Source organism: Schistocerca piceifrons, chromosome X, assembly GCF_021461385.2.
Source record: "Schistocerca piceifrons isolate TAMUIC-IGC-003096 chromosome X, iqSchPice1.1, whole genome shotgun sequence".
Classification (NCBI taxonomy): Eukaryota; Metazoa; Arthropoda; class Insecta; order Orthoptera; family Acrididae; genus Schistocerca; species Schistocerca piceifrons.
In genome coordinates, this window is record NC_060149.1 from 81,762,716 (window position 1) to 82,051,073 (window position 288,358).

Here is a 288,358-nt window from a genome sequence, read left to right on the forward strand (position 1 = left end):
CTTGGTACTGCCCCTACATCTACAATGTTTTGAGAGAAAAGCAACATCAATTACTTTACAACTGTCTCCACTGGTAGCTGTCACAACTCCATTTAGAGATTTATGGCCTCTATGTTGCCATGATCCATCTAAAGCAATAGTTTAATTTCTACAATTCCCATTATCTGTCTCAGTTTCTTCAACAGCTGTCTTCATTGTTGCTTGAGCAATGTCTTCAGCAGAAGATCCCACCAATTCATTATAAAATCCAAACTTGTTTGGTGGTTTTGGCAAGTTCATAATTCCACATAACATTGTCCCTGCAGCACTGCCCTTGCCAATGCAGCGCAAGCCATACACTAGCCTAACATTTATATCATACTCCTTCTTTCCACTATTACCACTATGAGGAATACTGTTAGAATTAGAAAACGAAACTTCTGCAGCACATTTGTTACACTTCAATAACATTTTACATGCCAAACCAATGTGTGAAGTTATTTTAAATTCCAGTCCTCTTTCTTTGCAAACTTGGCATAATACGTTATGTTTCAAAATATTAGAGGACAAGGAATTGTTAATTATTTCATTCACATCATTACTGTCACTAACATAGTTTTCAACTTTTTCTTTGCCACAAACTTTCTTGCTGGAAGAAGTTCTATCACATTCATTTGGAGTAGTCGGTGAAACAGTCTGAGCAGCATCTCCCTTCAAAACAACAAAAGATTTCTTCTTCCACTCATTGTGCCTTTTCTTAAACACTTGATTGCTGAAATGGGGCATATTGATATTCACAAACCAAATACGTAAAACAGTTACGAGCAAAATTCGTCAAATACGCAAAATTGAACAGCTAAACAACACAGAGCAAACTCCACAAGCCAGCACACACGGTATAGCGTTTATGCTTACCGATATGAACAGTCACTTGTCACAGAGATAAAGCCATACAACGTTGGAAAACAAAATACTGTCTAATTCCGCAAAGATACCCTGCTTGCAGCCAGCGAGCGGCGCCATCAGAGGTGACAGCAAGTCGCTACAACCGTTTACGCGCCACGTCAACTTTGCAGCGATAAAAAACACACTTAGAATTCACTTAGAAGGGTGAAACTTGATTTATGTTATTCAGAAAACTCCAAATAATTTTATAATGAAAAATCCGAAAAACGTTAATTTTGTCATTTTCATCTTTCCAGTTCCCCCTAACTAAATGAACATTGTTGAGGGATAGACACATTTTATTAGGCTCTGTAGTGTTCCTCAGTAAAAATATGCCACAATCTGTTTTCAATGTTCTGTCAAACGTTACATTATAAAAAGTACAGAACAGCTAGCAAGCTCCAGAACTAATGAAATCTTCATTTACAAAACCTATGCATCTCTTAAAAACCTTTATCTGATTTGGATCCTGAAACATGTTCAGAGCCCTCTCACAGAAGCTTTCTTATCTGTCACAGTCTTTATCTGTGAAGAGAGAAGAATGTTTTATACACCATCCGATCATATGTAGAATATGAATTATTATGAAGAAGACATATTTGATCTATGAATTTTCTAAATATCAATATTTAAATTCATATAAGCCCTGACCTTGTCTTTCAGCCGTTGCAGAACACTTGAAGAATTCTGTACTTAGCAGCTCAAAATGTTTAAAAAAGAGCTGCACTTGAAGAAGCCTTTCAATAGTAATTTTAGTATTATTATGTTACTATAGCACAGCTGTGTAATGTGAAGACATTGCTAATTACGCATATAAAATTTTTTTCAGATTTTCTTTAGATTTATATTCCTTTCCTTTTGTTCATGTGGGCATTTCTAATTGCGATTATGTAACATTCTACTGTGGTTTTTAAATGTAAAGATGTAATTGTGATTTTTTCGTTTGCCAATGGATAAGTATGTTTCTCACTTTGTACCTGTGGAAAAGTTTGTAAAGTTCTCTTTTGGAATATTATTAATTGTGAAAAATGCAGTCACTAACATTTATAAAGATTTATGTAATTTACGATAACGATATAACATCTATAGACAGGGGACAGTGATAGTGATATCGATAGTCGAAAGGTTGCTGTGCAGTAGAGGGGATGGTGTAGGGTGTGTCTGTGAAGCGTGCGCGGGAAAACAGCACTGTGTTTCATGAAAAGCATACGTAATTGTATGGACAGTGATACCGAACTATCAGATTGTTAATTCTCTTTACCACTGTGGTATGTAATGCCATCGGCAGCGAACTTTAAGAGCAAATAAACCGGACTGTGAAAGTGCGGCTAACAATACTTTGTTGTGGCCGACAGGAACAGTGCTTTTATGCGAATGAACTTTGCTGGTATTGGTTTTAGGAGGTGGAACTGTTGTCTATCACATTCTATCAAGCCGCGAAAGTGAAGACTATAATTAACTGTGAAATATATGTGACTTTCAGTGACGTTGTCGAAGTTTGAAATGCGAGAACAGAGTGGACCTTGCTTACGGTGTGCTTCACACACAAGAACAATTCTATGAACTGTGTATTTGTGGCTAAGACTATATGAATGTGACGAACTGTGTAATTATGGACGATAGCGTCACGGACAGTGCGTAAAGTGTAAAAATGGGCGATGTCTACGTAATGTACTTTGAAAGAGAGGACATGTCAACTACGGTCGAATACTGGCGTCTTGTGGTTTGTTAATCACCACAGGGTTAATGATGCAGCTGTGCCGGAACTTTATTTGCGTTTCACCGGAGAAGATTAAACAGCGGAACTGCCTGTATCCTGCTCTCATCATCGTAACCCGCCGACATCGTGCTGCCCAACGCAACGCTTCGTATCCAACAAAAAGTTAAGCGATTTCGCCGAACGCTATCCCCTGACCTAGAAACTTTATTTCTCTATTAAAAGTATAAGAATTGCAGACTCTATTTAAATAAATTCTTTGTTTAGTTCATGTTTGCTTTCTGCTAACGAAAATAAAATTACAATCAGTGAATTAAAAGTTGCTTGGTAGTCATTGTTGAAACACCAGTAAATACAAACTTCTTCCTCTCATTAGAACTAATTCTCCTTGCATGTCAAAATTATTGTAGTTATTTTATGTAGTTTCATGTATTGTTATGAGATTAGATACATTTTGGTAATAAATAACTAAACAATAAGAAACCAAACCTAAACCATCTCATCCTAACAAAATTCTAATCAAATTAGGACTAATAATAAAAGAACCTATAGAAAGAATAAATATTAAAACAATAATAATAAAACGATTTATATTCTTTTCGACCGATATATAATCCTCTCTATAATAATCTGTCATGTATCTAGTCTCACAACAATGTATCTAATTTGTCGCGAAATATGGCTTCGCGCGAAAATTCCTTGCTTTCTGACCAATAACGTAAAAGCTGCTATTCCCATATTGGTGCATTTCCTGACGTGAGCAGGAATTATAAATGTTAGCTGTCAAATCACGTGGGGGCTGTTTACCCAGTAATAAAAGATTTTGATATTGTATTGCTACGAGTCGTAGTATTAAGAGACACTGGTTGTACTCAAAAGTGGGTAGATGTATGGCGAAACCCCCAGTGTTCATGCGATTATTAACAGTATTGTGTGTGATTCACGATATTTTGTCACTTTTTCTAATTACTTTCAGATATTGTCTTAGATGTCTTTGAAGTTTCAGAGAATATATACACAATTTTGTCGGTTGAGGTTAATTTCAGAGCACTTTCTCATGAATAATAGAGTTTTCAGTCCATAAACAAAGTGGGATCATGACCAATTGAGAAGTATAACAAAGAGTGTGGTTTCCCAACTAGAATTTTGGATGACTTCACAGTTCAGATTTTGATAATTATTTTTCTTGTGGGTTGAGGTCATCACATATGGCGCCGTGTTGTGACAGGACAGTGTTTTAGTAATACTGTCATTTTGAACATGTCAATCTCAGGATCGATGTTTGAATTTTGGAAGAGTGAAAATTGTATTGTTTTGCTGTGTGTGAGTTACCTCTTGTAGACAAAATGACAATCAAAGAAGATGAGCATGTAGCGAGTTTCAAGGTGTGGAAAAGTGAGCAATGAAAAAGTAAAGAAGAAGAGTTCGTTATGGAAAAGGTAGATAAAGGATTAGACATTAAAGTGGAACCAGGTGTCAGAAGGGAAGCAGATGAGAAGGGAGGAGTGGAAAGTATGTTAGCATTCCTGTTGATGAAAATGGAAGGAATGAAAACAGAAGTGAGTGGAAAGCTAGAAGCTGTCAGCAAATCAAGGAGAAAATGGGTGAAGAAACAGAAAAGCTAGATGAAAAGTTTGAAAAACGTCTGAGGGGATTTAAACAGGAAATGGAAGAAGGGTTGGAAAGGAAAATCTTGGGCTTTAAGACAGAGGTTGATAAAGAGTTTGAGAAGCCTAAAGATGACGTTAAAGAGACTTTTAACGAGACAGAGTTTGAGTTAAATAAGAAGCAAGAGAAGTTTGAAAACATCTTAAAGGAAAGTGTAGAATGCTTGGATAAAAACATTAAAACCCAAGCTACTGAATGTATGAAGGGGAAGGATGAAATTAAAGATTATTGCAAAGGAATGTTCCGTGATTACAGACAAAAGACTACAGCAGAAGCGGAAGATATTAGAGAGACCACTGCTAAGATTGAGAATTGGGTAGGGAGTTTAGAAAAGACAGTACAGGGTAAGCACTTTACTGCATCACCAGTAATAGTGTAGATAAGGGATGGTGGTAGTTTCAATAATATAGTTTTTGATCCTAATGGAGATGTACATCCTGTGTCTTTTGTAAATAGTTTGAGAAGTCAGTTTACTACAGATTGGACAGGAAAGGACAAACTAAGGAGGGCAAGTGCTTGTTTAAAAGGGGAAGGTTTAGATTGAGGAGCTGATGCACCAGAAAAATATGAAACATTTGAGGATTTTGTGTCAGCGTTTTTGAAAGAATACTGGTCGAAAGAAAAACAAAGTGATGTCATAGAAGCTTTTAAGACGGCCCCATGGTATGATAGGAGGAGTAGGGAGAATATGAGAGAATATTGTGAGAAATGGATAAGTAAACTAAAACATTTGGACAGCCCATGGAGTGACAAGGATACTATAGAAGTATTGATAGGGAAATTGCCTCCTAATAGAATATGTGGGTTGATAGGAAATGTTAGTACTATCAAAGACTTTCTGAACAGAGTGAGGGATGTGGATAGGTGGCAAGTGGGCTGTTCATTTAATGAAAATAGACATGTGGATGGTCATTATGATAATCAGGATAGAGTAGGGAGAATGAACCAAGTAAATATTAGAGGTAGGGGAAGAGGCCGAGGAGATTTTACAGGAAATAGCCAAGGTTATCAGACAGTAGTGGAATCACGAGAGGGAAACGGAACCCCACTACAGTGAAGGCCCGTGCTGGAGTGGGTCAAAGGTTAGGGCCTATTGAATTTTCAAATCACTATGGTAATGTAAGGGATACAGTGATGGGTAATAGTATTAGTAATGATTATGGTGATAGGGTGTGTAGTCATCATGGTCTGGTGATGGAAGTAATTGGACCTGAGGTTAATGGTGAAGGTGGTAAGGAATTAGGGGGCTCATGTATGGAGAGATTTTCCCAGATGTATGAGGGAGTCAAAGAATATAAAAGGCAGTCAAAGGGAGTGATAAATGAAAAGAAAATATTTCAAAATGCAAGTGGTAATAGTGAAAGGGAGAGTATGAGTAATGGTTGCAGTATGGGAGGAGAGAAAGAAAGTGGTGGAAGGGGTGCTTTCCATGCATGTGATGATTTAAGGAAAGATGCTAAGCTAAGAGAAAGGTCAATTTCTGAGGTCAATGGAGGGGTGATGAATACACATGCCTTGAGCCATAAAGAGAAAGTAAGTTTTTATTTTTCACAGAGATGTAGGAATAGCAGTTGATGATGAGGAGGAAGTAGGTGTTTGTGCTCTTCAGACATGTTTAGAAGGAAAAGAAAGTTCAAAGTTGAATTGTGATGGCTGGGCTCTTAATGACATTGAGCAGTATTTGTTATGTGAAGAAAGTAGTGATGATGGTGATAGGATTAAGCAACCTTTTGTGACAATTGGAATGTATGGCAGGGAGAAAAAGCTCTCTTGGACACAGGTAGTGAAATTAGTGCTATTCCTGAAAGTTTATTTAATAACATAAAGGAGCATAATGAAGTGATGAATGTACCAGTAGTAGGTTTGAAGATAGTGGGTGCTACAGGGAAATTAAGCAAGGTAATTAAACACCAAATTATTTTGGAATTTGAGATTGGGGGCATAGGTTTAGTGCATAATTATTTGTAGTACCCGGGTTAACAGTGAATATTATATTGGGCATGGATTGGTTGACAGAGTGCAAGGCGGAGATAAATTGTGGAGAGAGTTTTGTTAATTTTGAGAGTGATGGGTCAGGGATCAGTGTGAAGTTTGATGGATTGGTGATAGAGAAGGACCGATTGTTAGGGTATTTAAAAGTGAAAATGATGCCTGTAGTAACTACTTTGGGTGATGATAAGCTGAATTTGGAGTATAGGAGTGAGGAGGATACAAGTGGACTTATGGACGAATTGAAGAACCAAATGTCTAAAGTTGAAGGGTTAAATGAATGCCAGAAAGAAGAATTGAGAGAAGTCTGACATGCCAGGAAGAGTAAAGAATTATGAATGTAAGCTGGATATCAAACCGCATGAACCTTTTTCGAAATAACCTTATTCCATACCATTTGCACAGAGGGAGGCAGTAAATAAAGAAATTGAGAGGATGTTGAATTGTGGTGTTATAGAGAGAGGGAAGATTGAATATAATTCACCTGTGGTCATTGTGGGCAAGAAAGATGGTAGTGGGAGACTAGTTATTGATGCCAGGATGTTAAACGAAGTGATAAGGAGAGAAACTGATAGGCCAGCGTGTATGTAGAGAATGTTACAGAGGTATCACAAAGTAAACTATCTTAGTAGTCTCGATCTGATCTGCGGATACTGGCAGGTGCCACTTTCTAAGAAATATAGGAAGTATACAGCATTTTTGGTAAACGGGAAATGATATCAATACACTGTTGTCCCATTCAGGCTAAATATTAGTGTGTTTGTATTTATAGAAGCCATTGATCAAGTATTAGGACCAGAGTTGAGTTCAAAACTAACATTAGTTGCCACTGAGTTATGGGAAGAACATTGTTGTTTATTAAATGAGTTGTTTCAAGCCTTAAGGAAAGGGGGCATGACCCTGAGACTCCAAAAGTGTGAATTTGTTTGCAAAGAGATAAAGCTTTTGGGTAGGATTTTGTCAACTACTGGTATTAAGATGGAGCTAGACAAAATGAAAGCAATCAAAGAGTGTCCATCCTCAAGAAATAGAAAAGAGTTGAAATCATTTTTGGGTATGTGTAATTTTTACTGGAATTTTGTGCCAGGGAAAGCTTTTAATATTCCATGACTGAACCAATTATTGAGTCCTAAAGTGAACTATGTTTGGACAGAAGAGTGTCAGAAAGCCTTTAATGAACTTAAGGAAGCTTTGAAAGAGGAAAAAGATTTTACACCATCCTGATCTTAGTAAACTATTCTGTTTGGGGACTGCTTCGAGTGGGTACGGTATGGGAGTGGAATTGTTTCAAAATTTTGGGGATGAGGAAAATGAAGATCATAGGACCATAGCCTTTGCAAGTAGGTCATTGACCAGGTATGAGAGAAATTACACTGTGACTGAGTGTGAAGCATTGGCAATAGTTTGGGGATTTCAAAAGTACAGAGATTATCTATGGGGGAATAAAACTGTCGTATAAACTGATCACAGAGCCCTTATATTTTTCAAAAAGTTTCAGCTGGTACATAGACAGTTAACAAGATGGACTTTGTTCTTACAAAAGTTTCCTTTTGAGACAAAGTATATTAAAGGTACACAGAACAAAGTAGCAGATGGTTTATCCAGGTTACCGTTGAGTGAAGGTAATGATACAGGGTATGATGTTGATGAAGAGCATGCAAAGTCGTTTTATATAAAAGGTGTTCAAGGAGAGAAGAAAATTGAAGGTATTTGCAAAAACATGGGAAGGTATCAGAATCAGGATGAAGTGTGGAAAATGGTGAAGCGTGAACTGGAAAGGAAAGATTGTAAAAATAAGTTGCCAAAGTATTACAAAATTCATAATGGAGTGTTGTTTAGACAAACTGATGAAAATTCAGAAGATTGGAACGTATGTTGGCCCCGTGGATATATAGATGAGATAATAGACTATATTCATTTGAGTTTTGGACATGTAGGTGCTAAGAAGTGTGTACAGAAATTGAGGGAATGTGTATCTTTTGACAACATGGTAAAGAGAGTGAATAACCGTATTAAGACATGTGACAAATGTCAAAGAGCCAAAGTTACTAACCAAACATGTAGGCTCCCTATGCAAAATATTAAACCGAATGATGTAATGGAAATGTTATCTGAGGATCTTTATGGTAAGTTACCAAAAACCAAGGGAGGTTTTGCATATATTTTTGTAGTGTTGGAGGTGTTTTCTAAATTTATAAAACTTTATCCGCTACCTGGAGCTACTGGGAAAGCGGTTTTGAGTAAATTGGAAGCTGATTATTTTGTGAAGTTTGGGAAACCTAAGGCCATATTATCCGACAATGCGTCACAGTTTGCATGTAAGAAGTGGAAAGAAGGCCTTACCAATCAAGGAGTTACAGAAATTTACACATCAACGTATCATCCACAAAGGAATCCAGTAGATCATTATATGAGGGAGATTGCCATATTCTGCTGTACTTATTGTACCAATACTCACAGTTCATGGGGAGAAATAATGGGGGACATTGAGGATGTAATGAATACTGTTGTTCATGAGGTAATGTGGTTTACTATTCAGCAGATTATGAAAGGTGAAAGACAAAAAAGTCTGGTGGAGGAAAAGTTATCTTTCCCTGCCAAGGAGGAATTGAGTTGGGGTGCAAAGAAGAAAAGGGTAAGAGAACTGTTAGAGAAGAAACTGTTGGAAAGAAAAAAATACATGATGATAAGGTGAAGGGTATTGATATAAGGATTGGAGATTTGGTTTTGGTCAAGACATATGAGAAGTCAAAAGAGATAAATAGTGAGATTTCTAAATTTTTTGATGTATACAAACGACCATTTTAGGTGGCTGGTATACCCTCCCCCCCCCCCCGAATGCATTCTATCTGATTTATATTTATGCCAAGTCCAAGAGGAAATTTGCCTTTAAGAATGTGGTTGATTTAAAACCATATAAGGCAAGAACAACAAACTAATACTTTTGCCCACTTGCTGCTGTCAGAGGAAATAAATTTCAGTGTAAAGATTTGATTGTGAACTGTAAATAAGAAGTAGTTTAAGAACAATTTCTTGTATACCATTATATAAATTTCTTTTTGAAACCAGATAGTTTTTTTACATGTTTTATGATGTGAAGAGTCAAGTAGTTATCAGATTCAACCAATCAGATGTGAGTTGTTATAGTAGCCTGAGGCTTTACTTATAAATTCTTCCAAAGACACTCCAGAGTGTGTGATGATAAGTAGTATATACAATTGTCAAGAATCTAGCAAGATTAGTCTGTAGCAGCATTGTATAGGTTTACTGCAATTATTTGTTCAGCCTAAAATTCTGTTTGTGCTGTAACTAACACGTGTCTTAGTTTTGGTCTTTACTATATGAAATGTAGTAAATAGTATATGAATGTTATATAGTATATATATAATATATATAGTATATAAATGTTAATTTGATTTGTTTGCTTTATGTCAGCATTCTCAAAGAATTGTGTAAAATGCTGTTTCATTGTTGTTAGGTTTATGTGTACTGTTATATGATGTATCCAGTTATTCACATCAAATATTCTGAATAGAAGTTTAAATACTTTAGGTCAATATATATACCCATGACATGACCTAGCTTTATGATGTTGGCTGTCTCACATGAGTCAATGACATTTTAACTTGAGAGGTTCCTGGGAAAATCTCATGATAAAATGGTGGGCATATATGAAGGCATTGCTAATTACGCATATAAAATTTTTTTCGTGGTTTTCTTTAGATTTATATTCTTTTTCTTTTCTTCATATGGGCATTTCTAATTGTGATTATGTAACATTCTACTGTGGTTTCTAAATGTAAAGATGTAATTGTGGTTATTTCATTTGCCAATGGATAAGTATGTTTCTTGCTTTGTACCTGTGGTAAAGTTTAAAGTTCTCTTTTGGAATATTATTAATTGTGAAAAATGCAGTCACTAACATTTATAAAGATTTATGTAATTTACGATAACGATATAACATCTATAGACAGGGGACAGCGATAGTGATATCGATAGTCGAAAGGTTGTTGTGTAGTACAGAGGATGGTGTATGGTGTGTCTGTGAAGCGTGCGCGTGAAAATAGTACTGTGTTTCATGAAAAGCATACGTAATTGTATGGACAGTGATACCGAGCTATCAGATTGTTAATTCTCTTTACCACTGTGGTATGTAATGCCATCGCCAGCGAACTTTAAGAGCAAATAAACCGGACTGTGAAAGTGCGGCTAACAATACTTTGTTGTGGCCGACAGGAACAGTGCTTTTATGCGAATGAACTTTGCTGGTATTGGTTTTAGGAGGTGGAACTGTTGTCTATCACATTCTATCAAGCCGCGAAAGTGAAGACTATAATTAACTGTGAAATATATGTGACTTTCAGTGACGTTGTCGAAGTTTGAAATGCGAGAACAGAGTGGATCTTGCTTACGGTGTGCTTCACACACAAGAACAATTCTATGAACTGTGTATTTGTGGCTAAGACTATATGAATGTGACGAAATGTGTAATTATGGACGATAGCGTCACGGACAGTGCGTAAAGTGTAAAAATGGGCGATGTCTACGTAATGAACTTTGAAAGAGAGGACATGTCAACTACGGTCGAATACTGGCGTCTTGTGGTTTGTTAATCACCACAGGGTTAATGATGCAGCTGTGCTGGAACCTTATTTGCGTTTCGCCAGAGAAGATTAAACAGCGGAACTGCCTGTATCCTGCTCTCATCATCATAACCCGCCGACATCGTGCTGCCCAACGCAACGCTTCGTATCCAACAAAAAGTTAAGCGATTTCGCCGAACGCTATCCCCTGACCTAGAAACTTTATTTCTCTATTAAAAGTATAAGAATTGCAGACTCTATTTAAATAAATTCTTTGTTTAGTTCATGTTTGCTTTCTGCTAACGAAAATAAAATTACAATCAGTGAATTAAAAGTTGCTTGGTAGTCATTGTTGAAACACCAGTAAATACAAACTTCTTCCTCTCATTAGAACTAATTCTCCTTGCATGTCAAAATTATTGTAGTTATTTTATGTAGTTTCATGTATTGTTATGAGATTAGATACATTTTGGTAATAAATAACTAAACAATAAGAAACCAAACCTAAACCATCTCATCCTAACAAAATTCTAATCAAATTAGGACTAATAATTAAAAAACCTATAGAAAGAATAAATATTAAAACAATAATAATAAAACGATTTATATTCTTTTCGACCGATATATAATCCTCTCTATAATAATCTGTCATGTATCTAGTCTCATAACAATGTATCTAATTTGTCGCGAAATATGGCTTCGCGCGAAAATCCCTTGCTTTCTGACCAATAACGTAAAAGCTGCTATTCCCATATTGGTGCATTTCCTGACGTGAGCAGGAATTATAAATGTTAGCTGTCAAATCACGTGGGGGCTGTTTACCCAGTAATAAAAGATTTTGATATTGTATTGCTACGAGTCGTAGTATTAAGAGACACTGGTTGTACTCAAAAGTGGGTAGATGTATGGCGAAACCCCCAGTGTTCATGCGATTATTAACAGTATTGTGTGTGATTCACGATATTTTGTCATTTTTTCTAATTACTTTCAGATATTGTCTTAGATGTATTTGAAGTTTCAGAGAATATACACACAATTTTGTCGGTTGAGGTTAATTTCAGAGCACTTTCTCGTGAATAATAGAGTTTTCAGTCCATAAACAAAGTGGGATCATGACCAATTGAGAAGTATAACAAAGAGTGTGGCTTTCCAACTTGAATTTTGGATGACTTCACAGTTCAGATTTTGATAATTATTTTTCTTGTGGGTTGAGGTCATCACATATGGCGCCGTGTTGTGACAGGACAGTGTTTTAGTAATACTGTCATTTTGAACATGTCAATCTCAGGATCGATGTTTGAATTTTGGAAGAGTGAAAATTGTATTGTTTTGCTGTGTGTGAGTTACCTCTTGTAGACAAAATGACAATCAAAGAAGATGAGCATGTAGCGAGTTTCAAGGTGTGGAAAAGTGAGCAATGAATAAGTAAAGAAGAAGAGTTTGTTATGGAAAAGGTAGATAAAGGATTAGACATTAAAGTGGAACCAGTTGTCAGAAGGTAAACAGATGAGAAGGGAGGAGTGGAAAGTATGTTAGCATTCCTGTTGATGAAAATGGAAGGAATGAAAACAGAAGTGAGTGGAAAGCTAGAAGCTGTCAGCAAATCAAGGAAAAAATGGGTGAAGAAATAGAAAAGCTAGATGAAAAGTTTGAAAAACAACTGAGGGGATTTAAACAGGAAATGGAAGAAGGGTTGGAAAGGAAAATCTTGGGCTTTAAGACAGAGGTTGATAAAGAGTTTGAGAAGCCTAAAGATGACGTTAAAGAGACTTTTAACGAGACAGAGTTTGAGTTAAATAAGAAGCAAGAGAAGTTTGAAAACATCATAAAGGAAAGTGTAGAATGCTTGGATAAAAACATTAAAACCCAAGCTACTGAATGTATGAAGGGGAAGGATGAAATTAAAGATTATTGCAAAGGAATGTTCCGTGATTACAGACAAAAGACTACAGCAGAAGCGGAAGATATTAGAGAGACCACTGCTAAGATTGAGAATTGGGTAGGGAGTTTAGAAAAGACAGTACAGGGTAAGCACTTTACTGCATCACCAGTAATAGTGTAGATAAGGGATGGTGGTAGTTTCAATAATATAGTTTTTGATCCTAATGGAGATGTACATCCTGTGTCTTTTGTAAATAGTTTGAGAAGTCAGTTTACTACAGATTGGACAGAAAAGGACAAACTAAGGAGGGCAAGTGCTTGTTTAAAAGGGGAAGGTTTAGATTGAGGAGCTGATGCACCAGAAAAATATGAAACATTTGAGGATTTTGTGTCAGCGTTTTTGAAAGAATACTGGTCGAAAGAAAAACAAAGTGATGTCATAGAAGCTTTTAAGAAGGCCCCATGGTATGATAGGAGGAGTAGGGAGAATATGAGAGAATATTGTGAGAAATGGATAAGTAAACTAAAACATTTGGACAGCCCATGGAGTGACAAGGATACTATAGAAGTATTGATAGGGAAATTGCCTCCTAATAGAATATGTGGGTTGATAGGAAATGTTAGTACTATCAAATACTTTCTGAACAGAGTGAGGGATGTGGATAGGTGGCAAGTGGGCTGTTCATTTAATGAAAATAGACATGTGGATGGTCATTATGATAATCAGGATAGAGTAGGGAGAATGAACCAAGTAAATATTAGAGGTAGGGGAAGAGGCCGAGGAGATTTTACAGGAAATAGCCAAGGTTATCAGACAGTAGTGGAATCACGAGAGGGAAACGGAACCCCACTACAGTGAAGGCCCGTGCTGGAGTGGGTCAAAGGTTAGGGCCTATTGAATTTTCAAATCACTATGGTAATGTAAGGGATACGGTGATGGGTAATAGTATTAGTAATGATTATGGTGATAGGGTGTGTAGTCATCATGGTCTGGTGATGGAAGTAATTGGACCTGAGGTTAATGGTGAAGGTGGTAAGGAATTAGGGGGCTCATGTATGGAGAGATTTTCCCAGATGTATGAGGGAGTCAAAGAATATAAAAGGCAGTCAAAGGGAGTGATAAATGAAAAGAAAATATTTCAAAATGCAAGTGGTAATAGTGAAAGGGAGAGTATGAGTAATGGTTGCAGTATGAGAGGAGAGAAAGAAAGTAGTGGAAGGGGTGCTTTTTATGCATGTGATGATTTAAGGAAAGATGCTAAGCTAAGAGAAAGTTCAATTTCTGAGGTCAATGGAGGGGTGATGAATACACATGCCTTGAGCCATAAAGAGAAAGTAAGTAATGAAGAAGATGTCAATGTTTTTATTTTTCACAGAGATGTAGGAATAGCAGTTGATGATGAGGAAGAAGTAGGTGTTTGTGCTCTTCAGACATGTTTAGAAGGAAAGGAAAGTTCAAAGTTGAATTGTGATGGCTGGGCTCTTAATGACATTGAGCAGTATTTGTTATGTGAAGAAAGTAGTGATGATGGTGATAGGATTAAGCAACCTTTTGTGACAATTGGAATGTATGGCAGGGAGAAAAAGCTCTCTTGGACACAGGTAGTGAAATTAGTGCTATTCCTGAAAGTTTATTTAATAACATAAAGGAGCATAATGAAGTGATGTATGTACCAGTAGTAGGTTTGAAGATAGTGGGTGCTACAGGGAAATTAAGCAAGGTAATTAAACACCAAATTATTTTGGAATTTGAGATTGGGGGCATAGGTTTAGTGCATAATTATTTGTAGTACCCGGGTTAACAGTGAATATTATATTGGGCATGGATTGGTTGACAGAGTGCAAGGCGGAGATAAATTGTGGAGAGAGTTTTGTTAATTTTGAGAGTGATGGGTCAGGGATCAGTGTGAAGTTTGATGGATTGGTGATAGAGAAGGACCGATTGTTAGGGTATTTAAAAGTGAAAATGATGCCTGTAGTAACTAATTTGGGTGATGATAAGCTGAATTTGGAGTATAGGAGTGAGGAGGATACAAATGGACTTATGGACGAATTGAAGAACCAAATGTCTAAAGTTGAAGGGTTAAATGAATGCCAGAAAGAAGAACTGAGAGAAGTCTGACATGCCAGGAAGAGTAAAGAATTATGAATGTAAGCTGGATATCAAACCGCATGAACCTTTTTCGAAATAACCTTATTCCATACCATTTGCACAGGGGGAGGCAGTAAATAAAGAAATTGAGAGGATGTTGAATTGTGGTGTTATAGAGAGAGGGAAGAGTGAATATAATTCACCTGTGGTCATTGTGGGCAAGAAAGATGGTAGTGGGAGACTAGTTATTGATGCCAGGATGTTAAACGAAGTGATAAGGAGAGAAACTGATAGGCCAGCGTGTATGTAGAGAATGTTACAGAGGTATCACAAAGTAAACTATCTTAGTAGTCTTGATCTGATCTGCGGATACTGGCAGGTGCCACTTTCTAAGAAATATAGGAAGTATACAGCATTTTTGGTAAACGGGAAGTGATATCAATACACTGTTGTCCCATTCAGGCTAAATATTAGTGTGTTTGTATTTATAGAAGCCCTTGATCAAGTATTAGGACCAGAGTTGAGTTCAAAACTAACATTAGTTGCCACTGAGTTATGGGAAGAACATTGTTGTTTATTAAATGAGTTGTTTCAAGCCTTAAGGAAAGGGGGCATGACCCTGAGACTCCAAAAGTGTGAATTTGTTTGCAAAGAGATAAAGCTTTTGGGTAGGATTTTGTCAACTACTGGTATTAAGATGGATCTAGACAAAATGAAAGCAATCAAAGAGTGTCCATCCTCAAGAAATAGAAAAGAGTTGAAATCATTTTTGGGTATGTGTAATTTTTACTGGAATTTTGTGCCAGGGAAAGCTTTTAATATTCCATGTCTGAACCAATTATTGAGTCCTAAAGTGAACTATGTTTGGACAGAAGAGTGTCAGAAAGCCTTTAATGAACTTAAGGAAGCTTTGAAAGAGGAAAAAGATTTTACACCATCCTGATCTTAGTAAACTATTCTGTTTGGGGACTGCTTCGAGTGGGTACGGTATGGGAGTGGAATTGTTTCAAAATTTTGGGGATGAGGAAAATGAAGATTATAGGACCATACCCTTTGCAAGTAGGTCATTGACCAGGTATGAGAGAAATTACACTGTGACTGAGTGTGAAGCATTGGCAATAGTTTGGGGATTTCAAAAGTTCAGAGATTACCAATGGGGGAATAAAACTGTCGTATAAACTGATCACAGACCCCTTATATTTTTCAAAAAGTTTCGGCTGGTACATAGACAGTTAACAAGATGGACTTTGTTCTTACAAAAGTTTCCTTTTGAGATAAAGTATATTAATGGTACACAGAACAAAGTAGCAGATGGTTTATCCAGGTTACCGTTGAGTGAAGGTAATGATACAAGGTATGATGTTGATGAAGAGCATGCAAAGTTGTTTTATATAAAAGGTGTTCAAGGAGAGAAGGCAATTGAAAGTATTTGCAAAAACATGGGAAGGTATCAGAATCAGGATGAAGTGTGGAGAATGGTGAAGCGTGAACTGGAATGGAAAGATTGTAAAAATAAGTTGCCAAAGTATTACAAAATTCATGATGGAGTGTTGTTTAGACAAACTGATGAAAATTCAGAAGATTGGAACGTATGTTGGCCCCGTGGATATATAGATGAGATAATAGACTATATTCATTTGAGTTTTGGACATGTAGGTGCTAAGAAGTGTGTACAGAAATTGAGGGAATGTGTATCTTTTGACAACATGGTAAAGAGAGTGAATAACCGTATTAAGACATGTGACAAATGTCAAAGAGCCAAAGTTACTAACCAAACATGTAGGCTCCCTATGCAAAATATTAAACCGAATGATGTAATGGAAATGTTATCTGAGGATCTTTATGGTAAGTTACCAAAAACCAAGGGAGGTTTTGCATATATTTTTGTAGTGTTGGAGGTGTTTTCTAAATTTATAAAACTTTATCCGCTACCTGGAGCTACTGGGAAAGCGGTTTTGAGTAAATTGGAAGCTGATTATTTTGTGAAGTTTGGGAAACCTAAGGCCATATTATCCGACAATGCGTCACAGTTTGCATGTAAGAAGTGGAAAGAAGGCCTTACCAATCAAGGAGTTACAGAAATTTACACATCAACGTATCATCCACAAAGGAATCCAGTAGATCATTATATGAGGGAGATTGCCATATTCTGCTGTACTTATTGTACCAATACTCACAGTTCATGGGGAGAAATAATGGGGGACATTGAGGATGTAATGAATACTGTTGTTCATGAGGTAATGTGGTTTACTATTCAGCAGATTATGAAAGGTGAAAGACAAAAAAGTCTGGTGGAGGAAAAGTTATCTTTCCCTGCCAAGGAGGAATTGAGTTGGGGTGCAAAGAAGAAAAGGGTAAGAGAACTGGTAGAGAAGAAACTGTTGAAAAAAAAAAACATGATGATAAGGTGAAGGGTGTTGATATAAGGATAGGAGATTTGGTTTTGGTCAAGACATATGAGAAGTCAAAAGAGATAAATAGTGAGATTTCTAAATTTTTTGATGTGGCTGGTATACCCCCCCCCCCCCAATGCATTCTATCTGATTTATGCCAAGTCCAAGAGGAAATGTGCCTTTAAGAATGTGGTTGATTTAAAACCATATAAGGCAAGAACAACAAACTAATACCTTTGCCCACTTGCTGTTGTCAGAGGAAATAAATTTCAGTGTAAACAGTGTAAAGATTTGATTGTGAACTATAAATAAGAAGTGGTTTAAGAACAATTTCTTGTATACCATTATATAAATTTCTTTTTGAAACCAGATAGTTTTTTTTACATGTTTTATGATGTGAAGAGTCAAGTAGTTATCAGATTCAACCAATCAGATGTGAGTTGTTATAGTAGCCTGAGGCTTTACTTATAAATTCTTCCAAAGACACTCCAGAGTGTGTGATGATAAGTAGTATATGCAATTGCCAAGAATCTAGCAAGATTAGTCTGTAGCAGCATTGTATAGGTTTACTGTAATTACTTGTTCAGCCTAGAATTCTGTTTGTGCTGTAACTAACACGTGTCTTAGTTTTGGTCTTTACTGTATGAAATGTAGTAAATAGTATATGAATGTTATATAGTATATATGTATAATATATATAGTACATGAATGTTAATTTGATTTGTTTGCTTTATGTCAGCATTCTCAAAGAATTGTGTAAAATGCTGTTTCATTGCTGTTAAGTTCATTTGTACTGTTATATGATGTATCCAGTTATTCACATCAAATATTCTGTATAGAAGTTTAAATACTTTAGGTCAATATATATACCCATGACATGACCTAGCTTTATGATGTTGGCTGTCTCACGTGAGTCAATGACATTTTAACTTGAGAGGTTCCTGGGAAAATCTCATGATAAAATGGTGGGCATATGTGAAGGCATTGCTAAATACGCATATAAAATTGTTTTCGTGGTTTTCTTTAGATTTACGTTCTTTTTCTTTTCTTCATATGGGCATTTCTAATTGTGATTATGTAACATTCTACTGTGGTTTCTAAATGTAAAGATGTAATTGTGGTTATTTCATTTGCCAATGGATAAGTATGTTTCTTGCTTTGTACCTGTGGTAAAGTTTAAAGTTCTCTTTTGGAATATTATTAATTGTGAAAAATGCAGTCACTAACATTTATAAAGATTTATGTAATTTACGATAACGATATAACATCTATAGACAGGGGACAGCGATAGTGATATCGATAGTCGAAAAGTTGTTGTGTAGTACAGAGGATGGTGCATGGTGTGTCTGTGAAGCGTGCGCGGGAAAATAGCACTGTGTTTCATGAAAAGCATACGTAATTGTATGGACAGTGATACCGAGCTATCAGATTGTTAATTCTCTTTACCACTGTGGTAAGTAATGCCATCGGCAGCGAACTTTAAGAGCAAATAAACCGGACTGTGAAAGTGCGGCTAACAATACTTTGTTGTGGCCGACAGGAACAGTGCTTTTATGCGAATGAACTTTGCTGGTATTGGTTTTAGGAGGTGGAACTGTTGTCTGTCACATTCTATCAAGCCGCGAAAGTGAAGACTATAATTAACTGTGAAATATATGTGACTTTCAGTGACGTTGTCGAAGTTTGAAATGCGAGAACAGAGTGGACCTTGCTTACGGTGTGCTTCACACACAAGAACAATTCTATGAACTGTGTATTTGTGGCTAAGACTATATGAATGTGACGAACTGTGTAATTATGGACGATAGCGTCACGGACAGTGCGTAAAGTGTAAAAATGGGCGATGTCTACGTAATGTACTTTGAAAGAGAGGACATGTCAACAACGGTCGAATACTGGCGTCTTGTGGTTTGTTAATCACCACTGGGTTAATGATGCAGCTGTGCCGGAACCTTATTTGCGTTTCGCCGGAGAAGATTAAACAGCGGAACTGCCTGTATCCTGCTCTCATCATCGTAACCCGCCGACATCGTGCTGCCCAACGCAACGCTTCGTATCCAACAAAAAGTTAAGCGATTTCACCGAACGCTATCCCCTGACCTAGAAACTTTATTTCTCTATTAAAAGTATAAGAATTGCAGACTCTATTTAAATAAATTCTTTGTTTAGTTCATGTTTGATTTCTGCTAACGAAAATAAAATTACAATCAGTGAATTAAAAGTTGCTTGGTAGTCATTGTTGAAACACCAGTAAATATAAGCTTCTTCCTCTCATTATAACTAATTCTCCTTGCATGTCAAAATTATTGTAGTTATTTTATGTAGTTTCATGTATTGTTATGAGATTAGATACATTTTGGTAATAAATAACTAAACAATAAGAAACCAAACCTAAACCATCTCATCCTAACAAAACTCTAATCAAATTAGGACTAATAATTAAAAAACCTATAGAAAGAATAAATATTAAAACAATAATAATAAAACGATTTATATTCTTTTCGACCGATATATAATCCTCTCTATAATAATCTGTCATGTATCTAGTCTCATAACAATGTATCTATTTTGTCGCGAAATATGGCTTCACACGAAAATTATGGGGACCGCCACAATTCCTTGCGTTCTGACCAATAACGTAAAAGCTGCTATTCCCATATTGGTGCATTTCCTGACGTGAGCAGGAATTATAAATGTTAGCTGTCAAATCACGTGGGGGCTGTTTACCCAGTAATAAAAGTTTTTGATATTGTATTGCTACGAGTCGTAGTATTAAGAGACACTGGTTGTACTCAAAAGTGGGTAGATGTATGGCGAAACCCCCAGTGTTCATGCGATTATTAACAGTATTGTGTGTGATTCACGATATTTTGTCACTTTTTTCTAATTACTTTCAGATATTGTCTTAGATGTCTTTGAAGTTTCAGAGAATATACACACAATTTTGTCGGTTGAGGTTAATTTCAGAGCACTTTCTCGTGAATAATAGAGTTTTCAGTCCATAAACAAAGTGGGATCATGACCAATTGAGAAGTATAACAAAGAGTGTGGTTTTCCAACTAGAATTTTGGATGACTTCACAGTTCAGATTTTGATAATTATTTTTCTTGTGGGTTGAGGTCATCACATATGGCGCCGTGTTGTGACAGGACAGTGTTTTAGTAATACTGTCATTTTGAACATGTCAATCTCAGGATCGATGTTTGAATTTTGGAAGAGTGAAAATTGTATTGTTTTGCTGTGTGTGAGTTACCTCTTGTAGACAAAATGACAATCAAAGAAGATGAGCATGTAGCGAGTTTCAAGGTGTGGAAAAGTGAGCAATGAAAAAGTAAAGAAGAAGAGTTTGTTATGGAAAAGGTAGATAAAGGATTAGACATTAAAGTGGAACCAGTTGTCAGAAGGTAAACAGATGAGAAGGGAGGAGTGGAAAGTATGTTAGCATTCCTGTTGATGAAAATGGAAGGAATGAAAACAGAAGTGAGTGGAAAGCTAGAAGCTGTCAGCAAATCAAGGAAAAAATGGGTGAAGAAATAGAAAAGCTAGATGAAAAGTTCGAAAAACAACTGAGGGGATTCAAACAGGAAATGGAAGAAGGGTTGGAAAGGAAAATCTTGGGCTTTAAGACAGAGGTTGATAAAGATTTTGAGAAGCCTAAAGATGACGTTAAAGAGACTTTTAACGAGACAGAGTTTGAGTTAAATAAGAAGCAAGAGAAGTTTGAAAACATCATAAAGGAAAGTGTAGAATGCTTGGATAAAAACATTAAAACCCAAGCTACTGAATGTATGAAGGGGAAGGATGAAATTAAAGATTATTGCAAAGGAATGTTCCGTGATTACAGACAAAAGACTACAGCAGAAGCGGAAGATATTAGAGAGACCACTGCTAAGATTGAGAATTGGGTAGGGAGTTTAGAAAAGACAGTACAGGGTAAGCAGTTTACTGCATCACCAGTAATAGTGTAGATAAGGGATGGTGGTAGTTTCAATAATATAGTTTTTGATCCTAGTGGAGATGTACATCCTGTGTCTTTTGTAAATAGTTTGAGAAGTCAGTTTACTACAGATTGGACAGAAAAGGACAAACTAAGGAGGGCAAGTGCTTGTTTAAAAGGGGAAGGTTTAGATTGAGGAGCTGATGCACCAGAAAAATATGAAACATTTGAGGATTTTGTGTCAGCGTTTTTGAAAGAATACTGGTCGAAAGAAAAACAAAGTGATGTCATAGAAGCTTTTAAGAAGGCCCCATGGTATGATAGGAGGAGTAGGGAGAATATGAGAGAATATTGTGAGAAATGGATAAGTAAACTAAAACATTTGGACAGCCCATGGAGTGACAAGGATACTATAGAAGTATTGATAGGGAAATTGCCTCCTAATAGAATATGTGGGTTGATAGGAAATGTTAGTACTATCAAAGACTTTCTGAACAGAGTGAGGGATGTGGATAGGTGGCAAGTGGGCTGTTCATTTAATGAAAATAGACATGTGGATGGTCATTATGATAATCAGGATAGAGTAGGGAGAATGAACCAAGTAAATATTAGAGGTAGGGGAAGAGGCCGAGGAGATTTTACAGGAAATAGCCAAGGTTATCAGACAGTAGTGGAATCACGAGAGGGAAACGGAACCCCACTACAGTGAAGGCCCGTGCTGGAGTGGGTCAAAGGTTAGGGCCTATTGAATTTTCAAATCACTATGGTAATGTAAGGGATACGGTGATGGGTAATAGTATTAGTAATGATTATGGTGATAGGGTGTGTAGTCATCATGGTCTGGTGATGGAAGTAATTGGACCTGAGGTTAATGGTGAAGGTGGTAAGGAATTAGGGGGCTCATGTATGGAGAGATTTTCCCAGATGTATGAGGGAGTCAAAGAATATAAAAGGCAGTCAAAGGGAGTGATAAATGAAAAGAAAATATTTCAAAATGCAAGTGGTAATAGTGAAAGGGAGAGTATGAGTAATGGTTGCAGTATGGGAGGAGAGAAAGAAAGTGGTGGAAGGGGTGCTTTCCATGCATGTGATGATTTAAGGAAAGATGCTAAGCTAAGAGAAAGGTCAATTTCTGAGGTCAATGGAGGGGTGATGAATACACATGCCTTGAGCCATAAAGAGAAAGTAAGTAATGAAGAAGATGTCAATGTTTTTATTTTTCACAGAGATGTAGGAATAGCAGTTGATGATGAGGAAGAAGTAGGTGTTTGTGCTCTTCAGACATGTTTAGAAGGAAAGGAAAGTTCAAAGTTGAATTGTGATGGCTGGGCTCTTAATGACATTGAGCAGTATTTGTTTTGTGAAGAAAGTAGTGATGATGGTGATAGGATTAAGCAACCTTTTGTGAGAATTGGAATGTATGGCAGGGAGAAAAAGCTCTCTTGGACACAGGTAGTGAAATTAGTGCTATTCCTGAAAGTTTATTTAATAACATAAAGGAGCATAATGAAGTGATGTATGTACCAGTAGTAGGTTTGAAGATAGTGGGTGCTACAGGGAAATTAAGCAAGGTAATTAAACACGAAATTATTTTGGAATTTGAGATTGGGGGCATAGGTTTAGTGCATAATTATTTGTAGTACCCGGGTTAACAGTGAATATTATATTGGGCATGGATTGGTTGACAGAGTGCAAGGCGGAGATAAATTGTGGAGAGAGTTTTGTTAATTTTGAGAGTGATGGGTCAGGGATCAGTGTGAAGTTTGATGGATTGGTGATAGAGAAGGACCGATTGTTAGGGTATTTAAAAGTGAAAATGATGCCTGTAGTAACTACTTTGGGTGATGATAAGCTGAATTTGGAGTATAGGAGTGAGGAGGATACAAGTGGACTTATGGACGAATTGAAGAACCAAATGTCTAAAGTTGAAGGGTTAAATGAATGCCAGAAAGAAGAACTGAGAGAAGTCTGACATGCCAGGAAGAGTAAAGAATTATGAATGTAAGCTGGATATCAAACCGCATGAACCTTTTTCGAAATAACCTTATTCCATACCATTTGCACAGAGGGAGGCAGTAAATAAAGAAATTGAGAGGATGTTGAATTGTGGTGTTATAGAGAGAGGGAAGAGTGAATATAATTCACCTGTGGTCATTGTGGGCAAGAAAGATGGTAGTGGGAGACTAGTTATTGATGCCAGGATGTTAAACGTAGTGATAAGGAGAGAAACTGATAGGCCAGCGTGTATGTAGAGAATGTTACAGAGGTATCACAAAGTAAACTATCTTAGTAGTCTCGATCTGATCTGCGGATACTGGCAGGTGCCACTTTCTAAGAAATATAGGAAGTATACAGCATTTTTGGTAAACGGGAAGTGATATCAATACACTGTTGTCCCATTCAGGCTAAATATTAGTGTGTTTGTATTTATAGAAGCCCTTGATCAAGTATTAGGACCAGAGTTGAGTTCAAAACTAACATTAGTTGCCACTGAGTTATGGGAAGAACATTGTTGTTTATTAAATGAGTTGTTTCAAGCCTTAAGGAAAGGGGGCATGGCCCTGAGACTCCAAAAGTGTGAATTTGTTTGCAAAGAGATAAAGCTTTTGGGTAGGATTTTGTCAACTACTGGTATTAAGATGGATCTAGACAAAATGAAAGCAATCAAAGAGTGTCCATCCTCAAGAAATAGAAAAGAGTTGAAATCATTTTTGGGTATGTGTAATTTTTACTGGAATTTTGTGCCAGGGAAAGCTTTTAATATTCCATGTCTGAACCAATTATTGAGTCCTAAAGTGAACTATGTTTGGACAGAAGAGTGTCAGAAAGCCTTTAATGAACTTAAGGAAGCTTTGAAAGAGGAAAAAGATTTTACACCATCCTGATCTTAGTAAACTATTCTGTTTGGGGACTGCTTCGAGTGGGTACGGTATTGGAGTGGAATTGTTTCAAAATTTTGGGGATGAGGAAAATGAAGATTATAGGACCATACCCTTTGCAAGTAGGTCATTGACCAGGTATGAGAGAAATTACACTGTGACTGAGTGTGAAGCATTGGCAATAGTTTGGGGATTTCAAAAGTTCAGAGATTACCAATGGGGGAATAAAACTGTCGTATAAACTGATCACAGACCCCTTATATTTTTCAAAAAGTTTCGGCTGGTACATAGACAGTTAACAAGATGGACTTTGTTCTTACAAAAGTTTCCTTTTGAGATAAAGTATATTAATGGTACACAGAACAAAGTAGCAGATGGTTTATCCAGGTTACCGTTGAGTGAAGGTAATGATACAAGGTATGATGTTGATGAAGAGCATGCAAAGTTGTTTTATATAAAAGGTGTTCAAGGAGAGAAGGCAATTGAAAGTATTTGCAAAAACATGGGAAGGTATCAGAATCAGGATGAAGTGTGGAGAATGGTGAAGCGTGAACTGGAATGGAAAGATTGTAAAAATAAGTTGCCAAAGTATTACAAAATTCATGATGGAGTGTTGTTTAGACAAACTGATGAAAATTCAGAAGATTGGAACGTATGTTGGCCCCGTGGATATATAGATGAGATAATAGACTATATTCATTTGAGTTTTGGACATGTAGGTGCTAAGAAGTGTGTACAGAAATTGAGGGAATGTGTATCTTTTGACAACATGGTAAAGAGAGTGAATAACCGTATTAAGACATGAGACAAATGTCAAAGAGCCAAAGTTACTAACCAAACATGTAGGCTCCCTATGCAAAATATTAAACCAAATGATGTAATGGAAATGTTATCTGAGGATCTTTATGGTAAGTTACCAAAAACCAAGGGAGGATTTGCATATATTTTTGTAGTGTTGGAGGTGTTTTCTAAATTTATAAAACTTTATCCACTACCTGGAGCTACTGGGAAAGCGGTTTTGAGTAAATTGGAAGCTGATTATTTTGTGAAGTTTGGGAAACCTAAGGCCATATTATCCGACAATGGGTCACAGTTTGCATGTAAGAAGTGGAAAGAAGGCCTTACCAATCAAGGAGTTACAGAAATTTACACATCAACGTATCATCCACAAAGGAATCCAGTAGATCGTTATATGAGGGAGATTGCCATATTCTGCTGTACTTATTGTGCCAATACTCACAGTTCATGGGGAGAAATAATGGGAGACATTGAAGATGTAATGAATACTGTTGTTCATGAGGTAATGGGGTTTACTATTCAGCAGATTATGAAAGGTGAAAGACAAAAAAGTCTGGTGGAGGAAAAGTTATCTTTCCCTGCCAAGGAGGAATTGAGTTGGGGTGCAAAGAAGAAAAGGGTAAGAGAACTGGTAGAGAAGAAACTGTTGAAAAAAAAATACATGATGATAAGGTGAAGGGTGTTGATATAAGGATAGGAGATTTGGTTTTGGTCAAGACATATGAGAAGTCAAAAGAGATAAATAGTGAGATTTCTAAATTTTTTGATGTATACAAACGACCATTTGAGGTGGCTGGTATACCCCCCCCCCCCAATGCATTCCATCTGATTTATGCCAAGTCCAAGAGGAAATTTGCCTTTAAGAATGTGGTCGATTTAAAACCATATAAGGCAAGAACAACAAACTAATACTTTTGCCCACTTGCTGTTGTCAGAGGAAATAAATTTCAGTGTAAACAGTGTAAAGATTTGATTGTGAACTGTAAATAAGAAGTGGTTTAAGAACAATTTCTTGTATACCATTATATAAATTTCTTTTTGAAACCAGATAGTCGTTTTTACATGTTTGATGATGTGAAGAGTCAAGTAGTTATCAGATTCAACCAATCAGGTGTGAGTTGTTATAGTAGCCTGTGGCTTTACTTATAAATTCTTCCAAAGACACTCCAGAGTGTGTGATGATAAGTAGTATATACAATTGTCAAGAATCTAGCAAGATTAGTCTGCAGCAGCATTGCATAGGTTTACTGTAATTATTTGTTCAGCCTAGAATTCTGTTTGTGCTGTAACTAACACGTGTCTTAGTTTTGGTCTTTACTATATGAAATATAGTAAATAGTATATGAATGTTATATAGTATATACATATACTATATATAGTATATGAATGTTAATTTGATTTGTTTGCCTTATGTCAGCATTCTCAAAGAATTGTGTAAAATGCTGTTTCATTGTTGTTAAATTTATTTGTACTGTTATATGATGTATCCAGTTATTCACATCAAATATTCTGAATAGAAGTTTAAATACTTTAGGTCAATATATATACCCATGACATGACCTAGCTTTATGATGTTGGCTGTCTCACATGAGTCAATGACATTTTAACTTGAGAGGTTCCTGGGAAAATCTCATGATAAAATGGTGGGCATATGCGAAGGCATTGCTAATTACGCATACAAAATTTTTTTCGTGATTTTCTTTAGATTTATATTCTTTTCTTTTCTTCATATGGGCATTTCTAATTGTGATTATGTAACATTCTACTGTGGTTTCTAAATGTAAAGATGTAATTGTGGTTATTTCATTTGCCAATGGATAAGTATGTTTCTTGCTTTGTACCTGTGGTAAAGTTTAAAGTTCTCTTTTGGAATATTATTAATTGTGAAAAATGCAGTCACTAACATTTATAAAGGTTTATGTAATTTACGATACATGACAGTGACTAATAAGAGTATTTTGTCGCGAAATATGGCTTCGCGCGAAAATTACAGCGACCGTCACAATTCCTTGCGTTCTGATCAACAATGTAAAAGCTGCTATTCCCGTATTGGTGCATTTCCTGACGTGAGTGGGAATTATAAATGTCAGCTGTCAAATCACGTAGGGACTGTTTACCCAGTAATAAAAGTGTTTGATATTGTATTGCTATGAGTCGTAGTATTAAGAGATACTGGTTATACTCAAAAGTGGGTAGATGTATGGTGAAACCCCCAGTGTTCATGCGATTATTAACAGTATTGTGTGTGATTCACGAAATTTTGTCACTTTTTCTAATTACTTTCAGATATTGTCTTAGATGTCTTTGAGGTTTCAGAGAATAAATACACAATTTTGTCGGTTGAGGTTAATTTCAGTGCACTTTCTCGTGAATAATAGAGTTTTCAGTTCATAAACAAAGTGGGATCATGACCAATTGAGAAGTATAACAAAGAGTGTGGTTTTTAAACTAGAATTTTGGATGACTTCACAGTTCAGATTTTGAAAATTATTTTTCCTGTGGGTTGAGGTCATCACAGTACCCTTCATGTCACAATTACATTACAGTGTTACCACTGACTTGAGAATAGTTATGAAACTAAGTCTGCAATTTATAACATTCCCCAGTAAAACATTGCACATCCAGCTCAACTAAAAATGTCACAGTGTTGGTCAAAGTTATTTCGTATCACAAGTGATCAGTAATAGGTGAAGTATTATACATAGTAGTAGGGGGTGCGAGATAGGTTCGCCTTGAGCATCAGGCTTATGAAGCATGTGTTTGTGTTCAGACATGTGCAAAGGAGGGTATGGATTTGATGTAGAGTACCGTGACAGCAAAAGGAAGAGTATGTCAATTCATAAGAATGGTGAAGATATTTCGATTTCTAGAGCCACAGCCATCAACAGAGTGTATTTCCAATACTTCGCTCGCTGTCGAATGTCGTTCAACTGCGACTGCGATCGTAACATTTACTTGTAAGTCCGGGGATAAAATACACTCCTGGAAATTGAAATAAGAACACCGTGAATTCATTGTCCCAGGAAGGGGAAACTTTATTGACACATTCCTGGGGTCAGATACATCACATGATCACACTGACAGAACCACAGGCACATAGACACAGGCAACAGAGCATGCACAATGTCGGCACTAGTACAGTGTATATCCACCTTTCGCAGCAATGCAGGCTGCTATTCTCCCATGGAGACGATCGTAGAGGTGCTGGATGTAGTCCTGTGGAATGGCTTGCCATGCCATTTCCACCTGGCGCCTCAGTTGGACCAGCGTTCGTGCTGGACGTGCAGACCGCGTGAGACGACGCTTCATCCAGTCCCAAACATGCTCAATGGGGGACAGATCAGGAGATCCTGCTGGCCAGGGTAGTTGACTTACACCTTCTAGAGCACGTTGGGTGGCACGGGATACATGCTGACGTGCATTGTCCTGTTGGAACAGCAAGTTCCCTTGCCGGCCTAGGAATGGTAGAACGATGGGTTCGATGACGGTTTGGATGTACCGTGCACTATTCAGTGTCCCCTCGACGATCACCAGTGGTGTACGGCCAGTGTAGGAGATCGCTCCCAACACCATGATGCCGGGTGTTGGCCCTGTGTGCCTCGGTCGTATGCAGTCCTGATTGTGGCGCTCACCTGCACGGCGCCAAACACGCATACGACCATCATTGGCACCAAGGCAGAAGCGACTCTCATCGCTGAAGACGACACGTCTCCATTCGTCCCTCCATTCACGCCTGTCGCGACACCACTGGAGGCGGGCTGCACGATGTTGGGGCGTGAGCGGAAGACGGCCTAACGGTGTGCGGGACTGTAGCCCAGCTTCATGGAGACGGTTGCGAATGGTCCTCGCCGATACCCCAGGAGCAACAGTGTCCCTAATTTGCTGGGAAGTGGCGGTGCAGTCCCCTACGGCACTGCGTAGGATCCTACGGTCTTGGCGTGCATCCGTGCGTCGCTGCGGTCCGGTCCCAGGTCGACGGGCACGTGCACCTTCCGCCGACCACTGGCGACAACATCGATGTACTGTGGAGACCTCACGCCCCACGTGTTGAGCAATTCGGCGGTACGTCCACCCGGCCTCCCGCATGCCCACTATACGCCCTCGCTCAAAGTCCGTCAACTGCACATACGGTTCACGTCCACACTGTCGCGGCATGCTACCAGTGTTAAAGACTGCGATGGAGCTCCGTATGCGACGGCAAACTGGCTGACACTGACGGCGGCGGTGCACAAATGCTGCGGAGCTAGCGCCATTCGACGGCCAACACCGCGGTTCCTGGTGTGTCCACTGTGCCGTGCGTGTGATCATTGCTTGTACAGCCCTCTCGCAGTGTCCGGAGCAAGTATGGTGGGTCTGACACACCGGTGTCAATGTGTTCTTTTTTCCATTTCCAGGAGTGACCGATTTCTTAGGATAAACATTCTACCTGCGCGTGCTCGGCCTGTAGTGCTGGTGTCCTTTGTGGGGGTGATTCACGTTTCCCATTAACGGTAGGAGCTGTCAAACTGGACAGGCCTGTTGGAGTGTAGGATTGTAGATGAATTAACCCTGTTGTCCTCTAGGTGACCGAATAGCGAATTAATACTTAGCATGTGTTGGATAGCTTTCGTGATTGTGTGGAAATATGAGAAGATTCAAAATGGACATGTGTTTGCTCTGGACTGTTATTCCCCCCAATGTAAATTGTTTGGTTGATTGCTTCTGCACATTTCACACCTTTATTTAGTTGAGAGCGGATCGATTGCGGTATGTGCATCTAGCGTGTGGAAGTCACGTTTGCCAGTTCTCTATTCATGAGAAACACTTTAGTTGACCTTGTAAACTATAGGGATGATTTGGAATCTACTACATCACCGACATCGGTATTCACGAATCGAATGGAAATATCAGTTTTCTCTATTTTCTTTTTAGTTGCCGAGTAAATGCCTTTGCAGATGTGACAAGTTTCTAGTTAGTCAGTGGTTCACAGCATGCCCCACTGAGCTAAAGTTTCGGGTTTCTAGAGAAATAATTTCCAGTCTATATTATGGGAATTATGTTGCACGAGCGATCGATAGGGTGCCAATATCGAGAGGAACTGTGAAAATGGTATAATATTATGGCAAACTATGCAAAAATACATGTGTTCTTGTTATCCCTGAGTCTGGAGATGGGTGTAGAAAAGTGAGCAAGCAAGGAAGGAGGTTCGGACCAGAAACGGTAAAGCGTTTGTGTCGAGGAGAAATGAGCCCGAATTTATAGAAGAGTTCCGAGAGCGACTTCCATCTGCTTAGGGAGCTCTGGCCACACATTGGGGGTGGATGACTTGTGATCGTCAGCTGCGGTAAAATATCTAGAGCTGCGAGGAGTATATACGGTGCTGTCTGTCTTTGCGGTGTATGTACAAATGATTTGAAAGGGATGATTTTGTATGGTGGATGATAGGAAATGTATGTTTACTACATCGTCATGGTATGTGGTGATATATTGCTGGGTTGGAGATCGGTTTCAGGCACTAATATTTAAGCTCCTGTCCTCTGTGGGAGAGCAGTGTAATTGAGTAGGAGTGTTTCTGTATTTGACGATATGTAGGGGCACTTTGCAATGTTAATTGTCGATGCAGTATGCCTATCTGTATAAAATAGATTTTTCCTGCTGAAAGTCTCGTCTGCAAAAAGAAAAAAATGGCGGACGGTGCTTCAATACCGGCGGCATCAGTAATTCGGTGGATATGTTCGATAAGAGCCAGTCATAATGCTCAATCCATTCACAAGACATCCTTTTGTGCTGGGATATAGGAGTCTCTACATAGAGGTGGGAACGTTTGTGTGTCTTCAACGCAGGAAGGTTAACACGTGATGGACGTGGTACCACATTAGGAACGCGAGGAAGACTGCATTCAACATTATTTTGCGCTATTGTCGTAAACAGGTTTATATAGGGCAAGAATTTCCGTGCATACAAGCTGAGGCATCAAGAAAGCCATCGTTAACTATTTCTGGGACACTATACAATTTCCGAGAGGTTGACTTGGCTCTTATTTTACATAATCATGTGATTTCAGAATGACATTGAGAATATTTTAGATGGAGAGTCACCACGTGGACGTTTCTCGGCGAGGTGTCAATCACGCTGGGGCAGGTATGCACGACTGGATGCAGCTCACACGTTTCATTAGGATCACTAGGGAGAAAGCAGCCTGCACTATTCTGGAACAGATTTCTATAGCGCGGTCTGTGACGTCAGTATCCATAGGTATAGCGGCAGCAACGGTAAACACAGGTGCCACCTGGAGGCGTTTCTTGTATGGGATCGGTGTGAGTGCGCCTTGAAGTTCTGTGGCGAAGTGGATAGGAGTGTGTGCTGTACCTCACGTTATCGGTGAGGGCGTAACGGCGGAGGAGGAGACGCTGCGGAAACGGGCCGCTGCGAGCAGCCTGGTTGCTGCAACCCTAACCCGCTAGCCTGAGGGACGGCGAGCCATGGACGCCAGAGCGATGCTGTGGCGACCGCGGCCAGGGTGGGGTGGGGGCCGGCGGCAGAGGCGGCGGCGGTGGCGGGGGCTGAGGAATATAGTCACTAACAGAGAGCGGTAGAGGCATCACAAAGGCCATACTTTAACTAAGCGCCTTGTTAGAGGTTGCTGCCTATCATCTGAGAGCTACTTTCCTACTTGACGTCCCGAGCAAAAGAGGGCGAGCGCACGCTAGAGACTTACTGCAAGCCGCGGAGCGGCGCTAGTCATGACTCGTGGGTCCAGCAATACTAGAATGGACTGCGGTCGATAACTGTAGCCCCTAACAACTGTGGTATCGGAAGTTGATACTACAGGTTTCATAGGGGACTTGCAAACTATTGTCATGTAAGGGGGTGAATTTCTAGATGATGAAGAAAAGTTAAAGTGACATTAATATTGCTTCTTTATTAACAAAAGATGAGAAAGTGAACAATTTACAGGCACAAAAAGTGAAACTCATTATTCTTACTCGCTCTGATAGCATTAAACATGACCTTATTGAGGGGGGGGGGGGTGAAATGGAGTTAATGGTCCTGAAGCCTGCCTTTCCCAAAATGATGAGGACGTGACGGCGGCAAGGAAATGAGGAATCTGATCGTCGTGACTAAAAGTTAAATTACTTTTACACGAGAGAATTACGTTATCAGCGTGCAACCGCCTTTACTGTAAACTAAAAAGAACAAGTGCTGAGTATTAGGATAATAAGACACCAAAGTGGCCGGCCGCCCAGGAATCAAGTAACATTCATCAAGGTCCATGATAATTACTTTCGTCTGAGCAAAGAGGATCACATTACCGTGAACATGATCCATTGCTATGGAATCCTTGTAACGTAAGGCCAGCCCCTCACGTTGTGGTCACGTGGTCTGGGACAAAGGACCATGCCCATTTCCCAAAGACTGCAATTTAAAGACTCTTAATTCCACACGCATATTGCAAAAATAAATAAATAAATAAACTGAGTAAGAATGGAGGAGGTGCAGCTGTAACCTTCAGAGTGAGAATCTTTACCCTAATATAAACTTCAACATAGTTCTCGCGTCTGACAGAGGTAGGATACTAAACACAGCATGACAAACAAATTCTTAGATTTATGGGATAAACATCGCAAAACGAAGACTACAAATGCACTCTAAGCGAAGGATTTCCTATCTCATAATGTTGTAACCAACGAAGCTGGAGTTCACGAAGAACACTCATGCTTACCGATACGGGACCTCGACGTCTCACCTCCAGCCATGAGCAGCAACAGACTAGCACCCTGTCTCCAGAAGGGAGTTGGGGGCGATAGGTAGCGCACATTGGAGCGCAGAGGGCCAGTTCCCAGGGAGGCTACTTTGCGGCTTTAAAAAGGAGTTAGAAGTGAAATTTCGGAGTTGGTACGACAGTTTGAGGGTCTAAGAAGAGGGTCAACTTTGGCCATCACATAGCATACAGACTGGTCCCACGTGCTCCCCCTCAAACAACGATCAAGGCGAGAAAGGTGGAGCAATCATGGCTAGAGGGAAGCTGCTGAACTGATTGCACAAGTAAAGAAAAATATCTTGCTCCCATCTTCTCTCGCTAATCAGCGTGATATTAACATAAAAACGTATCTAGCCATGCAGGCATTCAACTGGAATTATTAGACACTGATGCAAAATACCTTCGCTACAAAAAGAATAAAATATGAAAGGCGTGCATAGTGACTGGGAATGAAGTGCATGTGTTTCATCACGCTGGCCTATGACAAATTTTCTCTAGGACTCCTATAGAAACAGAGGATCTAGAAAATCTTCACATCCTTTGGAGGCAGGGGGTTTACATGTACACAGCCATGTGGGAACTATCATGGGTACTGTGGGATAGTTTTACCCGTTATGTTCCTTTTATATTCGTAAACAGTGGACAAACACAATGAAACGAATTCCAGAAGTATCATCAAAAATACTAATACATAAGTATTATACTCAGTAGGTGCTAAAAAATACATCATTGCAAAACAATATACAATAATCTCACAGCAAGAATAAAAAGGGCCTCCCTTGACAAGCATAGCAGTCTACCTATAGCAGAACGACTTAATCAAAGCTAGCATGACATTTTTAGATAAGTGGTGTATTTACCATGCACATCACTGTTCAAGTTGTATATGTATATAACACAATATTACTTAAAACAGGCAAGTAGTATCAGACCAGGGGTAGTATCTAAGAGAAATACAGCAACTGTGGAACAATTTGCGGATAGGAGAAGGAAAATACTAACACGAATTCTTTATAGACGAATGGAAAAACTGGTAGAAGCCGAACTCGGAGAAGATCAGTTTGGATTCTGTAGAAATGTTGGAACACGTGAGGCAATACTGACCCTACGACTTATCTTAGAAGATAGATTAAGGAAAGGCAAACCTACGTTTCTAGCATTTGTAGACTTAGGGAAAGCTTTTGACAATGTTGTCTGGAATACTCTCTTTCAAGTTTTGAAGGTGGCAGGAGTAAAATACAGGGAGCGAAAGGCTATTTACAATTTGTACAGAAACCAGATGGCGATTAAAAGAGTCGAGGGGCATGAAAGGGAAGCAGTGGTTGGGAAGGGAGTCAAGACAGGGTTGTAGCCTATCCCCGATGTTATTCAATCTGTATATTGAGCAAGCAGTAAAGGAAACAAAAGAAAAATTCGGAGTTGGAATTAAAATCCATGGAGAAGTAATAAAAACTTAGAGGTTCGCCCATGACATTGTAATTCTGTCTGAGACAGCAAAGGACCTGGAAGAGCAGTTGTACAGAATGGACAGTGTCTTGAAGGAGGATATAAGATGAACATCAACAAAAGCAAAACGAGGATAACGGAATGTAGTGAATTAAAACGGGTGATGCTGAGGGAATTAGATTAGGAAATGAGACACTTAAAGTAGTAAAAGAGTTTTGCTATTTGGGAAGCAAAATAACTGATGATGGTCGAAGTAGACAGGATATAAAATGTAGACTGGCAATGGCAAGGAAAGGCTTTCTGAAGAAGAGAAATTTGTTAACATCGAGTATAGATTTAAGTGTCAGGAAGTCATTTCTGAAAGTATTTGTATGGAGTGTAGCCATGTATGAAAGTGAAACGTGGACGATAAATAGTTTAGACAAGAAGAGAATAGAAGCTTACGAAATGTAGTGCTACAGAAGATTGCTGAAGATTAGATGGGTAGATCACATAACTAATGAGGAGATATTGAATATAATTGGGAGAAGAGAAATTTGTGGCACAATTTGACTAGAAGAAGGGATCGGTTGGTAGGACATGTTCTGAGGCATCAAGAGATCACCAGTTTAGTATTGGAGGGCAGCGTGGAGGGTAAAAACCGTAGAGGGAGGCCAAGAGACGAATACACTAAGCAGATTCAGAAGGATGTAGGTTGCAGAGATGAAGAATCTTGCACAGGATAGAGTAGCATGGAGAGCCACATCAAACCAGTCTCTGGACTGAAGACCACAGCAACAACAGCCCCTGAATTAGGACAGGATGGTGCACTCAATGAAATTATTTTTCAAGAAACTGAGCAGAGGGCGCTCGATGCTTCTTTAAGAGAGTTGCATGCGGAAATGTCAAGATGTATATGGACAGCAGTGGGTCTGACGGATTGGCACACATAAGTGTGGTTAGCTGTAGAGTGTGAGGAGATCGATTTGTCGACTGGAATTCAGGGTTAACAGACAGTGTTTGCAGCTAGTATAAAATGTTTCAGGTGCGGACGAAAGGAGCATGTAAGGAGAGTGTCGCCAGCCTCAGCTTGATGTGAATCAAGTAAGAGGAAGCAATAGTTTTAGAATAAGATGTTAAGCTCCAACAGAAATCGTAGGTCCACCTATAATCATTCCCATTAAGACTGGATGCTACAAAATGGTATGCAGAGGTGGATTGTGTGATAAGGGGAATAGTAGGAAAAAAGGATTGCAGGATATTACTGGAAACAGGGGCGCATGTGTCGGCCGTCAGTAGCGATCTGGTGAAACATAAGCAGTGGGATCCATCATGGTACAGATTGCGTGTAGTAGGGGATAAATATGTCACACTATTAGGTTCGGTGGACATAGATTTTTGCCTGGATCCAATTCAGTTTAAGCAGTGTGTAGAGATTGTGCTACACGTGAATGAGAGCTACGACATGCTTCTAGGATTAGATTTCTTATATTACCATTGTGCCATAATCGATCTTCACCAACATAGGGTGGAACTTGGCGGAAATTTTTTCAGTTAGGTGAGGCCATTGAAAGTGTAGCGATGTTGCGAGGCGAGTTTGTTGCGAAAGACGAATCGATTAAACCACGAACGATCACGCTAGGACTTGATTCACACGATTGTGTACCCAAGGGTACTGGGAAATCACTTTGGGTCAGTGTTGAGTCTAGCTTGTCGGTAGGACTTTTGTGTGTGATGGAACCGATAGAAGAGACTGGAGTATTAGATCAGGTGCATTGCTTAGTTAAAAGAGATTTGTATATGTATGACAAATAAATGATGAAAAGAAGGTACATGTTTTTATAGATAATTTTAACACAGAGGACATAGGATTAACAAAGGGGTTGTTAATCGCTAATACGGATATCTTGGAGGAAGAAGAATGGGACGCAAGGCGTTTCATACGCTGACAGTCGCCAGACGCCATTGAAACTTCATTGGGAGGAAAAGTGAAGCACCTAGAGGGACACAATAGGGAACAGATGGAAAAATTACATTTGGAATTTAAAGATTTATTTTTTCCAAAATGGCGATTACGAAATACACATATTATACAGCACCAGGTACCAACAGGAAATGAATCACCAGTCTACCGCAAACCTTACGGAATACCTAGGTACAGTTCTTGCAGCCAATTTTGGAGGAATGTATCGATCAACAGCTGAAGGATGGAATAATTGAAGAAAGTAATAGTTCATGGAGGGCAAGAATAATCGTTGTACCAAAAAAATCAATGGATGGAACACAAAAATATGGGTTTTGTTGTGATTACAGACACCTCAATGCGGAAACCATAATAGACACCTACTTTTTGCCAAATATCACTGAAACCTTGGATTATTTAGGGCAATGTAAATATTTTGCAACAATGGATTTAAGGACTGGTTATCACCATATAGAGGTTTCTCCACAGGCTCGACACAGAACAACGCTTTCCTCACCTTGGGGACACTACCAATTCAGAAGACTGCTATTCGGATTAAAAAATGCACGTGCAATGTTTGAGAGATTGTTGGACAGAGTACTCGAAGAGTTAAAACCACAGTAACGTTCAGCCTATATAGATGACATAATCGTCTGTGGGAGTGATATGCAGAAATTCAGCGAAGTATTCCTAAAGTTTAGAATTCCTAGTTCATATCACAAGAAAGATGGGGTTAATGCAGACCCAAGATTAATTACAGCTGTACATTAATTTCTTGTAGCAGAATATGTAAAGGAGTTGCAATCATTCTTGGGACTTGGGAACTATTAGCGCCCATTAGTAAAAGGATCTGCGGATATTGCCAGACCATTGACACAATTGTTAAAAAAAAAAGAGTATTAAATTTGTATGGTCAGAAGAGCGCCAGCCAGCTTTTGAGGAGCTAAAACACGCTTTAACATTGAGTCCAATATCGGTATTTCCGGATTTTAACAGGGAATTTTTTTTATCATGTGGTGCTCAAACCATGCGCTTGGCTGTGTGTCGTCGCAAGAGGTGGAAGGTATAGAACATCCAGCAGCTTGTGCATCAAGACAAAAAAGGTCTGTGGAAAGAAATTATGTCACAACAGAGAAAGAGATGTCAAGCCTTATTTATGGAATCGCATATTTCAAACGTTATCTGTAAGACAAAAAGTTTAAAATAATAACAGATTATGTGGCATTAAAATGGTTGTTGAGGTTAAAGGATCCTTCTAGTAGGTATACATGATGAGTTGTAAGACCAAGTGAATTTGATTTCAAAGTCACGCACAAATCTGGGAAGAAGCACGGACATGCGGATGGCTGAAGTATAAAAGTAGCAGTATTACATATTGAGGGTAATGAGCACAATAAGTGTTAAGACAACCCATGGATTGTCACCCGTGGAGATTGAAATGAGAGGACAGGACGTCAGTTGTGCATGTAGGCTAGTTAAAACCTTTCCAAGGGAGTCAGGAAGTTATTCCAGGGACAGGATATGCGGACCAGAGAGTGAGGAGGAAGTTATCAGGAAGATAAACAAGAGTTTGTGAATGAAACGGGAACGAGGAAACTGCACGGATTCAGGCCTAGGAGATAGTCATTTAATATTATTTTTAGGTTAGGTATAGATTTAGTGTAATCAGTATAAGCAACTGCAGAGCAGCAATGAATTTAAGGGGGAGGAAAGTAATAGGTATTCCTGCCCGTATGTGAGGTGCAGAGAAGGTGGGATGATGCTGTCCATAGTGGGACTACTGACCTTCGTCGGGGTGGGAGCATTACGGAACCAGCACGTGGAAGGGGGGCAGGGGGAGTGCTGTTCGCCAAGCAGTAAGATGTAGTGATCACCTGTCATCGATAGGTGATACAGGTGGTATTTAGTGCATGGGAGATGGGTAACGAGGTGAGAGGATTGGAAGACAAATTCCGTCAGGGAACGGAACGGCACGGGTTACTCAAAGAAAGTGCTGGGGTATGTCAGGGAGTACATGGGTTGTGCAAGGAATTAAGGAGTGAGATAATCCAGGTACTGGGAGTTATTCCACATACGTAAAGGAAGCGTCGTTGGATCGAAGCTGGAGGTCGGCTTGTGAAAACGGTATTTGGCACTGCTGATGAGGAAGACATTGGAAGGGTGAACGACACCTTAGCAGAGATTAAGCAGTTCGCAAAAGAGAACAAAGCTGTGAGTGAGTGCCACACTATGCAGACTGCAAGTGTAGAGAAGGACGTATTGAATAACAGGCGACTACTACGACAACTGACTGGAGAAGTAATGCAGTCAGTGGCGGTTACATATGGGAGGCGCGCGGAGCTCTCCCCCCCAGCCCTGTGTGGCCTCCCGGATTGCCTCCCGCGCCGCCCACGCCAGTCAGCCCGCACGCTATTCGCTCGCTTCTTTCGTCAGTCGACTCGACTGAATCGAGTAAACGAGTAGTTGTAGTTTTCTATGTAGCACGAGTGTACTCGTCATCGTATTTAATTCGTTTCTGTCTGGCACATAGATAGTTAACACACACCTACGAGAAAAGCCGCGGCCATTCTAATGATCTCAATACGTTATTCTGTCTGGCACTTGTTTGAGAAAAGTCGCGAATATTATACTGCTTTCTTGTACAGAGAAACTTCGACACGTAGCTTTATGAATACGGACTATTCGCCGATAAGGAAGCGAGATTACATTCAGAAGCAGAAATATTAAGACTGAAGAATGAATAAGTAAAAAGTCCTAGTTGCAGCAAGTGCAAGTGTGAAGATTAGTCAAGAGTGAGAGTGATCAGTTGATTGTGAAGTATTAATAATTGTAACTCATAGTAATTTCTCAGTAACAATTTTGTTACGAGACACGTAACAATATTTTTACAAATAACGTAATAATAGTTTCCCATACCTAACTCGTAATACGAGTTAGGTATGGGAAACTATTGATGTGTATATCTCCGGTAATAGTGGCTTTCGAGAAGATTCCTAAAAAGACATTTTACTATGTAGGCACCCTATCGAACTCACTAGAAAGGAACGGAATCGACAATAAAAGTTCCAAACACGTAAATTGCCGGGTTTCGCCATCATTGGAAACTCGTCCTTATATTATATGTCTTAAGGTACATAGTGGCTTGTCGGTTTCACAGTAGGTATCTGTTCACACTCCATAAAAGCCTTTAAGCGAACATTCTGGCAGCGAATGTTCTGGAAACAACCGAGCCACATATATAAGGGAAGCAGAGTCGCCGTCAGAAAGTCAGTTTTGAAAACTATAATCGTCACGATAACTTGCAAGTGGTAAAAAGTGAACAACTACGATTATTGACTATTACCACGGACTTCAGTCAGTGTTGTGCTTAGTGATATTAGAAATATGCGGAATGTGACAGTGTGTGTTTTAGTGCTACGCGTACTAGTGTTGCATTTTTCAGTGCGAATAAAGTGTTTATTCGAGAATTAAACTTTACATGTGGCTTGATTACTGTTATTACAGTAAAAGTAAAGGTAGCTCATGATATCTTTAGCGCCCCCTCCTTGAGGTTTTTATGTATCCGCCACTGAATGCGGTATGCCACAGATGCAGAAGAGGTAGTTAATCAGAACTAGAAACCGAAGCAGAAGTCTTAGATAGGTAAGTAGTAACGTTGCAGTCAATAGAAGATAGTGTTTGGGAAGCACGATGGAAAGTAACAGAAAAACAGGAGGTTACGCATGCAGGCTGAAGAGGTCAGCTAGGGGTAAACTTGTCGGCAGAGCAGTATTTAGACGGTCGAAGGAAAGTACAGAAGGAACTGCCGCCGGAGTTGGGGTTGGTTTTAGAACCCGAGCGCAAAAACTTATCTTTTTATTTCAAGGTAGCAACAGCATCAGTGAGAAGAGATGGATTAATTGCAAAAAAAGGGAAGATATGTAGAAATGAAGGAAGGAAAGTTACAAAATTGCTACCGAGGGGAAATCACAGTCTGTCCGAATATCGTAATAAGAGAGAGGCAGTATCCCCGCTCAATGAAGTTGCTAATGACACAAAAAGAGGTAAGAGAATGCAATAATGAAGTGATCGAGCCGGAATTGCACTTTCAGCAGCTCGAGGCGCATTGGTTGTTCTCTACCTTTACAGGATGGTACTAGTGGGTAGTTGTTTCGAGCAGGGCAAGCTTATTTCAGCAAAGATTGTAGAATTAAACGGGAGTGGTCAGTTATAAAATGGAACAGCGAGTGGGATAATGGGGCCTACTTTCCATCTGCCCGCCGCGATTTCAGGGACAACTCACTTGAATATTTCGCAGCCTCATTTGTATTGGCCAGAGGATTCAAAATGGCTCTGAGCACTATGGGACTTAACATCTCAGGTCGTGAATCCCCTAGAACGTAGAACCACTTAAACCTAAGTAACCTAAGGACACCACACACACCCATGCCCGAGGCAGGATTCGAACCTGCGACCGTAGCAGCAGCGCGGCTCCGGACTGGAGCGCCTAGAACCGCACGGCCACCGCGGCCGGCTGGCCAGAGGAGCCCATAGAAGTGCTACCTGCCGCAAATCTAACCAGCCTACATCAAACTCTAGGGCTGTAATTGATGCAGCTTTTAAACGCGTTTCTGAATGAGCAGGAGGGACAAAGTTCCCTGGAAAACTTATTGCAGCATATAAATTTATATCGGGGAAATCTGTGCCATAAAGAGAGAACATTGACTATTGTCACACCAATCAGCGCAGCAGAACTTGTTCTACTGAGCGTAATCCTTGTTTTGATACGTAGAAGACGAAGCACAAGACTGAGTTCGAACCCAGCCGTCATTCAGTTTCCAATGGATGTGATACGCCGAGCATAAAAGTAATAGTAGGAAGATGAATGCACAGGTTCAAATGGTTCAAATGGCTCTGAGCACTATGGGACTTAACAGCTGAGGTCATCAGTCCCCTAGAACTTAGAACTACTTAAACCTAACTAACCTAAGGACATCGCACACATCCATGCCCGAGGCAGGATTCGAACCTGCGACCGTAGCGGTCTCGCGGTTCCAGACTGACGCGCCTAGAACCGCATGGCCACACCGGCCGGCGAATGCACAGGTGATTAGTATTAAGAATAAATGATTTATTTCAGCTTGTAAGTTTGGAATAGGGAGGGACCCTGTAGAAATGTGTAAGATTAAGTGATAGGGTTAAGGAAGCCAAATGTTACAATTGCTCGTAAGAAATGAAATTGGGCCAGAAGTGCCAGTCGTCGGGAACTCTAGCGTAAAGTATAATCTGGTTTGGTCACTAACAGGGCCCAGGTCTTGATAAAAATGAGGGTAACATAGTGTGTCGACCGCATTCAGTCAAAAAATACGCCAAAGCGGAAGTGAGTTGCAGTGGATTCAGCTGCGGGAAGGCAAGAGTGTTATGCATTGGGAAGCAAAACACTGCCAAGAAATGTTGCGAAGCAGGGCCAGCTGGGCGCGATATACCAACAATCAATGCTGCAATACACTAGTGGAAAGACGGAAGCCTTTCCTCACATGCCACAACAGAAGTGTTTGGAGTACATGCTTTAAGCTCTAAACGACCATAGTCTGGAGCATATAAGTTCTCAGCCATTCGTGTACTAAATTATTTTCGTCTCACTACCGTAGCCTACACCACGAGCCTGTGACAAAAAGAGCTACATCCAGGAATGTAGTATGGGGTCCGCTGTTCAACCACAGGATGGGGCAGTCACGAGAGAGCCGCCGCCAGAGCAGGGAGCTGCCCGTTCACTGGATGGAGGTGACGGCCATCATCAGTTGCTGTCATCACGGTCGCAGCTGGAGACGTCACTGAAAGCAGCATTCGAGTGACGCCACGCTCGGCCCCGTTCTTGGCCCTGTCAGCAATGTGGACATTTGTTCTTTCGCATGAGAGGCAACTGGACGCCTCCACGAAGCTGTTCCTGATGTACCGGGTGATCAAAAAGTTAGTATAAATTTGAAAACAATAAATCACGGAATAATGTAGATAGAGAGGTACAAATTGACACAAATGCTTGGAATGACATTGGGTTTTATTAGAACCAACAAAAAAAAGACGAAGTTCACAAAATGTTCGACAGATGGCGCTGGACAGCAAAACGTCAGTGACTGCGGATGACAATCGTGTATAAAAGGAGCTGTAATGAGAGAGAGAATCAGATGCACCAGCAGTCGCAGCATGTTGACGTTACCTGAAAAGGCGCTTTTAGTGAAGCTGTATTATCAGAATGGGGAATGTACTAGTTCAGTGTTACGATCCTATCGCCATAGGAAGTGGATTCGAACGGGTAAAGGTCCGTTGACAAATGCAGCTGTGGCGAGAATGATTTCGAAGTTCGAAGCCATGGTTCAAAAATGGTTCAAATGGCTCTGAGCACTATGGGACTCAACTGCTGAGGTCATTAGTCCCCTAGAACTTAGAACTAGTTAAACCTAACTAACCTAAGGGCATCACAAACATCCATGCCCGAGGCAGGATTCGAACCTGCGACCGTAGCGGTCTTGCGGTTCCAGACTGCAGCGCCTTTAACCGCACGGCCACTTCGGCCGGCTCGAAGCCATGGGTTGTTTAGACGATAGACCACGTAGTGGCCGACCGAGCACAAGGCGTAATGGTGCTGAGACAGTTCAGAAAGAAATGGAGACTGTAGCGGGTTCGTCTATGCACGGGGAAGTCAGCGCTCGTGCAGTCGCACGTCACACCGGCATTCCATACACTACTGTTTGGTTGGCACTTAGGCGTATCCTCCGATGCTATCCGTACAAAATCCGTCGGCATCATGAACTGTTACCTGGCGATTTAGTGAAGAGGAGGGAATTTGCGGTGTGGGCGTTTCAAAAGATTGCGGAAGATAAAGATTGGTTGAGCAACGTGTTGTGGACCGACGAAGCTCATTTCACGATCCGAGGGTCTGTCAACGCCCACAACTGCAGAATTTGGGCTACCGAAAATCCTAGAACTGTCGTGGAAACTTCATTGCACAAGAGGAAAGTCACGGTATGGGTTGGATTTACCACATCTACCGTTACCGGGCCTTTTTTCTTCGAGGAAATGCGTGATTCTGGTTTTGTAACTGCTACCGTGACGGGTGAGAGGTATGCCGATATGTTACAGAATCGCATCATCCCCCCAGCCTGGCTGATGAACACCTGCTGGAACGTACGATGTTTATGCAGGATTACGCTCCACCCCATATTGCTAGACGCGTGAAAGATCTCTTGGGCGCGTCGTTTGGTGATGATCGTGTGCTCAGCCGCCACTTTCGTCATGCTTGGCCTCCCAGGTCCTCAGACCTCAGTCCGTGCGATTATTGGCTTTGGGGTTACCTGAAGTCATAAGTGTATCGTGGTCGACCGACATCTCGAGGGATGCTGAAAAACAACATCCGCCGCCAATGCCTCACCATAACTCCGGACATTCTTTACAGTGTTGTTCACAACATTATTCCTCGACTACAGTTATTGTTGAGGAATGATGGTGGACATATTGAGCATTTCCTGTAAAGGACATTATCTTTGCTTTGTCTTACTTTGTTATGCTAATTATTGCTATTCTGATCAGATGAAACGCCATCCGTCGGACATTTTTTGAACTTTTTTTTTTTTTTTTTTTTTTGTTCTAATAAAACCCCATGTCATTCCAAGCGCCATCCGTCGGACATTTTTTGAACTTTTGTATTTTTTTGGTTCTAATAAAACCCCATGGCATTCCAAGCATGTGTGTCAATTTGTACCTCTCTATCTACATTATTCCGTGATTTATTCAGTTTTCAAATTTATACTGACTTTTTGATCATCCGGTACTACGGCCGAGGGCTGGAGTAAAGAAGTTAACTGACTAAATCTACCTTCGTCCTGTCGTCTCATTTCACTCTCCACAGGTGACAATCCATGGGTAATCTAACAATTACGTTACGAAGGCGTGTACAGAGGTGTCGCGCTCTATATTCATGGATTTTGCTCTAGCATTGCTTGCAACGCCATCCATTGCATCAGGCAGTGAACTGCAGGAAGAGCTCCTCTGTGATCGTTCCTTGTAAAGTGTATGCTTCCGTGCACGGCAAAATGTATAGCTGGTATCTCTACTGAAGTTTTTTTCGCAAAGTCTGATTTTAGCAGCATCTCTGATCTCAGAGTCCCATTAGTTAGAAGTGTGAGCCAGTATTCTCGTTTCTTCAAATAAGATCATGTGCTTATTTAATGGGTTGTTCTCTGGCACCGCTGATCTCCCTCTGCGGGCTGTCCTCCTCCCCCGCAAATCCCGCCACTTCTATCGCCCCTTCCTGTGCACTCGTGACAGGGATACACTCCATCGCCACCGGCAAATACAGCAACACGTACAGAACCTTATTACAGCCGGGACTGGTGCCAGACCTGCACACGACTCAACGCCACCCTCCCTATCAACTGCTCCAAGTACTGGTCTGCCTTCCATCGCCTTACTGGTTCCCAATCTGCACCCCATTACCCTCTTCTCCATAACGACCGCCCCTTTCCTGACAACCTCAGTAAGGCCAACCACTTCGCTTCCCACCTTTCCCAGGTCTTCTTCATCCCTGATGATCCCCACTTTGATTATTCTCTTTTCCCCACCATCATGGAACGTGCTGATACCTCGGTCGCTCCACTTGCTCCTAGTCTCCAGTAGTTGGGTCAGTTGCCCCCCTGTGAAATCAAAACTCCAATCACAGCACAAGACATTAAACTTATCCTCCGGTCCAAATGCAACACGGACCCTGGTCACGACTGTGTCACCTACCACCACCTTAGAGAAAGCCCTTTCTCTTTCCTGACTGCCCATCTCTATAAGTCATCCTCTCTACCAGCTTCTACCCCGACCTGTGGAAGACTTCCCACATCCTGTTATTTCTCAAACCCAACAAACCCCCTTCCGTCGCCTCTTCCTACCATCCATCTGCCTCACCTCCGTCTTTAGTAAGGTCTTCGAATCCGTCCTCTCCTGTCGTATCCATCAGTACCTTAATCAACACCAACTCCTCCTCCTTACCCAGTGTGGCTTCCGACCCTCCTTCTACGCCAAAGACCAACTCCTTAACCTCATTCACCTTCTCTCACTCCAGCTTAGCTCCCGTCGCTCTGCCATTTTTGTTTCCCTCGACCTCCAAAATGTCTATGACCATGTATGGCATTCTGGTCTCCTCTTTAAACTCCAAACCTACGCCCTGGCTATCAATTTTGTCCATCTGGTCGCTTCCTTCCTCTCGCGCCGTCCTTCCTATGTCACCCTCCACAACATCAACTCCCATATCTTTTATCCCACTCCTGGCGTCCCCCAGGGCTCCGTCCTCTCCCCTCTCCTTTATCTCTTTTACACAGCTGATATGCCCAAGCCACCTCCACCTGTCCACCTTCTCCAATATGCTGATGACATCGCCTTCCTGTCTCTTATCCTACCCTTCAACTGCCCCAATGCACCCTACAAATCCACCTTGACCAGTTCACTACTTGGTGTAAGCAGTGGTTCCTTCGTCTCAACCCCTCCAAAACCCAGGCAATCATAATAGGCTGCAAGACCTGCTCCTTCCGTCTCTATGATTTCTACCTCATCCTTTATCGTTGTCCCATCCAGTTCACCCCCAGCCTGAGATACCTTGGCCTCACCCTCGACCATCACCTCACCTGGACCCCTCATGTCCTGGCCATCCAGCAGAATGCCCATTCCCACCTCTGCCTCCTGAAACTCCCTTCTGGCTGGACATGGGGATTGCATCCCTCCACCATCCTCCACACCTACAAATCCCTCATCTGTCCTATCCTCTGTTATGCCAGCGTTCAATGGATCTCTGCACCCACCCACTTTTACAAAGCCCTCCAAATCCTCGAACGCCGTGCGATCTGCCTTATCTTCCGTATCCACCTTCCTTCCCCCACATGGCTCATGTACGACGTTATCCCTTTCCCCCACCTCCTCCTTTTCCTCTATCATCTCTGCATCCTTTGCACTGTCTGCAGGCTTGATCCCCCCACCCCCTGGTTTCCTCCTTCCTCTCCACCCCCCGCCCATTGCCGCGCCTCTATCGCTATATCCCTCCCTCTCTCCATCTTCACACCCTCCATCTCCTTCATCAGGACAATTTCCAGCACTCCTCTCCCTCCTGGATGTTGAACTTCACCGTGACATGTACTGTTCCTTCCAACTGTAACCTGGCCTTGTTCCCCCCCCCCCTCACCAGGGCCCCCCTTTTCCTCTCCCCTCCTTCTCCCAGAGTGGAATTTCTTCCTTCCCCCCCCAAAATCCCTGCACCCCCTCCTCAACTGTGTCCCTCCCCTTCCCTCCCCAGCTCTCTTTGCAACGCCCCCTCCCTCCCTCCCTTCTTCCCTTCTCCCTCATCTCCAAGCTCCCTGCAGAACCTGTGTTTTTCTCATTGTCATCAGTGTGCTATGTCAGTGTTGTGTTTGGTGCTGTTCTCCCATGTGTCAAAAAATGTGAGTTTAGTTGTGTGCTGGACTTGTACATTGTGCTACTGTCAGTGATCGTTATGTGCTACGCCATCCATTGGTACTTATATGCTGAAGCCATACTTCCCCTTGTGTTCTTTTAATCGTCCCAGTGTGTGGTTTTTTGTGCTCAATACTTTTTAAGGTTTTTGTCTCCATTTTACAGTCGCCTCCTTTTTGTCTGTTCTAGTCCATTATGTTCCCCCTTTTTTATATTTTTGTACGTCATATTTTCTCCTTTGAAATTTTAAATGTTTTCTGTCATATCATTATTGTCGTTTGGCTGAAGAGAGCAGCGCATATGCTGCTGCCACCCCTCCCCGATGGGGAATTGAAATTCAATAAAGAAAAAAAAAGCCACCGCTGATTTATTCCAATGCCTGTAGTTAAGGTGACGTTGATGCTTGTACATGGATTGGCAACTGTCCATATAGACTGGTGCAAGTAACTTTTGCCACACTCAGAAGTTATACATTTGCAGCACTCTCAGGCCGAGATTATCCTAAACGGGACGCAACAATTCTTTAATTTTTCTGGGTGAGAGGAAGAGTGGTCTGAGTCATTGCCTGTTTAGGACTATACCTACCTTGCTAGTTGTTGCACTGCAGAATGAAAGCTGCACTATGTGTTGGTTCTTTTGGCTTGTTTGAATGGAGTCGCATCTTGGTTTTCTCAACGGCTTTGATCTAATGTCACGGACAGAATACCTGTTCGTTCTGAACACTGTCTTCAGATGCTTAATCTCTGAACCGACGTGATCTATGTCCGAAATAATTCTGGCTCTGTGCAATGAAGTGTTCAGCGGATATCATTGACAGGTTAGAATTGTATCCGAATTTGACTTGGCAAGTGAACTCAGAAATTTTCATGCAAGGACTCCTCAGCAAAAAGCTTCGTAACCACAGGTAACCTTGCTTAAAGGAAATCCCCATTAGTGTTAAACTCAAGAAAGAGCACATAGAATAGTCTCTACAACACCAATAAGCGTGATTACTAAATACTAGAAGGAAGTGTGTGTGTGTGAAATCTTATGGGACTTAACTGCTAAGGTCATCAGTCCCTAAGCTTACACACTACTTAACCTAAATTATCCTAAGGACAAACACACACACCCATGCCCGAGGGAGGACTCGAACCTCCGCCGGGACCAGCCGCACAGTCCATGACTGCAGCGCCTTAGACCGCTCGGCTAATCCCATGCGGCTACTAGAAGGAAATGAAGAACATTGAAGCAAACAATGTTGAAAATTATACAGATCTCACAATCACTCATCAGATCATGTAGTCATTAAAAAATAAAGTGTAGTAAATATAAGTATATTTAAACAGCACAGTGGTATGTATCACTAAACGCTGGTGTAAACAGACAGAAATGTAACATGTTGGATTACCCTCTTATGAAAGAACAAACTGTTCTTTCAATAGTACCCAAAGTGGTGTAGGATCAAGCAGCGCAGAGTTAATGTTAGGTGTGACCTTACAACAGCTGGTGTTAGTAAAAACTGTGAAATATCAGGTGAGAAACTAACAGAGGTTGACAACTGTGGAAAATTAGTTATGCTTTGTGAGTGCCCATCACCTACTCGTAGTAACAGTATGAAGACACTGTTGTATATATACACATATGTATAAACACAAGTACCGAGTGAAATGGCACAGTGGTTTGCATGCTGGACTCACATTCGGGGGAAGACGGTTCAAACTCGCATCCAACCATCCAGATTTAGGTTTTTTGTGATTTCCCTCAATCGCTCTAGGCAAATGCCGGGATAGTTCCTTTGAAATGGCATGGCCGATTTCGTTCCTCATCCCTGAAACATTCCGAGCTTGTGCTCTGTGCCTAATAACCTCGATGTCAACGGGAAATTAAACACAATCTTCCTTCCTTACTTACACCAAGTGAAACTCGTAGCAGCCTCTCATGGATGAGAGGCTGCTTGACAGCTTTGGCACATCACAGTTAGTAATCAAAACTTCTGCATTACTAATTTACCATGTAGCCACAAATATAAACAGAGAAGGCTGTGGGATATTGTTATACTGAACCCACCTTTACTCCTAATACAACTAAAAAACATTTCCAAATGGGCCTGAAAATAGTTTGTACATCACTAAAAACTTCAAGTCCTCCATTTTTATCAAAGAATTATAGTTATAGTAATAGTTTCATTTGTTCATGGACCATTCTTACAATAGTATTGAATACATCATGTTCACAGGGAATTTGAAAATTACACAATTACAAGTTCCAAAGTTGTAAGATTACATGAATATATCAACAAGATTGAACATTATCTTAATGTGCATATCTACAAATACTAATACAAACACAGATTTTTTAGTTTGTTTCATGGAGTTACACAGATAAGTAATTATCTATATTTTCTGTTGCACTTATTCATATTACCGAATATCTGTTCAAATTAATTACATTGTGATGACATTTTATAGGGTGCAAAAAGTTATGGAAAAGCATTACATGTGGAGATATGAAATTGTTACAGTAAATAAGCTATTTACACCACCTGTTTGTCGATTATTATTTTCAGTTTTGTTTTTGTATTCTTCTATACATACAAGTACACAATTACCTGTAACATTTCTTACTGTCTCATCAGAAAAATAAAACCATACACTATGCACACAAAAAGATACAAGATCAATGCTCAAATTTTGGAGCATCATTTAACATGAAATGAATTCACTTGGTAATGGGAAGGACAAGGATAAATAGAGACAATAGGTAACCTTGCTTGAACAGGACCCCATTAGTGTAGAAATTATTAATTTAAAATTTTCTTAAATTATTCTACTTTCTACAGACAAGTACACATCACACAGACGAAATACTTATTTATCTTAAAATAACTAATTGTAAACAGTGAATACATCTCAGTATAATTATCATAGATTAAAGTCACTTTCTACTACCTGAAAAAAATTGCATATTTGCATAGTTATATGTGAACACATTACTTTGATATTTAACTTGAAGTTATTTTTAACACTATATGAACGAATTTTAAACAAGCAACATTTTAATTTAGTTTTGAAAACAGGCATATTTTCTATCATCTTCGTATAACATGGTAAAATGTCATGTAAAAAGCATTCTACTTTCATATGCTCTTTGTCAGTTAATTTGAGTCAATTCCTTTCAATATGATAATAATTTCTATTTCATGTGTTATAATTATGGATATCTCTGTCTGACAATGCAATATGGTTTTTATGCGAATAATTATTTCACACATATATATATATATATATATATATATATATATATATATATATATATACTGACTATACTGTTAATATGTTCAGTTTCATTAATTTATTTCTGCAGGAGTCGCTTTGAGATAATCTTGCTATACTTCTTACAGATTTTTTTAGCTTCAGTACTCTTTGTACATGCATATTTGCAGCATTTTCCCAGAGCAGGGTACCATATGAAAGTTGTGAATGGACTAGTTCATAGTACATCATTAGTAGTGTTTTTATGTTTACTGCACTTGACATTTTTCTCATAATAAATATATTTGAACTCGCTTTATGGCATATTATTTATACACTGGTCAGCCAAAACGTTATGACCACTGCTCACTGTAGGCTGGATGCCCCCTGCTGGCGCTACAGGTACATGACACAGTAAGAAAAATATGTAAACTGAGCAGAGACGGATGCCGGATTACACTACTGATGATATGTGCTGCAAATGGATAAATCTTTGAGATGAGCGACTTTGCCAAAAGGTAGATTATTATTGTGCAGATTCTGTGAGCGAGTATCTTGAAAACGCCGAAGCTGGTCGAATGTTCATGTGCTACTGTCGTGAGCATCTACAGAAAGTGGTAGAAGGGCTGTGAAACTACCACTAGACGCTAAGTTGTTGGATGTGCACGACTCATTACAGAACCAGGGTTTTGGTGGCTTATCAGCTCAGTAAAGTAGGATAGATGGGGATCAGTGACACTCACGACGGAAGAGCACAATGCCGGTGGATGCACATGTGTTTCAGAGCACACATCGTTGAACAATTTTACACAGCAGACGACCCCTACATGTTCACATGTTGGACCAACGACATCGTCAGTTACGATTTTAGTGGACTCAGAATCATCGAGACTGGACCGTGTATCACTGGAAATGAGCTAGCTCTTCGAGTGAATAAAGTTCTTGATACACCAAGTCGATGGTCGTATCCACAAACACCGTCATCCAGACAAATGGGTGCTCGAAATGTGCACCGGACCAAAGATGCACATTGGTGGGAGCAGTATTATGCTATGACAGACATTTTCCTGTGCTTGCATGGGACCTGTGGTAGTAATCGAGGACACTGTGTCAGCTGCGGACTACCTACAAGCATTCATGCTTGATGTCTTCCCTCACGACAATGTCATCTTTCAGCAGTATAATTCTCCATGTCTTGGAGCCAGTATCGTGCTACAGTAGCAAGGAGCTGGAGAGTGACATTACGTTATCGTCTTGGCCACCGAGTTCGCCTGATGTGAATCCGATGTTTTGCATCTGGGTCACTATCGAACGCCATCACCACATACACAAATCAGTAGCCAGTTATTTACAGTAATTACATGACTTGAATGTAGACATCTGGTGCCACATAGTCCCTCAAACCTACCAATGAACTGTAGAATCGAAAGTATGCAGAATTGGTGACATACTGCGTTACAAAGATGGCCCAACATGCTATTAAGCAGGTGGTCATAATGTTTTGGCTTGTCACTGTATGAGTCTCCCTGCCAAGTACCTATCCACAATGAGGAATTTGTAACTTTCTCTCTCTTTTACATCCAAGTCTCGATGTTTGACGGTAATATTGTTCAAACAATGTCCTTTGTTTGTTTGAATTTGTACATATCTGGTTTTGTTGACATTTCTAAAAAGATTATTTTCACTGAAATAATTGTTTCCATTTTCATGTTCAGAGCAGCTCTACTTTGTAAGACATCTGTTTAAACACTACTTATAACAAATGAGGTGTCACTTGCATACATGACAGCATTTCCATCTATTACTTCGACCATATCATTTATGTATGAAATGAAAAGTAGTGTGCCAAGCACTGATGCTTTAGACACACCATATTTAAAAATTAAACTAAAGGACAACTTTTATACAAGGAGATTCATTGATCTAATCAACACTTATGATAGCAATCTAGTCTCACGAGGTGCAGTAAAGATACAGAGATCAGTGTGAGAAAAATCTTTAAATAGTTGTTACAAACAAAGCCAGCAAAACTATGCTGGCAACGAAGATTACTGCAGACTGAAGACTGGAGTGAGATTTGCTTAACAGGAAACGCAAATAAGGGGTGGGAATCATTTTGCAAAACATTATCCTATTACATAAATCTTGCATGTCCAGTAGTATGTAGGAATACAAATGATAAGTGTAATAAATACAGTGTCAGAATAGATGTAATAATAAAGGGCTAAAAATTGTGTATGAATATTTTGGGATAAACTAGCACAAGCAAACTTATGGGGACAAGAAGAGATCATATAACAAACTAATAAATGAAACCAAACCCAGTTATTAGAAAAACAAAATTACAGCTTTTACTCATATCTTGAAGATCACAACATCCCACATAAAGAAAGAGAGGGTACTGTAGACATGAAAACAGTGGAAACATAACTACCATGAATAATGTGAAAAAATCGTAGACACTCAAAAAGTCAGTAATATTAGCAACCAACGTTTATGTTTTTAATAAAGTGGTAGGTGGGTTTTACTTTATTAAAAACATAAACGTTGGTTGCTAATATTACTGACTTTTTGAGTGTCTACGATTTTTTCATATTCTTCATGGTAGTTATGTTTCCACTGTTTTCATGTCTACAGTACCCTCTCTTTCTTTATGTGGGATGTTGTGATCTTCAAGATATGAGTAAAAGCTGTAATTTTGTTTTTCTAAAAACTGGGTTTGGTTTCATTTATTAGTTTGTTATATGATCTCTTCTTGTCCCCATAAGTTTGCTTGTGCTAGTTTATCCCAAAATATTCATACACAATTTTTAGCCCTTTATTATTACATCTATTCTGACACTGTATTTATTACACTTATCATTTGTATTCCTACATACTACTGGACATGCAAGATTTATGTAATAGGATAATGTTTTGCAAAATGATTCCCACCCCTTATTTGCGTTTCCTGTTAAGCAAATCTCACTCCAGTCTTCAGTCTGCAGTAATCTTCGTTGCCAGCATAGTTTTGCTGGCTTTGTTTGTAACAACTATTTAAAGATTTTTCTCACACTGATCTCTGTATCTTTACTGCACCTCGTGAGACTAGATTGCTATCATAAGTGTTGATTAGATCAATGAATCTCCTTGTATAAAAGTTGTCCTTTAGTGTCTTAATATTTACATCAGCTGCTATTATTATGTAGGGGTATTCCCTGATAGCCTGGTCTAATAGCACTTCTAGCTACTTTAGAAAACCATTTACCTAACTCTTTGGTGATATGTATAGTCCAAACATCAAACAGCTTTCCATTTGAATATTATTTTGTTGCTGCTGATTCAAACAGCATTTCTGTATAGTTGTCCACTACCCATTGAATGTGATCCTTCATTTCATTGTGTACCTATACTGCAGCTCTTATACCTTTATATTCACATCTGCAGAAGTAAGTCACTTTTTATATGGTAGATCTGTACCTTTCAAACACCAGTTTCATTTTCTTTTAACCAAAGTTATGTCATAACGAAAATATGTGGTAATTCTTCTACCAGTAGCACTTCTATCTCATTTATCTATTTGGTACATACTGTAAATTCTGGTTTAAAATTCATACAGCAGAAACATGAATTATTATATCTAAATTTTTTATGTCACTTCTTTCCTCAACTGATGGTACAAAAAATCATGAGCCTTCAGGTGTTTGTGTTTCTTGATTCTTTCTCCTCTCTCCAATTTTGCTGGTGGCTTCCCTGCTGTTGGTAATGCTTTTTCTTCTGGTGGGATCAGTAATGCATCTTCTTCTGCAGGGCAGAGCAATATTTCTTCATTATGAGACTGTCATGGTCCTTCTTTTTCATGCGAAACAGATTATGCTCCTTCCCTTTGAGAAGACACTGATGTTCATTCCTTGTCTCCATGGGACAGCGATGTTTCTTCTTCCTGTTATTCATTCCGATGGTCCTTCATTTCCTGAAGATAGCCATTCCACTTCATTTTCTTTAATTTTTGACATTGGTTGTGGCCTGTGTGTTTCTTTCCTTGTCCATAACGCTTGAATAAATTTCTAGATGAAAGACAAAATAAAAAATCGTGGCGCTTTAGAGGTACCCAAAACACTAAGGAAAATGCGTCACATATCACAAATGTTGGTAGCTTCGTTCAGCATCAGCACCTACCGGTACTGGCGCTCAGAAACAGTTAACCTTCTGTTTATTAGCACAACACTGATATGATGCAACTTCACGACACTCAACATTAAGAGGTTAATAATTTCCAGTACTTCTTTGTACATAACTGTTTTGCCAAAATTGTTTCTGTGCAGGTTGTGTTTTCTGAAATGTTCCCCCACTGAGCTTCTAGCTTCAATTTATGTTACTTTTGAAAATAGCTACATATCTTTTTGAATTTTCTGTCAGTGCCAGTAATTTCTTTATTTACACATGAAAGTTCAGTTAGATCATTTCTCTGTGGAATACTTACAACAAAAACACATGAACGTGGAATAATTTCTAAAGTTTCTTTTAGCGGACTGGTTGAATTGCTGTTTTCGTTCCTGTGGACGTTATTGCCTCCTCCAATAATAACACAGTTCGAACATTTTTAGCGATGTTTCACCATCTTTCACCACTTAGAGAGGTGGCAGGCTTGGTAATGCCTGTTACTTTGTTTGCCATAAAACCTGTTAAGCCTCTCCCATAGATATCCGAATAATGCAGATTTCTCTCTTTCTTATTTTGTAAAGCATTTAGTCATTTCTTGACTCCTCAAAACATTTTTAGTAAAAAAAGTTCATTTATTTATTTTTATTTGTTTGGGTGCAACTTCATCCGCTGGTTGCAGCTAAGATTTACTTATTATTTCGAGTTTTAATTTTTCTTGTTTTGTTTTGCAAGCCAACACTCAGAAATGGGTGATTTCCGTGTTTTGATTTTCTTTCAGATTTCTTACCATTGTTTCCAAATAGTCAAGTACATTTTATCAATCACTATGTCCTTTTCCCTAAGTATACACCATGCTTTCGTCTTCCACAACATCGTGTTTTGCTAGAGCTTTCGATTGTAAATCACAGTGAATTACACCACAGGCGGATTTTGTATTTATTGTGTCAGAATGTGCGACATACTTCGTATGTATCCACTTCTGAACCACTGAACATAGCCTGGTAATGTAAAACAGGGTAACTTTGAACATTTAAAATTCATTTTTGTAAATTAATTAGAAACTTCTCAAGATAGTGACATGAAACTTTTTGGAAAGTAGCAATAGGTGTTGCTGAATATGATAAAGCACATTATACATTTTTATCCCCAACGCTCAGTTTATCACTGTTCAATTTCACTCCATGAATTGGGGTCACTTTGAACATGCAAAAATTTGCCTATTCTGTGGGAGTCATGTCAATTACTATTAAATGACACCCCTATCACATCAAACAGCACCCCTATCATATGAAACAGCGTGGTTTTTGTATATAAATGTAGTTTTGAAAGTAAATTATTTAGAAAAATTTGAGTATTTTTTGAGTTTTCTTTCATCACCCGAAACTTTTCGTATGATTACAGCTTAAATTTGCTAATAACGGAAATGGGTGCTGAGCAACTTATGATATAAGAAAATTATTTAAAAACAGATCTTTTCAAAACAGTCTGTATGACTTTAATAAAAGCAATTAAAAAAGTTATCACATTTTAAAGAAATGTAAACATTCTACAGGAAAGGAAGTTGCCAGGACAGAGCCTTCAGTCTAGCAGATGTCATGGACATCAAATTTAAACTCAAAATGAAGCCTTCCCCTTCCATCTGCTTTAGCATCCTTATCCTACAAATGTCATCTTTCTCAAAACCTGACACATCGAGAACATTATGCCACACAATAAAAACTTTATCTGATTGCACCTTGGAATGCCGTTTCCTGAGAAATGTATTTTCATCATCAGTCATAGCATGTTCAACATAATATTTTATACTTTTCTTTGAAGGAAACTACACTAAAACATATTTTCCATGGAGCTGGTGTGTCAAAGAATACGGAAGGCGCTGTTCAATGTCATCCCTTGAAAGACAAGCCTTATATTTTATTTTTTTACGTCACCAAAGAATAAATATAACATTTTATGCTTTCTGTAAATGTTCATTAAAGTGTTAACCTTGCCCATATAAACTTGTTGCAAATTCTAAACTTAAAAATACTTCTAATAATAGGAAAATGTTTTTGCCGTTGTGAAGGTACTTACATCTCCAGAAGATTATTTTATTTTCTGGCATTGGTATGGAATGGTATTTCATATTGACTCACATAACATCTGAAAGTATCGATTATTGGCGATATTTAACGGCTCTGACCTTAGTTCCACATTTACACATTAGAGTGCGGCTATTCAAAGTTGCTGTTCAAAGTTACCTCGACGTTCAAAGTCACCTCGCTTTACGGTACTGTTTATAACGCTTTTACTACATAAAATACACTTCACATTCGACAAATAATCGTTTTGCACAGAGCCGTTCACTAGAACGTCTATACATGCCGCCATTATACAATGAGGCACCAAGAATAATCAACTCAGGTTTAAGCACCTACCTAATATGACGTCACAGCTTGTCACGTCCTGTAGTTGCACCATGAGCTACCATTTGCACAGGCTGCCACAAATTCTACATAGTTGCACAGCTTCCAGAATAGCATCAACTGAAATCATATGAGCCGGTATGAATGTTATAGTGCAAGTTATGGCATTGGAGCTGTGACAAGAGTTAAATACAAGGAAGACGAAACCCAAATGTTCGATCTGAAAGTAGATTTTACAGAGGGTTAAATCAGGAGCCACAAACATATTTATAAGGAAACGACACTCAAAGATGAAAAAGCTGTCTGCTATGGAAAACTAACAAACAGCTGGCACGTAAGTTAAATACCATCTACAGTCACACCACTCTTTCAAGATTTTAGAATCTTATTGTATTTGTTGATGCAGGCATTTTGAATACTGGTAACTGATGTTTAGTTTAACAGCTTCCACATCACACTAAGGGCTAATAACCTACAATTTATACACAAATCATGAATTTCATATGACTTGAGTTTTTGGTTACATATTAGGGGAGTTTCTAGTCTCCTACTAAGCGCCTCCCCAGGTGGTGGAGAGGTGGATGTTCACCAGATATGGTGGGTACTGCGGAAATAAAAACCTAAGTGGACCAAAACCAGTACCAGGGGCATGACAGTTCCATATGCCAGTGGCAGTATTCCAACAGTGTCTGTTCCATATGTTAGTGCCGGCTGATTAATACTGTCTGTGGCTAACATCCATGGTTGTAACACGGAGCTTGCTCCACTCGGGATTGATAGCCCCTGACAGTCAAACATGAAAAGGTCTTTTAGAGAAAAATTTCCACCATCCAACCAAGTAAGGAAGCAGAAGACTCCATCGGGTTCGTGGGTAGCCAACTTGAAGACTCAAATGAAGCAGAGCATTTGAAATTACCCAACGCTCATCAAGCGCATAACGCCAAAATAAAGCAAACATGTTAACTACATTGCAACACATAACATAAATCTTGCACTGAAAACTGGAAAGCTCAAAAATATCACAAATGAATTGGATAAACGAAACATCATAATAGTTTCTAGAAATGAGAAATACAGAAGAAGATCCATTTGAATCTCAAGGTTACAGAATTCACAATGGAAAATTGGGACAAAGAGTTATGAAACAGTGCCCACAATTTGGAACAGGATTTATAGCAAATTTGAAAGTGGTGAATCCAATAACTGATTCTAAAGCTATTTCTCCACGAATCGCAACTTTAACTCTGCATGCCACAAATAAGGCTTATACTATCATAACTGTCCACATCCCTACCAATGAGAAATATTTTCTAACAATAACTGTGGTATAAGTAGAAAATTTCTGGGAACTTCTGGATCAGACAAAAATCAAGTCAATAAAAACAATATAAAAATCTTAATGGGAAATTTTAATGCCCAACTAGGAAAGGAAAAGACTCACTGAAATTTGCAGATCACATGGGCTCATCTCTAAATCTCATATTTTTTTTAAAATCAAGCAAACACCCTGATTGGACAAGAGGAGAGTGTCAGTTAGACTATGTCTGCATGGACAAATACCTTCTTAAAGCAATTTGAAATGTTAAAGTAATGACAGGAACATACATAGGTTCAGATCATTATTTGATCAAATTCAAAATCACCTTCACCTCATTAAGGAAAAAAGACAGAGAATAATTGGAAATAAAAGAAAGTATGACCCACATAAATTAATCAAAAATGACAAATCTCCGAAAAACACTCAAAATACAATAGTACCCGATAATCTTGAGGAACTAATACCAATTTTAAAACAGGATGCTGAAGAATTGGCCCCAGTAAATCAGCATAAAAAACATGCATGGTGAACTATAGAATGTGATGAAATTCACGATGAAAACTTTCAGGCCCACAAAACAGAATGAAATGCAACTAACCTCAAAAACATCAGAAAAATTTTATAAAATGATCAGAAAAACAAAGCTGCAATATCAAAAGGATCTACTGAGTTCCAATGAAGAAAACTTCCACAAAACCAATTCCAGAGAGTATTCTAAAGCCTTTGATAAACAATTAGGTAATTACAAGCCTCCCACACTATTGCTGAGAAATAAAGATGGACGAATAGGCCACAATATCAAAGAAAACGCAGGAATCATGGTACAAGCATTCAACAAGCTCTTGAACTCTAATGAACCTTAAAAGCTTTTAACAGTAGACACAAGCACCTCTTTAAAAACCAAACCAGAAAATATAAACGCCCTACAGTACAAAAAATAGAAATTGCACTTAAAAATGAGAAACTACAAAGCATGTGGGGAAAATCAAGTGTTTGCGGAAATGTGAAGTATGTGGTAAAATAACTCAGACATCATTACATATTATTTTACAAAAAATTTGAACATCAGAAAAATTCCCAGAAGAATGGAACCTCACCCTTGGATTGTACCTACAAGATTTTTCCAGGATTTTACACAATAGGATCAAAGAACAATTGGATAAGGAATGGGGGGATGCCAAGGAGGCTTCAGAACTTGGAGAACCTGTGACAAACAAATAATTACTCTGAAATTAATCAAGGCTTATTACTACAAACAAAACAAGCCTCTCTCAATTACATTTATAGATTTTAAGGAAGCATATGATTCTGTCTACAGACCTTCACTGTTAAAAATTTTGAGACATTTTTGACTCCACCCAAAATTAATTAAACTGGTAAAGCTTACCTTAATAAATACAAATTCGAAACTTAAGTTAAGAGGGGAACTTTCTGAACCATTCTTGGTAAAAACTGGTTTAAGGCTGGGAGATGGCCTGTCGCCACTTCTTTTTAATTGCGTCCTTAAATATGTAATGAGGGAGTGATACAAGTACAATCCAAAGAACATTAATACTGGAACACAAAAAGATGACATAAAGTCGAACTGTTTAGGATTTTCTGATGACCTCGCTCTCCTCGCCAACAACATCAAGAAACCAAACAACAAATACCATAATTACAGGAAATAGCCCAGAGTATTGATCTTAAAATATCTACATCTACATAATTACTCTGCAATTTACATTTAAGTGCTTGGCAGAGGGTTCATCGAACCACAATCATACTATCTCTCTACCATTCCACTCCTGAACAGCGCACGGGAAAAACGAACACCTAAACCTTTCTGTTCGAGCTCTGATTTCTCTTATTTTATTTTGATGATCATTCCTACCAATGCAGGTTGGGCTCAACAAAATATTTTCGCATTCGGAAGAGAAAGTTGGTGACTGAAATTTCGTAAATAGATCTCACCGCGACGAAAAACGTCTTTGCTTTAATGACTTCCATCCTAACTCGCGTATCATATCTGCCACACTCTCTCCCCTACTACGTGATAATACCAAACGAGCTGCCCTTTTTTGCACCCTTTCGATGTCCTCCGTCAATCCCACCCGGTAAGGATCCCACACTGCGCAGCAATATTCTAACAGAGGACGAACGAGTGTAGTGTAAGCTGTCTCTTTAGTGGACTTGTTGCATCTTCTAAGTGTCCTGCCAATGAAAAGCATCCTTTGGCTCGCCTTCCCCACAATATTATATATGTGGTCTTTCCAACTGAAATTGTTCGTACTTTTTAACACCCAGGTACTTAGTTGAATTGACAGCCTTGAGAATTGTACTATTTATCGAGTAATCGAATTCCAACGGATTTCTTTTGGAACTCATGTGGATCACCTCACACTTTTTGTTATTTATCGTCAACTGCCACCTACCACACCATACAGCGATCTTTTCTAAATCGCTTTGCAACTGATACTGGTCTTCGGATGATCTTACTAGACAGTAAATTACAGCATCATCTGTGAACAACCTAAGAGAACTGCTCAGATTGCCACCCAGGTCATTTATATATATCAGGAACAGCAGAGGTCCCAGGACGCTTCCCTGGGGAACACCTGATATCACTTCAGTTTTACTCGATAATTTGCCGTCTATTACTATGAACTGCGACCTTTCTGACAGGAAATCACGAATCCAGTCGCACAACTGAGACGATACCCCATAGGCCCGCAGCTTGATTAGAAGTCGCTTGTGAGGAACGGTGTCAAAAGCTTTCCGGAAATCTAGAAATACAGAATCAACTGGAGATCCCCTGTCGACAGTGGCCATTACTTCGTGCGAATAAAGAGCTAGCTGTGTTGCACAAGAACCATGTTTTCTAAAACCATGCTGATTACGTATCAATAGATCGTTCCCTTCAAGGTGATTCGAAACGTTTGAATACAGTATATGCTCCAAAACCCTACTGCAAACCGACTTTTGACAAAACAGAAATAATGCTACTGGAACCGCTACTGGCGAACAAGATAGAACTGGAGAACATGACATAAAAATTGCTGAAAAGTTTAAATAATCAGGAGAAATAATAGCATACAACCTGAATGAGAAACCATGAAGGCAGAATAGAATAAACAAATTGACTAAAACACATCATGTAACCAAGAACACATATAACAAAAAATGCTTCTCAATAGCCAAAAAACTGAAACACTTCTAACAGTCTCACAGCCGCAGGTAACATATGCTGGCGAAACTATATATTAAAAAAGCAACACTGTAGCAGTAAATAGATTACTCAAAACAGAAAGGAGGATCCTCAGAACACATATAAATAAAAAAATACCAAAAAGATGGAGTTTGAAGAATAGCTCCAAATGAAACAGTTCATAAAGAAATAGAACCAGTGACAAGTACAATGAAAAAGAAACGGATCTTCTTCCTAGGACAACTTATGAGGACAACAGAAAATAGAATTAGCAGGACAATAATTGATGTGTTATGGAATAGTAAGAGTGGCATTAGATGGATTGCAGAGATCAGGGAGGACATCATCAAATTAAAGGTTATGATGGAGGATTTGAAAGGCAAGATGGACACACTCAAGATACTTCACGTCAGACATATCACACTACCAATAAAAATTAACAAGCAGAGAATGGGAAGGATGATTTCGTATGAGGAGAGAATGGCATGATCTGAATGAATGAAAAAGTGTTGGGTCAACAAAAAACAAAAGAATCTAGTTCATAATACTGATGAAAGTGGCCTAATCTATGCTGTAAAATAAATAAATAAATAATTATGTTTATTTATTTATTCATCCAAAAATCTTATAGGGTAGTGGGATAGGTCCTACATCATTGGTTTGCAAATACTGCGTGCACACACACACACACACACACACACACACACACACACACACAAACACACACACACACACACACACACACACTGCTAAAGAAAATTAAACACGGGTTGTTGTTCTTGCGCTTCCAGAATCTGTGAAAGTGTACTTGCCGACCACCATTTTGACTTTTTCAGTAATAAAAAGAGAATATTGTGAAATACAATGGAATACAGTAGCAATTACTTCAGAAAAACTGTGACAGTATGCTGCTGTTTCGAAATGCAGCCACCAGGGAGCAGTGCTGGAATGGGAGTGGTGTAACAAAGTACAATCAAGTTGAATTTTTTCTGGCACGGCAAAACTTGCGTCTCTTAAGCTGCCCCACAGAAAGCTGTGAGTTCACACATACAGCTGTAGAATGACACTAGCTGTGATGACACTTATGTTGTGTATGTGAACCTGGCTTAAGGGCCCAAAGCACGGACACAAAGAGAGAAACAAATGTTTGTGAAAATCAAATTTGTAGGCAAACCAACAGTCTCATAGGCTTGAATTTTTTTAAGCAAATGTCTGCATCCTATATTTCTATGAAAAATTTATCTATCCACTTTACTGTACAAAATTTTAACTAACATTTAGGATTATTATTATTACTAATGTTAATTCACAAAAATTTCATATATACGCTAGTGACAACAGTGTCTTCTTGATAGTCATGAAGTTTGCAATTAAGCAGAAACTAGACTCAAAACATAAAGAATAGATACTAAATACACACACTTATGACCTATTCCAGAAATTCATGGCCCTTGTTATCATCACTTTCTTTAAGCACATTCTGTGGCTTGAGTTCGAAATGAAACTGCCAGTCTGCCTCCAATTATGAAGTATTACTACTATTACATTTGGGATGTTGACTCTAAATTGTACTAGTAACCCTAGACAACAACTGGGCAGGGAATAGCAATAAAATTATGCTTTGTGCCTTATGGACCTTCTGGAAATAAGTATCAGAGAAATCGGTGAGACAGCTTTTCGTGAACCTTCATACATACAATGAGGGCCTACAATGTAGATAAATCTGGTTATCCATAAGATCAACAGATGTCAGAAGCATGCCAAATGCTACAGTCTCAAAATTGAGGATGGTGTGCTTTAGGCCCTTATAGTTCTCAGCTCCTTAAATCAGTCACACTTCTTACTGTTACAATAAACCCTAGGACACCAGATTTCCTGTTTGAGTCCAATAATGTAACTCCATTAGGCTACTATAAATATTTAATATAAACTTCAGCCTCTCTAAAAAGTTTAGAGCTTTCAGGAAAATTTTCTGGTGTGAGTGATGATTTAAGGCATTAGCTCAAAAGATTGTGAGTGTTCAGAATATCGAATGAGCCACCAAATACTCTTGATAACTTCACTGTGGCTCCTGCTTCAGAAAATTTAGGATCGCATCTGTCCTCCTCCAAGTACTCAGGAGCTGTAGCCACACTATTACTAAAGGGCCACACCCATGTAACAATTTATAAGCTGTTCAATAAATTAGACAAGTGTAGGCACTTCCTTAACAATTGTTGTAGCTGGGCTGTTTGTTGGGTGTGACCATTTTAGAATCGTCTGCTACCTCTGCACATGAAAATACACACTGTTTAAAATGGCTAATGTGCCAGATGGCGAGACAGATAGAGGTGTGATGACAGAGTCTCTGATTTTTCAACAGTGAGGGATACTCTATTTCGTTCATTACTATTATTTATCACGACCATCAATGCTACAAACATATGATAACTAGGTTTACTTGAATATCATTTGTTTAGTTTTTATTTGTATTGTATTACTTTGACATATTTCCTCAGGCAACTATAAATCATGTTTCAGGTTTCAGTCATCATTTTCGATAATAACTGTGCAGATACAATAGTACTGAAATTGAGATAATTGTAACTTCTTCCAGAAACTGTAGTGTAGCTAACAGCATTTCTTCACAGCTTCCGGCTCCTTTCGTGGCTGTATTCCTTTCCGTTAAGAATGGTTTCATCTTTTTCAGAAGCTTTAAAAAGTATACGTCATCCATTCTTAGATAATTACGAAAATCATGGGCTCCCAGCCCCATAAATAACAGAGCATGGGTGAATTTCTTTCTTTGCATAAGCCACTTCTTTGCCCACACATTTCTCTCAGCTTTCCTTGGCCTTGTTACCTCTAAAACAGCTAACGAAAATCCAAGTTTTTCTTTCTGTGAAAAAAAAAACAATCTGCATTTCGTGGAACACGATCTCAGTGAACATACAATAAACAGTTCGCATCTAGAGATAGGAAAAGGGCAGTGCTGCAGTCGCTGAGTGCAGTTTGTCAGAACGTGTTTAGGCTTCCACAAAATTGGTTGGTTGTTTGGTTGGTCAGGTGATAATCTGGTACATGTGTATGGTCATTAAGTGTTTGTGCATCAAGCCTCAATTTCATTTTTCTCTGTTCCGCTGGAGGTGTCTTGCCCTAAACTGAGTTGCTGAAAAAAGAATTTCATCCTCTTAGGTCTCTTTTAAGTGCATACTGTAGTTCCAACTGATTATATTGCACTCAGAATCTAAAACAACTTTCCTAGAACCTAAAATATTTCTAACTGATTATAGCATGTCGCACATATCTAATACAGTTTATGTTTTCTTCCCAGTTCTTTTTTGAATAAAATAATTCTAAAATAATTCACTATTTACATCAAGTACCCAGCACATGAGACATTCCTAAATTACATAAAACACTCTCAAATAACAGAGAGATAACTTCTAAACCAATTTCAGCAACAGAATCCAGTGCTAGGGTAATGGAGTTGGACCGATCTGAAGGTCCCAAACTATTAATTAGAAAATAAGCAATAGGAAATTTCCAGTACCCATTAACAGAAGATAGCACGAAAACCCATACTTCTTTTGCTACTGGAAGTTGATAACTGTCTAGATCCGTTCTGTAATCAACATACCCAATTTAATTCTGTCCATCCCATTCAACATTTTGTCTAATGGCTATTTCCTCCACTACAATTGCACAATACACTTTCTTATCCTTCTTCGATGCTTCAGTAACTTTTGCTTTCTAAGCAGCTAGAGCTCTAGAGGTAAGACCCACTGACCCATCAACAGCATTGCACCACTTCCTCAGTGTCACCTCAAAAGGTGAAGTGAAGTCAAAAGTTTCTCTTTCATTGTTATATGGTTTGGCTGAGTAGATTTCAAGTGTTTGTGCAAACGATCTAAGTTCAGGTGAATATTTTCCCTTCTCTTTGATTGATAAAGCTGTCTTCACTGAGTTTTGAAAGTCCTTCAAGTGACACCTGAAACATACACGTGAACCTTTTATGCTTTATTTATTAGAAAATGAAAGAATACAGTGTAACAGTACTCTTTGATTGTTGCCTCTACAACTTGACACATTTCATGTGATAGATTTGCCTTTCTGAGATTACTTTATTCCTAGCAATAAAAAGAGCTTTTTTATTTTTGTAGGAAAGTTCCTGTCCTCTGTTGTGAAATCTCCCAGGTATATATAATAACAAAAGTGACTGTAAAGAGAAATCGAAAACTTACTGATCTGCTAACATTTTAGAAAGTATACTTACATCACCATACCTGTAAAACCTCTTCTTGCTCTGATGTTGAGGGCACCAAAGGAGCCATAGCATTTTCACTAAAACGTCCAGAAAGATGATCAAAATTTAGTGAACTTCCTTCAACACAATCTGGTAACATTTGTGGATGTCCTGATGACAGATGAAATTCATTTCATTTCATTTATATCGGTCCTTTTAATCATTTGTTGTACAAGGTATGTAATATGATATTGGAGAAGTCATTGTAATTTAAAATACACATTTTTAAATCATTCAAGAATATTTACATTGATTTAGGCTTAATATTATCACAACTGAAAATTAAGCTTTCTTACAAGCTATTTAACACATGTAATTCAATAATTTTTAAAATAAAACTTTTGATGAACATTTCATTCATTCTTTTTTTAATATTTATCAATAAATCTTCATGTTTCAAGATATTTCATCTATAGTATAGCAACACTTCTGTAATTAATATTTATGGACAGCTGTTTTAAATTTTGATGTATCTTTTACTGTATAGTTTTTTTCCTTTTTACAGTGGGCCATTCTGCTTTAGTGTTGTGTATGCTTTTCAACATGTATATCCCGAATGAGATTTTCACTCTGCAGCGGAGTGTGCACTGATATGAAATTTCCTGGCAGATTGGAACTGTTTGCCGGACCGAGACTCGAACTCGAAACCTTTGCCTTTCGCAGGCAAGTGCTCTACCAACTGAGCTACCTGAGCACAACTCACGCCACTTCCTCACAGCTTTACTTCTGCCAGTACCTCGCCTCCTACCTTCCAAACTTTACAGAAGCTCTCCTGCGAAACTTGCAGAACTAGCACTCCTGAAAGAAAGGATATTGCGGAGACATGGCTTAGCCACAGCCTGGGGGATGTTTCCAGAATGAGATTTTCACTTTGCAGCGGAGTGTGTGCTGATATGAAACTTCCTGGCAGATTAAAACTGTGTGCCGGACCGAGACCCGAACTCGCAAGTTTCACAGGAGAGCTTCTGTAAAGTTTGGAAGGTAGGGGGCGAGGTACTGGCAGAAGTAAAGCTGTGAGGACGGGGCGTTAGTCGTGCTTGGGTTGCTCAGTTGGTAGACCACTTGCCCGCGAAAGGCAAAGGTCTCGAGTTCGAGTCTTGGTCCAGCACACAGTTTTAATCTGCCAGGAAGTTTCATGTGTATCCTGTTTTCTCCTTGTGTTATCTAGATGGATACTGTGATTAGTTGATACAAGGTTGTTGCTATTTTCTAAGATTTTCCTAACAAATATTATTAGTTGTAAAATATATAGACATGGGAGCAGAAGGAGGTGAAATTTCTTAAATAACGGCTTGCATGACCTTCTTGAGGCAGCATTTTCTATGGCTCTTACAACTCTCTTTTGGCATAGGAAAAAACTTTTGGTTGCAGTTGCGTTTCCCCAAAAGATTATGCCATATTGCAGAAAGGATTCTGCCTGGGCAAACTAGACATTTTTAGTGTCTATTTTGATGTGCAACCAGAAGGAATTTTGACAGTGTAACAAATGGTATTCACTTTACTTGTAATGTATTTTGCATGTTCAACCATCTTAGACCTTCATGGATCTATATTCCAAGAAATTTTGTATAGCTTACATTTTCAAGGGTTCTCGTAAACAATTTTATGCCTGGTGTTAGTGGACATTTATTTTGCGCTGTGTGTAAGTGCTTTGTGACTGTTTTTCTGTGTTTACTACTAAACTGTTTCCAGAAAACCACTCTGTAATGTGGGTGGCACACTTTTTTATCTCATGCAGTAGTTCTTCTCTGGTCCTTCCTTTTATTATCAAATTTGTGTCATCTGCGAATTTTATGTAAATATGGCGTGGGCTAGTCAGTTCCTAGAATGGAGGCTTGTGGTACACCAAATTTAACCCTCTGCTTTTCTGAGCAGTATGACTTTTATCACATCCCTTCTTGGAGTGCAATCTCAAATAATTGCTCTCTGTTTTAGAGATATGATTTTATCCATTCATAGGCTGGGGCTCTAATACCTATAGATTCAAGTTCCTTAAGCAAGGTTGGTTGTTTTGGGGGAAGAGACCAAGCAGAGAGGTCATCGGTCTCATCGGATTAGGGAAGGACAGGAAAGGAAGTTGGCCGCACCCTTTCAAAGGAACCATCCTGGCATTTGCCTGGAGCGATTTAGGGAACTCACAGAAAACCTAAATCAGGATGGCCAGATGCGGGATTGACCCGTTGTCCTCCCGAATGCGAGTCCAGTGCCTTAAGCAAGATGTTGTAACTGATTACATGAAATTCTTTAGAGAGGTCTAGAAATATGGCTGAGATATGCTCCTTGTTGTTTATTGCATTTCATTTAGGAATGTTAAACTAGCAGTCTCAGTAGATTTAGATTTTCAGAATCTGTGTTGTGTATTTGATAAGTAATGATTTTTTCCTTGATATTGATTAGCCTTTTATAATAGCTTTTTTCAGTTATTTTGGTTAAAACCAGATAGTAATGAAATAGGCCTGTAATTTGATACTGCTGTTTTTATACCTTTCATGAACAGGGGTTTTACTTTTGCTATCTTCAATTTTTCTGAGAACACTTCTCCTGAGAGAGAACAGTTACAGATGTCGGTAAGTGGCCTGGCTATGAGAAGAGTACATTTCTTCAAGGTGTAGTCAGAGATGTTGTCAGTACCAACAGAGTATTTGGGCTTCAGTTCTTCCATTATAGCAGGGTTTTCCTTTTCATTGGTGGGGGTATACAAAAATAGATTTATTATTTATAGTGTATGTAGATTTATTTCTGGGAGTACATTGCAAATTTTGGTTAATAAGATGTTCAGCTATCTGTGTAAAGTAAGCATGGAAATTATTTGGAATTTTTGTAGATTCAGTTTTCACAGTTGACTTCTCCATGACGCAGTAAATGTTATGGAAATCTGTCTGCTCTCTTGCCGTTTCCTTCCTCACAAAATTCCGTATGGCTTTTATCTTATTGGTGGAATTTGTTATGCATGTGTCATTTGCCATCAGCTCTGCTTGTTTGACAACACTTTTGAAGATCTTTTTGTAGGTTTTGTAATAAGTATCAAATTCTGGTGATGTGAGTTGTTTGGACAATCTGTATAATTATCTTTTATATTTGAGCATACCAGAATCCCAGAAGTGATCCATTTATTTTTTTGTTCTCCTCTTGTGTTGGAGGAAAGCACAATACAAAATAGTAGGAAAAATTGCTAGTAAAGTTATTAAATTTTCCATCTCTGTGTTTGCAGTTAATGATCTCTTACCAGTTTTCTTTGCTCAAGTAATGGATAAAGTGATTTATATTTTCATTACTGTAGTTTCTACTAGTGGTTGTTAGACAGCATTTAAACTGCAACTCAGTTTTCATACTCAGAGAGAGTTTTTAAGTTGTGTGATCCCCAAAGCCCATGTTTAGCATCCCTATTTTATTGTTCATTTCCACATTTACAAATATCCGATCAGCAGTGATAGATGAAGTCTTTGTGATATGAGTTGCTGTTTCTGTGATATATTTTATGCTACAAGTTTGCAAGGGATTCAGTAATTCATTCTTTTCTTTGGTGTCCTTTGCAAAGTCAATATTAAAATCACCACACAGAATAACTCTTTTCTTTCATTGTGTTAGTCTGTTAAGTGAATACTCTAGACCTTTTAGGAAAGTATTTATGTCAACAGTTGGAGCTCTGTATAAACAAATAATGGCTAGTTAGTGTCCACTATCTCAACTGCTGAAAGCTACACATTTACAACATGTGTACTCAGAAACAATCGAAAATTATATCGTAAGTATGATAATATGACACATATCTCAATAATTTCTTTATATTTGCGATTGTTGTGTGTCATTTTCAGTAATAACTGCTGTGGGAAATCGAAAGTTGTTGGCACAGCATCAGCCTTCAACCACACATTTCAAAATTTCATCTTAACAAAATACTGTTCTTCGAAATGTTTAGAGCCCAATTTTCAATATTTTGTGGGAATGAAATTCTTCATTTTTATTTTGTGGAGCCATATTTTGAGTGTTTCTTCATCTTTTAGGAAAGAAAAATACAAAAATTACATAATGTAGGACATTGTCTGCTGCAGAAGTACAGAGATACAGACAAGGGTATGAGAATATACATAAAATGTAATAGTAGTAACTTTATGCATCCTTAGATCTCTTTGTACAATGATATAGGACATGTCAAACTATTTACGAGTTAAGACCAATTTAAAATAAGCTAATTCGTATGCACATACAGTTAAAGACTTCTTGTTAGAGACAATCATTAGTTTACTCCTGGTATGCAATACTTAAAAAAACTCATTAAATATTGCAATGCACGTTGTTCACTCATGTCTCAATATCAGTCACTACACACACTATACACACATTGTTTCATAACACTTCACTCACTACACACACAAACACACACACAATGGTGATCTCAGGGCCTTTTTCTGTACCGCAACTTCCCATTTGCAGTCCTGAAAAACTGAGTCACCATCCCTCTATAATGACTGAAATGTTGAGCTCAGAAAGAGGAGGAGGTGTTAGTACTGTGCTACGCATAGCTTTGGGGTAAGTATTTCTAGAAAAAGGAAAAAAGAAGAAAAAAATGTTGTGTGAATGTGTTATATGGAATGTTGCATGTTTTATAACCATTATTGTCATTTATTTGAATAACTTTTTTTACCAAACCCCAACTTTGTTTCATCTAAGTAATCCTTAAATGTATAAAATGTATTGCATAACAGGTACTTTTTAGCTGCCTTCTTAATTAATTTTATTTTTGCAATTTCTTTAACGCCTTTGGTAATTTATTCTAGAGTTTTATTCCTTTGTGTGTTCACACCACTTCAACTGAGAATCAATATTCATTCTTAGAAATTTTGCATTTGTTACACAGTCTATAGAGTTGCCATCTACATTTAATTTAACATTGTTATTTTCCCTCTTTAAACTGAAATTCATAGCATTAGTTTTATTTATGTTCAATGTCACTTTATTGCTTATTGATTTATCATAAACTTCCTTGAGAGTTTCATTTGCTTTCTCTGCTAGGAGATCTCGTTTTCTCAGTGACTATAATATTGCTGTCATCAGCTGTAAGGTGTCAGGCAAATCCAACACCTTCCATGAAAACCCTGACATGATAGCAAATCTGGCAGTATGTCAAATAGCTCCGAATAAATCCTGACATTAAATTAACCAAAGTAATATGATCAATGAGTGAGCAAATGGAATACCATAGACTAACACAAGAACACCTAAATGCATGTCATACCTTCCCACCGTGAAACAGACGCAGTTCTGAGGGGAGAAACGAGAGCAGAATCGTGTAGGCTAGGAGGCCCTACGATAAGGAACGGACACCCACGTCGCCAGCCGACCGCCAAAACAACTCCTCAGGCCATGTTAAAAGATAGAGCCCTCCAGAAGAACAGTATAGATCTTACGATAACACTAAAAGGGCCACACCAGCTGCAAGTTTTAGCGTGAGACTTTTTCACGTCTCTGTGACGTAGCAAACATTAAAAATATTGCCCCACCACGGAAATCATAACGATTCTCATTGGATAGACAGAAGTTTTGTAGGCGGAGCTTAAGGTTAACATTGAGACCCTGATTGGTCAGTTGAAAACACAGCCAGATAGCTTTTCTAAAACCAACTTCGGTAAATTGTAGTAAGGAGAAGTTAGGAAAGAGTTGCTTCTGAGACGGCGAGGTGCTTGGAGCTGTGCTGCCCGCCGCCCCCTGACGCTGCCTTAACATCGACAAGGTAATGAACGCACACGATGCCGCATTTTTGAGCGCATAAGGCTTCACTCAGAACTGCAGAAGTCTCTTCTGTTACATCTCCTTTTTACGTAATACTAGTGTCGATCGTCAATTAAATCTCATGGTGTTCACATTTGCTACTTGAAGTAAAAATCTGAAACGTGATGATTTTTCTGTTATATAATTATTGAGAAGCCACATCAGCCACTGTAATTTACGACAAGTTAGATAAGTAATTAAAGATAATTGAGGGTCACTGTAGACCATTTTGATAGTTTTCGCTTTTATGAAACTTAACTTAAATCTAGATTATAGATGTGATATGGCATAGGTCATCCTTCGATCCATTGTAGAACTTGGAAACCCATTCAGGAAACATTCGTTCACATTTTTGTTGAATGCAGTTGGTTTTTTATCATCCTGTATTAAAATATTTCCTTTTATCAATAGTGCAATTTATAAACAATGTTTTGTGAGTAGAATAAAATTTCCAATGGTAACCTTAACTGCTTTTTCGACGTTATTTTACCAGCTGACTAAAAATAGGAAAGCCTTGAACCCCTTCCACTAAATTTAGTTAGTATTAAGATTCTTTTACAGGGAGTGCAGTGGGGCTGACACTGAAATCATTAAGTATTTGATTATATCGTTGCTAGTCTCACTGAACTCTTCTGAACTCTACATGTCATGTGTGGTCTGGCGTCTCCTTGCCAGCAACAGGTCCCAGGTGCAAACTAGTCAATTCCCTAAAAAAACACGCTCAGAGCGTCATTGCGCGAAAGTGGTAGGGAGACACGACTTACAACAAACAGACAACATGCAGAATGTTAGAGAATGCCGACCCTGCCAGGATAGTAAAATACCATGATTGAAGGTCGACCACATGCCCAACTAGGTCAGAAAAATATCCTGTTAAAAATTTTCGTAATAAAAATTTTTTTTTGAAAGGCATAAATAGTCGAAAACAGTAGCTGCAGCGATAGATAGTAAGATAGTATTCAATAGAAAGTGAGACATTCTAGCAGAGACAATAGCATAATTTAGTTATGAATTTTAATATTGTTAGAATTAAGTTTTCTCTCCAGTGCAAGCGCACAGGTGGCGGATACATCGTCGACACGTTGGTTCTGACCCAACATGTAAGTGACTGGATTGTCAGTCTTGGGTATAATAAGTGTCAAATCGTGTGTGCAAAAAGTTTATGAAACACGTGAGATCGTATGAGCGCATGTTAACACGAAGTAGGGCGCGTGAATTGCTTTTAAAACAGAAAATAAGGGAATCAGAAAGATTAGCAATGGCAGATCGAGACCTTGACCGAATTGAGGTAGAGACCCATCATGAAGATGGACAGAGAATAGAGGACAATACAACAGTCGATGCAGTATTGCGAGAAATACGAGGTGCATTCAAGTTCTAAGGCCTCCGATTTTTTCTCTTCGGACTGGAAAGAGATAGAAACATGCGCATTGTTTTAAAATGAGGCTGCATTCATTGTCAATACGTCCCAGAGATGGCAGCACCATACAGCAGATGGAATTTTACCGCCAGCGGCGAGAATGAGAACTGTTTTAAATACTTAAAATGGCGACGGTTTCCTTACTTGAACAGCGTGCAATCATTCGTTTTCTGAATTTGCGTGGTGTGAAACCAATTGAAATTCATCCACAGTTGAAGGAGACATGTGGTGATGGAGTCATGGATGTGTCGAAAGTGCGTTCGTGGGTGCGACAGTTTAATGAAGTCAGAACATCGTGTGACAACAAACCGAAACAACCTCGGGCTCGCACAAGCCGGTCTGATGACATGATCGAGAAAGTGGGGAGAATTGTTTTGGGGGATCGCCGAATGACTGTTGAACAGATCGCCTCCAGAGTTGGCATTTCTGTTGGTTCTGTGCACACAATCCTGCATGACGACCTGACAATGTGAAAAGTGTCATCCAGGTGGGTGCCACGAATGCTGACGGACGACCACGTGGCTGCCCGTGTGGCATGTTGCCAAGCAATGTTGACGTGCAACGACAGCATGAATCGGACTTTCTTTTCGTCGGTTGTGACAATGGATGAGACGTGGATGCCAATTTTCCATCCAGAAACAAAGCGCCAGTCATCTCAATGGAAGCACACAGATTCACCGCCACCAAAAAAATTTCGGGTAACCGCCAGTGCTGAAAAAATGATGGTGTCCATGTTCTGGGACAGCGAGGGCGTAATCCTTACCCATTGTGTTCCAAAGGGCACTACGGTAACAGGTGCATCCTACGAAAATGTTTTGAAGAACAAATTCCTTCCTGCACTGCAACAAAAACGTCCGGGAAGGGCTGCGCGTGTGCTGTTTCACCAAGACAACGCACCCGCACATCGAGCTAACGTTACGCAACAGTTTCTTCGTGATAACAACCTTGAAGTGATTCCTCATGCTCCCTACTCACCTGACCTGGCTCCTAGTGCCTTTTGGCTTTTTCCGACACTCTCCGTGGCCGCACATTCACCAGTCGTGCTGCTATTGCGTCAGCGATTTTCCATTGGTCAAAACAGACACCTAAAGAAGCCTTCGCCGCTGCCATGGAATCATGGCGTCAGCGTTGTGAAAAATGTGTACGTCTGCAGGGCGATTACGTCGAGAAGTAACGCCAGTTTCATCGATTTCAGGTGAGTAGTTAATTAGAAAAAAAATCGGAGGCCTTAGAACTTGAATGCACCTCGTAGGACAGATAACGCACCATAACGAGGGTAATGTACGCCAAGGCATAGAAAACGTAGGTCAGCATACGACAGAGGAGCAGGAAAGTAGAGACAGTCGGTGAGGATTCTAACTTGAGTCTTGAATTCGTAGAACCCATAGTACAAGTAATCAGAGCTCCCTCACCACAGAGTACAAGGACTTCGAGCAGAAACGTGTCACTGCACAGTTCAATGCAATCCGTTGCAAACCAACACTTGGGCTAAAGTACAGAGCGTAGGACGTCGGAAGAAAACGCAATAGGACCCACCAATCTGGCAGAATTATTACAACAAATGACGGAAACCATGACAAGACAAAATAAAGAAATTTCGAACCAAATTAAAATTCAGAATGCAGAAACTACGAAACAAATTGCAGAAACCACGAGACAAATCCGTGAGATTAAAGAACAAAACAAAAAAATTCAGTTACACCTAAGCCATACTGAAGACGAGGCAAAAGAATCTCGAGAAGTGATAGGAAACTTAATAACAGGTCACAATCAATTGAGAACAGACATTGACAAGGTACAAGCGGACGTACAAACATTGCGTAATGACATTCAGGACGAGATCAAAACATTACGTAACAACACCCAGGGAGAAGTCAAGAAACTAGAGAAACAGATAAACGTAATTACTAGACAAGCAGCAGGTACAGCGCGTGAAATTGTTGAAAACAGTGTGTTACACAAACGTATCACAAAAGCAGCGCTGAAAAGATATGATAATCGCATAGTCAAAAAAGAAGCGCAAACGAAGCAACAATTTCAGAAATTGCGAACAGAGTTGTTGCAAACTATTGAAGAGCGTAGTGAACAGGATCGAACAAGCACTGAGTCTGCAACCATATCCGTATCTGTAACAGCACCGGAAAAACAAGCAATTACGAAGATATTACACATTTGCGATTCCAATCACAGGCGGAAAGTAACATACGTGAAATCAGACAGCCTGCACAGCAACAAACACGTTTCGAAATTCTTGATGAACAAACGGCACCACAAACACATGGAAAACCACAAATGTATGTTTCAAGACAGTCTGGATCGTGCAATGAAGCGGCAAGGTTACCCAGTCAAGATACCGAACCAATACGCGACAATGGAAAACCAGGTCGCGAAGAGTACAGTGCAATGCATTCAGCTACACGTTCACAACCGATGGAAGAAAATTATTACGTACCACTTCAACGATATTACGCAAGGGTAGGCGAAAGTTACAGTGGACAATATCTAATGGATCTACCACAACCGGAAAGAACGACGGGAGAAATGATCAGAAACAAAAGTGGTGAAGAATCGCGAATTTCATATGGAGCTACGACGAAGTACGACAACGATCATTTCCTCAGTCAGAAAATTTCAACACTTTCGAGAAGGAAACTCATTACATCCACGAACTTTCATTGATCAATTCCGAGTAGGATTACCAGAACACTGGACGCTAGCACACAAATTAGACTTTATATGTGCACACATTTCAGGAACAGTAGCAGAAACCATGCAGGATGTTGCAGCGACATGCCGATCGTACGAAGATTTGAGAGAGAAGTTTCTCTCACGATATTGGTCCAGCGAAGCACAGAACAGAGTGAAGTACGAATTATTACAGAACCCATATTTTGAAAATTCAGGAGAGAAGAGTCCCGTGAAATTTTTCGAAGTAATGGCAAAGAAAAATCAATGCTTAGATGTACCATACAGTGACGGAGAGTTGATTAAATTATGTGCGATGAAGTTACCATTCAAATACCAGCAATCATTTGTAGGTCGCGGAGGCAATGACGTCGAAGCATTTAAAGGAATTCTAAGGGAACTAGAGTTTATATTTTCGGAAGATGACGCAAGAAAATGACGAAGCGCACGTGAAAACGAAAGCAAAAAGCAGTGGAATCCACAAGACACGGTACGAAGAAACAATAATCACGAACCACGTGATAACTTCGCACCAAGAAACGACAACAGATTTCAACAAAAAAACGGTTATGGATTTAGAAGAGAATACGGCAATAACTATAATTCACCCAGGAACGGCAACAACTATTACAGAGGGAACAATGATAACAGGAACGGGTATTGGAGAACTAATAGAAGGACAAATTATCAACAAAGAAACTAATATCAACAAGTGGAGCAAGAAAAGAGAATACAGATAGAAGAGGTGTAGGTAAGACCGCCAAACCTCGAAAAACGTTCGAATTGACAACTAAGCGTCCATGCTAAAGAGAATGACGCACCCATCCAGGATAATTGCAGCACCTTGAACAGAGAAGTAAATACCCATGAAAGAGAAGTAGGAAGAAACAAAACTGCAGGGACCAGATGATAACGAAGACAGGAAAATAACAATATCGTGTTGGGACGAAATTAATTGGGAGAATACCGACGAGGAAGATGAATTACCAGAGGCATGCACAACGAATGTAGGAGGAAAGGACGAAGTAATGAGTATTGCAGAGCTATTTGAGATGGAAACCAGGGAAAGCGAATTCAACGAGGATAATGCACAGTCGACAGAAGTTGAAAGTAAGTTACTAGTGGGCACACAACCCAACGTATATAATGAAGGAAGTTATGAAGCGATAGTTAGAGCATTTAAATGCGATTATGTGGAAGTAGCGATGAAGAAGGAGAAGACAGATGAGGATGAGGAAAAAGTAGGGGATGTTGAAGAAAGTGTAAATGAAGGAAGAAATAGAGAAGAGGAAATAAAAGAGAGAGAGGTAGCAGTCGAAGCTTATCCTACAGAAAATTCGAATTCACAGGGTAAAGTCCTGAAAAGACTCATGTATGATTCAGTGGAGGATTCGTTGATGCAAGAGGAAGAAGAACAGAACCAACCCTTTGAAATTCAACCAATTTTGAAGGCCATGGTAAAGCATATCCCAGTCAATATTGTAATTGATAGCGGAAGTGAACTGACCGCGATCTCAGAAAATTTATTCATGAAGTGTTATGCCAATGAGGAATTGCCAGTTCTGAAAACACGTAAGATTTAGTAAGAGGTCCTATTAGAAACAATGCTGCGGACGTTACGAGACAAACAAGGTTAACTCTTTCGTGCCAAGGTCAAACGATCGAAGCCAACTTCGTGATTATACCTAAACTAACTGTAGATTTGATTATAGGTACAAATTTTTTAAATGAGAGACGAGCAATAATAGATATGGGAAAAGGTAGCGTAACATTCGGGAATATCACACTTCTCTTTGAACAAAAGCTAAAGTTAGAAGAAATACCAGTTATAATCAAACAATTAAGAATGATGGGAGATAAAGAGGATGAAAAATTAGAATGGTATGCACAAAAGGGGGAATCGCCTCAACTCATGTTAGAAGTCAATAAAGAAATTGACGAAAAATTTCAAGAACTTCAAGTAAATAATTAGCACAATATTTCAAGTTTATGTTGCAGATAAGATCGTCAGGAGAAAGAAGAATGAACAGAGAGGAAGGTGGGGAAAAGAAAGTAGTTTCAATAAAAGAAAAAACAAAAATAACACCAATAGTAGCATAGATTAAGGTGAAGGGATAAAGCGTAGATAGTATAACAGCATGAAATACTAAAATGCTATACACCACGACACTACACAAAAATAAAAAACGAAATTGAGGATTCTTGCAGAAGATAAAACTCAAAATATCTTAGAATTGTAACATGGAAAAGGCGCCGAAATTTGTAAAGCTTTTGAAAAAGGCGTAAAACAACGTAGGTGTTAGAGATATGTTAGATGATTATAATTAAAACTTTTTGTAAGAACCATTGTAAAAACTCCAGCAAGATGCAAATGCAACGACCCAGAAGTTGCAATGAGAGAAGTATCAAGAAAGGGAAGGACGTAATTTGCAAGACACGATTCCTACAAGGCAGAAGCGTCGAGAGAAGGGAAAGGACAGCGAGACCAACAAAGGCCACTTGTACCCAAAGTCAACAGTAAATCTACTGCTAAAAGGGACCCGTGCAGGGACAGACAAGCAAACACTGGACTTTCGCCGCTCATAAACGCCGGGACGCCCCAACTCAGAGGAGCGAGCAAAAAACGGCCCGATAAGAAGACCGCTTGGGCAAGCCACCTCTGCCAAAAAATATGTGTAAAAGTCACACTACTACTATTAAACAGCACACTGATGCACGAAACTGAAGAAAACTTCCACAAAATAGAACTGACATGTCCAAACAATTTATCAAACTGTTACTAAGAGGCTAGTATGATACTGGTTTCCGTCATTCCTGTTATTATTTGCATTGTACCGATTGTCATTACAGCCCAAACCACTATTGTTATTGCTGCCAAGATTGCGGTATGCATTATTCCCAAAGTTATCATTGTTGTGGTTGCTGTGGTACCCGTTGTTGTTACCACGGCCTCTACCACTGTCGCGATTACTGCGCCAATTGTCCTCGTCCTCAACTCTTTCCAGGATATCATTGATTGTCCTGTAATTGCTTCCTACGTAGCGTTTTGTATCATCTGGAAGCTGCTTGTAGAGTTCCCAGACTATTTCGGATTCCGTGCGGCGATCACGCAAATATTCCAACTTGTGGATCCAGCCCTCACAAAACTCCTTCATCGAGCCGCGCAAATTCGCATCGAAAGGCCTCGATATGACAAATTCACGCCAGACACTTTGTTGTTTTTGCTCTGACCAGTATTCAGCCAGAAACAAATTTTTAAACTCGTCAAATGTCAGGTTCGTAATGTTGAGGTTTAAGCCCCAATGCTTGGCATCACCAGCCAACACGTCAATACCCACATTAATTTTTCTCTCATTAGTCCATGATCTGGGTAAAACTCTTTCACAATTTTTAACGAAATCCGTCGCGTGTATACCGTCTTTTTTCAAGGGGTCGAACCGCTCCTCTTTCGTCAACAATTTCGGACTATGTGCACAGATTGGCACACAGCTCTGTTTTGCGTCAAGTTTCTTTTCTAATTCCGACACTCTCGTAATTACTTGGCAAGTGGTTCTCGCAAGCGTTTCCACATCCCTCTTTTTCTCTTCCCAGGTATTAGCCTGCTTCCTCACTTCAGTATCTACTTCGGATACTAAAGCCTTTAAAGTTTCCACGTTCTGTTGATCCTCTTTTTTCACTATTTGAATTTGTTCCGGCACCTTATTCTCAATGATCGGAGCAACTGCTTCTCCTACACTTTTCTCGATTTTGCTAATTTCGGAATCAAAACGAGTATTTATGCTCGCAATTTCCGATTGAACGCCTATCATTTCCTGTTTAATATCACCGATTTCGGTATTAATTACAACAATACCTTCTTTGATTTTATCAACTTTTGTGTTAACAACTCCAACACTGTTGTTAACAACATTAATAGCTTTGTTCTGATTGTCTAGCTTCCTGTCAATATTTCAGACTGAGCTTCTTGCTTGGCAGCCTGAGCTTTAATTTCTGCCGATTGAGTTTCTATCTTGCTAGACTGAACCTTGATTTCGTTAATCAAAACATTCAATAAATCAGCTAAATTCCCGGAAACCAGCGGTTTTACTTCCGTAGCAGGTGCCTCTTTAATTGTCCCTCCGTATTCGTCATCAAGGGGTTCAGATTTGATTATCACTTCCGATTCCGAAACATTTTCTAAAGTTTGGGATTCCATTTCTGCTCTTTGTTGCGTTTCGGTGATCGCGTATTTCATGCTAGCCACCTGCCCCTGAACAATGGGTACCGCGGTGCGCGTTTCCCAGTGTTCGACAGATTGTTCCGTATCCAAGACTACCAAATTTTGGTAATTGTTGCCTTCACTCATTTTAATAATTTTCAATATAAATGCTGAATCTCAAATATAATTAGGATTACTCCCACTACTTATTCTCGCTGACGTAACGGCCTGTTCGTAACCAGTACTTTGTTATGAGATTTGCACAATCCAAAATTCGTGTCCAGAACAACCTCAAATCTGAAGATTGTCCTGTCACGGTCGCCATGTGTAACATCCCCCTCACTTATCAACCTTAATGACAGTGTAAAATTAAACCGCATGTACCTAATGGAAATTTGAGAAAAGCAATACTCACTGAAGTTAATTTGTCAGTAAAGAGGGAGGAAAGGGTTACATCTTGATTGAAAGGAAAAATGCAAATGAAATTGGTGAAAATTAATTTTGGGAAAAAGTGTAAAATTAACAAAGAGAGTAAATGTGTGGTCATTACATTAACAATTAATTGGCGTTAATTAGATATTTGAGATTTGGGGAAAATTACGGTCGCCAGTCCTATGGATAACTACTATAATAACTGAAAAAGAAAGGTTATTGCACATATAATTAGCACTAAAAGCGTGGCAACTGAAGGTTGACACGTGTTGTGTGAAAACTGAAAGTTTGTCAGAAGTAATAAATTTCGCTACACTCTGACTTAATTTAGCAAAAGAATTAATAAAACCGGAAAATTGAAAGTTAATTTAGTGACTGAAATTAATAGTGAGACTTGTTTCTGAAGCACTGCGAAATTCAGCAAAATAAGGTTAGTCTTGGGCTACCTCAACAATCATTTCAAAAGCTACTTGAATCTACACAATTTAGAAATAAGAGATTTAACTTTGAACCTGAATTAAATGATTCTGAACAATTAGCAATAGTAAAATGTAGTACATACCAAGCTGAGCTGCAGTCACAGGTAAGCTAAAATATGGTAACAAATCTCGCACTCTTAATTTGTGCTTGTGTAATCTAAATATTGTAGCCAGCTATGAATACTTTAACTGAACTTTGAAATTAAAGCAGTGCTATGGAATGATATTACTTTAATGCTGGCGTTTGAATTTCAACGACACTCGGGTTCATTCCGGAAAAGGAAGGGACCCTGCGTGGTAATGCAATTGGGACAATGAGCAACAAAGGTTCATGGTACGTTGCTGTAATTTAGTGAGGAAAATTTAACAGTTTGAAAAGCTGAGGTCTGCCATACAGTTCTAAGGCTTTACGTGCTTTTAGTCTTCCTTGTTGGTTGGTTGAAGGTCTGCAGTCGTCGATCGAGGAGGTGGCGACAGTCACTCATTGTAGGCCGTCGCTGTTGCAGAAGCTGTATGTTGGCGCGCCTTCTTTTCAACACCGTAACCAGGCGAAACGGGCTCTTGATGTGCGCCAGCTAATGCTTCCCGTCCGCGACACCCTGTCAGAAACTAACATAGCAATTCGAGCGAAATTACATGCTGCCAAACCCCAAAAGCGCGGCAACTCGCGGGAGTGTCACACAACACACCTGCTCCACTGCCCTATCCCAGCCAGACTCTCTCTGCTCTGTCCGCACTCCACGCGGCAGAGTTAACACTACCAAAGGTCCTAAACACTTTGGTTCTCCACACGACCTATCGATCTATTAGTTCTATAGCATAGTTTTCCCTAGGCAAGACCCAGCATAAAAATACAAATAATATTTACAAAACAAACCAATTATATATCGACATAAATGCATAAATATATGTATACAAATAGTAAAACAATAACAATATATGAAGACACAGAAATGTCATCTCTTCAGATAACAAAGTAAGGGAAAAAATTATAGTACAATAGATGGAAATAGGAAGATATGCATTTCCGGCGTTACATGTGCCCCACATTATCTGAGGATGTTCGTGTAACAGACTCAGAAAATGTCCCAAAAAGAAAAAAAAGAAACAGCGGAAATGCATATGATCAAAACATCAAAAAATTTAGCATTATGCAAATTAACCATAAACCAATTTTTAGACCATAGTAATTGAGTGGAGACACTCCTAACCTTATTCCACTCTGTCATCTTACACAAAAGAAAACAGGTTGACAACATTAAAATTCATAGAAAACATAGAAAATGGTTCAGCTATTCTAAAAATTCAAAATTCCTAACAGTATCAAGAAATGGAATACTATTTACAAAATTAATCAGAGTACATGGTCATAAAAACAGGTAGATCAGAATTCGCAAATTAATAATTAATTGCATAGAATACGCATTTTTTATATAACCTTTTCATAATCAATATTTTCGCCATGAGAGTCCACTTAACACTAAACAAGAAAATGATATACGGCATACCGAAAAAAAACATAAATATTGACAGCAGAATTCTTTCACATCAGCTGTCCGGGAAGAAAAACAACTCCGCCTTCCGTACCCGCAAGTACAAAGAATGCCGACGGCGGCACAAGAGCGGCACAAGAGCCGACAGCGGCTCCGCCTCGCCAGTATTGTTGCGCCCGCCTGTGCGGCACGCTTGATCTCACTCGCCTGTGTAACGGCATTTCCAGAACGTCCGTTTCACTGAATTCTTTCGGAAAACTCACTCCCGAGTAATCTCAAGGAGTCCATTAATACTATCACGGTGGATAACTCAACACTGCCCATCATCACACACACGTACTAGCCTGAAACTTAAAATAGCGTCTAAGTACATCGGCAATGACTAGTGAAACACACATTCATGAAACCTGACAGATAGTTACAAAATCATATTTACATTCCTTAATCTACTGTGACTCAGCTTGGATTTTTCAATCGATTAACTATCAGTTACTCTTAAATCATTTAATCAAAATTAATTACTTATTAATTACAACTTCTTTCATGTCCTCTTGGTCAGGCAAAAGCATGGCACTCTAGCAAATCGCTAAATCTTACACTCTATATTTACATACTGTACAAATTGCCCATTCTGTGGTATTAATCAATCCTAGGTTGGTACAATTTCAAGTCTACACTGTTCCGTATACCTAATAGTTTTGCAGAGCTTGGATACTCTAAGCAATAAGCATTTGTGAGAGGTATACCAATGACTTTATATGGTCCATTATAAACAAACTTAAGTTTAGAGATTTCATTGTCTATCTTGCACAATTTCTCATGAACTTTTACAAGTACCAAGTCTCCGATTGCAAACTTAGCAAAACGCGCTTTAGCGTCATGACGACGTATGCGAGCATAGGCTTTTAGCTTCATTACTTCTCGCAAACGATCTTTTTTCACACCAATACTAATGTCAATCCGTGGAGGGAATTTGATTATCTCTTCCACTAAACTTTTACTTCTGTCATCCAACAGGATTTCCTCTCAAGGTGTTCATAATTCTCTCAAATACTGCTACATATTTGCCCCATGCCCTATGGTTGTGATGGCAATAGGTACGGCAAAGTCGGCCTAGCTCGGGCATATACCTCTCAGCGCGATTTCCAGCCGGACAGTAAGCTGAAATATGGATCACTTTGACCCCATTACTTGCCATGCCTTCATTCCACAACTTAGAAGTAAATTGTGCCCCATTGTCTGATAGAATCGCCTCGGGCTTACCAATATGAACAAAATAATCGTTCACAAGCTTGCTATAGACCGCTTTGGCTGTAGCTTTCCTAATCGGGTATAGTTTGATGAACTTGGAAAAAGCTTCTAGCACTACTAAAATGTAGGCAAAGTTTCCTGTTGACTTGGGCAAAGGTCCGTACAAGTCCACGCACATTAATTCAAAGGTGTCGTTAGGCCTTATACTTTGGATAGGACCACAACTCGTACAGTTGGTAACCTTCACCTTCTGACATAAATCGCAAGTTTACACTCTGACAGTAACGCGTTTTAACATGTTGTTAAAATGCACTACTTCACTCAGCTTTTCCGTACATTTCTTTGGTCCACAGTGACCATACGCCAAATGGTAGTAGTCTATTATTTCTGTGACGTATTTGGTGGGCCAGCATACCCGCCAAATATTACTATCTTCACCCTTACATATGTACAAGATAGGATCGTATATCTTGTAATACTTCCTTAATTTCTCTCCTTCTGGACTCCTTTCGTCATATCGGGTTTTCACCATATTTAAACAACCATCCTCGTTCTGATGACGACGTAGATTCTTACATATGATTACTATTAATTTACGTCCCTCAACTTCTTTAAAATAGTATAATTTGACCACTCCATCTGACTCATCTTTCAATACATCTTGATTAGACTCGGGCAACCGCGACAGCGCATCCGCTACGCAATTGTCGGTCCCATTTACGTAACAGATGTCATAGTTAAATTGCTGTAAATACAGTGACCACCTAGTCAGTCATTCGTGAAGGAGTTTACAATCCTTCAGATAAGTGAGCGCCTTATGGTCCGTATGAATAATCACCTTACGGTCCCATAGGTAACCCTTGAACTTCTTGAATCCCCACACGATAGCGAGACACTCCTTCTCAGAAATCGTGTAGTTTCGCTCACTTTTTGATAAAGTCCGACTCGTGAACGCTATCGTCCGGTGTTCCTTATCCTCTCCTTCACCAACTTCTTGGAACAGTTCTACCCCCACCCCGTAATTCGACGAATCCGTCCCCAGATGGAAGGGTAGCGATAAATCAGGATGAAATAGTATGTTAGATCTAACAACTCGTCTTTTAATCTCCCGAAAGCGGCCTGACACCTGTCAGTCCACACAAACGGAACATATTTGCGTAAGAGGTTATTCAAATTTTCATCATTAAACACCTGTCCTTTTACGAATTTACGGTAAAATCCTGTGAGCCCTAGAAAACTTTTTAACTGTTTCCTAGACTTGGGTAAAGGACAATTCCTTATTGCCTCTAGTTTCTCTGGGTCTTTCGTAATACCAGCAGTGGTAATTACATGCCCTAAAAATTTCAGTTCCTGCTTCACAAACTCGCATTTCTTTAGCTTTAGAGTCATTCCGCCACGGCGCAATGCTCTAAAAACTTCATCTCTTAGGTCGCAATGATCATGCCAAGTGGCATTGGCCAACAATAGGTCGTCAACATATACAGTTAATCTTGAACTCAAAACCGGGCCGAGCACTTTATCTAGGGCCCTGATGAATACGGACACAGATATATTAAGTCCAAACCGGCAGTACTCTATACTGATAACACCTGCCCGCAAACAAGAAGGCGGTGTATGGCCCAGATTCTTCTTCAAGTTCTATTTGCCAGTAACTAGCCGTCAGATCGAGGCTAGTCATGAACTTAACGTCATGAAAACGTTGCAAAATCTCCTCCATACTCTCTGGTCTGTCTGTTTCGCGTTGAACGACCCTATTCAACGTGTGTGCGTCCATCACAATACGCATACCACCATCCCGTTTTGCTACAATGACCAAACTGTTATTGTATGGACTCGTACTTCTTTCAATCACTCCCCATTCGATCATCTTATCTATCTCCCGTTCCACTGCTTCCTTTTTGGACAGCGGTATAGCATACGGTCTCACGAAGAATGGTTCGTGCGGAATTACATGCAACTTGCATTTATATCCTTCCACAAGTCCCGGTTTGTCTGAAAACACTCTTTTAATCCCCATAATTACTTCACACAGGCCACGTCTTTGTTCGTGTGTTACGTTTGACACACCGTCTACAATACTTTCCAATTCACTTTCTACATTATTGTCAATGCCGAGATTCCTCACGTTACGGTAGTTCAAATTCATACCTACGTCAATGGCATCCGGCCAGTTAACTATGTGTATAGGCTGGTATTGCCTAGGCACACCATCTCCTGCCTCGTCAAAACTAACTACTATTGTTTTACCTGGTGACGTACATGTCAAAGTTTTGCTTTCGCAATTAATCACTGCACGGTACTTTAATAGCCAATCCAATCCGATAATTACTTCCGTAGTTAAGTCTGGCACAACGACAAACTCTTGTTCAAATCGTGCCCCACATATCTCGAAGTTGACAAAAATTTGTTTTGTGATCGGTTTACTGGCCTTCCCAGTAACACCGATAATTTTCACTCCTGTTACTGGCATAACTACGGTACCAGGTCTGTCTTTCAGTAACTCAAATATTTTCCCAGATACAGCACTCAATTCTGCACCGGTGTCAATCAACACGTTTAATTGTAGGTCGGGCATATTAACAGACACTACTATCTGCCTACACTTATCCTCGACTGTTTCTTTATTTTCCCACAATAAATCCTCGTCCATATCCAGGTCATTCCAGAAAAAACCATCCGGCTTTGATCCTAAATCCGGTTTATCTGGCGGCTTTTTCAGCCTCTGTTCACATACAGTGTTAATTTCAACACGTTTGTCCTGAGGCTTAGTCTGTAGCTTCGCCTCCAATACCGAAACCTTTTCCTGTAACTCGTCAACTAGTGAGTGTTGCTTTGCTATCAATTCACTAATTGTCACCTTCGTTGATTCCTCTTTGGCCAGATTGATCTCATCTGCCAATCTACCTGGAGGAATGTGCCCAGTAGTATCTGAAATTACTTTCTCTGGATCTGCGCAACCCACACTGCTACCGTCTGACCGTATAACGCCAGCTCTAACCTCATACACGCTGTAATCTACGTGCTTTTCTACCAGTCGTGTCCGGTTATCACTAAAATTTTCGTAATCTTTCTCCTTAATACTCTCGCAATGTGTAAACTGGAGGTTTGCGTCGGATGGGTCGGCTACTTCTACCACTATAACTTTCGGTAAGGTCTGCCGGTTAGCGCCAGAACTTTCCGTTACTACTTCAACATCCAACTCCTGCGGGACGAAACACGACGAATCTTGCTCGTGCTCCCCATTAACATCAACTATTTCTGGTAAAGTCTGCCGGTTAAGGCCAGAACTTTCTATCATTCCACAAACACTATCTTCCCGCGGGACGAGACACGGCAAATCCTGCCCGCGCTACCCATAAACACTTCTCCTGTACAGGGCCCTATAATCTCTTAGTTCGCCGTATAAGCGACCTAACTGCCTTAACCAGACCTCATCCCTCTCTGCATCCCCTCGCTCGATGACGGACGTGTTATCCGACATCTGATCTTCTCTCAACTCTTGCGAATCATTCTTAAACTCAATCTCCAGTTCCGCTGTGGGTGTTACAGCTGCCACTTTATAATCGATTTCCGGAACACTACTTAAATTGTTCTCACTGACAGTGAATGTATTTTCTACTGCCGTGTCTACAGCTGATCTACTGCTTGTGGGCGCACTCCTTTCTCCTAACACTGGCACACTCTCCCGCCGTTGATTATTCCATACGGAATTTTCATAACGACGACACCTCGGTTTTCTACTGTTACTGGGCCGCCAAAATTTCTCCACGACCGGTCGGCCCCTCACCGGCGCGGCTAATGGTTTCCCTGTCTCGTCCCAGCAGATACGCTTCCCGGATGCTGCTGAGGCGGCTGATCACACCCTCTGACGTTATTACTATTCTGCGAAGCCCGTATCACGCTAGTATGATACTGGTTTCCGTCATTCCTGTTATTATTTGCATTGTACCGATTGTCATTACGGCCCGAACCACTATTGTTATTGCTGCCAAGATTGCGGTATGCATTATTCCCAAAGTTATCATTGTTGTGGTTGTTGTGATACCCGTTGTTGTTACCACGGCCTCTACCACTGTCGCGATTACTGCGCCAATTGTCCTCGTCCTCAACTCTTTCCAGGAAATCATTGATTGTCCTGTAATTGCTTCCTACGTAGCGTTTTGTATCATCTGGAAGCTGCTTGTAGAGTTCCCAGACTATTTCGGATTACGTGCGGCGATCACGCAAATATTCCAACTTGCGGATCCAGCCCTCACAAAACTCCTTCATCGAGCCGCGCGAATTCGCATCGAAAGGCCTCGATACGACAAATTCGCGCCAGACACTTTGTTGTTCTTGCTCTGACCAGTATTCAGCCAGAAACAAATTTTTAAACTCGTCAAAAGTCAGGTTCGTAATGTTGAGGTTTAAGCCCCAACGCTTGGCATCGCCAGCCAACACGTCAATAGCCGCATTAATTTTTCTCTCATTAGTCCATGATCTGGGTAAAACTCTTTCACAATTTTTAACGAAATCCGTCGCGTGTATACCGTCTTTTTTCAAGGGGTCGAACCGCTCCTCTTTCGTCAACAATTTCGGACTATGTGCTCAGATTGGCACACAGCTCTGTTTTGCGTCAAGTTTCTTTTCTAATTCCGACACTCTCGTAATTTCTTGGCAAGTGGTTCTCGCAAGCGTTTCCACTTCCCTCTTTTTCTCTTCCCAGGTATTAGCCTGCTTCCTCACTTTAGTATCTACTTCGGATACTAAAGCCTTTAAAGTTTCCACGTTCTGTTGATCCTCTTTTTTCACTATTTGAATTTGTTCCGTCACCTTATTCTCGATGATCGGAGCAACTGCTTCTCCTACACTTTTCTCGATTCTGCTAATTTCGGAATCAAAACGAGTATTTATGCTCGCAATTTCCGATTGAACGCCTATCATTTCCTGTTTAAGATTACCGATTTCGGTATTAATTACAACAATATCTTCTTTGATTTTATCAACTTTTGTGTTAACAACTCCAACATTGTTGTTAACAACATTAATAGCTTTGTTCTGATTGTCTAGATTCCTGTCAATTTTTTCAGTCTGAGCTTCTTGCTTGGCAGCCTGAGCTTTAATTTCTGCCGATTGAGTTTCTATCTTGCTAGACTGAACCTTGATTTCGTTAATCAAAACATTCAATAAATCAGCTAAATTCCCGGAAACCAGCGGTTTTACTTCTGTAGCAGGTGCCTCTTTAATTGTCCCTCCGTATTCGTCATCAAGGGGTTCAGATTTGATTATCACTTCCGATTCCGAAACATTTTCTAAAGTTTGGGATTCCATTTCTGCTCTTTGTTGCGTTTCGGCGGTCGCGTCTTTCATGCTAGCCGCCTGCCCCTGAACAATGGTTACCGCGGTGCGCGTTTCCCAGTGTTTGACCGATTGTTCCGTATCCAAGTCTACCAAATTTTGGTAATTGTTGCCTTCACTCATTTTAATAATTTTCAATATAGATTATCACTGTTAGCATTCAACCGCGATTCTTATACATATATTTTAACAACGGGTTTCAAGAGACAATGCTCTCATCATCAGGTTGTAAAGTCTATGTCATGAAATTAAACGGACTAAAAATACAAAATACCATCACAAATAGTTGGGAAGTCCATAGAGTAAAACAAAATTAAAAGTATACTGGACTATTGGTCCTCGTCTTACATTAAAGTTGTTGACACAAGTCGATGGCCGTCCCATAGCTACCAAGTATGCTGTCGCACTTTGACGACTCGGGAGCTGTTGTGGACTGACGTGCCTAGGTGTTGTGGCGTAGCTACAGCCGTGTGCTTGATGGTAACGCTATGCTATTGGGCGCCTTATTTCCTTATTGCATTGGTCTGCCATCGTTAGCCTTTCGCAACTCCGTCAGTGACATGCTACAGCTGAGTTGAGTGACGGAGTTGCGAAAGGCTGACGATGGCAGACCAATGCAATAAGGAAATAAGGCGCCCAATAGCATAGCGTTACCGTCAAGCACACGGCTGTAACCAAGCCACAACACTTAGGCACGTCAGTCCACAACAGCTCCCGAGCCGGCACAGTGCGACAGCATACTTGGTAGCTATGGGACGGCCATTGCCTTGTGTCAACAACTTTAATGTAAGACGAGGACCCATAGTCCAATATACTTTTAATTCTGTTTTACTCTATGGACTTCCCAACCATTTGTGATGGTATTTTGTATTTTTATTCCGTTTAATTTCGTGACATAGACTTTACAACCTGATGATGAGAGCATTGTCTCTTGAAACGCGTTGTTAAAATATATGTATAAGAATCGCAGTTGAATGCTAACAGTGATAACCAGTATAACGACAACTACTACCTCAACTCCATAATGGATTATATTAAATTTTCAATATAAATGCTGAATCTCAAATGTAATTAGGATTACTCCCACTACTTATTCTCGCTGACGTAACGGCCTGTTCGTAACCAGTACTTTGTTACGAGATTTGCACAATCCAAAATTCGTGTCAGGAACAATCTCCAATCTGAAAATTGTCCTGCCACGGTCGCCACGTGTAACATCCCCCTCACTTATCGACCTTAATGACAGTGAAAAATTAAACCGCGTGTACCTAATGGAAATTTGAGAAAAGCAATCGTCACCGAAGTTAATCTGTCGGTAAAGAGGGAGGAAAGGGTTACATCTTAATTGAAAGGAAAAATGCAAATGAAATTGGTGAAAATTAATTTTGGGAAAAGGGTAAAATTAATAAAGAAAGTAAATGTATGGTCATTACATTAACAATTAATTGGCGTCAATTAGATATTTGAGATTTGGGGAAAATTACGGTCGCCAGTCCTATGGATAACTACTATAATAACTGAAAAAGAAAGGTTATTGCACATATAATTAGCACTAAAAGCGTGGCAACTGAAGGCTGACACGTGTTGTGTGAAAAATGAAAGTTTGTCAGAAGTAATAAATTTCGCTACACTCTGACTTAATTTAGCAAAAGAATTAATAAAACCGGAAAATTGAAAGTTAATTTAGTGACTGAAATTAATAGTGAGACTTGTTTCTGAAGCACTGCGAAATTTAGCAAAATAAGGTTAGTCTTGGGCTACCTCAACAATCATTTCAAAAGCTACTTGAATCTACACAATTTAGAAATAAGAGATTTAACTTTGAACCTGAATTAAATGGTTCTGAACAATTAGCAATAGTAAAATGTAGTACATACCAAGCTGAGCTGCAGTCACAGGTAAGCTAAAATATGGTAACAAAACTCGCACTCTTAATTTGTGCTTGTGTAATCTAAATATTGTAGCCAGCTATGAATACTTTAACTGAACTTTGAAATTAAAGCAGTGCTATGGAATGATATTACTTTAATGCAGGCGTTTGAATTTCAACGACACTCGGGTTCATTCTGGAAAAGGAAGGGACCCTGCTTGGTAATGCAATTGGGACAATGAGCAACAAAGGTTCATGGTACGTTGCTGTAATTTAGTGAGGAAAATTTAACAGTTTGAAAAGCTGAGGTCTGCCATACAGTTCTAAGGCTTTACGTGCTTTTAGTCTTCCTTGTTGGTTGATTGAAGGTCTGCAGTCGTCGATCGAGGAGGTGGCGACAGTCACTCACTGCCGGCCGTCGCTGTTGCAGAAGCTGTATGTTGGCGCGCCTTCTTTTCAACACCGTAACCAGGCGAAACGGGCTCTTGATGTGCGCCAGCTAATGCTTCCCGTCTGCGACACCCTGTCAGAAACTAACATAGCAATTCGAGCGAAATTACATGCTGCCAAACCCCAAAAGCGCGGCAACTCGCGGGAGTGTCACACAACACACCTGCTCCACTGCCCTATCCCAGCCAGACTCTCTCTGCTCTGTCCGCACTCCACGCGGCAGAGTTAACACTACCAAAGGTCCTAAACACTTTGGTTCTCCACACGACCTATCGATCTATTACTTCTATAGCATAGTTTTCCCTAGGCAAGACCCAGTGTAAAAATACAAATAATATTTACAAAACAAACCAATTATATATCGACATAAATGCATAAATATATGTATACAAATAGTAAAACAATAACAATATATGAAGACACAGAAATGTCATATCTTCAGATAACAAAGTAAGGGAAAAAAATTATAGTACAATAGATGGAAATAGGAGGATATGCATTTCTGGCATTATATCCTATATTAATGTATTTTGGTTCTGATAGGTGTTTTAGTAAATGTTTAGAGTTATTTGAAGTATGTGTTATCTCTACTCTTTGTACCCTATATGCTAGTTATGATCGAAACCAGTCATTAGCTACTCCTCTTATTCCTAATGCTTCTAGTTTATTTAATAGAATTTTGTGTATCTTGTGTATCAAAGGCCTCAGAAAGATCCAAAAATATGCCTGTGACACACTCATCTTTATCAAGAGCATCAAGTACAACTTTTGGGAATTCTACTAGGGCTGACTCCATATTTTTGCCACTTTGGAAACCAAACTGTGATTCGCTTAAAAGATTATATTTATTCAGGTAATTCATTAATCTGTCTTTCATAATTGCTTCTATTATTTTTTAGAATGGTGACAGCAGGGTAGTGGGCCAGTAATGATCTGTGCCTTCTGCATTACGTTTCTTAAGCAAAGGTACAACTCTTGCCTGTTTTAACTGCTCTGGAAATGTCCCTGATGTGAAGGATTCATTTACTATATTTGTTAAGGAGCCTTGTATAATCCCCTCGCATTGCTTCAGTACACGTATTGGTACTTCATCTAAACCTACTGGCATTTTATTTTTTAGTTTTTGAACAGTTTTGTGACTTCATTCTCTATGGTTGGAAGTAACATCATTGTATTTAGAGTAACATTATTTACAGGAGTTATATTTGTTTTGGGAAATTTTTGCTGCAACTTCTCTGCAATACTCGAAAAATGCTCGTTTACATAGTTTGCTAACTGTTGTGGATCATTTATTACCTTATCTCCCTCCCTTAGATGTACGTTATTCTGCATTTGTTTGCCTCTCCCTGTTTCCTTTCTTATAACATCCCAGTCTGCTTTGCTTTTATTCTCTGCATTATATATTATCTTGTCATTAAATGACATTTTTGCAGCAATCAGCACCTTCCTATAGATCTTTTTGTATCTGTGATAGAAATTTAAGAATTCTGGATCATTGCGACACTTTCTCATGGAACTGAAGTATTTAAGTGTTTGGGAGGACTTCTTAATACCTGCTGTTATACATCTGTTTCTGTGAGATTTTGATATAGATAATCATATTTTTGGAAATGCCTTTTCAAAGTTCAATGTAAATATTGTGAAGAATTTATAGTATTTCATATTCATGTTGGTTTCCTTATACACTTCATCCCAGCTTTGTTTTGCTAGTTCTCTTGAAAAATCTTTTATTTTGATTTCTGATAAATGTCGTTTGTAGGGTTGTAGTTTAGAGAATGATTCGATGCCTGATTTTACTATAGTTATTTGGCAGAGATGGTCTCATAGTCTGAGACCTTTTACAGCTACATCACATTTTTCCTTGTCCATATTTGTGGCCATATGGTCAATTACTGATGCAGTCATTGTAGTGACCCTTGTTGCACTATTGACCAATAGGGACATGCCAAGACTTTGAAGCATATTTATGAGGGTGCTGCTGGATTCATTTATGATATTAGTGTTGGTGTTAATGTCCCCACACAGAATTATGTTGACCTTTGTACTTGCGATTTTATTTAGAACTTCTGTTAATTTATTGAAAAAATGTCCACACTACCACTTGGAGATCCATACACACACAAAATAATTCTTTTCTTGGTAATACCAAGCCCTGTTAATTCAATGGCTGATATTTCAAAGTGTTTGTCTTCACTTACTGTACTGAGGTCATGTCTTGATTTGAACTGCGTTCCTTTTCTGATATAAATGCGTGATCCTCCATTCCTTGAAGCAGTTCTGCAGTAAGAATTTGCCCTTTCATACAATGATAATACTACATGTTGGATTTCCGTGTCTCTACACCAGTGCTCAGTAACACAAACTACTGTGCAGTTCAAAGATTTGAGCTCAACTTCTAATATTGTATTTTATTTTTTATTGATTGCATGTTTTGATGGAGAATTGTTAAGTCTGTGAAATGCCCCATGTTACTCTTTCCAATAGTTTGTTTTTCTTTGTGACATCTGGTATATGTCGTATTAGAAGTGTTAAAATATGTCTTGTGAGTGATTGTTTCAGTAGTTTTAAACTGCTGGAGATACTCTTTAGGCAGGGGAACCTGTTGTCTGGATTTATCCTAAAAAAAGATCTACTTTTCCTACCTATGACAACAGGTTTTTGACCATGTGTGGCCCAATATCCACTCTCTATACTTTCATGAATCAGCTGTGCCAATCTTCCCTTCCCAGCCCTGTTTAGGTGTAGGCCATGCCTAGTGAAACCCCATCTGTTGATAGTCCCGATGGGCACCAGAGAAACATGAGCAAAGTTGGCTGTCCTCAGAGCCATCCCTAAGCCCACATTGAGCCACCTTATTGTTCCATCAAGATGTGGTCGATCATGACACCGGAACAGTTCAACAAAGTATACGTTGATGCCATGAGTCAGGGAAGCTATCTTGTCCAGGTCACCACATAAGTCATATGCCCCATCCCTGTTCAAACTGTTTCCCGCCCCACCCACTATCACTACATGGTCCTCCTTTATAAAGTCCTTACATAAAGACCCTAAGTCCTCTATTACATGACTTAATCCTGAATCTGGCTTGAAGATACTGGTGGCCTGGTACGCTGCCCCTAAACTTTCCTGTAACTGAGGGCCTACACCTCGCCCATGGCTAGTACCTAGCAGCAGCACTTTCTTTTTCCTAACACTTTGTCCATTCCTAGGCTTCTTGGCCTCAGTTGAAGTGTGCTTTACATTTCCTGCTCCTAGTTCTACCTGAGGTTCTTCTCCACTTAACTCTGGCACTGTTAGATACTAGTTTTTGGTGTTGATAATGAAACTGTCAGATTGCGTTGTCTTCCTTCCTATCCTCCTACCAGTTGCCAGTTCCCAACCACCCTTCTCACCCCTATCTCCCTGGGTCCGTATCAGCTCCTTCCTTGCTTCCTCCAACTGTGCCTGAAGGGCACAGGTTTTCCTTTCCAGTTCCCCAGTCAAAATGTTCATACTGCATACTCTGTAGTTCCAGGAGAGAGCCTCTTCTGTTCTTCCAACATTCTCCCCACTGCATCACCCACCCCCACCCCAGTGAAAATAATTCCTACAAGATTGGCAACAAATCCCACTACTCACTACCCTATAACGGCTCCCACATTTCTCACACATGGTTAGTTTTGAAAGAATAATTAAGTTTATAGAATGTTTTAAATTTGTCCGGGACGAGAGATTAGCTGTGTGTCAACAAAACACGACACAAAGGTCTTATGTGCGTTTTTTTTACTGAAAAGAGAGATATGGTGACAGAAAAATGAATTAGTAATTACTTTTCTTTTAGAGAATTTACGTTATCAAGCGTCTTTGGTCAAGGCTTTAAATGTTTATAACTCGGAAAATTTAGGCCTAGATCGCATCTATCTAACTAGAAAACAATACGAAATTTGTTAGTTAATACGACTTAGAAAAGTTTAATTACACTTTCCTAACGACAATAAACACTGATGAAACTATTATCTGTCTTTTTTAAGCGAATTTTGCTGTATCAAGAAAACTTGAGAAGAATTTTTTGTGTTTATGTCACGCAAAATTTCCGGTGACGTCGCGGTTATCAGAACTTCAGATAACACGAATTTTTGTCAAGAACAATCTCTGATAGGACGCTAATATTCAGTTGTGTGACAAGAATGGACAGCACAGTATTTATACGAAACAAAGAAACTTTAGATTTGACACTATTTCCTCTTAAATAAGTTCTCTTAGCGAACGAAAAAAATACCTGTGATCTCACTCGGTGGCCATCTTGGAATACTAACTGGAGGAATTTAATCAGATTTTCATGTTTAAATGTTATCTGCTGATGAATATAGCACGACTGTGTGTACACTGACGAGCAGCTTACTCAAACACAATTCCAAATAAGTTTTTAAACAATTGATGTCTGGGGAAATATGGTACTCACTTAAACAGGTTAGGCTCCAAGACCTTCACTAAGATGATTACTGATATTTGCAACAATATAAATAATAAGAGAAACTAAAAAGCAGAAGAGGGGATGATTGTGCACAAAATGTGCCTGAAGAAAGCAATATTTCTTTCCTTCATTATAATGTAGAGGAATTGGGTAATAAGGTTGATGTTTTCGACCACTATCTATCAGATATTACACCCCACATACTAGTTGTCAGTGAACACCAAAAATCTGCAGATAACATACACCTGTTTCAAATCCAAAACTATTCATTAACTGAATTTTACTGTCGTTCTAACCATAAAGGTGGAGGAGTGGCAGTCTACCTGAGAACAACTAACTTAGTGGAATCTTACGAAAATAACGTTTGGGTAAACGAGTAATCCACTGATTTTCACAGTGAAATTGTAGTAATTAAGTTAAAATGCTTGTCTGTTGTATACTTTATCTTAGCATTCTATAGATCACCAAATGGAAATTTTGAATTATTTCTTAATTCCCTTGGTACAGTATTATGTAAATTAATGTCCAAGCAAGAGCATATAAATGTTATATTATTAGGGGACACTAATGTCAACACGTTACAAGATTCCCAAGAAAGCAAACACTTCAAAGACTGTATCTATTCTTATGGCGCAAAAGATCTGTTGGGAGACATACGCACTAGACTCACTCCAACTAGTATAAGCTCTATAGACCATGTTATTAATAATTGTGGAAATACTGCCACAGCTGCTGTTGTAAATGGTCACATCTCTGACCATGCAGGCCAACTATTAGTGCTAAAGGGAGATCCTTGTATAAAACCAAAGAAAATTGATGAATACAAAATAAATGTCTGTGTTATCAACATTGCCAAACTGAGAGAGAGCCTTGGTCACGAATCTTGGCATCTAGTATTTCAAGCCAAAGGAGTGAATAATAAATGGGATGCCTTTCTAGATACATTATCTTATCATCTATGTAATACTAGTCTCATCAGAAACATAAATATTAATAAGAATAAGGCAAGACAGTCAAGGCTCGTGGAATTTGATAATTCTACCAAAGAACTGAAAGAAAAAATGGAAGAAATGAGTATGATACAAAGAGAGACCAAAAGCAATGAGTACAGGGATAAATACAAACAATACAAGTACCAGTTTCGCAAGCAAGTCAAAAGATTAAAGGCTGAAAAATTAACTAGAAAATACAAAATTCAGATTGTATCTCCAAGACCTGCTGGTCAATAGTAAATGAAATAATAAACAGTAAAACAAAACTAAAAAGTAATATCAACATACAGATATCTAATAACAATATTGATGTCACCAATTCTCAAGAGATCAGTAACGTTTTAATGACTATAGATATCATAGAATCTGACTTCTGTACCACAGATAAAGTACCTGTTGGAAGTCTTGCTGAGGACAATTCTGAAGCTAATCAACTCCATGAACTTGAAATCAAGGATATTTTGCAGCTCATCAGAGAATGTAAAAAACAAAAAATGCGCTGGCTGGGATGAAATTTATCCATTTTTACTTAAACAGTGCGAAAACAATCTAGCGTATCCTTTGGTGCATCTAATAAATAGTGTATTAAAAGAAGGAGTGTTCCCTGACATACTAAAATTAGCCATTGTTAAACTGCTCCACAAAAAAGGTGACAAACAACTAGTAGAAAATTACAGACCACTCGCCTTAACTTCCGTTTTTAGCAAGTTAATTGAAAAAATAATTCTGAAATATATGTTAGAGCATTATAATAAGCACAACATCCTGGAAGATTTTCAGCATGGTTTCAGAAGTGGTTGTAGCACCATGACTGCAACACTTCAATTTATGCTGAAAGCTCTTGACAAAATTGATAAAGGCATGCAAGTAGCTGGAGTTTTCCTAGACCTATCAAAGGCTTTTGATCGGGTTGATCATAAGGTACTTCTGTCAAAACCGGCCAGAACTGAATATGAAACTACAAATACGCGGAGTGATACATCCAAAAGAATGCCCAACAACTCAATTACTGTTATGAAAGGAAGTGAAACTGAAAGACCTGAAGACTTGCGTGACCTAAATATCAAGTGTTTGTCCAGCGCTGATACTAAATTGTTTGGCTATAATACTGGTGGGCCTTCTAAACACGCAGAGAAACCTAAACGGAGAAAAGTAGTTGTGATGGCAGACAGTCATGGTTGTGGATTTGCTCGCCTTCTGAACGGTCAGTCCAGTGTACAAACAATCGCTTACATAAAGCCTGCTGCTTCTATGTCGGAAGTTTGCAAGCATGTACGATCCACAGACGTTGCTGACTTATCCTCTGAAGACTTTGTTGTGCTATTTGGTGGGTCAAATGACGTGTATAAAAACGAAACTCACAAAGCAAAACAAGAAGTAAAAAGGTGCTTAGGACAGTTGACCCACAAAAAAGTTTTAGTGCTGAACATGCCACATCAGCATGACTTACCGTCTTGGTCATGCGTAAATAAAGAAATAATCAATGCCAACCAACAAATTTCATTACTTTGCAAACATTTCAGAAATGTAGAACTCGTAAATGTTAATAATATTGGGCGCAGATTCCACACATTACATGGATTGCACGTTAACAACATGGGGAAAAAACTGCTCGTCGGAAAAATTGAAGAAATTATCTTCAACAGGCATCAAACACTCAAAAGCAAAATCATCCTGGATTGCCCCCCAAATATTCGAAGGAGACAACGCCAGCAAGACCTCACTCACCAACATCAACAACAAAAGAAGGAACAAGGTGTCTCCAATATTCAGGCACAGCAACAACAATGAATGCAGTAACAGCTCCACCAATTGCAGACCCAGCTCTAACACCAGCAGCAATATTATCAACAGTACGATCAGCAGCTGAACGACTAGCAGGGGAGCCAGACACACAAGAAAATTCTGCTGCAGATGATAACAGAAGAATAGGTGCAGTGAGGAAAAGAAAAGCAGTACTTCCAGCACACCTGAATGATTTTTTATTGACAAGGTAAAGGTAAGTGATCAATTAAATATGCCAAAGTCTAAAAATATGCCAAAGCCTAACAAATCCTTAAATTTCATGCTAATTCATCAAAATGTCCAATCATTGCTAAACAAATTAAGTGAAGTTGAAATTTTATGTACTGATGAACTAAAAAACGCTTCCGTAATGTGTATAACTGAACACTGGCTGCCTAAAGATGCAATGTCAGTCACAAAACTTTCAGACTTCAATCTTTCATCATCATTCTCTAGAATTACATCCAGTCATGGAGGGTCATGTATATTTGTTAAAAGTGGCATTGATTATTGTAACATAAAACCCATTGAACTGTTAGCTGAAGAGAAAGTTTTTGAAGTATCCACAGTTTAACTCTCTGCATTAAAATTAATAATCATCTGTGTGTATAAGAGCCCTGATGGGAGTCGGAGTAATTGTTCTTGCGCATTGTAGGCGCAGCGTGTAGTTTAAGTTTCGATCAGACAATGCGTTTCTCAGGCGTGTCTTGTTACATTTCATTGCAGAGAACAGTTGTTCACAAACATACGTGGAACCGAACATTGATATTATTGTAGCCGCCAGTTTGTGTAAACGAGGAAATCTATCCTGAGGGAAGTGTCTGTAGAATTCCAAAATTTTTTTCTTGTTCTGAAATTTCTCTCTGTATTCTCTGTCACACTGCAGGTCAATAATTTCTAGTTGCAGCTCAGGACGAATCTCTTCAATATTCGCTGAATATGGAGAGGAGAACAGATCAAAATCACTGTCTAGAGCTGTCAGATCTTGAAAGCGTTGATCAAATTCTTCCTTAAGGGCAACTAAACTATGTGAATAACGTTCACAGTCTTTGTGAACATCTTGCATAGATGATAATTTAGGAAAATGAGCTAGATTTCCTGTTTCCAGCTGACTCACCCAAAGTGTCAATTTCATTTTAAAAGCTCTTATTCGATATATGAAGTGAGTAATTAGCAGATCTTTACCTCGTAGTGAAATGTTCAAAGCATTCAGATGACTAGTTAAATCTGCTAAGAACGCGAGATCACATTTCCATGCAGGCTCTTTCAATTCAGGAACACACATGTTATTTATTTCCATGAACATATTTATCTCATCTAATAGGCAAAAAAATCGATTTCATAAGTCGCCACGACTAAGCCTACGGACCGCGCTGTAATAAGGCAGGCTACCATACTGGCTTTCTACAGCCTCAAGAAAGCTTTTAAATTGCCTGTGTTGTAGCCCATGCTTCCTTATATAATTGGTTGTACGAACAACAACACTCATCACATTTTTAGAGTGATACTCTTTGCCCATAAGTTTTCCTGGTGGATCACACAGTGAACGCCCCTTATTTCATTCGGCACGGTCAGTTTTTGCATTTTATCCTTCAACAGCACAACGAAACCTGATTTTTTCCCCTGTCATCGCTGGTGCACCGTCTGTAGACACTGAAATTAAAGAATTCCACGACAATCCTATATTTTCAACACTTTCTTCAACACTACTTAAAATATCACCTTCGGTTGTAGTGTTCTTCATGGCTACTACATCGAGGAGCTCCTTCCTCACCTGAAGATCTCTATTAACACCTCTAATAAATACGGCAAGCTGCGCTGTTCCAGTGATATCAACACTTTCGCCCAGAGCTAGAGAATACGCCATAAAATCTTTACAGATATTTGCAAGCTGGCTCTGAACGTCGTCTGCCATGTACTGTATGCAACGCACAATGGTCATGTTAGATAATGGCACAATCCGAAACTGTTCAACTTGAGATGGACACAAATGTTCCGCTGCAACTACCAAACATTCTTTTATTAAATCGCCATCAGTGAAGGGGCGCAGGGATTTTGTAACCCACTCTGAGAGCTGCCTCAGTTAATTTTTCTTCGTCGTCCAGATCTTCTTCGGATAGCTTCGTTTTAAGTTTAATACCTTCCTGTGCACGATCTGGTCCATCACATTTTCCACTTAGGTAGTCTTTCGCGTGGTACGACATATAATGTCGCTGCAAATTAAATTTCCTAAAAGAATTCAGCGTTTTGTGACATACTAAACATTTTGCAACATCTTTTTCTGTAAACAGATACAATTCCTCCCAGTGGGGGTTGAACTGCGAAAGCATGGTTGGGGTTACACAACGGAGACTTGACATGATTCTTAACCAGCGAAGTGACTGTTAGAGCTGATCGTAGTACTTTAAACGTTACACAGTCGGCGTGAATTCAATAGGCACGCTGCGGCCCTATTCAAACGTGCGCGCGCATTTCCCCTCCCTCCCCTCCCTCCCTACTCCGCGACGTTGCACCTGCTCGTGAGCACGTGCCTGAGCAGACGCGAGTACTCGCGCTCAAAACCGGCCAGTTGTTAAGCCCTGGATTAGTGAGTCTGCATTAGTCTGTACCAGTCTGTACGAGTTCTACATTTGTCTGTACCAGTCCATAGTCAAGTTTCAGTCTGCGCTTAATGAGATTACCATATTCCTGTACATAGCCATGAAGATAAATGTATAGACACTTTTGACAAGTATCAGAGATATAGGTGAGAATAAGATTAACGTACCAGTACCAAAGGAACTTCAGATTGTCAATTTTGGTCACCGTCAATTTGCTACTCTAAGCGTGCAAGTGGCATTTCCATCGTCTGACCTAACGGCAGAAGATAAACACGCCACAATAAGACCACGATACATATTGCTGACACTTGCCTACTTGGTTAGGGCGACAAGTCAAATAGTCTGATGGTGTGTGTACTGAAGGTCTTACAGTACGCACACCACAATACTCAAAAATGTTGTAAGGAAAGATAAAACAATGGCAAATGACAAATACATTGAAAATTCAAAACAAAAAAAAACTAAAGCTATATGGGAAGTTATAAAAATCAAACAACTAGTGAAACTAAACAATATAAAATATAAAATAAGTTATGAAGGACAAATGATTTCTTGCCCAACAAAAATTGCAGGGACCTTCAACAAATATTTTGCAAATGTAAGTGAACAGTTGGTGAGTGGCCTGGAAGAACACAACAAAATATCACTTCCATCATCCAATAGCGTGATATTTTCATGGATATTAATAAATGGTTTAAAGCCAACTCACTGACATTTAACTTCGAAAAGACTCACTATATGCAATTCAGAACCTGTAAGAGATTTCCACCCAGCATATGCATAATGTATGAAGAAGAGCAGATAGAAGAGGTTGACAGTCTTAAATTCCTGGGATTACAACTTGATAATGAATTCAGTTGGGAGAAGATCAACATAGAACTGCAGAAACGCCTTAACAAATCTGTATTTGCAATTCGAGTGTTAGCACACATAGGCGACATAAAAATGAAAAAGCTTGCATACTTTGCCTACTTTCATTCCATAATGTCATATGGTATAAGATTTTGGGGTAACTCTTCAAGTCAAACAAAAGTTTTCAGAGCCCAAAAGCGTGTAATACATATTATTTGTGGAGTAAATTCATGGACATCCTGTAGAAACCTCTTCAAAGAACTGGGTATACTAACTACTGCCTCTCAGTATATTTACTACTTAATGAAATTTGTCCTAAATAATATATGTCTTTTTCCAACAAACAGCTCAGTTCATACATACAATACCAGGAACAAAAATGATCTGCACAAGGACTTAAAAGCACTTACTTTAGTTCAAAATGGGGTCCACTACTCAGGAGCATCACATTGTGTCTGATATGGAAAAGGTAAATATCAGTGGTTATAAACTAGCTGCAAATATGAGTAGAGAGAATATAGTGGGAGGAGGAGTTATCACTGTGTAGAAAGCTTAGATACAAAAAAGTTTTGTCTAGAGGAACATATAGAAGCATGTGCCTGTCAACTTAAACTGAAGGTGGGCTCTTTTATAATTGTAACAGTATATAGGTCCCCTTCAGGAAACTTTCATTTATTCCTGGAAAACTTGGATGCCTTGTTGTGCTATCTGTCAGATAGGGAAAGCAAATTATTATTTGTGGGGACGTCAATGTTGACTCACTGAAAGAGTAGAATAGGAGGAATGACCTGGAAGTCTTGCTCGGTTCTTTCAATTTGACATCTGTCATTAATTTTCCTCCTCGAGTAGTAAAGGACAGCAGCACATTGATAGATAACACTTTTATAGACCAAGATAGGTTTAAAAACATAAATTCTTGTTCTGTTGAGAATGGGCCTTCTGATCATGATGCTCAGCTAGTTACAGTATATGACATAGCTCCATTCAGTAATTCAAAACTACCCTCTAAAGTTGTGCGTTCAATTAATGACTCAACAATTAGAAATTTCAGAGAAAATCTTCAGCAGTTAGACTGGAATGAGGTGTACAAAGAACTCGATGCTAATTTAGAATATAACTTACTTCATGATACACTTGTAAGAGAATTTGAAAACTGTTTCCCCAAGAAAGTAGTTAAATCTAATTATAAGAAACTATGCAAAAAACCTTGGCTTACTAAATGAATAAAAATATCTTGTAACCACAAAAGGGAACTGTAACTAACAACAAGAAAGAGTAATGAGCCAGAAACAGCCAAATATTATAAAAACTACTGTGTTACATTAAGAAAGGTTATTAAAAAGTCCAGAAGCATGTGCATGATGTCTAAGATTAATACCTCTGATAACAAAATCAAAACAATTTGGAATATTATTACAAGGGAGACAGGACAACCAAGAGTACAGGATGATGGCATCACAATCAAAGCGAATGGAAACTTGATAAACAACAAGCCGGAAGTCGAAAACATTTTGAATAATCATTTTTTAAATGTTGTAGAGAAAATAGGATCTAAATGTTCATTAGAAGAAGAAAGGCAGTTAATGGAAGAGGCCTTACCCACACCATTTGATACAATTGAGATTCCACCCACCTCTCCACCTGAAATTAGTAAGATAATAAACTCTATCAAGAATAAAAGCTCACATGGAATTGATGGCATCTCCAGCAGGATAATAAAAGCTTGTTCCCAAGAAATAAGTGGGATTCTTAGCCAAATATGTAATAGCTCTCTGAAGCAGGGTATTTTCCCAGATAGACTGAAGTATGCCATTGTTATACCACTGCATAAAAAGGGGGATACGTCTGATGTCAACAACTACCACCCAATCTCTGACTGCCTTATCCAAAATTCTTGAAAAAGTAATTTATTGTAGAGTAGCTTCACACCTTTGTAAAAATAAAGTTTTAACAAAATGTCAGTTTGGTTTCCAGAAGGGTTTTTCAACGGAAAATGATATATATACTTTCACTATTGAAATATTAAATGCTCTGAGTAACCGGAAGCCATCCATTGGGATTTCTTGTGATCTATCAAAGTCTTTTGTTTGCGTAAATCATGGAATACTTCTAGATAAGCTCAAGTACTGTGGTATGAATGGGACAGTGCTCAAATGGTTTAAATCATACCTGACTGGAAGAGAGCAGAAAGTTGAAATAAACAGTTCACATAATATGCAAAAAACTGGTGATTTCTCAAACTGGGGAACAATCAAGAATGGGGTGCCGCAAGGTTTGGTTTCAGGTCCTCTGCTGTTCTTAATATATATAAATGACTTGCCATTCTATATTCACGAAGATGCAAAGCTGGAACTTTTTGCCGATGATACAAGTATAGCTATCACACCCGACAGACAAGAATTAACTGGTGAAATTGTAAACGATGTTTTTCAGAAAATCATTAAGTGGTTCTCTGCAAATGGGCTCTCATTAAACTTTGACAAAACACAGTACATACAGTTCCACACAGTAAATGGAATGACCTCAATTATAAATATAGACTTCGATCAGAAATTTGTAGCTAAGGTAGAATATTCAAAATTTCTAGGTGTATGCATTGATGAGGGGTTGAACTGGAAAAAACACACTGAGGATCTGCTGAAACGTTTGAGTTCAGCTACTTATGCTATTAGGGTCATTGCAAATTTTGGTGATATACATCTGAGTAAATTAGCTTACCACGCCTATTTTCATTCTCTGCTTTCCTATGGCATCATATTCTGAGGTAACTCATCATTGAGTAAAAGAGTGTTCATTGCACAAAAGTGTGTAATCAGAATAATTGCTGGAGCTCCTCCAAGATCATCCTGCAGACACTTATTTAAAGAGCTAGAAATCTTCACTGTAACCTCACAATATATATATTCACTTATGAAATTTGTTATTAACAATCCGAACGAATTCAAAAGTAATAGCAGTGTACATGGCTACAACACTAGGAGAAAGGATGATCTTCACTACTCAAGGTTAAATCTAACTTCGGCTCAGAAGGTAAATTATGCTGCCACAAAAGTCTTTGGTCACTTACCTAATAGCATAAAAAGTCTGACAGATAGCCATATAGCATTTAAAAGGAAATTAAAAGAATTTCTTAATGGCAACTCCTTCTAGTGATTAGATGAATTTTTGGATATAGTAAGTGAGTAATTTCCCAACCTCCAAAAAAAAAAAATTGAGTGTCATGTAATATTTTGCCTAATGTAATATCTTGTATAGACACATTTTATTAACCTGACATGTTCCACATCATTAGGAAGTGTTGTATTCATGATCTATAGAACAAGTACTAATCTAATCTCTAATCTAATCTAAGGAACACTCATCTTCAATAATTTGCCAGCAAACATAAAAAAATTAATCAAAATATCCACGGGTATGCTGCCGGTCTATAGTGTCCAACGGGCACAATATTTCGGCGATCATACATGTCGCTATCATCAGGTGAACTGACGGACTGAGCTCCTGTGAACGTGCCGGCACGGAGATCCGTACGCTATGGCTGCTCAGAGGGAACTGGGTTCGGTCGCGGCGGCGGCCGATTTAAATACCCTCCGCCCGCGGCGCGCTCCCTCCGCCGTCCTCGCTCCGCGCGGAACAGATTGCGACGACGTCTGAGATGACGTCGGTGTGATGGCTCTGTCCGCCGTGGTCGTCACAACTATACGTTTGCTCGTTTACTCTTGATTAACCCGATCGCTAGTTCCCAAGCCTTGCTTAGATTATAGCCACAGTCACGGTTTATGAGGTCGTCATTGGTGCGAATTTCGATGGCCTCGGTTTGAGGAAGGCCGGCGTGTACCAGATTCCGTGTCAATGTGGCAAGTCGTATATTGGTCAGACGATGCGTACCGTCGAGGATCGATGCCGTGAACACCAGAGGCACACTCGACTGATGTATCCGAGCAAGTCGGCGGTTGCTGAACATTGTTTGTCGGAAAATCACGCCATGGAGTATGGCCGCACGAGGATTCTGGTACAGACTTCGAGATACTGGGACAGCGTTGTTAGAGAGGCCATCGAAATTCGCACCAATGACGACCTCATAAACCGTGACTGTGGCTATAATCTTAGCAAGGCTTGGGAACCAGCGATCGGGTTAATCAAGAGTAAATCGAGCAAACGTATAGTTGTGACGACCACGGCGGACAGAGCCATCACAAATGATGTATTGTATATATTCATAGTATTAGTATTGTTATTTCAGCTTAAAAAATTGACATGTTCCACATCCACGAGGATCTCCTCAGCATGGATCAATGGAAGGAAAATCTAATCTAATCATTGTTCCTTTCACTCACAAATACTGAAGAAATTTTATCAGTTATAAAAACCTTGAAAACAGGGTACTCATGTGGAATTGGTGGAATACCAGATGCAATTATTAAAAATTGCTGTCTTGTCTTAGCTGAACACTTGACACACTTGCGCAACAGCTCACTGGCATCAGGAACCTTCCCTTCATACTTAAAATCAGCAAAACTGAAACGACTGCTGAAAAAAGGAAATCCAGAATGTGTTTCAAAATATAGACCAATAGCCCTAATGCCTGTATTTTCAAAAATTTTAGAAATTTTTTTATAAGGGATTGTCTGGTTTCATAAATAAAAATAAAATTCTCTCTCCCTCACAGCATGGCTTCAGGATAGGCTATTCAACTGAAAGTGCAATATTTGAATTTCTTAATGAAATCTATACTAAACTGGATGCAAGTGAGTTTGTGACGGGCATATGTCTTGATTTATCTAAAGCTTTTGACGTCATTGACCATAATGCACTACTGCAGAAAGAATTAAAGGTATATCCAATGAGTGGCTCAGTACATACCTACGTGGTCGCAAACAGGTGGTTGAAGTGCAATGTACTGACCATAAAAAAATCATCTACTACTATTCAGGATATGAAAATGTGAAATATGACGTCCCTAAAGGATCAGTATTAGGGCCCACTCTGTTTCTTCACTGTCAATGATCTTATGTAAAACAAATATTGCCAAACTACCCTCCAATTTGCAGATGATACAAGATTCCTTATTTGTGGTAAAACAGAAGAAAAACTAAAAGACTCCGCTATCCAAACAATGAACAGTGTAGAACAGTGGTTCAGCTATAACAAGCTAATTATAAACAAAGAAAAGACAGTAGCACTGAACTTCTATAATGTAAAAGGAAGGCACCACCCAAACATATAAATAGAACTTAGGGACAGAGTTCTTGAAAGTGTTGACAGCACAAAATTTCTGGGACTCTGGCCCCAGAACAACACAAAATGGGAGGTACACATTGAATATTTGCAAAAAAAACTAAGCAAAACCTGCTACATGATAAGGATCTTAAAAACTTGTTGCAGCAAAGGCAGCTTGTTAAATGTATACTACTCCTATATGCATTCTGTAATTAAATATGGCATAATCTTCTAGGGCAATGCAACGACAAATATTAAACTTTTCAGGATGCAAAAGAAAATATTAAGAATTATTGAAGGTGTAAACAATGGGACCCATATTCAAAAAACTATCAGTTCTTCCTCTTCCTTGCATTTTTATCTACGAAGCATCAGTTTTCATCAAACAGTATATTGACAGACATCCAGATGTCTTACTAAAAAATGAAGATATACATGTATACAATACAAGGCAAAAACCTGACCTTCATATGAAACAGGTGAGAACATCATTGTGCCAAAAAGGCACACTACATAGTGGGATAAAGATTTACAATAATCCACCTAACCATATTAAATCAGCAGGTAAACTCTGTAGTTTTAAGGCTGAAGTAAAGGCATATTTAATTGATCATTGCGTTTACAGTCTGACAGAGTACACAGAAGCCAAACAACAAAAATAAAGATGCATTATGAATATTCTACTTTGTGTGTTGCCTCTAATGTTTGTGGTATGTATGATTCTTTGCTAAATTACTTCAATATCTAGTCCTTAGGATTGCAATACAAACTGTATTTTATCTTGTAGATAGCTAACCATGTCCAATGTCCTTGTATATATTATACACATGTAGGATTTGAAGGACTAAATAAATAAACAGATGGCATAGGTGGAAAACTGTTGCACCTCATCACATCATATTAAAAAAAAAAAACAGAGTCAGCGGAGGTGGCCATGCAGTTCTAGGCGCTGCAGTCCGGAACTGTGGGACTGCTACAGTCGCAGGTTCGAATCCTGCCTTGGGCATGGATGTGTGCGACGTCCTTAGGTTAGTTAGGTTTAAGTAGTTCTAAGTTCTAGGGGACTGATGACCTAAGATGTTAAGCCCCATAGTGCTCAGAGCCATTTGAACCATTTTTGAATTTTAAAAAACAGAAGACAGTGTACCTCAATCTCACACAATAATGGAGAAAAATTAAAAAGTTATACATCAAGGGTCAGGAATATTAAATTTGGTGTGCCTCAGAGATCGATAATTGGTCCCTTCCTTTTTATATGTTACATCAATGACTTCCCAAAGATAGTAAACAATGATACCTTCATTACAATGTATGCAGATGACACTTCAGGCCTTTGTTGGAGAAATTATATTCTTAATCTCGGCATAGAGGTAAAAAAATTATAGATATTGCACAGGAAAAGTTTGACAATGACAATCTAAAGGTCAACTTACAAAAAACAAATATAATCCCCTTCACAATATTGGTGATTTGCAAACTTGTATTGATTCTCAAGATAGTAATATTGTAGGGAAAATCTGCAGTGAGTGTAAATTCCTTGGTATATGCATAGATAGCAAACTACTATGGACACAACAAATTGACTATGTATGTGCAAAGCTATCATCTGGCCTATATGTTTTAAGAAGAATAGTGCCATATGTCAATACCCAAACAATGAGGATGATGTATTTTGGGGTAATACATCCATTTCCAGCATATGGTCTTGCATTGTGGGGTGCGGCTTCCAAAACTCTTGTAGACCAGAAAAGAGCCTTGAGCATATCAGGCAAAAAAGATGCTAGAACATCATGTAAGTGATTGTTTATAGAATTTAAAATTCTGATTATCTATTCAAAGTATATGTTTGAAACAATAGTATTAACTGTAGAAGATAAGAAATATACCTGTTGTAATGCAGAAATTCATGACCACAACACTAGACAAGTACAAAATTAACAAATGATACACAGAAGACTGAAAAAGACTGCAATATTAATGGAGCAAAATACTTCAATGCGCTGCCAAATGAACTAAAGGTAATAACTGGAGAGACATTCAAAAAACATCTAAGATTGTGGCTCATTGAGCATTGCTTCTATAGCCTACTGTTGAAACTAAAATCTAAAGTATTATTATGTCGAATAATTGGACTACATTCTTAAGTTCCGAAGTAAGAGTGATTTCAGGTGTACCGCAGGGGAGTGTCATAGAACCGTTGCTATTCATAATATACATAAATGACCTTGTGGATGACATCGGAAGTTCACTGAGGCTTTTTGCAGATGATGCTGTGATGTATCGAGAGGTTGTAACAATGGAAAATTGTACTGAAATGCAGCAGGATATGCAGCGAATTGACGCATGGTGCAGGGAATGGCAATTGAATATCAATGTAGGCAAGTGTAATTTGCTGCGAATACATAGAAAGATAGATCACTTATCACTTAGCTATAAAATAGCAGGTCAGCAAATGGAAGCAGTTAATTCCATAAATTATCTGGCAGTACGCATTAGGAGTGATTTAAAATGGAATGATCATATAAAGTTGATCGTCGGTAAAGCAGATGCCAGACTGAGATTCATTGGAAGAATCCTAAGGAAATGCAATCCGAAAACAAAGGAAGTAGGTTACAGTACGCTTGTTCGCCCACTGCTTTAATACTGCTCAGCAGTGTGGGATCCGTACCAGATAGGGTTGATAGAAGAGATAGAGAAGATCCAACGGAGAGCAGCGCGCTTCGTTACAGGATAATTTAGTAATCACGAAAGCGTTACGGAGATGATAGATAAACTCCAGTGGAAGACTCTGAAGGAGAGACACTCAGTAGCTCGGTACGGGCTTTTGTTAAAGTTTCGAGAACATATCTTCACCGAAGAATCAAGCAGTATATTGCTCCCTCCTACGTCTATCTCGCGAAGAGACCATGAGGATAAAATCAGAGAGATTAGAGCCCACACAGAAGCATACCGACAATCCTTCTTTCCACGAACAATACGAGACTGGAATAGAAGGGAGAACTGAGTCGACAGATGCGTCCGATCTCACGCGTCGGCTTTGACCCGTGACGTAAGGGTGTTGTCGTGTGTGACGTCATGACGGCGCGGAGTTTGGTTTGAGTGTGGCGTGTTTGTAGATGTCGTCGTGTTGTGGTTTGTTGTGCTCTCTGGTGGTATGTTCAGGGTTTTCGTTCGTGTGGTGTAATGGGCTCAGTTTGCTTTTGCTCATTATCCAGAATTGTTAGTGTGTCAGCTGTGTTTGCAGTGGAATTCGTTTCAGTGAGTTAACGATTTTGTGTGAAGGTTAATTTAGTGTTCGCCGTACGTCGTGTGGTAATTTTAGTAAAATTAATCGGTTGTTTTTGTTCAGGAATGGATATCACGGATAAAATTAAGTGCGCAGGTCAAGGGAAGTGTTAGATCCCGATGTGTGGCTGTGTATGTTGGTATCAGGAGATGTTTTTGAGCTATATAGGCCAAGGGAAGTGTCTGATCCTAATTTATGGGAGCGGGAGCTGCTGTTGAGCTATATAGGTCAAGGGAAGTGTCCGATTCCAGATAATATTGTTTAGTGGTATTTGGGGAGTTTTGTGATGTCGGTTTTTTTCGTCTTTTTGTGTGGGGTAGGCGTCTAAATTTGTTTATATTTAGTTTGCCCCCCCCCCCCCCCCCACGCAAAACACCCCATTTCCCGCGCTTGTCCCGTTAGTGTCATTAGGCTTCTTGTGGAAAGTGTGTGTGTTTGTTTTTCGATGTATTTTCGTCCTCACAATGTGTACATAACGACTATATATGCGCCATATTGGAATCGTGGTTTATGCTCGTTTCCGCCATATTTGTGACGTCATGGGTCAGAGAGACGGGCGGGATCGGACGCTTCCGTATTTCCGGAGAACTGATAGAGGTACTCAGGGTACCCTCCGCCACACACCGTCAGGTGGCTTGCGGAGTATGGATGTAGATATAAAGTAAAATTGGATTGTATACTGTTGTTTTGTACTACCAATTGCTATGCATGTAATTACATGTTTCACACAAATAAATTACAAATCTAGCACTTGTCTCATAAACATGTAGCTAAAAAAAGAAAAGAAATAAGCTCTACAATATAAGACTTTATAACACTGTGTCTTGATGTTTTCCAATATATGAAGTGACTCATATCAATATGACAATTGTAATTAGACTTTGTTTACATAACCATGAAAATTGACAGGTCCTAGTTTGCATCTGTAACAACAACAATACTGCGCCATAGTTGTTGCTGGTACTCAAATGTATGTAAACGTAAGTCAAGTTTCACTTTTATCACAAAATTTAAACAAACAGCATCATCCCAAAAATCACATGGCCAGCCTGGTTTGATACTGACTCGGACCCAACTTACACGCCAGATTTGCGGCGATTTTCACTCCTACGGTTAATCTGCGCAACTGTGCTTTGCACCCACAGATCTGAGAAATGTCGATCAAATGTACGGCAGCAATTTACAATCTACACACTAAGATTTGTCTGCGCAGAAATGATGTGCCCTATCCACGCAGACCTATAGGAGCCTGTGGAGAAGTTTTCTTAAAGCTCATGTACCAGCGGTGTTTGGTATGTCAGAACATAATATCTTTGATAGCAGGGATGTTTATGATTTTCAAACAAACAACATTTAAATACCAAATGGAAAGTACATGAATGTATAAGGCATAATGTGGCAGTAAAGCGAAACAGTATTTGCATTTTACAGTGAATTATGTAGCAAAATCACAGTGAGATGCACTACACTTACAAGTGTTATAGTGTACGCAGTAATCCCGCCAGAAATAAAATAAACATTAGCGTAGATGTATGAACAAAGGAGTTATAAAGGATCCTAGCATTTAGCTTGCGTGTAAACTGTATAGCAGTTATATTTTAATTCGTGGTTAACAGTATAATGGTTGCTCGAATCTCCTAGTGCCTTGCCATGAATTAAACTGAAATTTGCAGCGCTTTCCACATGCGTGTTTGTGAACCGTAGCCACAAGTTGTAAGGATGGAGCGATGGATGTTACCAGCAGAAGAAACGTTACATGCACTACGATATTACAGAACCTACGGCAATGAATAGCAACGAAACTCACGGAAGTTGTTCGAAAATTTACGAATGAGTACTGCTGTAAAATTCTATTTTATTACAAAGCAGCTGCGAAACAATTGTTGGAGATGAAGTTTCAGAAATGAAAACTTTCTGTCTGCGGTAAGTTCAATTACAGACCAGTTGCTTTTCTAGAATTGTGGTGGTTCATCATAAGATTTTTTAATAATGGTTAATTTCTAGAGCTTTCTCAAGTATAACCAAGGGGTAAGGAGCAGTTTCTCATAAAGTAAGTGCAGTCCAAGGGTGACACTTAAATGTTTTGTATTTATAATTTTCATTAGTTTGTGGACATGTTTATATTTCAAATCTTCTAAGTAGTGGAATAATATAGAACGTAGATCTGATCAGAGAGTGTTTACATACACCCATAAACTGAGATTATGCGCGTTTCATCAATATTTAAATTTACAAATGTCTGTAGGACAGAGAACTTACAGTTACAAGTGACATTTATGGTTCTGAAAACTGTGGATCAGGTCAGCATAGTGTGGCAGACTGTAAATTTTCTGTGGGGGCACTAACTGAGAGTGTTAGTACTGTTGCACTTCAAGAAAATAGGAGCATAACAGTTGGCAGCAGTTTTCCTTGTATTTTTTGTGTTCCCCATAATTCTTTCTTTTATTTATATGACTTGAGCTAGTTTACCCACCCAGTGTGCAGTGCACTGGAGTCACGAGTAATTCCATATCTAAAATGGCATGTCTATGGAAAAGGGTAATAAGTGACCAGGAGCTCATGGCAAGACTTCTCACACAACAACATTACAAAAGTTTTAGAACGGAAATATCTCCTATGGATAATCTGCTACAGTGTTGGTGGAATCAAAACATGTTGATGCTAATTGTGTATCAGCAGTGACACCATGCTGCTGCATTGTTTCACAGGTTGTCTGGTTTGCTGTAATTCAAAATAAATCAATATCTGTAGCATATAGATATAACATTTAATGTAGCAAACAAAGCAGGAGCTGCCAACTAAGGCCTTACCCATCAGTCATCAGTTTTGATTTTAAGAAGCTGACCAGGCCATTGTATTCATTTTAAATAATTACACCATTGTATTTTAATGTGTTGTATGCTGGCACAGTCACAAAACCTGTGTAAGGGTGGCATTTTTTTCTTTTTATGTATGGGTTTCACGTCTGAAATGGTCGACCATGTAACTACAATGTTTGTGGGGAAACCATGATTAGTGTTGCTATTGCAGCTTGATTCCTCCACACAAATGTGTGGAATATATCGTGCTGTATGCATTACAATTTTCAGTTGTGATGTAGCTCAGTAATGCCCAAGGGGGCGAACTTAACTAATCACTAAATAATGAAATAGTGATTGTCTCATAATGAAACAGCATACCAAGTAAAAAGACTTCCCTCAAGAAATTCACTGTGGCTGTGGACCTGTAAATACAAAAGGCTGTTGAGGTGGAAATATCTGGTACAGATTAGTCTATCACTGTGACCTTGCTCCTGTCTGACAAATCATCTGACACCCATTCTTATAGAGGTATTGATATCAATGTCTGCCTGATGGAACAGACAAGTATCCTTAAAGTAACCCGCCCTCCCTAATCCCTTCTCTGCTTCCATCATGGAGGAATGGCAGAGGAAGGAAAGAGAAAAATCTCATAGCTAAGAAGGCTTCCATGCTGCAGTGGAACAGGAATGGCTTCAGGACGCATGAGGAGAAATTAAAACTACTAGCTTCATGGCTACATTCTCTACAAAAAGCAAAACCATAGTGGAGAAAGTGCTAAAAGAGTGGCTGTTTATGTAAAGAATGCATACCACTTGTCACATCTTTCCCTCACCATCAGTTTCCAAGCAGTTGCTTTATCAGTGAATGTGTGTAATTTGTTCCCCCTACCTGCCTCCAAATGAAGTTGTAGATGAAAGGCTCTTAGAGAGGTTCTTACTGAACTCACTATGCAGCTTCCTGAACCCGTCATCCTATGTGGCAATTTTAACATCCACAATTTGGCATTGGACTCTGCAACTACCCGCTTGAGGGGTAGACCTGGCGAGAGCCTCATAATCCCATTGCACATATCTTTTAGACATCTATGACTTCTTTCCACATCCCAGACATCACTCTCCATCGGTTCCATGGAATTTAATTAATGTAAAGTAATGTAACGGGAGCAAGAGCACACAATTTAAGCACTTCAACAGGATTCCTTGTGGTATCAGCCTCAATATGCTCACCATCCCTTGCACCCTTTGCTCAATGGCAAGGGATTGATAGCTTGCACTTGATCTGGATTCACTGGACGGGCAAAACAGTGAACAAAAGGAAGCCACTATAGTAAGTGCTCGGGAAGGTGAAATGGGCACTGTACAGCCAGTTTGCTGTGTTCGATCACTGTGACTGCTCAGGAATAGGCGGGAATGGCAACATGACACCCGGTAGTCACAATTTCCATTCTGCAATCTGTGGCATGCAGACAGTTCTGCATTGGTTTGAGTGCTGGTCAGTTGCAGAGCACCTCGTAGCCTTTTGGGTAACAAGGGCAGAAAGCATGGAATTATTAAAGGGAGCAAGAAGAGATTGTAGCAACAGTATCTAAACACCACAAAACATTCAACTAAAAATAGAGTTAGTGGGGAGATCAGTAGGATGATTTCTGGGAGAGGTGGGAGGTGCCCAATGGTTGCTGTAATGTGGATTATAAGTTTCCAGAACAATCTGTGAGACATCGCCCAAACAATGGCAAAACTCTCTACTAGTTATCACCACCCCTACTCAAGATCCAGCTTTTTGATGCCACAAAGTGGCCACCGAGATTGGCAATTGGGTATTCAGTTTATTAAGAATGCAACTGTCCTTTTCTATGTGAGAACTGAATTTTGCATTATTCGTGGCTCATGGCACATCACTTGGCTATGATATAGTCAATTACAGCAGGCTGCAGCATCTCATAGTGCATAGCAAAGGAATCCTCCTCACCCCTTTTTAACTTTATATGGATGTCAGAACTATTTCTCAACTCGCAGAGAAAAAGTATTGTAATTAAGTGTTTCCGTGTTTCATATAGATATTAACAGTGTAATGTCAACAACAAGAAGTCCTATGCAGTGTTCATTGTGTGTGGATGATTTCCCTGTCTTTTACCTTCTGCACACCACCCACCACAGTAGTGAAAGTGCATATACCACTTAGGTCTGCTGATAATGAAGAGATTGAGAGCATGTATGATGAGATAAAGGAAATTATTCAGGTAGTGAAAGGAGATTGTTACAGTTGACTGGAATTTAGTAGAAAAAGATAGTAAATAGTTCACAAATATGGTATGGGGGAAAGAAATGAAAGAGGAACCAGTGTGGTAGAATTTTGTACAGAGCATAATTTAATCATTGCTAACACTTGGCTTAAGAATCACGAAAGAAGGTTGATACTGAATTTAATTTGTGAAAGGAGAAAATATAAATATGCAGCAAATGAAGTGGGCAAAAGGGAGTACAGGCATCTAAAAATAAGATTGACAGTAAGTGCAAAATGGCTAAGCAGGAATGACGAAAGGACAAAAATAAGGCTATATAAACACACGTAACTGGCAAAAAGGGGATACTGCCTACAGAAAAATTAGAGCAACTTTTGGAGAAAAGAGAAGCAACTGTATGATTATCAAGAATTCAGATGGCAAGCCAGTATCAAGCAAAGAAGGGAAACTTGAAAGTTGGAAGGAATGTATAGGGGTTGTAAACAATGGAAATGAATGTGAAGGCAATATTATAGCAATGGAAGAGGGAGTAATGATACTGTGAGAAGAATTTGATAGAACAGTGAAAGACCTAAGTCAAAACGAGGCCACTGGAGTAGACAACATTCCTTAAGAATTTTTGATATTCTTGGAAGAGCCAGCAATGAGAAAACTGTTTCACATGGTGTGGAAGAATTATGGGACAGTTGAAAGAAGAATGTAATAATTCCAATTTCAAAGAAAGCAGGTGCTTGCATCTGTGAATATTACTAAACTATCAGATCAGTAAATTATGATGGCAGAATACTGACACGAATAATTTACAGAAGAATGGAAAAACTGGTAGAAGCGGATCTCAGGGACAGTCAGTCTGAGTTGTGGAGGAATGTAAGAACATGTGAGGCAATTCTAATCTTAGAAGATAGGTTAAGGAAAGGCAAACCTACATTTATAGCATTTCTAGGTTTTGAGAAAGCTTTTGACAGTGTTGGTTGGAATACAATCTTTTAAATTCTGAAGGTAGCAGGTGTGAAATACAAGTCAGTGAATAGTTATTATTTATATCTAGTACAGAAACCAGACTGCAGTTACGAGAGTCAGTGGGCATGAATGGGAAGCATCAGTTGACAAGGAAGTAGGGCAGGGGGTTGTAGCCTACCCTCAATACATTAGTCAGTCTGTATATTGAGTAAGCAATAAAGAAAACCAAAGAAAAATATGGAGAAGGAATAAGTTCAGAGAGAAGTAGTAAAAACTTCGAAGTTTGCCTATTACATTGTAATTCTGTCAGAAACACCAAGGGACTTCGACAAATGGCAGCTAATTCTGAATGTGGAAAAATGTAAGTTAATGCAGATGAATAGGAAGAACAAACCTGTAATGTTCGAATATAGTGTTACTAATGTGCTGCTTGACACAGTCAAGTCATTTAAATATCTGGGTGTAACATTGGAAAGAGATATGAGATGGTATGAGCACGTGAGAACTGTGGTAGGGAAGGCAGATGGTCGACTTCGGTTTATTGGGCGAATTTTATGAAGGAGTGGTTTACGTTTAGAGGTGACCACATATAGAATACTGTGTGACTTATTCTTGAGTACTGCTCGAGTGTTTGGCATTCATACCAGGTCAGATTGAAGGAAGACATTGAAACAATTCAGAGGCAGGTTGCTAGATTTGTTACCAGTAGGTTTGAACAACATATAAGTGTTAGAGAGATGCTGTGCAAACTCAAATGGGCATCTCTGGAGGGAATGCAATGTTCTTTTCAAGAAATACTATTGAGAACATTTAGAGAACTGGCATTTGAAGCTGACTGCCAAACTATTCTACTGCTGCCAACATACACTGCGTGTAAGGATCATTAAACTAAGATACGAGAAATTACGGGCTCATACAGAGCTATATAGACAGTTGTTTCTCCCATGCTCTATTTATGAGTGGAACAGGGAAGGCAATGACTAAACCCTCCGCCACACCCTGTATGGTGGCATGGGGAGTAGCTATGCAGATCTAGATTTAGGGCGGTTGAACAGAATGGACAGTATCTTGAAAGGAGGGAATGTAAGATGAAAATGACTTCTATTGCTGCTACATTCCTTGTTGTATACTTATCCTTGCAGCTTCTCTTCACTGCATTTGGTTCTTCCTTGATTATGATATTATCAACATTGTCTCTAATTTTCAAAATTTTTTTCTAAAATGATGCTTTACTTGCTTTATTGGGACGGACTGCAGTGCAGATACATTGTAAAGAACAGGCAGGTCAGATTGCAAGCAAATGAGGTGGGGGGGGGGGGGTTGGGGTGGATGCACATACTGACTGTAGTATTGTAGTTCTGTCTGAAAAAGGCCACACTTTTTGAGACAACACTTGACTCCTGCATCTGACAGCACTCGAAAAAAGAGTACGCAAATTGGCAGTGTGTTCCTCTGTCGTACAACCTGAGATGACAGTATCATCAAGGTAATTCGAACAGAACGGCACTTGCCCCCAGGGGGCTCACAGTCCTTTCGTGAGTATGTGCGTGGTGAGCACAGGGCCCCGAGCTATTGCAGCCTTTCTTCTTTCCCAGGCTGCATTTCCTTTCCCTTCCCCTCCTTTCTTGTATTTGATCCTTCCCCTCCGCCCTCTCTTCTACCTCTCCTGGTGTCCTTGTTTATGTTGGCCCCACTATCCTCCTGGTTATGTTAGCTTTGCGATTTGGTTTTATTGAGTAATTATCTCATCCTTTTGGCATTCTCTGGCCCCCCTCTGGGGTTTGATATCTATTACTAAATTTCTATTCCATAGCATGAGCCATTTGGGGAAGAGCACCTTACCTAGTGTCTCCGGCGTGTGCCCTCCTAGTTCCTTCCATCTTTTCCTTCACATCGTTGTCTGATGCTAGGGTACAGAGCCAGCACGGTAGCCAGCCCATGTGGTGGGTTCGCTATGTACCCTTTTGGTTGAACCCCCTGAAAACACGGGGCTCACATTTCTGATACCTGAGGTGTGACCTCTTCATGTAAGCCTAGGAGTGGTTGCTTGTCATCCTGGAGCATCCGAATGCCCGGCAATGGCTGTCGTGCCAGATGGCCCTTGCCCAAGCTTCTTGCCAGGCCATGAAGACCCAAGGGACGCCTACTGTCTGCTACGTCATCCTCAGCCATATGGCGTCGCACGGATGCAGTAGGGAGATGCATGTAGTCAATGCACACCTATCCCCATTTTGCAAACTTTCTAGATCATGGAGTCACTGCTGTTGGTCATTTAGCTTCAGTTACCTCGACAAGGCTGAGTGCATCACATGCCATTCCTCCCACCAAGGAAAAATCCTTGGCAGCACTGAGAATTGAACCTGGGTCCTCCGCTTGGCAGCCACCTATGCTGACCTCCCAGCTTTGGAGGGGGACCAGTTTCAAATAAGCCAATAGTGTAATAAGGCTGATTCTATCAATAATCAGGTAGATAACCCTGGAAGCTATATGAGGGTGTGTTATCAGCTGACATCGTTGTATTTCAAGAATTAGCAACACCAGAAAATTGTAGCTTAATGCGGGATGATCTAGGAGGGAGCAATGTACAAGTACGCCTACCTACATACTCCGAAAGCCACCGCATGGTGCATGCCGGAGGGTGTGGTGTACCACTACTAGTCATTTACTTTCCTGTTCCACTTGCAGATAGAACGAGGGAAAAACGGCTCTCTGTATGCCTCCATATGAGCTCTAATTTCTCATATCTTAATTTCATGGTCCCTACACGAAGTGGATGTTGGCAGCAGTAGGATCGTTCTACAGTCAGCTTGAAATGCTAGTTCTCTAAACTTTATCAGTTGTGTTCTTCAAAATGAATGTCTTCTTCCATCCAGGGATTCCCACTTTGAGTTCCTAAAGCGTATCCGTAACACTTCATGCTGATTGAATCTACCAGTAACAGATCTAGCAGCTCGCCTCTGAACTTATTTCTTCTCTTCTTTCAATCCGACCTGGTGCGGATCCCACACGCTCGATAACAGATCGTACAGTGTCCTGTATGTGGTCTCCTTTACAAATGAACCACAGTTCCCTAAAATTCTCCCACTAAACTGAAGTCAACCATTTGCCTTCCCTACCACAATTCTCACATGCTCGTTCCATTTCATATCGGTTCACAATGTTACGCTCAGATATTTAAATTACATGACTGTGTCAATCAGGACACTACTAATGCTGTTTTTGAACATTTTGGGTTGTTTTTACTAGTCGTCCACATTAACTTATATTTTTCTACATTTAGAACCAGCTGCTATTCATCACACCAACTAGAAATTTTGTCTAGGTCATCTTGTTTCATCCTACAGTACTGATCTCTGACACCTTCCTGTACACTACAGCATGATCAGTGAATAATCACAGACTGCTGCCCACACTGCCTGCCAGATCGTTTGTGTATATAGTAAATGGAACGTTCTACCACACTTCTCTCGGACACCCCTGATGTTACTGCTGTCTCCAATGAACACTTGCTGTTGAGGACAACCTACTGGGTCTTCGAGCCAGTCACATATTTGGGAGCCTGTTCTGTATGCTCGTACCTTTGTTAACAGTCTGCACTGGTGTACCGTGTTGAATGCTTTTTGGAAATGTAGAAATATGGAATCTGCCTGATGCCCTTCATCCATAGTACACAGTATATCGTGTAAAAAAAGAGCAACCTGAGTTTCGCACTAGTGATTCTTTCTAAAGCCAGGCTGTTTTGTGGGTATGAACTTTTAGTCTGTAGGAAATTCATTATATTTGAACTTGGAATATGCTATAAAATTCAGCAGCAAACCGAAGTTTGGGATATTGGTCTGTAATTTTGCAGGTCTGTTCTTTTACCCTTCTTATACGTAGAAGTCACCTGCACTTTTTTCAAATCACTTGGCTTTTTCCACTGGTGGAGGGATTCGCGGTAATTGCAACCTAAGAAAGGAGCCAATGACATAGGGTACTCTTTGTAAAACAGTGTGGGGATTCCATCTGTACCTGGCAACTTACTCGTTCAGCTGTTTCTCTACGCCAGGGATGCTCGTAACTGTGCCACCCGTATGGGACTCTGTGCGATGGTCAAACAACAGTACGTTTGTACAATATTCCTGCAGGAATGATTTCTTAAATATGTAATTTCAAACTTCGGCCTTACATTTGCTGTCTTCTACTGCCAAACCAGACTGATCAATGACTGACTGGATGGGAACCTTAGAACCACTTCGTGATTTTACATAGGGCCAGAATTTTTTTGGGTTCTGTGCCAGATGGTTAGCAAAGGTCTGATGATGGTGGTAGTTCTGTGCTTTGCACATAGATCTTTTCACAGATGCACGAATCTCTACCAATCTTTGCCTGTTGTCATTTGCATGTCCCCTTTTGAATAGAGAAGGCAACAGCCTTTGCTTCCGCAACATTTTCCGAATTATGTTGTAAAACCATAGTGGTTCTTTTCCGTCCATAATACACTTATTAGGCGCATACTTGTCCAGAGCACAAATTACAATCTGTTTAAACTTTATCCATAATTCCTCTATGTCCACCATTCTGCAACTAAGTGACTGCAATTAATTGTCTAAGTCAGATGCTAACAACTGCTTATCTGCCCTTTCTAGCAAAAACCCTCTCCTATCCCTCTTGACTGATTTATTAACTTTCGTAACCATAGTCACTATGATGACAAATGATGACCAGTCTCATAAGTCAGGGACTGACAATTGACTCGCACCGTAAACAGATGTGACTAAATAGATGGAAAAAATAATTATTGTTTGATTACACAATTGGCGCTCAGTCACTGGAAAGAAACGCAACCATTAAATGTGTAGGAGTATGCATCTCGAGTCATTTGTTTGGGTGGCGGTAGGGGGGGGGGGGTGGTAGGATGTAGTTACTGATAATTTATATTGAGAAAAATGACCTCTTTAAGAGTGGTCTCAGCAACTTTCGCTGTAACAATTACTAATGTACATGTTATCAGAATCAGTAAGTTGTTATACTCAGAAATGTGACCATTAACTAGCATGTAAATTTTTTGCACATTAACTTGGTTTTGCAATGGAATTTCTACAGAACTTTAATGGTAGCTATTCCATGGTACCTGTGACATTATGGGAAATGTGTCCTCCTCTCTCATTTTTGTCAGAAGAAATGTTACAGACACCCTGCAGATGTATGTAGTTACAGTCCTGAGAAATAAACTCTTTCATATCTCCACAGTCTCTTTATGACAAACAGAAATACAGTCAGTTAATGCACAGTGAGGTGTTTAGTGAGAATATTTTAGCTCAATGAGGAAATGCAGGGGCAAGATGCCGAGTTTTTGGCCTGGCAGTCAAGGACTCTGGTTTTTACATTAAAAAACTCCAACTTTTCAGTGTAGTGCTTTTGTGGATCAACAAATGTAGTCCATCATTTTTCTGAAGAGTAGGTTCTGTCTTCAAAGTGTGATTCCAGAAATTCTGGAAAATGCGCTACAGCTGCCATAGCATCTGCATTTGGCTAGAAAAATTTTCAGGCCACAAATTACTTCCGATGTGTGAGTGGATGGAATTAAGAGGGTGGTGTATATTCCAACAATTTGTATTTCAAAACCCTCAGTATTTTTTCTTTTTAAGCCTGGTCTCATCTTCCATATTTTTTCATTCGGTTTGTCTCGAAGACTGCCATAGTATTTGCCAGTTGTTGTTTTTGCATCCCAAGAACACTAGCCTTCAGCTTTCAGCCAGTGCTTTAATTACAGTTTCATTTTTTATGTGAGTTGATATATCCACATCTCATACATACATACATACATACAAACAAATCGACACACAAGATCAGTTATATTGTATTTGACGTGTCCTAAACACTGCTGGGAATTTTTTCTTAAAGTTTATTTTTGGTAAGTGTTCAGAAAATGTGACACCCATGTTGTACAAAGGTTTCTCATTATTATAGTAATGGATGTCCATGGAATATAAATAATGGAAGTGTGAAACTTCGTGGCAGATTAAAATTGTGTGCTGGACTGGGGATCGAACCTGGGAATTTGCCTTTTGTGGGCAAGTGCTGTACCAACTGAGCTATCCCAACACAGGTCAGGATCCACCCTCACAGCTTTACTTCCACCAGTACTTCATCTTCTCATGTCCAGCACACAGTTTTAATAAGGCAGGGAGTTTCAAATCAGCACATACTCCCCATCAGAGTGAAAATTCGTGCTGTAAATGGAAGGAGTACATGTAGCAACTTGCCATATTGTTGATGTGATGTGTTGAGTGATCTATAGGTGCATAATGAGACTCTTGAGTTTATTTGTACTATGTGCATGCACATACATATACATGTCCACGGCTGTGTTGTCCAGGCGGTTAAATTTTACTGACACTGAAGCACAACTAGGATGAGGGGTTATACCAGGTGGAGTGAATGATGGGAGATTGGTTCTGGGTGGGGGTAGGGGGTTAGAGAGGAGGATGGTTAGTAGCTGAGAGGAATCAGCAAGTGCACGGGATAGTAATGTGGTATCAGTGAACTCAGTCTAGTGTAGGTAGGGTGATTTGTTTGTGGCACACAATTATATCCTCATCTCCAATCCCCACTAGGCCCTATCCCCCAGCCATCTCAAACCATGTCCCCAGCTCCCCACAATTCTGTCCCACCACTCTCCTTTCCAGTCTCTCTCATCCTTTGTTCTATGTCCCTCTCCCTGTCCACTCCTCCACGTCAATGTGCACCACACACAACACACCTCACCCTGCATCAGACAAAGCTCGTCAGTGTCACATTCCCATTCAGTAACCATCCTGACTCCCTGTCTCAGCAATCAGTTATCTTTCTGTCTAACTGTGCTGTCTCCCCATTTCTCCCCTCAATACCCACCTCACATTGTCTCCCTTCACCCACTCTATCTGATATAGCATCTCACCCAATCCAGTTGCAGTACTGGTGCAACTAGTCCACTGTGACAGTGTAGCTGTGCAGAGAGAGAGAGAGAGAGAGAGAGAGAGAGAGAGAGAGAGAGAGAGAGAGAGTCTTTGTATGTCTATGTTGTTTCAGTCTTGTTTAGTTTTGTTCCTATCGATCATTCAATGCCTCAACTATATGGTGATGCATTTCCATTATTTATATTTCCCGAAGCTAATTCTTTATGTAAAATGTTTCGTATGCAATTCTCATGCCATCATACGTTACATGCGCCTGTAACTTATTATTGTGTATGTTACACTGATGGTGCTCTTATTCCAGCTTGTCCTATGGTAGTTTACGCAGCAGGAATATTTAGCAGTACTTTCTTATTGTGGCAAGGGATGAAGTGGTAGAATTTTCTGTCTAGACCTAATGGCCTTGTTGGGAAGTTAAATCAGAATACATAGTGTAGTCTATCTTGAGCAATGACACTAGCGAAATAACGTTACCTCCAAGCTAAAGAAAATATTCAAATAAAATTTCTTCAAATAATTAGGTTGCTTTAACTTTTTCCTTGCTGTTTTCTGCAGTGATTTTCTTTCCTTTTGTTTTAATAGGTTAATTGAAGTGGACAGTAAACCATGAATGATTTTGACTATGATTTTGTTGACGAAATGGATGATATGTCACCAGTTTACGAGGATTTGTATGTACCATCCACACATCTTTGGTATGAGGAGGATGATGGAACAGACAGTGTCAGAGTTACAGAACTTTTAGAACTCTGTATCGAACCTACGTTAAGAGATGGCCTGAATCACATAGGCAAATTATTACTTTGGTGTTTTCTCTTCCGTGCCTCGACCCAGTGGGGTATGTTAATAAGAAAATGTTTTACTTGACAATCCTCACTATGTACATTTATTTGATTCTAATATATATCACATTTTCAGTGAAGGTTCCAGCACTGGTATGCCATTCTGTTTCTGCTGGAACTGGTCTGGTGATATTACATCACTTTTTCCACAGTACCATGTATTACATAATAGGATTTGCTACTGGTGCCTATTTCCTGCTGTTTCTTGTCTCATGTTTTTTGAAAAGGCATAGAGGTCCAATCATGGGAGTTGTTTCAGTCGGTTTTCTCATTATCTGGTAAGTAGAAGTTTCTGAAACATAACAGTAAAAGAAAGATTTTTAAAAATAATTGTTTCATCTCTCTCTCTCTCTCTCTCTCTCTCTCTCACACACACACACACACACACACACACACACACACATAGTGCACCCAAATCTAAGTGCAGTCAAATGATGATTGAAATCCAAAGTTTCATAATTATATTAAGATTTATTTACAGTACGGTACTTCACAGCACAGTTCTTTACAGGTATAATACAAGTCAGGTGATCAGTCTACACTACCAGCATTTTTTGTCGTTCGACACTTCTCTTTTAGGAAGCTACTAACGCTGCAGACTCTGATAAATGAAGAGCATATTTTGTAAGTTATCTCCTAATATCCATGATGCAGTACTGTAATGGATGTGAAGTAGGTAGCAGAGGGTTGTCAGTGTGCCCCACTAAGCAACATATCAGGTAGACACTATGAGTCTGTACATCAGTGGTTCCTGGGCATAGGCAGACACTGCAAAGCCATGAGCAGCTGTGACATCAGTGTGTATGGCGATGTTATTTGCAGCTTCAGCTCAGCTGATCCAGGTATAAGGTTCAAGAACTGGCTTGCGTAAATAACCCAAAACTGTGGCAACTGATATGCATTTTTATGGGAGTCCTTCAAGAACAGTTCAGATCCATGTCGAATCCTGGTCGCAAAGATGTTCAGATGGTTCAGTACTTCAAGCTGACATCACACCATCAGATACGTGCCAACATCGTCGTCTTCTTTTGGACAGCTCAACAACCATATTTATGGGCCACGAGCAGGTCCAGTCTGCAGTATTCGGCAACTTATATCAGCTGCTGCTAACAGGCTAAGTAGAGTTCATCCATAAATGGAGCACCCTCTCCTTCAGCATGACAATGCCAGACCACACAGAAGCACTGCAACATATGCAACAATCCAATGACTTGGGTTCACTGTCACTAATCATTCTCCATACAGTCCTGACTGGGCCCCATCCAATTTTCATCTGTTTCCAGAATTTTAAAGGACACCTTCAATTTGATACTGATGATGTGGTGCAAGCAGAGTCAGAGGTTCTACAGTGATGGTGTCAACAATCTGGTCTTTTGTTGGAAGGAATGTTGTCATTGCCAGGGTGACTGTGTTGAGAAATAAATCATGTAGACACGTAAAATAAAGATGCAGAATGTTAATAACATTTGTTTTATTCAAAAAGCTTTAGAAGGTGTTACATGAAAAATTCATAGTCACTACTTTGCAACAAGCCCTCATAATACTGGCCTGGTACCAATCTAAACCATGCAGTGGTACTCTACTGTACCACCAAAAGTTTGATCTGAGTAACACTGTACACAAAATTTTTAACACAGTGGATCTGCCTTCAGATGATTTTTAAGTTTTAACCAATCTATCAAACTGATTATAAAATTTAAAATTTCCTAAATTTAAATATCAAAAACACTGAAAAAGTTTAAAAATCTAATATTCCAGCTGTAATTTCTTATTTACTAATAATGGTGCATAAGCCAAAATTAACCTATCATTAACACAATCAACTTTATGCTCCCAATTCTCATTCAGTCTAATTGCAAAAACTAAGAAAAGAGTGAATAATCCAACATTTCAGTATTTAAAACTTTGTCTCATAAAAGTAATTTTATTTTTACTTGATGACTGTTTTTGTTTGACTGCACTGACTTTATCATATTCTTCTGAAGCTTTGCTAGAGGATGCTGAAGAGTGCAGTTTTGACTGCCACTGTTGTGCCACTATCAGACTCATTAATTGCTCTCTCTATGTTACAATTTATCACAAAAGTCTTCATAAGATCAATGAGTAAATAATTAATATTCAGTGTGTTCATTTAGAATGAATTGTGAAATGAATGAGCTATAAACTGGAAAACAAGCTACTACCCTCCGGAAGAAAAACTGCAGAACAAACAGATAAAGTGAAAAAAAATTGTACCTAAGTCCACTTATCAGACTCAAACTGCAGGTACAGAATTCGCTTCAAAACTGTCATAGAAAAAAAAAAACCACTGCTGAACATACAAAACAAAACATCCTAGTAACTACTATTTCATCTCATTACACAAGACTGTCTTACTGCTAATACTGTGTTCCTTCGGTGGTAACAGCACTGTACCCCCATCCCCCTCCCCTGGCCCCTTCCCATCGACTTAAGAAGCAATGTCCCACTGTAGTTGTACTGCTCTTTGCATTTACACTGATGGGAAAAGAAGTCCCAACACCAAGAAATGATTAATGTTGAGTAATGTAATGTCGGGAATACATTGGTCTAGATACAATATTTAAATGATTAATGTTGCAAGTGTACAAGTTTATGTAAGCTCAAGAAATTCACAAGTTAATGTGGGCATGAGAAAGCTATTGCAAATGAGGAATGCTGGTATTAATAACCAGTATAACCACAGATTGTTGAATGCAAGCATGCAAATGTGCATGCATTGTGTCATACAGATGCCAATGTCAGTTTGTGGGATGAAGTTCCATACCTTTTGCCCTTGGTCAGTCAGTACAGTGACAGTTAATGCTGGTTGTGGATGACACTGAAGCTGTCGTCCAATGATGTCCCATACATGCTCAAATGGAGACAGGTCTGATGGTCAAGCAGGCCAAGGAAACATGTCAAAACTTTGTAGAGCATGTTGTGTTACATCAGCGGTACGTGTGTGAGAGTTATCGTGTTGGAAAACACCCCTGCAATGCTGTTCATGAATGGCAGCACAATAGGTCAAATCGCCAGACTAACGTACAGATTTGCAGTCAGGATGTGTGGGATTACCACATCCTGCTGCTGCTGTCATACGAAACTGCACCCCAGACCATAACTTCCGATATAGGTCCAGTGTGTCTAGGCCACAGACAGGTTTTTTTGCAGGCTCTCGTTGGCCTCCTTTGAAGCTACTTGTGGCAGTCACTGGCACCACGACAGAACCGGTTTTCATTAGAAAACACAACAGTCCTCCACTCCGCGCCCGTACCCCCCCTCCCCCCCCCCCCCCCCCCCCCCCATGAGCTCTCGCGTGGCACCATTGAAGTCGCAAATGCTGGTGACTTGTGGTCAATGGAATGTGGAATGCACACTACATCTGTCTCAGAGCTGTTCTTGAAGTAACCAATATATAACAGTTCACTGAGTCACTGTGGTGCCAACTACTGCTTGAATTGCTGCTGTTGCAGACGGAGTACAACGTGCCACTGCCATATGTCGAACATGATGGCCTTCCCTCCTGGTAGTGCCACGTGCCATCTGGAGCCCAGTCCTCTTGCAACCACACTTTCCTGTGACCATTGCTGCCAGCAGTCATGTACAATGGCTACATCCCTGCCAAGTCTTTCTGCAATATCACGGAAGGAATATCCAGCTTCTCATAGCTCTATTACATGACCTCATTCAAAGTGAGTGAGCTGTTGATAATAGTGCCTTCGTTATCTTAAAGGCATTCTTGACTAACATCAGTTTACTATGTCCAATCTCAAAGGTAACTAACATTAATGACCGTTACAGTGCATATTTAAAGCAAACTTGATTTGCATCATCATAGTGCTGCTACTCTTACCATTCATAAGAATGGCACATTATTTGAATAGGTATCATCTTTCAGATGTAGACACATACCTACCAACTTCTGTTTGTGTCGCACAACTCTTTCTTGGTGTTGGGATTTTCTTTCTGTCATTGTATGTAATGGATGAACTTAACGAGTGCCATCCCCGACATCTTGAATGAGTGATACAAAGTATACAACTAAATTAAGGGTTAACAGAAAAGTTTTCTGGTTATGTACCTCATCATATTGTAAAATGACTGTCCCTCAATCAGACCAGAATTTTGGCCACAGTTACAGTGGCTCCTTCTGGCACTACTGATGCATTTTGTTGTCCATGGTCGATTTTATTTCATCTTAATATTCTACTGAGCATTCACATATGTTACAATTTTAAAATAGTTTATATTAAACAACACAATGAAACAAATCCATTCCTTATAGTAATTCATATATGCTGAATAGAGAGCTGCAGTCGGATTTGCTTTGGCACATCAGGGAAAAAAATTATGCACGTGTGATGGTTATCAAGGAAAATGCTATTAACTATGTTGAATTGCGAATGTGAGAAATTTTAGGGAAATTAATGTGCGTACTTTGGGATGAAACACTAAATGTTATAATTAAGAATTGAATTATAAATGTTTATTTCCCTCTGAAATGAGTCAGGGACCCTTAGTTGCACTAAAATTGACAATGGCTTGGTTTGAAAGTGTGTAGAGCTCCTTGCTTTCCAACTGTGAACGTCTTCCGTTGCTCTCTGCAAAAACCACAGTAATCCCTTGTCATGTTCGGATTGAAGCAGCCTTGATATCTTGTCTCCGTGGTGGACATCTCCTGGTGGAATCTTTCACTGTGCTCGTCACTCACAGCTCCCATCTTTGACAAAAAGAGCTGAGATGCAAATGCAAGAAATGAATCTTTAGTGACATTCGGCAACCGAGGTGCTGGAAGGCTGTCAGCAAGTTGTCCACAATTTCTGCGTAGTTGTCTGCTCTGTGGTTCCCAAGAAAGTTGTGCACTACAAGCACAAATACATCCCAAGCTGCTAGTTCTCATTCGATGAGCTATAATCTGAATTGTGGACCTTGAGTCAACTTTCGTATTTCTGGTCCAATGAAGATTCCTGCTTTCAATTTTGTGTCGGTTTTCATCTTTCCAAACTTGCCTTTTAGGTACTGAAAACCACACTTTGTTTTATCCATCACTGCAAAAAACTATTTCATGAGGTCCAGATTGATATGGAGTGGAGGTAGGTAAATCTCACTATGATCCACGAGAGGTACGTGTTGAATGTTGTGCTGTCTGTCTACAGGTAAATTTCTGGGTGGCCAGCTTTTCACTATGTAGTGATTCTTGTCATCGCGACTGTTCCACAGGCAAAGAAAGCACATGTGCATTGTATACCCAGTCTACAATCCTAATTGGACGACTCCAACCTTCAAAACGACACAGATATTTCAATTATGCTCAGAGTACTTATTCAGCATCAAGAGAGTGTTCATTGTTTCATAAGTTTCCTTCAGTCCCATGGCATAAGCAATAGGAATTGATGGTTTCTGGTTGCCATTGCGTAGTAGTGCAGCTTTGAGACTGCTTGAGCTACAGTCATTAAAAAGTCTCCACTCTTCTGCAATGTATTTGCTATCTAGTTCCTTTATGAGTCCTGTCACATTACGATAGAAGCAAACACCACGTTCAATAGCATAGTATGCTACAAACTTCATGTGGCGATGCCGAAAATGTATAACTGTAGCACGTCTCTCAAGTAAGTTCCACTCCTTCAGTCTGGAAACCAATAGTTTTCTTTTGACAGGAAAAAAACACGAACCAGGTCATCCCGTTCAGCTTGGCTGATTATGTGTGGCTTTTTAATGTCATTATTGGGATCATTCATGTATTCCATAGCTCCAGCATCACTGTCATTACCTTCAGTATCACTTTCATCATTGCTCATTGCATCAGATGGAGGAGCAATTGGTACTGGGTAATCTGTGCCATGTGCCACAGGCCTTAGAGCATAGAGCAGATTGACAATCTGGATACACAATTTTTGACTTCTTCTTGCTGTACTTGGAAATGTTGGCCAAGCAGGGATAACAATTTGAGTGGTGATCATGCTACTCCCATCAGATCATGGGAACAGCAAAAGTCATTACATTTCACTTATCATTTAATGACTGGGTTAGGCTGGAGTAGCAGACGGTGCAAAAGAGATGAGGAGCCCAGGATTTTGTTTGATCTCCGATTTCACAATCAAAGTAATGTTTGTAAGCTATATGTCACTTTCTGGTCATGTTCTTGCACTGGTCGGATGTCATATACTTGCCACAAATATAGCAAAAGTAGTCTGTACAAATCGCACAACTGGCCTATTCGTCTTTCATTTATTGAATCACCATATACCGAATTACTGAATCGTTGTATACAAAATCACTTAAATGCATGTTACTGTGATTGTTGATTAATAAAACACAGACCCATACTAGCACAAACTATTCTCTAGTCACCTTCGAATCAGAGCTATGGACAAACGGGGGAAATTGCATGGGAACTAATTTTAAAGAACATATTGAAACCTGCCTGCATGCTGTAGCCTGCGGACAACTTAGAACTTGTCGAATTCTGCCTGTTTCTTTTTACTACTGCACACCTATCATTCCACAGAAGCATGAAGCAGGGTAACCTTGAGAATACATACACAATCATACATCCAACATGTCTTATTGATGCAGCTAGATATTAACCCCTCCACAGGCTTTTAATATCATACAACCTCCAGCTATAACTTTAAATCTAGACATCCTACAACATTTCTGAGATTGCGAAATCAGAATCAGTGCACCCTATTATGTAACTTGCATTGTTTTCACCCATTAGCAAATTCATTGTTGCACACTGTTGTTGGTCTCCTGCAGGAAAATTTATTGTGATTGGTTTCCTATGGTAGAAGGAGTGAGGATCTGCTGTTGTCTGCTGCTCCTTACAGTATGTGCCATGATTGGTAGCCATCAGCAAATGGGATCTGGACTTTTGTTTCCTCAAACAGTACATACATCACCTAGTGGCAGTTACTTGTAAGTAGCACTCAGATTTCAGATCGTTTCTATAGTCTGTTGGGTTCTGAAGGTTTGCAGCAAGGATGTTTCAAGACTAAGGCCATCCTCTCTATTTGTGTTGTTAAAATATTTTAGTATTTCAGTAGTGTCTCTGATCTTGCATTCCACTATCCCTACCTACTTCAAGTGCGTAAGTTTCGTTCAATTTTATTTTTTTGCTGCAGCCTTTCCGATATTCAACCACTAAAATTTGTTGTGCTGCCCAGGTCAAATGTAACTCTCATGCTCCAGGATGAGTGTTGCTACTTGCCCGCTGGTTTTGCTGCTGTAGACTTGTCCACACTCACACTCTACCTTGTACATGATGTGCAGTGTGCAGAGCATCTGTCTTATCCTTGGTGGAGCCTAACAAATCCTGGATCTTGGGAGTACTGTAAAAGGTGGACTAGGGATCAAACTGGCTAAGGTGTTCATGTAATTGGTCAGTGAGAAATTTCACATAAGGTAAGAGAATTGGTGGCTATGGTTTGTTGATGTTCTGTCGTGTATTCTTTTATTCATTGCCGTGGCTGTGTGGATCAGTTTTGAGTTGTTACCATAGACCAAGAAAGTTGTTCAGTCTTTTTAAGCTTATATTGTAATCATCATTGAGTGCCACATGCAAATTGTTCACAAATTGATGACTGAATTTTTCTGTGCTGGGTGGTGGTGGAATTCAGCATGTAAATACCTGTCAGTATATGTTAGCTTCCAATATACTCTGTACACTAGTGTGTCATCCAATGCCCTCCCCTATATTGCACAACCCACACTCATATGATGAAAATAACAGTCCACACCCCATTCCATGATGACTATCAATCCAACATACACTGTACGGGGCAATAGAAAACAGCAGAAACCACTCCCTCCACAACAGGAGATCAATCATAATAAAGTTTTCCACATGAGACTAATAATATCAGAAATTTTAATTGTGTCTTAATATCATGGTCAGGAGAGGAACCACATCAAAATATGATGGACTGTGGACCATAAAATACACGAGTGGACTCTGAAGGAGGCCACTGTAACTGTGGCCAAAACATTGGTTTTATATGATGATAGGTGTTTTGCAATATGACATGGAACTATTCCTAGAAAACTTTTATGTTAACAGACTCTTTCTGGAAGCCTGCACAATTACAAAGTAGCAATTATTTCCTTCCTGACAACCTTAACATGTAGTCATCAAAATTATATATCACATCTATACTGTAGTGGCACAGCAGTTCACTGGTGGAGATAGGTGGGCAATACACATCAGTGACAGCTCAAAGGCTATTGACTCTCTTATTTGTTTCCCAGTAGTTTATTACAGAAGACTTGGGTCACATCAGGCGGACAATGGGTAGTGGTTGTTGAACCCCTGGTCCATGGGGCATGGTGTGTGGGTGAGACATCGCCTGCAGTCACTAAGCCCAGCTTCACTCAATGGTAGGGTGACTTGCAATGTTGTGCCGGGTCAGCTGCTGTTGGGGTGGCTCGGCCAGAGGTAAGGCGTGGTGGTGGACTGCTACGGTGTATGGTGAAAGCCTGGTGGACCAGTGGCTCAGAAGGCCTCAGTTCAACCCATGACCCACAGGTGCTGTGACTGGGCCACTGGACAAGTGGTACTGTTATTATGGTGACCTCATGGTGGAAGCCCACACTACAGCAGATGGCAACTTGGTGACTCAGCAGTTCGAAGCCCTGGCGTTGCAAGGCAGCCAGTATTTATATGCACCTAGGTTAGCTTGTTGGCAAGTGGGCACACCAACATTCACATACACCACATGCTGTTATGCTGCTGAAATGTTCTGGGTTATGGTAATACCATTGGTCATTCACCCATGTCGCTTTACCGAGACAGGCGGGATGGCAAAACACAGTGCCTCTGGATATGGAAAGTGGTACAATTGTGTGAATGAGCCTGTGCCTTGGCTAACACCACTACACTGTTCCCCTCTTAGAAGAATTCGTCTCTCTTAATTCCTTGCTTTGGTGGAACGCATGACTTCTTACATAGCTCATACTGGACGTGTTCTCTTGGCTCACAGTATTTACAGGAATTCGCTCAGAACTTTTCTACAGAATCAAGCCCTGCCCTCAAGAGTGCTTACACTATTAATATAGGCCTGCAGATTGGAAGGACAGTACGACCGAGATCTGTGCAGTTCTACACTTGAGGTAGCACTAGACAGCACCTAATATTATCAAGACTAGAAATGTGACTAATATAATGAGTCTATGCTGATGTTCTTTATGGTACTGTCACATATGCCCAAACAGTTCTCTATTGAAACCTGTCCATTTTGGGCAGCTAGAATTTCGTCTTGGTTTTCTGTGATTCCCCAATTAATTTAAAAAGATTTTTCGGCTAGACGTTTCGAAAGGGACTGATTTCTTTCTCCATCTTTCCCCTATCCAAAAGTGTGCTCCATCTCTATTTGCACTGTCATTGACAGTATGTAAAACCTTAATCTTCCTTCATTTTCTGTTGAGACCTGGCAAGAATTATGCCGCGCTAAACACGTACTGGAATATCATCCTGACTATCAGCATAGGAAAGACATCTTAGTGAATGGCCAGTCACTGCCTTGTATGGTTCCTCAAATCCAAAAACATACCATGCTGCTTCCAATAAAGTCCCAGGTAGTATTGCTCCTTTGTTGAACATTTAATCCTACTGGATTATTTAGGTATAAAGGAGACAACTCACCAAAAGGCAGAAGCGCTGTATCGTCGACAGGCACATAACAGAAGGTACAGAGCTGTGCTTTGCTAGCTTTAAGAATGAAATTCCTTTCTCAAGCTTGTAGGAGAACAGTGTGAATGCACGCGAGTGCGCACCTGGATGGCACCCTCCTATGCCAATCTCTTCATGGGCCACATAGAAGAAACATTCCTAGCTTCCCAAAATCCCTGATCTGGTTCAGGGTTATTGGACCCGGGGCCAGGACACATTATCCTCTCCACATCAAACTCACCAATCACCAACAGTACTGGCATTTTGGCAGCTGCCACCCCTTCCACATCAACAAAATCGCTCCCACAGAGCCTGGCCACCCATGGCAGATGCAGCTGCAAAGATGAGAACTCCCTCACCCAATATGCTGAAGACCTCACAAAGGCCTTCAGAAACAGACAATCCCCCCCCCCAACCTAATACACAAACACATCTTTCGTGCCATGTTCCCACACACACCTGATCCTCATATCCATCCCAAGACCCAACCACAGAGAAGTACCTCACTTGCCACCCAATACCTCCACAACATGCTAATCCATCCCAATACCACCCGTGACTGGAATGACAACCACGTCCATTGTCAGGGCTTTAATTATCTTTTTATCATGCCCTGAAATGAGAGACATCCTACCCAAGATACTTCCATCTCCTCCCAAAGTGATGTTCTACGACCCACCCAACCTCCACAACATGCTAATCCATCCCAATGCCACTCCCACCAAGAATCCCCTGCCACAGGGCTCATAACCTTGTGGAAGACCCAGATACAAGAGCTGCCCTATCTACCTACCCAGCGTCTCCTGCTCGAATCCCATCACAGGTGTATCCTACCCCATCAGAGGCTGGGCCACATTTGAAAGCAACCATGTTATAGACCAGCTCTGCTGCAACCACTGCACAGTGTTTTACATTGCTGTGACAACCAACTAGCTGTCAACAAGAGTGAATGGCCACCACCGAACTGTTGCGGAGAATAAGGTGAACTACCCAGTGGGACAACATGCAGCAGAGGACAAAATGCAAGATTTCAATGGCTGCTTCACAACCCATGCCATCTGGATCCTTCCCACCACCACCACCAGCTTTTCTGAGCTGCCCAGATGGGAGCTATCCGTACAACACATCCTTCTCTCCTGCAACCTCCCTGCCTAGACCTTAGACCTAAGGTAACTTGTTGTACCCCTCTACCTGCACCCCTAGTTAGCCCACAGATGGCTCCCCACACTCCCATGAGCAGCTAGATGCTTCTCCCCAACCCCCTTCCTGCCTCCTCTCTCCATCCCTCTCCCCACCCCATCCTGCACTCCCACCTCAACCCAGTACACTCACCATGGGCCAGGAAAGAGCTATGTTTTTCCTAAAAGCTTGAGAAAGAAAGTTCATTCTGAAAACTAGCAAAGCGAAGCTCTGTACCTTTAGTTTATGTACCTGTCGACGATGCAGCACTTGTACCCTTCTGTGAGTCGTCTGCTTTATTACTAAATAATTCGTTATTCTCAGCCAGAACGTACCATACATTATTAAGCCTACTGGAAATAGATATGCAAGAATCCTGCTTCTGTCAAACTTATTTACTCATTGTGTTTTTTTACCTCAGAAAGATGTAGAACACCATTCGGAGATGTAACATTGTTTACCAATTTGCTGAATGTGGCTTATGGGGATACATGTCAGTTCATCTTTGACTCTTAATACCACAGCATTAATTTTACTGTCATGTCTACAGTGTCCCATCAGACTGTTCTGTTTCACCTTTTAAAGTGTATTATAATTTGCAATACTGATAAACAGTTGGATTTCCTGTTAAATGTTTGCTGTTTGTGAAAGATTTTGTGATATTCTACTCTTCATCTAGCCTTAGAATGCCAATGTAGCTGATTATCAGAATGTTGCAAGAATGAACAGAACAGACTAGGTTTAAGTTTTTATCTGAGGAAATGATTTGTGCAAACTTTAACTGTTAACAGTGTTTTTAATCAGCCAGAACTCAGCATTGAGGACCATATTTTAAATGTTCATGAAACTGTTTTATTTCGGGGTCTGCTCTTTCTTAATAAATTAATCTTTGAAAGACCTAATAATAAAGTGCATTAAATCACTAAATGTTTTGAAATTCCTCCACAACAAATTGTTGGGAGTGATGAAAGGCCTTGTCTCCTGCTGTTCTGTAAACCATTCACAGGGTCTAAATTGACTATGACAGTGCTATTTACAAATCTGCTAAGACCTCATGCCATTGTATGCTAGACACTCCTCCATGAGAGCATCATACCACATACGGATGATTATCAGACGTAGTGTTGCGGGATGAACCGATTTTTTGTGGGATGTTCAGATCTTTATGAGTGCCGTGACCCACCCTTTGTAAGGCTTACACCGGATACCATATGTCCCGACTTGTGCACTCTGCTAAGAATTTGAAATATAATGTTCGTTCACTTCAAAAATGACTAAGTACATTAAAGTTCTGAAAAGTGGAAAAGGAAAGACGCTCACCTACAGCTTTGGTGTTGGGTTCATGGTACACAAAAGGTACCAGGATTGCGTAACTGAAGCGAAGAGTAGGTCAGAAAAGACATCAATGCTGACAATCCAAGCAGGAGACAAAAAGTATACAAATGTAGATTGACAAGCACCTACTACTGACAAGAACAGGAAAGGCTAGAAAGTAGTAGACAGTTTTCAGGAGGAGCCAGATTAGATACACTGAGAAGTAAAGAACTTGTTGGCAATTACAATACACAGATTGGAAGGGAGACCCAACATAGGGAAAAGTAGGCGAGTACCAAGCTCATCAGAGGGCAAACAACAATGAGGAAAGGATAACTTAACTGTGTCAAGAACACAAAATGAGACAGAACAACTCACATAAGGCCCAACTGAGTGAGAAGAAGACAAGGACAAAGTTGTGCACCCATATTGGGGAATTCCGTATGACCACTTCGCAATCAGTTGGACAAATGCCAAAGAGATAGTGAACCTCAAGGTCAGGAAGAACACAAGAATAGAATGAGATCACTATTTCACTGAAATCAAGTGTCATGGGATTCCAAACAGGGGTAGACGGCCACAGATGAGTAGAGATACTGGAAACATGAAGATAGACAGGTACAAATGGAGATGCAATCAGGCCAAATACAAGGAAAGAATTGCAACTTACGATGAACCAGAAGACGTGAAGCAGAACATGGGTACACAGGCTGAACTACGGGAAAAGGAAGGAAAGAAAAACAAGCACTGGACTTGGCACAGGGACCCAAGGACTCAGTTCCGCCTGTGGCCCTCCGTCGCCGTTTTCTTGCGCTCCTCGCCTCTTTTTCGGACTGTGAGACTGTCTACACTGATGGTTCCCTGGTTGATGGTCGCACTGCCTACGCTTTTGCTCACGCTGCCCATGTTGAGCAGCACTCCTTGCCGGCTGGCTGCAGTATTTTTACTGCAGAGTTGGTGGCCATATTGCGCGCTCTTGAGCATATGCGTTTCTGCTCAGGTAGGTCCATCGTCATCTGCAGTGACTCCCTGAGCAGCCTTCAGGCCATCGACCGCTGCTATCCCTCTTCTCCTCTGGTGTCCTCTATTCAGGAGTCTGTTTCCGCCATTGCCCGTTCTGGTCGTTCGGTGGTCTTGGTTTGGACGCCAGGTCATGTTGGCATCCCAGGGAACGAACGTGTTGACAGGCTGGCCAAAGGGGCGATCGACGCCCCAGCTTTGGAGATCGGCCTCACAGCTCGCGATCAGCAGCTGGTGTTGCGCCGTAAGGTGCTTGGGGTGTGGTCTGCTGAGTGGCGAGGCATGACAGCGCCTAATAAACTGCGGGCTGTCAAGGAGACGACCGATGTGTGGCGCTCCTCCCTGCGGTCTTCTCGCAGGGACTCTGTTATCCTGTGTCGGCTCCGCATCAGCCATACATACCTGACGCACGGCCATCTTTTGCGTCAGGAGGATCCCCCCCTGTGTCGGTGTGGGTCCCGGCTGACGGTCGCCCACATTTTATTGGAGTGTCCCCGACTGCGCACCCTCCGGCAGTCTTTTACTCTCCCGGGCAATTTGCCTTTGGTTTTAAGCGACAATGCCTCCGTGGCTGATGACGTTTTAAATTTTATCCGTGGTAGTCCTTTTTATGGTTCCATTTAGGGAGGTCCTGCTCCTTTCCCTTTGTGTGTCTCTTGTCTTCGAGTCTCTCATATTTGGTTACCGATTTTAGTGTGTAGTCGGTTGGTGGACTCTTTCCCTTTTTTGTTGTCGTGGTCAGTCAACCAGTCTCCGGCCATCTTCTTTTCTTCTGTTTCTTTTTGTCTGGTGTTCATCTGTACTCTTCGTGTCTGTCGTATTCGTTACCGCATTTGTGTTCTTTTAGGGCCTTGGGGGGGGGGGGGGGGGGAGTATCCTTCCCCTCGGGGTTTTACCTGCTTCGTGCATTCTCGTCTCGCCTGTTCTTGGAGTGGGGGTTTGATGACCTTAGCTGTTTAGTCCCCCTTAAATATCCCAACAACCAACCAACAAGCACTGGTGGTTTAAAAACAACCAGGACGAAGCAGTAGAGAACCGCAGAAAAGCCTGGAGAGGCTGGAGTTGCAAGAAGAGCTGAGAAAAATTGGAGGTTTCCATAGGAACAAGGGAGGAAACAACTATAACAATAGAATGGATCAAAAGTCACAGGATGAAGCAGAAAATAGATAAGATTGAGGGAACAGCTTTGAGAAAAACAGTAGAGAATTTTTTTAGAAATTCAAAGTGAGTCTGACTGGATACAGGAGCAGAGAACTGTTTGTAAGAGATAAAAAAGGAGAACAGGCCATAAGTGTGAAGGAGAACTGTATGATACTTGCAGAGTACTTCCACGATCTGCTGAACTGGGAACCACGTGAAGACAAGATGGAATTGGGGATGGACACAACAGAGTGAGCCATGCCTTCCAACAAGGGATGATGTTGCACAGACCATAAGTGGTCTAAAGAATAATAGGGCAACTGAAGAAGATGGGATAGCAGCAAAGATGATAAAGTGAGGAGGTGATAAGGCAGTAGACAGCATGACCAAGTTTATCTACCGGGTTTAGAGGACAAAAAAGTTACCAGAAGGATGGAAGAATGCTATAGTGCCGATATATATTCCTAGCTGCTTAAAAACATCAAGTAACTTAGCCTGCACCCAAGAATAGCATTCACAGTGGGGCTGCATTGTTTCTTCTGCAATATTTTACAGAGCAGTAAACAAATACCTTTAAACTAAGCTTGCTTGTTCTCTTTTAATTTCTGTGTCTGTTATGTTACACATATTATCTGTTGCCTTTAAGAACTGAAGCAATTAACATCCAAAATGAGATTTCTGTTATAACAACAGAAAAACTTGGGTAAAACGTACTGATTCCTTGAAACAGTTTTGAGGTTAAGGTCTCTAAAATGCTTGGAAATAGCATTAATTTATGATGAATGTGGACAATATATGATGGCTATCCAGAAAGTAACAGATGTTTTGGTCTATCACGGCAATGTATGGGTCTGCAGCAGTCATCTTGGTGCCGTAACGTTTCTACACTCAGTATGCACCCAGCGGTGGTAGCATGTGGTCTGTGTCTTTGCTACTTTGCTTTCTGTGACACATTAAAATGTGAGCTGCAATAGTGTTTATGGAAAAGGAATAATGAGTAAAAGCTGAGTGAAGCAATGGTGCATTGATTTTAAAAATGGCTGTACCAATGTTCACGATGAGGACTGCAGTGGTAGGCTTAGCCTTGTGATGGACAAACTGATGATGAAAATCAAGAACAAAATTTTAGAAAATTGTTCTTGCTTGATTATGGAACTTTCGCAACATGTTCCCCAAATTTTACGGAGTTTGGTGCATGAAATTATGGTGGAAAAGCTTGGTTGCTACGAATTTTGCATTAAGTGGTTTCCCAAAATCCTGAAGGAAGACCATAAAAAATAGAGACTGGCTGCAATACTTACCTTCCTTGAATATTACAAGAAAAATGGTAATAAAGCTATCAAACGTATTGTAACTGAGGTTGAGATTTGGGTGGAGCATGTCAGTGAAATAAAAAGGCAGTCAGTGGGATGGGGGGACAAATTCACCTAAGAAAACTAGGAAGTGTTTGTAAATGCTGTCGGCAAGAAAGATGATGTTACAGTGCTTTCGGACTAAGGGAGTGATTCTTGTTGATTAGTGTGAACATGTCACAATAATTAACTCGTAGAGGTGTTGCCAAAGCTGACAATATAAAACAACTGTTGGGAGAAAACTTAGTGCACAAGTTTTGTTTTTTCATGACAACGCCTGTCCACACACAACCAATTGTACTCAAAACCTCCTATGGCGTTTTGGATGGGAGGTGTGTGACTGTTCACCATAAAGCCTGGTTTTGGTGCCGAGCGACTACCAGCTCTTCAAGACATGGCTCGCTACACAATGCTTTGGTACTGAAGCTGAACTGTATGCAGGTGCAAACCAGTGGTAGCAATCACAGGCGGCAGATTTCTACAGATACAGTACTGAAAAACTTGTGCCATGGTATGATAAGTGCCTCAGTTTGGATTGCAATTATGTAGAAAAATAGGTTAAGAGTGTATCTTTAAAATGTATGTAATGTAATTTGGTTTTTCCATATAGTTGATTTTTTATTTAAAAATGTTTGTTGCTGTCTGGAAAGCCCTCGTACATCCCTGTTTAAAGAGGGAACTAAATGTAAAATTATACTTTATTTCTAATATAGTAAAACTTCTTTTCACCAAATCTTTGGGGACCCAAATAGCTTTTCCTTAAAAGGGGGTTTTGCCAGAGTACATGGAAAGTGTGATACAGAATCATAATTGAAGCATATTTAGGTGATATAAGTGCTATTTAATTACAAAATTACCAATATCCTGTGCTAAAAATTTAAATGCAGTAAATATACAATTATTACACTTTTCACAGAACACGTTCTTTATTTTAAAAAAATCAAGAACTCTTTTTCTTTGTTTTGTCCATCCTGCATATTGTAGTGAAAGAAGTTGTCCCAACAGCTGGTTAGAATTTATTCATCTACATTAAGGGACGAAAAGAAATGCCTGACAATATCAGTTCCTTGTGCAGTTGCAGCAGCAAAAACTTGGCACAAAACCCCCCTCCTCCTCCTGCTCCTCCTTCTTCTCCTTCTTCTTCTTCTTCCTCTTCCTCATTGTCATTGCCAGCTCCTACCTCTGTCGCTTCATAAGCATTTTGCTTGCATAAATCTTAGGTGTGGAAGTCAAGACATCATCACAACAATGTCCTTACTTATGGAACAATATCATCTTCAGAAGCGACTGATGTACCACAGCCACCCTTTGTGAAACAATTAAAGTCTGTCATTAACTGGCATAGGCAGTTAGAACTAAGTATGGTCAAGATTATTTAAAGACACAGTAACTACTTTATTATTCATAAATCTGAACAAGCACATTAGCACAAGTAACATCAACATTAAAGTTAAGAGTGTGTCAGAGAAACTAGCTCACAAAGGAGTTCCGCACATCAGTCCATTCCTGTGGGAAAGTCTTGCCTGTGCAAAAATTGATCCCACTTGACATTATTATTTCTAAAATTCAGTGTTATTGCCATTGTAATTGCCACATAGCACCCACCCTCTTGCAGTGCAGAGCATTGTGGAAATCAGGTGTGATGTACTAAACATAACTACTACTATAAATCCAGATGCACAGAAGGAAAAAAAAGTGCATACAGAGGCAGTATCAATAACAAGGCACGAGAAAGTAAAAATTAAATATCTAAATACCCATTAAACAATGTTAAACTGCAGTTATCTCTCTCACAAAAAACACTGTAGATCATTTAATGATACACTCACAATACCACATCATGAGTAATTTAAGTTTGACATCCACACAATATGATTGCAGTAATATAATAAAAAGATAGGAAGAACAAAAATTGTTTGTGAACACATCCACTGGTCGCTGTATGGCATAATAAAACACTTAGAGCCATTCCACCGCATAGTCTAGCAAATGGGCCACTGGTCTGTGCCAGCAGCCATAGCATGACTAGGTTGCATCAGCAGTCTCTGCAACATAGGTGTCTTCTGGAGCTGACAGTTGGTGCTGCACATACGTGAATCTGTGGAGTCATCCTGAATATTGGAAGTAGCCTGTGAATGTTGTATTGTATACCTGTCTTGCAGTATACATGCTGGTTTCAGTTTGTGTACTGAAACTGTAGATGTTTTTTTAAATGTGTCTTTCACACCAACACAGGGATAACAGAGATCAAAGTTTAGAAATGGTTATTGACAAAAGAAAGAAATGTCTGTTTAGACGATAATAACAAAATCACAATTACAGTGTCTCACAGGTATGAAGACTTCTCAGACCCTGGAACCATCATACTGTCAAAGTAACACCATTAGGATCTTCTTTTATGGAAAATGTTCTAAGTCCAAAGCTGTCCAGAAAAACACCAGTGATTGAGCAGAAAAGTCTGTCCTGGGTACAGTCTGATTGCGCCAAGGGAACAACGGTGAAGGCTGAATACAGCGGCATTGGTGAGCTTTGAGTGTGTCATAAGATGATGGGGTGAATAGCACCCTCCCAAATTCTAGGAGAGGCTCTTGAAGCAGGAAGAACTGAGTTGTGTAGCTCTAGCACTGACTTTTATAGTGACCGGTGGTGCAATACTCGTGGCACTGTTTTCTGGTCACGTGTGTGGTGGATGTGAATAGGTCCCTTGGAAGTGATGGCTTCTACTAAAGTGCGCATCATATATCTTGGCGGCCGAGTTTAGGTTCGTTCTGCCCATCTGACGTCGCAAAACACAGTCAGCCAATGAACAGAGAACGACGTTGCCAGATCTCGACAGCAGTGCAGAGCACGGACGAGTGTCAGTTTTAGAAACGTTCAGTCATAAATAAAGTAATAGAACAAAAGCAATGTCTTGATAGCAGACTTTCTTTTACAGAAAGTTTGAAAAAAGCATTCTTTATACCAATTGCTTCATATTCTATTAATTAATTAAACCAAACAAGCAATAAGACTCCTAATTCAGGCGATAGCAAGGAAAGGTGTTTGTTTCAATCTCACGAACTGCTTTTTCGCTATAAAGAACAGCGGTAATTGTTTATTTCCTATTGTAATTCGACAAAGCGTGAGTAATTCATAGTCATACCAACAGTGTTTATAAGTAGTTACGTAAGGTGTTAGAGTCCTTATGGAGTTTCACTGTTCGATGAGCTGAGGTAGCGGAACGGTTAAGGTGTTGGGCTGCCAAGTGAAAGGGTAAGAGTTCAAACCTTGTGCGGTGCTTAATATTTTCTTTATTTAAAAACAATATTGGAGTGCCTTACTTCACGAATTTTATTCGTTTGAATGAAATTTCTAGTGCTTTGCCTCTTCATTAACTTTTTCGCTGCTGCAGACACGTGCTCCCCGCATTCCGCGCTGTGCGCGATTTTGTCATCACTGCACATCTCGCCAGTGCAGACACATGGTGTTCCCACTGCTTTGACACACTTATCATTCGATTTCACAAAAACTATTTGGCCAAAAAATTTGATTTTTACACGTCTTCTTGCCTGATACCTTCCCTTCATAAATGACTTAATTTTGTTTTGATGTGCAGCATTAAATGTAGTAAACCATTGCACGAAATTTTGAAGAGTTTGCAGAGGTAAAAGTCCATAGCGTATACTTTCCGTATGGTCGATTTTAGTTGCCACAATGTTGAGAATGAAATGTGGACAAGATACCTAAATTTCATATAATATTCACTGTATAACAATATCTCATTTAATTTAAGTACCACATAGGTGTCGTATGTAATATTGAGCAATATTCCGTCTTTCGCGACTGTAATAAAAGTTTTATATACACACGGCGCGTTTGGCTTTATTTTAAAGCACTTCCATCGGTGATAGGTATGGCACATACACAATGGTATTCATGTTCTATTTCTTGTTTTTGTTCCACAGTCGCAGTTTTACCAATGGTATTGAAATATATCCCTCTTCTGCAACTGTAATAAGCGACTTATTTAGACCAGACGCGTTTCTCTCTTTTGAAGCATCATAAGAGGACTGTATTTTGTGTCCTCCATTGCCAAGTCACCTTTCGTAGTTTTGTGCTGCGGTAGCACAATATTCAACGTTTGTGTTGGCTCATCAGTGTTTTAGCAAATAAATGCTGTTTGTGTGTGCCACACACAAAATTATATTTGACATAGCTCTGAGCACTTCACTGACAGACGGTATATTCAAGTCCTAATGTTTTTGTAAGTCCACAGTTTTGTTTAATGTATTTTGTCTACTTCCTTTTGATTGATTGAAGTGCTTTGAAGTGTTTTAAAATAAAGCCAAACGTGCCCAGTGTAAGTAAAACTTTTGTTACAGTCGCGAAAGGTGGAATATTTCTCAATATTACATACGACACTTATGTGGTACTTAAATTAAATGAAATATATAGGTATCTTGTACACATTTCATTCTCAACATTGTGGCAACTAAAATCGACCATACGGAAAGTATACTCTATGGACTTTTACCTCTGCAAACTCTTCAAAATTTCGTGCAAAGGTTTACTATATTTAATGCTGCATAATAACTGCGTTGAACATCGAAACAAAATTAAGCCATTTATGGGGGGAAGGTATCAGTCAAGAAGATAGGAAAAAACCAATTTTTGAGCCAAATAGTTTTTGTGGAATCGAATGATGAAGAGCGTCAAAGCAGTCGGAACACAATGTGTCTGCACAGGCGAGCAGTGCAGTGACAAAATCGCCCACAGTGCGGAATGCAGGGAGCACGTCTTTGTAGTAGCGAAAGGGAAAGGGTTAATGCGGCCGTGGTGGCTTTACTTCATGAACTGCGCGCTCCCCCCTACACGTAAGCTTGCGAACTATGCTATACTATGGCGCTGCTTCTATTGGCGCGTGCGTCGTGTGCAACTGGCAACGCAGCAATCTCCAGCGTCTGGGCGGGCACGCGCGAGCCGTCAAGATAAAAGAATTGAACTATAGTGCTGGTACAACCACCTGGTGTCCATCCATTTCTGCGACAGGGCAATTCCGCGATGCTAAGGTGTGCAGGGGCCACATAGGCTACATGCGTGCCCGAAGTGGCCGAAAGGTTGCCAAGCGCTTTTGCGAAGATCGCCGGTGCAGCAGTTTTCTGTTGAGTGTGATGTTGAAAGTGTTGTCACCTCAGCATATCACTCTATGTGGACCCGAATATGGCAGTTGGAACACTGACCTCATTGTATCATCCTTCAGCATCATTAAGTCACATTTCTGCAGTTCTTTGTGTACAAAAACTCGCAGAAAACCGTATGATCAAAGGTGGAGGAATGTGGACATTGGAAATAAAAAGTTTCTCATTTTGTACTACTTCTAGCAGCAACCCGGAATCTGGTAAGGCTGCCGGTTCAATGAACTCGGCCGGAAAGTTTAAAGCTTGTCCATACAGAATGTGTGCCAACAATGTTTTCAAGTCTTCTTTAAATGCTGATCTGACTGCTAATAACATCCAAGGGAGAGATTCATGCCATTTGCGCCCATGACACATTAATGCCACCTTTAATGTGTGGTACCAACATTGCACCAACCCGTTGCTTTTGGGATGGTAAGCGGTGGTTCTAAAACATTTCACTCCACACATTTTGCAAAGGTTCGTGGACAGTGTCAACTCAAATTATCTGCCTTGATCATTTGTGATGGCCACTGGGCATCCAAAAAAATAAGCCATCCAAATTTCAGTGGATACTTTCACTGCTGACAGCCGTGATGTCAGATAAGGGAGTGGCTTCCACTCATCTTTCCACTGTGTCAAATCCAGATGAATGTGCGACGAATGGCCAGCTGGAGCATCGAATGTACCTAAAGCAGGGCTCATGTGTCTTCCTATTTCACTCTTAACATTCTACTCAAGCTCGAGTCCAAAGTTTACAAACTTTTTTCATGTTTGGCCACAGAAAACATTCTGTCGCTAGTCTGGTAGAGAGTCGTATTCCTGAATGCGATAAGCGGTGCCATTTCTGAAATATGGTTTGTCTATACTTTTTAGGCCCGAATGTTCTGGCGTTTCCTTGTGATGTGTGACACCATAACCTGTCTCGTGTATAAGTCATTTGCCAACATTCAAATTTCTAACTCATTATGTTGTTTTGTTACAATTTGTGGAGTTCCTCATCGTTTCTTGGGCTGCTGCAATGTCGTAGAGGTTGAGGCATATTGGCAGTGAATTTATTCTGGAAAGGCAGTCCGCCACAATATTATTCACCCCTCTAATGTGTACCACGTCCGTCAAGAATTGAGTGATCAAATCCAGGTGGTAAAAACATGAAGCAGAACAATCTTTACTAGGATTCCATATCATGTCCAGTGGGAAATAGTGGTCTGTCAATATTGTGAATTGTCATCCTTAGATGTCTGCCTTAAGGTACCTGACTGCCTCATAAACTGCGAGCAGTTCCCTGTCAGATACCCCCCCACTTGGGTTGAACTGAACTGAGGGGTTTTTTTAAACGAATCTCGGTGGATAAGATTTTCCGTTGATCATCTGGTGCAAAACCTCTCGATGATCAGATCACTTGCATCCATTATCATAGTTATAGGACGGCAACCTCTACCACGTGTGCTAGTGTATCTGCTTGTTGTAAGCTGCATTTGATCTCAAAAGCCTGTTGCATATCGTCTGTCCACTACAGCACATGCTTCCCACCAGGATGTCTGTCAAATGTGCCTGAAATTGCACTGCTTGAGGCGGATGTTTCCTGCAAAAGTTGACGGTGCCAAAAAAAATCATTGCAGCTCTTTGAAGTTTGTAGGTTTTAGGCATGGAGTTCATAGTTTCAATTCTATCAGCTTTGGGTCTCATACCAGATGTAGTTACAGAATGACCCAAAAAGGTTACCTCATTTCTCTGAAGTTACACATATGTTCATTGACCACAACACTTTGTATCTTCAGAGTATCAAAACTAATTTTTAATGTATTTCATGTTTTTCTGCTGATTTTGGGAAAACCACTGTATCATGCAAGTAACAAAAACAGACCAGAAACTCTTAATATTGAGGCAATACAGTGCTGCAATGTCTGAGCTGCATCTTTTAACCCATAAGGCATTTGCACAAATTCGTAAAAGTCAAAGGGTATGATAATTGGCGTTCTTGGACTGTCTTTTGGTGCCGTTTGAATTTGATGCTAGGCCTTTTTGCAATCTATTACACTAAACGTATATTTACCTGCCAGAGCATGTAAAAAATTCTATATGTTGGGAATAAAGTATCTATGTGGTATGGTAAGGGAGGTTAAGTGACGTATAATCTGTAAGTCCTCCTTAGGCACTAAATGGATCAGTGGTGCCCAGTTACAAGCAGAGGGCCGAACTAGAAGTGCAAAAGTTCATGTACAATTTAACTGTTCGATGTCTATGCAAGTCTCCTTGCCTTGGCATAGATTGGGGGCCTTGTGATATATGACTGTAATGCTTGTCCCTTGAACACCACCTCCAAATTCTTTTTGTCCCTGTTTTGTACTGACTGCTTGTTTCCTTTTGCTGACATAAAGAGGTAAAATCTTGGTGGCTTGAACTCCACCGACCTGTATACTTGGTCTCTTCCAACCTAGTATATCGATTTGCTGCTCCAGCTGAGGTTGAAGCTGTTGCCTCTGATGCAGCAAGGCTGCTAGCCTCTTGTGTATGCTGTCCATCTGTCTTGATGATTCTTTGTTGCTTCATGTAATTCTAAATTTTCTTGGCATAGTTACACATTGTGCTGTGCCACCACCTGCAATCTGGGGTGAATCCTGGTGATCTCTGCTGTGTTGAGATAATTTTCGTCAATCATTTTCTTTTATCACCCCATGCAATTGCACCTAAATTGTACATGGGCCTCTGCACTGAATGTCCAGTAATAGCACAACGAATCATTCCTTTTGCTGTATACTGAAGGCTTGTGGTGGCATAGAAAATCCGCACTCATAATTGGCACAGATACATCTTCTATCACAAAATTCCACTTTAAAGTGAGCCACAATCCAAACTCTAGTGTGAGGTGACATATTCCGCAATGATGCGCTGGCTTGTTGTTAATGGCATGTAGCAAGGTACTTATTGGTTTGGGCTGAGTGGGATTGTTCCCATGGCATGGTGCTCACTCCGGAACCAGTTTGCCAGGAGGCGACAGCAGTGGGACAAAGCGGTTATCGGCACACATTGCAGGTTGCCTACATCAGGGGCAAGTATACATTCATGAGCAAACCTATTGCTCTCTTTTGATTTACAGGTCCTTAACCAATTGTTCTGCTAAGAGGATTAAGACCCCATGGCAATAAGCCTACCTTTTGATTGACAGGTCCTTAAACTATTGGTCTCCTCCTCCCCCTCCCCCTCCCCCTCCCCCCCACCACCTCTGCCCACATCCATCAAGGAATTCACCTCGTGGATACAAGCACACTCTTGATATCAGTTTGATTAACTAAGCAATTAAATCAATCAATTAATTAACTCCTCCACCTCTGTTAAATCACTCAACCCTGCCCTCGGACCCCCACCCAAAAATTGACAGGAAAAACACTCAGTTGATAGGCCATTTGGAGAGATATCGATTGCAGTGTATGGAATATTTTATTTATTCATTTAAAGAATTTGATGGGAAAGTGATTGCAGTGCATGGATTACTGTTTAAACAATTTAGACAACATGTGGAATGTTGTTTATTTAAATAAATGATAAGTTAAGAGACCGCATATGGAATATTTTTTAAACAATATATGGGATGGAAGGCAATATATTGAATATTTAAACAATTGTGCGATTTTTGCGTTACAATCACGTAAGGAAACACGTAATTACACCTTTACAGATTGCTTAAACATATCTGAAAAAAATTTCTCATGTCTCGACACCCACGAAAGCTGCCTCAGACACCCATCTCAATAGCCCACGGCAGTTACCCGGAGTCGGGTGCACCAGTGAGAGCCTGCGCAGGTGTCCACAAGGCCCCTGCGACTGACAGTTGGAGTGACGCTGATCCCCGAACAAAAGCATCCGAGAAACCCCTGTCGAAACACGTGCTCTTTCTCTGTTCCTCTTCGTGTTCTGCCAGTCCTGAACGCGCTGTCAGTCGCAGTCAGACCAAACCACAAACTAAACACCGTTTACTCAGAAAAATGCCTGCACAATACCGATTCACGTGAGGTGCCTTCCTCCCAAGGCAAATGCCTGGGCTCTAAGCAGCCGTATGTGCTGGGGAGAAAGTATCTCAAGATATGATGTTTAATTATAAAATTTGATTTGGAGGGGTTGGATCCCACTTTTATTTTGTGGGAAAATCTCACATCCAGCAACTACATGTCCTAATTATGTAATTAACTGCTGCAGGTTGAAGGTCTACCTCTACATCTACAAGGTGTCATGTTGTTGGAAAATTTTCCTCTGTGCACTCACATCTACATGCAAGGATCGACTAAGTTAGTGTACAGTGCCACCACCAGAGGACACCCCACCCCCTACCCCTTGCCCCTCCCCCCAGCCCGGGAAAAACTGTTAGGAAAAAGACCCTCTGTGCTGGAGAGGCAGGCTCTCGCAACACGAACTTCGAAATAAAGTCAATAATATATTGATAGACATTTTTTATTTAATCAGTTTGCAGGCAATGGGGTTAGCTTAGGTAGACATCATGAGTGCAACCCCCCACCCTTGCTCCCATGACATAATAACTGTAATCACAAGGGATTGAAATGAATTGTGATACAGCAGCGACCGTTTGTGGTCTACCGCATGTGTATCTATCGTCAGGGCACCACCATGAAGGTCAAAACAACCCTATGTCCCAATTATAGATCAGGTGACTAAATACATCCAACCACAGACCGGATATCAGCCTCCATTGATCTGACGGCCCCCAAACAACGCATCAAGTGACAGTATTCTGTTGATCAGCAAATTCCAGACTCGCTTCCTGTTTCTGTCACCCTCGAGCAGCCACTGCCTGCTGTCTGTGTCAACTGCCCCCAAACATGAAGATGGACATTTTCATCTCTCATCACAATACTGTATTCCTATAGGCTAATGCTGGAGAAAGTGAAAGCTGGCGCAATTTCTATATCAGAAATAGAATGAAATAATCCATTTGTGCTACCCAGTCAAATTAATTGTCTAGCAATTTACAGAAGTCAAATAGATCGCTTAAAACACTAACTTCAACCTTACAATGGTCCTTCTTCATAATATAACAACTTTCAACGTTTCAGTATCACATGCAAACCATTATGTCAATTAATCAGATTTCCATCACAAATATATCATAACGCTACATATATCCGTGGTCTTGTACGCACCCTCCGCCACCAAAACATTTCCACTAAACGTATCTTGTGGAAAAAAAACTTCTGACAATCATACAAACTCGAGGTCACGAAGTGCGCATTGTGTCCACAGCAGCTGGCAGGGAAGGATCCACACCCCAGCGCATGCATGCACACAGTACAACTGCCGGAAACAATAAATTGCTCAATCCGGAATTTGACATCGCGATTGAGATTTTAACAGTACTACAGATTTTCTAAATTGATTTTCTTCGCTACATTCAGAAGGAGGGAGGAAGGGGTTTGATACAATAGAGACAACAGCATATACCACTGCAAGACAGAGCTCACCGTAATGTATTGAGAAGTGCCAAACATGACAAACTTAATCCACGATCCAATCCGTAGCAGTAGTTGTCATACCTAGACGTCGAAGAGGAGAGGGAGGATATCACAACACGAACTTCAAATCAAAGTCAATAATATATTGATATGTATTCTTTATTTAATCGGTTTGCGGGTTACGGGACTATACACTCGCACACTCTGCGCACTTCTGTTCCAACGTCCACACACAAAGTGCCAAACCCGTCAATCGCCGCCATCACCGAGGTTCATGGACCAGAGAAACTACACCCGTGTCTGCACCCGCAGTTGTGGACGCGCATGTATCCCAGAGTGGAGCACCTCCGACCATGGAGGGCATCCTGGGATGATTGGAGTGGTAGGAATTCGGATGTTATCAATACCTCCAGCACAGACGTCAATCTGTTTGAATCTTCTCTCATGCAACACACTCACATCCGCTTCTGTCACACGCATCCAGTACACACGTCACTTTACCAGCCCTCACTGTCATGACCGAGATCAGACAGGTGCATTCTTTGAATATGTGACAGGCTGAGCTAATCCTTTACCTCCGGTTGCTGACTCCTTGTGACCGCGGTGCACTGCGAAACAAGCAGCTTGGACATACATAGTTGTTCTAAACAGTTCCACCACAACATACACCACCCAGTTTAAAAAATCTACTTTATCCAATCCAAGGCAACGATGTTGACCATACACCTCGAATTTCTTACACGAAATGTATATTCCTCCCATTTATATGAGTTATTTTCAGAGATAGAAGAAATCGGACAACCTACACATTTTCACATCACTAAAGTATCGTTACTTGTGAAAATCCTGTACAGGACTATGGCATAGGCTATATATTCCCTTTAAGTATTCCTTCATCTGGTAAAGAGAGAGCTTTCCTTATCTGTCGCGTCCTGCATCACAGGTATAGAATATTAATCTCATTTTTGGCTCATGATGGAGCGCCAAGATCTATCATTGCCACAGGACGCCTCCTGACTTTCGAACTCTCTCTGAAGGTAACCAAATGTCTCACCACGTATGAAGTCACTTAAGGTAACAGCACAGAAAAGTTGAAAATATAACTTTTATACTACATATCACTTTATAAATTCTGATTATATTATGATGGTTGTCGTTCCCTGTATAGTTGGACCATTCAATTATCGTTAAAAGATTTCGCTGCAATGAAAAAAAAGGCAAAAAAATAAACACCAAGTGAAGAATCGTATCCGTAGTGTCACAGCCGTTGGCTACACCTGCACAGTCAACATGACACTTATTTCAAATTCATAGGCTAATTAATTCAGTTGATCATGAGAGTCACTCGGCATGGAGAGTAATTTTTCTGTTTCAGTAGTCTGATAACACTCACCAGGTAGTTCAAATGGGAATTCCTGGAGAGAAGACAATGTTCGTTTCGAGGAAACCTATTGAAAATCGACATTTTAAGGTGACCACAGGAGGATCTATCGCTGGCAAGATACATTACGCGTAAGGACCACACTATTAAAAACACAATCACAATTACTATGTTACCACCACACTGCATAAAAAATGGTCCTGGTTCTACTGGCACACACAAGAGTCGCTGCTAGTGTAATGCTTTCTGGTAGAAACACTGTATGTGATTTGGAATCAAGTCTTTCCATTTAACCACATACTTGCTTTGGATCCTATAGTGATAGCTTTTAATGATAGCAGTCACTGGTGAATAATATTTATGCCATTACCACTCTCGTGTCTTGAAATGAGTCACCATTTTGGAACCTATCTATAGTAAAACTCAAACATTGTTTTAGACAGTCCCTACGCATATTGTAACTGCTTCTCAGTGGATGTAGTGATTGGTTGAGATGAAGTTGTAGCAAGGTATGATTTAATAGTAGACTGATAATGCATTCTAGAGAGAGAGGAAGAAGTCGCTGCAGTTCATTTGAGCATTTTTTTCCATTGTTCTGTCGGGATGCATCAGCTGCATGACATAACCTGCATTTTATTTGCATACAACTGCATGTTCTGTGTATGACTTAGAGCACTGTCTAATTGAAATCGTTAACAGTAAACCTCTCAGACATCAGAGGATTTCCATCACATGTGTGATGAAATATTTACATCCTGTTTCGACATATTCCTATAGGTGAACGAAGATTTATGCGATGTACTCCATTCCTCTGCCACAACTTGGCAGAAAATCGAGTCTTCAGTTTCATAACTACGGTGATTCTATGCTAGCAACCGGTGTTTGTGAGGTACTGCAATACCCATGTATACCTCTGCTTGACAGATGTCCTGTTTGCTGTAATTTCACATGTCAAGCACTGCTGCTATGCTTTTGTCTCTTTCTTTGTAAGAGGCGTTTGCTGTTACTAAAAATTATTTTATATAGGACTGATGCGAGAGTCGGCCGGAGTGGCCGAGCAGTTCTAGGTGCTACAGTCTGGAACCACGCGACCGCTACGGTCGCAGGTTCGAATCCTGCATCGGGCATGGATGTGTGTGATGTCCTTAGGTTAGTTAGGTTTAAGTAGTTCTTAGTTCTAGGGGACTGATGACCTTAGAAGTTAAGTCCCATAGTGCTCAGAGCCATTTGAACCATTTTTGAACTGATGCGAGCATAGTAAAATTTCTGAACCATGATCGGATGTGAACTGTGGGTGCTATACACCTCTGGATAGCTATATTGTGCATGTATCACAAAGAATCGATGTTTTAAGGCAGTAGATTTTTCATTTTACAGTTTGTCATCATAGTTTATCATAAAGAAACCTGCAAGGCGACCGACGGCGCGTGCAGGCCTGGCGGGACACGAGGAGAAGCACAGAAAGAGCACGTGTTTCGACGAGAATTTCTCAGATGCTTTTGGTTGGGGATTAGCGTGACATTCCGTCAGTCGCGGGGCCCTGGCGGACACCTGCGCGTGGCGCGGACATATGCCACGCCGGACATTTGGCTCGATTTTACCTGCTCCGAAGGGTTGGGTCCCTTGTCTCCTCCTCCTCCTCCTCCTCCTCATCGCTTACTGAGCCTTTCCGCTGGTTTACTTAACATAGAACCAGAATATCTTTGGTTTTTCCTCCACATGTCTTAGAGAGTTTCGTTGTGGAAACTATTAAATGCATCTCGCATTGAAATCGGCACCAAATTTCGAGCCTCAGTAACACTTCACCAATATTGGAGATTTTGCGTTCGTCTAAATTATACGTGTATTTTTCGGTGCTCCTGCAGCAGCTTTCTGTCGTGTTTTGTGTACCATGGCGGATCAGTTCCGTATCTTATTAATTTATTTGGTATGAATCTCTCGAGTGCTGTTGATACTATTTCTTTGAACTTAGGCCACATATGGTCTTCACTTACATGGTTTGGAAGGATTGGAGATTGTCTCTTAAAAAGACGTCAACCGAATTTTTAGTTGCCTTTATAAATATGTATATTTCGCGTTTAGTTTTGGTGAATTTCTTTGTTACGGAATTATCCTCGCTACGACTGTGTGTTCAATAATCCCTGTATCCGTCATGATGCTCAGGATTATTTGTGGCTAAGAGGTCAAGTGTGTTTTCGTAACCATTTACAATTTAATGGCCTCGTGAACTAATTGTTCAAAATAATTTTAAAAAAGCATTTATAACAATTACGGAAGTTGTTTCCTATCTACAATAGGGTCGGAAAATGTATTTTTGTCGACATACGGAAGGTAAATTGAAGTCACTGCCAACTATAATTGTATGAGTAGGGTACCATTTGTGATGAGACTCAAGTTTTCTTTGAACTGTTAAGCAACTGTTTCATCTGAGACCGGGGGTCGGTAAAAGGAGCCAGTTATTAGTTTATTCCGGTTGTCGAATATAACCTCTGCCCATACTAAGTCACAGGAAGTATCTGCTTCAGTGTCGCTTGTGAGCTGGAACACACATTACATAATTTTTCCTTAAGTTGTGCTTCTTGTTTCTGTTGTAGTGCCGATCATTACAATTACGGCTTTTCCCTCCGAAACCTAGGATGCTTTCTCTGTGACCCTGTAAACAATGTAGAACAAAAACGTACGTTACAAGCATAGCATTTCCTTATTTCTAACATTTTAAAATTGTACGTCGACTTTAGATGACATGTCAATCATAGATGTTCTTATCTCTGTTGAGTGAACGTATTTCCAGTCATATTTTGAACATTGTCCCGCTACATTTTATTAACTAATGTTTCTCCGCAAGGGATATCGAATTTTAGAGAGTAAATTAATATGGAGTATGTCGTTCTTCTTTTCAAACATTCACATACCCATTTCTTCTTTCCTTGTCTTTTGGGCATGCAGTTGTAGTAATTAAAGTAGGCATAAATGCAGTGATCAAAAAGAAACGATTAGCGTACATTCGGTGATCAAAAAGAAACGATTAGCGTACATTCGCATTCTCTTTACATCGTTCCCTTCTTGTTGCTCCCATGGCGATGGACTGTTTCTACCGCAATCAGTAAGATTGAAAGGAAGCTACCGTACAGACAGTGGGATCTGTATTTATACTTGGCAGAACTAATTACATACTGCTGTATTGCTTTCGTTCCCCAAAAGTTATAAATATTTCGATTTCCGAAAAGAAGCTCTGTATTTGGCCAAGATGTCGAAGACGAAGGTCCCTTACGTACTGGTTGTATCGAGTAAGATGTGGAGATGGCGGTTTGAAAGCGGACAGAAGTAGTACGAGGAAGAGCGTCCCTTACCTGAGGGATCGCTACCTGGCGAAGGGGCAAGTGTGGCAAATGTCCGGCATTCGCGGCCGCTTCTCAGGCTCTATCTGGTACACCCAACGCAAGGCAACGGACGCGGGCAATTGCGGTACGCGGCTGGGCCAGCCTGCGTGATTATTGAGACGCGAGAAAGTTTTTCAGATATGTTTAAGCAGTCTGTAAAGGTGTAATTACGTGTTTCCTTACGTGATCGTAATGCAGAAATCGCGCAATTGTTTAAATATTCCATATATCGCCTTCCATCCCATAAATTGTTTAAACAATATTCCATACACGGTCTCATAACCCATAAATTATTTAAATAATAATATTCCACACGTTGTCTAAATTATTTAAAAAGTAATCCATACACTGCAATCGATTTCCCATCAAATTCTTTAAATAAATAAATAAAATATATTGTCTAAATCAGGGCTGGCCAGAAATTCTGCACGCGTGCGGTGCTCCTGCACATGTGCAACTTCCGGGTCACAGCGTGCACGCCGCAGCCGTCAGCGTTCACGTAGTGCATGTTCCTACGCACAGATGTCGCTTTATCCACTTGCTGAGATACTCTGTACCGGCGCATTCTAGTGCTCTTTCCACAGCTTGCAAGTCAACCATGGGAAGGTATTTCGCGTATTAAACGTTTAAAATACTGTCACAGTCTACTCATTGAGACGTCTACTTTTATGTTAACAATTTAACCCAGTAAGACAAGTAATACAATTAACAACCGTGGGTTTTTATTAAGGCAGCTTGACTGACGGCACGTAAATACGCGTAATGTTTTTGATCTAGTATTTAAGAAAGAGAGCACGTAGCGACTTCCAACGAAGCTTAGTGACGATTTCAAATAACATTAAACCAATGCAAGGTTTCCTATAACTAATTCTCGGTGCCATCAGTTACACCCACATAATTTCTGCCTCACTGACCTCGTAACAGAATGACAACCGCAGACCTCTCGATGATGACCTGTACCATTATTGTTATATCTTTCATCATTTCCGTGTGAAATCTGTATAATAACCGACAATTAGATGAATGTTATGTTTTATGGACTTCAGCTGAGCGTAGCCCTTCACACATAAAAAAAAGGCCCTAAATGTAAGTATACAACAATCGGTTTAATGACCAATTTTCCTGATAATAATGTAACATGGAGCAGAATGAGGCAATAATGCACAGTTAGTAAACAATAATTTTTAATTATGAAAGGAATAAATCCAAACACGTTTATCACTGGTCATGAGAAATGATATAGTTAATATCGGGCACAAAAGCACGGCTCACTGACAAACGCAAGCAGTTGCGGGAGATTTTCATCACTGATGCTTGATCGAAACGTCTGACAACATAGATCTTCCGTCCTTTGCTTTTTCACAGTACCATCCATTTCTCAGTACTTCTCTGTTCAAGTTACGGTCACCAGGGGTAAACGAGACTGGGTATGTTGCGCTCTTGCTTGTACCGCCGTTCATTTAGGACACAGGTCTAATAACAGATGTCGCTGTCGCACACGTGCAGCACTTCCGCACGTCTGCACACTGTGCAGCGTTTGGCCGGCCCAGGTCTAAATTGTTTAAACAATATTTCGTACACTGCATTCGATTTCCCTCCAAATGGCCTATCAACTGAGTCTTTCCCTCGCCAATTTTCGGGTGTGGGTGCGAGGGGAGAGTTGAGTGATTTACCAGAGGGGGGAGGAGTTAATTAATTGATCGATCTAATTAATTAGTCAATCAAATTGATATCAAAAGTGTGCTTGTATCGGAGAGGCGAGTTCCCTGATATAGTGTAGGAGGAGATGGAGGGAGAGATTGAGGAGGAGGAGGGGGAGGGGTGGGGAACAATAGTTTAAGGACTTGTCAATCAAAAGAGAGCAATAGGTTTGCCCATGAATGTATACTTGTCCCCTGATGTAGGTAACCCGCAATGTGCATTGATACCTGCTTTGTCCCCCTACTAGCAGCAACCAGACGCCCTATCCCCCACGTACGCTGTCGAGTCCCTAAGCTGAAAAACGAAATATTATCCTGATGCTTTACACCTTGCAGACTGCACTCCTCTCTAGTCTTGGTGTCCATCGCACCAATGTTGTTGTTGCTGGAATGGAAATGAAGTCCCATGCTTCTTGACAGAGTGTAGACCCGCACCGCCGGACTAGGCAAGGAGGACAATGGAGGTTGAGGTTGCCTTCCTCTGACCGTAATGGGGATGAATGACGATGACGAAGACGACACTACAACACCTAGTCATTGCGGGGCAGGTGAAAATCCCTGAGCCCGCCGGGAATCGAACCCGGGACCCCGTGCTCGTGATGCAAAAACGCCACTGCGAGACCACGAGCTGCAGACATGTTGTTGCTGATATGTGAAATTCCAAGGGGAAATACATTTGCGTGCTATTGCTCCGAATTCTCGTGAAATTAACATACGTCCTTCGGCATGAACCGCAGTTACCCGATGTGTTGATACGCTTTCCATGCAAGGCCAAGAACGTTGGGTCAACAGTCTTCAGTCGGGTGGAGTCAGCTGCTTCCATTAAAGCTTGATCGGCATTCTATATCGTCTCCGTGGATCTCACACTGACAGCCCGGTGAGAGTTCGTAAGTGTTCGTACCTCTTCCAAACTACTACTCTTGCTGTGGCAACATGGCTCCCTGTATAGTATTAGCAATATTTCTAAGTTATGAACCCACTTCCTTGTGTAATTGCGATACTGCATGCAGTTTGTTAGCCAAGTGTACTCTGATATCTGTAGTCTCATGCACACTTGAAATAACCATAGCTTGCAGTAATGGTGGAAGCTTCTGCAGCCATATTCTCCGTAAAGTGCCTTCCGAAAATACAGGGCTATTACAAATGATTGAAGCGATTTCATAAATTCACTGTAGCTCCATTCATTGACATATGGTCACGACACACTACAGATACGTAGAAAAACTCATAAAGTTTTGTTCGGCTGAAGCCGCACTTCAGGTTTCTGCCGCCAGAGCGCTCGAGAGCGCAGTGAGACAAAATGGCGACAGGAGCCGAGAAAGCGTATGTCGTGCTTGAAATGCACTCACATCAGTCAGTCATAACAGTGCAACGACACTTCAGGACGAAGTTCAACAAAGATCCACCAACTGCTACCTCCATTCGGCGATGGTATGCGCAGTTTAAAGCTTCTGGATGCCTCTGTAAGGGGAAATCAACGGGTCGGCCTGCAGTGTGCGAAGAAACGGTTGAACGCGTGCGGGCAAGTTTCACGCGTAGCCCGCGGAAGTCGACGAATAAAGCAAGCAGGGAGCTAAACCTACCACAGCCGACAGTTTGGAAAATCTTACGGAAAAGGCTAAAGCAGAAGCCTTACCGTTTACAATTGCTACAAGCCCTGACACCCGATGACAAAGTCAAACGCTTTGAATTTTCGACGCGGTTGCAACAGCTCATGGAAGAGGATGCATTCAGTGCGAAACTTGTTTTCAGTGATGAAGCAACATTTTTTCTTAATGGTGAAGTGAACAGACACAATGTGCGAATCTGGGCGGTAGAGAATCCTCACGCATTCATGGAGCAATTTCGCAATTCACCAAAAGTTAACGTGTTTTGTGCAATCTCACGGTTTAAAGTTAACGGCCCCTTTTTCTTCTGCGAAAAAAACGTTACAGGACACGTGTATCTGGACATGCTGGAAAATTGGCTCATGCCACAACTGGAGACTGACAGCGCCGACTTCATCTTTCAACAGGATGGTGCTCCACCGCACTTCCATCATGATGTTCGGCATTTCTTAAACAGGAGATTGGAAAACCGATGGATCGGTCGTGGTGGAGATCATGATCAGCAATTCATGTCATGGCATCCACGCTCTCCCGACTTAACCCCATGCGATTTCTTTCTGTGGGGTTATGTGAAAGATTCAGTGTTTAAACATCCTCTACCAAGATACGTGCCAGAACTGCGAGCTCGCATCAACGATGCTTTCGAACTCATTGATGGGGACATGCTGCGCCGAGTGTGGGAGGAACTTGATTATCGGCTTGATGTCTGCCGAATCACTAAAGGGGCACATATCGAACATTTGTGAATGCCTAAAAAAACTTTTGAGTTTTTGTATGTGTGTGCAAAGCATTGTGAAAATATCTCAAATAATAAAGTTATTGTAGAGCTGTGAAATCGCTTCAATAATTTGTAATGACCCTGTATATGGACTGCACTGTGCGCCTCACGTGCTGCCACAGTTTTGAAGGTGTTCTGCTTCCGGGGTCCTCTTCATACAAGACGTTGCATATTTGTTGTTGATGTGTCAGCGAAAGTCGTGGCAATAATGCTTTTTTTATCATCTCAAACTTGTTTGATGTAGGTGGAGCGGCGGTAATGATAGGAGAACGTGTGGCTAAATTGTTTAGCAATGCTACAAATTTGTGTGTATCGCCCACCACACCATAAATTTGTAAAATGAATTCAGTTATTTGAAACGAAGTCTTTGGGTGGGTAGATTTGAATGCTGGTGTCTTTGGAGTGATTCCCACTCGCCATTGCCCAGCACTAATCACACACGGGAGAGGTATTGCATTGTCAGATTCGTGCGACGAAAATTCCTGACAAGCTCGCGGCGAGGTTGGACACCCGATGCACATTTCACACGACTGTGCAGTTAATACCGGCGCGGTTGAGTCATTGGGGCATACATCACGCCACGTCAAGTTATGAACTGGCGCGGTAGACTCCAGCGCGGTTGTCTATTGCAATAACACTGGCCGGTTGTAAAATTGTCCCACCTGTGCATATCTGCAGTGTTCACTATACATGGCACCCTGATACATGGTTGCATCCACACTATAACACAGGTACTGTGTTTCGATTTGTTCACAAATTGGTCTGCCATTAGCACTATGGTCCATGAAATTAATAGTCACCACTTCATTTCCTCTCTGATTTTGAGTCTTCTTGTGTTGTTGAAATACTGATAGTGTGAAGTTTTCCGTTTGATTCTTCCTTCAGAGGAAGAAACTCATGTTGTTGCTGTTAATATAGATGTGCCATTGTGAGCAGATATCCCATGTTTGCCCAGCATCGAAAAACTCTGTTATGAAGAATCGAAGGCGGGGTCACCGCTGTAATTAACGCATAGGTGGTTGGAACAAGTACTATCAACACCATTCAAACACACAGTAACTACTTTATTACTCATAAACCCGAACAAGCACATTTGCACAAGTAACATCATTAACGCTAAGAGAGCGTCGGAGAAAACAACTTACAAACAAGTTCGACACCTCAATCCATTTCCGCAGGAAAGTCTTGCATGTCCAAAAATGGATCCCGCTCGACTTCGTTATTTTCAAAATTCGATGTTATTGCCGTTGTAGTTGCCACAAGTCTGTTGTTTTACAGAATTCCAGGCAGCAACAAACAGACGCATAGCCAGTAAAAGACTGAGAGTCATCATTTCCTTCGTCCCAGTGAATGAAATTTACCTCTGCGCAACTGCTACTCTGTATTATGCCCAGGTCCAAAGGCTGCAAATAACTTGTACAGTTCGGAGGACGAAACGCAACATTTAAATCCTTTTTGTTTCCTTGGGCTGTACAGTATGTAGATCAATCATAAGTAAGAGTTCCTTCTGGCTGCCCCAATCATGGCATCTAAGGGCCTGAAGAAGTAGATTTGTGACCTCTCCAGGGTCCACTGTTGTACTTATAAGTACAAAGTAGAGTTTCTATGGTTTGTAAACATCAGGGAATTAATAGTGGAGGCAACTTTTCGCTTCCTCACTATTTGCACAGACTAGCATAGTCGCTCTTTCTTACATTTTTTGCCTCCGTGGCATTTTCCTCCCTTAAAAGGAATATAATTTTGCAGAAAGTGAATTATAAGAGACAACTGTTTCATCAGTGTTGAAAATGTCTCATGTCATAGTCCTGTATCAGTCGTGGCAATATAACTTTCTCCTAGTAGTTTTCACTTCCTATGAGCAGAGTCTCACAATCCACTTACATTTTGAAAGGACAGATTATGATGTTTTTAAAACAATTCAACCAGCCTTTAGATGCACCGAAATGTTCAATGTTGTTCTTCAGAGCGGTTTCACGAACCTTCTCTTGCAGTGTTTCCGCTTACAGGAATGCTTCCACTTCAGTCCTTGAAACTACATTAGAAGAATATTTTCCACATCATTGTCATGCGAATGTTCCTCCGTTTTGGATCCACGGGAATCGCTAGCGTCGCTATTTAAGAACATTTCCCTACTTTGCAATATGCCGCACATATATACGGGGCTAAATCGTATTTCTTCGCCGTGTCGGAAATATCTATGCGAAGATTGTCATCGACGCACGGATGATTGTCAGCTTTTGCTAAACTGTAAGCTTTCAACGTTCGCAGGTCATAATTCTGCAAAGGTTTAATTGAAATGTTCGACACCATAACAAACGGCTACACATTGAGCGCATTGTAGACTCAGTGACTTTGATGGTGTGACCTAAGACGTGTGGAAATAGATTTCCAATTCTTTCATCTCATCTGCCGGTATCGCTACAAAGATACGTCCAATCGATGCCTTTCTTCTGTTCAACTTTGCCCATATATTTCCAACACCCCAGCTACGCGAGCAAGCGTAATTTCCCGGGAATGCAGGCCGTGCGTTGAAGCTCTGTGCTTCCCGCCTTCGGTGAGAATATTTTCACTTTTTAGAAGACAACAGGCAGCTGGGCCCATGAGTGTGTTTCATTGTATAGTGTGTTGAGTGAGTGATTTATGTGCGATAATATCCGTTGACTCCAAAGGAAGCACCCGTAATTTTATAGATGACAAGAAAGAAAAGTCGTCTGGAACACCGCTTGTAAAGATTATTTGAATGTAATTTGATATGTGGTGCCGTGAGCGTCAAGTATTAAATAGTCTCCGATCGTATTACTGTAAAGATATCGTAAGTTTCTAAGTAGGAAAACAGAGAAGACTAAGCCAGTAATTTAGGGAACGTGTATGAAAACTGTAGACGAATATTTACTATGGTGACTCTTCAATACAGCTGAGGAGTCTGACATCAGAACAAAAAAATGATGAGGTATATGTAGCTCCTCAACAAACTTCAATAAATAGAAATGAAGGACATTGATGCAAAAAATACAAAATTGGAAGACACAACCTCCGTTCTAGTGGATTGTGACGTCTATGAAATTCCCAAATTAGCCAAGTCCGAGGATGTTAATGTATATAACTTGTAATCTTTCATGAATAAAGATGTGTGGACAAGTTTTTTTTTATAAAATAAAATGCAAATGACACATTGGAAATTAATTAACCTTCACGTAACTACTAAGAACATCCATTGAGTATTTTCCAATTCCGGGAATAAGCACCGCGCAGACTGCATGCGCAGTGAGGCAACGCGTGGTTCAGTGCACGCCCATGCGTGCATGTGTTCTTTCTGCAAATTTTAGTGCATACCCTTTTCTTCCTGTGCGTCTGTGATTGCGCACGAGGAAAGAGCTATCATGTGACATCAGTGCTGCCAACTCATTTTCGACCATGTCCCTACACGACATGTGAAAAATCCCTTCGTTCGCTTTGGAAGTCCATACGGACCCAAAGATTCTAGGCCGCCGAGTGTTTTGGACAATTTTAGAATCAACGAAAATGTCTTTTATGAACACACCTATATGATCTATTGTTGATGAGAATAGTGAGCACTCACCACATGCTGTCGCCAATCTAATTTCAGCAGCTTTGGTGTCTTCGAGCATGACTTCCGGTGCTTGTAGTAGGTTGATGCACCCACGATGAATGCACTGATTGTTTATTAAATTGTGACACTCGATATTTGAGCAAATCGCGATCTGCGTGTTTCACAAGTTCGCTTCTTCCAGCACACAAACTAATACACACGCCCTGCAACGAGCACAACTGTTCTTGGGATCTGCACTTAACCACCCTTTAAACCGTTCCTTCTCTTGCCACACTTCCCTAACTTTGTGTTTTCGGCTTTGACTGTTCCTGTTTTGTATCTCGCTTTTCCTTTTCGGTGCTGAAGCCCTAATAAAAAAATAGTAATACTAGTTACACCCAAAAAAAGAAACTTCAGAAGCTTATGTTAAGGCTAAAGGAACTAAACTGATCTACTTGAGCTGTTTATCCGTTATTTTCAACATGTGAACGCACAACAAAGAAACCCAGTCGCCGCCGCGGAAGAATGTAAGTGTGCAAGCAACAGTGGTCCGGAAGTAGGCGCGCTAAAAGTTGCGTGATAGAACCTGGTTTCGGTCGTCGCATGTCGGACACATTCGGAGCACTTGGCATTGATTTTCTTCTATTCGCGTTTGTTTCTAGCGTTTGGGTTTCCTCAACGGCGGCTATTTTTCTTCCAATCATTGCGTTATTTTCCAACAACTTTCATTTATGTTCTTTGCTGCAAATAAGTGCTGCATTTGAAAACGATTGCCTCTGAATGCGCATTCCCGATTATGTTACTTCTGTTTAATTTGTACCCAAGGAGAACGCAGCTCATCAGCACGAGGGACGCTAAGCGACAATCACGTCCATCCTCCCCAGACTAACTAAACTACTTACCTTCTGATTCTTGTTTTGTCCCTGAGGTGGGCCGTTATAGGCCAACTTGCCGTACGGAATGGTGACAGATTTACACAATGTTTAAAATTTTTACAGTTTGGCAACTTTTTCTTTCTTAATTTCTTATTTTGTAATTTTTCTTTTGGGCAAAAAAAATCCTGGCGTTTTACAGAGGGATCGGAAATCCGTCCCTATATTTTGGTAAAAAGAGCCAAAAGTGCGTACTTCTGCAGCATGCCCTTACAACTGGCAATTATGGTGGACATACCGTGTGGGAAGTCGAGTTATTGACTATAATCTACGTACGTGTCGACTGTTTCAATTGATTGTTTATTAAATTGTGACACTCGACGCGTGTGAAATGAAATCAGAAACTCACTTGAGTATATTAGGAATTACGTAAAAACTGGATTTCAGTTTACAAAATGTTTCATGTTTGTTCCGTAAAAGCGGACTTTTGCTTAATCAGGGACAAATAAGATTGTTCATCTGGGAGTTTCACCGGAACCAACGGAAATATTCATTAAAATTGGAATTTCCTTAAAAGCGAGTTCTTTAATTCGTGGTTTTACTGTATATGCCACAGTAACTGTAAATCACAGATGCTGATTTACTGCAAAATATGTTATAAACAACATTCATAACTTTCAAAATTCACAAAAATATACATTTATTCACATAATAATATAGAAATTTGTGGTGAACGATTTTTTTATTTTTTTTTTATTTTTTTAATTTTTTTTTTTACGAGAATTATATAAGGGACGGAGACTCATATAGTCAAAATCTAGATCTACAATAAATTATGGGTTCTGTGACTGGTTGCTGTCCTACTTTCATCTGAATATTCAATGCTTGTTGTGCTCCACTTGTATCCAATAGATTCCAGTTTAGTTAGAGAATAATTGATTTTGAATGACAGTAATGTTGCCAAAAGTTTATAAAAATTAAGTTACAAATGAAAATATAGTATGAATTTTGCGTGACATAGATGTTTGAAAAGTCACAATACCATGTTGCATGCAAGTCTTCACACAATCAATAACAACCAAAACAGTAAAATATTTGAATACAGAACTTTGAATTAAACATATCTGAAATGTGCAGGTTGGCACAAAGGAAAATTCTTGGCAAATACTGTAAATGTGTGAAATGCTCGGATGTTTTACTTAGCTGAATTTGTGACACCTTCTACACTAACATGCCAAAGATGAAGACTGGCATCAGTTTGTTACAGTCAAAATCATGAAAATTGTGGGGCACCAACAAAGCAAGTCTTTTACTGGTGGCAATTAACAATGCAATTATACAGGGCGATTTTGCTAAATGGATCAAACTGCAGAATGCAATCCCTGATAGGATAAGGAACAAAAAAGCTTTGATAGATGTATGGCTGGAAATCTGTTCCAGAGCAGATACACACACTTGAAGGTGGAGATAAAAGATCTGTGACAGTGACCCTTGTATCAAGCCAGGCAAGTGGCCTGCCGACATGGGATAAGCTAGACAACGATATGGAACATTCTCCATGACAAGTGCCACTATCTGTTATCACTTACAACATGTGCAGACTTTATTACTAATGGACTTGCCTCCATGGCAATGGTTTAGTTGCTCGTTCGTTACACGTAGTGCTGGGATGTATGTCATCCATCATATTAACAGGTGAGGCTACCTTCACAAGGGGTGGTATTGTCAACCTTCACAACCACATGGCAATGGTTTAGTTGCTCATTTGTTACACATAGTGCTGGGATGTATTTCATCCATCATATTAACAGGTGAGGCTACCTTCACAAGGGGTGGTATTGTCAACTTTCACAACCACTTGTGGGCTATGAGGAATCTCCGTGGTCTCGTGGCTGGAAACCGTCGGCACCAGTTCGGCATCAATGTTTGGGCAGGGATTATTGGCGACTGCCGTGTGGGACCAGTCATCCTTCCACAGTGCCTTGCATGCAAGGCATATGTGCGCCTCCTGTGATTGACCGTGCCTCCCCTGCTTGGAAGATACACCTTTGGTGGTACAAAGGGTAATGTGGCTACAACATGGTGGTGCTCCAACTCACTGTCCTCTTGAGTATGGAGATAAAACACTACACTGAGGCGACAAGTCATGGGATAGTGATAAGCACGTATACAGATAGTGGTAGTATCGTGTACGCAAGGTATAAAAGGGCAGTGCATTGGCGGAGCTGTCGTTTTTACTTAGGTGATTCATGTGAAAAGATTTCTGACGTGATTATGGCTGCATGACGGGAATTAACAGACTTTGGTCACAGAATGGTAATTGGAGGTAGACGCATGGGACATTTCATTTCAGAAATCATTAGGGAGTTCAGTATTTTGAGATCCACAGTGTCAAGAGTGTGCTGAGAATACCAAATTTCAGGCATTACCTCTCACCACAGACTACGCAGTGGCCGATGGCTTTAACGTAACGAAAGAGAGCAGTGGTGTTCCCGTAGAGTTGTCAGTGCTAACAGGCAAGCAACACTGTGTGAAATAACCACAGAAATCAATGTGAGATGTATGACGAATGTATCTATTAGGACATAGGGGCAGGATTTAGCGTTAATGGGCTGTGGCGGCGGACGACTGACGAGTGCTTTCTCTGACAGCACATCACCTGCAGTCCCTCTCCTGGGTTCGTGACCATGTCAGTTGGACCTGTAAGACTGGAAAACCATTGCCGGATCAGATGAGTCCCGATTTCAGTTGGTGATAGGGTTAGATTGTGGCACAGACCCCATGGAGCCGTGGACACAAGCCATCGACAAGGCACTGTGCAACTGGTAGTGTGCTCCATAATGATATGGACTGTATTTAGATGGCATGGACTTGGTCCTCTGGTCCAAATGAACAAATCATTGACTGGAAATGGTTATATTCAGGTACTTGGAGACCACTCATAGCCATTCATGAACTTCATGTTCGCAAACATGTCACCGGGCCATAGTTGTTCATAATTAGTTTGAAGAACATTCTGGACAGTTCAAGTGAATTATTTGGCCACCCAGATTGCCTGACATGACTCCCATCAAACATTTATGGGACATAATTGAAAGGTCAGTTCATACACAAAATTCTGCTCTGGCAACACTTTTGCAATTATGATGACTGTAGAGGCAGCATGGATCAATATTTCTGCAGGGGCTTCCAATAACTTGTTGAGTCCATGCCATGTCGAGCTGCTGCACTATACCAGGCAAAAGGAGGTCCGACATGATATTTGGAGGTATCCCATGACTTTTGTCACCTCAGTGTAGTGCTGATAGAACATTCCCACTTGTCAAGTGTGTTACCATGTGTGCTTTCAATCATTGAATCCTACACTGTCAAAGATATTTTATCTCTAGCTTCAAGTTGATGTACCTCTTTTGGAATGCACTTCCGGCCATATCTCCATATGACATTTATTGCTTCTTAGCCTCTCGGGGCACATTTCGTGCAGTTTTTCACCATTTAGCAAAAAAACCCTGTACATGCTGTTTGGTTTAAGCAGGGGAATACCTGCAGCTACTCAGTTGTTTTACTTTTGATAATGTCTTCCAATTTCATCAGATTGAACAGCTAAAAATTTGTTAGAAGTAGTATGTTCGGTGTGCAAAATATTGTGTGTGAAAATCTATCATAGCAGAACATGTCTGATGAGCTCTTGACTGTCAGCCACAGTGATGTAAATAACACTTGCCAAGCAAAGTACAGACCATTACCCATTGACTTGCAGCTTCCATCTCTGGTTAGATCAATTTCAGTATGACATACAGCGTGACCCAAAGGCCATTAACATTTGAAAAATGTACCATTTCGTGGAATAATGGAGGCAAAGAGTAAAAACTGACACACATCCCTGAAATAACGTGAGGTTTTATTGAAATAAAGAAAAGAGAGCAAAAACTGGCCAACAGTGGCACTGGACAGCAACACATCAGTGACACTGCAGGAGAATTGTATAAAATGAGCTGTAGTGGGAGAGGGACTCAGATCATCCCTAGCCTGGCTGATAAACATCTACTGGAAGGTACAACTTTTATGTTGGATGGTGCTGTACCCCGTAGTGCTACACATGTGAAAGACCTTTTGCACACATAGGTTGGTGAGAATAGCATTTTGAGCTGCCACTTCCATCATGCTTGGCCTCCCAGGTCCCCAGACCTCAGGCCTTGTGATTATTGGTTGTGGGTTACGTGACGTCATAAGTCTACTGTGATCATCCAACTTCATTGAGGATGCTGAAAAACATCATTTGATGATAATTTCTCACCATACCTATTAGTATGCAGAGATTCTCTCTGGTTCCGAGTGGCTAACAGAAGTGGTAAAGGTTGCCAGTCTTGCTTGCAAGATGAAAGCAGAGCTGACCATTTGCAGCATAGTTGACAGGACCGATTGGGTACAGAGCCGAGTGGAGGGTCTGAATCAGAGGCTCAGACAGTTCTGCGACCGTGTAGGCTACAGATTCCTCGACTTGCGCCAAAGAGTGGTTGGGTTTCGGGTTCTGCTGAATAGGTCAGGTGTCCACTATACGCGGGAGGCAGCTACACGGGTAGCAGGGGCTGTGTGGCGTGGACTGGGCAGTTTCTTAGGTTAGAGGGTCTCGGGGAAAACACAAGAAGGGCCACAGCCACAAAGGGTGCAGGAAGAACACAGATACCGGAACCATTGGTATAACAGTTGTAAATTGTCGTAGCTGTGTTGGGAAAGTACCAGAGCTCCAAGCACTAATAGAAAGCACTGATGCTCAAATCGTTGTAGGCACTGAAAGCTGGATATAAGCTCAGCCGAAATTTTTGCGAAGAACGTAAAGGTGTTCCGAAAAGATAGGCTAAACACGGTTGGCGGTGGCGTGTTTGTTGCTGTCAGAAGTAGTTTAACTTGTCGCGAAATTGAAGTAGATACTTCTTGTGAGTTAGTATGGGCAGAGGTCATTGTTGGCAACCGGAATAAAATAATAATTGGATCCTTTTATCGACCTCCTAGTTCAGATGAACAGTTGCTGAAAGGTTCAAAGAAAACTTGAGTTTGGTTTCAAACATTAATTTACCCTTAATATGTTGGCGAAAATACATGTTTAATTGCGGAGTTACGCATAAAATATCATTCGAAATTGTGCTAAATGCATTCTCTGAAAATTATTTTGAGCAGTTAGTTCATGCACCCACGCGAATAGTAAACGGTTCTGAAAACACACTTGACCTCTTAGCAGCAAATAATCCTGACTTAATAACGAGCACAGGGTTGTCGTAGGGAGATTGAATATTGTAATCCTCAAATCCTCGAAAAATAAGCAAAAAATATACCTATTCAAAAAAGCAGATAAAAATTCACTTGACGCCTTCCTGAGAGACAATCTCCACTCATTCCAAATTAATGATATAAGTGTGGACCAGATGTGGCTTAAATTCAAAGAAATAGTATCGGTAGCAATTGAGAGATTTATACCAAATAAACTAACAAACGACAGAGTTGATCCTCCTTGGTACACAAAGCGGGTTAGAACACTGTTGCAGAAACAACAAAACAAACATGCCAAATTTAAACAGACGCAACATCCCCAAGATTGGCGATCCTTTACAGGAGCTCAAAATGTGGCGCAGAGTTCAATGCGAGACACCTATAACAGTTTCCACAACAAAACTTTGTTTCGAAACCTGGCAGAAAATCCAAAGAGATTCTGGTCATATGTGAAGTATGTTAGCAGCAAGAAACAATCAATGCCTTCTCTGCACTACAACAATGGCGATACTATCGAAGACAGTGCTGCCAAAGCAGAGTTACTAAACACAGCCTTCTGAAATGCCTTCACAAAAGAAGACAAAGTAAATGTTCCAGCATCCAAATCGAGAACAGATGCCAACATGAGTAATGTAGAAGTAAATATCCTCGGAGTAGTGAAGCAACTCAAATCACTTAATAAAAGCAAGTCTTCTGGTCCAGACTGTATACCAATTAGGTTCCTTTCCGAGTATGCTAATGCATTAGCTCCATACTTAAATATCATATACAACCGTACACTTGACGAAAGATCTGTACCCAAAGACTGGAAAGTTGCGCAGTTCACACCAATATTCAAGAAAGGTAGTAGGAGTAATCCACTAAATTGTAGGCCCATATCATTAACGTCGATATGCAGCAGGATTTTAGAACATATATTGTGTTCGAACATTATGAATTACCTCAAAGGAAACGGTCTATTGATGCACAGTCAACATGGGTTTAGAAAACATCGTTCTTGTGAAACACAACTAGCTCTTTATTCACATGAAGTGCTAAGTGCTATTGATAAGGGATTTCAAAGCGATTCTGTACTCCTGGATTTACGGAAGGCTTTCGACACTGTACCACACAAGTGACTCTTAGTGAAATTGCATGCTTATGGAATATTGTCTCAGTTATGTGATTGGATTTGCAATTTCCTGTCAGAGAGGTCACAGAGCTCACAGTTCATAGTAATTGACAGAAAGTCATAGAGTGAAACAGAAGTGATTTCAGGTGTTCCCCAAGGTAGTGTTATAGGCCCTTTGCTGTTCCTTATCTATATAAACAATTTGGGAGACAATCTGAGCAGCAGTCTTAGGTTGTTTGCAGATGACACTATCATTTATCGACTAATAAAGTGATCAAAACAAACTGCAAAACGATTTAGAAAAAATATCTGAATGGTGCGAAAAGTGGCAGTTGACCCTAAATAACGAAAAGTGTGAGGTCATCCACATGAGTGCTAAAAGGGACTCATCAAATTTCGGTTACAAGATAAATCAGTCTAATCTAAAAGCCGTAAATTCAACTAAATACTTTGGTGTTACCATTACAAACAACTTAAATTGGAAAGAACACATAGAAAATGTTGTGGGGATGGCTAACCAAAGGCTGCGTTTTATTGGCAGGACACTTAGAAAATGTAAGAGACCTACTAAGGAGACTGCCAACACTACACTTGTCCGTCCTCTTTTAGAATACTACTGCATGGTGTGGGATCCTTACCAGATAGGACTGACGGGGTACATCGAAAAAGTTCAAAGAAAGGCAGCATGTTTTGTATTATCACGAAATATGGGAGAGTGTGTCACAGAAATGATACGGGATTTGGGCTGGAAATCATTAAAAGAAAGCCGTTTTTCATTGCGACGAAATCTTCTCACGAAATTCCAATCACCAACTTTCTCCTCTGAATGCGAAAATATTTTGTGGACACCGACCTACATGGAGAGGAACAATCACCACAATAAAATAAGGGAAATCAGAGCTCGTACGGAAAGATATAGGTGTTCATTCTTTTGGCACGCTATACAAGATTGGAATAATAGAGAATTGTGAAGGTGGTTTGATGAACCCTCTGCCAGGCACTTAAATGTGGTTTGCAGAGTATCCATGTAGATGTAGATTGTGCTGTTCACAACATTGTCTCTCAGCTACAGGTATTGTTGACGAGTGATGGCCAACATGTTAAGCATTTGTTACAAAGAACATAATCTTTGCTAAAAATAAATTGTCATGCTAATTATTGTTTTTTTATCGTGTGAAGTACCATAAATTGGTCATTGTGTGCACATTTTTTTTTTTTTTTTTTTATTTTTTTTATTTGTTTCAGTAAAGCTCCATGTCATTTCAAGAGTATGTGTCAGTTTTTACCTCTCTTCTTACATTATTCCACAAAGTATTGAATTTTCAAATGTTAACAGACCTTTAGGTCACCCTGTATTTTAACCAGGTGTATGAGGGTTGCTCAGAATGTAATGCACAGCATTTTTTTTCTTCAACAATTCTGTATTGAACATAATGAGAATTACACACACGAGAGCATCTACACACCCTATTTTTCCACGTAATCTCCATTCCGTTCTATGGCCTTAGTCAAGTGTGAAACAAGGGCGTGTCTGCCCTGTTGGTACCAATCCTTGTCCTGGTGGTGGAGCCAGTGCTTCACTGTGTGAATCACCTCCTCATCATCCTCAAAATGTCTTCCATGTGATGCATCTGTTCTAATGAATGACAACATCAGCTCGCTGCAACATGTCAGGTGTGACAGCTGTGGATGGTCTCCCCGACTGCTGGAAATCGTGGAGCTTCGCTGAACTGCCTTCTGATGACCTTGTGCCCTCCATGCGTAGCGCGACTAACTGCACTAATGTCGGCAGCAGATGCTCCATAGACTTTACACAAGCATTTGTCAATATTCCCCACAGTTTCTTTCTCTGCAGTAAGAAATTCAGTGACGGCACATTGCTTGTAATGAACATCACCTGCAGACACTGTTTTTAAACTGTCATGCAAATAGTCGTCTGTGTTGATCAACTTCATGTGTCAGAAGTGATGGAAACTTGACGCACTCGCTCAGGAGACAAAAAATAATACGTAGGTAACATTTTGCATTCGTAGCATTGTTTTCGACTGAGGAAAAAAATGTGGTGCAGTACTTTCTGGGCAACGCTTGTAATTTGTTTCCTGACACAAGGGCAACTGTAAGATATATAGGAATTTTCCTTCTATTTTAACCAGTTGTCAGACAATTTTAGCATGTGCTGTAAATTTTCGTGTTTTTTTAGGCACATCCATTTATTGGGGGAGGAGGTGGAGGTTAAAGTCCTATGAGTTCCTAGCTCATTCCCTATTCTATTTTATATTAGTTATCAGCGAATTGCACTATATCTGGAAAAAGGTTTTAGTACTTTTTTCAGCCATTCCTCGTTTTATTAAGTAGTGTCTTATGTGAAATCTTTGTAGTGTACTTTTGGCATGCCATTTGTGTATGTGGTGATGGGATTTGTTATGCTTTCCAGGTTGGGGAGATAATTTACATTTATTACATTTGTTAATTACAAGTATTGCACTTAAGTGTGGAAAATTGCAATCAGACTAATTAAAGGCACTCAAATGTGCCATTTGCAATCGATAAAATTAAAGGATTTGGTGCTCCAGCTGCAGGAATGTAACGAAGGTACATTATAATTCCTCTTATTTCCATAAAAATTATTTATTTCAGGTCACAGCTATAGTGGTGATGGTTGCCCTTTACAAAATTAATAAATTATATCTGTGAAATGTTTCAACCTAAAGAACTAACAGATTTCATTATAAACCAATATTTAAAAATGGACAATTGCTCAGGTGTTATTTATTAACAACATTGACGTACTAGACAGACTTTTACTGGGGTGCATTTGTGCATTACTGGGCAGTAGTCGTCTGTGTTGATAAACTTCCTGTTTTCACCTGACAGCAACTATGGGTGGCAAATGTTGCAGCAAATATGCTGCAGTTGGGCCAGTCTAGGTTGGGCATTAAAGAGCAATTACTGTGGTTATGGAAGTAAACACTGATGGTTGGTCAAAGTCTTGATCGTATTTCCTGCCAATCTCAAAATGTCTCGCACTGCACTTTGAAGCAAAATATCTCACATTAGAAGTGCATCAAAATCTTTCCTCTCTTCAGGCTTCCTGTAAAACTTCATTCTGAGTCTGTTCTAGTTTTACTGAAGTGTGAGTGTGCTGGCCTATGGACACATGCATTATTTCTCTATTTTAGTAAATTGGAAAGTAACCTACTGTGCTGTTTAGGCTCTTTTTAGCAACTTACTTTTTTACAACTTCTAATAACACAGTGAATAGTGCATTAATCATAAAACTAACAGTTGCCCATTTCAACACTGCAAGACGAATATTGCCACAAGCTGTGCTACATGCAGTGTGGTGTAGCATTTAGTACCACTGGCTGGTGTGTTGTGGGTCGTCAGTTCAAGTCTGACCACTGCTTGGAGAATAGGATTGTTGTGCCCTGGTTTCTCCATATAAACTGCAAACCAAAAAGGAGATCATGACCATGTGTCCGTCTTTCCTTCGTGCTTCTCACACAGAATCTACGGTTCTGTGTCGCCTTCGCATTGGCCACACTTAGCTGAACCCAGGCCACATCTTCCTCCATGGGGATCCACCCACTGCCGCTGTGCTACTTACCTAACCATGGCACACATTCTATTGCACTGCCCTAATTTGGCCACCTTACTGTGATACGTTAAACTTGCTGAGAAGCTACCTCTGCTGCTAATGGACGACAACAAAGTGACTAATCTGGTTTTATGTTTTACCTGTGAAAGTGGTTTCTACTTCTCTCTTTGACATACCAAGTGAGGTGGCACAGTGGGTAGCACACTGGACTCACATTCAGGATGATGATAGTTGAAACCCGTGTCCGGCCATCCTGATTTAGGTTTCCCATAATTTCCCTAAATCCCTTCAGGCAAATGCCAGATGGTTCCTTTAAAAGTGCACAGCCGACTTTCTTTCCTATCCTTCCCTAATCCGATGGGATTGATGACCTTGCTGTTTGGTCTCCTCCCCCAAATCAACTGATCTCTTTGACGTATGGCACATTAGCCTCTTCATCCACGTGAGGGATTGGAGGGGTGCCTTGTCACTTGATCTGACCTAGGGGCCCATGGCTCCCTAGGCGTGGTGGTCTGGCTTGGCTCCTGCCCTTCCTACGTTTTAATTCTTCTTATTCTTTCACATCTGTCATTGGTTTACTGGCTCATAATCATTGTTTCTTCTCTCAGATTTTATCATCTTGTTTGTGTTGTTAGTTTTCTTGCAAGTGGAACCACCGATTGGATGCAGAGGGTGCATCTACCATTGCATAGCATGTCCCCTGGGCCTCTAGCTGCTCTCTGAGTGGGGAACCTATCCCACCTTCACTATTTTACCCATCTCTTACTTCAACTTGCTTCTGTCTCCTCGTTTTCTTGATTCTCAGATACAATAGAGTCTATCAGAATGTGTCTTTTGTGTCCTTCCTTTCACTCTACTATTCCTGGCTTGATGCAAAAAGGTTTAAGGGACCAATGACTTCGTAGTTTGGTCTCTCTAACCCCATCAATACATCCACCCATGCTGAGGTGCAGATCAGAGATGAGACCATTTTGTTCAAGGAAACTGAAGACCCGCTTGATGATCACAAAGCTTTGATGGGAGGGTCTACCTTCAATGCTAGTCATAGTGAAGAGAATGTGCCAACACAATGAGAACAGGAGGATCTCCCAGTTCTGCCATACAGAGGACCCTTTACAAGATCTAGATCTATAGTACTGTGGTAGGCTCCCATGAGAACTACTGAAACAGTGGCTCACTTTTTCTCCAGGGAGAGAGTAATGCCAGAAGCTGTAGTGCAAGCAGTGCGGCATAGCAGTTAGGGTCACAGGCTGGCATGCTGCTAGTCGCTAGTTTGAACCTGACCACCTGCAATTACTTGTCATTAAATATTTATCAGTTAGGTTCTCAAAATTACAAAAATAAGAAATATTTGTACATTCTGGAATATTTAATGTTTGTATAAATAGTTACACTGTGTACCCAGGATTTGTTTTTTTGTCTGTTCATTGGTGACTGTAATCATCATGTTTTCGGTACTAAGTATTGTACTTCACTGACGACCCTGCTTTCGGATTTGGACTAGATTGTGGTTACTGCGTGGCAGTGTTTTAACTACTGAACAATTTACTATACCTTGTTGATCCATCACCTAAAGCATGGGTAATTGTAAAGCGTTACATATTTGTTGGTCAATCTTGATTTTGATAGTAAAGCATCGGACATCTAAGGACAAAATGTTTATTCAGCCATCCCAGAGTCACATAGTTTTTGTTATTTTTCATTTTTCTGGAAACATATTCTATTTAATTGTTGAGTATCACTCTGCCCAGCTTCAGCATAGTGATAGTGAGGAGTGTTGTGGGATGGCCACCCTATGCCAGCAAAAGGAAAGGTAGGGCCAGTATTTGTGGGGATCAGGAGGCTCAACTGTCACTGCAGAATAGACCCTGTGGAATAATTTAGTTGTAGGTGTCCTTAAATATATTTTGTAGTACATATTAACAACAGAGATTAGAAACCAGATATGTTCTCTAAATCTCTAATTGCCACTAATGCTGTAGCAAAGTATTCTTTTAAGACTGTTGGTGTTTGTCGTCATATTCTGCATGATACTCAGATATCATAATACAAAATTGAGTCAAACTTTAATACCATGATGATTTAATAGTTACTGTGAGGTTTTACCTATAAATTCATGATGGAGTGATTGAAAAAATTTCTTTAAATTATTAGTGCCAGTTTCTTAACATTGCCCTCTTTTGCCCCACTTTACATGTTTCATTATTATTATCATGTGTAAGCCTTGTAAAATTTACAATTTCTTGAATTTTATTGTAATAGAAGTTTTATGTTGCCATAGTCTCTCCAGTCAATGTGAACGTCCTCCCATAAAATTGTTGGTTCAAGTTTGCAAACATAAATTATTTGAAGGAAGAATAGGGTAGTCATTTTAACATTTTATAGCTCAATTGGATAGAAACCCTTGACCTCACTACAGGTGGGGTTTCTCTCTTCCTGGAAAGTGAGTGTCTTGCTGTTCCTTTTTATCCTTACCCAGAATCTCCCTCTCTTCTTCCTGACAAAGGAATGACTAGTTTCAAAAACTAGGTAATGGGTTCCCTTTATATGTAATAAATAAACAAACAAACACCATCTGGTTAACAACTTTTTATCTGCCAACAACTGGCTTCGTTCTGCACTGCAGATAATCTTCCAGTATATGATGGAACAAAAAGACAAAAACTATAATGATTTTACAGAAATGTGGTAATGCAAACAGTTGTCTCGTGTATAATAGAAATGAAAACAAAACTGTTTCTCCATATATAATTAAATAAAAAATTAATAAATTGCAAACTTAAAGGACACATTAATGTAATACATTTCAGCATGAACGATGCATTACACAGTAGTAGATAAAAACAAATGTTATGAACATACTGACAGGACACTGTTCATCATACATTTTCATTCTTACTTACATGTTTTATAAAAAATTTAAAAAGTCAGTACAGAATAGCCGAACATGTGTGAGACTTTGAGAAAGTTGTGTACATTTTGTGTGTAGTTTGTTTATTGGCAGTACTACAGAGTATTGACACTAACAAATAAAATTTTAAATATGTATAGCATAACTGTTTTCAGTTCATACAAAGAGAAACACACAAGTAGCACTTTTATACATCTTGACTGAAAACATTTTGTTGTAGTACATCTGTGTTACTTTTTTGGTGATGAACTCTCAACACTTTGACTATATTTACAAAAAAATCAATTGGCATTGATGTATGATTTGCCCGTTAATTTGGTTGATGAGAGAGAGCTTCTTGGCATGTGAACTCTACATAAAAACCTCTCATGGGCTCATGACTCTTTCATGAGTACGTGTGTGATGAGCATGGGACCCAAAGCTATTGCAGTGCCTACTTCCTTTCTTGTGTTGCAGTCTCTCATCTCAGACTGTCCTTCCTTCTCTTACTTACTTACTTTCTCATGATGGCAGCCTTTGATGTTACCTAGCTGCTGCGTAGGTTCTGCCTTCTTTTCTCAATACATTCATTCATTTACTTTACATCACCATTTTGATTACACCTTCTGGATTTGATCTTCAGTCTCAAAATTCTATTTCTATAGTGTGGCCTGACCGGGGAAGAAAGCCTTAAATAGCACCTACAGCATGAAGTGTTGAATATCGCGTGCGTACAATACCTGCTTAGTCTCGTATATGCATTTGAAAGCAAGTGCAGTAGTTAATCTCAGGTTATGGGAGCGTTACCTATATTTTTGGTACAGCCCCCCTGAGATCACAGGCATCACACCACTAATGCCTGAGCTCCTAGCTCCCCATGCATGCTGAGGAGTAGATGCTAGTCTCCCAGGGGCATCAGGACGCATGACAATAGCCATCATGCCAAATGACCTGTGATGTGGCTGGGTGGCACCTGTGGGAAGAGCCCTTGATTGGAGTGGGTGGCATCAGGTCGTACATTTTGCATATCAGCATATCTAATTAAACCAAAACAATGGCCATTCTGATCAACCATCTCGTGACACAGGTAGAGAAATTTCAATGTGGACAGGAGGAGGGAAAAGGGGGGGGGGGGGGGGAGGAGGAGGAGGAGGCCTCTTATTTATATTGAGTTGACCACCTTAATTTAAAAACTCCCCTTCCCACTTCCCATTTTTTCCTACTAGGGCATCTCCATGTGCACCATCCCCAGTGTGTACCACTTCATCTGGTAGAGGCTTTCTGATTGACCTGCTTCTTACCGACCATGATTTGTATCTCCACAGTGAATGGTACTCCTCCCCACTTCAGTCTCCCCCATGGCACCTATTTGGTTATTGACATAACTCTCTCTTCCACCCCAGTCTTGTAGCTTCACTTCATTGGTCGCTACATGATGATCTTCTGCATCTCCATCTACATACATATGTTGCAAGTCACTGTATAGTGCAGGGTGGAAAGTATCCTCTATCTCTACTAGGCATTTCTTTTCCTGTTCCACTGGCAAATATAGCGAGGGAAAAAGACTGTCTGTATGCCTCCATATGAGTACTAATTTTTCATATCTTACCTTTGTGATCTTTACGTGAAACGTATGTTGGTGGCAGGAGAATCATTTTGCAGTCAGATTCAAATGTTGGATCCCTAAATATCCTTAATAGTGTTGCACAAAAAGAATGTCACCTTCCCTCCAGGGATTCCTGTTTGATTTCTCAAAGCATCTCCATAACACTTGCATGGTGTTTGAACCTACCAGTAACAAATCTAGCAGCTTGCGAGGCAGCATGAATTCAAAGAAATAGTATCAATAGCAGTTGAGAGATGCCTATAATAGTTTCCACAGTGAAACTTTGTCTCAAAACCTGGCAGAAAACCCAAAGAGTAAAGTAAATTTTGCTAGGGCAAGACATAATCAATGCCTTCTCTGCTTGATAGCAATGGAAATACTATCGATGACAGTGCTGCTAAAGCAGACTTACTAAACATAGCCGTCTGAAATTCCTTCATCAAAGATGATGAAATAAATATTCCATAATTCAATTCAAGAATGGGTGGTAACTATTGACTTAGAAGTAGATATCCTCGAAGTGGTGAAGCAACTTAAATCACTTAATAAAAGTAAGTCTTCTGGTCCAGACTGTATACCAATTATATTGCTTTCAGAGTATGCTGATACAATAGCTCCATACTTAATAATCATATACAACTGCTCACTCAATGAAAAATACGTACCCAAAGACTTGAAAGTTGTGCAGGTCACACCAATATTCAAGGGAGGCAATAGGAGTAATCCACTAAATACTGGTCAATATTACTAACATTGATATGCAGCAGGATTTTTGAACATATTATTGTGTTCAAATATTATAAATTACCTCAAAGAGAATGGTCTAATGACACACAATCAACACAGATCTAGAAAACATCATTCCTGTGAAACGCAACTAGCTCCTTACTCACATGAAGTGTGGAGTACTGTTGACAAGGGATTTCAAAGTGATTCCATGTTTCTAGATTTCGAGAAGGCTTTTGACACTGTACCTCACAGGTGGCTTGTAATCAAATTGTGTGCTTATGGAATATCATCTTAGTTGTGTGACTGGATTCATGATTTCCTGTCAGAGAGGTCACAGCTTGTAGTAATTTGCATAAAGTGATTGAGTAAAACAGAAGTGATTTCTGACATCCCCCAAAGTAATATTATAGGTCCCCTGCTATCTGTATAAGTGATTTAGAAGACAATCCAAGCAGCTGCCGTAGGTTGTTCACAGAGGATGCTGTCATGTATCATCTAGTAGTCACCAGAAGATCAAAACAAATTGCAAAATGATTTAGAAAAGATATCTGTATGTGTGAAAATTGGCAATTGAGCCTAAATGATGAAAAGTGTGAAGTCATCCACATGAGTGCTAAATGGAATCTATTAAACTTCCGTTAAAGGATAAATCAATCAAATCTAAAGGCCATAAATTCAACTAAATACCTAGGTGTTACAATTACGAACAACTTAAATTGGAAAGAACACACAGAAAATGTAGTGGGGATGGTGAACGAAAGACTGCATTTTATTGGCAGAACACTTAACAGATCTACTAAAGGGACATCCTACACTATGCTTGCCCATCCTCTTTTGGAGTACTGTTACATGGTGTGGGATCCTTACTAATAGGATTAATGTAGTGCATAGAGAAAGCTCAAAGAATAGCAGCATGTTTTATGTTACCAAGAAATAGGGGAGAGAGTGTCATGGACATGATATGAGATTTGGGGTGGCCATCATTAAAATAGAGGCATTTCTTGTTGCAGTGGTATCTTCTCACGAAATTTCAGTCACCAATTTTCTCCTCCAAAAGCAAAAATTTTTGTTGATGCTGACCTATGTAATGAGAAACTATCATCATAATAAACTAAGGAAAATTTGAGCTCGCGGGGAAAAATATAAGTGTTCGTTTTTTCCATGCACTGTTCGAGAGTGGAATAATAGAGAATTATTGCACAGGTGATTCAATGAAACCTCAGCCAGTCACTTCAGAGTGATTTGCAGAGTATCCATGTAGATGCAGATGTAGTTGTAGTTGTAGACATTGATAATAATAGTTGTCCTATCACAGTTCCGGGGGCACTCCCAACGATACCCTTGTCTCTGATGAACACTCGCTGTCGAGGATAACATACTGTATTCCATAACTTAAGAAGTCTTCGAGCCACTCACATATCTGTGAACCTTCATTAACAGCCTGCAATGGAGCACACAGTCAAATGCTTTCTGGAAATCTAGAAATATGGAATTTGCCTGGTTCCCTCCATTCATAGTTTACAATATATCATGTGAGAAAAGGGCAAGTCGAGTTTCACACGAGCAATGCTTTCTGAAGCTCTGCTGACTCATTGACATAAGTTTCTCAGTCTCAAGAAAATTTACTACGTTTGAACTGAGAATATGTTCAAGAATTCCGCAGCAAACTGGTGTTACGGATATTGGTCTGTAATTCTGCGGCTCCATTCTTTTATCCTTCTTGTACACACAAGTCGCCTGCACTTTTTTCCACTTGCTTCAGTCTGGGTGAGAGATTCACAATAAATTCAAGCTAAGTAATGGGCCAATGCCATAGAGGGCTTATTTGTTTCCACTCTTTCAGTTGTTTCTCTACACCAGGAATGCTTGTTACCGTGTCCTCCATACAGGAGTTTGTTCAATGATCAAATGGTGATATGTTTTCATGGTTCTCCTGCATGAAAGATTTCTTAAATGTGAAATTTAAAACTTTGGCTTTCATTCTGCCATCTTTAACTGCCACACCAGACTGGTCCTCAAGTGACTGGACTAGCACATTGATCTCCAGACTACAATTTTCAGTTTCTAAGTGAGATGCTATCAACTGCTTGTCTGCTTTTTCTACCAGAAACACTCTCCTAGCCATCATGACTGATTTATTAACTAAGATCTGGCCTGTTTGTAGCTACAAGGTCTAAGCTGTTTCCGTTGTGTTTGGGGAGCCAAACTAGCTGCTCAAGACAGTTTTCAGAAAATGTATTCAAAAGTACTTCGCAAGACTGTCTGTGTCATAGTGTATACTTGTGGATTAAAGTCAGCTCGGAGTAGTGTTGCATGATCTGAGTAGAATCAGGTGACTGGTAAAAACTTCCAACAATTAACTTGGTTTCTTCTAGACATTGTATACAGGACCAGATAACTTCACTGTTACACTCAACTACGACCTCAGTAGAGACAGTGCTTGTGTCAACAGTCCATCTCCTATGAGGCTGAATCTGCCTTTGTTCCAAGACTCGCTAAATATTGCGAGAACTTTCTTGGAGGGCAGTAAATTTAGGAACTTCGTTATGAATACTTTGACAACTTACTGATAAAATTTTGACAATCAAAGTGTCTACTCTTAGTACAGTCTGACTTCCCTTTCTGCTTACGAACTGGGAAGTGTTCATCAGAGTACCTCAAGCTACTGCGTAGCCTAAAAAAATCCATGTGTACTCTACAAGTACTCTGGTCTCAAAGTATCTACTTCCTTTGTGTAGTGCACACCTGACCTATCAAATGGAGCTCTACAAATCCCCACCCAATAACACAGATCTAGAAATCTGCAGCCAGTACTGTCAGATAGTTGCCAAAGGCTTTTTGGTTGATACCCTCCACTCATCTCCCAACCAAAGGATCTCAGTGAATTCCGGGAACACTTTGCAAATTACAAACTCAGATTGCACCCTGTGCATGAGACCAGCAGCCTTCATCACCTCCACCAGCTGCATGTACGAACTAAGGATGGCCTCAGAATCCATGGGATGGGCGCTGTTGGTGCAAACATGAGCCACAACTTTCAGATGACTGTGCCCTGCATACTCAATAGCCACAGGTAAGGCTTGGAGCTCCTGATAACTAGCGTGTTGTGACGGTGACAACTTTCCGCTGATCCTGTCACTATTTTGCCACCACCAGATTACCAACTTCCATGTAGCATGCTTCAAAGATCCAAGTGGCAGATGTATGCCTCTGCTGTTACCTTCGCCCCCTCTCTGTCAAATTGCATCAACAGTGTAGTCCAAAACATCTGAGATGTGATTACCTGCGCCACTAGAACTGCTTTCCCCCTTTCTGCAGGTCACATCCATTGCCGGCCAGTGTCATGGTGAACCCAAGACACCACAACAGCTATTCAGGATCATCATCATGCCCTGAAACATCTCAAGCAGCACCTTTCATAAGGCTGCCCTCCTCACTTTCAAGCAACTCCTTGCTAAGGCTCACTATCTAATTAAGTGCAGTAAGAAGGAATACACAGAGCACTATGTCTCCACCTCGGGACTGTAAGCCTCTTCCTCCCAGGTGTGGGCCGAGCTTGTCTGCTGGGACACCAGAGGTCAACAACTGTTCCGGATCTTGTCCTTCATGGTGGTCCTTGCACCGACATGTCAATTTTTGCTGAGTACCATGTGACCCACATAGTGACAGTATCGGCATCCTCTTCTTATCCAACTACCTTTTTAATGTGGAAATGACAAGTTGAAGACATCCTCCTATGTTACACACCCTGCATTCTGTTGAGTAGTGGGTGCTCTTTAACTCCTTGACTATAATTGTTCAGGAATAGTATAGCTGTGGGTGGGACTCCTCATCTCGCATGAAGAGCCCCAGGGACGCCTACCTGCTGCCTTAACTATGTCTCTTATCTTGTATTCATTATTGACAGCCCAACTGATGTCCATTACATTTTAGGCATCTCACTTTTACTGTTCTGAATTTGCCAACTAGAAGGCATTCTTTGCTCTGTAACTGTCTTTGTACCTCATTGGGTTGGTGGCGGTTGGGTGTGGGGCGGGGTTTCTCTTGCTGTGAGTCAGTCCTGGGAGGCGCCTTGTCTGCTCTTACCTACATGTTGTCTCAAACCATATACATCTCTGTACAGAGTGAGATGGTGCAGTGGTTAGCACACTGGACTCACATTCAGGATGATGACACTTCAAGCCTGCGTCTGGGCATTCAGATTTAGGTTTTCCGAGATTTCCCTAAATCTCTCCAGGCAAATGCCAATATGGTTCCTTTGAGAGGGCACGTCCAATTTCCTTCCCCATCCTTGATACAATGTGAGCTTGTGCTGTGTTGTTATTGACCTCGATGTCGGCGGGACATTAAGCTCAGTCTTCCTTCCTCCCTTCCTCGCATATCCATAAAATACTTCTCAGCTCTGGCATCATTATTGCCTTTTATGTCTCGATTTTACCACTCCTTCATACTTTCATCATCGTAACAAGTTCCTGGCAGATGTCACTGGCTGCAGTTGAACTAAGCTTGATCAACGGACTGATGACCTTTCTTTCTAGTACCTTAACCCTCAATTAACCAACCAACCAATTAACACAACAATTGTGTACTCTCTTTGTTCAATATGCATAACTGTGGCTGATCTAACTGAGCTGTTCATCCTGAAATAATTTATGTGTTCACACTAGTTGTGCAATAAGGAGTCTTCCAATTTTTATAAAAGAGTGTGTAGGATACAGGCTGTATAAAATTTTGTCAACAACAGAGTGATCATGTTGTTGTACTATGTGCACTTCCCTAGCTCATACTTTAGATCTCCTAAACAGTTTGTCAGCTGCATTATATGTTGGAGAGGGGAGGCAGACTATTCAGCTATATTTCTTTTTGTTCAGCATTACCCATTTTGTGTATTGTCCATTTAGTATCTAAATTTTGTTTAGTTCTACAAGAGAGGTTTTTTTTCTGTTGTTATCTCATATTTCCTTCATCATGTTAATTTTATTGTGAACGTCCTCTGTATTTAGTGGGAACTAGTGCATTTTATAAATCTAAATGCTGTGAAGGTCTGGTTGTGAGGATTAAATGAACTACTGTTAATATTGCTGTCTGTGGTTTTGGGTTTTCCTTGTAGTTTGAGGGAATATTAATGATATTTATTGGAGAAAAATATTGAAGGAAAGTTGAAGTAATTAACTCTCAAGTTTAGCACAGAAAACTTACGAGGTATTTTAATGTATTCTGCAGAACCATTGTAGAGTAGAGAGCATTGAATCGTGTCTGTGGTGATGGCCCAAATTCTTAATAATGCTCTCATTACAGTTTGTAGATTGATTTTATACAAAGTTGATGCAAAAGTCAGCAAGCAATCCACTAAGAAGGCTACCCATACCAGAGCCTTGTTCTTGTTGATAGAATTTGTTGTGAAGTGAAATTTAGTTATGCTTAGGACAAGCTGGAGGAAATTTATTAGTACATCTATTTTGCCACATTTATGGACTTGTTTTTCATGAGATGCTTGTAATTGTTTTGTTGGTTATGCCAGTACAGCAAATACACTGCAAGAAAAAAAAAATAGTACACCATTTTAGTGGTTTCCAGTTCACTCAAGATTTATTGTTGCTGCAGTGCATATGGAGTACATGAGCTGATTACAGTAATAGAGCAGTAGCACAAATGGTTCTGAGGCCCCTAGTATTGACCCATGCTGAAACAATTACTACATGGTGTATCCTCCATGGGCAGCAGTGCAGCAGTTAATCGTACAGATGGAAAATACTGTCACGGGAAACATTACACCACGCCTACTCAACCTGTTCACGTATTTTTGTAAGAGTTGTTGGTTGACGAGTTGCTCGATTTGCTTCTCATCTCATCATATCCCACACGTGCTCGATTGGAGACAAGGTTAGAGATGGTGGTGGCTAGGGAAGTTGCTGCATTTCATTCAGAGCGTATTGAGTTTCACAGACTGTGTGGGGGCGAGCATTATCTTGTTGGAAGAACACATCACCTTCCAATTGCAAGAACAGCAAAAGAATGGGTCTAACAACATTCTGGACGTACCAAGCACTGGTTAGTGTCCCCTCCATAAACACCAAAGGTGAACGAAAATTGTAGCTTATCACACCCCAGACCATAAGGCCTGGGATGATGCCAGTGTCTCTTGGACGAATGCACTCCATGAGACAGTGGTCACCAGGTCTACCTCGTACATGTAAATGACCATCACATGCATGCTTTCATTGCTGAACGCCACAGCATATCATTCCATCTTCCAAGTGATCATCTGACAGTACCAGATGAGCCATGCATATCAATTCTGTGGTGTAAGTTGAAGATGGGCTAGAGGTGTGCGTGCCCATATTTTCACAGCTAATAGCTGCTTCACAACAACTTGTATTAGCACGTCTGGGCTCACAAGCCCTCTTCTCTTATCTGCGCTGTGGCAGCTGTACAATCTGCCACTGCTGCCCTTACAATACGACAGTCTTGGTGGGATTCTGTGCTGCGTGGATGTGCAGAATTTCGTCTATGGGTGTGAGAATGTTCACAGGACCACGGATACCAGCATCATTGTGCAGCTGACACAGTATGTCCATCTTGTGGCAGTTCTCCAAAAGGACCATCCCACCACTCAGAAGGCCACAGTTTGACCCATTTAAAACTCACTCAGTTGAGTGAAGAAAGCATGTGTACATCTCCGTGGCATGGTTTCCCGGTTGCTTCACACGTTTGTATCACACTGAACCTTCTGGCTGTGAGCATTCCCCATTAAAGGATGGACACAGATGGCCCTCTATTAGTTATGCCACTTTACTATCTGTTGGCGGACGACATTGAAATCATCATCAGTACATCTGTTATCCCCCCAGGTGTATTAACCCCATCAGTGGAAATGAACTAGGTCATTGTTAGAAAACGAATATGTTTGATACTTTCAGTGAAGTTACAACTAGTTTTTGGTAAGCGAGACCTTTCAAATGTTTAATTCTTGGAAGCTGTATAATATACTTCTTTATTACTTCAAGGAGAGATTTCATTATTGGGCTAATTAAAGAATACTTCTCACTTATTTATGAGAAGGATCAGATATGAGAGGTAAAGGGCTTTTTTTTTCTAAACAGAACAGTATTCTTTTTGTAACAGATAGGAATTTATTACTATTACAAATTTCATTAATTTGAAAAAAAAGTTTGAAATTTAGCTGTAGAATTTTCCTCCTCAGTGTAGTTTTTGTGAAAGAACGGGAACATATTTTCAGTATGGTGTTCCTTGTCGATTACTACCACCACGTTCCTTATTTTGGCCTTGGTGGTGTTGTCAGACCACAGTTGAAGTTCTTCAGTCACTTACGCAAGGCTTTATCAATAATCAGGTTTTGTTTGTGGAATATAATTATTTGCTGAACTTTGAGAAATCAGCTGGGGTTTTTCCGGAGCAAATGAGATCTTTTTACTATTTACTTGTGGGAAGTATGTTGCAAATTATATTTTAGTTGTTCTTGAGTAGGTCCTTTTCTCTATCACTAAATTCAGTGAAAGTCATATTTGTCACTTCTTTGGATGAATATTTAGTTTAATTTCATTACTTTAATAGAAGGGACTAAAGTTTTGTAGTATGTTTCATGCTACTAATTCCAGTTTAAATTTGATTAATTACCTTGTTAATTCTGTTTTGGAAGAGTGGTAATTGTGCAGGACAGTGTAACATCTCTAAATTCGGTATATATAAGGAGCAGTGAAATGAAAATGAGACAGATTGAAGAAAGTTAGTAAACTGTTTAATATTTCAAACGTAATCACCATACTGTTAATAAAAAATAAAATTCAGAATGAGATTTTCACTCTGCAGTGGAGTGTGCGCTGATATGAAACTTCCTGGCAGATTAAAACTGTGTGCCGGCACTTGCCTGCGAAAGGCAAAGGTACCGAGTTTGAGTCTCTGTCCGGCACACAGTTTTAATCTGCCAGGAAGTTTCAAAAATAAAATTGCTTTTGTCCGGGCTTTTTCTGCTTTTTGTATGTTGTACAGCTGCCGTTGATGATGGTTCATAATCAAAACCAGTAGCAAAATAAAAAATAACATTATTACAGACAGTACAGTGTCATGCATTTTTTTTAAATTTGTAGTTGCTGTTGAGTATCGCCTAAACAAGATATTCAGTAAATGTATTAATAGTTATGATGATTAATTCTGAAATAATAAACAGCTTACTTACTTTGTCACATCTGTCTCATTTTCATTTGACATCCCATTATACTAATATGTATAAACTTATCTTTTTTCCTTATAAGGAAATATTATTTTTGAGTAGAGCCACCTAATATAGACTGCAGATGAGGTTTTTAATTCAAAGATAATCTCTGGGAATAAATAATTTTGTAATTAGTGTCTGGAGGTGATACTTCATTGTACTGAACTGCTCTATTCAGTAATTGGTTTGTGGCATTCTTTAACTAAATTAGCATTTAATAATTTATAATTGTGTAAAAGTTATGTGGAAAATTGTTATAAGGATGCATTCTGTCTTGATTTCAGTGAACTGCTTTTTGTTAGTAGAACTGAATGGCATAAAATTCGGGGAGCTCAGATGCTCGTGGCGATGAAGGTGATATCAGTTGCATTCGATACAGATTTTGGAGCTTTGCAATCTCTTCCATCACCTGCTGAGTATATAGGCTATGTACTTTGTGTAGGCACATGTGTCTTTGGACCATGGGTGCCGTACAGGGATTACTTAGCAATTTATAACAAGCCCTTATGGGTAAGTAATATTGTTATGTTTGTTTTCACGTTACATTAGTAAAATATTATGATAAAACAGGTTTTATGTCACTTTTATGCAGGTTATCCAAATCTGAATTCTTTGTTAGAAGGTTTTAAATGTGTGTTATGCATGGAAGAAAAATAGTTCAGTTCCCACCTTATAGTCATGGAAGATAATATAAGCCACATGTACTCTAAAAAAATTGTGTTAGGCTCCTGGTGGAATGATTTATCCTAGGATATTAAGGTAATTTGATGCATGAGTGGATTCTCAATATATATTAATTTTCCAGGAACTTCAGCAGTTATGAGGGCCCTTATAGCCACTCATTCACACAGATATGTGTTTCATATTACAGCCATTTTGTGCGGACAGTTTCATGCACATAATTTTCCCATCATTCTAAATTTTCTTTCTTTATCAGGGTAAAAGTATGTTCTTCCAACTGTGTTCACTCCACCGTACTATGCTGCATATGCTTGTCAGTTTAGGCTTTACTTGGGTTTATCTCTCATAATTCCTCTGTCCTTATTCTCTGATTGTGAGTGTACTGCAGTATCGGTTCAGACTCGAGAGAGTGTAGGTGGTCTAGAAAAAAAAAAACCACAAGTTTGAAAGCTGAGTTACAACGCTGAAGTTCTTATTTATGTGCCTATCCACTAGTGCAGCCACTTTGCAATATGTGTTAGGCGACAACTTCTTGCTGCTGCAGCAGCATCAGAGGGACAGTTGATCATGCTAAAACTGTCTCGCAGATTTAAACTGTGCCAGGACGGGAACCATGCCTTTTGGGACTCCTACCGATTGAGCTACTTGGGCACAACTTAAGACTCATCCTCACAGCTTCACTTTTCCCAGTAAATACTTCCTGAATTCCTGGACTGGCACACAGTCTTAATCTTTCATCAAAAGCAACACGCACACTGTTGCAGAGTGAAAGATTCATTGTGGAACTTCATTGTGCTGCTTCTGAGTGATTATCACTCTTCTTAACATTGAGTGATGAATTCTGACTATTCCACCAGTATGTGTTATGAATTAACGTCTTTCATCCAGTTTCTTTTTTTACAACAAAATGAGTCTCCTCATCCACCACCAATTTATATTTTGTTTCCTTTCACATCATTCTCACTTTTTGTGGGGGTCCTTACATGGAGTCATTTCTTTTAATTGTGTTTCTAAGTGATCATTCTATTACTATATTGTACTAACCTATGTTGGTGATAGTAAGTGAATCAGAGTGGAAGGGATTTAATCATTTCATATGCATGTGAATCGTTTTAATTGTATAAAATGTTTTCTTTTTTCCTCATATTTTGTTTGCAAATTGGGTATATGAAGTAGAAATAAAGACTGGTTAATGTACCAATTCAGACTATAGTCGATGTGACATGTAAATGTGGTCTGAAGTTTAGCTCATCTCCCTGTCTTGAAAGATAAATCTCTATACTTAGCAGTAGACCAGTGGCCCTATGTACTTAGCTTAATTGTTTCAAAAAATAGAGCATCTCAAACCATTCAGTCTTTACTCATGCATGTATGCAGTAATATATTACGAATGACAAAACCGTTGTATTAGTAGTGTCCTCATGAATATTTATTCAGTTATAAAATAACCAGGATAACTATACAGGACCACTGTAAATGATTCATTGGTTTCCAAATTTCTGTATTTTTCCAAGTATTACATGTACAGATATTATTAGCTTATGAATAGAACCATAAACTCGTAGTTTTGCATTGTGCCCTTCAGTTGGCATTAAGACTGTAGTGCCTTGACAAAATGGTGACAAAGCAAGAAAAGAGTTATTGTGTATTGGAATATGCAGAGAGACACTCGTAGAACATCTGTACAGTGCAAAACGAAAACTTGCCGAGTTTGATGCCTGACTTTTTACTCAGTAGTGTACAAGGCTATTATTAATGATTCATTCATTCGGCTATTCCTTGATGTGTCAGGATGTGTCCTCTCAGCTGATTCTTCCTTTTAGTCAAGTTCTACCAATAAGGTTTTTTCTCAAAATTAGATCAGTACCTCCTCATTAGTTACCTGATCTACCCATCTAATCTTCAGCATTCTTATTCTCTTTTGTCTGATGTGTGTATCATCCATGTTTTACTTTCATACAAAGCAGCATTTCAGTCAAATACCTCCATAAAAGATTATGCATAGTCATATTAAAGGTGGTATGCCCTTGCCTCCCTTCAACCTATGAAATGACATAACCAGTCAGTTGTAAGAATATCTACAATAAATAAATAATCCAAACTGTGGGGTAGCTTGACATTTTCACATAACAACCTGTTACCTGAGGTGAAAGCAAGTAAACTTAGGATCAAACTTCAAACCTTTGAATTTGTAATCTGACATTTATCAGCTTAGCCACCAAACAATGCAATCATATTTGTAGATAAGAAAAACTGGCAAAATAGCTCGATTATGTCCAAATGAAATATATGAGGACTTAAAAAATATCTCATAATGGGCCTTGCTTTTCGCAGGCTCTAATCATGTGTGATATCTGTTTAGTCAGAAATCTTCCTTCAGACATTAATTTCTACTTGAAGAAAGTAAATTGGTTTTAATTTTATTAAACTGTCAGTGGTATTTCATTGCCTTAAATAAAACAGCTGATCACTGATTATATAGCCTGAATCACATTCTGTGGATACCACAGAGAGAAATCTCTGGGACATGGAAAGAAGTCATAGGTGTAAAATTTATTTTAAGTGTTGTACAAAAGAGTGATTTAAATTTATGAAATATGTTGGTGTTACAATGCTAATGTTAACTGTATAGTAAACTAGTGCATTAATTTTAAGAGGTTATGTAAAGATATCCTTTAATGGTACCCAATGGTAAGTTATTAAATGTTGTCTTCAACTCCACCATTTTATGTCCAAAACAGTTAATATGCTGTGGCAGGGTGTTGGATAAAAGTCTACCCATGTATTCAACAACTTTCTATAATGTTGTTAAAATCTTTGCCGTGGCAGAGACGGTTTGTGTTCCTGGTAATATAATTAGATCTTATGTTTCTTTTATGAGAGAAGGGAAATATTGGTTATTATATTAGATTAAATGTACTTATGTTTCCAGTAGATCCATAATGAGGAGATCCTCCAGGATGTAGACCATGTCTGAAAACAAGAATACTCAATAAATATTTACAATGAACAACAGATATGCTAATGCACGTTCCACAGATCCGAAGTGAAATGGTCCTCACGGATGTGGAATAAGTAAAATTGTAACTATACCCTGACGGGAAAAAGCAACACCAAAATAGTAATTAATGTAGAGTAATGAAATTTCGGTAATGCATTTGTCTAGGTAACATTTTTAAGTGAATAACACTGCAAGATTACAGGTTAATATAAGTGCAAGATAAGCCATTCCAAATGTAAAATTCTGGTTCATTAATAACCGGTAAAAATGCCAGAATGTCCAACAGAAGCATGCAAATGTGCATGTATTGTGTTGTACAAGTACTAGGTGTCAGTTTGTGGGATAGTGTTCCATGCCCGTGACACATTGTTGGTCAATACAGGGACATTTAATGCTGGTTGTGAATTACACTCCAATTGTTGTCCAACCATGTCCCATATGTGCTCAACTAGAGACAGATGTGGTAATCGAGCAAGCCAAGGCAACATGCCAACTCCCTGTAGAGCATGTTGGGTTATAACAGTGGTATGTGGGCGAGCGCTATCCTCTTGGAAAAACACACTCTGGAATACTGTTCATGAATGGCAGCACAGCAGTTTGAATCACTAGATTAACGTAAAAATTTGGAGTCAGGTGGTGTGGGATAGCAATGAGAGTTGCATATGAAATAGCTCTCCAGACCATAACTCTAGGTGTAAGTCAAGTGTGTGTAGCACGCAGACAGGTTGATTGCTGGCCCTCAACTGACCTCTTTATAATCAACACACAGCCATCACTGGCACTGAGGCAGAACCAGCTTTCATCATAAAACACAACAGTCCTCCACCCTGCCATCCAATGAGCTCACATTTGACACCACTAAAGTCACAATTGGCAATGGTGCGGGTCAGTGGAATGCACACTACAGGGCATCTGACTTGGAGTTATTTTTGAAGTAACCGATTTGTAAGAGTTTGACATGTTACTGTGGTGCTCATATCACTGCTACTGATGCAGTGCAATGCACCAGAGCTATACACCATCGTTTTACTACACTTATTTACAATATTCACATTATTGCCTCAAATATGTATGGAAGTAAGATTGTATGTAATAGTCACATTATTCTTTTGTATTATTAGTAACATACACACATCAGTCAGTTAAAAAAAAAAATAAGTGGAGTAGAAACAATTGGCCAAAAATAAATCCTTCAGGCTCTTCTTAATCTGTACTTTATTAGTAATACACCGTTCTGGACCTAAGTAAACAACTTTAAACGTTTGTGAGGGATATTCTTATTTCTGGTACTGATTCCATGAACTGAGCTATTGGTTTGAAAAATTGGTACACTTTAATGACAAATTTCGTTAGGGACTAAATATTTTTAGAAACAGCACAGTTAGTATCTTTACTTACTAAAACAGACCTCTGTAGGACATTCTTGAGTTCACCCCACAAATAATTCTTATTACACGTTTTTGGACTTGGAAAACTGTACCTTAGCATGATGAGTTAACTCCAAAAAATAACCCAGTATGATATTATGGAATGAAAGTGAGCAAAATATGCTAGCTTTTTTATTTTTGTATCACCTGTGTCTTACAACATTCACATTGCAAACAGAGATTTATTTAGGCACTTAGCAGTTCTGTGAAATGCCATTCCCACTTGAATTTATTATCAAGCTGTAATCCACATACACTGGCAAAAAAGCTCTTACAATTTCTGAACTGCGTATAATGTGTTTTCTCGAAGTTTAGCAAAGAAGAATTGGCTAGGAACCATTTATTATTGTTAATGAAAATTTCAATAGCTGATCTTTCTAAGACTGTATTTGATTTGCTATTTACTGCTGTTTTTGCATCACCTGCAAACAAAAGAAATTTGGTATCCAGTAATGTTATTGATGGAAGATCATTCATAGGCATAACAGAAAGTAGGGGACCTAAGATGGAACCTTGTTGGAAACCACATGTTGTATGTTGCCTGGTAGCCTAATGTCTCTCTCTTTCCTGTTGACACCCTTTGTTTTGTGTAAACACACAGTATTTTAACCATTCTCCAACAAGTCTTGTTACACTCCAAGATTCTGATCTATGTAAAAGGATATTGTGATTTACACAGTCAGACAGCTTTGGTGGCTCACAGAATATACCAGAAGCTTGTAATTTATTGTCTAATGACTTAACTAGACGCTTGCTGTATGTGTAGATAGTCTTCTCAATATCAGAACTCTTTAGAAATCCAAACTGTGACTTTGTCAATATATTATTTGTTGTCACAGTGTTAAGAAGTCAGCTGTATATTACTACTTCAAAAATTTTAGAGAATACTGGGAGAGAGAAACTTTACAGAAATATGACAGTATTTATCTCTTAACAAAAGTTGAACTTCAGTATAATTTCAAGCATTTAGGAAGATAAATGACTGGTCACTCAGGTAACTTAATCTGTAATTGTATTTAAAGAGAAGTTGTTACCAAACATCTCAAAAAGTGCTTAACCACTTTATTTAAAACTTTTACACAGTACTCTAATAAACATGTGGCCAGACATAGGCTACATTTTTTTATACACACACACACACACACACACACACACACACACATATGTTTAAATTGTATGCTATTGTATAAAGACAAGTTGAACATTAACATTGTTACCAAAAATTTTGGAAGGTTCTTAACTGATTTACCATTAATTTTTACATTATATTCTAGTAAAAGTTTGGACAGGCATAGGCTATATATATTTTTTAATCAAAATCTACAGGTTTTCTGTTAAAACCAACTTTGAGAAACAAAATGCTGCGCTGTGAAAATGTGTGGGTTTTTTCGTAGTCAGGTTTAACTATGATAGCGTATCATTTAAATCATTAGAGTTCAGACAAATTGTTTCTTTCACATGCACTGATCAGGAAAAAAATACAACACCAAGAAGGAGTTGTGCAACATTAATGGAAGTTGGTAGGCATGTTTCTACAGTACATCTGAAAATTGACGTCTATTCAAATTTCCCTCCAGTCACATAAGAGTGGTACAAGTTGTTTCTCTACGAGGATGCAAAAGAAATTTGCTTTAAATACACACACTAATGGCCATGAGTGTTAGTTACCTTTGAGGCTGCATGTGGCAAGTTGATGTTAGTCAAGAAGGCCTTTAAGGCAACAAAGATGCCATTATCAGCACCTCACTAAGTATGAAAGAGAAAGAGGTCGTGTAATAGGTCTTTAAGATGATAGACATTCCTTCTGCGATATTGCAGGAAGACTAGGCAGGAATGTAGCCACTGTACATGATTACTGGTGGCGATGGTTATCAGGATGTATGGTTGCAAAAAGTCCAGACTCCAGGTGGCCACATAACACTACCAAGAGGGAAAACCATCATGTTCAGCATGTGCCTCCGACACATCATACTGCATCTGCAGCAGCAATTTGAGCAGCAGTTGGCACCACACTGACACACAAACTGTTACAAACTGGTTACTTTGAGACAACTCTGAGTCAGACACCCTGTTGCATGCATTCCACTGACCCCAAACGACTGCCATTTGTGACATCAGTTGTATCAAGCGAGAGCTCACTGAAGGACAGGGTGGAGATCTGTTGTGTTTTTTGATTCAAGTTAGGAGTGATGGCCACAAACAGCATTAACCATCACTGTATTGACCAACCAATTGCAATAGGTGTTGAATTTTGCAGCCCACAAACTGACATCTGACACCTGTACAACACAATGCATGCACATTTGCATGCTTGCATCCAACATTGTGGTGGCTACTCCAGTTATTAATGTACCAGCATTTCATATTCGCCATGGCTTACCTAACTTATATTACCGTGTGATCTTGCAATGTTAATCACTTAAATGTGTTACTCAGACAAATTTCATACTCTACATTAATCATTATTTGGTGTTAATGCTATAGCTCATTACAAGGCACATTGCAAAACATCAAAAATAGTGTTACACACATCAAATCAAATCAAATGTATTATAAGAATAAAATAATCCCTTTAGATGATAAAATAAACACAGTAGGGATATAGTGAAAGAGGGACTGGTAGAATCAGGCATGAAGGGGAGCAGATAACATTAATAATAAACGATACATTGATAACGGATGTTTGTAGTGTTGCAAAACACTGTAACAACTGCTACATAACTTGAAAATATGGGATCTTCAGAGTCAGTAGATGCTGCCGTGGAACATCTGAGACCAGTCATTACAAATAACTCAGTAATACACTGAAGAGCCGAAGAAACTGATACATCTGCCTAATATCATGTAGGACTCCTGCGAGTATGCAGAATGCCGCAACACGATGTGGCATGGACTCGACTAATATCTGAAGTAGTGCTGGAGGGAATCAACACCATGAATCCTGCAGGGCTGTCCATAAATCTTTAAGAGTACGAGGGGGTAGAGGTCTCTTCTGAACTGCACATTGCAAGGCATCCCAGATATGCTAAATCACAGTATGACTAAGTTTTCACAGTTTCTAACACACAATTCAACAAAACCCGACATTTTAAATTTACAGAGTAGGTATATAATTAGTGAAACTGAGCAGTTCAAATTTCTTGATGTTCAGATAGATAGTAAACTGTCGTGGAAAGCCCACATTCAGGATCTTGTTCAAAAACTTAATGCTGCCTTTTTTACTATTCAAACAGTACCTTAAGTAAGTGATTCCCATGCTAAAAGGATACTTTGGGCTCAGAAATGAGCGGTTCGGACAATAAGTGGTGTAAGTTCACGAACCTCTTGTCGACCCCTGTTCCCTAATGTGGGTATTTTGACATTGGCCTCTCAATATATATATATTCTTTACTGTTGTTTCTTGTTAACAATATCAGCTTATTTCCAAGAATAAGCAGCTTTCACTCATTTAATACTCGGCAGTATTAACTGCTGCATCCATTTTCAGTAAGCTAGCACAAGAATTTAAAAATCTTAGCAGAAATCCATGGGCCTTCAAATCGAAACTGTAGAATTTCCTCATGGGTCTCTCCTATTCTTTCGAGGAGATCCTTGAAAAATTAAGCTGATTATTGTTGTATTGTTGACTGCGTTTACTTAAACTTATGGCTTGACTTTTTTGGGTTTATAAACATTTTATTTTTATTTGTTATGACTTTTGCATTATAATTTCATCTACTGACATGTTCCATGACCTTGGAGATTTGCTCCTCAATTTGGTCCTACGGAACTTGATGTGTAAATAAAATACGCTCAATAATTTTCATGTCTGGGGACTTTGGTGGTCAGTGGAAGTGTTTAAATCAGAAGTGTGTTCATGGAGCAACTCTGTAGCAATTCTGGACACGTGGGGTGTCACATTGTCCTGCTGGAATTGCCCAAGTTCGTCGGAATGCACAAAGGACATGAATGGATGCAGATGATCAGACAGGATGCTTACATACGTTTCACCTGTCAGAATCATATCTAGATGTATCAGGGGTCCCATATCACTCCAACTGCTCACACCCCACACCATTACAGAGCCTCCACCAGCTTGAACAGTCCCCTGCTGACTTGCAGGGTCCATGGGTTCATGAAGTTGTCTCCATACCCATAAACATCCATCTGCTTGATACAATTTGAAACGGGACTCATCCTACCAGGCAACATATTTCCAGTCATCAACAGTCCGATGCCAGTGTTGACACACCCAGGCAAGACATAAGGCGTTCTATCGTGCAATCATCAATGGTACACAAGTGGACCTTTGGCTCCGAAAGCCCATATCAATGATGTTTCATTGAATGGTTTGCATTCTGACACTTGTTGATGGCCCAGCATTGAAATTTGCTGCAATTTGCAGAAGGATTGCCCTTGTCATGTTAAATGATTCTCTTCAGTTGTCGTTGGTCCCGTTCTTGCAAGATCTTTTTCCGGCTGCAGGGATGTTGGAGATTTGATGTTTCATTGGATTTGGATTCCTGATATCCCCAATACACTCGTGAAATGGCCGTATGGGAAAATTCCCACTTCATCACTACCTCGGAGATTGTGTGTCCCATTGCTCGTGCGCCAACTATAACACCATGTTAAAACTCACTCAAATTTTGGTAACCTACCACTGTAGCAGCAGTAACTGATCTGACAACTGTGCCAGACGCTTCTTGTCCGATATAGGCGTTGTCGACTGCAGTGCTGTATTCTGCCTGTTTACATCTCTCTGTATTTGAATATGCATGTCTATACCAGTTTCTTTGGTGCTTCAGTGTATGTGACCCTCATTACACTTGCAGAAGTGATGTACACCATAAAATCTTAACAAATCAAAGAATCCAGTGGTCATGATATAATATCAACATAGTTAAAGACTGTACTTCTAAGTTTCAAACATTCTAGTGAACCCGGCAGTGCTGCGCAATTGCTAAATATATATGGGAATTGGATATACATTCTGATCTCCTTCTGTCCCCCCCCCCCCCCCTTTTATGTCCATCTCCTCCTCTTACCTCTCTTTGCTTAATTCCTCCTCTCCCCCCCCCCCCCCCTCTCTCTCTCTCTCTCTCTCTCTCTCTCTCTCTCTCTCTCTCTCTCTCTCTCTCTTCCTGTCTCTCTGTCCATCTCCTCCTTGCTTCTATTGTGAAGCCATTGTTGAAAAACCCGTATTGTTAAGTCTCTGAAAGATGAGTACAGTATATATATAGTGGTTGACTACATCATATTTAACTGTCTAGGAAAATACCACTATTAAATGATTCATTACGTAAGTAATTTAGTGTATTACAAACCTCAGCTGAAGAATGTTGTATTATTTTAGTACAAAACCCATCATTATCACTAAGACGTTTAATAAAGAGAGAGAATAATACTGAAGACTTATTTTGGAAGTACAGGATGTAGTTGTATTTTATCAGACTTATTTTGGAATTCTTTCCTCCACTAAGCAACTGTTCAAATGTAAATTATTAGCTACTGACTCAAAATTTTTAATAAACTGTTTTCAGTTTATGAGCAATCTTTCAAATGGTTATTATTTACCTTCTGAGAAATTTCCTCATTGTCTAATTTTTACTATATTCTATATATTTCTTAAAATTTTGCCAAAGAAACATACATTTTCTTGAAAGATATACATCTTTGTGTTGTAATGACTCTGCATAAAAGTTCATTGTACAATTTGGAATGTAATTTACCTTTATCACCAGTATTCCTTGATGTTAAATAGTCTTCTTCTTAATTTTGAACAATTTTCTCATGTCATTTGTAACCCAGAGTTTAGGAGAATTTGATCTACCAACACAAGTTATTTTCTTTAGGGCAACAGTTTTCAAAGTAAATTCGTTACTATGTTACAGACAATATATTTTTCTTTTATACCATGCACATACAAGATATGTGTTTTTCCAGTCTGTAAATCAGAAATACTTCTTCATTTCGTCAGTTTCTTTTTATTTTGTTACTGTAATCATTTTCCATTTTTTAGTTTTTATATGAAGTATAATTATGATGAACATCAACAGCTAAGCACAATGATTTGTAAAAGAATTGACCATAGGATTTACAAGATTACTTAGTAATGTGGACTATTCTTCAAACATTTAACAAATAGCAGTGTTATTAGTTGCATAATCCTGCTTGCCAAAGCCATTACTGGTGTTAGATTATTCCTGTATGTAGTGTCAGAGGGCACTAATATGGTGCTAGAAGAGGTATAAAATTTGATTTTCCACTTGTAGTACCTTGTTTGTTTAAAAGTTAAAAAAACTTCATAACAAATCAGTTTGTTGCATGAATAGTTGAAAATTACCATCCAGAGGTCGATATATTATGAATATCACAGTAATTTGAGTGGCAAAATTATCAGAACTATGTTTTATATGATTTGTAAGTTGCGTTTCATCTAAACATACCAGCCATACATTTTTTTAAACCTCTAATGTTTTGGTGTAATATTAACCTCCACTTTTATCTTCACAAGTTAGTCTCAAAATTTCTTCTATTACTGCTAACTAGCCTCTTCCCTGTGGCCTTGCCTGATTATGCATTCGACACATATAGTGAACACATTTCTTCCTTCCCCTTCTTTCTATCCACCTCTATCCTCTGTCCGTCCACCTCATCCTCCCACCTCTATCTGTCTCCTCCTCCCTCTCTCTTTGTCCATTTCTTCCACCTTCTCTCTCTCTCTCTCTCTCTCTCTCTCTCTCTCTCTGACCATTTCCTCCTTCGCCCCTCTCTTTCCACTCTGCCTCCCCCCTTTTTCCTTTTCAACCAGCAACCCATGTACACCTTTCACATTCCTTGTGCATCTTCCCTTTCTCTGTCCATTTCTTCTTCCCCCTCACTCTGTCCATCATGTCCTCTGTCCATCTCGACCCGTCCCCAGTGATGCTCCTTGGCATCTGTAATCCTTCAGTACAGTTCAGATAAACAGACTAAGACATGTTGGGGCACAGAAAATCATTCCTTGCCCATGACAAGTAGGCTTTCTTGCAAAGCAGGTTAATTTGGCAGGCCACTACTGTTCCCACACAACATGCCTGTCATGCAGTGCAACCAGTACACCAGGGTACTTGTGAAACCTGCTGTTTCTGTGTCAGGTTTGGTTGAAATCGATCCAGGGATTTGGGAGGAGATCACACACATACACAATACTTTATAATATAACAGATTGCCTGACTCTTGAATCTGCACTAACAAAGGCGCTGCCCTCACTGTGAGGGTACTCCCATGAGCCCCCCCCCCCCCCCCCCCCCCTCCGTCCGTTTTAGATTCTACTATCAATCGAGCCAGTTTCCCTGTCAATTTCTATTTCTAGTCAAGATGTGGCCCACAATGCGTAAATCCCATCTTTCCAAGGTGGCGCAGTGGTAAGAGACAGGATTCAAATTCATACTGAGGAGGATGATGTTTCAAATCCCTGGCTGGCCGATGTTCAGAGACTAATACTCAGTACCAAAATTTGGTCTTAAACAGGCATGGGTGTCTTTGGATAAGCACTGCAGATACCGACGACACACACCTGCTTTCGCTGAGTAATATACTGTGAAATATCATGAGATACATAATGCTCACTCTTATATGTATATATGGGCACAGCAGTTCATGTGCAAAAGATCACTCTGAGTATTTATAAAATGTCCCACCATTTATACTTACAGTAAAATTAGTTTACAACTAACATGTAGTGAGCAGCATCTCTCATCACTGGTCATTTTTCCATCTCACACTAGTCCTGTTGCTGATGGTTCATTAATAAATGCATATTTTGCATTCACATTCTCAGCAATTCAACCTGTAAAACATCTTTAAATCTTTACATATAAATAAATATATCCTAATTAAATTTAGTGTTATTTTGAGTTCTTTTCCGTAGTGTTTTCAGAATTTACTTGTACTGCAACAAATTCGAGTGATATGTATATTTATCAAAAGCTGAAATTAATAAATGCTCGATTCATTGTCGGACACATCATATATCTAAATATACGACATACTGGGAGAAAGCAATTGGATAGGGCTACATAATGCTGCATTCATACACCGTGTGTGTGTGTGTGTGTGTGTGTGTGTGTGTGTGTGTGTGTGTGTGTGTGCGCGCGCGCCCGTGCGTGCGAGAAGAATTGATTATTCATTCTGGCACGTTTGTTTAATCCATTGTAATTAAAATCTGCTGTGGCTTTTATTTATTTATTGCTGTGATTCTCCACATCTGTAGGCTATTAATTTTAAGTTTCATAAGTATTTTGTGTAAAATGTTAAAATTTGATTGATTTTTACCATACAGTCAGCTTCTAAGCTGCAATAAGTTCATGCTAACAAGTGCTCTGGAAATAGCATGACTGCAGATCTTTTCATGTGGCAGGCAGAAACATCCTGGCTCCTTGTGGTTGCCTGCCACTCAGCTCACAGATTTAGCTACAAACTTTATGCCTGTCACTGGTCTGTCACACTCTCTCTTCCAGGCCACCTCTGCTTGTTAGCTGAGTAGCCTGCCCACTTTTTTATCTTAGGTTCAGAACTTTTTTTCATTTGTGTTCTGTTGTCAGTTATAATGTTCCTGGTGCACTATGTTGTTGTTGTTGTTGTTATTATCGTTGTTGCATTCAGTCCAAGACTGGTTTGATGTAGGTGTCCACACTACTCTATCCTGTGTGAGCATCTTCATCTCCAGATAACTACTGCAAACTACATCTATTTGAACCTGTTTACGATATTCAAGCCATGGTCTCCCCCCCCCCTCCCCCCTCCTCCCCCCAACACACTTCCCCCAATACTAAATTCCTTAGTGTCTCAGAATGTATCCTTTCAGCTGATCCCTTCTTTTAGTCAAGTTGTGCCACAAATTTCTTTTTTGCCCAATTTTATTCAGTACTCATTAATCATCTTTAGTATTCTTCTATTGCACCACATTTCAAAATCTTCTGTTCCCGTGCCTGAGCTGTTTATCATCCACATTTCACTTCCATACAAGGCTGCATTCCAGACAGATACATTCAGAAAAGACTTCCTCACACATAAATCTGCTTCAGCTACCATAAGTTATTTTAGTGTCCAAATACCAAAATTCGTCTACTACTTTTAGTGTGTCACCTCTTTATTTAATTCCCTCATTATTGCATCATCTAATTCAACTACATTCCATTACCCTTGTCTTGCTTTTGTTGCTGTTCATATTATATCCTGCTTTCAAGACGCTGCCCATTCCATTCAGCTGCTGTTCCCATGCCCGTTGACTCTTATGACTTCCATCTGGTTTCTGTACAAGATGTAAATAAGCATCCACTAACTTGTATGTTACTCCTGCTGCCTTCAGAATTTCAAAGAATGTATTCCACCCATCAGTGTCAAAAGCTTTCTCAAAGCCTACAAATGCTATAAATATAGGTTTGCCTTTCCTTAACCTATCTTTTAAGATATGCCATAGGGTTATAATTGCCTTGCATGTTCCTACAGTTTCCAGAAAAGAAAATGACCCTCTCCTAGAAGAGCTTTTATCAGTTCTTCTGTTCGTTTGTCAATAATTCCTGTCAGCATTTTGCAACCATGACTTATTAGTGTGATAGTTCAGTAATATTCACATCTGTCAGCACCTGCTTTCTGTGGAACTGGAATTATTATATTCTTCTTGAGGTCTGGGAGTATTTTCCCTATTTCATACATTTTGCACACCAGGTGAAACAGTTTTGTCATGGCTGGCTCTCCATAGGCTGTCAGTAGTATTTAGGCTATATCATCTACTTCAGGGGCCTTGTCAGCTTAGGTCAGATTCTTCTTGCAGTATCATACCTCCCCTCCCATCAGCGTCATCCTCTTCCCTTTCTATAATATTGCCTTAAAGTTTGTGTCCCTTGTGTAGACCCCTGTATATTTCTTCCACCTTTTAACTTTCCTTTCTCTGCTTAACATGGGCTTGCCATCTGAACTCTTTATATTCATCTAGATGCTTCTCTTTTCTCCATATATCTTTTTAATTTTCCTATAATCAGTAGCTATCATCCCCTAGTTATGCATGCTTATACAGCCTAGCTTGTGTCCTCTAGCCTTTCCTGCTTAGCCATTTTGCACTTCCTGTCAGTCTCATTTTTTAGACATTTGTGTTTCCTTTTGCCTGTTTCATTTGCCACATTTTTATGTTTGCTTCTTTTGTCAATTTAATTCAGTATCTCTTGTGATATCCAAGGATTTCTTCTTTGCCTTGTCTTTTTGCCTATTTGAGTCTCTGCTGTGCTCACTAGTCCGTGTGTGAAAGATGTGCATTTGTCTTCTACTATATTCTTTTCCCTTATTTCAATCAGTTGTTACCTAATGCTCGCTTTGAAACTCCCAGGAACCTCTGGTTGTATTAACTTACCCAAGTCCCATCCCTTTAACTCGGTACATTTTTGCAAATTCTTTGGTTTCAATCTATAGTTCATAACCAATAAATTGTGGTCAGAGTCCACATCTGCCCCTGGCAATGTCTTACAGTGTAAAATCTGCTCCCAAAATCTCTGTCTTACTATTATATAATCAGTCTGAAACCTTCCACTGTCTCCAGGTCTTTTCCATGCATACAACATACTTTCATGATTCTTAAACCAATAAATGTTAGCAATGATTAAATTATGCTGTGTGCGAAATACTCCCAAGCAGCTTCCTCTTCCATTCCTTTTCCTCAGTCTATATTCTATACTATTTTTCCTTCTCTTCCTTTTCCTACTATGGAATTCGCACCTCCCATCACAATTAAATATTTTCTTCTCTTAACTATCTGAATAATTTCTTTTTCCTCGTCATACATTCCATCAATCACTTCCTCTGCAGACCTAGTTGGCATATAACTTACTGTGGTGGTTGTAGTCACCTGCTGGAGACCCAAATGGAAGACTATTTCATCTCTGAAAGATTTTATCCAAGAGGATGCCATCATCATATAAACATACAGTAGAGCTGCTTACCCTTAGGAAAAGTAACAGCTTTAGTTTCACCTTGCTTTCACCCATTTGCAGAACCAGCGTAGCAAGGCCATGATGGTTGATGTTACAAGACCAAAACAGACCCTCATTCTGACTGTTGCTCCTGCAAGTACTGACAAGGTTACTGCCCCTCTTTGGGGACCACATATGTGTCTAATGTCTCCTACCTCTCTGTTGTGGCTGCATCTACAGTATGGCTGTCTGTATTATTGAGCCATGCAAGCCACCCCATCCCACCTCAGCAAGGTCCATGGTTCATGGGGGATCAGAGAGGGGGGTGCAATATAATAATTGAAATAAAAATCAATACAAAGACTCGCTATGTACCAGGTGAGGGAATTCATAGACATTAATAAAAGGTGAGGCATGTATTACCTTTTACAACCACACCTTCCTCATCTGACATAAAAGGAAAGCTTTGCAAATAAAGTGACTATTCAAGGAATAAAAAGTTACCTATGGAGACACAAGAAGATAAAAATCACTCAAGAAGAAAATAAAATTTTAACACATTATTTATTTTTCTTGTGTCCCGTTTTTTCTCTTAATAGTTCCATTCCCTCCAATTGACCCCACCTCTCTCTCTCTCTCTCTCTCTCTCTCTCTCTCTCTCTCTCTCTCTCTCTCTCTCACACACACACACACACACACACACACACACACACACACACACACACAGTATTACAGATAAAGAAAATTCTGTGTAAAATAGTTTCCATAAGACTGTTTCTTCCTGCCTCTTCCTGGTAGGTAGAATATTTTTTTCTCCAGTCCATGCTAGATTTTAGTTTCACTACAGAGATCTTTATCTTCCCACACCTAATAATTTGTGTATTAAATGTCTTAAAGATTATTTGCAATGTGTGTTTCATTTTTCTTTGCAGAATGCTAAGTGGTTGTGGAAAATTGCTGTGTGTGTCCTAATGGCATTGTTCTTTCTTACTGTCTCCACGTGTTGGACCCATTGGTTCATTCCAGATGATGCCTGGAGGTATTGCAAATAGTCTGCTTTTTAAATAATGATATATGTAAAATCCTCATTGTATATTATGTGCTTTCGTAATTTTGCACCTGAAAGAAAGAAAGTACCTGAAAGTGTTATTTCTTACTGTAAAGATATTTTTTGTAGCCCTGTAGTTAAATAGTAATTATAGATATGTGCACAACATTTGTGACCCCTATAAAAAGAACCAGACTTGGTTTATTGTACAGGTGGATGAAGAAACTGATATGTCAAACAGACTAATTAAACTGTATACACCCACTTGATGTGCAGCAGTGTAATTAGGATTTAAAAGGGGTGTGGGCTCGTAAATAATTTACTCTTATTCAGAAAAAAGAAAAGTATCAGTTTATTTTCTTATGGGCATTATATGGTGAGGATTGCCAGAGTGGGGGTGAGAGAAGGTAACCCCAGACCCATCTCTGAGGAGAACGTAAGTGAAAAGGTAAAGAAGACTAGGCTGTTTCAGTGTCTGCTCTGGTTGCATCTCAGAACAGAAGAGAGCTCTGTTTTTGTGCCCTTGTCTTAGAGAGCTGTCCGTCTCACAAGTCAGGTGATCCTGTGTAGTGATTCAGTTGGCAGGGTGTGTTGCAGGTGACGATTTGGGCTTTGCCAGTGTGAACTGGATAGTGGTTCACACAGTGGAAAGGCATTGGCCGATAAAGGTGATCCTTTGTAAAATTTAAATAATAAAATTTTCTCAAGTTTGGGACTTTGAGGCACCTTGTCCAACTGGTTCAATATATGTGTTTACAAAAGTGACTGTTGGAATTGCTTTTAGGTAGTACCTTATTGGACTGTTGATTTAGATGGAAATTCATGTCAAACTATGTGAAACTTGGTAGATTAAAACTGCGTGCCAGACCAGGGCTTGAACCTGGGACCTATACCTTTCACTGGCAAGTGCTCTAATGACTGAGCTATCCAAGCAGTAGAGCAGTTACCTGCAAAAGGCAAAGGTCCCATGTTCGAGTCTTGATCTGGCCCAGAGTTTTAATCTGATAGGAAGTTTCAAATCGGTACACTTTCCTTTGACAAAAAATAAATAAAATAAAAAAATAAATTCATTCCCTAGAACTGTGTATCTGTAAATTGTAAATAATGGAGTTAGTAAAGGGAAGTTTCATAATTCTGCACACTATTCTGCAGAATGAAAGATTTATTTTCAAATTATTGTATTATCTTCCCAAAAATTGACAATTTTTAGAATGGGCAGTGATTTAGGTGCTCTTTACTAGTGAGTAGCCGGCCGCCATGGTTGAGTGGCTCTAGGCGACTGCTACGGTCGCAGGTTCGAATCCTGCCTCGGGCACGGATGTGTGATGTCCTTAGGTTAGTTAGGTTTAAGTAGTTCTAAGTTATAGGGGACTGATGACCTCAGATGTTAAGTCCCATAGTGCTCAGAGCCATTTGAACTAGTGAGTACTGGCTTGTGTTGTCACTGATGAGGCATTAAATGCTGTAAGTTGTGTGTGAGGAGTATGGTGAATTTCCTTCATTGCCAGCATCTCACAGTTCAGTATTGAGGATGAAGATAATGGAATCGTAGCGTCAGCTTACCCACATTCCATCTGTAAAACGCTCACAAGTAGGGCCGACTTCACAACCACGAAAAGAGGCATCATCCACTACCTCTAAACATGTGACATAATCACCGTCTCTGAAGGAACAAGTTTCATCACACTCATTACTCAATGAAAGTCCTTCAGGAGCTGCCTGGCACACCTACTTATGGGCTTCACTGCAGTGAACTTGAACTTGTCCCAGGTACCCGAGCCAGCAGCTAAACCTCATTGCTTAGTGTCTCACCTTATTCCAACCACACTTGGGCTCCCTTTGGACGTAGAACCTACAACATAATACACAACACTGCTACAGGCACACACTAGAGCTGTGCTGTTTCAACTTCTTCTGGGGCTGTGTACTACAATAGTCCATTTTAGCTCCTACACAGCTCCATGAACTACCTTCCTCGATATTGACCTCTGTCTTGCTGTTGAATCCATAAGATACTCTTTGTCTTTAAACCCACCAATTGCACTTTGACAGGTAGGAACCATCCTACCTTGCCATATAATGTGTCACTGCAGATGAAGCATTTACATGGAGCCAAGTGGTTCCCTCCCTCCACCCTCACCCCCTGCCCTCCCAATTGAAAAATTAATGACCTTACTTGTCTCAGTTGTCATGTCTAGTATATGGACTGCTCAGTCCTTAAACAATTTTAAATATTCAAGTCGACACCATTAAAATAAATTTTCCATTGAAGCACATATATTGTCACAGTAGTAGTTCTTATCATGTTGCAAATAAAAAGTTACATTATTATGATAAAACAAGTTTGTAATGTTCAAAAACTTAAAGAATAACAACTTAAATATACAAATGCTGTCCAATTGTAGGGACCTTAGTCGATGCATTCTCAACCTGAACTTTATACAAGTGACAGTATACGACTGGTTTAGTGCCGACTTTCCTCATCAACTGCTTAACCAGTACTTTGACTGTAGCTTGCAATAGCTTAGCAGTGACTGACTTGCTGTTTTTAAAAGAGTTTGATGTTGACTCTCACAGCACCTATTTCAAAACTTGTGTAGGAAGTTTAAAATGCAGAACTGTTACATTTACAATAATCACACATTAACTAAATAAATCTTTGGCCAGATATGTATAAATATTGACCATATTTTCATAAAATGGCTTTAATATCAAGTTCTGGTGATGCTGATGTAACTGAATGACTGAATAAACGATTTCAATCTCCTTAGTGACTTCACACAGTACAAAAATGTCCCAGGGATTTTAGTTTGTCAAAATTTCACGTTAAATATCTTTGAATGCTTCTCACATTTCTCTCTCACTCTCATTATGGCATCATATGAGTTTTGTCTGTCTGCGAGGCTTTGACTTCACCTAAATCAAAGATGAAACTCTCTTTGCATTTGCAGCAGGTTCCTAACACATCAGTTGAACTACAGAGCATCTTTCCCATACCTCACAACCTTGCTCAGCATGTACATGTCTAAAACATGTTGTGCAGTGCTTTTCAGTTTAATCCATTTGAGTTCCACATCATCATCATCAGAGCTGCATATTTGAAGTTGATTACTCATATACTCTGTAGTTTCTATCAAGTCACTTTTGCAAAGAAAGGATATTATTTGTGCCTGTCTTAGATTCCTTGTAACATCTGTAGTCACTGATGCTATCACAGCCTTATGACACTGATGCCTTTCTCTGTGTTAAACTGTTTCGGAAAATTTGGGTCTGTTAGTTACCAAGAGGGCTAGGATGTTGCACTCACGAGTCAGCTCGCTGTGCTTTCATAGCAGCTATGTGCATGCTCAAAGTAATATTTGGACAATGCATTCAGAACAGCCTCTCACAATTTCCTTTCTTTGGCACCCATTCTATAACTGGCAGATTGAAGTCTGCTTCTATTACAGTACCAGGATCGGGGAATTTACTAGAGATATTGTTCAACTTTTCTGTGAACTGCTGTGCCACTACAGATCCTGAGGCACAGGGTCTATAAAAGCATCTGATTACTATGTTTCACTGATCTTCAGTGATCACCTTCAACTAGTTTATTTCACATTTGGATTTTGTAATAACTTGACTAATTGTTATCGAGTTCTGTACTAGGATCTAGCCTTGCCTTGCAATATATATTCCACTCTGAATTCAGGATTTCAGTGCTGTTCCCTTTCAGTTTCAGCCAACTTTCTGGTTCTAGTACTGCATGGGCATTATTATCTTTCATAAGTGATACTAATTTTTTGCCTTTACCAAGAATGCTCCAGCAATTTATTAAAAACACATTAACATTTTTCCTTCTGTTCTGCAAGGATGAAAGTAGTCGTCTGAGCATGATGTGTCTACAGTTCTGCATCCATTAGCGGAGACCAGGAAATTGCTTCAGAGGTTGTCACAGAACTGTCTGAGCCTGTGGTTTAGACTTTCCACTCAGCTCCAACCCAGGGGAAAAAATGGTTCAAATGGCCCTGAGCACTATGGGACTTATCATCCGAGGTCATCAGTCCCCTAGAACTTCGAACTACTTAAACCTAACTAACCTAAGGACACCACACACATCCATGCCCGAGGCAGGATTCGAACCTGCGACCGTAGCGGTCATGCGGTTCCAGACTGAAATGCCTAGAACAGCTCGGCCACAGCAGCTGGCAACCCAGAGGAACTCCATCAATTCTGGATCCAGTGCTGCAAATAGTGAACTGCATTAGTACTGTGTGTACACTGCTAGATATGTTCACCAATCCCACCAGCCGCCTAAAGCAGTCTATTCCAATGCTGCCCCATGGGTCACAGGCAGGCCTATTGGACATGTTCTGTGCATGTGAGAACCTTCTGGCCACTCTTGCCTGCGGGTGCTCATTCAGTAGTAGTTTGTAGAGCCTCCTCCATATCTTGGACAAGACCTCCCAGTAAATGTCCCAGCTACACCTTATCCTATCCTGACATGCATGCTGTTTCCCTGGGGGGCTCCTTATTTGCCTAATTTTGAGGGCCCAATAACCAACATACCCACCTTCTGTGCTTGCTCGGACTTCTCTGCAAAAAAAATGGTCACTAGCCGAAGAGACAATGCATGCTGTGCCAAGTCACATTTTGCGTTTTAACGCAAGCCAACACTTCATACGTATTGCTAAGGCAGAAGTGGACAGCCAAGTGGATAGGACCCACAGTCGCCTTCTGCCCAGATACATGTCACCACTCAACCTCAAATGAGGATAAATTTTTCAAATTATGCATATTGTAAGATAAAGTGGCACTTGTGTTTCCAGGGGATTACAGTGACATTAGAGGCATTACAGCTTTTGTCACTGCTGCCTCAGCATTGTTGTAGAGTAGGGCAGCAGCCTGAAGTGTGTCAGCCATGGCCAGTGCAGCTTCTAATTAACCTTGTCTTGGCACATGACACACAGTTCTTACAATGTGAAAATCATGAAATATTTACTTACCAGATCAGGCAGCGGCAATTAAGGAAGAATAAGAATACTGCAACAAGAGATAAAAGTACCTGATTGTGGTGCTGCAGGTGAAATAAATTGACACTACCAAAACCGTGATGCACACAAAATTAATAAAAACTAGCACTAAAATCTGTGCTGAAAAGTTAGTATGCTGTACACTAATAACTGCAAAATATGCAGACTTTTAAATCAATATAAATAGCAAATACATAAACAGATACTGTTCAATTCTACATGAACCATGTAAGGAAACTACTAATCAAATCATGTATACAGGCTGTAAACTAATGCTGTTGCTGAGCTGCTCCCTGCTCTTCAACTGGAGCTCTACAGGCTGTTTACTTTTTGTAGTGATTACATCATGTAAGTAAATAAAGCAGTCAGCTCTGATGCTTATGGTGGTATGAAGCTACACTACAAAGTTAACTCACCCTACACTAAGGATAAAAAAAAAAAGGTGTACAACTTTGCTTCCGCCGTTTGCCGATAGGTGGTGAAAACGGTAAGTAGCAGTTGAAAGAAACAGATTGCAAATGTCAGGCAGTTAGCTTGGACCTCGGTCAACATAACCTTGTTCAAACATTAGTCGATTTGTTTCTGCATCCTAAAGTAGTTGTTGATTGAAAATGTAAGTTTATGAACCTAATTCTCATCATTTGCGGGAGGTGTTACTGTTTTGTTTCAATATGAAGAAAACAGCAGCTGAGTCTCATTGAATGCTCTCAAGTACGTATGGTAAGGATGCTATTAGTGAAAGAACATGTCGTGAGTGGTTTCAATGCTTCAAGAATGGTGATTTTAACGTCGTAGACCGGCATAGTGGTGGAAAAGAGAATGTTTTCGAAGATGCAGAATTGGAGACATTGCTGAGTGAAGACTCGCGTCAAACTCAAGAAGAATTGGCATGATCAGTGGGAGTGACACAGCAAGCCATTTCAAAACATGAGCATGCTATTAGCATGATTCAGAAAGAAGGAACTTGGGTCCCGTGTGAGCTGAAAGCAAGAGACATTGAACTGTGTTTCTGTGTTTGTGAACAGTTGCTTCAGAGGCAAAAACGAAAGGGATTTCTGCATCGCATTGTGACCAGGGACGAAAGATGGGTTCATTACGATAACCCTAAATGCAAAAAATCATGGGGATATCCCAGCCATGCTTCCACGTCAATGGCAAAACCGTATAGCCACGGCTCCAAGATCATGCTCTGCATTTGGTGGGAGCAGCTTAGTCTTATGTACTATGAGGTGTTAAAACCAAGTGGAAACAATCACAGGTGCTCATTATTTAATGCAATTAATGCATTTGAGCAGAGCATTAAAAGAGAAATGGCCACAATACAGCGAGAGGCACGATAAAGTGATTTTGCAGCACGACAACACTCGGCCCCACATTGCAAAGGAGGTCAAAACGTACTTGGAAACATTAAATTGGGAAGTCCTACCCCACCCACAGTGTTATCCAGACATTGCTCCCTCTGACTATCACCTGTTTAGATAAATGGCTCATGGCCTGGCTGGCCAACACTTCCGATCTCGTGAAGAAGTCACAAATTGGATCGATTCATGGATCGCTTTAAAAGATGAACAATTTTTTTCAACGTGGGATTCGTACACTGCCCGAAAGATGGGAAAAGGTAGTGGCCAGCAATGGAAAATACTGTGAATGATACATATGTAACCAATTTGTTTCACTAAAGCCTCAAATGTTGGGGAAAAACGGCGGAAGCAAAGTTGTACACCTTGGACATAAACATGACTTATAATTGGAACAGTGGAGGAACTTTCTTCTTTGCGACTTCTTCTCATATTGTGAAATAATGAGGGTAGTATCACCACAAGCAGCCCCTTTCCTTACAAAGTGATGTCTGGCTACTCGACAAGCTTGTGTTGAATGTGGTTTTGTCTCCCACTTCCATCCACTCACCCCACTGATTGTATCCACACAGAAACTCATGTGTGAGCCTTGCCCAATAAATCCACCCATTGACACAATCTATTCTAGTCATGTTACTGACATTTCCTATCCCATCAGAGGCAGGGCTACTTGTGAAAGTAGCCACACTATACACCAACTTTGCCACAACCATTCCACTACCTTGTATATGAGTATAGCTGTAGATTAACTATCAGCTCACTCATGGTCTCATCCTAAATGTGGTTAAGGGCTGACTGGATTGCCTAGTTGTGGAATATCCTGCTAGATACAATTTGGTTGACTTCAGTGGCTACTTCAAAACTTGTACCATCTGGCTTGTGCTACTGAACACCAATTTTTCTAAATTTTTTAACAATCACAACTATCCACACCCACAAGCACTGTCTCATCTGTATGAAATCACCTGCTTACCCTGATATTTTTGTACTCCACTTTACCTCAACTATATCTTGTCTGACTTCACATCCACCACAATCCTGATGTATTATTTTCTCAGTATACCTCTTTCTGATACCCAGTCTTGCTACATGCCTTTCTGTGTTCAGACAAACTGCCTCCCTTTGCTTGTACCTATATGCTCCAGATTTCAACTGTTGTCTAGTTGTTCTACCATCTCCCTGCATCACACCTTGCCCGTGTCCCCACCACTAACCTACCCAAGCTAACCAAGATAACCATTATCTGCGGGCAGGCCCAGTGCCAAAGAGAATGAGTATTTGTCTTTAAGCTTAGAAAATTGGATAATGGAAACTTCATATCAGTTGCTACCAACCAAAACATTGGTGTTGCAAAATAGCAAAATAAAAGAAATAAAAAGTGGCAGACTGCAGTGGAATGAGCTGATGCTTCAGTCACTCCCTACTTACTGCGCATTGTCATTCGGAAACAAATTTCTCCTGAATGTCTCCCTGTCATATTACGAAAATGTTGAAGCATTTAGATGTGTGTGGATCTCTTTTGCAGTTGCCTTTACACTTGGCTTACAAACTGAAAAAAATCTCAGCTCTAAGTAGTTGTCAAAAAAATCTCTTCTTGTCCAGCAAGGCTCCATCTTATCCAGCAGAAACACGGTTGTAAAGTGGGGAAATGATTGTGACATTTCTCCCACCCAACTTACAAGCTTAACACAGCCCACAGACGAAATAGTTACTGAAACCTCTAAACAAAATAATCAGAAGCAGGCCTTTTAATAACTGCTTATGTTGAAATGTACCTTCTGCTCATCTCCAGAGACATCCTGCCACTGCTACAAGTCTCAGTTGCATCTTCGCTGGATGTCATGTGCTGTATGTGTGCAAGACACATTATGTTATGTATATTGCTCCAAAGATTAATTAGGAAATGTTTATTAGTGGACCAGGACCAACTTGCTGCACTGCTACACTTACAAAATAGTCTCAGTAAAGATTACCAGCCTTGCTGTGACACTACAAGAAGGATTAAGCTTGTCGTGTTACAGGCCCAGTGATTAATTCACTGTAGCTATCTATCTGCATTTAAAAAGATTCTAAGATTCAACCACTGGTTTGGAAATTTTATGCCAATAGTAGTCAATGTACAGCCGCCAGTGGTCCCTAATCTACACCAAGATAAAACAAGATAACAGTCAACAGGCCAAAGATCACACCTGAATGCCATGCTTAATGTTTCCATGTAAACAATTGCAATTTATTGGTTTCAGGTAGACGTTAGAAAATCAGTGTCTTCTGTTAAGCACTACTCTTGCTGCCCCGCAGGGAATGAGGATGCTCACTAAACTAAAACACTCATCTAGAAAACTGGAAGATAATTAATCAAAATCCCATGCCTTCACGCAGGCATGCACTTGAGAGTCCTTGTAAGCTTTCCACATTTAAAAAAAAAAAAAAGCAACAACACTGAAACAAAGGACCCACAAATTGCCACCTACACCAACAAGGACTGTTAGCTGCCTCATCTATTCCATTAGCTACCAGCAACTACGAAAAAAAATCTTTAAACATTCCAGAATTTCAGCCAGTCAGCTTCAGGAATAGAATGGAGGAACTGTCATTGGTAATTTGCTGCTCCCACTGATGGCACTCCACTGGAAAGTGTTGCATCCTTCCACCAGTTTGTTCCTAATAAGTGCTGCAAAAACATATGCCATCATTGAAATGTCAAGAGGCCTTAAGCCAGCCTAATAAGCCCCATATACATGCCTCCTTAGACAGCTGAGGGAAAGACCACTCCATCAGCTCCAATCTGGATAAAGCTATGTTTCACTGGATGCCAAATACCAGCTTTGGCACTCATAACAGCCAAGAAATCAATACACTGCTTTACAGTGATGACACGTCTTTTCAAGGAAATAGATGTGACAAAACCATCGAGCACGCTATATACTAGACAGCTGAAGCTTGGATTATACTTCAACAATTATATGTTTCAAGCAAATGTTCTTTAGCCATGAGGGGGACATCAATCAGCATGATTGCCTTCATTGTAGCTTTGTTTTTTACAAAGATATGAACAGCGGTATGACTTTTTTTAAATGGCACCCTGCATTTTTATTTGGTAATTCATTTCCTCTCCTAAAGACCTATTCAAAAATGTTTCACAGAGTACCATTCACTGAAACACATTGTTATTAATTACATAACACAACACTTAATTTGAGCCCGGGATCACAAACTTATTGACTTGGTGGAGTTGTCAGAAAACAAATGAAAACCAAGTAAAAACATAACACAAAATTGACTGACTCTCCTCTACCATTCCCCAGGAGTAGAACATTCAAAGGTGCTCAAAATGGTGACTGTGGACACAGATACACTGGTGCACTCGTTGAATGAAAGAATTATGTACTGCTTCCAGTGTCAACTGCTGAAGAGAATTACAAGCAAGCACAATACGTTCCTGCATGCCCTCTGGAGTTGTTGGAATATCGTGATAGACAACATCTTTAATTCATCCCCAAAGCAAAAAGTCTAAGAGGATTTAAATCAGGAGACCTAGCAGGCCAAGTAACTGCTCCTCCTCGACCAATCTATCTGGCAGGATACCTTCTGTTCAGAACACGACGTGCACGTAAGGCATTATGTGCTGGACATACATCGTGTTGATACCACATAAGCATTCTGCTTCTTAAGGCACTTCATCCAGAAGAGGAGGAAGAATTCATCTGAGGAAGTTGGCATACGCTGTGCCATTTAGACTGCCATTGGTGTAATAAGGGCCAATAATTGTAGTACCAAGCATCCCACACCAGACATTAACTCTCCATTGACACTGATGTTCCACTTGTCTAAGCCATTGTGGGTTGTCGCTGGATCAATAATGCATGTTCCTTGTATTTACCTGTCCCTTGTTTGAGAAGGAATATTCATCGATAAATAGAACATTGGAGAAGTTCGGGTTGGAAAGGATTTGCTGCTGTGCCCACTGACACAACTGTACACAATTCTGGAAATCATTCCCATGCAATTCTTGATGTAGATGTACATGGTAAGGATGGAACCGGTGATGTGGGGGGGGGGGGGGGGGGGGGAAGAAAGAAAACAATGTACGCTGGTTTTAGGAATGCCAATCTCATGTTCAAACTGTGATATGCTCACATGTGGATTCATAGCAACAGAAGCGAGAACAGTAACTTCGGGAGCTTCATCTGTGCGAGTACTACGACGATTGCGTTGTCGTGGGTTGAAACTTTCCCTTTCCTGAAGCGTCACAACAAGATGAGAAAACACCTGTCAGGAACGTGGGTTCTTGTCAGGATATCGCTCTCTCTAGAGTTCCACTGCCTGTGTAGCATTTCACCTACCTTCAACAACAACAATAAAAGAAATGTTATGTCAATGCTGTTAGTAGGAAGGATAGCCTTTACTGTATACCTACTCTACACAACAGTATTTAAAAGGGCTAAACTACTGTACTAATGTACCCGTACATAATAAAGCAGTTTTGCAATTACTGTTCTGTTAACTTACATTCGCCATAGATGAATAGCATTTCTACCTACTTTTCGTTGGTGTACATTCTACTCACACAGCTCATCAACTGACAATGGTTGACAGATTGACGAGTGTGCATTCTACTGATGTTTACATTTGTCCTCTGTCAATGTCAGCCCGTGGATGTGTTCCATTATCTCCAGTACCTGCACTAAGCGCTGGGAGCGACATCAGTGTTGTGTTATGTAATTAAAGAAGTTGTGTTTCAGTGAATGGTACACTGTGATACATTTTTGAATAGGTATTTAGGAGAAGAAATGAATTACCAAATAAAAATTCAGGGTGTGATTTAAAAAAGTCATACCACTGTTCGTATCTTTGTAAAAAAGAAAAAATAAAGCTACAATGAAGGCAATCATGCTGATTGATGCCCCTGATGGCTAAACAACATTTGCTAGAAACATTTTGTAATTTGCATCTGGACAACAGTTATTTATGGTGGTGGGTCAAGATAAATTGGACACCGTGTGTGTGTGTGTGTGTGTGTGTGTGTGTGTGCCCAACATGGTGCATGTGAATAGAATAGCAGCTGATGTCGTTACAGCATTCAACAAATGCCACATTCAGCTTATACACAGGATACTGGTACTGTAGCGAAATGAGACCAACAGCCACTAGGCTTTGACACGTTGCTTGAGGCAAAGACACACTAGATTGTGTTAGCAGCTGGCTGCATGACTAAATTAAAATCTACATGATCTAATAGCAGTGTAAGGAACAAGGTGTAAATGTATCTAAAACTAACGAACCGTGCAATGCTTCACAATTGTTGAATATGTTTGGAATTGTATACACATCCTACTCTCCTCCTCCCTGTTCATCTCCCCTGTTCTCCCTGTTCATCTCCACCCCTGTTCTCCCTGTTCATCTCCCCCTCCCTCTTCTCCCTGTTCATCTCCCCTCCCTCTTCTCCCTGTTCACCTCCCCCTCACTCTTCTCCCTGTTCATCTCACTCTCACTCTCCTCCCTGCTCATCTCCCCTCCTCGTCCCCCCTCTCACTGTCCACATGCCCCTCGTCTCCCCCTCTCACTGTCCACATGCCCCTCGTCCCCCCCTCTCACTGTCCACATGCCCCTCGTCCCCCACTCTCACTGTCCACATGCCCCTCGTCCCCCCCCCCCTCTCACTGCCCACATGCCCCTCGTCCCCCCCCTCTCACTGCCCACATGCCCCTCGTCCCCCCCCCTCTCACTGCCCACATGCCCCGCTCTCACTGCCCACATGCCCCTCGTCCCCCCCTCTCACTCTCCACATGCCCCTCGTCCCCCCCTCTCACTGCCCACATGCCCCTCGTCCCCCTCTCACTGCCCACATGCCCTCGTCCCCCCCCCCTCTCACTGCCCACATGCCCCTCGTCCCCCCCCCCTCTCACTGCCCACATGCCCCTCGTCCCCCCCCTCTCACTGCCCACATGCCCCTCGTCCCCCCCCTCTCACTGCCCACATGCCCCTCGTCCCCCCCTTCTCACTGTCCATCTCTTGCTCCACCCTAGATCTCTCTCCATCTCCTCTGCCTCCTAACCCCTCTCTTTGTCAATCTTTTCCTTGTCCCTCTCTCGACCTTGAGCCTTGTTTAGTGTTACAGCAAATGAAATCTCAATTGAGAAATGATATCACTTAAACCGAATGGGAATTTTGATTGGCTTACTAATATGAGTGGTACAGGAGAGACCTCTCCAGCTGCTGCATCTGTGAGGGTAGTAGCTTCAGTGACAGTGTTTCTCATAGTTTTAATCATTGAATGGGTAGGAATGCAAAGTTTCAGTTGATTTAGATTCCATTGTACTATTCCAATCATAAGTCAACAAGCTATAAATACAACATTCCTCTTTCCTCGTAAAACTGACTGTGATTAACAGCACATTGTTGTGTATACAATTTTTGTTTAAAATTATGTATGAGGAGAAAGACTATAAATGGTAGAAGAAATTTGTCTAATGATTTGAAGGCCCTGATATTTAAGTTAAACTTTTACTGCAAGAAAGAAAACCAAAGCGCACATTTTCACAGCACAGCATTTTCTTTCTCACAGTCAGATTTAACAGAAAATCTGTACAATGTTGTTTAAAATAATATATAACCCATGACAGTCTGTATATTAGTAGAGTATCAAGAAACAATTTGAAGTAAAATGGTCAAGACATTTTTGAGATATTTGCTAGCAAAATTTCCCCTATATGTGTCTGTCTGAACGTTTATTAGAGCATCATTTAAAAATTTGAAATAAATTGGGCAAGAACTTTTGAGCTTTTTGCTAACAATGTCTCCCCTGTGTGTTATCTATACATTTATGTACCACATGTATTAATGAAATATGTAGCACATGTCCATTGGAAAATATGTTAGAGTATCATGGAAAAAATTTAACTTAATTGATCCAGCACTTTTCGAGATTTTTGCTAACAATGTTTCTTCCTTTTTTCTGTCTATATTTACTTTTAAATAAGAAGTTACATGCACATGCAAAATTGGGTGGGGAGTAGGGGGACAGTGAGTTACCTTAGGTTTAGGCCATGGAGGTTGTGGGAGTGAAGGATGTGCTGTAATGATAGCTCCCATCTGCACAGCTCAGAAAAGCTGGTGGTGGTGGGGAGGATCCAGATGGCATGGGTTGTGAAACAGCCATTGAAATCTCACATGTTGTTCTCTACTGCATGTTGCGCTATTGGTTAGTCCACCTTGTTTGTGGCTGTGGCCATCATTCTGGTTGACAGCTGTTTGGTTGCCATACCAAAGTAAAATGCTGTGGGCCCACCCTCTGATGGGGGTAGGGTAAGCCTGTGACGGAACTGGAGTAAGAGGTGCTGAATGGGTGGATTGGACAGGTCTTGCATCTGGTCTTCCGCAAGGGCATGATCCCTGTGCCAGGGGTTGGGAGTGCGAGTGGCATAGGGATGGACTGGGGTGTATGTTTTTAAAATATGTACCATATGTCCATCTGAGTGTTTATTAGGGTGTGTTATAAAAATTTGAAGGACTTTTGAGATTTTGGTAACAGTGTTAAACTAAAAATTTTCTTTATATACAGGGTGGTCGATTGATAGTGACCAGGCCAAATATCTCACAAAATAAGCGTCAAACGAAAAAAGTACAAAGAACAAAACTTGTCTAGCTTGAAGGGGGAACCAGATGGTGCTGTGGTTGGCCCTCAAGATGGCGCTGCCATAGGTCAAATGTTTTGTTTTTTAAAAATAGGAACACCAATTTTTTATTACATATTCGTTTAGTACGTAAAGAAATATGAATATTTTAGTTGGACCACTTTTTTCACTTCGTGATAGATGTTGCTGTAATAGTCATAAACATATGGATCACAATTTTAGACGAACAGTTGGGAACAGGTAGTTTTTTTTAAATTAAAATATAGAACGTAGGTACGTTTGAACATTTTATTTCGGTTGTTCCAATGTGATACATGTACCTTTGTGAACTTATCATTTCTGAGAACGCATGCTGTTACAGCGTGATTACCTGTAAATACCACATTAATGCAATAAATGCTCAAAATGATGTCCGTCAACCTCAATGCATTTGGCAATATGTGTATAGACATTCCTCTCAACAGCGAGTAGTTTGCCTTCCATAATGTTCGCATGTGCATTGACAATGCACAGACGCATGTTGTCAGGCATTGTCGATGGATCACGATAGCAAATATCCTTCAACTTTCTCCACAGAAAGAAATCCAGTGAATGTGCAGGCCATGGTATGGTGCCTCGACGACCAATCCACCTGTCATGAAATATGCTATTTAGTACCGCTTCAACCGCACGCAAGCTATGTGCCAGACATCCATCATGTTGGAAGTACATCGCCATTCTGTCGTGCAGTGAAACATTTTGTAGTAACATCGGTAGAACATTACGAAGGAAATCAGCATACATTGCACCATTTAGATTGCCATCGATAAAATGGAGGCCAATTATCCTTCCTCCTATAATGCCGCACCATACATTAACCCGCCAAGGTTGCTGAAGTTCCACTTGTCCTAGCCATCGTGGATTTTCCATTGTCCAATAGTGCATATTATGCCAATTTACATTACCGCTGTTGGTGAATGACGCTTCATCGCTAAATAAAACGCGTGCAAAAAATCTGTCGTTGTCCCATAATTTCCCTTGTACGTAGTGGCAGAACTGTACACGACCTTCAAAGTCATCGCCATGCAGTTCCTACTGCATAGAAATATGGCATGGGTGCAGTCGATGTTGATGTAGCATTGTCAACACCGACATTTTTGAGATTCCCGATTCTCGCGCAATTTGTCTGCTACTGATGTGCGGATTAGCCGCAACAGCAGCTAAAATACCTACTTGGGCATCATCATTTGTTGCAGGTCATGGTTGACATTTCACATTTGGCTGAACACTTCCTGTTTCCTTAAATAACGTAACTATCCGGCGAACGGTCCGGACACTTGCATGATGTCGTCCAGGATACCGAGCAGCATACATAGCACACGCACGTTGGGCATTTTGATCACAATAGCCATACATCAACACGATATCGACCTTTACCACAATTGGTAAACGGTCCATTTTAACATGGGTAATGTATCACGAAGCAAATACCGACTGCACTGGCAGGAATGTTACGTGATACCACACACTTGTACGTTTGTGACTATTACCTCGCCACCTATCACAAAGCGAAAAAGTGGTCCAACTATAACATTCATATTTCTTTACATACTACACGAATATGTAATAAAAATGGGGGTTCCTATTTTAAAAAAAAAACACAGTTGATATCCGTTTGACCTATGGCAGCGACATCTAGCGGGCCAACCATAGTGCCATCTGGTTTCCCCCTTCAAGCTAGACGGGTTTCGTTCTTTGTAGTTTTTTCATTTGGTGCTTATTTCGTGAGATATTTGCCCTGGTCACTCTCAATGGACCACCGTGTATAGTGGTATAGATTAAACAGTTGACATCAGTATAGCCTCGTCTTGCAGTGAAACCAACGGGACTTCAATGATAATAACTAGCATGACAGGAATCTTCTGATGTTATATAAACCAAGGCTATGTAATTGTATGTAATACTTTATCATACTGATATTTTACAATGGATTGTCGGCTTTGGCCAGTATCTCAGAATATTTTTAATTTTATTAGATGTGTACTCAGTGAAAGAAATTATAAGAAACGTTTCCAACGCAAATGACAAAATCGCACAAATGTGAACTGGAAATTGTATAAAGTGTGATTATGTAAGGTTTTTCTCGCAAGAGTGGGGATGCCAAACATGTGATAGAGTATGGCACAAACTTAGTTACTGATACATATATTTCTGTTAGTGGATGTTGAGCAATGTTACATAAAATGGGTAAGATTACAATAAATCCCACGATCCTAAGGGTTGTAGTTTTATGTATGCAGTTGGTAAGTATCCGGTCACAGAGCTAAATGCAGTTTTTGTTATTTTTTTCTTTTACAATATCTCTTTATTTTACCTATATTGTGATACATTTTGTACTTCTTCATTTTAATAAATCCAATAATTTATTGTTATTACCTAGAACCATCACTAAAACATAAAAATTGCCCGACATTGTTTCAACGTCCATTATAATTCATAATGTTGTTTGTGAGTGAGGCTTCTTAAACCATGGTTTATTATGAAAACATGTAGCATACTGTGTTAAAAATGCTGTTCTTTCATCGCATACACTGTTACACATTTTACGTACTTTTCAGTGTAATAGTTGTATAATCTGTTGTTATTACCTGTTACCATCACAATCAATCCATTGTGAAGTATCAATATAATAAAGAATTAAATAAAACTACATTGCTTGGTTTATATAGCATCAGCAGATTCTTATTATGCTAGTTGTTGTCATCATGAAAGTCCTGTTGGTTTAACTATAAGACAAGCTGTATTGATGTCAACTATTCAATTTTAAATACATTTCTGTTTTGTTCCTCAAACTGTTATTTATTTTTATGTAAGTTATATAACCAGCTGCTAAAGTCATCTAGAGGTCTTCACCTAAAGCATTGTGTCAAAATCTAGTGGCCATTGGTCCCAGTTTGCTACAGTACTGGCCATACATGTGTATACTATGTATATGCTGAAGGTTGCTTTTCTTTGTATATATAATGATCTCTGTTATGAGATGAAGTAAATACTAAGTGTGTCAGCTACTAAGTTTTAACAGTATAACATCTTTGGTAAGACGATACCTTTTACATTTAGTCGTTTCAGTGAATAGTTCCTTATGCAAATATTGTTCTTTTATTTTCATTGCCTCTTCTCTGTGTTAATGTATATTTTCAGTTTTAAGACCTCATTCAATTACACTGGTCACAAACGATGTGAAGGTGTTTTTAACTATTTCATGTATGGATATTGTCATTTTAAGAAAAATTTCAATGATGTATGAAGCCATAATGATGCCAACACAAATAAAGAATGTTTTATGGTATATATTCTGTAATTAATTTGTGTATATATTCTTGAATCCTGGTACAATATTATGTGCAGTTGTGCAAGCTGTTGTGTCACTTGCTAAACTCTGAAGGTGGTGATAGAACTGTGGACATGACTGCTGCAGAAAATTCTCTTTGAGATTTGGCAACTTGAGGATGTTACTCAGATAGACTCCCATGTTTAGATTCAGTGAGGAACTGTATTATTTGTGCAAAAGAACAAGAAGACGTTACAGAAAAGCTAAAACAGCACAGGTTGAAGAAGAGTCTAGTAATGACAAAAATGCTGCAGAGGGGTTTGTTTCACCAATAAAGTATTTTAAAACAGCTTAAAAAAGGCTTGACATGCTTTGAGCAGCAACCTTCAGGTTTCTTAGGTGATACTTGTGTGCTCAAGAAATGGAGGGGATGTGCTTTCTTTCTAGAATGTTTCTGTCTCCACACAGTAAATATCACTAAGTTTGTTTTAACTCTTGCTTAAAACATTGTATGTACACCAATTGCTCATTATAATGTAACAGTTTTTCATTATTGCTATTACATAGATGTATATCAGTTATTTCACATAACTGAGGCTTTTTGGTCATCATCATTGGGGCTTTAGCTTGATGGGAAGGAATTCAGATCCTGTAAAGGGCTTTACCTTGCAACCGCGGTTGCAAGATACTAACACAAATTCTTTACAGAAGAATGGGAAAACTGGTAGAAACAGACCTCAGGGAGGATCAGTGTGGATTCCGGAGAAATGTTGGAACATGCGAGACAATACTGACCCTACAACATATCTCAGAAGATAGGTTAAGGAAAGGCAAACCTACATTTGTAGCCTTTGAGAAAGCCTTTGACAGTGTCGAATAGAATAAATTCTTTAAAATTATGAAGGTAGCAGAAGTAAAATACAAATTAGTAAATGGTTATTTACATCTTATACAGAAACCAGATGGCAGTTAAGAGTCAAGGGGCACGAAAGAGAAGCAGTGGCTTAGCAGGATACGAGAAAGGATTGTAACTTTTCCTCATGTTATTTAATCTGTACATTGAACAAGCAGTAACGGAAATCAAAGAAAAATTTGGAGTAGGAAATAAAATTCAGGGAGAAGAAATAAAAACTTTGAAGTTTGCTGATGACATTGTAATTCTGTCACAGACGGCAAAGGACTTCGAAGAGTAGTTGAACAGAATGGAAAGTGTTTTGAAAGAGGATCTAAGATGAACATCCATCAACAAAAGCAAAACAAGGATAATAGAATGTAGTCAAATTAGATCAGGTGATGCTGATGCAATCAGATTAGGAAACAAGACACTTAAATACCCCCCCCCCCCAAGGGGCTCGACACACTGTGGTGAGTTCATGCTTTACTACCATGGGACCCCAGCCTTCCTTTCTTTCTTTCTTCATTCTCCATCTCCTATCCTTCCTCTGCTTTGATGTTTGAGGTTCCTCTTTGTTTCTTCTTCCTCCCTGTGTGCACCTGAAGGCCGGCCCATGTGCCTGCTATGTAAAAGGTCCCTGGATAATACGTAATTCCCAGACCCGGGTCAACAGGTAGGGTTCACCTGTACTCCCTGGTCCGGGGAGGGGTGATTGTCTGAGCTGTTACGTACTCAAATTGCCAGTTGGTCCCCCTTCAGGTTCAAATGGCTCTGAGCACTATGGGACTTAACATCTATGGTCATCAGTCCCCCCTCTTGCAGGAATTCAGGAGGTGTCACCTGAGGTGTGAGTAATCACCTAAGGCGGGTGAACCCTGCCCTGAGGGGGCCCCCAACTGGAAGGAGCATGCCATTGGAGACACTGGTAATCATGGGAGTTTTTCTTGGCATTAAGCCAATCACTATTTCAGTCTACGTCTACGTAAAGGGAATGAGACTAAAGATTCCAAGTCTCTCCCAGCTGCAGCCCAGTTCCTCATGGTATCATGTACTGAGGGAGGTCAGTCTTTTGCTACAGTTAATCCGTTTGTAATTCAGAAAAGTGTTGATGCAGTTGCCAGCCTTGTGAAATCCCGATCTCGTTTACGTAACGGCACGTTGCTTTTGGAGATGAATTGTGATTCTCAACCCCAACAACTGCTTGCAGCTTCGCTGCTGTTCATGTTGAGGCACATTGAATGCTGCATTATTCATGTGGTGTCATTTACACTAGGCTGCTTGATGGTCTGGCCAAGGAAGAAATCCAAACTTACTTGTGGTAGGGATGCTCATGAAGGCTATTGTCCTCTCCTCCTCCTTGCTGTAACAATTGCATTGGTGACCATGCAGCCTCATCCCGAGACTGTCCTGTGTATCTTGATGAGCAGGCCATCCAGGAGTTCCGGGTGAAGGAAAAAGTGCCTTACCCTGTTGCTCACAAATTATTGGCTAGTCGAAAGCCCTCCATTTTAGCATCTGGCACTTCTACACCTTGCTCCATGAAGGACACAACAACACAGACTTGCGACCTCAAATTCAGCACCGCAGTTGTAAAATCACCCAGTGTCACAGTAGCATCCCTGTCTCCTCCTCCTCCTCCTCATCATCATCATCATCATCATCATCATCATCATCCACCTGTGCAGTAAGCCACCACACCTTCGCTTCCAGTGGCGAAATCACCTGGTACTCAACCGGCCAGCTGGAAAGGACAGAAAGAATACTCCCACAAAGACTTTTTACATCCCCCCAGCCTACAAACATCTGAGTCTTCCACTGCCAACCAGATACGCTATAAGAAATCAAAGGCAAATGGTCTTCTCCTTTGCCGATTCAGCAATCCTCTTCAATGGTGCCGCCGCATAATACCCTTACCTGCGCTCTGTAGCAGTGAGTCTTCAAACACTAGCACTCGGCAGCTGCTGAGGTGACAAGCCTTCATTTTTTCCCTCCTCCCCTTTCATTGTCATGACTCCTCCTCCCCTTTCACTGTCATGACTCTCCTCCCCTTTAACTGTCATGACTCTACTCCAATGGAAATTCACGGCATTAGATCCAACAAGGAGGAATTAAGGCCACTCTTGGACTCAAAGCGTTCACTTGTTTTCTGCCTCCAGGAAACCAAATTGCATCTTCGTGACTGCTTCAACCTCTCACATTTCTTTCCAGTCCACTTTGACCTTCCCCCCTCCCCTTCCCCCCCCCCCCCCTGACCTTCTCAATCAACACAATCTCATCTGCCGTAACACTGGAGCACCCGCATTTCTTTCAGAGTCCATGCACATCTGTTGCGATTTTGACCTCTCATTCTGCACTGCCCAGCTTGCCCATCATCTCAAGTGGTCTATTCTCTCTGACAGATACTCAAGTGACCATTTCCTGTACACTATCTGTTTGCTGATTCCTACCCCACCTACGTGTAAACCCACCTGGAAGCTTTCTAAGGCTGACTGGAGGCTTTACTCCTCCCTGACGATCTTCACTGAACAACATTTCCCCAGTTGTGATGACCAGGTAGAACACCTTATGAACGTTATCCTTACTGCCACAGAACATTCCATTCCTCACACTTTGCCTTTACCACGCCATGTCCCTCTCCCTTGGTGGACTGAGGCATGCTGCAATGCCATTCGCATGCAGAGACATGCTCTCTGCAGAGACATGCTCTCGCATTTTTAACCATCATTCTGTGATGACGAACTGTATTCGTTATAAAAAGTTGTGTGCACAGTGTCATTGCATTGTTTGGGACAGCAAAAAAGCTAGCTGGATTTCATTTACTAGTTCTTTTAGCAGTTCCACTCCTCCTTCCATTGTGTGGGCCAATTTCTGATCTAACTGTAGCAAATGACGTCATTGAAGGGCCCATTGCTATCTCCAACACCTTAGGGTGCTATTTTTTGGAGATTTTTATCTCTACCCACTATCACCCTTCTTTCTTCCATCAGAAACAAGTGGAGAAGGCTCGTATGATACCCTTCTCCTCTCAGAATCATGAATGCTACAATGCCGCCTGTACTGGAGGGAGCTAGATCATACTCTCACTTCGTCCCTATCTTTCGACCAAGGGCCGGATGAGGTTCACATTCAGATGTTGCAGCACTTTTCTCTTGTGGGCAAGCACTTTCTCCTTCATGCAGTTGCATGTGGACAGAAGGCACGTTTTCCAGATGCTGACCTGAAGCCACTGTCAGACCCATACCTGAGCGCGATAGGGACAAACACCTTCCTTATTGCTACCACACCATTTCCCTTACCAGCTGTGTTTGCAGGGTGATGGAACGTATGATTCATGCCCAAATGGTATGGTGGTTCAAGTCTCACAATTTACTAACCACTGCACAGTGCGGATCCCGAGCACACTGTTCTGCAGTTGACGATCTCATCACTGTGTCAATCCATGTCATGAACGATTTTCTGCAGAAATACCAGACTGTAGCTGTGTCTTTTGGCTTGGAGAAAGCCAACAACACCTTCTGGAGGAATGGTATCCTCATACATGTAGGGCTTCCGAGGCCACCTGATCCGTTTGCTTCACGAATTTTTAAATCTGTGTGGGTTCTGCCTTGTCGGACAGCTTTATATAGAAAGATGGTTTACCTTAGGGTTCTGTCCTGGGCATTGTCCTCTTTGCTATAGCCATTAACCCTATTGAGGCCTGTCTCCCACCGGGCATCTCTAGCTCCCTATCTTTTGACGATTGTGTGATCTATTGCAGTTCTCCACAGACTTGCCTCCTCAAGCGGCATCTTAAGCGATGTCTCTGTTATCTTTACTTGTGGAGCATCAACAACAGTTTTCGCTTTCCACTGAAAAAACTGTTTGTATGAATTTCAGGTGGCGCAATTGGTGTCTCCCACCGTCTTTACATCTTTGGCCTGTTGCTCTTCCGCTCACTGAAACTATGAAATTCCTGGGGCTCATGCATGATAGAAAACTTTCTTGGTCCTCCCATGTTTCTTCACTGGCCGCTCGCTACACCTGGTCCCTCATTGTCCTATGCGTCCTAACCATTGCTTCCTGGGGAGTGGATCGGACCACTCTCCTTCTGTTTGTACTGATCCCTTGTCCATTGGAAACTAGACTATAGGTGTTTAATTTATGCATCAGTGTGTCCGTCCATCATACACTGTACAAATACAATCCACCCTCATGGAATCTGTGTGGCCACTGGCACCTTTTACACTAGCCCAGTTGAGAGTCTCTATGCAGAAGCTGCCAAATTATCACTGTCATACCAGCAGCTACACATGCCGGTTGTCTGCCATACCCAGACACCCATCCTATGCATCCTTCTTCGATGACTCATTTGACCGCCAGAATGGGGAGCGTCCCTCTACTCTGGCAGCTTAACTTCGCGATACCTGTCACTTTCCCAATAGGTGTGAACCCTTCACCACCTTGGCTTCGTGTAGCATCCCGTGTTCACCTTGGACTTCATTTGCTTCCTAAGGAAACTACTGCAGATTTGATCTATTGCTTTAAGTTTCTCAACCTGCACACAGAATTAGGTGATAGAACCTTTGTGCATATTAAAGGCTCTCTGACTGACCGTGGTGTTGGGTGCACCTTCGTAATTGACAACAACGATTATCAGTATCAGCTTCCAGAACGCTGCTCAGTATTTACAGCAGAGCTCTTTGCCCTGTGTCAGGCCATGCAGTACATCCTGCTTTTCAATTATGTCACCTGTTCTAACTCTGTGCCCTTCAGAGTGTCTGTGTGCTGTACACAGTCCATTCCTTAGTGCAACAGGTCCAGGAAAACTGCCACTCGTGATGGAGCCTGTGTGATGTTTATGTGAGTTCCTGGTTACGGTCTGGCAGGAAACGAGGCTGCACCACACCTACATTGGCCTGCTAGTTCTTCCATTCCTTCTGATAATCTCCATATTGCCATCTGTCAGCAGATGGTGTCACTTCAGCATCACCACTGGTCTTCCCTTCATGGGAACAAGCTCTCCCAGCAACTTGGCTGACCTCCTCTCGGCCCTCTTGTTGCCAGGAGACCATTTTAGCTTGTTGCGTATTGGTCACTTTCATTTTAGCCATTGCCATTTGTTAAGTGGTGATCTTCCATCACTTTGTGCTCATTGTCATCAACATTTGACAGTTCGCCATTTCCTGACCAAATGCTCTTAACCACTTACATTCTGGTGCCTGTATGTTGTCTGAGTTATCGACCGTTACTCTTTATCCATCGTAGCAATATTGTGAAGGATGTTTAATCTTTCGTCCAGAACCTCCATTGTCTCTGTGACATATTTTATTGACCTTTCTCCAAGATGAAGTCCTTTTTCTTAGCTCTCTTTCCTCCCATCGACTGGGCTTAACGTGTAGTCATTTTTATCTCCCTTTTTGTATTAGTGTTCTAAGGGTCTGACATGGGCATGTATTACCTCCGCTGTTTTTGGATCCCAAAACAAAAACAGAAAAAAAGAAAATACACTTAAAGTAGTAAATGAGTTTTGTTATTTGCACAGCAAAATAACTGATGATGGCCAAAGTAGAAAGGAAGTAAAATTTAGACTGGGAATGGCAGGAAAAGCATTCCGGAAGAAGAGAAATGTGTTAACATCAAATATAGATACAAGTATTAGGAAGTCTTTTCTGAAGGTATTTGTGTGGAGTGTAACCATGTATTGAAGTGAAACATGGACAGTAAACAGATTAGATAAAAAGAGAATAGAAGTTTTTGAAATGTGGTGCTACAGAAGACTGCTGAAGATTAGATGGGTCAGTCATGTAACTAATGAGGATGTACTGAATATAATTGGGGAGAAAAGAGATTTGTGGCACAACTTTACCAAAAGATGGTACACATTCTGAGACATCAAGGTATGGCCAATTTAGTATTTAAGGAAGTGTGGGGGAGACCAAGATATGAATACAGTAAGCAGATTCAGAAAGATGTATGTTGCAGCAGTTATTCAGAGATGAAGAGGCTCACACAGGATAGAGTAGCATGGAAAGCTGCATTGAAACCAGTCTTCGGACTGAAGACCACACCTACTGATCATGGCTAGACCCTCACTGATTTTTCATGTTATCGGCTCTCTAAGGTATTTGGAAGAACTAGTCTCCTGAAATTACATTAATTCTCTCATTGCTGGTTTTACTTTCTCCATCCAGTTGATGCCTGCATTCTGAATTTCTTTTGGCAGGATGACCTTGTATGCTTCCATTCCATGCTTTGTCTTTTGGCATCTGGTTCCAAAATGGTAAATCCAAGTTTCATGACACATTCATATTCTGTTTAGAAAATGATCAACTTACGTTTCATGGCATTCTTTCGAGTCTGTACACACTTTGAGTCTTGTTTCCTTGTGTTGTTGTGTGAACTCTTTTTGGCACCTACATTGCACTTGTTTTGCTGTTATTGAGCTTGTTACTGATAACATTATAAACTGTGCCAACACTTACTGCAATTGTTTTTGCTATATGTTCAACTGTAACACATCAGCCTTTATGAATAATGTCATCAGTGTGGATTTCAAACGAAGGAGTTGACACTCCAACCAGCCAGCCAGGACACTGTTCATCAGCCACTGAGGTTGAATCGTTTTTCAACTGTTCCACTCACTTATAAAATTTTCCACAGTTCATACAACGTTCGCCATACTCTAAAATCATTTGAGAAAAGATTTTAGCCAGTTTTTTACCTGCGGGAAGCAAAAAATCAGATCACTGAATGGTTCTCAACTAATGTGCAGACTTCAAGTGAACATGCCATTATTAAAATATTGAGGTCATAAATAAAACAATTTTTATCTGTCAGCTGTTCTCAACTGATGCCAGTGATGCTAACCTAAAGTTATGAAAGTAGAAAACTACTATTACAAACTATTTCATTTCTATATCAATTTTTCTCTTTAATTACTGAATGTCCTTCGTATATATTGTGAATAGGATTGTGTTGAATGTGTCTCTGATGTTCATGATGAATTCTGTCTTGTTGATGAGAATTTCATCCTAACTTTAGTTGCTAGTTTCTTGATGGAGGAGAGTTGGTAGGTAGCTTCTTGTACACTGGATGCTCAGATTGTGATACCATACACAAAGGCTGAGGAACTGACTACTAACTTGGCCTTTTGTTATCAGTTCTCTATCTTCATTCACCTGTAATTCACAAATAATTTCCTTCAGCAGGCTTTTGAAGAAAACTGGGAATAGGCTAGCTTGTTGTCTAACATATCCTCTGATTTTGAAGTTCTGTGGCAGTTCTCATCCGAATTCTACTTTGGGCATCATTTTGGTAAGTTTTCCTTTCACAAGGTTCAAGGTCTCACTTTCTAGGCTCAGTTCAGTTAGCTTCTGGGAGAGGAAATAACTGTCTACCAAATCATAGCAGTTCTGGAACTCTACAAAGGTTGCTATATGAGGTGCAGTTCTTAAATTTTTATTTGTGAGAGTATTTTTGACATTCAGTATTTGTTTGTGTCTTCCAGAATCCATCTCAATACTCCCCTATGCAGGATTTTAGTTGACCCTCCACTCTTGTTAGTAATACCTCAAAGAACGTTTTTAGGTCACTGAAATGAGGGGATTGATCTATAGTTGTTAAGGTCTAATCTTTCTCCATTTTTGTGTAGCAGGTGGACAACAGTAGTGATAGTCATTTAGAATACTTTAAGAATCGCTGTATGTTTATTTACTTCTAAAGTAAGTGATCACCAGTGGTAGCATCTGTATTAATATTATTAAGACGGACAAAGATGTACATGGTCCACTTTTCAGTAAATATCATGTTAATAATTGTGTATGTTGGTCAATAAATTATCACCATCAAACTGATAAGAATACACAGAAGTAGGAACTACCAAATTCCTGCATTTACCATGAACAGTGAATGAATGTAGTGTTTAGTTGTTTTTGCTGTATAAGCAACTTGACAGAATCCAAGAGTGAGCATGAAAGTGAATAATGTTCATAAAACTAAAGTCAGAGTTCAAAACTTAAGTCGTCATCATTGAATAGTTAGAAATGAAATGGTAGAAATATTTGAAGAGGCTGTGGTGTTGCATGCTCAGCAGCTAATGGGATTGCTCATAGCATGGTATATGGATGTTCTGCCTTCTAGAATGTTGTGTGTCTGCATAGGTTCCCACAACAGTCACTGCTTTGGAAACCATGACATTTTTCTCAAAGTAGTAAACACATTTAAAGTAATATAAAATACATTCCAAATACTGATTAAATTTTGTGTCTGTTGCAGGTGGTGGACAGCTTATCGTGATGCTCTCTCATTCAGGTCGAGTCATTACTTTGTTTCTTTCTTGTCAGAAGCTTCAGCTATTCTATGTGGATTTGGTCAACGAACTGATCCACTGTTTAGCCTCCCAGTAGCTAGACCGCAGTTTATTGAAGTACCTCGGTCATTAGTTCAAGTCGTCGTGTACTGGAACATTCCTATGCACAATTGGCTGAAAAATTGTGAGTATTTTATTCTTCTGTATATTTATATAGCTGTGTAATACACAAAAAATTACAAACTTACCAATCTCCATTCTGTAAGATTGATGTTATTTTGTGGTTTTCCTGTTCAAAATAACTGGGCCCTACATTATAACCGTATGTTTCACGTATTGTAAATAATAAAAGAATTCATACACATTATATCAAACATTGTTTCCTATCTTCCTTTAATTTTAAGGTTATATTTCCTTCACGTTATACCTTACACTTTGAAGTTGTGAAAAAAAAAATAAAACTTTTTTTTTTCATGTTGCAGCCTCTCCTCTTGTAAGAACAGTACATTTCCTGTATCATTTTTCTGTTTGCTGAAGGCACAAACAGCAGATTTTTTTATAGTGGTAGCAACAAAAAAAGTTAGTGGCTTTTCAGATATACACATTTTTGAGAGAAATCTGTTGATTGTGAAAGACATACCCCACTCGAGTATGTACATCCTGTTGGAAAATAAATCTCCTATTTTGCAATATTTAACATGGTATATATACAGCATCAGTAACCACTTTTAGGATTAATATATATTGGTATGTAATGTCTAAATGACATCAGTTTCATCACTTAGGCTGCTTTCCCTCTATAACAGTGGTTGACTCCTGCACTGTAGGTTACAGTGAAATTTCCAGCATAGCTAGTTGTGGGCTGAGATTCTCTGCTGAAGAAATCTGAGGTTTGCAGCCAAAAAAGGTCTGGTCAAAGTTACAAGAACTTCTTTGTTGCAGCTCGTTTACAAGCATTGGCTTGGAACTGCAAGTAAAGGTGGTGGGCAAGGTGAATGTCACGGCATTTCCCAGTTGCTAATTGCACACGCTGCTGCTGCTGCTGCTGCTTTGCCAAATTGTTGGATTCACCAGTCAGCAAAGGTGTGGCCAGCAGGGATTGCTACGCGAACTTCTGGGCACGTCATGCCCAAGTATCAGTGTGTGGAGGTCTTCTGTTGATGTCCCATAAGGCCAGGGAGGAGTGGTGGATCCCCATGTCGTACTCCTCCCACGGTGTCAAAAGTGCAGAGCTGCCGTGGTGTCCAGATGCGTAGATGGTAGGTAGCTTTTCCTATCCCAGAGGCAGTAGATGTGGCTGCATCATCAGCATAGTGTGAGCAGCACAGGTTCAGTGTGGCTTAACCGCCCAAATGTTAGAGTGCTGACAGGCTGGTTTGGACAAGCTTAAATGCTGTTGCTCCCCACTGACTTTGTGGTGGTGGCAGGATTTGTGTTTCACAGTGAATTACCTGGAATAGAGGCAATGACCAGCTGTTGTAACTGCCAGTGAGTCGAGCTGTAGTACTTCCTGGTGACTTGCTGCCTCATTTCGTCATGCGGAAGGCTGTGATGCATAAGAGCTGTTGGTCCACTTGTCACATGGGTCACTGACTGTTGCTTCTGACTTCACTGTGTTCTGATCACAATTCTGCCCCCCCCCCCCTCCCCCCATTTCTGTTTCCTGGTCCCGTTATAACGCTTTCACTTGACGCCTCCAACAAGCCATTTCCTAAATTTGAATGTAAGAAGACAGGTACTGTGAAGCTGCTGTTGCAGGCTTAAAAAAACTTACCCCAGAAAATAAATTATAATTTGCTTGTATGTTACAAACAAGGGGAATTCTGTTACATCATCTGAGTAGTACTATAGCTAATCTTTGTAGGAGTGATATGAAAACAGGGGACATAGTGTAACAGAAATTACATGAACATCATAATATTAAAGTTATTTCATCTCAAATTTTCATATGTGATTGGATATATGAATGTTTTGTGAGCTGAATCTTTTAAGCTGTTCCTCCTTTTTAATTAAAATTCATAGGTGTCGGACTTGTTGGCTCTTGACAGCATAGGAAGGCAAACTTACACCCAAGGTACACATGCCAGATCATGAAAGTTCTTGACCGTGAACCTACTGACATGTTTCCTATCTATCTCTCCTATAACTCTGTTCATAATCCCCGCCAATAGACTAGCATTAAAATGATAGGGTTAAATGATGTTAACACAGATTTAATAAATACTCAATTTATTATACTTTAGTCACAAGTAAGATGTCCCTATGTGTCGGTTCTCGCTTGTTCTACAACCACAGTCATTCACTAAACACCACTTGGTTTGAGTTGGCCATTGCTGGTAGGTACTTAACATTTGCGATTGAATTAAATGTCATTTCCTGGGTAATGAAATACAATCATTTCTGCAAATTATTTTCCCATGTCATTAAAGAGACTTATTGTACATGATCCCTTTTGCATGGCTTCTCAAACCAGAGTGGCTCACTCTTCCGCCTAAAGATCTACAGGTGCCAAAATCACCCCGATCGCATGATGGGTCTTCCCTGTCAGCGACGCTACCTTGCTGGAGCAAAGGTGCATAAGGATAGATGCGGTTAGCCAGGGACAGGATTGATATCTGTATCCTCATGTCCCCCAACTAAATGTTTTCAAAATCCACGAGAAGCAAGAATTTTTGGAAATAAAGAAAAATCACCCTCCATTTCTGAGAAAGACCCCCAAAATTTTGAAAAGAGAGAATGTAGAAAATCTATCCCTAAAGATCTAAATAACAAATTACCATGAACTGAAAGACAGTAAATGGCAATAGCACCCTCATAACTCCAAAGAAAGAAATCTTGTTAACAGTTTTTTAATGCACACACATTACATTCATCCATGCATACTATGTGAAATTTTACAACAATATTATCTATAGCAAGATTTATTAAGTATAATGATGCAATACTAAAAGTAGTAAAATTGTATCTTTCTTGAGTTCATTCAAATAATTATGGAAGTATTAAATATAAATCTGAAAGGAAAGTACATAGAAACAAACACATTTATCAATATTTTCACAAAATTTGCCATTATTAATTTTCCCTAAAGTTTTCGTACTAGACAAGCACTTAAATAAAAAATGTGTCAAGTATGAAAGCAAAGGCTTCAGTCTTGTGCATTACAGGCAGTCATATGTAGTCTTACAATGCTGGAAATGATTTACATTCTGAGGGCAACAATGACTAGTACAATATACATTTAAAGTTATTCAGTTTGCTAGAAGAGAAAAATTTATTAAACTCTCAGTTACTTTCGTGCAAATGGAAGGATGTGTATATATTTGGAAGCACAATCCACAGGCTAAACTATTTCTTCTTCTTCTTCTTCTTCTTCTTTGGCTTTATAGCTCATTGCGCGACCGCTACGGTCGCAGGTTCGAATCCTGCCTCGGGCATGGATGTGTTTGATGTCCTTAGGTTAGTTAGGTTTAAGGTGTTCTAAGTTCTAGGGGACTGATGACCTCAGATGTTAAGTCCCATAGTACTCAGAGCCATTTGAACCATTTTATAGCTCATTGTGAGCCTTGGTGTTTTCAACAATTTTCCACTATTTATCTCTGTCCATTGCTAGAGCTCTCAGTTCTATAACCCATTTTACAGAGATCATCAATGACTCCCAACTCCCATCTGATTTTTATTTTATCGTACCCTCTTTGTCCTCCTATATTTCCTTGTAATGCCATTTTGGCTACTTCTGCATCATACATACGTGGTACATGCCCAGGCCACTTGAATCTGGATGATTTCACTGCTCTTCTGATAGGTGGGTCTTTATAAATGTTGTACGACTGATGATTGTAGCTTTTCCTCCATATTCCTCTTTCAAAAATTCAACTAATAATTCTTCAAAGAAATTATTATTATTTTTTATTTTTTTTAATGCCCTCAGGTTTTCCATGTCTTTTTGCTATTAGGTTCCAGCTTTTGGAGGCATATGTGAGTGCAGGTATTGAAAAGTGTCTAGTAGATGAGTAACTTGGTGGTGCAGATCAGGAGCCTTGATGATGATGATGATTATGATGATGAGTGTTGTTAGAGTGAAATAAGCTCTATTGGCTACGAGCAGTCTCTTATTTCTTGGGAAGTGCAATTTGAGGAAGTGAATGTTGAACCCAGCTCAGCTCTCTCAAAGGTATAGTTTCCCACTGTTATTTAGGCTGGCATGTTCTCCTTTCATGCCTTTCTGGCAGCCATTTATTTTGATTTCTGCTAGTTAATGTTTAATCCCATGTTCCTTCTAGCCTGTTCAAGTGTGGTGAATGTCTCTTCCATTGCCTTTTGGGTTCTTGCCACTATATCTATGTCATCCATATTAGCAAGTATATGCTCTGATTTGTGGAATTTTGATGCCTTTCTGAAAACGGGTTTGCTTCCCTCACTACCTTCTCCAGGGCAGCATTGAAAAGGAGGCAGGCCAGTGCATCTCCTTGCCATACCCCATTTTTTATGTTTAATGTATCAGACAACATACTTCCCATTCTTATGCTACTTCATGTCTCACTCATTGTCGTTATCACAAACCTTACTAATTTTCTAGGGATTCTTAATTTCAGCCAGGGCATGGTGTAATTGCTCTCAATCTATGCTGTCATAGGAAGCTTTTAAAGTCTATAAAGCAGTGAGGCATGCCAATTCCAAATTTGATAATTTTCTCTAGGATTCACCTTAAAGTATAGATCTGATCTGCAGTTGACTTTCCTGGAAGAAATTAATGTTGATTTAACCCCATGTCTCCTTGAATGAGTGGGAGGAGATGGTTGAATATTATGTTGGAGAATACTTTATACCCCAAGTTAAATACTGTGATTCACCTATAGTTATCACATTCAAACTGATCTCCCTTCTTTTATATGGGGCATATTATCCCTTCTCTCCATTGCTGGGGTATTTTCTCCTCTGACCATACTAAAGTAGTCATCTGTAGGAAGATCCGTTCCAGTTCATTGCCTCCTTGCGTAAGCAGTTCTTCTGGGATACGGTCTGTTTCTGCTACCTTGTTCTTTTTCACCTTGTTCCTTTTCAGTTTCTTCATGGCAGCTGTTATTTCTTGTAGGTTTGTTGGATTTATGCTGCCAGTCCTTTTCTGTGTGTACTTCTGTTTGGTCTCTCGATGTTGTTATTCTGGGGTGAGGAGTTTTTCAAAGTGTTGACACTACCTTTCACACATGCCTTTCTCCTCACTTAAAATTTTTCTTGCTTCACCTTTTATCAGACTACTTGTACCATTGAAGGGTTTCTGTGCTTGATTTACTTCTCCATAGAATTTCCTTAGCTCTTCCTTATTCCTCAGAAGCTCCATTTATTCAGTATTTGCTTTCATCCACTCTATCTTCTTTGGTGGGTTCTCTTTTCAATCCTCCATTTTTATTTATAGTGTCCTACCATCCTGCCTGTACACTGTTATTGTAGTGTCCTCTTATTTGCCTTGGTTTTTTCTTCTGTAACCATTTTGCATTCAGCATCAAACCATGGAAATCTCACATGCCGTACTTCAATTCCTAGCATTTAATTTACAGATGTCTCCACTGTGTCTTTAATTATTTCCTACTGGTATTCAATGTTATCGGATTCTCTAGCATTTTTGAGTGTCCACATTATCCTTTTCTGGTACTGTTCTCTAATTTCAGCTGATCCTAAAGCTATGGCTGTTGAGTTTTGAGGCCTAATGGCAAACATGACAGTACATCTGGCACCACCTGTTGTTCTTCTGTCATGTATTGTACATCAAAATGAAACTCTTGAAGAGCAAGCATCCACCTTGTCAATCTACAATGCCTTAACTTCCTCATTAGCATAAATGACAGGCACTTATGATCTGTCACCTCAATCAACTTTCACCCAGAAAGGTAATACCTAAACTTAGTGAAACCAAACACCACTACCAGTGTGTCCTTTTCAATTAAGGAGTATTTTTGCTTGTGGGCATGTAACACACGACTGCCAAAAGCCACTGTTTCTGTCTCCTCATTTCCAGCTTCTTCTTCCATTTGGTGCAGTTGGAATCTGACACACAACCTAGGTAGAATGTTATCATATCTGGATGAAACAATGTTTGTTTGTCATCCAAATTCTTTTTTTGCTTTTGCAAAATCTGTTGTACATTCTGCCGCCAACACCACTCATTGTTTTTCTTAACAGTCTATGTAGTGCCTCACTATTTAAAGGTTTTTCATCAGTGAAGTGATGACAGAAATCCCAGGGACCACTCCTTAATTTTTTCATGTTTTTTGGTATCAGGAAATCTCTTATTGCCATCACCTTGTCTCGGTCAGGTCTAATCCCCTATGGCCCCACAATATATCATGGGAATGGTATCTCCTGCCTCCAAAAACTCAGATTTTTGAAAATTAACTCTTGCACTTGCAAGTGCCCATCTTTTGAATCTCTCCTCCAATGTCTTCATGTGTTCCTCCCAAGTTTTGTTGGCTATCGAAACATTGTCCACTTACATCATAATTTTCTTTAACAATTCTTCCCCTAGTACTGAGTCTGGCTTCATTCTGCACTGATAACATCGTCCTTCATTTAAAAATGCTGTATATTGTCAGAATTCCAGATCTGATTGTACTTGATGGCATCCTGACATTAAATCACAACTTTTAAAGATTTTTACTCCCTTGAATTTTTTTAAGCTCTTCTATATTCTCTGGGTAACCCCTTTTTGGTCCAAACACTTTGTTGGCTTAACAGGTGCCCAAAACAAGCCTCACATTGTCATTCTTTGCCACTATGACTAACAGGCTATTGTAGTGACTCAGAGCTCTTTTTATCTCTCCTATTGCCAGCATTTTCTGTGAGTCCTTTTCTACAACTTCTTTTATGACCTGTGGTATTAGATAAGGCTGCCTAAATTCTGGTTTTTGAGGGTGTATTTTTATTCAATATGTTGGGCCCTGTGTTGCTCAAAGTCTTTTTGCAAAAACCATCCTGTACCTTCCTATCAACTCAGTGGTCCATCTTCTATGCATTCTAGACTTGTGATGTCATATATTTTGCTTCTGATTTTTTCACAGGAAAGTTCACTTTCTTCATCCTCACTGGTCACATTTGCACCACTTCAGTGGTCGACCAAAATTTCCTTTTCTATGTCATCTTCACAGGCTGCTACTTGATATAAGCAGGGAAAAACCGCACATTTTGTCTGTCATTTTCTCAAAAAATTACACTCTTGTATTGTATTGTGGTACAAATCAGTAATCACATCCTGTGATTGTGTGTAAAATAAAAAGAAGTGCATTAATCACTGTTCCTTATTGGAGAAAATAGTTTTCTCTGAATTTGTGTCACATTCCAACATCACCTTCTCCTTTGCCATGCAACTTTATCTTCCACTCGATCTGGGCTTGTAAATAACCATTTGGCCATTTTTATTAAGAGGACAGATCACAAAGATGAAGCAGCTGTTCAGTAATCCCTCAGACTCCAACTCATCTTTTGAGCAGAAAGACTGTTGCAGTGTAACTGCAGTTAGCAGGCTAAATTGTGCATGAAATGTCATGTGGTGAGGGCCCCCCGTATGGTAGACAGGTCATCTGGTGCAGGTCTTTTCAGTTGACGCCACTTTGCATGTCGATGAAGACAACACAACATCCAGTCCCCGAGCAGAGAAAATCTCCAACCCAGCCAGGAATCAAACCCGGTCTGCTCGCATGGTATTCTGCCACACTGACAACTCAGCTATGGAGGCGGAGAAAAGACGACATGGTGTAGGTGGAGAAGATGCTGGAATGTTGCATAGACCAACTAAGTGGAGGGAAAATCAGTTAAGTTGATGGAAATACAGCACCCAGCAGCACGTGAGGCACAGGTAGTCTGCACACAATAAATAGAACAAAGTTGGAGGAGGGGGAGGGGAGAGTAGAGAAGGTGACAGGAAGATGGCTGAAAAACTATTGGGCATTTAAGGAAAAGGGGTGAAACATGATAAAAGCAAGAACTTGGATAAATCTGAAACTAGCAAAAGATAGGGATATAACAGGGACAGAAAACAGTAGCAAAAGTTAGGGATAGAATAGGTACAGAAAACAAATAGGCAGGGACAAAGACAGTAGGGAGAGAAAATAAGCAAGCTTGAGGGCTAAGTTAGATGGGTTGTAGGAAGTACTAGCTGGCGATTCATAGAAACTGGTGATTATCAGAGGCCCATGGACCAGAGATTAATTGTGCTGTGCTGAGCAACTACCAGTCACATTTACTTATTATTGTAAAGGTGAATGGTGATCTGTGTTAATCTTTGTTTCATTTTCATGCTGAGTGATTAAGAGACTGAACTTGTATTGGGAATGAGACAGGCTCAAATCCCCGTTATACCAACCTGCTTTAAGTTTTCCACTTTTATAAATTACTTAAATAAATGCTAGGATGGTTCCTAAAACAATGCCAGAACCAATTTTTCCCCCAACCTCATTCTACCTTGTCTCACACTGTTTCTTCTGACATTAATATTTATAAGCCATTAAACCATAACAATCTTGCCTTTTTTGTTTGTTTCATTTCTACGTGTGAAATTCCATTATTGTAATAATGTCCTCCCCTGCACATATAGTATTTCTCAGCTACACACTCTTCATTGTTTCAAACTACAGAGGCCTTTCAAAGATGATCTAAATGGCCAGTATTTCATCTACTCATTCTATAATGGTTTCACTAAAAGATGCAACAGAAGTACAAAGAATCTTAAGTTACTCAAGGTAACATATGAGAAATGGACATTCTTAAGCAGGCTAGCACACCGCAGTAGGTGGTGGAAAGGAGGGGGAGCGTAGTTCATTCATTTCAGGCCTGGTCACCATTTTAGTAGCAATTGAACAGTAGATGATAGGGACTCACGTGTTCACATATGTTACCTTTGTCCTAAATGCAGGGGCTGTTGATTCAACACAATGGCTATTTCATCACCATTTTATTCACACAGCTGAAAGATGGAATACAATCCTACAGTCACTTACAGCTTTCAGAACAATGGGAAACATTCTTAAGAATAAGCTACTTGGTTCTGATAAAAAAAGTAAGGACACCTAAAAACATCACAGGTGTGAGGGAGGCAATCATCAGGTACCTGAGTCAATCTGCATGGCAACATCCACACTGTCTACAGATGAGCCAAGAGTCTGGAAGAAAGATGTTGTATTTGGGTTTAAAATTCCATTTATATAGAATGCTGGTCATTCAGCAGATCAAAGATGCAGACTTACAATAGGGAGTCTTCTTTGCTGTGTGTATGTAAGTGATCTTTGAAGGTGACTCAAATGCAGTATTTTTTTATGAGCAGTGAGCCACATTTTCACTTACAAGTTGTTTTTGGGCCCCTCAACAGCCTTACATAGTTCATGAAAGACCTCTCTGCTCCCAACAACATGTGATTGTGTGTTGTGCCAGTGGCGTAAAAGTCACAGTGAGCTCTAAATGTTACTGCATGTATTAGTTCTTTCTATCAGAATTGTGGATATGGCAGATAAACACAAGGAATGTTTATTTTGAGTAGAATGCTGCAACACTGCATACTGCAAATGCATCCATGTCAGTTGTGAGGAATACTTTCCTGGGACACCTCGTTTCTCACTTTGGTGACATGCAATGGCCAGCAAGATGCTCAGACTTTCTTCTTTGGGGAGGGGGGAGCGCGGAGGGGGAGGGGATTTAAAAGAGTGTGTCTGTGTTTTAAAAAAATTTAATTGGGTCAACTGCTGTCATTAAAGAGGAGATGGGTTTGATTGACCAACACTTCCTACACCTGTTGGCCCTAGTTAAGAGTAACTTCTGGCAAAGTGTTAAAAATAGTATTAAAAAGAATGGCTGACACAAGGATGATGTAATTGTTCGTAAGTGACCATGTGTAATTAAACAGATGTTAACCTTTGATTTTTGTGAAAATAAAAGATTTTTCTGTATAAGTAAACATACTAATGCTCATTTGTAAATCATTTGTTCCCGTAGGTAACTCTGTATAACTGTGTTTTAGATTGTCATAAATTAACTCATTAATTGCACCAGAAAGTAACTGGAAATTGCAGACCCTGGTATTCAGTTTTACTTGCCAGTTTAATAGATGTATGTGAAAACATACAATATGGAAAATATGCTTGGAAATAATGTTGGATTCACAATATAAATTAGGAGTCATATATTTCTTGCTGTACATAAGGTTAAAATTTCATCTGACATTTTCTTTTTGCAGATGTGTTCCGTACCACGAAACCTATGGGAAGCTTTGCTGCTATTCTGTCAACATATGCTGTAAGTTCCTTGCTACATGGCTTGAATTTTCAGTTGGCAGCTGTTCTACTGTCATTGGGAGCATATACATATGCTGAATATGTGTTGCGACAGAAATTGGCTACGGTGTTTGGTGCCTGTATTTTAGTGCGTCCATGTAGGAAAGATTGTGCACATCGCTACAAAGAAAAGAGACTTTCAGTTATATTGATTAACATAGGTTTTGGTGCAATTGCTGCATTTCATTTATCATATTTGGGAGTAATGTTTGACATGTCAGATAAACTTCAAGATGAAGGTTATAATTACTCACACACATTGGCAAAATGGTCAGTGTTGAATTATGCCAGTCACTGGTTTGCACTGGGAACATATATTTTTTATCTTCTTATTTAAATATGAATACTTTCTTTTCCAAGCACCAACACTCGACACACATCCTTCCCTTAGTTTTTCGTGACATGCCAGATATTCTGCCTTTGCAGCAAACAGCAGAGTGAAATGCAAATCAAATATCAGTACAGGTAAGATTCCAGCCATCATGCTGCCCTTTACAATGTATAAATTAGTGTCTCTGTAAGAAATTGTAGACATGATTTGACAGTGTGTCCACAGCTACAAACTTATTTCTGGTGGAAACTTTTGCAATGTCTTGAGTTCACAAAAAAGTATTATTAAAAGAAAATAAGTTTTAGTTTAAAAATTGACATTGTGCATAAATCTTTAGTAATTGTTTAGAGTGAACAAAGCTGTTTGACAACAGCCAGCTCCTTGAAAAACTTCTGGATTTATTTTGTTATCCTTTATTTATGTGCAAAATACAATAAAGTGATGTGGTAAACCATAGCAATTGGGCTGCTCAACATGATTCCATCCATTTTATGTATATTTTAAATTGAATGGGCCAGTGTTGCTTGCATCAGAAGTACACAAATATAACATAAAAATAGGAGTAAACAATCACCCACCATGCATAAGCTGTAACTGTACAGAAGTAATCTATATCTGTATAATTAATTGTGTATTCCATTAGACACAACACTTCAACAGGAAATAGTGTAAAATGCTGTAAACGAATATACAGTATGGTCCAAAATAATATCCCCAGTAAGCGCTTTGACTGTACTTTAGCTTGCATTAAATGAATCTATTATTACTAAAGTGTAGACTTTCACGGCCGGAAATATCATGTCCATTATAATTATCCGGGCTGTTATGCCGTGGTCGGTTGATGAATTCTGTGTCGATTCCCAACGTTTCATCTCCGACTGCGGGAGCCATCTTCAAGGGGGTCCATAGCTGAATGGAAGGTCCAACACACCCACTGGCTCGCTACTGGTAAGTGATAGTAAGTGGAAAATTTTTTTGAGTCAGTAGCGAGCCAGTGGGTGTGTTGGACCTTCCATTGAGCTACAGACCCCCTTGAAGATGTCTCCCGCAGTCGAAGACGAAACGTTGGGAATCGACACAGAATTCATCAACTGACCACGGCATAACAGCCTGGATAATTATAATGGACATGAATCTATTATTGACCTTTCGTGCTTCAGCATTTGAACTTTTGATGCTAACTGTTTTACATTAGCATATTTATGAACTTTAGAAGTAGTCTCCATTCATGCCAGCTTTGTTTGAGTGATTACTTAAAATATGTTGTACAGTACATATCCATAAGAAAGGTGATTTTTTTTTTTTTTTTTTATTTGGTATGAGAAAGCTTGAAATAAAATACATATCAGTTAGGTACAATAATTGGCACTTGATGGCACTTATATACTTCGAAGTTTCATTACACTCCACCAGATATCTCTAGTTTGTCTTCCCTCCACTTTTGTATTATTTGCTACACAGAATCCTTTGCATTTATTAAGAATTGTTTCAAAAAATCATTCAGTAAGTACCAAGAAAGTTTTATATTTATCTGTTGCACTATAACAACATAAATAACCATAACTTTAGCATTTTCTAGTTAACTATACAAATATTTGATTTTAAAGGTTATGGGAAAGAGAAAACACATTTCTCCAAGGAAGCAAGGGATTATTTTGGGACTTAAAGCTGAAGAACTCTCGAATAGGGAAGTTGCTAGGAAATTATTAGTCGACCACAGAACTGTGACAGATGTATTGAAGAAACAAGCTGAAACTGGAAAGAGAAGTTTGAGGTACAAAACTGATCCAAAGAAAATGTGCAGTCCCAGACTGTGCTGAACAATGAAAATGATATGACACCAAGAAAGAAAACTGAGATCAAGGCAGATTGCTATTATGATTGAGCATGAGTTCTGTGTCTCAGCTTCCCATCAAGCGGTCTTAGGATGCCTTTCTGATCTCAGCCTTATGAAGAAAAAACCTGCAAAGGAAGCCCACCTAACAAAAAAGCATGTTGAAAAAAGAAAAAGGTTTCTCGATCTGTACCAACACAGCTCATCCAATGACTGGGAAAGAGAAGAAATTTAGTGTGTATGGCAATGACAGTGGTTTGAAACTGCGAGTGGAGCCAGGAGAGTAATAATGCAGGAAGATTGTGTTGTGGAAATGAAGTAGTTCAGTGAAAGAGTAATGATGTGGGGAGCAATGTGTCTAAAGGAGTGGGAAGATCTAAGATTCACCTAGGTTCAGTTACTGGGTTAAACTACTGTGATATCCTTCAAAAAAAGTTATTAAATACCGCAGGAGATCATTTCAGTGGAGAAAACTGGGTCTTCATTTTTTAAAATGACAATGCTAGCAGTCACTGTGCCAGGGTTGTCCGGGAGTGTCGTGCAGATCTGGCTAATGAACAGTTACGGTGACCCCCAAATTCTTCAGACATAAAACCTTCTGAGTATTGTGGGCAATGATGTCTGAAAAACTAGGTAAATGTTGTTGTACCCGTAGAATAGAGTTCATTAAGAAAATTGCTCACATCTGGTACCATGAAATTGAACCTGGTACATGTGGAAAATTTGTCAGGTCAATGATACATAGAGTTAAAGCTCTTAAAAAGGCATGGGGTAGGCGCACAAAATTTTAATTTTATATAATTTGTTCTGTACAACTTAATTTCACCTTAAACAAAAAATTTAATAAACCATTGAAACAGCCCCTCTGTTGCTGTTTTGACATACATTAAGTAAAATTTGTAGGTGGCAATATTATTTTGGACCATACTGTAACAGGTATAACCGTCACACTAATGCAAAATGTTGCGGTTTAAAGTTAGCATGTACCGAACTGCTGACTAATGTATTGCTTGTACCCTATCAGCATTTTGAATGCTGCCTATCCCTAAAGAAGGAGAGTAGCTAGATGTGCTCATGTTGCACCTCATCTTGATTAAATCAAATGTGGATCTGTGTTGTACTGGTAAGTGTCTTCATGTGGTTTCTCTTGGTCATGGTGCCTACCATTTTTAATAGATTCAAATCATTCTGTAGCACAAAAGTCTCAGGGCCTATGGACAAAAGTTGTTGTTATATGAAATGCTGTAATATAAACCATACTAAACACCCTTCAGTGTACAGATCACTAATACATTTTGTACTCAAACCAGAGGTAGTCAGCTCAAATCCTGCTGGCAAAAAAAGTTTTCATTGCCATTATGTGGCAGGCATTGGGAGAAGACATGATGGCATGCAGTTCATAATTACAGACTATGCTGCTGTACGTCACAAATTCAATACCAAAACTTGATAACATTTCATGAGTAAAGTCATGTGAAGTGTTGATGATAGCTCTGTCAGATAAGGGCATTTATCTCAGCAGCCCCTTCAGTGTTACCAAAAAAACAATCAGCAATTTGTCAGTACCAGGATTTGCAGTCTCCTTTCCTTTAATAAAGGCCATAACAGCACAAATACAATCCAGCAATACATGCATACTTGTCAGTTATGCACTTGACATACATACACTCATGGAACATCAGCAGCAGCAATGGAATGTTGATGAAGAAGGGTGCCTCCAGACGTCACATGTTTGTTTCATGGTAACACACTGTATATAAAATTCAGTTATATTACTATCCTTAACAAACTGGTGCATTGTTAGTAAAAATTGTTATTTAGATTTTATAGAAAAAATATCAAATTCAGGATAAACTTTGCTTGTGACAACATACAGTCTAATCAAGAACTGAGTGTGTGCCTGTCAGTGAAAGCAACACTGTTTCCTCTTGGTCTTCCAAGGGAAATGAATGGAACTTACCTCACCAACCTGTTTTCTGTGTTCCTCAGTAATTTTCTACGTATCAGTGTTGAAAAAGATATTGAAGTATATTTTAAATGAAGTGCACACATTTTTTTATTTTTTCTTTCATCTTAGATTTCACATTCTTATATGTTTATTAATATTATCACTCATTATGATGATCAGCTGTAGATTACTGTTGGCCTGAGTCATTTATCAGATCAGAAAGCCTACATACTAGTGGCAATAGGACTCTTTCCACAAAATGATTGTATCATACAAAGGTCTGTATTGACATAGCTTAATTATACACTGCTGATGTGGAGCTTTACAAAATGAATACTGGGTGCCAACTGACTAAATGAACAAACTGACTAACATGTAGCATAGTAATTGTGTCCTTCGAATGCCAGCTGGCAACCAATTGGGGCTCTGTGAGTGACACCTATTTAAAGATGCAGGTAGGACAGATATTACAAAATGTTAACATACTAAGCTATTAAATTTCAGATATTAACATAAAGGACAGGAAAAGTAAAGTGTATAAAGCCACAATAGACAAAGACATTATTTTGGTTATCAGTTGACTGAATGTTCTAGAACTGGTGCCTATAATAATTCTGTTTTATGAGATGAAAGTTTGAGCACACGTTGGGATTTAAAAATCTCACCAAGGATTTCTCAAAACTCAGGTTTTCTGACTGAAATCTTACATGACTTTTATGTGTATGATTAGAAGACTGTCAGGATTTTGAAAGGATTAAATTATAAGATCCAAAAATCGTAGAAACTGATAGTTTTGAATGAAGGTAATTTTAAATCACACATTTTCAGAAAAGAAAAAGATGTTCTTCAGAAAGATGAGACTGAATGCTTTCCAGTACAGTATGTCAATCCTAAATCAGAGAATTATTAGTGGGATCAAATTTTTAAGTGTGTGTATAGTTGTAGTGAATCATAAATTTTGATTATTTCTTTGCATAAAGTGTTTCTAATAAACTACAAGTATTTTCACTGTTATTAGCAGCCTGTAAACTATACGCTGAATAATAAGGTTTTGAACATTGCAGCTTGTATAATATTTTAGAGATTTCATATATGTATTATGTATGGAATAGAAAGCAGAGAGGGAAAAAAATAGTATAAATGTAACGAGTGTGATTATATGTAGCAAGTGGAGCTATTCCACCCTGCTACATTTCAGATTGTCCCTTTACTTGACACAAATAGCAACTGGTATACTAATAGAACTTTTTACAATCTGTATCATTCTCCTCTCTGAATAAGGAAAACAAAACAAGTAGCAAAGGCACCTTGAGTTCCAAAATATTGCTCTGCCTTCTCAGGATCACAGTTCACTTAGTCATGCTGTAAGATTATACTAAATGTAGAGAAAAAGAACTTCTGTGTGTAGAAACATGTATCATTTATTTTCACTGAGAAAAAATAATGTATACCCAATTATGTGCAGTACACAGTGCTTTCAGATTCACTTCTTGCTGTCATGATAGTCTGTCCTAGCTTCAGCTTCGCACATAGTTTTCTTCTCCCTTTCATATGCACTTTTCTTGCAGTAAAGCCTATTGTTGTGGTTATTACTAATATCATTTTGAACAACAGGAATGATAAGAGGGAGCTCTGTCCTCATTTCTTTAAAGGTACTGAATCATCAAGTGCATATGGTCTGCTGTTTTCGGCAGATATTTGCAATTTTGTGTTTTGCAGCTAGAGTCAGCCCAAACAATTACTGCTCATGACATGCCACCCAGTGCCAATAGAAAGCCTCGGTTTGTTTTCCAGTATAAACATATCTAATTTTAAATCAGAATTTTCTTGCCCATTCAATAGAACACTCCCAAATTAGTCTAGTCCAATATTCACTTTATCAATGTGCATTAACAGGGAGAGTAAAACACAAAGAATTAACAGCAATTCAGCAGAAACTCACTAGTGCAGCATGTTTGGTGGCAGCAGTCAGCAGGACCAGGGCAGTGCTGTCACTGCTGGAGCCCAGGGTATTCTTTTAGTTTAACTGATAAAATGAATATCAAGCTAGACTAATCTAGGACTGCTCTGTCAACTGGCCATGTAAAATTCTCCTGCAGAAATCATTTGTAATAGGCAGACATTTTGTTGACACTGGCCATTGCATAAACATAATGAGCATTATTTGTTTGGGCTGACTCCAACTATACAATGCTAAAACAAAATTGCAAATATCTGCAAAACACCAGAGAAAATGGGCCTGATGATCCTTAGGAGAAACACCCTGTATATATACACTGAAAGGGAAAAAGACTCTCAATGCCAAGAAGTAGTTGTGTGAGAGAAACAGAAATTGTTAGGCATGTTTCTACATCTGGAAGATGACATGCATTCAAATTTTGTGCCATTCACATAAGAGAGGCACTAGTAGTGCCACTATGAAGATGCAAATCAGGTTTTCTTTAAATATGTGCTGTAATGGTTGCAAGCATTACTTACCTTTCAGATTGGACATAGTGAGTTGATGTTAGTCAAGCATGCCTTGAAGATGAGGAAGACACCATTATCAGCAGTTCATGTAGTTTGAACTAGGTCGTGTAACAGGGCTATGAGAAGTTGGATATTCCTTCCATGGTATTGCAGAAAGACTTGGCAGGAATGTAGCCACTGTACACAATTACTTGCAGCAGTGGTCATGAGAAGGTATGGTCACAAGAAGACTGGGCTCCAGAAGCACTACCAAGGGGGGAAGACCATTGCGTTCCACATATGGCTCTGGCATATCGTACTGCATCTGCAGTAACAATTCAAGAAGTAGTTAGCACCACAGTGACACAATGAACTGTTACAAATTGATTTCTTAAAGGACAGCTCTGAGACAGACACCCTGTAATGTGCATTCCACTGACTCCCAAACCACCAATTGCAACTTCTTTGGTACATGCAAGAGCTCATTTGAGGGTGGAGTGGAGGTTGGTTATGTTTTCTGATGAAAGCCAGTTCTGTCTCAGTGCCATTGGTAGACTGTGTTGGTTAGGAAGAGCCAGGTGTGCCTCTGCAACCAGTCTGTCTGTGGGCTAGACACAATGGACCTACACCAAGAGTTATGGTGGGATGCAATTTCACACGACAGTGGCAGCACTCCGTCGTTATCCCATGCACCCTGACAGCAAATTTGTACAGCAACTTGCTGATTCTTCCTGTTGGCCTGCCATTCATGAACAGCATTCCAGGGGGTGTTTTCCAGCATAACGCTCGCCCACATACTGCTGTTTAACCCAGCATGTTCTACAGTGTGTTGACATGCTTCTTTGGCCTGCTCAATCACTAGATCTGTCTCCAATCGAACACATATGAGACATCAACAGATGACAATTCCATCATCATCCACAACCAGCATTAACCGCCCCTGTATCAACCAGCCAAGTGCAACAGGCATGGAACTCCATCCCACGGACTGACATCCGGCACGTATACGAAATAATAAATGTTTGCATTCAGTATTCTGACAATTACACCTGTTATTAATGTACTAGCTTTTCATGTTTGCAGTGGCTTTTCTCGAGCTTACATTCGCCTATGAACCTGCATATATAGTTATGCTTGAGAAATTTTTATGAAGCTTCACTCTCAATTTGATAATCGCTCGTCATACTGCATAGTGAAACATTATGAATGTCCCACTAACTCGTGGAAGATCTACTTTCTTAATACAAATCAAGAAATCAGCCTCATGTATGAGATGATCACATTTGTTACACATTCCACTAACCTGCGCTCTGCATACAACAGCATCGTTAGTGACTTAAGGTGTCGGGTGATCACTATAAAAACAATTCTTTGGTTTACGCAACTACTATTCTACACTATATATTTATTTCTGCTGTTCAGTTTTGGATCTGCTGTCCTTGCCTAAAATGAATCATGAGTTATATAACATTCAATTGAAAATATTGTAAATGACAATGATTTAACTTCTTTTCTAGTTGCTGTAGATAACTTATAAGTAAATGTATTGTATATTAAAAAGGTATTTCAGAACGTAATCAATACATACTATTGTAGAGTAGAAGAAATTCTATTGACTGTTATGAAAAATTATAACTCTATAAGAAATTTTACTCGCTTCTCTCCCCATCTGCCGGTAGGTTTCAGCCTTGGAACAGGCATAGTCATGCACCCCCAAGTGATTTTCCTTTACTTCTAACCCATGTTTTGACTGGCAGGTTTAGTGGTGACCCTGGCTGTAGTTGCCAGGATCAACCTTGCAAGCCCATTACTACCACCACTTACCCTAGTAGTAGTTTTATGTACATTTACTTTATGTACAGTATAACTGACACATAGGATAATAACATTAAATTTCAAAAAAATCGTTTCAAATTATTGTAGTGTATTTATTAACACTGTCTTATCAGATATTGTTCACCGAGCGAGGTGGCGCAGTGGTTAGACACTGGACTCGCATTCGGGAGGACGACGGTTCAATCCCGCGTCCAGCCATCCTGATTTAGGTTTTCCGTGATTTCCCTAAATCACTCCAGGCAAATGCCGGGATGGTTCCTCTGAAAGGGCACGGCCGACTTCCTTCCCCATCTTTCCCTGATCCGATGAGACCGATGCCCTCGCTGTCTGGTCTCCTTTCCCAAACAACCCAACCCCCTCAGATATTTTTCATCATTATTTGTCATAAAACGGTTAACTGTTCGCATCTTGATGGATCACTGTCCTCAATCTTGTCACTTAACACGTAGCCCCCCCCCCCTCTCTCTCTCTCTCTCTCTCTCTCTCTCTCTCTCTCTCTCTCTCTCTCTCTCTCTTTCTGTGTGTGTGTGTGTGTGTGTGTGTGTGTGTGTGTGTGTGTGTGTGTGTGATCAAAAACATCATTTATATGTCTTCTGCAATAAGTTTATCATTATTCCCTAAGGAACCTGTTGGAGATCCTTTTTACAGCATTATTAATTAATGCCAAAGTTATGGGATTGTTTAGAAAATTGGCCAGGTCATTACATTAAACTCAAATTTGTTGCTCCCAGTTGTATACGCTACAATTCAGCACTGTGTGTTGAACGTCCCCTCTTTTTCAGAATGATATATTCCTCTTCGACTGTCTCTCATATGCTCTGGGTTGTGAGTCAGCACACACATAAAAAAGAGAATATAAATACAAAGCTGTAGAAATACATAAACTCTGTGTAAATCAGAATATAGAAGCATGTGATTGTAAGTTAATGTTTGCAAATACTTGTTATTGTAACAGTATACAGGTCCCCAATAGGTAAATGGGAAATTCTCTTGAAACATTTTGATGATTTGTTGTGCTGTAGGTCAGACAGAAAGAAAGGAATATTAATTTGTGGTGGTTTTAATGCAAATTTATTGAAGGAATGTGATAGGAAAAGTGATCTGGAGGTACCATTAGCCTCTTACAATTTAGTATCAGTCATAAATTTCCCTACCCAAATTCCTCAAGATAGTAGTTATAAATAATTTATTCACACAAGCAGAAGTTAAAGAAACTCGAGGCTATCTTGTGGTAAACAGATTGTCAGATCACGAAGCATTGTCAGTCACATTACATAACTTAAGTCTATGTACAGTTCAGAAACACGCAAAGAAAAGGGAGGCTGATGAATGACAAAACTGCTAAAGATTTTACGGAAAGCTTTTAAAATTGTTGATTTGGGTAAAGTTTGCAAGAGATTAATGCTAATTAAATTCAACATATTTCTTAATGAGTTTGTATCCGTTTTTGAAAGAAATTTACCTAAACAGACAATTAAATGCAATACTGAGAAGTCCTTAAAGAAATCTTGGACCACTACAGGTTGCAGAGTATCTTCACAGTGAAGAAGAGGCATGAGCAAAATAGCCAGAACAAGTAATGATCTAGAAATACTTTCATATTATAAACAGTGATGTAAGAAAAGTTGTAAAAAACCCAGGTGCATGGAGATCTCGACTGTAATTTGACAGACATGAGAATAATGTAAAATCAGTGTGGAATATTGTTAAAAGAGAAACAAGGAAATAAAGACACAGAAGATGATGACATTTCTCTTAAAGAGAACGGGGGCATTCTGAAAGATGATTCATGTGCAGAAGAAATTTTTAATAATTACTTTTTAAAAATAATTAGAATGTTTCTAGAATGAAATTTTCACTCTACAGCGAAGTGTGCGCTGATATGAAACTTCCTGGCAGATTAAAACTGTGTGTCGGACCGAGACTCGAACTCGGGACCTTTGCCTTTCGCGGGCAAGTGCTCTACCGACTGAGCTACCCAAGCACGACTCACGCCCCGTCCTCATAGCTTTACTTCTGCCAGTACCTCGCCTCCCACCTTCCAAACTTTACAGAAGCTTTCCTGCGAACCTTGCAGAACTAGCACTCCTGAAAGAAAGGATATTGCGGAGACATGGCTTAGCCACAGCCTGGGGGATGTTTCTAGAATGAAATTTTCACTCTACAGCGTAGTGTGCGCTGATATGAAACTTCCTGGCAGATTAAAACTGTGTGCCGGACCGAGACTCGAACTCGGGACCTATGCCTTTCGCGGGCAAGTGCTCTACCGACTGAGCTACCCAAGCACGACTCACGCCCCGTCCTCACAGCTTTACTTCTGCCATTACCTCGCCTCCCATCTTCCAAACTTTACAGAAGCTCTCCTGCAAACCTTGCAGAACTAGCACTCCTGAGAGAAAGGATATTGTGGAGACATGGCTTAGCCACAGCCTGGGAGATGTTTCTAGAATGAAATTTTCACTCTACAGCAGAGTGTACTTGGGTAGCTCAGTCGAGTTTTAATCTGCCAGGAAGTTTCAATTAGAATGTTGGTGGAATAGTTCAGAAGAGAGAGCAAAACATTAACCGAAGAAGTGATACAGGATGTTTAGTGAAATAAAAATTAATTTCACATCCCCCTCTGAAATAGAAAGATCATCATGGCTCTAAAATTAGTAGTTCATATGGGGGTAGATATATGTCCAAAAAGACATTAAAATGTTGTGGCCATATAATAGGTAATGTTCTTAATCGCTTATGCAATGGTTCATTATTTCAGGGTGTTTCCCAGACAGATTGAAATATATCCTCTCTCTATAAGAAGGGTGACACCCCAGGTATCAATAACTACAGCCCAGTATTAAATCATACATAATTCGTCCACCCCACAGAGCCCAAGAGTTGTGTTGTGTATCTGTGATGGTGGTAGTAAACTCCTGCATTTTGGCGGAATTGCCTCAAATTCTATTTTTAACTAGCCTTGTGAAGTAGCTCAAAATTTGTTACTGTATAAGGAAATAATGGGAGTGGTTAAGACTTCCTCAAGCATCGCTTTAAGGGAAAGCAATGCTGACTTTTGACTAGCTGAAAGTTTGCCGACAGCTTTGAATGAAATTTTAGATGTTGTGAAAATGGAATGAGCTAAATAATAATATTGTGATTGAAGTAAATAGTTTTAAATTATAAAATTTATGTAAGAGTCAAGACTAGTTAGAAGAGTTACATTGTTTTTTAATGTAAAGCAAAGAGGGAGTCACACTATTCAGACAAAGGTGATGTGTCTTGTCACCACATCATTGCGTAACAGTTGGAGAAGGCCACTTTGACGGAATTATTATGAGTCTCAAAAACAGCCCAATGACCATGTACTAGTTGTGGACAGGGTGTTTCAATGTAAATGGATTCTTAAGGCTGTGAGTTTCTTGTGCAAATATGAGATGTTTCCACAGGTTAATAGCACCTTTATTCAATTAACTAAAATCTTTTTTCAGGAACTGGCTACAGTGGACTGTCTGTCATTGCCTAGGAGAATGATGTTACTGCCATATTGTACTCTGCCCATTATGTTTCAGCTCTTTCCAAAAATACCAGAATTAAGCCAACTGTGTCCCATACATGTAAACTGCTGGTTCTTGTGCTTAAATGGTGTAGCAAAGTCAATTGGAACATTTGTCAGTGTATTTTGGAAGTTTATGGACCTCCAAGATGCTTACTTTGTGTCTTGGTTAAGATACCATTTTTGGTGATAAACTCCTACTATACACAACTTTGAGTTGTGATGATAACTGGCAACGAACTGTAGGTAAAGATATTGAACGTCATGGCAACACACAGCTCTCACAAATTGATATAAATTCCAGCGTATTATGTACAAAGTGTGTGCAAAATGGTTGTGATAAAGACAGTCTGTGCTACTCATGTGTTAAAGTAAATAATTGTAATGGTATGTCTACATGAGCTGTGTTTCAGTGCCACAAGGAGAACAATATCTCGTAACAGACTTGCCATCGAAAGACAAATTAATTTAAGTTTTTTAAACAGGACAGAGACACTCCACTAATGAAAATTAGCGAGTTAGAGCAAAAACTAAGTAAATATATAACCAGTGAAAAGTGCATTAAACACTGGTAAATTAAGATCACCATTGAAGCCAAACTTACGTTCTAATGATATATACTCGGAGCCAGTGACACACAGAAAAAGATGATGGAATAAGTAAATGTACTTAATGACAAAGAAAAGCTTCTGATGCCAGCCAGGAAGAAGGCTGTGGAGTCCATAAGTTTAACTAAAAATGTAATTTACATGCCAACTAGTGAAAACGAAAGAGTTCAAGAAACTGCATTTGAAGATACCAGCAGTATTCCAATAGATAAATCATCTAATTGCGTGAAACAAAGTTACAAATCAAGGTATACAGCATGGAAACCGAAAGTTTTAATAGTGAGTGACACTCAAGGAACATAATATAAAAAGATACTGGAGAAAAAAACTCGAATCAGATTATGATATTCAATGCTTTATTAAGCCACATGATCCACTCCATGAAGTTTTTAATAGAACTGATAAATTAGCAGAAGGCTTGATTGGGAGTGCTGCTGTTATGTTAACATTAATCAATCAGTAGTGAAGATTCAAATCACAACATTTTTGAAAACATTGATAATGTCTTACTAAGTGTCCTCTAACTCAGTAATAAGACAAATGTAATTTTATGCTCAGTTCCTAAAAGATTTGACAAAGAATGTATGAATAAAAGAATCAGCATGGTAAATCTTTATTTAGTGCAAACCATGAACAGTTACAGATTGTGCAACAAAAGCAGAAAATCCATGAACTTTGAAATGGAAAGGTTACAGAATTGTTATAAATTCAAAAGTCACAGTATGCATTTGAATACAAAAGGGGAGAAGCAAATTTGCAATAGACTTTCTTCATGAATTAAAATTAGTACTTTGCAAAGCAGGTACACCCATTTTTAGACCAACAAGCCTGCCTGGGTACATCACTATTTCACCAAAATAGTGTGTGAAAACTGGTGAAGTACAAATGCATAAAATGAAACACATGCTACCCAAGAAGTGGGTTACCATTAGAAACAATTAAGCACAAGAAAGGCAGGATTCAAAATCCAGGGAACATGCTGATAAGAAGACATCTCCCATTCTTGGAAACAATGAGGATTTTTTGCTATGAATAATGCTGGTTCTAAAAAAGTGGTCAAGCAAGAAACAATATATCCCTACATTAACCTTTAAATTGCTTCACCATAACATTCAGTCTTTCTCTAACAAACTGTATGAAATAGAAATATTGTTAAACAATTGAGTTATATTTCTGTTTTATGTTTTACTGAGCACTGGTTGAATAAAGGCATGTTAGAACTGACAAATGTACCTCTCTCCAAATTGGGACCCATGTTGTGCAGAGAAATGCTTATGGGTAGTGGTAGCTGTATATACACGGTCCAGTCACATTGTGACCACCATCTATGTTTGACATCAATGTCCAATAACCACTCACAGATGACAGCACTAGCGGTGGAGGGTATATAAAACCTGTCACTGGGGGTAGGATGTGGAAAATAGTGCAGTCGTTCTTGCTATGTGGAAATGGAGCACGGTCACTGGATTTCAGGCCAAGGGTGGAAGTATTTCGGAAATGGCTGGTCGCGTGCTGTCATGGTTGAAGTATACCGTGTATGGCAAAATGACGCTATCTGAAACTGGCACCGAGGCAACTGAGGTGCAACACAGGCCATAGATGATGGATGAACGACTGCTGCAGAGATGTCTACAGGCAAATAGATGTGTAACTGCTGAGCAGCTGACTGCCCAGGTGAACCAAGGTACTACCAATATTGTCTGCTCAGTGACCGTTCAGTGAACATTGCTGCATATGGGGTTCTGCAGCAACTGTCTAGTTCATGCACCCGTGCCGACTTCTGCAATTTGCATGCAAATACCTCAACTGGATGTCATCTGAGTGGCAACAGGAGCCCTTTTCAATGAATCACATTTTATGCTTCCTCTGAAAGATGGCTGTTGGCATGTGACGCCCTGCAACAATTGTTGGAAGGGTACAGGCCAGAGAAGGGAGTGTTATGGCCTGGGGAATGTTCTTGTGGCATTCCCTGGGTGATCTCGTTATTCTGGTAGGGCACAATGGATCAACACATGTATGCATTTATCCTTGGGGGACCATGTCCACCCCTACATAGAACTTGTACTTTTCTTGGCCTGTGGCACCTACTAACAGGACAATGCAGTTTGTCACACAGCTCGCAGTGTATGTTTGTGGTTCGAAGAGCACCAGGATGAGTTAACTGTACTCCACTGGCCATCAAACTCTTCAGATTTAAACCCAGTTGAGAACACCTCAGTCAGGTTGTTCGTACCATAGATCCTCGGTTGAGAAACTTAGTTCAGCAGGCTATGGAATTGGAGTTGGCATGGCTCCACATCCCTGTCGATACCTTCCAGAACCACACTGACTCTCTTCCTGCATGTCTGCACTGAAAAGGTGGTTATTCAGGCTTTTGACAGGTGATCACATTAATGTGATTGGACCGTGTATGTCCCATAAAATATATAATTCAGTAATCTAACTGAATTTGACACCTTATTTAGAGAAAGAGGCATAGAACTCTCAATAGCAGAACTGTCAAATTAAAATACAGTGATCAACTTTGTATACAGATCAACAGATGGTGATAAGTGGCCTTTTTTTAACCACATGGAACAACTGTTAAAAAATATTATCATATGTGGAGAGGTAAATGTTAATTTCTCCAAACCCAATAAATTTAAAGATTAAATCAAAGATTTACTGAAGTCCTTTAACATAAAACCAACTGTAACTAACCCAACTCGTATAACTAGTACTTTTGCAACAACCATTGGCAATTTTTTTTTATAAATACAGACAAATATATGTACACAACCTAAGTTGTAAAACCCAGTTTTAGTGATCCCTATGCCCAAATCCTAACAACAGCTCCTACGGGAGACTTGAAACCTCCAAAAACAGAGTTAATGTCAGGAAGTTCAGTGATGGAAAGATGTTTCAATACATATGCACTGCATGCTTTTTAAATACCAGATGATATCATCAGTACAAGTGCAACTGAATTGCTAACAGATATTCAGAATGCATCACTCCTGAGAGCTATATTTCCAGAAAATCTGAAAACTGCACAAAAACTGAGATAATGTGGAGCTGCAGACTACAGATAGGACTGAATCACTTTTTTCAGGCTTTGACAAAATTCTTGAGCAACTGTTTCTTAGGAGACCAACAGCATTACTAAATAAAGAAATGTTAATAAGTGATTTGTAACGTGGATTCAGAGCTGACAGGTCAACCCAGCCATTTGTTTTTGCCTTCCTAAATGAAATACAAAGTGTATTAGTTAATAAACATGGTGTTTCTGGCGTATTTCCCAACCTTTCAAAGCTTTTGATGGAAATGACTGTGATATTTTGTTGCAGACAATAAATAAATATGGAATTTGAAGCCTACCCGAACCCTATTTTCATGTCTGTCCTGCTATTGCACACACTTCAGCATGTTTGAATAAACTGAGTTCAACAAATACTTTCAGTAGCAAAGTCACAGTTTTCTTAAGATGAGAGGGAGGTATTGAAAGGAGTAACATCATATTTATAATGGCCATGGTAGTATCCTGGAACAGTTTTGTAGGCCTGGAATGTTACTCAGCATCCATTCTTACCTCCATGATCTTCAACAAATTACTCAGATAAAATTCAAAGATGCAGATACACACAAAACTTCTAATTTTAGAGTAATGAACAAAAACATCAGATATGTAGCCCCTGTAGGGTCTTCATTATTTACATTAATGACCTAGCAGAAAAGATAACTAAAGGTACCACAGTAATTTTTGCAAATGACACAAGTATCCTAATTAGATTGTCCAATAAACACAGTGTACAGGAAACAGCTGTTGTCATAATACAAAATTTGACACAACAGAACTAATAGGCTTAAAATAAATTCTGAAAAAGGCAGTGACAATCAGTTTCCACACAGCACAGAAACTCATCAGGAAATGAGAGAACATTTTTAGATATACATAGCCAGGAAAACTTGAAAGTTAAATGCATTCACATACGCTGTAAGAACCCTCATGCAAAATACAAGCCATGCACTAGTGGTCACAATGTACCCTGGTAGTATCCAATCATTACTGATACATGGAATTAATTTTTTGACAGTAATCCATAATTAGCAAAAAAACTATAGAAAAAGAGAATCAGAATAACAAGACAAATATAGAGGCTCCTGTAGAACAATATTTAAAAATCTCAATATACTGCCCCTACCTTATATATTTAAAAAGCACTAACCTTCACAAAAGGAAACACTTAATACACTGACTGCTGTAAGACCACCATCAGCCACAGCGGAGCCTTATGTGTGATGCCGTGTGGCCTGATCTGACAGTGAAACATCCATAATTATGCAGTCAGATTGTTAAAAGAAGAAAATATCTCCAAGCATAAATATGATTTTCACTCTTATGATTCTAGGCAAAGGCATATCCTACTTCTCAATACAGTAAATACTCACATTTGTAGGCCAAAAGGAGTATATTACACTGTCATTATGCTGTATCACCACATATCACCCTATTTGAAACAGATACCAAATTTATATGTTTAAAGTGAAAATGAAACAATATTTGCTAGACCTCTGCTCCTAAGCTGTTTCTGAAGATGTGGAAAATCATAAAAATTAGTGTAATTGGTCACAATTCATAACCATTTATTGTTTTCAATCATCGTATTTATCTCTATGATTATGTTACCACTATGCAACATGTGTACAATTAGTATTTCAAATTCGTAATGTGTATGAGTTGTACTTACTATCTCAAATCTGATGGTTGCTATCTCATAGATCCGAACTGTGTACCAAATCATGATTTATAAGACCAGTAAAGAGATTCAAATGTAGCAGACTATTGTAAGTAGTGTTGCATGTTTTTCAAAGTCGGTGAAAAATCATTCAAGTGAGAATATAATTTCGTTGTTAAGAGTGATGCTACAAAAACTTCATATACTGAGAGGTTAACTAACTTGTGTATTGCCAAAATTTAATCATTTAGCTTCAGAAAACATAGTAATTGCCATTTGATACTTTGCTAAGACAGATGGTGATAAAAGCTACAGATGGAGTCATGTACTTTGAGTCATACATCACTTGTGATACCCGAACCCTATTGTCATGTCTGTCCTGCTATTGCACACACTTCAGCATGTTTGAATAAACTGAGTTCAACAAATACTTTCAGTAGCAAAGTCACAGTTTTCTTAAGACGAGAGGGAGGTATTGAAAGGAGTAACATCATATTTATAATGACCATGGTAGTATCCTGGAACAGTTCTGTAGGCCTGGAATGTTACTCAGCTCTAATATTACTACCTTAGATGACAGATGATGGTGTAAGACTACCACAATTGGTGTAACCAAAGTTTCAGGAGATATTGGTGTAATGTGAGAGTGGCCAATGGATTTTGGGGAGGTGACACATAATAGGCCATTCATTTTAAGGAACAGATATTAAAGGCAGGTCAGCTTGGACAGCTAAATGTAAGCCACCTGCTGTGTAAAGGTGGAATGCAGACTTGAGGAAGTGGGTGAAGGACAAGCTGTAGCAGGAACAAGAAAATGCTCATGGCTGGAAGTATGTGCAGAGTGCATTGCGTCCTTAAAACAGGCAAGTTGTACCTCTCACATGAAGTACATCATATCAGGACAGACTCGTGGAGTATTAGACCAAGCGGGGCAAGTTGACAATTTTATTTATTTATTTAGGAGTTTGTTTCACCTGGCAAGATTAGGGCCTTCAGACCCTCTCTTAGATAAAACCAGACATCCTTAGTGATAAATCAGTACATGATGTTAATAATAATTGATATAATAATTTATAAAATTTTTGAAACATCTGTCTCACTAACATTGTCTTAATCAATTTCGTCATTGCATTCTTGTTGAATGTGAGTAATGACATCTAACAGGAATTTATAGCAGCAGTTCAGAAGAAATCAGATGTGGGGAAGTTGACTGGTCAGAGGAAAAGCAACAAATAATTGAGTAAGGTTCGCAGATGAAATAAAACAATGAAAACTGAAAGATACAGGGATGAGATAAGTGTGGGTAGTGTTGACTAGGACAGAGACATTGTTTCACTGTTGTACAGAAGGAAATAGCTGGGATACGCTGAGAGGGAAGCTGTGCCAGTGATAATATGTAAAGCTTTCATTTCATTTTGGATAAGATGCAGGTTAGTAGGTTGTTTGTTCTAACGTCATGACTGATATTTAAGGGATGGAGAAAGATTTAGCGTTATGCATGGGTACAACCATGCTGCTGGAAGTATCAGAACTGGTATTGCAGCTATGGAATGATTATAGGTATCTGATAATTGAGGACAGGTATTTAGGACACCAGTGACTATTAAACTAATGAATAAATCAGTATGTGTGAAAAACAAGTTACTGGTCCATTTCATCCACTCAGTGAAATCAAACAATTGAATGTTACACACATATCGTACATGAGCATTCGTGGCTAGCTCGAGTCACCTGGAGTGCTCAGTGTTTTTGCCATGTTGAAGTACATTAAGGTAGTAAAGATTTGGCAGGACTAAATACTGGACTAATTTTTGTTTTATTTGAGGTAGAAGTTGTTTTATGGTAAGTTACGGTGTTATTTTATGATAGCTTAATTTTCCAGTTCCAGTACGTTGTGTTACAGTGTTATGTAGGAAACCAAAACATACCTATCAATTACATTATATTTATTGACATCTCTCCTGACATTCATTTACATTACTGGTATAGGAAAACGGAACCATCTATTAAACATGATCAATTAAAAAAAAAGAGGCTTGACATTGATACACTTGAAAATTTTGCAAAATAGAGCACTCATAGAATGAAATTTTTCACTCTACAGCGGAGTGTGCGCTGATATGAAACTTCCTGGCAGATTAAAAATGTGTGCCAGACGGAGACTCGAACTCAGAACCTTTGCCTGAAGTATTTGTCACTTCAAGATTTACGAAAACTTTTTGGCCTTCTCCACAAAAATCCCTCTTTTCACAATAATGAACTCGTATTCAAACTCCTTTAACTTAAAATATAGGTAACAATTTTATCAGCAAATGCACTTTTCCAGATAAAAAAAATGAGTGTTGTAGAAATCTTAAATGCAACTAAACTGAGTATTATTGTAGTAAGCAAATATAGATACAAAATTACCTAAATATCCAGCCAATCAAAGTACAGGACTCTCTCTCTCTCTCTCTCTCTCTCTCTCTCTCTCTCTCTCTCTCTCTCACACACACACACACACACACACACACACACACACACACACACACTCTGATATTACAACAGAACACTAAGAATATATATTTCTAAAATTTTTAGACTGCAATTTGGGATGACAGATTAGCTGTATCGCTTTCTGCTGTCTAGGTAAGCCTGAAAGGTGATAATTTGGTAATAAGTTGGAGATACCAATGACTGTGATTTCTCATGCAACATTAGTTAATTATTCCAGCTATCATATTTAATGGCAGTGTTGTTGATATGATGCCCCATATCTTTGACTGTAACTGGTTGATAGGAGCAATCAGATGCATTGTTTGCTGCTCCACGCACAAGATGTGTGTTGTTGTGCTCCACATTTTATGTTGGTTTTGTGAGATATACTGACACTACAGTGTTCATCTTTGGCATACCAGTGTAAAAGGAGGCACAAAACAAGCCAAGTGCAAAATCCATGTGATTCACAAGTTTGTTTACACATATATAAGCTAAGGTAGTTGCCAAGTGACAAGCATGATTATAATGCTTGTCATACTTTTTTGTCTGCTTCACATTTTTAATACCTTTTGCAGTATATTTTATGGTTAGTATGTTGAAGGTTTGCTTGTGCAGTGATCTTCTGACATCCTCATTTAGGTCTGACTTTTGTTTATATACTGAACTAAATGTTTGTAGCAAATTGTGCACATTTGCATGTATTTTTTTCCCCTTGTCACTTGAATGAAGAAACGGCATCTCTGCATTAGGTTTAGGAAATATCTTGTGTTTTGAATTTCTGTTAGGTGCGACTTCTGTCCATCATTTTGTTTACAAACGTCTGGTGTAAGTGAGCTCATGCTAGTAGCAATCCCAACACATTGTCGGAGGTTACATTCTTTTTTTAGGATAAACATAATACATCTCATAATATTCCTTCCCATTCAAATATTTGAATTTTTTCTTTGCTTTAGATATTTATTTGACCATGAGTGGAAGCTGTGGAACCTGTCATAGGAAAGTAAGTAGTGGGATGCATTGCAGGAGCTGTAGTAAGTGGTTTCACTGGATGGATGGGGAGAGGAGAACTCTGGAGATGTCACTGATACTCTCTCCTGGAATTGCAAAATATGCATAATGAATAGATTGATAGAGGAGCAGGAAAGGAAAGGAGGATCAGTGCCCTTCAAGCTTAAATAGTTTGAGGAGAGAGCTAGTGAGGATGAAGGAAGTTAGTGTTGAGGGGGTTGGTTGGGAACTGGAAGTTGGTAGGAAGGCTAGCACGAGGAGGACACAATCTGAAACTTCCTGGCAGATTAAAACTGTGTGCCCGACCGAGACTCGAACTCGGGACCTTTGCCTTTCGCGGGCAAGTGCTCTACCAACTGAGCTACCGAAGCACGACTCACGCCCGGTACTCACAGCTTTACTTCTGCCAGTACCTCGTCTCCCACCTTCCAAACTTTACAGAAGCTCTCCTGCGAGTTCGAGTCTCGGTCAGGCACACAGTTTTAATCTGCCAGGAAGTTTCATATCAGCGCACACTCCGCTGCAGAGTGAAAATCTCATTCTGAGGACACAATCTAATGGTTTTGTTGTGTCTACCAGGAATTGGTTCCAGCAGCCAGATTTGAGGGGAGAGAGCCTCAAGATGCTGTAGGAGTAGGGAATATGCAGCAGACTTTGTCCATGTGTAGGAAGAATAAGAAGAGCACAAATGTTAGGATGTAGAGAGCACTGCTGCTAGGTAGCGGTCGTGGCAGAGGTGTACACCCTCAATTGCAGGAGAAGTTGGGGAGGGGGTGGGAGGGAGGTGTATCAGGTCGTGAGGTAATGGGCGAATTGTGATGCCCTGAAAATATTCTAAGTTCGGAGTTGGCGTGGCCGCACAGGCCGCTCGGCCAGTCGGGGCCCGGCAGCAAACATGTGGTGCCGAACGTTAGCCAGACGAGAGGGGTAGCCCCAGCGCATGGTCCAGCTGCATGGCTGGGAATCCCATTGGGACACTGTCGATGAAGGAGACACGCCGGGACTGCCAAAGATGGCAGACTTTGTGAAACCTTAATAGCAGACATTTCACATTTCGTATAGAAATTAAAAGTAGCCAGATGAATTGTGATACCTCAAAAAGAAACATGTATGTTACCATTATTTGTACGATGATTCTGATGGTGTAATCAGATTTTCAATATATTTATTAGTTTAAAGTTTGGTATCTGACGATAAATTATACAAGTAACACCCAGCAACAAATTTCCAAATCTAAATGGCTCATCCGATTTCATTGATCTACGTGTCTTTAGAAAGCTACTAGTGTAAACCTAAATTGGTATAAATGACAGGCGTGTAACTTAAATAGTACATGAGTTATTGGAGGTCAAAGTGAGCGATTACTATCGATCGTGTCAGGCGATAAGTACTTCACAGTTACATGAAAAATGGTAGCAGCATGCTTTTAAATATATTTATTCATCTATGTCTTTGTTTATATCCAATATATACTATTCATGAAGAAATTGGTTAAATATTTACTGTGTTTTAGAAAGCACAGACACATTAGGCTACTGGCCTACCTTTTGTTGCTATTCTTTTGATATATGTTGTTTATGTATTTAATAATGTGTGTTAGAGCATGTTTATGGTCCAGCCGTAGGAACATTTATTTAATTTCAAGTTATTTAAATGTAAATCCAGTATTTTGTATGTGTTTCAATATGTTTGTGAATGCACGTTGGGTTGGAGACATGGAGGGAGCACTCTAGCCAATCACAGCACTCGTTACTAAGAGAGACGTATGGAGGTTGGGGAGGAGCATCATTTCCGGAGAGAACACGAGGTAGTTGTGGACAGTGCAGCACGAAAGTATGGCACAGGACACGGAGGGTGCTGGACGTGACGGTGCGATGGACGCACAGTTGCGGGAAAGACTTGCAGTGGAGCAGTTTGTGCGTGGTTGTGAGAGATAGAAATACTTCCGAGTGGTGACTTGTGAACTTCTGAAATTTCCATAGTTTCTACAGTGAAGACGTAGTATGCATTTAGAAGTGAATATCTTGCGAGCTATGTTGTCGTTTATAACTAATTACGTGCAGTAGGAATCTATTGTTTCCCTGTTATTCAACTTATATTTTATTTAATTGCTGGACCGTTGACACTAATAAGTGTTTTGTAGAAATATACCACATTCTCAAATGTACTTATACTATCGTACTCATCATTTAAAGTTGTTAAGACAGTACCTGCAGATTTTATTTAATTGCAATCTTTCATTTATAAATTTCTATATTAATTCGCAATTGCCGAGTGATGGGAACCTTCGACCATTCGATTCATGTGTGTATTCATGTTGTATACTGTCAACTCAGCAGTATTTGGCCTGTAGTGCGGCAGCTACATATCCCAGCCCCTAGACAATGAAACCAGCCAAAACTTTTAATAATTCATCTCTGAGTCAGAGGGTGCATAGTTGAAGGCCAGCACCTCACCATCACCATTTCATTTTCATTTATGAAAGCCCGCAAGGTCACCGGTATTTTCAAGCTGAGTGATGGGCTATATCAGGTGGTTGAAGGTTTAGGGCCTTTGTGTAGTGATTTTACAAAGGAGCATCAGGTAGTAATAGGCGGTGGGCAAGGAACAGCTTGGTTACTGATGGTACGTACAAAGTAGGTGGCGACTGAGGAGGATAACTTCCTTAACTAGTGGCACCAATGTGAGCATGATTGGGCTGTTCCAGTGGCATGATCAGCCTCATCTTGGCAGTATTGTGCAGCGAGTCAGTACAGAGCTGGAGATGGTGCTGTTTACTGGTGACTGGGTACACATTTGCACTGGTACCAGTGGGAACTATGAAGAGTTGTGGCTACAGTAGGCATGATCTAGACCTCAACAGGACTGGGAAAGAGAGGTTTGTGAAGTTAGTTATAGTCTAGCCTATGGGAGTGGTGCCACACATGGTCAAAGACCTTTGTCATGGATAGGACTAGGCCATTTTAGGAAACCATGACAAAAGGGTGTTCTCATAAGTATCTCAACAAGTTTACAGATTTCTTCATTGTATACCAAGAAGATACATTGTTCCATAGTAGAGTACAAAAACACCTAAGAAATTTGGTTGGAATTACCTATTATTCATCAAAATATGCAGTCCATTAAAAATAAAGTACACAAACTTGAAGCTGAATTACAGTCGTTGAACAGTGGTGGTATGCATTACAGAGCACTGGTGTAGAGATAGTGAATTGCAGCATGTAGTATTATCATTATATGAATGTGCTAGTTGCTACTGTAGAGCTCTGTTAAAGGGAGGAGGATCATGTATTTATATCAGAGGTGGCACATATTCTAAAGCTAGAGATGACGTGATTACAGTTAAGTGTGAATAAACATTTCGAATTGGCAGCTGTTGAACTAACAAAGCTAGACACTTCTACGAAGTTAATTATTGTAAGTGTGTGCCGCTCTTCTTGTGATAATTTTCTTTAACAAATTAATGAAGTGCTGGAATGAGTCTCAGCCCCCAAAACTGACACAAAAATGTGTGGAGTCGTGAATATTAACACTGGTGTTGATGATGGAATTAATAATAATTTCCTACACATTTTGAGCACTTTTGGCACAGCACAAATGGTACCGCATTTTATAGACTATAAGATGCACCTTAATTTTTAAGCAGTTAAAAAAAAGTAGCTCTTGTACCCTTTTATTATTAGATTGCAAAGGCAGACTAAAAAAAGACTTAGTTTATAAAACTAAATTGACCTCTGAAATCCCTGAAAAGCGTCATCTTCTAGTTTTGGCCATTTTGCATTCAGTCCTCTGTATGCACATTTTGTTATCATGGTTTTTTTTCTGTTGGTAGAGGGCTGAAATGCAGCTCAACTGCTCTGTTTCCATGTTGTTCTACATATGCTATTACTTTCAATTTTACAGCCCTCATCATATGAATACCTTCTATTTTTTTCCATTATGAAATTAGCAACTAATAAAAATATTGTACTGTTACCGACAACACAAATCACTTTCAACTCAAGTTCACTGGCATCTTAGACTGCAATGACATATCATAGGCTAGGCTGTGTCCTGAGTTTGTGTGAGTTTGGGATGGCAGAGTGGGAGGGAGACTGTGTCAGCAAGCTTGTGAATCCTCACAACTCATGTCTGTCACATCGGTGGACTGCTGTTGGCCAGTTGAATCCAATGTTCCCAGATAGAGATAGGTTTCCCGTCGCATTGAATATATGGCCATTTTTAAGACTGGCAGGAATTTTAAATCGAACACTGGACTTTTTATATTAATTTCGAGTAGTATGCACCTGAATTTTGGAGGCAGTTTTCAGAGAAAAAAAAAGTGCCTTTTATCATCCATAAAATATGGTAAACACTGCCACTAGGGTACCTAAAAGTTTAGCCTCAGTCTTAGACCATGTACTTACAGATGTGCACAGGAGAACTGTAAAGCATTTATAAGAGATCTTGGCATTTCTGATCATTACTGTCAGACAGTAAAGCTAAAGACAGGCTTGGTAAAGCTCACAAAACTTCAGACCTACTAAAGGATCTTCTTGGAGTATAAAATACATACTTTTTACACCACATTGGCAAATCAAACTGAAGCTGAAGTGTCTATAGAAAACAATGTAGATGTTAGGTTCTGTAGATTCTGCACATCATTTAAATTATGTTTTGAGGAGGTATTTCCAAAAGTAGCCACTTCTGCAGCAGCAGTAGCAGCAGCAGCTAGGAAAAATAAATAGATAACTATGGGTATTAGAAACTCATCGCAGACACTTAAATTTCTCACTTCTTTAAAATAGAAAACAACCAAACCACAGCTCCCAGATTACTATCACACATAAACACACACATTCTGGACAGACCTTGAAGACCCAATGGTAGCAACTGGCTGCTGTGTCATCCTCAGCCCTTGGGTGTCATCGGATACAGATATGGAGGGGAATATGGACAGCACACTACTCTCCCAGCTGCTGTCAGTTTTCGTGACCACACCCACTTCTTCTCAGCCAAGTAGCTCCTCAATTGGTCTCATAAGGGCTGAGTGCACCCCGCTTGCCAACAGCACTCAGCAGACCCGAACGGTGGCTCATCCAAGTGCTACAGCACTTAACTTCGGTGATCTGACAGGAACTGGTGTTACCACTAAGGCAAGGCCTTTGGCAGTAAATTACTATCACAGGTATATAAAAATATACAGGGGAGTACTTCTTGCCCCCAAAAAGACTATGCTTTTATTTGCTGCCTTAAATATTGTCACTGCAAAGTGGTGTAGGATGTCATAAGACGAGAAACTGCAAAAGACAGGCACAAGTTTAATAATGCAAATCAGAGATAAGGGGAGGATAATAGAAAATCCTCAGGAATTGGCAAATTTTGTGAATTACTATTTCTCTGATATTGCAAAATCTTCCTAAAATACACATAGCACCCACAGTAACCTACACAGCAAGCACAATGATGTTTCCCACAATAGAATAAGGAAAGAAAAACAGAAATTAAAAAATAAGAACTCAGTAATGAACATTCACAAAAAATACCGCCAGTCATTCTAACAACCGGCCTTTTGGCTGGCAATTCTGTTTAATTTGAAGCTGTATAGCGTTTAGTTTGCGATTTATATTTTAGTATTAATTAAAATGAGTGACACCCGTGTGAGGTTGATAGATCCTCCATCGCGCGCCTCCCCAGGTGGCGGATAGGGGAAAGCCTCCCAGATATGGGTGGCACCGAGGAAATCAAATACTCGGGGCGGACCAAAACTATCACATCCCCGAGGATAAGTACCCGGAGTAAAAACCGGCGAAACGAAGAAAACTAACACAAAAGCCCAGACACGTCTGTGTGGTAACCACCGGTACTCTGGCCAGCGTCTGTCACCAATGGTGCGGCTGATACGAGCTCCAGGAACTGAAAATCCCTGGTTCTACCAAACTGGCGCAAGCCAGACGAATTACAAGCATAATGGCAAGTACACCTAAAAACAACACTACCCCAGGTGGACGATCCACCCGTCGCAAGACGGCAACCAGGCACTCGGATTCTGGGGGACCTGGAGATGTACTAAAGGGCGAGTCGGAGCGCTCTGGCAAACTACCCCAGAAAACACACACATACTTTGGCACCTTCAACATACAGACACTAATACAAACGGGAAAATTACACAATCTAACAACGGGACTCACCAGTCAAAAGATCTCGATTCTAGCGCTACAAGAAACAAGATACACGGATTCAGATACAATAGACTACGGAAACTACAGATTCTTCAAGAGTGGAACCAACAGGAAAATCGGCAAAGGAGGAGCACTCCTCGGCATGGCCTTCGCAGTAAACAAAAACATCCTAGACTCAGTAAAAGAAGTCAACGCGATCAACAACAGGCTCATGACCCTGCGAATCAAACACGCCAACAAGAACTACACCCTCATCAACGTACATGCCCCCACGAACGCAGACAACAAGGACAAACCAGAAGAAACAGACAAATTCTGGGACAAACTCGAAACCACCCTGGCAAAAATACCCCAAGACAACGCGAAAATTCTACTAGGCGATTTCAACGCACAAATCGGCAGAGAAAAACGCTACAGAAAAACAGTAGGAAATTTCCCTGCACACAAATTCACCAACAAAAACGGCACCAGACTGATCGAACTCTGCCAGCAAAACAACCTCAAAATCATGTCAACCTCCCTGATGAAAAAGCCCAAGAAACAAAAGACGTGGCGATCACCAGTCCACTCACTAGGCGAATTCCAGATAGATCACGTGGCAATCTCCTATGACTACCAGAAAGAAATCCACGACGTTCAAGTGAGAAAAGGCGCCAACATAGATTCGGACCACTACCTAACAAGAATCAAAATCAAACTCACACCAAGAAGACAACACAAAAAGAAATTGACCTCACCGAAATTTGATACAAGAAAGATCAGAGAATCGAACATCACAGAACACTGTGAAAAACAAGAGGCGAAAGATTGGACCAGCTTTAAACAAAAAATTGTGAACACAGCCAAAGAACTGATCCCGCTGACTAGAAAACCCAGGCACCCTTGGTGGAACACTACCTGCGAAATCGCCCTACAAAATCGAAGAACAGCTTTCACAAACTACAACAGCAACAAAACACAAGAAATACAGGACAACTTCTATGAAATTCGAAGACAAACATCGAAAACAATAAGACAAGAGAAACGCAAATACATAAACGATCAGCTAAACTCCATCGAAGAGGACTTCAGAAATTTCAACACACGGGATTTCTACAGGACGTTCGCCAACCAAGTCAAAGGATACTCACCGCAGAACCTCTGCTTCAGAAAAGAAGACGGAAAACTGGCACTTACCAACAAAGAAAACTGTGAAGAGCTCGCGAAGTACTTTTCAAAATTACTAAATTGCCCGGAACCTAACTCAACCTTCGAACCCCGAGAACCGGCTAACGCACCGGAAGACTCACCATCACCAACAAAAGAAGAAATCCTCCACTGCATAAAGAAACTGAAAAACAACAAGGCAGCCGGTGAAGACGGAATAACGGCAGAACTGCTGAAGAACCTAGGATCAAACTCGCTAAACGAAATCACACAAATCATACAGAACACCTGGACAACCGAAATCATACCTGACGACTGGAAGACCGCACTCATTCACCCGCTACACAAGAAAGGTGACAGGACACACACAAACAATTATAGAGGAATTTCCCTGCTACCGGTCATCTACAAAATTCTATCAACCTGCCTTCTCACCAGAACGCAAGGACAACTGGAACCCGCCATCTCGGAATACCAAGCGGGTTTCAGACCCAACAGAGCCTGCCCCGAACAAATCTTCAACCTGAAATCAATCATAAAATCCCACATGACAAGCCCCAAAAAAATCATCTGCACTTTCGTCGACTTCAAAAAGGCTTACGACTCGATCGACAGAAAGTCCCTCATCCAAATCCTCAGAGAAAAAGGCCTAGACCAAAAGACCCGAAAACTAATCGAACAGACACTAACCAATACAAAATCCAAAGTCAAATTCATGGGCGAAATCTCGGACCCCTTTGAAATCCACACTGGCCAAAGACAAGGAGATGGACTATCCCCGCTATTGTTCAACATCGTCCTGGACAAAGTAATGAGCGAATGGGAAGCTGAAGTCAGGAGACAAAACACCTGGAGACCAGTCACATTAGGAAGGAAAAGACTGGAAATCCCTTACCTAGCATTCGCAGACGACCTAGCGATACTGACCTATGACCCAACATCAGCAAAAACACAGATCGAAATCCTGAAAGAATGCGCCGAGAAAGTCGGCCTACAAATCTCTTTTGAAAAAACGCAAGTCCCAACAAGAGAAGGCGACGACATCACAACCAAGTACGGCAAAATTAAAGGGGTCACACACTTCAGATACCTAGGCGAAATCATCGAACCGACCGGAACAGAGAAACTGGCTTACGAAGACAGACAACAGAAGACACGGAAATCACTAGGCATGGTACGAAACGTCTACAACAAACAATGCATTTCCAGAAACACCAAGATCAGACACTATAACACAGTGATCAAACCCGCCGTACTGTATGCCAGCGAAACACTAGCACTCAACAGGAAAATCAAAATTGAAGAAATCAAAAAAGAAGAACGCAAAATCATGAGGAAAATTTTAGGAGGAAGACCCACACCAGATGGCTACAGACTACAGAAGAACTCAACAGTAGAAGCATATTCGAACATCGAGAACGATATGAGAAAAAGGCGCCTTAAATTCTACGGACATTTAGATAGACTCCCTGAAACAAGACTCACCAAGAAAATTCTAGAACACATCAAGACACTTAAAGTCTCGACACCCTGGATGGAAGGAGTCCGAAAAGACCTACAAGCAATTGGCACCACAAACACCACAGACAGAAGCACCTTCCGAAAACACATAGGCAATTGGGAAGTAAAGTCAGAAGCGCTAAAACAGCGGACCAAACAAGAATGGTCTGAGGAGAGAAAAGAGGCCCTCTCCAAGATAATGAAGGAGTACTGGAAGGACAAGAAGAACAAGCCTTCAAAGTCATAAGCTTAACGATTTCCTTTTAGGGAAAATTCGCCAACAACAACAACAACAACAACAAAATGAGTGACAGTCGGAGAAGAAAAAGAGGTTCTCGGTACCGAAAACTCATGACAGATAAGACAAAGAATGAAAAAATTGTGAGAAAGACTACAAAAATTTATGTGCTATTCAAAAATCAAACACAGCCAACTATACTCCGCTCATCACAAGAATAAACCCGATGTGCACATTATGCCATGTATTCGTCCTCGTTTGCTTGAATCTAACTGGATTTCGCTTCACGTGGTGAGTAAGCCAAGCTGTGACCAGCATAGCCAAGTACGATCATAAGAATACGTCTTATGCTGTGTTACGCGCACATGGACCGAGAGATTATGCGGAACCAAACTTTACGGGCGCATTACGCTTGGCCAGCCAGTGGGCCAACTAATCTGCAATGATGTGCGCAGTTGCAGTTCAGACGCAAAAGAGAGACAAGCAAAGAAACATTGGTTCGAATTTAATTTTTAAAGAGAATGCAATAATATTTGGCAAAACTCCAGCACTACCACGCGCTTCTTAGGTGACCTGACGAAAAGCATACAATGCTATCTCGTTCTCAGCTGACATAGTATTCTAACTACGAACAAGAGTGATGAAAACTAACTTAAACAAAGGGTAATTTTTCTGAGCGAACCATGTGTGATGCAAAAGCATACTGCAGAGATTTCACCGTACTGTTGAATACTGAAGCCACTGGAGGTATTAACGACAGTCAGTCGTCAGGTAATCTCTTAGCTCCTTCCTTATCCGAATCATAGAAATACATTTTAGTTCTGGAACTATCATTTGCTACGCTGATAACGAGTTGTCAACAACAGAATCCACAAAGCCAAACAGGCGCCGCATTTTCTCCTCTTCTTTTATGACGTGCAGTTCTATATCCCGCCAGCGTTCGGCAGTGACATGTGAAGAAGCTGCGTGCCTTAGTTCCAGTACGTCTCGCAGCTTACCAATTTCGTTATTTCTCGGGCCAGATTCCTCAACTTGGCTCCAGATCAGTTCTTTTGGGTTCAGATTGCAATGGTACAGTGGCAAATGTAAAAATGCAGCATTCGTACGATTGTTTTTCATGTTTCTACGACACTTAACTACATCTATGGTATAAAACAATTGACATAGTCCAAATAAAGACCATTGGGTTTTCATTTTTGCCTTAAAAATAATTATTATGTTTTCTTAATTTAAGCAACCGTTATTAAGACGCTTTCATAAAATATCCATAATTAAGAATTTATATTTGAAATTAAAGCAGCAATTTCACGTCCTGTCCGAAAGGATAGATACCATCGATGATCTTGCAGCTCTGGAAGAATGAAATTACGACGAGATCCAGACCATTAACTGCTTACGAGGACAGTTGAAAACGTGTGCCCCGAGCGGGACTCGAAACCAGCATCTCTTACTTACATGGCAGACGCTCTATCCGACTGAGCCATCGAGAACACAGAATAGTGTGACTGCAGGAGCTTATCTCTGGCACGCTCCCCGTGAGACCCACATTTTTCCAGCTTACATTCTCTCACACTACATTTGTAGGTCCCCTGCCCACTATATTCATTACTCGCGGCAGTCAATCTACCGATTCCCGTATGAGTACAAAATGTAGTGTGAGGACAATAAGACGGAAATGTGGGTCTCACGGGGAGCGTGCCAGAGGTAAGACCCTGCAGTCACACACACTATTCCCTGTGTTCTCGATAGCTCAGTCGGATTGCCGGCACGGTAGCTCAGCGTGTTCGGTCAGAGGGTTAGCTACCCTCTGTAATAAAAAAGCGAGTGAACGGGTCAACGAAGAACCTGAACGCGTGTCATCGGACGTCCGCCCAGAACCAATTCAAAAAAATTAACAAAATAGACCGTCTGCCATGTAAGCAAGAGATCCCAGGTTCGAGTCCCGGTCGGGACACACACTTTCAGCTGTCCCTGTTGATTTTTATCAACGCCTGTAAGCAGCTAATGGAGTGGATTTCGTCGTAATTTCAATCATCGCGTTTGTTTACATCACGTTTATTCTTATGACGAACAAAGTTAAAGCTCGACGTCCAGCCGAGAAACACCGGAGTATAATAATTAGATACCTGGTTACATGCGTTTCCATGTTGCATATGCATTTGCATATTTGGCTCCTTTTCACTGCTTATTGGATATTTTAACTAAAAACTAGTAACTATGCATATTTTCGCTATATGTTTACAATATTTTAAATATGTAGACGGGCGGTCTCTAGCCCAATCTAGTTTTGATGTCTCTCAGAGTGGCTGCGACTTAGAACTGCGTGCAATCGCTAACCGAGGGGCCACAGAAGAGGAACAGGTAGACAGTCAATGCTTCTGCGCTCACGCGTTCTGTTAATCCCCTCCGTTGATATACCGTACGCGTCGGCAACAATTAATTTAAACTACGCAAGCTTTTAGTCGCACTTCCATTGTTTCGGTTTAGCTTTCTATTTACTTGTACACGGTTGAACGTGTTTATAACGTGTAGTGTGGTAACGTGTGGTGCGGCATGTCGCCCGAAAAAAGAAACGTTTCGTGGATAGTTAACCATCCTGGAACATTTACATATGACGGAATTGTGTTATGTTGTCGAGTTTGCGAGAGAAACGTTTCGTGCAATATAAGTTTCAAATAGACCAGAATGTCAAGACAAGTCTTCTTATCGCAGAAGAAAGGACCACGACAACAATTTCTGACAGCAGCAAGTTGCAGTAGTAGGGATTTGTCCATAGGTAATCAAAAAAAAGTCGGTTTAACATGGATCTATGTGAAGCATTCATTGCAAGCAGTATTATTCTTCACAAACTTACAAACCCCATCCCCAAAGGTTTTCTGCGCAAATATTGCTTAAATCTAAATATACCAGATGAATCAACATTGCGTAAAAATTACATACCGACAATTTACGTAAATGTTCTGGTAGAAATACGCAATGAACTCAAGGACAACATTATCTGGATTCCAGTTGACGAAACTAGACACACATTTCTGGCCATTACATTGCAAATTTAATTTTTGGTGCTTTAAAAGAAGAGCCTTCTTCCTATTTAGCGGCCAGCAAAGAACTCGAAAAAGTAAATCATTCTACGATCGACAGATTTGTGAGTGAGGGTATTAGAAAAATATTTCCAGAATCTACGGCAGATGAAAGGGTGTTTGTGTTTATTTCAGATGCTCCCTGTATGATCAAACCAGGAATGGTCCTCCGAGAATTTTATCCCAACTTGAATCATGTGACGTGCTTTGCTCATGTAGTACATCGCCTTGCTGAAGTACGTTCCACATTTGTGAATGTATGAGGAGCGTTCTAAAAGAAAGAAGCCAGAGGCATAATTACAGAAACCAGTACCTGTATGTTAGAAGTGTTGACCCTGGCTGCTGAGACACATGTCCCACTGTGACACAAGGCGGTGAATGGCTGTCTCATAAAATTCCCGGGGCTGCGATGTTAACCAGTTCCACATGTACAGCTGGATGTCGTCGTCCGAGGTGAAACCTTTGCCCCTCACAGCCTTTTTAAGGGGACCATAAATGGCGTAATCACAGGGAGAGAGGTCCGGACTATATGGAGAGTGGCCTTGAACCTCCCATTCGAATTTCTGCTGGAGTGCCGCGACTGTGTTAACCGTATGAGGCTTTGCATTGTCGTGGAGCAGAATGACCCCACAGGTGAGATTGCCTGGCATTTTGATTTGATGGCTTGGCGAAAGGAGTTTAAGGTTTGCGAGTAACACTGGGCATTCACTGTTGTCCTGTGCTGCAGGAAGTGAACCAGAAGGGGGTCATCTTGGTCAAAGAAGAACGTCAACATAACCTTTCCTGCACTTGTGTGGACGGCGACGTCCAGCTGTACGTGCGGAACTGGTTAACACCACAGCCCCGGGAATTTTATGAGACAGCCATTCGCTACCTTGTGTCACAGTGGGACAAGTGTCTCAACAACCAGGGTCAATACTTTTAACATACAGGAACTGGTTTATGTAATTATGCCTCTGGCTTGTTTCTTATTGAACGCCCCTTACCAATAAACTGATTTCATCCCCAAGGAAAGTGTTTCTAAAGGCTCCTGCTCGCATCAGGAGCTACAAAGAAAAACTTCTATATGTGCCTTTACCTCCTGAACCAGTGGTAACTCGTTTGGGTATGTGAGTCGAAGCTGTGTTGTTTTACAATGAACGTTTCGAGGCCACTTCGATAGTGCAGAGGCTTTGGCAGTTTGCCAGTGCAAGGAAGCTTTTAATGATACCGGTATTAAAACAGACATTGTTCTAGTGAGCTCCTCATTGCCAGAAGTATTCCCAAGAAAACTTACAGAAAAGTTTGAAAACATTTTAAACAATAACCCAGGCTTTGAACGTTTGCGCCAAATTGATAGTTTTATTAATAGGACAGGTGAACTTTTACCATGAACAATAAGTGCCAACATAGCACCCAAATTCAAATACTGCCCAGTTACCTCAGTTGATGTAGAATGGTTCTTTTCAGCTTATAAAAATGTTTTGAGTTATCGAAGACACAATCTTACTACCGAACATATGGAACAGTACTTGCCAGTTTATGTTTCCAATAGTAGAAAAATGTAAAATAAATTGCAAATGATGATTTGCTCCAATAGCATTAATTAAAAGTTAATGCTGTTCAAAAAATTCATGATTGTAAGTTTTTTAAATAAAATGTTACGGAGTGTTTGAGCGTGCCCCTCTACGTGCGGTGTATCTCGAAGTTGGTCCTGTACATATCGACTGTCTCTGCGACTCACTCGCATCGCATCAGCTTGTTACCGACAACAATAGCAAAGAAGGAACAACTCTTGAAACACGGTATGTGTCCCCATTTTGCAAGTTTTTTGAAAATAATCTTAGAAAGGCCCCCCTTCCTAACCTCTACCAGGAAGTATTCAGAAAAGACACCGTTCTAAATGTACCTATTTTTCGCTTGGCCGGCGCTCTTCCTCATAATTGATATGCACAGGTTCGACTTTTGAGATATAATGCACGCAGTAACTACCTTTTTTTATCATTTGATCTTGCATATTTCGACACTTTTCATGCATTTTTCATCCATATTTGCATGTATATTTTAAGGTTTTTTTGTGATGTATATAAACCAGTCTCTAATAATAATGTAGAGAGCAGTACCGAATATTAAAAGCGATAATAATGGCGCGCAAACTTCAGTTGACCCAAATGACGCATATAAAGCGAATGATTCAGATTTTAACGATCCTGCGAACTGGATAACAAATGAATACGGTAACTATGGTTTTGAGTCAACACATTCAAGGAATTTTGAGATAGCACTATAGCTAGTCCCAGAATTCGACCCTTTTCTAGCTAAACATATGGAACTTGAGGGTAACAGGAAAAGGGAGTACATTGTATCTTTGTTTTCAAACGTGTGAAGAGTGCATCAATTCTGGCAAAAAGGGTCCTGAGGTATAACTAAAGGAAACTTAATATTTTTCCACCGTATTACAATTCACCCCAATATCATACATGTAGATGTCATTGGTAAAGATATTTATCGAAAGATGGATTTCCTGTTGGAAACTTTTTCTCTTTTATCCTAAATTCAGGGGACAAGAATTAGCTGGTTCATTAATAAATTTATTAAGAAAATATGATTTGTACATTCTTTTAGTTAGGGGTCAGTCATATGACAATGCAAACAATATGGCACGTACTTACTCTGGTCTCCAAGCTAGAATTAAATAAATCGACCTTCTTGCTGTGTATGTTCCGTTTGCAGCTCACCCCCTTAGTAGGATCGTGTGCAGCAGAGTGTTGTCCTGTTTGTTGCAAAAATTTGCACTTTCTTCTCTGCTCCGACGAGCAGTTATAATACTTTTCAGTCAGGGCGTCACCGTACCTGCTATAGTCTCAATGTCAACTGCTTAGAAATAATATCAGCCTTGGAAGTTCTTAAGGATGACCAAACTCGAAAGGTTTCGCTCCAGTCAGATGCGTGACGACTGTGACGAAGAGCGATCTGCAGAGTTTAGAAACTGCGACAATGACCACTTTTTGGTCAGTGATATTGAAGAAATTTAATGCTACACACAAATTGTTGCTTAGTGTCAATACGGATACTGGGACTGTAATAAAGTTGTACGATTCTTTACTTGAATACTTTCGACAGAATCGTTCTATGAAAGTACGACAAACATGAGAACGCTGGCATCGAAGAGGCAGATAACGAAACAGCCGAGCTTGGTACTACTTTTGAAGGAAAAGAAGATTGTCAGTTGAATTCATTTCTCGATATTATAGACAGATTGCCATCTGAATTGGAGAAAAACGAGGAGTAACTGCAAGAGTTTTACAGCACTTTTGAATTTGTAAGTAATTTTTCTGAGCCAGACAACAATGAACTGTTTATATATGAGTTCAATATGCATATTATTATTATTATTATTATTATTATTATTAGCAGGAGCAGCTGATATTCAGTTACGTACAAATGTACGTTACTATGTGTTGCAGTTATGTCGAAACTAGGGACGGAAGTATTTTTCCCTTCCCAGGGGCGGGCAAATAGCGAAATTTGCCCCCGTCTGCATCTCTACGCATTCTTATGCTCATGAAATTCAATTCAGACTCATTTTACACACAATTATAACATTGTGGCGTGCTTTCCTGCAGCTGGTCTACCAGTTTTGTGTTGTTTTTGTACACTCTTACTTCTAAATATTCGTCGAAAATACGTTGTCAGTTCAAGTTTGACACTCACTATATTTTTATGCAACCACTCTGGATACTTACCCTCTCTCCTTTATCAGCTGGAAGTAATGGCTGAACACATGAAACACAGTAGTTTTTCACGATGACAGGTTTCTGGTTTAAGCGCGCGCGCGCGCGCGCGCGCGCACACACACACACACACACACACACACACACACACACAGGCACTTTCATTCATTAAAAAAAACAGTATCCTATTCTCGAAATCTCAGAGAACAATGAAAAGACACAGCAATTTAAAGCAACAACTAAAGCTATGACAATTAACCATGTCCATCACATGATCAGAAGGTGGGGTGAGTTTGAGACAGTTAAATCACAATGTGTTGCTTATGAAGTGTGGCTACTTTTATGTTGGACATACAGTGTTATCCATTTGGAGTGGTTTCTTTCTACCTCACATGGACACTGCTGAGCCACACTGGTGCACTACATTTTGCAATAGAGTACATCAGACTCAAGACATGAAATTCAGTTTAATGGCTGAGGACCCTTAGGTAGTATTACAGAATTCTTGCAGAAAGTTGTATCTTTTTCTTTCTAAGTTACATGATGGTCTTCATTTGAAGTTGCCCATTGTTCTATCCAAGGACATGCCAAGGTATGTAGTGGATTCAGAACTTGTATTTCATGTTTCATAGTTGTGCTGGATACTTGAAATGACCACCGACAACTAGTCATTATGGAAGGTGAAGAAAGATGAGAGTTTTAATATCATCAATATGAGGTCATTGGGGATGATGCACAAGTTCAAATCGAGAAAGGCCTGGGAAGGATTTTGGTTATGTCCTTTCAAAAGAACCATCCTGATGACTGAAAACGTAAGTCTGGTTGGCTGGACAGTCCTGAAGAGTACTGAGGTGTATTGTGCTACTTTGGCCCACAGCTCAGATTACTGTGTAAATAACACCCGACCTGAATGAATGCAAATGAGATTTCAATGTGACTAATTTGTAGTCAATTCCTACAAGTCAGTCGTTTCTGTGTTTATGAATTTTTGGCACTTCACTTGTGACATAAATCTAAGATAATTTAAATTTCATCTGGATGTTAGTCGACTTTAAGTTCTTTGTTGCATCTGGGACATACCCCGAGGCTTTTTAGTCTCCCCTAGACTGTTTAAACAAGCTGAATCTAGATCACACATTGTCCTTAGATCTTTGGTGGTGAATTAACAAATTGCAGAATATAGTAAGCTCCCATTGGGGGCAAACAAGTATTTGGGACTTGTCATTCACTGACAAGGTTGTTTTAAATACCCCTGTGACTAGTCTTAATTCCCTGGACTGGACGGTATTTGAAACCTCCAGGTGTGATATTTGGCAGAGCCATACACCTAAAATTTATAATCAAGATATGAACAAGGCTCAATAAAACTGAAGCAGACATTATTTATCTGCCAGCCATGTCCTACACACAATTAATTTTAAAATATTAAGCACTTTGGGGAACAGTTTTCAGATCACTTTGATAGGAAAAGCATATACATTACTGATTGAAAATGAGACTAAGGAACATTGCTGGATCTTTAAAAGTTTAAATATCACTCAGTCTCAGTTCTGAAAGATTACATATTTGGAATGAAAGGTTAAAAATGCACATAAATGTACCTGTTAAAAACTTAGTTTTTAAAGCTCACTCCTCCAGTCTCCTAACTGGTACTTGCAATTGAGATATACTTGTGACAAGGGGAAGAAATGCTACACAGCTAATGAGAAAGACAATATAATAGCTACACAGGAAAGTACAGCCCTTCCAATGTTTGTTTAAGGTGGTGGAGGAGGATATCAACCTTCTATGAGACAGGAAACTGCCCTTCCTTCAATATTAATTTAAAAATTAAGGAGGATTTCCTTCCAAATCTACTTGAAAAGTATGGAATTCACATTTAAGATCCTAGCAGAGGACTCATTGAACCACCTTCAAGCTATTTCTTTACCGTTCCACTCTTTAACAGTGTGTGGGATAAACTAGCACATAAATCTTTCCATGCAAGCTCTGATTTCTCATATTTCATTATGATAACAATTTCCCCTATGTAGGTGGGCACCATCAAAATATTTCTACATTCAGAGGAGACAGTTGCTGATTGAAATTTCAATAGAATATCTTGCTGCAACAAAAAATGCTTGTTTTAATGATTGCCATCCCAATTTGCATATCGTATCCGTAGCACTCTCCCCTATTTTGTGATAATACAAAATGAGCTGCTCGTTAGCACTGAAATAGCCCCCCCCCCCCCCCCTGTGCCCACATTTGAAAAACATCTTTTTTTTTGTGATGCGACTTCTTGAGGGTCTCTTCCTATACCATATAGAATCAATGTAAGAACTAGATAGTTCACAGTCTTATTGACTAATAGTACATTCTTTTCCAGAATCTTCTAGCTTCAGCACCCCTCCTCACACAAATGATGTTTTTAAAATTATTTATTAATTTCCTTAGTGAAATTACAATTTGTACGGATCATAGACCCAAGGTCATTGAAATGGTCAACCATTTCATATCCTGCAAACCTGTTTTTAGTGCACATTCATCAAAATCTGTATATTGTAATTTTGCTCTTACTTTTACTTGGTGTTGAGCCATTTTATTTGCTTTTTCTGCTACACTTTTTCCAACAGTTCTTTACTTTCTATTTTAGAAATTACACCATGTGGTGACATAGGCAAATCTGAAACTGTGAATCCAGAATATTCAAATCTTTTATCCTCTTTCCAGCCTTTGAGACTCAACCATGTATGTAGAAAAAAAGCTGGTGATAGAACACATACTTTTGAAGCATGAAGCAGTTCACACCACACATTTTCCTCTCTAACCACAGCAAAAGTCTGCATACAGTTTCTAGATCACCGTCCTGTCATCAAACAGAATCATTTTTGAAGCTGCCATTCCCCAGTAGAGTAACTAAATTCTTCTTTGTTGAATCAAGTGTTATAACGTCCAAATGGTACAACCATCCAGCTGTTTTCCTTTTGTTAAGAATTGGAAACCATTTCTTTCCATGCTAAAATAGGGAAACTGAAGTCACTAGGGCGGAGCATGGAGTAACTGAGCAAGACTGACAATTGAAGTGCACAATTGAGTAAGATCTGGAGTGCCCCAGATAAGTGTGATAGGACCATTGTTATTTTCTATATCCATAAATAATCTGGCAGACAGGGTGGGCAGCAATCTGCAGTTGTTCGCTGATGATGCTGTGGTGTACAGGACGGTGTCGAAGATAAGTGACTAGGTTGATACATGATTACCTAGATAAAATTTCTAGTTGGTGGGATAAATAGCAGCTGGCTCTTAATGAAAGAAAAGGAAAAAAAAAAGAATAAGTTAATGTGGATGAGTAGGAAAAACAAACCCGTAATGTTGGATACAGCATTAGTAGTGTTCTGCTTGACACAGTCACATCATTTAAATATCTGGGTATAACATTGCAAAGCAGTATTAAATGGAACAAGCATGTGAGGATTGGTGAATGGTCAGCTTCAGTTTATCGGGAGAATTTTAGGAAAGTGTAGTTCATCTGTAAAGAAGACCACATATAGGAAGCTAGTGCGACCTGCTCTGAGTACTGCTCGAGTGTTTGGGTTCTGCACCAGGTAGGATTAAAAAAAAGACATCAAAGTAATTCAGAAGCAAGCTGCACGATTTGTTACCGGTAGGTTCGCTCAGCATGCAAATGTTACACATCTGCTTCAGGAGCTCAAGTGGGAATCCCTGGAGGGAAGAAGACAATCACATTGAAGAACACTATAGAGAAAGTTTAGAGAACTGGCTTTTGAAGCTGACTGCATAAGGATCGTACTGCTGCTGACACACATTTCGCAGAGAGACCGTGAAGATAAGATACGAGAAATTAGGCCTCATATGGAAGCATATAGATAGTAGTTTTTCTCTAGCTCTATCTGCAAGGGAAGCAGGAAAGGAAACGACTAGTTTTGGTACAAGGTACCCCCCACTATGCACCGTGCAGTAGTTTGCAGAGTATGTATGTAGATCAAGTGAGGCGGGTGGCCCCAGAACTTGTCCACTAATAACTGTCATGTCTCGACTGCCATCCACCCCATTGGCTACAAGCTCACCTTCACGCTGAGTTTATTTGTATATTTTTTGAGGGAGAGTTGTTTGATCTTCATAATTACAATATATTGACAGGCCTAACAGCAGTCACTACGGCAAACATGGAGATTACAATGATAAGTAAATGTCAGTGCTGACCTGTCCTCAGAGTGATAAAAATAAGTTCATCAAATCCATGGCTGACCAAGCTGCCCCAGATGTGCTCACTATACTACGATTAAAATTTTTGTTACTGATGTTGCACCGAGTTGAGTTGCAGGGACCAGCTGGCATCCAATCATAGCTCTCTCTCAAGAGCCATGCGCTTGCTTTATTGGCTGTTTTACAAGTACGCACAGCACCTTGTGTAATGCAACTGGCTGCACACTGGCAACACTGCCCCTGCCATGGCAGACTGTCAATCACAGAGTAATTTTAATCATAGTAGACATGGCACAATCCAGGAGGAAAATGTAATTCAGTAAACACTAACAATGAGGTGAGGATAATTCCCGGAAAAACCATAAAGTGAACTTGAGATTGCCTTAGAAAAGTACAATAGCGTCTTCACTGTACACGCTATATATCAATAACAGAGTATAATTTTAGTTGCAGTCGTCACCTTTCCATGATGTACTTATCTAAAGAAATGTTACTTGCCTAATATTCTTATAACTAATAAGATTTGAACAAAATATCAACTTCATGCCCACAAACTCTTAATGTAGAGAAACTTAAAGTTGTGCACAACGAAACATAAATATGTAGTACCCAAGACGACTCTGTTAATGACACACAACAGGTGATGGTGAAGTCAAATTTCTGTAATCAAACGACAAAGAAATTGGACAACATGAGATGGTCATAAACCACTTTAGAATTTCAACTGATCATAGACTCATAAGACCCAGAATTAAAAATATGTATGAAGCTAGAGAGGTTCATTTGACATGAAATTAGAAATGTAAACTACGACCTTTTTTTAAATAGGGAAGTATGTCAGATTAAATTAAGCTATAAGTTCATCACAACAAAGGTTGTACAGATGAAGATGGAAGGGGGAATTATTTAACAAACATACTATTGCATACAGCAAAGTACATTATAGGTGCAAAGAAATCAAAAGAAAAGAAATTATCAAGCGGAACAAGGCAATTATTAAACAGAAGCCACTTGACCCATGAAAATAAGAAAGGTGGCAGGAGCCTATGGTGTTTCAATAGGAATAGTTAAGATTGCAGGCAAAGTAATGCAAAAGAAACCTGCAAAATCATTGGAGAATGGCTGCATGGGAAACTATTTCTCTTAAAATGGAATGATGCTGTAAATGGGTCTCTTAATGAGAAAAGAGATGAACAAAAAACCTGTATAGGCCTATCTGCCTCATCTCCATAATGTACAACATTTTATATAAAATTATCACCAACAGAATAGAAGCAGAAGACTTTAATCAGACAAGTGAAAAAGTTGGCTTTAGAAGTGAATGCAGCACAACAGATCATTTGCATGTCACAAACGAATGTATAGAATAAAGTAATAAGTATGAATTGTCACTCTGTCTGAGATTCATATACTTTGAGAAAGCCTTTGAATCAGTTTCAACAAAAACTTCGCCAACAGCTCTTTAGGAATAAGGCACGGATTCAAGCTATGTCAGTGCATTGAGAAGTATATACATCAATGCTATGTCTTCCGTTAGATTTCATCAGAATTGTGTGAAATTCAATTCTGAAACAGGAGTAAGGTAACAAGATTTCACGCCACCAGTACTATTCTTAACAGCACATGGAGAAGTTCTCATATCATTAAAATGTACAAAAGAAAAAGTAATACCTCAACCACTTGCATTTAATTAAAACATTGTATTATTTGCTTCTTGCATAGATTAACTATAACAAAAAATCGAAGAACATAGTAGAGTAAGACTGAAAATACATTTGAAAGTAAATTACAGTAATATTGGAATAACGTATAATCCAGAAATTAAAACAAAAATAGTACAAATTAATAATGGAGTCATACAAATAAGTTAAATGTTTGTGATATGGATTTGTATTCTGTAGACCATTCAAAGAAACTGAGTCCTAGTCAGCAAGCAGTGGAGAGGTATGTTGTGACGAAGTAGACTGGAAAACAAACAGAGAGATCAGGGAAGAGGCTGCATTGGAAGGCATAATTCTGACTGCTTTGAAAATGAATGTAAGTGGATAGAATATGTAACCAAGCAAACTGACAGATTTAGTTCTTTATTGATTTCCGAGAGAATGACTGAGGTGGCAATGTAAACAGATGACATTTCAAAACTTGCAGCAACACCATAATGCACAGAAAAGACCAGTGGATCCATATAATTGCAAAGGCTCACAAATTAATAATTTTCTCTCTTTGTCTAAGAGGCAGATCACAACACACAGCCAAGATTTTTTTCACACAGCTTTCACTCTCTGCCTTGGGGGGCATATTTAGTATTAAAGTTATCAATATCACCTTATGCAGTTTTAAGTGATGAACTCCAGCTATTCTGATATTCAGGGTGAACCTGAACTCCACTGAAAAAATTTCAAAGGTTCTTCAAGGATATTTTCTGAGTATTTTGGTATAACGGACCCATGGCCTCTGTTGGTTCATTACAATAGTCATGTATAAACAGAAGCTTCCACCGTCATTGACACAGTCAATCAAATTTTTCTGTGTTTGTGACCTCATTGTCAATATGTAAAACTACTGATGTTTTGGTCACTGTTGCAAGTGACCTCCTTCAGGGTGTTTTTTGTTTCCATCCTGCAACAGTGATCAAAACGTCAGTAGTTTTACACGTTGACAGTGCAGTCACAAACCCCAAAAAATTTTATTGAACGTAGTTACAATTTATTCTGTTTGCTACCCCAGTTAACTTTGTTTCTGTGAAAATAACTTCATTACCGCGAAATATCCTATAATGTGCAATCACCACAACATACAACACAAAAAGCAAAGTATTCCAACAACCCACCACTGCAGTGCTGTGATGTGGTGGTGTTCCTGTTGCTGCAGGAACAGCTCAGCATAGTGTCAGTGTGCCACTCGTCCACTGCATTAAGTGAAACTGCTCTCGAGGTCCATAATGATCAACTCTTCATACACCTACCTGCACTACTGTGTATCACTGTTAACGTGCAACTAACTCCACTGGAAAAACAAAACAGAAACAGAACCAAGTAGTACTGAATGCGAGCTTGAGGGCAAAGAGTAAAGTGGGCATTACTGTTGCAAGCAAGTACTGTGAGTAAATGGAAAAGGTCGTTTCCAAACAATACACACACTATATGCCATCGACATTTGCATTATTATTCATATATTTCCAGTATAGTACAATAAATCAAATGAAAGCTATTACTCTGTAACACACCACCCAAGATCACAGATTCCTTATACCAAAATACTCAGAAAATATAGTTAACAATTGTATGAATGCACGGTTTCACGGCAATATGAATTAATAAAATTTTCTCTAGCTTCCAGCCGCGTCAGGTGGTTAAAATGTGGGATTTTAACCACCTGACGCGGCTGGAAGCCCGAGAAAATTTTATTAACAGTTAATAATTCTCTAAATTTTGTCAGCGGAGTTTGGAGTCACTTAGTACACACATTCTACTATTACTGATACTAATTTTATGCATGTGGCAACTACTTTATTATCAACACTGTGTCTGTATGAAAATGCAGCTAGTTTATAACAACTTACATTCCCTTCGTCTAACCCCACGGCAAAGTGCTATTCGACAAGCAAAATATATAATCAATCAATCAGTCTCCTTCAAACTTATAGGCAGACAACACATATTTACCTTATATTCCTGGACGGAAAAGAAATATTGGGCAATTAAACATTAAATGGTTGGTTACTTTATCCAACTAATCAAAGTGATTATACTTCTAACTTTACTGTTACATGATAGGATTCATTTTCACTAATGCTCTTTAATTCTACAGATCTTGAATTTAACCTAACAAGAGGGTCTTCTCCAAAGCATGTAACTGCTTGAATTTGCTTTTGAAGACGAAGTTCCTCACAACCTCCTCAACAAATTTAAGTACAAAACCTTTCCTCGTCCACACTACTCTTCTCACTTATTTTCTCCCCCTCCCTCCACCCATTCCAACAGTAGGACCCCTTCTGCGACAACACCTTTGCCATAAAACATATTTTCTCTTATAACAAGACAATTAGGCACTTTCTTGACAACTTCTCTAAATCACTTAGTGCTAGAATAAATTCCTGAGTTTCGACACACTTCATGATGTTAATGTAGTTACACAAACTAGTGTTGTATTATTTAATTTACACATCCCATGTAGTAGTAGTAGTAGTAGTAGTAGTAGTAGTAGTAGCAGCAGCAGGAGGAGGAAGAGGGAGAAGAAGAAGAGGAGGAAGAATGTAGGCATACACAGGATATTTCATATTCTGACTTACTTTCAATATGATCAAATATTCATCATATTTCTTTGCCAAAGGAATATGATCAAATATTCATCAAATTTCTTTGACAAAGATCTTTGATGTGGCTCTAAAAAGGAGTATTACACTGTTGTCATATTTTTCATCAAATTTCAAGACTGCTGACAACTAGTTATTTTGCACTGCAGTTGCTCTGTGTGTGTACTTAGAAGAAAAGTGGCGGAAAAAAAGGAAACGTACTTGGAGACAGTAAAAGCATTGAGTAAAATTTGTTACGAGAGCTGCTAGTGGAGGACATCAAGTCTGATATATAAATTACTGAATGGATGAAAGTGTATTTCAGTATTTCCTTAGTAAAGTGGCTTCTCATATTACAAAACAGAATACTCTCTTGAGAAATGCTGCATGTGCAGAAGACAGGCAAGCTATGACAAAAAGCACTGAAGGGGGAATACGTGAAGCTAAATAAATGTTTAGTACACTATATTGGCAATAAGAATTTTTTTATTTTTGAATTATTTAATTAATGGAATTAAGAGTTCCAACAACTACAAAACTAATAAAAAGTGTGAAACAGATGAAGTGCCTTTAAACTTGGGGCATCCAGAGTTCCAAAATAAACAAAGTAGAATGGAAAGCTAAGAAAGAATTTATTATTTTAAGAGTATGACCACATCCTCTGCCGGATGTTTCCAGGTGTAGAGGTGGATGGCTGTAGGTGTGATGGTGGACATGAAGTCACCTGCTGCACACAATTAATAGCATGCACTGCGTCCCTTGCTCACCCTCCACCCTAGTTGAACCAAGTTTATTACAAAAAAGTCGAAGCAACACACCAACTTTGAAGCCATGTTTACAAACACACCACAGAGAGGCCAAATAGCTGTAGCGACGCCAGCACTCCAAGCCATTACATTTCACACTGCAGTGAACAGAAGACTAATGACTGTTCTGATCAAATCTACGGCGATGCCCTAGTCTGATCATATTTATTTGATGACAGGCAAGATTTGACAAAGTTCCCTATTACACCATCAAATTTATTTGACAAACTATTTAACATATCAACTTTGACAAAGAAATATGATAGGGTAATACCGGCCTAACCAACTAGTGGGGGTTAAAAGAGGAATAGTCAAGCAACAAATATACACTGTTAACAATCAGATGATTGCTTCAGGAATGAATAATGAATGTATTAAATAGGTTAGCACAGGAGAGTTTTTTAAATAGTCCTCTGCAAGTATGAAGTGAATTCAAGGAAAAACAGAAGTTAAAAATGAATATACCAAAACAGAGATAAAGGTGCAAGGGAAGAAGGTAAAAGTCTACTGAACTATCTAAAAGATAGATATTTATAACATCTCACTGCAGCTGAGGTGAAGACTATCAGGGACCAAGGAAGTAGAAGCCACCAGTATACAATTCCTGTGCTTCTGGAACCTGGACCTTAAATGTAGCATTGTAAAGCAAAGCCCAAGTACTAACACTTACACAGAAAGAACTGGAATAATTTTTAACAAGATAATTTTCTCTATGAAATATCACTATGATTCATTTCTACTAATATCACATGCAGTAAATGCATTAAGTGACAATAAATCCATAAAATAAATCAACTGTCTAATTGAATTACATGATAGATAAAGATAAGAGCAAATTTGTGATGACAGTTAAAAAAACGCCCTGAAACACACTGTCTATAAAAAATTAGTGCACTGTTTCAAAGCTCTTTATGAAGCTCATTGTGCAATGTTTCGCAGGGATCATACAATAAAAAGAAATTTAATTTATGAAGTGACAGTTCCCTTTTCACTAAATCGTTGGTTGTATCTAAGATTTCGTACAAGGTTGTTGAATCACTTGTGAGGTAAATTCTGACAAGCTCTGGGAGACCTCGTGCTGCCTCTCAGAAATAGAATAGTGGAAAGTTTCAATGGTTACGGATTTATTAATTCTTTTTCTTTCATATCTCAAATATGAGTGACTTCTCACGAAAAAGAAATGATTGTCACATTACTTACTCTTCCCACATACTAAACAGTGATCCGAAAAACACACAAATGTATTTACACTGTTCCAAATGAGTGTTAACCGTTTCTGCTATATGGTTTTGCAGTTACATGAAGTCAATTCACAAACAAAAACAAATATCAATTGTACATGTTATTTTGCTTACACATGGTCCAGTCATGTTAATGTGACCATCACCTACATTTGACGTCAACATGCAATAAGCACTCTCAGATGGCTGGTGGGAGCACTCACAGTGGAGATTATATGAAGTGTGTCAGAGGGGATGTGGAAAACGGGGCAGTACTTGTTATATTGTAGGAATTTAGTGACTTACCTGACATGGCAAAATGGCACTATCCAAAACCAATGCAGAGGAAACTGTGATGCACTGCAGACTATAAATGACAGGTGTGACTGATGACTGTGGAGATGTGTACAGTCAAACAGATGTGTAAATGTTGAGTAACTGACTGCCCAGATGAACCAAGGGGCTACCAACAGTCTCTCCTCAATGATCGTTCGGCAAAAGTTGCTCCATATGGACCTCCACAGCACGTGCCTGGTTCATGCGCCCATGTTGACAGCACTTCATTGGTGATGAAGGCTGGAATTTCCATACGAGTACTGCAAATGGACATCCACTGAGTGCTGATAGGTGGCCTTTTCAGATGAATCATGTTTTATGCTCCATCAGACTGAAAGCAAACACTTTACAACTACTGTCAGAGCGGTCTATACAGGAAGAGGAAGAATTAGGGTCTGTGGAATATTTTCGTAGCATTCCCTGGATGATCTTGTCATTCTGGAAGGCACACTGGATCAACATAAGTATGCATCTATACTTGGGTACCATGTCCACACTTACATGCAGTTTTTTTTTTTTTTTTTTTTCTCAGCACGATGGCACCTACCAGCAGGACAATGTAATATTTCACACTGCTCACAGTGCGAATGTCACGTTCAAAGAGCACCAGGATGAGTTTACCGTTCTCCCCTGGTCACTGAACTCCC

The 288,358-nt window shown here is 39.8% G+C and overlaps 1 protein-coding gene across 1 annotated transcript; it reads left to right on the forward strand.

Moving 5' to 3' along the window:
• Window positions 1–110,896: 110,896 nt before the first annotated feature.
• Window positions 110,897–240,989, forward strand: LOC124721410 (protein-serine O-palmitoleoyltransferase porcupine). Its single transcript, XM_047246359.1, has 7 exons — window positions 110,897–111,520; window positions 123,121–123,376; window positions 123,457–123,658; window positions 186,658–186,883; window positions 203,343–203,449; window positions 229,921–230,138; window positions 240,171–240,989. Exons 2-7 carry the CDS (start codon window positions 123,145–123,147, stop codon window positions 240,602–240,604), a joined length of 1,419 nt encoding a protein of 472 aa, XP_047102315.1. The 5' UTR covers window positions 110,897–111,520; window positions 123,121–123,144; the 3' UTR covers window positions 240,605–240,989.
• The last annotated feature ends 47,369 nt before the right edge of the window (window positions 240,990–288,358 follow it).

Coding starts and splice junctions, on each gene's coding strand:
- LOC124721410 (XM_047246359.1), top strand. CDS start 123,145: ATGAATGATTTTGACTATGATTTTGTTGACGAAATGGATGATATGTCA. Junction 123,377..123,456: donor CCGTGCCTCGACCCAGTGGG/GTATGTTAATAA, acceptor TCACATTTTCAG/TGAAGGTTCCAGCACTGGTA. Junction 203,450..229,920: donor ATTCCAGATGATGCCTGGAG/GTATTGCAAATA, acceptor TGTCTGTTGCAG/GTGGTGGACAGCTTATCGTG.